This window comes from Sabethes cyaneus, chromosome 2, assembly GCF_943734655.1.
Source record: "Sabethes cyaneus chromosome 2, idSabCyanKW18_F2, whole genome shotgun sequence".
Classification (NCBI taxonomy): Eukaryota; Metazoa; Arthropoda; class Insecta; order Diptera; family Culicidae; genus Sabethes; species Sabethes cyaneus.
This window is the reverse complement of record NC_071354.1, coordinates 95,679,180-95,923,461: the sequence shown is the minus strand read 5'-3', so window position 1 is coordinate 95,923,461 and position 244,282 is coordinate 95,679,180. Positions and strand designations below refer to the sequence as shown.

At 39.2% G+C, this 244,282-nt stretch overlaps 8 protein-coding genes across 11 annotated transcripts; 3 read left to right on the top strand and 5 right to left on the bottom strand.

The window, feature by feature from the left end:
• Window positions 1–28,047: 28,047 nt before the first annotated feature.
• Window positions 28,048–54,789, top strand: LOC128735724 (peritrophin-48-like; the record flags this gene model as incomplete). The annotated part of the gene is made up of 5 exons (XM_053830210.1): window positions 28,048–28,116; window positions 28,178–28,790; window positions 28,846–29,012; window positions 53,767–54,389; window positions 54,459–54,789. Coding segments are annotated over 5 exons (1,803 nt in total), but the record flags the coding sequence as incomplete, so codon positions are not given.
• Window positions 54,790–58,904: 4,115 nt separating this feature from the next.
• LOC128735723 (location of vulva defective 1-like) lies at window positions 58,905–59,940 on the bottom strand. Its single transcript, XM_053830209.1, has 2 exons — window positions 59,934–59,940; window positions 58,905–59,818 (listed from the first exon to the last, which is right to left on the bottom strand). Exons 1-2 carry the CDS (start codon window positions 59,938–59,940, stop codon window positions 58,905–58,907), a joined length of 921 nt encoding a protein of 306 aa, XP_053686184.1.
• Window positions 59,941–71,242: 11,302 nt separating this feature from the next.
• LOC128735722 (uncharacterized) lies at window positions 71,243–118,084 on the top strand. The gene is made up of 5 exons (XM_053830208.1): window positions 71,243–71,686; window positions 71,751–71,907; window positions 117,067–117,393; window positions 117,427–117,767; window positions 117,836–118,084. Exons 1-5 carry the CDS (start codon window positions 71,243–71,245, stop codon window positions 118,082–118,084), a joined length of 1,518 nt encoding a protein of 505 aa, XP_053686183.1.
• Window positions 118,085–126,423: 8,339 nt separating this feature from the next.
• LOC128735721 (chondroitin proteoglycan 2-like) lies at window positions 126,424–127,383 on the bottom strand. Its single transcript, XM_053830207.1, has 2 exons — window positions 126,733–127,383; window positions 126,424–126,660 (listed from the first exon to the last, which is right to left on the bottom strand). The coding sequence occupies exons 1-2, from the start codon at window positions 127,381–127,383 to the stop codon at window positions 126,424–126,426; spliced, it is 888 nt and encodes a 295-aa protein (XP_053686182.1).
• Window positions 127,384–132,704: 5,321 nt separating this feature from the next.
• Window positions 132,705–134,310, bottom strand: LOC128735720 (chondroitin proteoglycan 2-like). Its single transcript, XM_053830206.1, has 3 exons — window positions 133,307–134,310; window positions 132,980–133,091; window positions 132,705–132,914 (listed from the first exon to the last, which is right to left on the bottom strand). Exons 1-3 carry the CDS (start codon window positions 134,308–134,310, stop codon window positions 132,705–132,707), a joined length of 1,326 nt encoding a protein of 441 aa, XP_053686181.1.
• Window positions 134,311–151,608: 17,298 nt separating this feature from the next.
• LOC128738070 (ell-associated factor Eaf) lies at window positions 151,609–156,692 on the bottom strand. Its single transcript, XM_053832913.1, has 4 exons — window positions 156,187–156,692; window positions 152,084–152,282; window positions 151,864–152,022; window positions 151,609–151,797 (listed from the first exon to the last, which is right to left on the bottom strand). The coding sequence occupies exons 1-4, from the start codon at window positions 156,690–156,692 to the stop codon at window positions 151,609–151,611; spliced, it is 1,053 nt and encodes a 350-aa protein (XP_053688888.1).
• A 31,374-nt stretch (window positions 156,693–188,066) lies between these two features.
• On the top strand, window positions 188,067–217,454 carry LOC128734457 (SPRY domain-containing SOCS box protein 3). Of its 2 annotated transcripts, none has more exons than XM_053828667.1 (3): window positions 188,067–188,252; window positions 215,529–215,913; window positions 216,026–217,454. In XM_053828667.1, the coding sequence occupies exons 2-3, from the start codon at window positions 215,545–215,547 to the stop codon at window positions 216,743–216,745; spliced, it is 1,089 nt and encodes a 362-aa protein (XP_053684642.1). In that variant the 5' UTR covers window positions 188,067–188,252; window positions 215,529–215,544; the 3' UTR covers window positions 216,746–217,454. The 2 variants fall into 2 exon arrangements, with proteins under 2 accessions (XP_053684642.1, XP_053684643.1); XM_053828668.1 differs by lacking the exon at window positions 188,067–188,252 and adding an exon at window positions 215,052–215,264.
• A 5,355-nt stretch (window positions 217,455–222,809) lies between these two features.
• Window positions 222,810–243,038, bottom strand: LOC128734406 (ataxin-2 homolog). 3 transcript variants are annotated; one of them, XM_053828602.1, is made up of 7 exons: window positions 242,709–243,038; window positions 235,690–236,108; window positions 234,100–235,619; window positions 233,838–234,046; window positions 233,650–233,780; window positions 224,433–224,557; window positions 222,810–223,411 (listed from the first exon to the last, which is right to left on the bottom strand). In XM_053828602.1, exons 2-7 carry the CDS (start codon window positions 236,070–236,072, stop codon window positions 223,050–223,052), a joined length of 2,730 nt encoding a protein of 909 aa, XP_053684577.1. In that variant the 5' UTR covers window positions 236,073–236,108; window positions 242,709–243,038; the 3' UTR covers window positions 222,810–223,049. The 3 variants fall into 3 exon arrangements, with proteins under 3 accessions (XP_053684577.1, XP_053684576.1, XP_053684578.1); XM_053828601.1 differs by having other exon boundaries at window positions 242,718–243,038; XM_053828603.1 differs by lacking the exon at window positions 224,433–224,557 and having other exon boundaries at window positions 223,346–223,411; window positions 242,718–243,038.
• Between the last annotated feature and the right edge of the window lie 1,244 nt (window positions 243,039–244,282).

The window sequence follows — 244,282 nt, the reverse complement described above, 5'->3', positions numbered from 1 at the left end:
GAAGGTTTTCGAGGGCAAGAAAATTTTCTACGGTGAATTAGGACCCCTCCCCACTCTAAGAGGGGGGGCTCCTGTACAAATGAAATACAAATTTCCTCCTAACTCGAGAACTAATCAAGCAAATAGAACAACATTTGGCATGTGGGTGTTTTTGGAGGCAACCATTTTTCCCATGATGAATTAGGACTTCTTACCTTTTTAGGAGGGGGGGGGGCTCCCATTCAAACGAAATACAAATTTGCTCATAACTTTAGAACTAATCAAGTAAATGGAACCAAATTTGGCATGTGAGAGTTTTAGATGGCAGAATTTTTTTTCTGTGGTGTATTACGACCCCTTTCCCTTTTAAGAGGGTGGGCTTCCATACAAATGAAATACAAATTTCCTTATAATTTGAGTACTAATCAAGCAAATGGAACCAAATTTAGCATGTAGGAGATTTTTGAGTCTTGAATTTATTTTATGATAGTTAGAGACCTCTCACCCCTGTGGTAGGGGGATATGGACTCTCATACAAATAAAACAGAAATTTTGGCGAAACTCAAAAACTAATCCAACTCGAGAAATTCGAGACTCTTCCATAAAACATTAATCAATAACAAGACCACAAAAACTATCTATAGTAACACTAGATCATTCAGGACGAGCCGGTCGCGAGTGTTGCCGGTGACCCGCCGTCGGAAGCGCCGCCCACTGGGGGACTTGGAAAACTCGAGAAGTGATAAAGATCATCCGAGATTCATGATTTATGTACAACACAGGTTAATTTGTGGCAATACGAAGTTTGTCGGGTCAGCTAGTATAATATAAAGCTGGCGTGATGGTGTTACAGAGACACACTTAACCGGCGCGGCGTAAAGATTTGTAACAATCAAGAGAGTTCGAGTCCCGTCTACATGTCAATATTTTTCACAATCTATAAGCCGCCCAGCTAGCTCTGAAGTACGGTTTTGGTCTAACATCCCAGCCAGCACCAACTCGTATATCAATGTAAGAAAATTATCGTAAATATCTCTTAACAAATTCGGATCCGTAAATAAAGCCTAATAATGCGCGCAAAAGTTGATATTCTATCGTTTATAATGCTAGTAGCTGAAAAACATACGATTTTCAAAGTTGTATAGCTGTATGAAGCTGGTCGCGCTTAATCGGATCTTATCGTAATGAAATACCTATATAAGTGCATCGTTCAAAATTATTCCTCAGTACGTATATCGCCTCCAAAATGGTACGGATAAGCGTCATTTGCGCGTCGAATACAATTTTGGGGGATACGTACGTAACTCTTATTTGCAATCTAATTATACATATGATAATGCTGACTGGGAAAGCAGTCGTCGTATGTTCAAACTTCGACTGAGCGGTGCTACTAGAGTCAAGTAGGATCGTCGCACTCGCCCCGTAATTGTTCTGAACTATAATAACCGGCTGCAAAGTTTGTCAATAAACAAGGGTAATCTTAAAGGTGGTTAATACCCAAGGCTTCGCTCAGTTTCTACTGATTGGTACACATGAAGGAACGAACAACACCCCGTTTTAGCACACAACGCTTAATCACGAAAACGTGAAATACAGCGTCATCATCTGTTCCGCAATGCGTTCAGAGTTAAATTATATCTTCTATACATATCCAAGACTATAATGAAGCTGTCACCAGTCCTTCAACTCCAAAATTAAGAAAAACAATTTTAAGAACCATTTCCATTACAGTTTATATCGTCACACTAATAATTTCTTATCAAATACACCCAAATTCACATGTTTTCAACATTTTCGTGGGTGCAAAGTGCCCTATCCGCGACTAATTTGCTGTCATCAAATGGAGCTCTTGGTCCAAAAACAATCAATCTGTTTCGAAATCGGGCTGGTTCTAAGCGACAAAGTACGCTCCAACCATCATCGAACGAGTACCACTAGTTCCACCGTATACCTGCCCTACAATCGTTATCGCAACAACTAGGACTGATAAACCTTCAAACAAAACAAAGCATTGATAGATCACTCTATTCCAAGAAGCCGACAGCAGTGACAGCAACTGACAGCTCACCGTGAATCGCGTACAACACTCGCTGCATCTCGTGATGATGATGCTGCTGAATCACAAACCGGCCTTGCGATCCCACGCTCGCGCACACTATACTGAGCGGTCCCCGAGGCTCGCGCTGCATACCGTAGGTGACTGGAATTGGCACACTTACACTTTTCTGGTGGTGCAGGTATAGAACAGCTGATGCCCAGTGACGGAATTTGTGTATTTTTTTGCAGTCCGTTATTGCTGTTGCAGTTGAAAACTGTAATAATCGACTCGCGACATTCGGTTTCATTCTTGTTCTGTGTGTCGCAACTACGTCGCACGTGGTGCGCTGTATAGCGCATCAATGTGCGATCACAGCGCACCACGTGCGACGTAGTTGCGACACACAGAACAAGAATAAAAGCGAATGTCGCGAGTCGATTATTACGGTTTTCAACTGCAACAGCAATATTATACTGTCAATACAGTCACCGCAAGTGCTTCGAGTGGCGATTCTCGAATGGTCGAGCCATGTAGAAAGGGCGGTGGCCGATATGTTGTCGCAATCGCCGTGTAAAAGTTAACATTTGTATACAAATTTGCGAATGTAGTGTGGAGAAATCGAATTCATATAAAAAACATTATTATTCAAAATATTTAATTTGTAATAGTATGTTGTAACAGCTTGTAACATTTATGTTCTTTTCAATACGACATTCAATGTTACATCGTATTCATTTTTACATATATTGATTCTAATGTAGTGTTTACTGCGGGCATAGACCTCGAGGTATGACAACAAGCCAGTCGTCGTAAGTTTGAATCTCGACTGGTAGAGGCTGTTAGGGTCAATAGTAGCGTTGGGGATATACCGACACCATTTTTGAGAACCAGTATGTCGGTACTGGGAGCATCAGTACCGGTACCTATATGTTTTTAAGTCATAAATAAATGGAGTGAATCGGAAAAAACAATAACAGTAACAATTTTTAAAGCTTATATTCTTAGATATTGCCGAAATTCGACTTATAGATGCATAAAATCCTTTACAGACTTGAGACTGTAACTTTGCCTACGGAAGTTATACGTGCACTTGCCATATTTGAACAAAAGGTGTTGGCGGAGTACGAACGGAAACCGGAGAGTGGCGCAGGCTCACCCATGTGCTGCAGGAACTACTTCCCATCGTACACTTGGCGAAAGTCGGAAAGCTAAGGTGGCCCAGCCACGTTGCAAGAATACCGGATGAGTGCGCAGCGAAATATGTTCTCTTCAAGAACCCCACCGGCACAAGGAGTAAAAGGGCCCAACGTGCTAGACTAGGTTGAATTTGCTGAATGAATTAGCAACGAGTTGCCCAGGACCGTCTACAATTGAGATGAGCTACCCCGGTTCTATGCTGGCAGAGGATGCATAGAACGGTACTCAAGGCATCGGATAGTGTAACGAAATATTTGCCCGTCTAGGTCAAATTGAAGAAAACCAATTTATTTGGCAGATTTCTTTGGCATCTAGGTGAAATAGAATTCCTTGAAGCTGGAGTTGCCTTAAACTACTGAATTTGTTTCCTTCATTACGTTTCATCAAAGTTTAGTTCTGGAATTATTGACGATGAATAGTAGGGGAGACCAGGTAGACTTGATCCCTTGGGACACTTGATCGATTCATTGTTTCTCAGTAAATACAATGTTTTTTATGCAGAAAAAAATAAAGTTGTACATTTCTTTATTCTTTATTCTTTATTCTTCGAGAAGGGAAAAGCCCGCGGAAGTGGATCGGCTTTAGCGACTCCTTCTTCAGCAGGCACAAAACCTTCATTTTTTTGCATCAACAGCTTACATTCCAAATGATACAACTTAATTAGTAACTGTACATTGGAAACTTAAAATTATTACACGTATTAAAAAGTATCTATATGCTAACGGCTAACACTACACAAGAACAATAACGTAATTTACTTTAAAGCACGCAAAAAAAACTTGTTTCAGAATAGAACGAGACAAATGGAAATCGAATACATTATAACAACGGTTGAACACACGACACATGCCAGAGAAAGGTTCGTTTCGACCATAATTGGTGCGTGACGCAGGAAGATCGAGAAAATGGTGAGATCAAAGATACCGACGACGGATGTTGATGTTCAGGAGCCGAAGTAAATCTGAACTGTCAATTTGAAAGGTTAAGATGTCTGAAATGAAGATTGGCTTAGCAACCTCTCGCCATACATCCAAAGAATCAAGCCCAATTAGATTACGGCGGTGTTCATAGGTTGGAAGATTCAAAGGGTCATTCCAAGGGAGGAGTCGTAAGGCGTAGCGGACAAATTTTCATGAGATAGACTCAATCCGTTGAATGCTGTTTTGATAGTACGGCGCCCAGACTACAGCTTCATATTCTAATATCGACCGCACTAATGAGCAATATAACGTTTTTAAGCACTGGATATTTTCGAAATACTTAGTAAACCGGAATAAAAAGCCAAGATTTTTCGATGCTTTGGCTGAAATAAAAGCTACATGTTCTTTGAATGTTAGCTTGGAGTCTAGTAGAATTCCTAAGTCCTTTACGCACGTTTCCCTTTGCAGCGTTGTTTGAGATACTTTATAATCATGGCACAAAATTGATCTTTTGCGTGTAAAAGAAATACAAGAGCACTTGGCAGCATTTAGGATCATTCTATTCGTTGTACACCAGTCGGCGAAATTATCTAGTTGCATTTGTAAGAACTCAGCATCTGTGTTGTTTCTGATAATTGCAAAGAGTTTGAAAACATCTGCGCATGATAGTTTCATACAATTCAGTGTAAAATTGATATCGTTCAGGTAAAGCAGAAAGATATACGGCCCCAGGTGACTACCTTGAGGTACGCCGGATGTGACAGAGAAGGGTGATGATATAACGCTACCTATTTTGACGGACATTGAGCGTCCTGTGAGGTAGGACTCGAACCAGTGCAACGTATTATCACTTATTCCAAGTTGCTGAAGTTTTGCTACTGCAATCTGGTGATTGATTTTATGATTTATTATGAATTGCTTTTCAAACAAAAAATTAGCTAAACATGTTTATTCATTGATGCTGTATACATTTTAAAATAAAACTTGTATATATTTTACAAAATTAATTTTAAGTAATGCTTACTACGACAGGTACACTTGATCCACATGATTTCATTGACACTTGATCCTTTTGTTAGGAAATGAAGAGCTTGGAGGCCGTTATGTCGTAAATAATAAAATGAACATATCGTAAACATTCGTTATGTAAAAATCACGAATAGTCCGGTGATCCGGTTAGAACGACCACAAAAATGTTCAATTTGAATGTAATGACACTTAATATGTGAGAAAACGAAAAAAATTGTTCTGAAAAGATCATTTACCAACCGGACTACGGAGAAGCAACCCGTGCATTTTCCAAGAAAGAAGAAAGAATGCTCGAACAAAGAATTCGTTTGAACAAAACAACTTATCTTCTTTGAAGGATTCTATTAATTAGGTACCAAAATCGATGATTCCGAATAATACAATTATAAAAACGCCTGTAGATATAAAACCATTTCCAAAAGCATCACCACGTAAAAATATGCAAAGAGTAAGAAAACTAGGAGATACACATCCTTACAGATGCACCAACGAAATTGAAGCTGGAGGCTGCTCTGACTATTAAACAGGAAAAATATGATGCTTCAAAAATTAAAACCCAACGAAAAAGTTCTCGTCGCAAATTATAAAAGATGTCCAAAGCTATACTTTTACAGATCGATGCACTTAACGATTACTAAATATTTTTTATACTTTTGAATTAAACTGTTGTACACTAAATAATTATACTACATGAACTAGGCCTATTTTAATAAAACTTCCAAATGAAAGTTGAGCTTTCAAAATATATATATTTATAAATGGATCGAGTGTCTAAACTAGGGATCAAGTCTCCCGCATATTTTGAATATGTACAATTTTCTGTACTATTCAAAATATCCCATTTTTTGCCTTTCTACTATATAAATATATAGTATAAAGGTATAGAAATCACTTGGAAAACCGGAAATGGAAAGAAGGTCCTGCGGGCCGAATGTTATATACCATTCGACTCAGTTTCGAAAACTGAGCATTTTCTGTGTGTGTGTATGTATGTGTGTGTGTGTGTGTGTGTGTGTGTGTATGTGTGTGTGTGTGTGTGTATGTGACGCTTTTAATCTCACTCACTTTTCTCGGAGATGGCTGGACCGATTTTGATGTTCTTAGTGTCAAATGAAAGGTCTAGGTGTCCCATTGGTCGCTATTGAATTTCATACTGATCGGACTTTTAGTTCAAAAGTTATGTATAAAAATACGAAAAATATGGGACTTCATTATCTCATAGATCTCTTAACCGATTTGAACAAAATTGATTGCATATGAAAGAGGAGCCTTGCAAACCCTTAACTTCCAAATTTCATGACGATTGGACTTGTAGTTTGAAAGTTACATAAAGAAATGTGAAAAAATAGTATTTAAAACATATTTTTGTAACATATAAGCATCAATTCAATGAAAAACATCACACATTCTATTATTATTTGAAAATTACTGCTGAGATCTATCAAACGAAACCGAGTTATTGAAAATCGGACGGTTCATTCAAAAGTTATTCAAACTTTAACACTTAAGCACCGTATTTTAAACCGTTAAAACGTGTGAAATCAAAGCATATCAATCAAATGTTGATTGTATTCAATATATGTGATGTATGTGTGCGTGTATGTATGTATGTATGTATGTATGTATGTATGTATGTGTGTATGTATGTATGTATGTATGTATGTATTTATTTATGTATGTATGTATGTATGTATGTATGTATGTATGTATGTATGTATGTATGTATGTATGTATGTATGTATGTATGTATGTATGTATGTATGTATGTATGTATGTATGTATGTATGTACGTATGTATGTATGTATGTATGTATGTATGTATGTATGTTAAAATTTGCAATGAAATTCAAGAAAAGTGAGAAACATGTCAATTGTCTGAAGTTTTTGAAGCCTCTTAGTGGAATACGAACTATGAAATTAAAGAAAAGAAAAAATTTTTACCGACTAAATTCCACTATTTAATATTTATTCGCGACAGATACGTATACGCTTTGAAATAAGACACTGATGAAGTCTGCACGTCGTAGGTGAACTACGTATCTGTTGCAAATAAATATTAAATTGCGGGATTCAATCGAAAAGTTTTTTCTTTTCTTTGATTTCAGATTTCAATTGTCATTTTCTTCACTTGCTGTTACTCACAATTGTACAAAAAAAGCAAAAAGCGAAGAAACGCAGTTTATTTAAGCATCTAGGTATAGTAGTGTATAGGATTAAAAATACTAGTGAGTCGATTTTTCCAAATAAATTTGTACAAATTCCAAACAAATTCTGCGCATCAATAGATGCTCTTTTCAATCAATAGATACTAGAGCTTAGAAATATTATATGAAAAATAGGAAGTAAACGTTGCACGGTAGTAATTTTGTAAGATTTGTTTTCGTTAGTGATATTTTAAAGGACAGATGTCTTATGTCATGTATCATGTTTTAATAAATAAATCAAAAAAAGACAAGCACTGGGAATCATATCGATCATATTTCCCATTCTCAAGCATGTTAATGGCGCAGATTTTGCACTATTTTTCGACCTCATTTTGTTTTCCTAACCCTCTAACATTGTAAAAACGATGCGATCAAGCTAATGACTATCTTTTCATGAAAGTACTTTCAAAAGAAGCTTAAGTTTTGATTTTCATGCAAAAATAATTATCTGAAGGAGTGCTAGCTAAGAAATAGTTCCATTTCTCGTTTTCATATCTAATGCTCTATTCAGTAATTTTTTTCTAATTCAGATATATTGCAAAATTGAAGCCAAGCAAACCAATAGTAAAATTTTGAGATCAATCATTTTGTTGTAGATATCCTTTTTCTTCAAAAGCGAAATATAATAATAATTTTTCTGAACTCTTGTTTTTCAAAGATGCTAACTTTTGAATGCATGGTATTAATTTCAAAATATCAAAAAATCTGCTATGAACCCCTGAAGCCCGAAAGTTAAGGCCGTCTGTAGACCCGTTAGAGGGTTAATTTCTAATTTTCTATACATATTCATTCAAGTCTGTAAAAATTATCTTTTGTGTTTACATTATTTTTCTATAAATATTATAAAACTAAATAAGGTGTTCATCAAGCAACATAAATGACGCTTACATGTATTTACGCACCCAAGGATAGAAAATATAATTATTCTACACAATACGTTGTGAATTTTACTGGCAAATAAGGATTTTGAAAAATACGGAACGGATATTTAAAAATATAGTCTAATATAACATCTATACATCTACAATTAAGTTCCTGAGAAATTAAATAATGATTATTGTGGCAGTAGAAAGGCTAGGTCACGCCGCTAGGTGGATTAATTCGGGTTTTTTTGTTAAGCGCTACGTATCACTAACTGATAAATTGTAGGTAGTAAGCTGTATTGTAAACTGCCGAAAAATTGAAAACCCAGGTTTTTTTTCTAGTGGACTTTTGAAAAATATACATGAAACAAAATGGGGATCAAGTCTCCCTTGTTTCCCCTAATGATGATGAACATTGTGGAATGGAACTCCAGTAGATTTCATAGAAATCAATCCCGGTGGACTAGTTAGCATTCATGCCGGAGACCTGGGTTCATATCCCAACACTTCAGAAGCCACGGATGACCTAATTAACAGCATACCAAGTATCAATTTGTGTTTTATTACACTCTTATGAGGGCATTTAAATCCAAAATTGGTCATGGAAACCTCCATAAGACTACAATAAAACTCACATTGTTGCTTGGGTAGTGACTATAATCGAAACAAAAATACTTTACTGAACATTACAAAGATATCAGGAATGAATATCAGTTTGATTACTGCTGGACAGAACATGAATATCGGCATCAGCGCCTGGAACCGAAAATACCGGTATTCTCTCATACCAGTACCGGTATTTCGGTACCGCAAAATCGACCGATAGGACCGGTATTACTGGTTCCGGCTTTCCTGGTATCCCAACCGTAGTCAATAGGCTCGTAGCACTAGATTATCCTGTACATTAACTAACAGTAGGCTGCGAAGTCTATCGAATAAAAACGGAAGGTCAAATTTCGAAAGCTGATACGAAATACGATTATTAGTTGAACGATATAATGATTCTGATATCTTCTTACTACGTAAGTCGAGTCGTAACTGAACTCAAAATACTAACAAAATACAAAAAATACAGAAATTAATAGGGCAACGGATCTAGTTTTTCGACCCTGTGCTAGTTTTCGCATCACTGCTGAAATATTCATCAAAACTATCACAGCCCATCCAACATTTTTGTTGTATAACAGCTTATCAAGCGCTTGTTACTAGGTAATTAGCTATATAATGGTTGAATAAGCTAGTAATCAACAAAAAATGTTTATTGGGTGGGTCGAAAAACTGCATTTCTTACCCTAGTAATGCTTAAAATACTTAACTGTAAAACAAAATTATATCGAGTTTTATATTCACTACGTGAACACTATATAAAATTATATTAATAATCAAAATTAAGAATTAAAAGAAAATATTTCACAATTAAATTTACTATTAGTGTACACAAATACATTTTCTACAATGAAATGAACATTGAAATTGAATGTAGATTACTAGATCAAATGATATAATTTGCATATAAAATATTCTACACTCCACTGGTCAATACTACTTAGGTGATTTTTGATCAATACTACTTAGGTGATTTTTGAGATTCTATTAGGACCCTCGAAAAATAGCTATAAATAAAAAAAATTACGTCATGTAAGACCATTCTTTCGGAACAGTTAATAGATAGGGCGGTCCTAAATGTTTAGTTTATGTTTAGTTCTAAAGTCTAATCTTGGATGTGACTATTTTTCTGATATAACTTTTCCAATTTTTGTTATTTATGATACAAGAAAAAAATATTAGGTGCACAATCGCATGTTGGGAAATTTTCCCACAACGATTCGAGTCCCTACGTACAATCACATTACTCCTGTAATTATAATCGAGCTAAAGTTTCCGATGACGGAAACAGCTTTCATGGCATATGAATCACGAAGTGCTTTCTGGGAGCTTTTCGTGCTTTCTCGATGAAAGCCACCAAGCTTTTATACATTTCTCGTCGCAATAATTAGGTAAAATTTAGGCCTGTCTCTAATTTGATACAAGAGTTCCTTTGTTGAGTATTTCAGTAGAATCTGAAAATAAAGAAGAAATTTTTCCCAAAAATTTTACCCTATTTATTGTGTTATCTCCATATAGGGCTTTTGCTACACACACATGCAAGACATCTGTTGGGCACACATTGCATATTTTCCCATTAGATGCAGCAAAAACGTGCTGGATAGAATTATCATTTTTTCGGAAATTATTCATCATTTTAAAGCAATTAATAGTTAAAGTAACCGACAAATGTTCCCTGAAATATATGCTGACTGTTGGTAACTTGGGTTTCGGTGAATTCGCGTTAAATCGGGGTCCCAAATATACTGTTTTTCGAAGCAGTATACGGCATAGGCCAAGTTGAAAGTAACGGAATATAAAATTGGTTTTAGCATAATAAATTGCTTTCTTAGCCGAAAGCAACTGCTTGCTTTTAATATTTGTTTAGTTTTATCCCGCTAACATAGGCCATAGCTACATTTTTGATCATTGCTGCCGCGTCTTAGCTTATTTGTTGAAAATAATTTTTTTATTTAGTAAACAGATTATTACCTTGCCATATGTATGAAGCAATTTGTAATTTCTGTTTTAAATGAAGAAAATAAATCATTTAAAAATTTTTGCTCTTCCCAGTCCGTGTGTTTTATATGGAGCTGTCACTTTTGCCTGCCCAACAGATCACCAATACTTATGCACTCTGCAAACACCCTATAGTGTAAAAATCATAAACGGTTAATTCAAGCTTTCAGGAAGAATCCAAACAGCTCCGTTAGAGATGTGTCAAAAATCTAGGTAAATCTTTCGAGCAAGATGAAAAACAACATGAAGGATACACTCAACCCCCGCTAATATGAAAAACAGCTCGTTCAGATTGGGCGAGTTCATTTTTAATCTGAATATTTGGTAACTCTATTCATTTTAACATATGCGCAAGACGCTCACCCTATGAACTTGTTGTTTTGATTTGACGAAAACAAACGTTTTGAAAACATTTCAAACATGCGCGAATTCTAAACATTCGGTTTGTAGAAGACGAAATGGGCTCGGCAGTTTAGACTAAAATGGTCTATTTTTAGTGCTGGAGAGAGGTAAGTTGCATATGAGCTATATTGCCAAAGCTTCTGAGCAAGAGGAAACGCATTAAATTTTTTTGCTTTTTTTTAATTTACCGGTCAACTTTAACGTCAATTGGGTATTTTAGCGGTATTTAAATTCTCGCATATTATGATAATATATGATGTCACTGTAAAGTCATATGAAAACTTTTTCAAATTTGACGAGTGAAAGTAATAAAAAAAAGCATTTTTTTCATTTAAAATTTTTTTTTGGGATAAGACGATAGCTTATAAGTAAACCATTTTTCTTCTCAGCTCGCCTTAGACAACACAGTGGGTAGATAAACTATGGTCATCAGCCGATACAGGTTTCATATGGGAGCTGTCAAAAGCTCGGTCAAAATGAAAAGCTCTATCAGAAAGATAGAAGAGAGGAAGAGAACTTCTGACATCATTTCAATCAATCGGCTTGGTTGATATCTGTCAAAAAGCAAATCATTCTATTTTTGATTTTTATTAATTTTTTCATCAAATATTCACTTAATTGAAATAAAAAAAGAACTGTTAGATTCAGAAAACGACGGGCTATCAAATGAGGTAAAAAAAGCAACTTTTTTGGGAAAATTAAAATACCCAATTGTGTGTGACGCTTGATCGGTTTTTAATGTGAACGCATTCATACCACCGGGGTACAGATTAAAAATGTTCAGATTAAAGAAGGTCATACCAACGGGGGTACACGGTATATGTAATGGGTGGCAGCTAAAATTTTGGAATTTATTTCTCAAGCTGTTAAAAAAAAAAGATATTTGAAGAAGATCCGATTTACTGAAATTAAAAATACACTCAAATCTTTTTTACACGGTTTATTTTTACGATTTTTTAATTAACGCGGTTTTTTATGACGATTTTTAAATAACCACGGTTTTTTTATGACCATTTTTGAATTAACGCGGTTTTTTTACATCATTTTTCGAATTAACGCGGTTTTTTTTTCAGTGATTTTAAAATTCGCGCGGTTTTTTTGGTAGTTTTGAATTAACGTGGTTTTTACGTCGATTTTTGAATTAACACGGTTTATTTTATGACGATTTTTGCATTAACGTGGTCTTTTTACATTTTTCGAATCAACGCCGTTTTTTTACACGGTTTTATTTTACACGGCACGTATCCCCTGTGTAAAAAAAGACTTGAGTGTACATTGTGCGTTGTTGAAATAAAATTAGTAAACATTTGGAAACGGTCCGTTGCCGACTGTTCGGCGAAGATTCCGTTTAATGTCGGAATAGGAGCGTAGTACGGTCGTCATATCAACTTTGCGAATGCATCTTTTGATTCAACCAATCAACTGTTCGGAATTCGATGCTTTCCGGTTATTTTCAATGTTTTGCAGATGTACTGTTGAGAACAGTTGAATTTTTTTGCGGCATCCCGTTGGCTCACGGAATCCTTGTTGTTGAAGGCACGAGAAAGAGAACGAAGTCCTGCTGCGTCCACAATTTTTGGCTGGTCTTCCACTACCTTGTTTGCGAGAAGTTGTTCGGGATCTTAGGATATGGTAAATAGTCGAAGCTGCAACATTTTCGTTTTTAAAATGTTGTACCGTATACTTTTTGCCGAGGTTTCTGTGCAGCTCGTAGAAGTGTGCAACGTGCTCGCGAAATGCTTCTTGTTTAGACGCCATTTTCAGTAAAACTTGGCAAGCATAAACAAAACAAAAAATACTGGCAGAAAGAGGAGAGAGAGCTAAGCCATACAGACTCTCACTTCTCTCTGAGCTTGTTTATTGTTGTGCATAGAGGCTTCGAAAAAATTCCAAAATTTTAGTTGCCACCCGTTACAGGCCCAAAAGACGCCAAATCGCGATGAAAATCACGTTCACAAAAACTTTACACCCAGATGTTGACGATACCTAGATTTGGGATGACAAGATCCACGTAAAACCAGACTTTTAGCAGCTTCTGGAGCTCCAATTTTTCACTGATCACTATAAGTTTGACGTCCCTAACGAGACTGGAAGCCATAAGATGTCAAAGTTTGCAACAAATATATGATTTGGCAAGCAATTTACTCCTGTGGAAATTGGAGTAGCCTATTCGGGAGATCCGAGATGGTAAATGGGCAGGCATATCAAAAGCACTCAATTAAAAGAATGATCAACTAGCTCAATTGCTTATAAGTACCAGCATCATTGGATCAACGACACTCTATGATGATGGACAGCAAAACAGTCATCAAAGAGTATTGCTGCTTTAATGATGACAGATATTCGCGATTTATTGAGTTACTTTAGCCATTCTTTTAACCCTCTCTGTCCCATGGTAGCACAGGTGATCCATGACTTCCGATACTAAAATCAGCCGATTAAAGGTTTAAGGCATCTAAATGCGAATATTTCGATTTTAGAACGTAATAAAAACATGGTTTTATAAGCCGTATACTTGTGCTTGACGAATCGCTCATTCAAAATTTTCTTAGACAGAGAGGGTTAATTGAGTTTCCTTAAGTATACCAAAAAGATTGCTCCAAAACGTTTACTTCTACTTGTGAGACAACGTTCCTAAAATCACTTAAAATTTCTAACAATGGTTAATATTCTAGGTTTAATGGTAACAGGTGATGGTGAATTACTTAATTACTTTGTCATTTCTTTTATATAGCTTCTTTAGCCATCATGAAGCAAGCACTTTCTATGGAAGTGAAGTCGGAAGAAGATATGAAGTGAAAATGGATTGGACACAAAACAAAGTGGGTCCAAACGTTATACACGATCTTATGAGTAGTGTTAAGAGGTAGGTACGAGCAATTTGACATGATATTGAATTCGAATATAACATGGTAATCAACATGCTTTCCACCGCCGTAAATCTACGGAAACCGCACTTCATTGCCTAGTGATGCTGATTGAAAAGTCGTTCCAATACCAAGAGACGGCACTTTGAGCTTTTCTTGATATTGAAGGCGCTTTCGACAACACGTCCTTCGCTTCAATTAATACGACTCTCTTTAATAAAGAAACTGATCAGCCGACAATGAGCTGGATTCAAGCAATACTGTCAAGCAGGGATCACAGCCTCATTAGGAGAGACGTCGATCACTATCTCAGCGATCAAAGGATGTCCTCAAGAAGGAGTTCTCAAGAAGGTTATTGGTTTTATTAACCATGTAGTACCTAATTGGGGCGCAGTCTTACAACCTAGGTCAACTCCTACAATGGGTATGATCAATTCGTAAACTGTGTACAGCAATCGAGGCCAACTAAAAAAGACAATCTTCATAACTGTCGCAGTGGCATTTTTTGAACCCAATGCCCTTCTGGCATACAAAAAAAAACACTTGAAAAACATTAAATAATATGTTTTATTTTATTTACTGAATATTAGACGAAACATGAATGGTTGAAGTTTATCGAATTATTTCATTCGGAATACCCTTTTAACACGCGAACACTTCGATTTGTCTGAAATTAAAATCGAAAACATACACTGATTAAGCCTGCAAGTCGTAGGCGAAATACGTATCTGTCGCGAAGAAATATAAATAGTAGAATTTGATTGGAAAAGTTTCGTTTTTTATTTAATTTCACGTTTCGTATTCTACTAAGACGCCCCAAAAAAAAATTCGGTGCCGCCCAATTTCTAAAGTGAATGTAGCATTCCCAGTAAATTTTTCATTTTTATTTCACGGACAACATCACTGCGACCAGTAACCAAATGTTTTTTGTGAGTTTTATTTTGATAAAGAAGCCGTAATTATATACCTATGCTATCTGCGTTTGTGTGTATGCCTTTCCGCTCCAGTAATTTTCTCTGGCAAGAGGCTCCAAACTTGATAATGAAGGATTCAATGCATAGGAAGGATGTGGAGGGGTTTAGAAAAAAAAATCATTTGATTTGAATTTGAAAAGTTCAAATTTAAAATCAGTGTTTTCTCGCGTGATATTTCCAACCCTGTCGCCGTTATGTAATTAGGTATTCACAACTGGTGGTTCTTTCTAAGTAATCAATATTTTAAGAAATGCAAAAACTATATTATACAGAATTATAGATACAAATTACCCAACTGTTGAATAATGACTTGCCCAACATATAAGCTAGGTTGTGATAAATCCAATTGTCGCATATTTGAGCTACTAAAAATTAATTGAAAATTTGAAATCAAAAATCAGTCACAGAAAGATTATCATCAGATATGTATTCACTAAAAATGGTAAATAAAATAACAGAGAGGCAGAAAGAACAACCGAACGGGAAGCTATAGTTGGTAGAAAGCAAATACTTTTATTTTAAAAATATTAGGGTGCAACAGTGGTCTCTTCGGTAGTGGTTGTAGCAGCTTCAGTAGTAGTCGTTGCAGCTTCAGTAGTGGTTGTAACAGCTTCTGCAGTCGTAGTTTGTCCTTCGACGGTAGTTGTAGTACCGGCAACGGTAGTTGTAGTAGCTCCTTCAGTGGTAGTCTGGTCCTGAAAATAGAAAAAACATCCCGCAAAACAAAAAATAATTATAAAGTGGACATTAACTTTCATTAATGTATGAGTCTCAACATTCAAAGATTCATTCAATTATTTCAAAGATCGTTCAATTTAAAAATCATATTTCAATTTGTTATTTACCCTCAATTTATGTAATATTTTTGGTAAAATTAAGGTGAATTGGTACATATAGAATTTCTGTCTACAAAAATGTTCTGTAACCAGACATCCCATTAGCTTGAAATAAAGTTTCAGCCACGAGAATTGGCAATGATTACCATGAAAATTAAAATTAAATATACTATAAACAAATAATGTAATAAAATCGTCATGTTGATACTAAATAAAGCGACGGGGATTAACAATACTGAACATTGCCTTACGCTTTTTTATCACGACACAAATCAACAATATCTTACCTCACATGATCCTATCACACAGTCTAACAAAGAAGCGTCGAAAATTGTTCCCTCCGGACACTCGAATTGCACTGGTTCAAAATGTTCGTCGCAAATGTAATACACGGTGCAATCGAACGGATCCACGAAGCCTTGCGGGTGACCCTGAGTTTTATCGCATTCGTTGTTGATGCAACCGGACTCAAGAGCTTCGACGCACATTCCCAAGCTGGTATTGAATCGCAATCCTTCTGCACAGTCTCGGAGATACGGTACGCCTCCAACACACAAGACGTACTGTTCACAAACGCCTTCCACGGGCAGACGGTGAACTCCCGTTGAGGGACAGTTATTTTCCAAACACACGTAAGTTGCGTCACATTTCGTTTCGGCTGGATTGAAATAGTATCCTTCCGGACAGCTAACCTCGTACGCAATTCCGTTGTAGCAACTTATGTACATTGAACAATTATCGGGATGAGGTAAAAATCCTTCTATCAGGCCGTTCTCTTCGCATACATTTGCTGTGGAAAGCCCTATCAGAGTGCTGCTCAAGAGCAAAATAATAATTTCTGCAAATATGATGTTCCTGATATAAATATGTGCGTTTATAAAATGATATACTTTCAAAACTCACTTTGCATCATCTCACAGATATTGCTTCTTTTTCGAAGAAATATAACAAACTGACTGTTTCAAAATGAAAAAATTTCTCTACTTTAATTTATATCACCGAAAATTGCACCGCGTTTCAAAACATAATCTTATCAAGACGTTTCATGCTTATATGATTGGTGAAAACTTCTGGTATTTGTTATCGGTGGGAAGAGTTTGAAGAATGATACGTTTCTTATGAAGGAAAATGTTGAATTCCGGTTGCATTCTAGCAACAACGATACAGATACAGGGTAAAATGTTACAATAATGATTTAATAAATGCTAATCCTGTTAAACTTTTTTTTTGTTTTATTTGATCGGCCACCAGCACACGGAAAGGCTATTGGGCCCTGTTAAACTTGGGAGAACGTAAATGCACTGAGGTCGGTTTTATGCGGTTATTTAGGCGAATTATACCTAAAATTAATGCGGTTACGTAAATTTTGGAAATTAGGCGATTTTTTACGCGAATTTCGGAATTTACGTGATTTACGTGGAGCGAAAACTAAACGGATTTCCGAATTTTTAGTTGTTTTAGGAAGGCAATTTAATGGACTTAATGATAAAATTATGAACGGCGACTTGGCGGGGGGGATCTTTTACAAAGATAGGTTATAGTAAAAATATATCGAAAAAATCGGATTTTTTCGGATTTGTGACGTTTGCATCACGAAACCACCCCTACCACCTAGAATAATGTTTCCTTCCACAAAAATATACGCGAACACGAGATCTTCAAAGTTACATGCGACATTTCGCAGAATTTGCCAGGTGGCGGTAATGCGAGAATAATTAACTTTTTTGTCTTAAATCTATGAATTTTAGAGTTGGCTAGAGTCCAAGTTGATATTTCAAACTTACCCTTGTCTAAAATTGAAAAAAGAGTGCGTTTTTGCATTGCCGGGAGAGAATACGTTTATCTGCACATTCGACGGTTGATCGGCCACCCGAAAACCCACTTTACAATCAATGTGTGTGTAGAGAATTCAGGGACTGATTATTTTATGTTTCCAACCCATAGGAGCTTTGGTCACATTGGTCTTCGCCTCTTGTTTCGATCCTAATTACGACCGCCTCTGTCAACTTACGAACAACAAACCTATGGGTTTGTCAACCACTGCACTACGGTTATCACCTATGGTAGCGATATTACCCATAAAACATATTAAAAGTATTTGAGATTTAGTACCAATTGTTGTATAGTCGACGAAAGTTTAATCAGGCTTCAGTTTCAGTTTTTTGTTCAGTAGATGCTCATTTGACTGCAGCGCCTCAACTAAACAGAATTCGAAAAAATAGTGTAGAAGGCCATTGTGGAGTTAATTATTATCTACATTAATGTTGAAGAAAGTATAGTTCTATCTTTTGTATCTACGGCGCATAGGGCTGCTACCCCGTTGGTAGCTAAAAGATGCTCACTTGGCTACCAACGGGGTAGCAATCGGCTTGCGCCATAAATACAAAAGATGAAACTATACTTTCTTCAACAATAATGTATATAATAATTAGCTCTACAATTGCCCTTTACACTACATTTTCTAATTCTGTTTCGTTGAGATGCTGCAGTCAAATGAGCATCTACTGAGCAGAAAACCGAGAATGAAGCATGAGTTTAACATTGAAACTTTTAGGTCTCACTTGCCCCGGTGTGCTTTATTTTACTTATGCATAGGTGAAAAGTCTCAAAGACACGTGGCTATACCGTCCAACTAACTACGAGGTACAAAGCCGGTGTAACAGGCCAATCGTCGTATGTTCGAATCTCGGCGGAGCTGCTAGATAGACTCTGTAGGATCGTTGCACAAGCCCCGTACTTGTCCTGTATACTAATAACTCACTGAGAAGTTTGTCGATAAAAAAGGGTCAAGTCTTAGAAAATCGTTTAACTCCAAGACTTTGCTGTGCTTTGGATAGGCTTTCTCGATTGTAAAATTTTATACTCCATAATCGCAGTGATTAAGAAAAAACGATTCCAACGTTTCGACTATATTTTTAATCTTCTTCAGGAATATGTTAAATTTATTACGAAAGGTTATTCAGTTAAACGTACAATAATGCCTATTCTTTGTCGAATATCTATGTTTGGTACAAATTGTATTCCTTTAATATTGGTCACATGTTATTTTGCCCGATATATTGGCTCATTACTCATAACTTGTATTCTATATATATTCTAAGAGCCTATAAAAACCAAAATAAAGCATTAAATACATGGTTTATAGTAATTCGGTATCAAAACGAATAGAAAGGTTAGAGCAGTCGATAGGTAAGCTAAACCGGTGGCGCAACCAGCTTGTTCATCTGTTTTACAATTTGAAAAGTCGTTGATATCGTCAAACATACTCTAGTAAGAATAGAATACGATAACATATGGCATTTCTTTCGGTTCTTCTGCTGTAGGTCATGCTTATTTTTAATGATGTGCTAACTGTCTATACATGTCTGAATGATAAAATAGATACAGCGGTAAAACAAAAAATGTGAAAATGCAGAACATCTTTTCACACAGTGCATTGCGATGCAAATATGTTTTAAAGTACTATAGCAAGCTACTGTGTTAGTTAAATTGATTGGTACAAAATTCTCAACTATTCAACTATCGACCTGTGCATATTGACAATTAGTTCAACTGTCTGTGCTGTGGCGGCGTTCGATTAAAAAAAAATAGAACACTTCTCTGTTGGATTAGTTGAATGAATCGAATGATTAACAGACCTTTCTATTCATGGTAAGATTTACGGAATAAAACACATTAATTTCCCATCATCATCATCATCATCATCATCATCATCATCATCATCATCATCATCATCATCATCATCATCATCATCATCATCATCATCATCATCATCATCATCATCATCATCATCATCATCATCATCATCATCATCATCATCATCATCATCATCATCATCATCATCATCATCATCATCATCATCATCATCATCATCATCATCATCATCATCATCATCATCATCATCATCATCAAGTACCTTCAGTAGGAATTGTGCTGAGTCTAACATCGACGTGACTTTCGGCAGTCCTGGTCTGATAGGAGACTGGAGGGTAGACAGTGGCACCATCAGGCGGTCCGCTATAGTGTCGGTCAGATAACGAGGCGGCAAGTGGTGAGTAGAGCAGACACTTCAACCACCCGTGGATGGAAAACATCATATTTCGATCCCGAAGTGTTTGTGAAAGCGATCCGAAGATACTGCGGTGGCCCCGACGCACAAAGAATCAACCGCCGGGACTCCTTCGGTGCTCGTGCAATATCAGTCATCCATTTACTTGTGAGCATCTCCACGATGCCGACAGATCCATCAGCCTTTACTCCACTTGCGTCACTGATGCTCCTTCATCTAGGCGCGCTAGAACTGTAAGCGTCCGTTCGCCGCAGTGAAGGTCCACAGAAATCAACTGAAACAACGTAACAATGTCGGTCCGGATATGAGCGCTGACTACGCCCTGCACTGGATGGAGGACAGAATTGTGGGTTTCTCTCTACTCGCCGACGTAGCACCGCAGCTTGAGCTTGCATTGGACTGTTACGCACACCCGGAACAGCTTCAAACGATCGATTATCATCATTCTGACAGCATTCTGCAGCTTCTAGAACTCTTCGCATTATCACAGTAGGTCTTCCGTGCGCTCAGGCGCTCTGCTTGGCTTTTGCTTCCTCCGCTCTTCGTTGCTAGCCCCACTCGAACCTTCGTAGACTGCACCTTTCTCATTCCCTTTTCTTTTTCCCAATCGAACTTCTGCAACGGATTTTCTCAACGGCTTGTAATCTAGGCACACGTTTGACTTACAGGGCGAAATGAAATTGGAGAAGCTGCTCCACTGTAGTCCCGAACAGAATGAAGCTGGGCAGTTTTTCCACCTTCGGCAGCTCAACTCCCGGACTTTCTCCAGATGGCAGTGATGGAATGTTCCTCCAAGTACTGTTTCGAAGGACAACTTTTGCAACAGACGGGTTCATCGTCTGACTACAACGAACTTTCAGCCAAATGATCAGTTGGGTTCCATTTTCACCTTACTCGAGGGATAACTGTCAAACATTTTTCGTTTTAGTTAGACTAAAGTTATCATTAGGACCACAATATGTCTGTTGATGTAAACAAATAAACTAAACTGAATGCAGTGCATAATGGCCAAAGTGTCCAGAAAAGGGTGACCTCACTGAATGCGGTAACTGGCGTGGCATCACGTTACTCTATATTACACTTAAAGCACCTTCTTTGTAAGGTAATCCTCAACCGGATCCAAGAGAAGACCGACGCTACTTACCAGGGGCAGCTAGCTGGATTCCATGCTGGCCGATCATATGTAGACTCCGCATTGCAGTACAGCAGTAGACCACTTACTTACTTACTTAATTGGCCTAACGTCTTACGACAAGGCCTGCGCAGTATAATTTCTCCATCTGTTTCGGTCCATGGCAACTGATCTCCAGTACCGCGGGCACCCAGTGCTCGCCAGATCCCGCTACACCTGGTCTTGCCACCTCGCTTGCTGTGCTCCTCTTCGTCTTGTTCCTACCGGATTTGATGCGAAGACCATTTTTGCAGGATAGTTGACCGGCATTCTAGCAACATGTCCTGCCCAACGTATCCGTCCAGCTTTAACCACTTTCTGAATACTTGGTTCGCCGTAGAGACGCGCGAGCTCGTGGTTCATTCTTCGCCTCCATACACCGTTCTCTTGCACTCCGCCAAAGATGGTTCTTAGCACCCGCCGTTCGAAAACTCCGAGTGCTCGTAGGTCCTCTTCTAGCAGTGTCCACGTTTCGTGCCCGTAGAGAACAACCGGTCTAATTAGCGTTTTGTACAGTGTTCACTTTGTACGGGGGCTCAAATTGTTCGACCGCAAGTGTTTGTGGAGTCCGTAGTAGGCCCGCCTTCGCTGATAATACGTCTTTTAATCTCACGGCTGATATTGTTGTCCTCTGTTGCCAGTGAGCCAAGGTATACAAACTCGTCGACTACCTCGAACTCATCCCCGCCGATCACCATGGTACTGCCCAAGCGGGTCCTGTCGCGCTCGGTCCCGCCCGCCAGCATATAACGAAGTTTTAGACGTATTTATCTTCAATCCAATCTTCTCTGCTTCGCGTTTTAGTCTGGTGTACTGATCTTCCACCGCCTCTAATGTTCTGCCGACAGCATCCACGTCGTCAGCAAAGCAGATAAATTGACTGGATTTATTGAAAATCGTGCCCCGCATTTCAATCGCCGCTCGTCTTATAGCAGTAGACCAATGTATTCTAAAACTCACTTCTGTTGGTGCTCGTTGACTTTGAAAAAGCGTTTGACCGACTCGGCCACAAAAGCATCTGTGGTGCACTTAGGGTAGGGAAGTTCCAGATAATCTAGTCCATCTCATCGAGGTTCAGTACAAGATGTTCTCGTGCAAGGTGTTGCACGGCGTCTTGTCCGACCCTACAAGGGTCATCTTTCTGATGGGAGACAGGACGTTAAACAGTCCATTGCAACAAAACTTCGCAGAAGAGGAAGACCCAGAGGCTCTTGGCGACGTAGCTTAGCCAACGACATCCGGATTACTGACGAGAATCTGTCCCGGCGACAGATAAAAGCCCTGGAATCCAGCGGCAATGGAGACTTCAGATTTCATTCCTTGCTTCCCAAGTAGCACACGTTGTCACAATTGAGTCGCAGCGGCTGATATGCGACAAATTTAAATGTAACACTTCGGTTACAGTAACCTAAAATATAACAGTTGTGTAACCGAAATAGCGCAACTTATGTAACTAAATCTGGTTGCATTAACAGTTACTCAATAACCAATATGTAACATGTATAGTTACAAAATGGTTACTATTGAAGTTACACATAAACTGTAAATTGACTTTCAATTGGTGGCAAATTAGTTATCTTGTAACTTTTATTGCATAGCGAAAATGTAGCAGGTTTATTATTTCAATCTATGGCTGTCAACGTCAAGCAGTAAATTTAACTGTTGAATATAGAAGAGTGTATAAATTATTATTTCAACACAAATTTTAATGCAGTTTCAAATTTATGGTGAAATGCATGATTCTAGCTTTGAAAAATTCACGCGCTCTTATTTAATATAGCTTTTCGTTACTTACTTCGTTGAAAAATTGATGTTTTGTAAATCAAATATAAAAATTTAAATTTTAATTTTTTGATTTTTTAAATTTATTCTTAGCAATAATGAATTAGTGGAGCATTCACCTAGAAATCATTAAAAATCAAGTTGTTTTCGCTATCACTTCTATCACAGTAAAATTGATAGCCATTTTGCCTTTGGTTCTAACTACTACACCATCGTCCTTGAAGTTTTGTATCGTTTTCGGCATATTGCATGAAATGATTTTAAGCAGCCATTGTTCATTGTTCACATTGTTGATATCGGGAAAAGGTATTTTTTAGTGATTGTTGTGAAAAGAAAGTGTTAATTTAATATCAAAGAATAGTTTCAGTTTGAATAAAACAGTTACCACCAGTGTTAATCATAGAAGGTTACATTTCAGTTACATTCTAGTTGTACGTAACCTTAGCCTTCGACCTGGTTACGGTATCGGTTATACGGTAACCAATATTAAATCTGTTGTAGTCACTTATTTCTTATGTCGTCATTTCTAAGTTACACTGTAACCTATTTTCATTGCCGGTTTCGTTTCGATGTAACTTGATCGTTTTGACGTTTGAGAATAATCATCATTTGTTTACTTAATACCAATGTCTGGGCGGAGAAGATTCCAAGTACCATCAATTAAGTAAATAAACGCATTTACAAGAGCATTTCACAACCCGTGTACCAATTGTTTATCTTTACCATTAGCAATATTCTTCAGGTCTAGTTTTTCCTTAATCCGTTGTGTTTACAAGGAGCAGTGAACAAATTGTTGCGATAATGTTACTAGCCGACTTTTTTTGACTTCGTAACTGCTCGTAACGGAAAATTAACTGTTTTGCGACCAGCAAGTTGATGACAGTTTGGAAAAAGGTTTCATTTGTGTCACTTGATAACTATTTGGTAACACGTAACTGAAAGGTGACTGTTTTGCGAGGGCCAAGTTGTTAACAGTTCGAAAAAAAGGTTTCAATTTGGTCATTTGGTAACTACCTGGTAGGGATGTGCGATATTTTATCGATACCTGAGGTATCGATATTTTGATTCGATATATCGAGTATCCGGCGTCGATATTCTGCCTAGCGATATTATCGGATATCGATACCTTTTCATCCGATATTATAGGTATCGAAAGCTGCAAAAATGCCAGCTCTTCATGCATAACTTTTTGCTAATCGCACTCGCACTCGCACATCGCACTCGCGTTTATCAGTTCTCAAGTATTCCAAACATGCATGCCTAAAAGCTGAACTGCATGCCGCATTTAAAAAATGCTACAAAGTTTATTCGAGTCGGTACGTTACTGCCGTTCCTGATGAAATGAACTTCACGCTCAAAAAAGCAACCGCAACCCGTTTCAGTGTTGTCTTTCAGACACCGGTTTTTAACATTTCGGTAACACTCAGAATTGCGTGTGCTAGCTTCGTAAAAGATCCTCGGATATATGCTGAATGCGTGCTTCTTTGCTAGCGTTAGGTTTTCGTATTCCCTTATCTATTTCATTTACTCACACGGCCAATTGAAATGAATATGATGCACCTCCAGGTGTGTTTTTGCAAATTTGAGAATACTCTTCTACGGTGGATGCCGATATCAACGGACTGTTGGGTTAATTGTTTCCTGAAGCCACCACCGAACATCGTATCGCTGCAAGCGCTGATTGATTTGCAAGAACCATTCATACTGTGAACAGTGAAGCGAACTACGTATGGTAGCTTACTTTAAACCGATCCTGCTCCTGATCAATTAATTATTCTTTGCCTAAAAATGCATGTCTCATAAATCCAGCCATGCCGTGTGTCACTCAAAATATTTCAAATAATCGAAAAACTTTTTTATTACTTAACATCAGTTTATTAGATGTTTCCGGAAATGTGTTAACCGGGTGCATTGAAAACTGGTGCTAGAAGTATTACAAATTCAACACCACCGATAAATTGCTAGCCACACTTCGTGTTTGTTTGCATGTATGAAAAAGAGATGAACTTGGTTGTGTCTTTTTAGGAAATAGTAACGACCGTATAAGCTACGTTCGGTATTTTGCCAATGCCTGATTCTAATTTTGAATTTTATTTCTTGAGATGTAGATTACCTTTAATATTTTCCCCCGTATAATAACATAATGTGAATAAATAATGTGAGAAGGTAAACTTATCCGAATCTAAATTACATCTAACACTTTTCTGATTATAGGGGTTAATGTAAGAATTTAAGCTTTTTAAGCGGCTCCTGTTGAAATATTACAAACTATGCAGCAAATCATCGGGTTTTTCAAAACAAATTCTTGCCAGGATATTTTGTTGCATTTTAGACCAATCTGTTGAAAAATTGTTTGAAACTGATCAGTTTTATTCCTAGTGCTTCTAGTTAAAAAACGCCCGCCTGACCGATAAATCTGCTGCGAACACTGTCGAGTGGAACGTATGCGGTCTCTTGGAGGTGCGGAGATGCCGCCGACATAAACGAGGCAAGTGGCCGCATCGCAAGCCCGTTACGGATCGTATCTGAAAACTTTCTGAATATTTCGGGTTTCGATATCGGTGAATATCGAAGTATCAATATTTTGGTTGCGATATACTCATTACTCAGTATCGGATCGGTCCGATATATTGCGATACCAGATATCGATACTTTGGCTTTCGATTCCCATCCCTACTACCTGGTAACTTTTTGAGATTTTTGTCACTAGAAAACTAAAAAGTAACTATTTTTAATTTTATGTAACCTAACTCGTTACAAGTATCCTAAATGTAACTGATGTGCAACCTTTTTGTATTTTTTTATTTTTATGATTAGTTACAAGTGCTACTTGGGTTCTGTCGGACCGGCGAACACGCACCTATAAGTAAATGAGTAGAAAATCTGCACGTCAAACAAAAAATCAATGACCCAATGTTAGTGCAGAGAAGCGCAAACAGCCACCTCCTTTTTCGAAAAGTGGAAAATCTCACATAAGATGTACTTAATGCGATAATTTGCGGTTTCAAACAGTACTTTCTGGATTATTGAACAATAGTTTTAAACCTCGTATAGACACATTTGGTAAGGTAGAAAACATAATTATTTTTCAACATGCTCAACTATAAAATTCATATAAAATTCAATCCAGCCTAAACTTTCAGGTTAATCTCCCAAACCCATTTAGAAAACGATGAAAATCTAGCAATGGCATAGCAAAAAAGCAAAGCCTAGATACCACATTCCGTTATCGAAACTTGACCTGCTGGTTTTTTATACGACAGACTTCGCAGCCAGCTGTTAGAGTGCAGGGCAATTGCAGGCCCAGTTGCCACGATCCTATTGACTCTAACGGCCTCTCCCAGTCGAGATTAGAACATACAACTGGTTTATTGGGCCAGCGTTATACCTCGAAGCCAACTGGGAGGTAGCAATAGCAATGGCAGAAACCTGACATTTGATTTTGGACATTTGACCGTTCTGATTCAAACTTAATACAGTCTCAAACTTCGAACACTTAGAATAAAATGCTTATCATATTAGCGATACTAACGAGCATTTTATTCTAAGTGTTCGAAGTTTGAGACTGTTCTAAGTTTGAATTAGAACGGTATATACGATAAAATCAGGTTAAGGGGAAACCGAAAGTGGCTCAAAGATGGCTGGGTAAATGGCTACCATTCGAAGCATGTATTGTTTTGTGCCTTAAAAATGCATCTGTATTGGCAGAGCACGCTTTCGCCACGTAATTAGTGCTTCCAGCGCTGTTATAATTTTCTAAAACTTGTAATTCAATTTATCGATCTGATATGTCTCAATAAACGCTCAGCAAAACATAATTGCTAATGGAAAATAAATTTAATTGATCATATAGATCATTAAGTGTTCATAAAACGTATAATCTGGAATTAGTTAATAGATATTTGGTTGCGCACATATTTCGTTGAACTAGCGATTTCCGGAAAAGCAGCAACACAGTATCAAACTTTCGTCACATCAATGAGCTTTTAAAGAGCTTTCAACTTTCGCCGCATCGATGAGCTTAGAGTGAAGTAAACAAACAAAACGCAAACGCAAGAATCAAAAACGCAATCCGATGCAAGCGGATTAATAAAACATCCTAGTGATCCTACGCATTATTCAGTTGCTGCTGTTAATTTTGATTGAATCGGAATGCCTTGATAAAGAAAACAAACACTTTTTCGCGATGTTTGTAGTCAGTGCGGTTGGCTGCGGATCAGCTGTTTATGTTTGCAAGCTCCGCTATTTGACATATATTACCAATACTGATACAATATTCAAATAAACGTTTAGGTTTTTGACGAACACATGAGATGTACAGTACAGTGTTTGTCGCACTAACACAATAACGTTAGCCACTTTCGGTTCCGCCTTAAGCGCGACTCACTCCATACTGCTATACAATTCTGTGCCTAAAATCGTTTGTGTGTCAGTTATTATCGTTAAATACGACTGAAAATCAACTTAGGCACACTTTCTTAAGCATTAGCTACGATTCCGAATTTGTTAAGAGATATTTACAATTATTTTCATACATTGATGTACGATTTGTTGCTAGCTGGGTTGTCCCCTGCGTTGTTTATTGATAATTAGCCAATTTATTACACGTTTATATTAAACTTCTCCAGATTAAAAAGGTTCTAGATGTGGTACTGTTTCGATTTCGTCACCATAGACGATATACGTTCGTAGTCAAGTTGGAAATCCCACTATACTACTATTTAGTTAATTAACTGAAAAGTTAAACTACGCATGACCCCTTTTCTTTTCCTTCGAAATATGCTAGTAATATAGTAATAGACCACCTACTATCGTTGTTAGTAGCATCTACTTGGAAATAACACGTTCACTGTCCACTGATTCCAATTAAGATATTAGTTTTGTCGCGCTTGACCGATACATGCACTACATGATTCTCTACTTTCATTCACCTTATTTTTTCAACAACCAAAGGTATAAATATTACCGACGTGCATGTTGATGTCATTTGTTAGCAATTACTCTATTACAAGTCAAAGCAAAGCTATTGAAATTTTTGTACCGAAATGAAAGGTATTCATTTCCACTATCCATTCCCAAATTGATTTTTACTTTATTAATTTTTGTTGAATTTTAGCATTTGTAATAGTCCATTTCGGACTATTGATACATATGGCCACTGCCAGATTTATATCGGATAACGTAAGTTTTTACAATAACAACCAGAATCGACGCTTTCAATCACGTTCCCTCAACTTTTCAGGTATGTCTGGCAATGCCAAACGGCCAAAAGCTGCCTGTAACAAATGATTGCGGTTCCTATATTGTTTGTGAATACAATACGCAAAGCATTCGTCATTGTGCGAGCGGGACATTATTCGATCCAACGACAAATGTCTGCAACTGGGCAAGTATGGTAAAATGTGGAGAAACGCCAACCCTACCGCCGATGTGGCAACCGACAACGATTGCACAACGTCCCATCGTAACGCCAGCACCTTTACCACTAACTCCTGCCCCTAGGCCGCCAGCACCTCTCACGCCAAAACCACCAGTAATTGTGCCAACGATTAAACCTACTACCGTGACCACCACTCTGGCGCCAACCACAACCCGTGCCCCAGAGATGAATCCTTATCCACAGTGTGCCAGCGAAGGATTTTACTTCATCCCTCATCCTTCGACCTGTGAAAGCTACTACATATGTGCTTCGGGAATGCTCGTACTGCATAGTTGTGGCAAGGGAGTCTACTGGAATTCGGATACTAACCAGTGCGACTTTCCTGCTAATACCAATTGTTCAAATTTACCGAACCCTGCGAAGCCCCAAACTTCAACACCCTCAAACGAAGTAACTACACCATCCAAACTACCAAGTAAGTACAATACACTTTTCATTTGACCGACGCTAGACTTACATTTCCTCGCTAGATTGCAGAAGTTCGGAGATTTTCCATCCGAGTATCGAAAATTGCGCCAAGTACTATATCTGCATCGGAGCATCGCCAATACTGATGAGTTGTCCAAAGGATTTCTACTGGAATCAGAAGATTGCCCAGTGTGATCGTCCGGAAAATACAAAGTGCGCTACCTCCTTCAACTGAAAGTCGGCCGGATAGCCCGCCTCCATCGTTATATTATAAGTGTTTCTAGATAATTTATTCCAAGATGTACAGAAGTGTCTACCAGTTGGTATTTGTTCAGTAAAGAATTTGAACGGTGTGTTGATATGTAGCATATTTGTTACATTACTGTTAGTCGGAAATTCCCATCGTAACAATCCCAATTTTTGCTCAAACTCAACGAAACTTTCGGTGGAACTGTTCTCTTATCTGTATTTTGATTGGATCGCAGAATGAACATTGTATGTTTTCACCTCGGAAGGCAAGTTGATGATATAGCTCTTATCGAATACCTCGTCAGTAATTGCCGTAAATCTTGAGCGGCGAGAGCCATATATTGTCGGAAGGACATTTAAGTTACGCTATCACGATTAATTGACCCTCAATAATGCTAATTCTAGTATATAAACGTTCACCCCACACCGTCATCCATAAAGAAGAGATAAGGTTCACAAAATCGACTAAAAACTGACGAACAAATGACGAATAAAACAACTTTTTGGTTAAGTTGGTAGATAATGATTATAATTCCATAATTCATTTTACCTATAACATTTTGTTATAGCAAAGCTTTGGGTTTAAACGTCTTTCTAAGACTTTACCCTTCTTTATCTACCGACTTCGCAGCCGGTTGTTAGAGTACAGGACAGTTACGGGGCTAGTGCAACAATCCTACAGACTCTGTCTAGCAGCAGTGCCTAGCCAAGGTTCTAGCATACGACGACTGGCTTGTTCGACCAGCATCGTACCTTGAAGCTAACTGGGCGGTTGGTTTTGATATATGTAGTTTTTATTTTAATTACTGTAAATACAGTAATTTCTTCTTCTTTTTCAATGAAGCTTTGCTATTTCGCGCTGAATCGAAAACACGTCTCCTCTCCAGTCGGTCTTAGCAAACAGGAGTGTCTATCCCCTTGCCGTAATCTTCTGCTCGATATGGAGGGACTTGGGGAAGCCCCTGAAATGCGTGCGTAACACGTCACTCGTTCTGAAGCTGCTTTGGTCAGTCTAGTCAGGTCATCCGAAAATCTGTGCTCGTTCATTATTAGTCATAGCTGTGTTCCCGTTCGATTGCACCGAATACTGTCCTGACATCACCGAAAACATTTCTGTAAATCCTGGCTCGTGTTGTCCTACAAATTCTTTTGATATTGTGGATAGATGATGCAATAACATCTCAAAGAGTACCGTTATTACAGCAATCGAGTCAACCGTCTTTTTGATAGATGGGTCAAACCGTTTCTTCCCTTTATTCTACCAGTAGTTTCTCCTGGTCTAAACTCCTGCAAATTATTTAATGTAGTACCATTATGAGTGACACCTCTATTAGTGTCCAGCGTACGATTTCTCACCGAATCTGCTCAAGGGACGCTACTATGCTTTGTGGGTTCTTCCAGATAAACTTCTATTCCATCTTCGCCACTAAGGTGCTCATAGAAGAGCTTTACGTTAAAATGTCGCTACAAATCTTGCTGCCTGCCAACGCACATACCTAAAGGAAGAAGCGAAGCTGACGGTCGAAATTGCTCGGGAATCCATCGCTAAGCGACTCAAATGCAATTACTCCTTATGAAATGAATTCAATAGCCCCAGCGCAGACATGTACAAAAGGTAGGCTGGTTGGGGAAGCCAATTTCATGCAAAATCCGATACCATTGCTAAGTATTTTAAAGTCAAGAAGTCGTTATCAGGGGTTCCATGATTTATCATTGAATAGTTATATTGAAATTCACACAAAGATCCCTGGATTTAATATTAGGAGACGAATTGTTCTATATTCGTAGTCCTATATCAAACCTGCGCTCATGCCACTAGGCGCGAACGCTTCTACTTTTTACTACTCCGTCGAATACTCTTATTCTCCGCCGTCGACAACGTTGAGTGCATATGTACAGCTACTTGCTAATGGTCCGAGTCAATGTCCACGTCCCTGAGAAATCGTGTGTCAGCTGGTTTTGAGAAAAACTGTCCATCGAACTGGTTCGTTTGTTGGTCAGCTGATCTTCAGTTGGTTTCGCATGTGTTTCTGATCACCAGGCTTCGGGAAACTGTAAACTTGATGCACTGCTAGCCGCTATCGTTCGTGTCGGCATGCAGGCTATGGGCCCTATCACCAGCCTATACATCACTTTCTTACCGACCTAAGCGTTCATATGCTTGATGACGATCTTAATGTTCCGAGGTGAACAGCTGCCATGCATTTTCTCCGATGCACGTGGAAGGCTTCCTGCTCACACGTTGGCGATGCTGCAATTGAAGAAACGGCATTTTAACCACTACCGACACGTCATGTCGTTGGTCGCCTTCCAATCCGTTACGCGATCCTTCATGTTGCCCAACAACACAAAGTCTGTTTCCGTAAGTGGCTCCACTCTTCTAGCCAAATTTAGCCCTGCAGCCAGGCGTCTTCCACACCTACTTATTTATGCGATAGATATCCTACAATACCACGCACAATGTAGAACTCTCTAGGTTATAGCTGTTCGATCAGCATCTTGTCAGCACTCACGTTACTCAGCAACCTGCAATTCTAGATGCAATGTTTCCTTTCACTGTCGTTATTTCGTTGTCCGGGTTTATTTCATGCCGAATGTTCCAAGTTGAATTTTTTTTGTTGGTCTTGTTTGTTCTGTTGTCTTGTCATAGGTTGTCTTACGAGTGAATTACTAGTATGTTTTATGTTCGTGGAAGGTTGTTTTATACCGTGCTAAGTTTGCGTACGAGAATTAAGGGGACATAAACGACCAAAAATTTTGAAAAAAACTTTGATTCTGATGAGATTTTGATTCTGCAATCTTTTCCGTTTATTTTGATACTAAATTTGTAATGATCCGACTACGGGAAGTGGCCGAAAAACGATCATACACATAAGCATTCCAGTGTGGCGTGGAACAACTTCGGCGGAATAAAACGCCGCTCCTTAAAAACCATGATTTTTAAACTTTATGTACCTTTTTATCAGAAACTACACAACGTATTGGAACAAACTTTTTGACGTAAGACTACGTCTTACGGAAAGTTTTGAGACAGGGTGTCATTCCAAAAAATCGAAAAATGCGAGCGTCACGAAAAATGAAAGGTTTTGAGCGCTAATAGCTCAGCAGTTTTCCGATCAATTTTCAATATTCTTACACCAATCGATAGGAAAATCTTCTAAGAATTGACCCAAATAAAGAAAAGTGTGGATTCTTGATGTTGAACTATTGAAAAATTGAAAATAATGAACCTATGTCTTACCAGAATTCTCGCTTCGTGATTGGTTGTTGGAAATGACGTCACCAAAGTAGAAACGCGTTTTCACGCTTCGGCTTATAATTCAGTCTATTTTCAATAGATTTCCAAGATATTTACACCAATTGATCGGAAAATCGATTGAAAATATTGAAAATATAGAAAACTATTGATTTTGGTTTTGAAATTGAATTTGAAAAATTTTTGTTTTTGAATTGATTTTGAAAATTTGAATTATTTTCATATTTTTGCCTTCCCTCGGCAGTGCTTCCCTAGCACGGATGACAGAAATATATACGATATAAGCTATGGGTTAAGCTTCCTTATGATTGTATTTAATTTACGCCCTATAGAATCCGATCGAAAATTGTTGAGCTTCAGCTGTTGCTGCTTCCCATGGAGAAGGCAACGAAGACATGCAAATTCACAAAGCGAGGTGTTGGAGCTGGAGCACTCGTTTCGCTGCCGTGAAGGAATATCTGGCTGCTGAAGTTCTGGAAGTGGCAGGAAATATGCTGCTCGCGACAACGAAACGATCAGAATTATCGTCACTTGCAGCTGACCCCGCAACAACGAAAAGTTGAACAAATTGCTGTCCCGTGTCACCACTGCTATGAGAAGTGTCTTTCCGAACATCCAAACTGTTTTGTTGCTGCCAAGGGGTTTCCAACAGCAATGATTACTACGCACCTTTGAAAAAAGTTACTTTTGATAACTTTGCTGATTACCTCTGATTACCAATAATCTATCTCTTGTGATTACTATAAATTAATCATGATTACCAATGATTACTTAAGATTATCATTGATTACTCTACTGATTACCATTGATTACCTAATTAATTCGTGAATGATTATAAAAGTAATCTCTGATTACTACGCAGTTATACGCCTTACTGGAAACCCCTTGGTTGCTGCCCAAGAAGACGGAAAAGAAGGCTTAAATTTCCAGCATATCACGTCGAAAACCGTTCTTTTAAGAACGAAACATATGTTCATGAAGATTTAAGGAATTTTCACTCACTGATTTTAATTCTATTTAATTAAGATTGATCTGATTGTTCGCTTCTTATCAAATAATTTTAACCGATCACCTCTCGCGCTTCTGTTCGCTTGTTGCTGCTGGGTGCTGGTTGAGTTGGCCGTCTCGGAAGGTAAGAAGCAGCCAACAAATATACCAGCTCCAAGCAAATGTGTTCGGTCAAGCGTCAAAATAAATGAAACCATGGATTTAATCAAATGAAAGAGTTTTAGTAACATCTTTTGCATCTTAGCCAACACAAATTTATCCATCACCAATGCTACAGTAATTATACGGCGTAATTTTTCTTTGGCAGCAAAAGGCGAACGGCTCACTGGTAACTTTACTCTTTTGTTCAGACTGAAATTGAAATGCTCTATTTTATTTAACGTAGATGATAGAATGAAGGACCATGAAAAATGGGCGTGGCCGATTCTTGTCGCTTGCTCTGGTACATAACACGTGGTAAGCCGGCGAACAGCATTATTCATAATAAGCATAATTGTTTTTTGATTGGACGTTTAGTTTGAAAGTTATGAGCAACCGTATACACCACACCAAAATTAACAATAATTTATAATGATTTTAACCATGTTAATTTGCCTAATTTTAATAATTTAAAGTCAAACGAGAGGGTTTGACACTACGAATATATATGCAAAATTTCATAATAATTGGTTTTTCCGGTTAAAAGGTATTAACCCTCGAACACTCGCGCTAACTTTTCTAACACAGTTACTCGCGCGCACAATAGCCCAAAACCAAAGAAAACGTGCGCACTAGAGTTTTGACTAGGAAAACTTGGTTTTCAATTTATCAAACCTTTGGAAGAGTTTTTTGAAATTGAATGTTCTATCGTCTGCTAGAATTTAAATTTTAATTAATTCCCCTAAAAGTAAAATAAAAAAAATATTTTTCTTTAGTTTCAATATAACACATTGATGTGTTCAGCAAAGTTTTAGAGCATATTATTACATGAAATTTTGCTGAAGACAGTAACCTTTTATCTCTTCAGCGAAGATAGATAAATCTTATTTATTGTAAATGCACTTGTAAAATCAGTTTTTCTATTTCAGCACTTTTTGTAATTGTTGTATGACTTTTTCATGTATTACAAAGTTGTATAAATAGTAAAAATACACAACTTTACAGAATTTAGTATACCTCTATGTCTGCTTGTTTAGGATCTGTAGAACTTTGTGTATAAAAAACACCCCAATTTTGATTCCGAATTATTCGACTACCAACAGACCGATACATTTCAAACATTTTACATTTGCTGATAGTTTTGCTGCATACAGACACCATTTTTCTATATGAAGAAACGAGAGAAAATGCAAGTTGGGGCCAATTGCGGTACACCACACGTGCTGCTTGCTTCGTTTCTGTGATTTTCTGTCGGTTTATGCTGATGTTGCTACAATTTAAAGTATTAATGCATCGAATAATTCTGACATATTTTCATAACAAGTTTATTGAAGAACATAAGTTAGTAAAACAATGATTTGTAACTATATAACAATATGGAATTCAAAAACCTACATATTTTGTACAAAATAAAACAGCGTGAGTAACCGAAGGTTAATAAAAATTGATGAAATTTATTCAAGAAAACTTTATTGAGTCAAATAGAATGCCATTACAGGAAATTATGCATAGTTCAAAAACCTATAAACTAGACCTTTACTACGCAATGTATATGTTAAAGAGTAATATTTCCTCTTACAACTTACTTTTACTTGCACTTACTCAAATTAGTAACACTCTTACTCAGTACTTACTCAGCAATTTCATGAGAAAAGGAAATATCAAAATTTATAAGTGCTTCTATTTTGTTCAAATTTTGTAAACTTGTTCAATTTCCAACAATTTTATGTAAACCAACGCACAATGCAACGTTAACCAATAGATGAATTATTTTCCGAAGACGTGTCGATTTCTATCTCAAATAGCAAGTAAGACCGTATAACAAAGTTTCCTTTCACCACTAGGTGGATTAAATCAGGTTTTTTATAGTGGTTTCAACCCAAAGGGTCATTCACCAGGAAGTAGTATTATGGCGAGTACCTTAACAGCGATGTAGCTGAACATGAAGGTGACGATATGGCAATAGATCTTGGTGCACGTGCAGAAGACGACAGAATAGCAGCCTCCGACCTCCAGGAGATCGGTCGGCAGAAGAGATCGGTCGGCTGAAGAACAATAAAGCGGCCGGGGCTGATCAGCTACCTGCTGCTGCTGAAATACGGTGGTGATGCACTGGTTAGAGCGCTGCACTGGGTCATTGTCAAGATTTGGCAAGAGGAGCTACTACCGGAGGAGTGGACGGAAGGCATCGTGTGTCCGATCTACAAAAAGGGCGACAAGTTGGATTGTTGTAATTATCGCGCAATCACACTGTTGAACGCCGCCTACAAGGTACTCTCTCAACTTTTGTGTCGTCGATTATCATCATTTGCAAAGGAGTTCGTGGGGCAATATCAAGCGGGATTCATAGGTGCCCGTGCCACCACGGATCAGATTTGCAGAAAAGTCGCTAATACAACATGCCCACGCATAATTTATTCATCGACTATGACACGATCGATCGAGATCAGCTATGGCAGATTATGCACCGCTACCGATTTCCGGATAAACTAACGCGATTGGTCAAGGCGACGATGGATCGAGTAATGTGTATTGTTCGAGTATCAGGGGCAGTCTCGAGTCCCTTTGAATCTCGAAGAGGGTTATGGCAAGGTGATGGGCTTTCATGTTTGCTGTTCAACATCGCTTTGGAGGGTGTGATAAGAAGAGCGGGGGTAGACACGAGTGGCACGATATTCACGAAGTCCGTCCAGCTTCTTGGTTTCGCTGACGACGTTGACATCATTGCATGTACTTTTGAGAGGATGACGGAAACGTACATCGGACTGAAAACTGAAGTCAAACGGATACATAAAAGGAAGAGGCTCTAGAGAAGTGAATGCTGACCTCCCTCCCCGGATTCATTTAGACGGTGATGAAAACGAGGTGGTAGAAGAGTTCGTGTATCTGGGCTCACTGGTTACCGCAGACAGCGACACCAGCAGAGAAATACAAAGACGCATTATGGCAGGAAATCGTGCCTACTCTGGACTCCGTAGGACGCTGCAATCGAACAAAATTCGCCATCGCACGAAGTTATCAATTTACAAGATGCTGATTAGACCGGTAGTCCTTTACGGCCATGAGGTATGGACCATACTCGTGAAGGACTAACGCGCCCTTAGTGTTTTGAATGGAAGCTGTTGCGCACCATCTACGGCGGAGTGCAGATGGAAGACGGAACGTGGAGGAGGCGAACGAACCGTGAATTGCATCAGCTGCTTAGGGAACCACTCATCGCTCACACCGCAAAAATCGGTCGCCTGCGATGGGCTGGGCACGTCGCGAGGATGTCGGACGACAGCCTGGTTAAAAAAGTTCTCAATAACGATCCGACTGGAACGAGACGGCGGGGCGCGCAGCGAGCAACATAGATCAATCAAGTGGAAGGCGACCTGCGGACCCTACGCAGAATACGTAGCTGGCAAATTGCGGCCATGGACCGAGCGGAATGGAGATGACTTCTTCGTACAGCAGAGGAAACCACGGCCTGGAGCTGAATAAGTAAGTAAGTAAGTACACTCGTAGCATGCGACAGCAAGGTGAATCATGAGATGGAGAGATGGATAGCGGGCACGAGAAGATTCTTTTACGGATCGACGGCGGTGGCGCTCCTCAGTCATGAAGTAATAAACGCGAAAAAAAGATCGACTGGTTACCTCAATAATGGGCGTTAAGCTGAAAGATGAACATCGAGGATGCTGGCCTATTGTCGAGCGAAGGTCAAATATATTGATTATTTTGTTGTTATAAACTTTATTTTCAATCATTTCAAATCACAGCTGAACTCATATTGATTGCCGCAACGTTGACTTTCGAAGTTGAATATGAAATACAGCGGACACGACAAGCGATATGCAATTCCATCTATGCATTGATAGTAGAGATCACATCTATTCGGTTCGCTAAGGTATCGAAAATTTTCAATTCCGACGCACATGGACGACGGCTCCGGTGGTGGAGGCGTTGGTAACTCGGGAGCCTCCGCAAGATCACAATCGGATTCATCTGGTGGCACGCAGCGTTGCAATTCCATTGAGAAGTACAATCCTTCCGAACAACTTAGTGGATATGGAATTCCGTTGATACAACTGTAGTACAAATAGCAAGCATTTGGACTACGGACGTAGGTCAAATCCGGAACTCCTAGACAAGTCTCACTTGAGCCATTGGCCACAGCGATCGTGGCGAAAAGAAATCCCAGTAAAGCGACCTGCATAGCTCAAATATCAGTTCAATACTAAGTCCGTCCCCTGCATTGTGGTCACTTATATTTTACGACAACATAAATTATCCACCAATAAATTAATTACAGAATAAGGTTTGACGTATATATTCTACAGTCAGCATTTTTTATGTCCAGTACACATAAACAATAAGAGATGCATCGTGATTTTTAAAATGGACAAATGACCGTATTTGAATCGTCACACATCTTGCGATCTGCATCAAAGTATTGATTTGGAGGACAGAACAATCGATATGCTACTTCATTAGCACAAACATAGTAACTGCTGCAGCTATATGGCGAGGCAACTAGGGCACCGTCTTCCATTCCGACGCATACTTCTGGAGCAGGTATTGTTGGACTCCCATGGGGGCAATAAGCATCGATTGGGTGAACGCAGTTCTGTTGGTCCTCATCAAACCATAGGCCATTGGTACATATAGTGGAGACTCCAACCTCATTTTGACAGGTGACGTACTGATTGCAGTATCTGCAATATTGGTTTGTTAGTACCTTGTTGTTCCCATTCATTCAAACAGACTTACCGATTGTGGAGAACACTTAGCCCATCTTCAACGTTTTCACATAGATTTGGCTCAGGTGGTGGACTCGGGGTAGGTTCAGTTGCATCACAGTTAGATTGTTCTGGATTTACGCAGGTTTGCTGACCGTTGTCAAAGTACAATCCGTCCCAGCAAACCATTGGGAATTCCACACCGCTCATACAAATAAAGAATCTTTCGCATGACATAGGATTTTCTATAAAACCAAAGTTCGGCTCATTAACACATCGACTGGGTGGTGGCGGTGGAGGCGTTGGAGTTGTAGATTGAAGCTCGCAATCAAATTCATAACGATTTCCACAGCGTTGTGCGGTTTCCTGTAATAAAAATAATATGAACAATTATTTTATCATCCTTACAACAAAACGTTGAAACTTACATTAAACCAATAATATGCTGGACAAGACAATTTATATGCTATACCCTCAATGCACTGGTAGTAGAACTGACAGTTTTCCGTTGATGGCACATAGTAAAAGTTCGATATATTGTCGCACATTGGTGATGGAATCGGCGGAGCAGGAGTAGGTAATTCCGGCGGTTGCTCGATATCACAATCCGATTCCTCTGGAGGCACACACGATTGTAGTTCCGTCGAAAACCATTTCCCTTCATCGCAACTGTAGCCGTAGGCTACACCATCGATGCACGCATAGTAATAACTGCACGAAATGGTACTTGCGACGTAGCTCAAATTTGGAGCTCCTAAGCAAATATCATTCACATCTCGATTTTCAGCTCCGCACAGCGATACTAAGACCAGTATGGTCACTGCTATCCCGGAACCTAAGCGTAAGGTGACAAATTAATAAACATTTTCTTCATTTCTGCCAACCTACAAAGTTACCTTTCATCCCAACGAAATAATACTAGCTTTGTAATGTTCCCCGATAGGCGCCAGTCCTCTGCTTTATATTGCAATAATTCTGCGGCACGTTTGAATGACAAGCTGAGAATGATATCTGATCACCTGTTGGTCAATAATAACTAGCAATTCAGTTCGATTTTCATTTTTATTTTATAGCCCACAGATACTGCTAGGAAGTTGTATATTTTTATGGCTTAGCAATTATGCAGCGGACGTCCGACACGGCAGATTGCCTATTTTCGGCTTATTATCAAACAATCAAGCAATTGATACTGTTATTAATATGGTCATTAAATCGGGATATTGTTTTTACTGCTGAACATTGCGTTCAGTATAGGAATGGTACTTTGGTACAGAATGCTTTTTTAATTAGTTGAAAAAATTGAATTTTGCCCAAAAAATTAAATTCTCAAATAAGTTAAATTCACATTGAAACTAATTACAGTGCAAAGTAATTAAAAATGATAACTACAAAAGCGAAAGATAGATTTGCGGATATAGGATACTCAGTTTGATGTATGATGGAAATTGCAATGGAAGGAAATATGATGGAAATTGCAATGGAAGGAAGATTCCTATAACATTTGTAATATTAATTCCTTGCAGTAAGTATAAAATAGTCTGTTATACTAGTTTGCTTTTGTTCTTTCATAGTCAACGTTTTAATAACGTTTGTGCGCATTTCTTGTTCCTGTTGTTCCTACTTTTGCGTTTAAAATCAATCTATGTTTGCGCTTTTTGTGTATGTAATCAAAAACGCTTGAATAACTTTAACTCATTTAAATAAAAGAGAGTCGGCAACATTCTAGCGTATGGATTACATCGCTAAAATAGAATGGACCAGTGGACTCAGATGATTGCTTTGTGAATCCCGGCGAAGCTGGAAAGATATTGAAAAACTCATATTTTTCCTTTGTTTGTTTCTTTTTTCTTTTTTCACTATTTCTATCTCCTCTGTTTCGTTTTTTCTGTTTTCTGTTTCTTTTCTGCTTTATATGTTTTGTTACTTTTTTTGTACCTAATGCTTAAATATCGGTCTGATGGAATTATCTTACAGACGTCGTTGAAAAATTTTAAAAAAAGAAATAGTCCCAGATTACTTCCTTGTTATACGCCCGATAAGTTCGTGAAGCATTTTGATTCATGATCGCCTATTTTAACAGATAAGTTGCGGCCAATTAGATATGAATTCAGCCATGCATGTTGGAAGAGGCTCCAAGACGCTCGATTTTCGCCAATAGGATGAGGTGGTCTACCCGATCAAATGGTGCTTTTATATCTGTATACACGGCATCTACTTGAGCTCCGCTTTCCATAACCCTAATGCAGTGTGAAGTAAACTGTGCTAAATTTGTCGTAGTTGATCTGCCTAGAAAAAATCCATGTTGATCTGTTGAGAAGTATGCTTTAGCGTCTCGGAATAGCACTCCACCAATTAGAATTTCAAGCTGCTTTGAGCCCACACAAAGAGACGTAATTCCTCGATAATTTGCTATGTTTTGTTTATCGCCTTTTTGCGCCAGTGACTGATTAAATACCGCCATCCGGGGCGATAATGTGCCAAAAAACATATATTTTTTGTTCTTTAGCTCAGTATACACACAATTTTGGAACTAAGTTGATTTCAAACCTGTCAATATATACAAAATTGTTCAATTAACAACTACCCTAGAGATGGTTTAATTACAATGAAACCTAATTTTACTGAAAGTGCATGAACTTTGGCACAGTCTCACCCCTTCTAGGGGGTGACATTGTGCCAAAAACATAAAGTTAGGCAAAAAACCTAAACAGTGAACATTAGCATGTTTATAAACAATACACATAAATATCAGTATAAAGTAGTTCACATGGGGCCGTCCATGAACTAAGTGGACTATTAGGGGCAGGTAGTGATGTCCGAAATTTTCAATTATTCGAGTACCGATTAATCGGTAAGCGTTGTCGGCCTCAATCGATTAATTCAACTATTCGTGCTAGTGGTGTTCGATTAAAAATATTCGAATATTTCTTTAATTAATTCGATTAATCGAACGATTATGAACGATTAACGAGCATTGTTCGGGGATTATTCGTGCTCATTGAACTATTCGATTAATTCAACTACTCGTGCTGGCAGTATTCGATTAAAAATTATTCGAATATTCCAAGTGTTATTCGATTAGTTGAATTAATCGAACGATTAATGGACATCACTAGGGGCAGGGGGTCGGCCAAAAACAACGCATCATACAAAAAGTATGAACGAAAATAACCCGGAGTGGTCTGAAATAATTAAAAATGAGTTCGTAGTCAATGCACAGCCTTTAAATAGCCAGTAGCGTTTCTCGGGTTAACAAGAGGGAGATATATGAAGGGGTGTATCCTAGGGGGGCATACCTATTTGATCATTTAACAAAAGTAACCATTACTTCATTCGAGAACCCGCGGCCGCAGAACATGTGACCTATCCCATCCCCCTCCCCCTTACTTAAAACTGGCAGTTTTTACATGGTATGATATATTCGTCTTATATTAGAGTGTTTATTCAAAGTATCTGAAATTTCCAGACAAAAAATAAAAATTAGTTTAAATTATTTACCAGACCTATGATGCTGTTTGCTCCAAAATGGATGATGCAATCTAATCTGTCAAAATATTGTGCTCAATAGTAAAGAATGTGAGCGTGCTGGTGTATACTGACGTATTTTTATTGTGTATGTGAAATCCACAAATTGGATCGATCATTATGGCTTGGCACAATCTCACCCCCGTGAAGATCGAAAAGTACAAAGTTTCGAAAAATATTATTTTCGTAATCAAAACTTATCCAACGCATAATAATATACCTTCAAGATAGCAAGTTGATGCGATTTCTTGTTTGGGTTGGTTTATGCGGGGCATTTTTTACACGCGTTATTTCCGCGTATTTTTGATCGCGAACTTTGAAACCCTGTTTAGGCTAAATAGTTTGCTAATATTATTTGTGTTTCATTCTAAGTTATGAATAAATATGTTATGTTCATCATGATTTTGAATTTAGGTCACCAGTTTCTATAAATATAATAAATTTTCACAAATAAATATTTTTGGTTTTTGGCACAATCTCACCCCGGATGGCGGTAGTATTTTTAACGCTTCGCTAGTTCGCGCTATCGCGTAGTTTCGCTTCTCGTATCGCGTGTTTAGAATAGAGAAATCGATTGTGCCTTCTGTTGTTATTGCTGGCAAAAGCGAACTCCCGCTATGCCAGAGGATCATGCCGATTGGTGTAATTGAGAAGTGCGGCAGCTCTTGCCGTAAACGATCGTTCAACCAGGGCGGCTTCGGTCGAGGACGAGGGGAGGAACAAATGTTCTGAATTGCTGAATTAGTGTGTGTGTGAGAAAATGTCTACTGCGGCGTTAACATCGGTTGTGTTATCTAATACATTATTCCAGTCAATGAGGGATAGTGTTTCTTGGAGCCCAGAGAAATTCGTTTTTGAAAAGTTAAACTCCTTTACCTCAAATAGATCTTTATACAGTACTTGGTAAGAATACGTAAGGAATACTGAAAGCGGTGGATGCTGCGTGTCGATATCGACAAGCGAGTCGTAGGCTTCGAAACAAGTGTATTGCGAAGAAGCTCCTGCATTTACAAATATAAGGTCGAGTGTTCGATACCGGCATTTTTTTAATGGAGACATTGTTACTTACGCGTCGAAAGGACCACGACAATCGACCCCAGTCCCTGGTTGAACCACTGGGGAATATCCGGGGCTAGGCTCCGAAGGCCTCTTTTTATGGTTAGCTCGAGCGTGAGGTCTGGAGGTTCAAGGTCGGCTCTGGGACAAGGTGATGGAGGCGGCATCTGGTGGGTTTACGATCTGCTTCTCGCAGCGTTACTGCGGCTGTCGTTTGTACTGACAGAGTCTAATAGCCAGTCTTGACCGATGCTGCCACTGCTCGTACAATGTCCGGGGCCAAAATCCTGGCCTTTCTCGGTCAAAGTTACACCCGCTGACACTCGGCTCGGTGGAAAAGGACCGCGGCTTGCCTGCCTCGCGGTTGACTTCCAGCTATTGTATAATTATGGGTCCTGGAGTTTGGGGAGGGAGGAACAACACGAACTTTCTATAATCTTCTGCCTTTAATTTTACTTCACTTAAGCCAGTAATACCTGATTCTCTTAACTTTTACTCGTCCTTAACTTTTATCTTCCGTTTTTCACTTTAACTTTCTTCACTCGTATTTCTTTTTTGCCTTCGATACACTATCTTTCCTTTTTCAATAACTACAATAACTTTTCCTCTCTGTAGTCTTTGGTGGTTTAGCAACAAATGGTATTACTTTTTAGGCTTCTATCGTTTCTAACCTATGTGTACCTTCCTCCCTTTTCCCACCCCCTTTCGCCTTCTGACATCCCTCCTACCTCCTTCCAGTGCTCATTCCAGCCAGGTATTTCCGCTTTCCCAGTTCCAGCAATGTTTTGTGTTTAGTGTGTTAACAATTTTGATTTTTATTCTAATCCCAGCCTTAGACCGTAGATTATTAATTTTAGTGCCGAGTTTAACCCTATCTCCTAACATTCAAATAACATTTATTCAAATACCGTCCAGCAGCGTAGCACTAGACCGTGTGAAGGTAGATTCGACGGGATCGGGTACCGAATGACCAAAGGGTGTTCTGTTCCAAACTACCCCAGGTTGATTATAGTACCCAAATAGTAAATGGACTGCGTTGGGATTTAAGGAAATAGCAACAGTGAGCAACGACTCGAAATGTCTCTGAATTACGGTGACATCAGAGGAGGAGTCTGGAGGTGGGTATACAGCACCCACACAGATATTGGTATTTCGATAACAAATGTTCACCCACAATTGCTCAAGCTCTGAACCGACAGTCGTTATTTGTTTTAACGAAAGCTTATTCGATACAACGACGAGGACTCCTCCACCACGAGTTTTTCCGCTACCAGAAGGATCCCGATCTCTGCGATAAACACTGAAGGTGGCTTCAAACAACTGAAGCGAGGTAATTTCGTCGTTTAGCCAGGTTTCGGTAAGAATAACAACATCGAACTCAGCTTCAGCTACAAACAGTTTATCGATTTTCATGCGCAAGCCCCTGACGTTCTGGTACTATATATTGAGCTGTTTTCTGGATACCGGTGTGCGTAACGATGAATGGGTATCAGCCACACTTACATTAGGAGAACGGTGAGCTACAGTATCGGAGACAAATGTGTTGCACACGTCGACTGGCTGCAACTGAAGGTCACAATGAGGGCGTGCGGTATCTTCTGTGGCTTCGGGTGGACATATGCCCTCCTTAGTTTTACCTGAGAAATTTAGCAGCGCTGTTATCGGAAGTGAATTGTTGAGCTACGCTGGTGGAGTGATAAATGCTGTTCGAATTGGTTGGCTGCAAGAAGCGGTCACTATCAGGGTGTGCAGTATCATCTATGGCTTCGGATGGACATATACTCTTGGCTTTACCTGAGAAAACATAAGCGGAACCGTCAGTTTATCAATTTCCTTTGTTTTCTTTGTAATGCATCTTATTCCTTTTGTGAAACATCTAGTCATTACATATGTTCATGTTATGTTCTACTATCGTATTATTATGTATTTTTACATTATTATTATATTATTATTTTTTTCTGTTTTTTTTCGTTTCGTCCTCTTCAACATACTCTATTTTTGATTTATTTGCTAATTTTGTTTCCCGTATTGAATTTATTACCTGTTTTTTGTTGTTCCTCTGCTGTCTGATTTATTCTTTCTATAAGTTTTCAATTTTCTATATTATTTTTTTTTCTGTGACAGAGTTACGTGTCAGAATAAAATAATGATAGAGCAACTGGAATAAGTTTCGACTTTTCTTTCTTTATTTTCCTTATTATACTAAGATGTTCCGGAGAGAAGTTTTATTCAAATTGTTTCATGAAAATAAAAGCAATTTTCTCAGAGAGAAAATAAAAGAAAAATTTGAAGAAATGAAATCCGGAAACATGGTTTCACAGCATTATTCATAGCGGTGGAAAACCTCAGAGAAAAGTTCAAAAACCTATGTTTATTTATTTATTTATTTAATTGCTTAGTCAACAGGTAAAAAAATCACCCCAATGACAGATTGTGCTATATAACTATAGATGCATAAAGGTACACACGCGTAGACAACATAAATTAACATAATACACGCTTAAAACTACACTTATTAGTTTGTCGAGATACATTAAAATTAAACACGTTATAACATTTGTTGAATACACGAGACATGCTACGCATTGGTTCGTTAAGTCCATAATTTGTTCTCGCAGGACCAATGCTGAGGAACGAATGGGACCGAAGATTGCGGCGACGTATGCTGATATCCAAGGTACTGAGCAGCGCAGAACAATCGATGTGTCCTTGCAAGAGATCACCAATAAAGGACGCTTTTGCTACATTTCGTCTCTCCTCTAGTAGTTCCAAATTAATAAGCATGCATCTGCTTTTATAGCTAGGCAGATTTAATGGAGCCGTCCACCTGAGATGACGTAGAGCGAAGCGGATGAATTTTCGCTGAATAGCCTCAATGCGTTGAGTTTCGTTCTGGTAATAAGGAGACCAGACGATGGACGCATATTCTAGGACAGGTCGCACAATCGAGCAATATAGAGTTTTCAGGCAGTAAACATCCTTAAACTTCTTCGCAAAGCGAAATAAAAAGCCCAGCTGCGAAGAGGCTTTTGACACGATGTAAGCGACGTGATCCTTAAAGGTTAGTTTAGTGTCGATTAGGATTCCCAAATCCTTGACTGTTGATTCGCGCTTTAACTGCACACCCTCTAAGGCATAGTTAAAGTGGAATAGTGATTGTCTTCGACCAAAAGAGATTATCGAGCATTTGGATACGTTAAGTGACATGCGGTTCATTTGGCACCATTCTGCGAAAACTTCCAGCTGTTTTTGTAGGAAAAGTGCATCTTGTGGTTGTTTTATAGTGTAGTATAGCTTTAAATCGTCGGCGTACGAGAGTTTCATGCAGTTCAAAATGAAATTGACATCGTTCATATATAACAAGAATAAAAAAGGCCCAAGATGACTCCCTTGTGGAACGCCGGACCAAACTGAGAACGGAGATGAAATATGATCACCTATTTTAACAGACATACTCCGACCGCTTAAGTAAGATTGGAGCCAAAGAAGCAAATGTTCATTCATGCCCAGTTTATCAAATTTAGCTATCGCTATTTGATGATTCATAGTATCAAATGCTGCAGATAAGTCTGTGTATATTGCGTCCACTTGATTGCCAGTCTCTATTTGGCGTATCACAAACGACGTGAAGCAGGTTAAGTTGGTTGACGTAGATCGTTTTGGCATAAATCCGTGCTGATCAGGCGAAATGTAATGTTTGTATCTTTGGACTAGCTCTTGAAGAATAATTAACTCGAACAGTTTAGAAGTGGCACTTAACGCAGCAATGCCTCGATAATTCGATACGATTCGCTTGCAACCTTTCTTAAAAACAGGAAAAACATACGATTGTTTCCAGCAGTTTGGGAATACGCCTGTAGCTAAGGATAAGTTAAATACTGTTGCAAGAGGTGTAGCAAGTGTCTCCATGCAGCGTTTCAGAATGACTGACGGGATACCGTCAGGGCCGTGTCCCTTAGATGATTTTAAGGCTTTTCCAGCTGATATAAGCATGTCAACGGAGATAACAAACGGCAATGCGGGCGCAGAAAGTCGGGGAACGTTTCCAGTAGCGACAATTACATCCTGCGGTTCGAGACGTTCATTTGTGAACACGTTACTAAAATGAGAACGAAACAAGTCTGCATTGTCAGCAGTGGAGTCGGCTTCGAATAAACCATTGGACATCATAGAAGGCAACCCTGATTCTTTCCGTTGCTCATTCACGTGGCGCCAGAAGCTTCTGGGGTTTGCCTTGAGGCGGCGTTGCAGATTGTTCTGGTACGCGTTATACAGGCGATCGTTAAGTAGTTTATAATTAGCATTCGCTTCTAAATATCTTGTCTTCGTGGCTTCAGTGCGATGCTTACTGTGTTGTCTAAGGGCAGCACGTTTCACCGTTTTAAGATGCTTCAGATCGCGGTTGGTCCAGGCTGGTTTAGATGATACACGCTTAGTTTTTACGGGTACAAACTGGTCGATAGCATAGAGGATAATGCTAGAGATAGTCGATGCTGCGAGATTGGCGTCATGATCGCGAAGGACCTCGTCCCAATCAACATGTGTAAAAAAATCGTTCATGCCGTGGAAATTTGCCTTAGTGAAATCGTACGACAGGCTTTCAGAAGTGTCCCGAAAGCGTAGTTGTGGGCTAATCTTTAAATGCGTAAGCAAAGGAGGATGATGCCTACAAAGCTTTACGAGCGGTGACGGAGCCTCCATAACCAAACAGTCTGCGCATAATTCATCGGCAGCGAAACATAGATCAAGCGTGCGATGATTTTCGTTTACAATTCCACTCATCTGTTTGAGTCCAGCGGTGCAATATGCATCGAGCAGTTTTCGCGGTGCTATTCCAATAGAGGACAGAGACGTGACCGGAAAGAAAGATCCGTAAGGGTTGCACTGCCAAGTAATCGCGCTTAAATTAAAATCACCAAAAATGATAATTTTATCTCGGGGCCCCAGTTGCGAAACAATCCAGTTGAGTGAATTAACATGTTTTTCAATTAGAGTTTCATCGTTTACTCGATCAGGAGGAATATATACCACGCATAGATTGAGTGTTCCGTCAGCAGTAGTAATTGCGACCCATAATTGTTCAACCGCTGAGCAATCTGGAGAATTAACCGTACGAGACTTGAAACATGAACGAACAGCTAACAATACACCACCTCCTGTGCGTTTGAAACTATTTAAAGACGACCGGTCCTGTCGATATACGGAGTACGAGTCATTGAACAGCTGGTTCGTCAAAGTATTCTCGTTCAACCACGTTTCAGTGAAAGCGTAGACATCATAGCAGGCGTCGCTGAGGGCTGACTGGTACTCGGCTAGGGTACTGTTTATTCCGCCAACGTTTTGATAATAAATCAGGACATTCGACGCGGCTGGTGGGGCGTTGCTTACTAGGGGTGCCATCCTAGGAATTGAAAATTCATCAGAGCGATGGTTTCCGATACTGTTAGGATACTTGTCATGGAGGGCAGCTTGGAAAACCCCTTCGCCAGCACTAGACTCAGGGCCGGGACGACTTGGATGGCAGGAACGAGACAATTGCGATTGCGATTCGGAGACTACGGCAGGCTCGACTGAGCTAGGCGGATCAGGGGTTTCCATAATGCGTTGTGATAGGCGTCCCGGACCAGATGACGATAAGCTTAACTGACTTGAAGTATGACGCAGAGGCGATGTGCGGGAGACAGGTAAAGATGCAGATGTAGGTGTAGAGCAGCCAGAAGATACAGCAAATGAATCAGCGCTGGAAGCGGGAGAGCGATGAGGAAGTGGAAGTTCGCGAAAACGTGAGTACTTGCCTGTGAGAGCAGATTGGAGGACCTCTACTGCAGATTCGACATCAGGACCGCGACGACTGAGATGAGCGCTGGCAGCAAACGGCCGGACTGTGTCGATCTGAGAAGAGGCCTCCATAAGACTTTCTGCTATGCGTCGCGGTAATCCTAGTCCGTCATGTCGACTTCTTCTACCAAAGGGGCGCCGGACGTCGGGTTTATTGCCGCTATGCCATCGCGACTTGGTGTTACTTGAGGCTTCCAAAAATTTACGCTAGTCCGAGTGTCCTGGAATTCCCGGTAAAAGATTCCTTTCGGCCAGGTCGATGGAGACAGTGCCTGGGCTTTTAGATTAGCGTTTATTCCAATTTTGAATGAGATAAAGGACAGGGTGCTGATATCACGGCTTTTCCCAACAAGTCTAACAACATCAACGTCGTCAGTACGTAAACGACGGGAAACCAAGGAGCGCATCTGCTCAACAGTAACATCACGGGAGATACGGGATAGATACAGCCAAAATTTTTCAGCTGGAGCCGTAGCGGCGAAGTTTCCGAATGACGGCGATAGTGAATCGGATGTGCCAAGCATGAGTGGTTGTGGTTGCGGCCTGTTATTACTAGGCTTTTTGAACAGTCGACGGCGCCTAGTTGAAACAGTACCGGAAGTCGAGTGTTTTGAAGTTCTGGGCGTCATCGAACTGGAATTGATGAGGACGGAGAAATTGGATTTGATTTCGTTTTTCAGCTCAACAAGAATCTCCTGTTTTAAACATTCGACAATTTCGTTGTGCGCGGAGAGCACTTTTTCTTGGCCTGATTCGTAAGCCGCACGTACTGCTTGCCTCATGCGGACGTCATTCATGAGACTGGAGCAGGTTTTACACATCCAGAAAAGCTGATCATTTTTTAACAACTCATCGAATGCAGATGCATGTTCTTTCTCATGAAAAGTTTTCGAAATATTATTCTTTTTTCTCAATTCACCTTTCTAATAAATAACATTTCGTGATACCGTTTTTTATTCTGAGTTATGATTAGAGGTTGGGGAATTCGCAAATCGAATGTACTTTTATACCGAGCATCCCTAGTAAGAAATTGGTCCCAGGACGTCGGACAGATATCAGGGTCGTTCATTTCGCCACATACGAATGAACCACATACATTCACACCTAATCGCTGAATCGATCTCATTATCATGTAGGGTACGGGAGGGTATTTTAGCCTTCTTCTATATTCGGCTTATTTTCCTATTCCCCGATCAGATGACGTTGCTCGACCTGATATCGCCTCCACTTCCAGCTTAACGACAGCAATTCTAGCAGCCACCACATCGCAAGTTCTGGTACATTACCAGAACATTGGTGGTATTAACAACCGAGTGCCAGCTAGCTTACAGTGACACATGCTACGAAGTCTACGCTTTCACCGAAACTTGGCGGAAAAACAACACACTATCTAAACAACTGTTTGACGACACGTATTCGGTTTATCGGCTCGATCGAACAGCCTTAAATAGTAATAAGAGCTCTGGCGGTGGAATTCTTTTGGCCGTGCGCTCCTGCATCAATTGAAGCCTCCCGAAATAACTACGGTCGAGCATCTATGGGTAGCGATATCAACTCAATCTGGACCGGGTTTTATCTGTGTCGCATCAGTGACAGTACCGTAATCGATGAACGTGCATTTTCCCTTGAATGGGTTGCCTCTCAAATGGAAGCTAGAGATAGCATTATTATTGCAGGTGATTGCATGCATGATCCACCTCTATTGTTGATGCTGGATTTGAATCCCGAGTATCGCTTCTTAGACCATACTGAAACCATTTATTACGACTTTTACAGAGCAGACTTTTAGGCTTTGAACAGTTTTTTTGCTAATTTGGACTGGAATTCGTTACTCGCTAGGACGACGTTAAATTTGCTGCTTCGACCATTTGTGGCATCATGCTTAATGCGATCGATCAGTTTACACCCAAAAAATTCAATCGCATACCTGCTAAGCCCGCATGGTCCAACTCGGAACTTATACACCTGAAACAACTGAAAAAAGCTGCCCTTAGGAAATAGTGCAAATATCGCACGAACCGTACAAAAGTTGACTACGCACATGCTAGCACCAACTACAAGCGCCCCTGCTGCATTTGAAACCCTCTACTGGATGCGGCCCAGATGGCGTTCCTTCCATAGTCCTGAAACGGTGTCTAAATACTCATGCGTTAGTCTTATAGCTACGGTTTTCGATATATCATTGACGATGGGAGTTTTCCCCGAATGCTGCAAGGAGTCCTTTGTTTTCCCAGTGCTCAAAAAGGGGTGCAAACGAGCTATTACTAATTACCGTGGTATTGCTGCCTTATGTCCTGTCTCTAAACTATTTGAGCTAACTGTTCTGGGCAAGTTGTTCCATGATTGTTCACACTGTATCTCTTCTGACCAGCGTGAATTTATACCAAAGCGGTCGATAACAACCAATTTAATTACCTTTACATCGTTCCTCATCCGTGCAATGCGAGAAAGTAATCAAGTTTACTCTATTTATATGAAATAGCCGTCACTAAATACCACAAATTGGGCATTCGCGACAATCTGCTGACTTGGCTTCGCTCCTATCTCACTGGCAGAACAATGTAAGTCAAAATCGGCAAATACACAGAAACCTCCGACGTTCTCCAAGATAGTCACTTGAAACCATTCTTGTTTCTGCTGTACTTGAATGACGTGAACATGATCCTTAAATGTTGTTTCAAATGCTGACAATTTCAAAATGTACTGTACAGTAAAAAAGCCCTAATGACGCCCACCTCTTAGAACAGCACCTGGAGACCTTTTACGAATGGGGTCGTATTAACAAGATATCACTAAATGTGTCCAAGTGCTCGGTCATCTCCTTCGGTTGCAAACGTAACATGTAGCACCTGAAACGAATAATAACTGTAAAGGACTTGAGAGTGTTGCTTTACTCGAAACTAACGTTCAAGAATCACATTGCCTTCGTTGAATCCAGAACTTCCTCGCAACTAGCATTTCTATTCCGCTTTGCTAAAACTTTCAAGGATGTATATTGTTTAAAATTTTCATATTGCTCGCTGGTTCGTCCTGTGCTGGAATACTGCGCCATTATTGTTTGGTCTCGTTTTTACCAAAATGCAATTCATCGGATTGAAGCAGTTCAGCGAAAATTCATTCGGTTTGCTCTGCAACACCTACGCTGGCGTGACCCACATAACCTACTGAGTTACGAAAGCCGTTACAAGAAATGTGACTAAGGCGTGTTTTGTCGGCGATCTCCTTTAAGGAAATATCGATTGTCCTGCATGGCTTAGTCGCCTTAGAGAATAAGCTTTTACCGAATATTAGATGCAAATATCGCAGCTGGCAACACTGTTAAGAAAACCTATGTCATATACTGTATAAATGCTTTTCCGATATGTATATAAGTATTTATAGGTATTTTAGTATTTTAGCGATAAGTATTTTTACATTACACAGAGAATTATTGCTTCAAGAAAAAGTTATTTTGCTTTTCCTTTTACCAAAAAAATGAGGGATTGCTTGCTTTGAAACGCTGTATCTCGGGATCTTCACAGAATACCTCGAGACAGTAAGTGATTATTATGTAAAACAAATCTGCAAAATAGGATAAAATTTGAATTTTTGAGATCAAATTTTATTCATTGAGAGAAAAATGTAACTTTAGTTTTCAAATTGAGTTTAAAAATATTTGGCAGCACTGGTGCTCAAACATAATATTTTTTTCGAATTCCTTGGGTAATTTTCTTTGAAAATGCTTAAATAGTGTCTTTCTAAACCTAATATTTCCAGAGAAATAAGCAAAAGAAATTAAGAGATTTTGACAAAAACGGGTATTTTTTTAAATGGAGGTAGTCTCATTAATAGAGGAGAGGTGCAACCGGCACCAAATTTTGGATTCTTACTTTCTGACCTAAAATGAACAATCTGGCAAAATTTGTTCAAATCCGTGAAGGTCGATTACACGGATCTCGGACACTTCGCGTGGAATGACCAATATGTACAGATTTTCTGGCTCTTGTTGCAATATTACAATTTCCACCATATGGGAAAGTAGAATTAACATCAATGTAGGGTATGTCGCTGCTTCGTCGTAATTGCCTATTCCCGTCCTATCCAACATAAATTACTAAAAATATCAGCGATTTTTATGACACACAATGCAAAATTAGTTATTTCCTAATATTTTAGTTTATTGATTATCATATGCGATCAATCAAAGTGTGCTGAGATCTATTTAAATGCTTTTTTTCATTAAAGAATTCCTAGCAGCCAAATTTCCTACATTTCTTCGTGCGACGAAGACTAATCGTTTCAATTTCCGTCATTCATAAAATGAAAACAACTTACGCAACGTATTGTCGTTATTCTCCAGCCGGGAAAACTTGCATGACCAGCAGGAATCTTGCAGAATAACATTTGTCATGCCGTCCTACACAAATACATGCGCGCTAGCTGCGTAAACATTATTGTGATTTTTAGTTCGGACGATGAAAAATTTTGATGGATGGATTTTAAAACGGTACGACCAATTTAAGTAATGAAGTCAGTTGCGTAATTTCAACAAATTCCTTTAATAATCGCTTTTTAGTGTATTCAAAGTGCACGGGTCGGAAGGTAAGTGTGTCTGAGTCAACTCAGAACAAGAACTTTTGGAGTATTCATTAAATCTGCCTAAGAAATGATGAAAATTAGAGTGGCTTTCCTTACTAAGACGGGAATTAGAAATAAACCCTACTTAGTTTTCTCTAGCTTTGTAATTAACGCTGTTGTTCGGCTAGCTTCGGCTTGCTAGAACACGATATCAAAATGTTGTCAACCTCATAACTGATCGGGCCACAATAAACCCCCGCCTAAAAATCACGCGTTTTGTTTATTGTTATTTTTATATTCAGCTAAATGTAGACAAAATGCAAAATGTCGTCACAGCTGCATTTAGCACTTTCCAAACAAACATGTTGCAATTTTTTGGCTGGGAAGTACAACATATGTTTTCAATTAATTTGGGAGTCTTGTATAAGTTCAAACGTGCCCAGAATAGCGAGTGAATTGGAGCAAAGATAAGTTACCTAGCGAGTTGTTCCATTAACTTACCATCGATAGCGCCAAGTTTTTATCACTTCATTTGAATCGTCTGCTGTGTCAAGGATAAAAACAATTGTGAGAGCTCTCTGTTCAACAGTAGAATTGGAAAACTGTGAACTGAAAGATTCAAAACTTGTCTCCAGCTGGAAGTAATTGTTGCAAAACGAAGAAGTAATATGAGGCTGGTGGTATTTGTTGCCATTTGCTTGATTGCTAGCGTTTACGCTGCAATTCGGGTTGATCCAGAATGCGTTGGAATACGCAACGGAAGCTCTTTCAGGCATCCAAAGGATTGCTCTAAATATTACTCTTGTCTAAATGGAAAATTCGAGATCCATTCATGTCCTAGCGGACTATACTGGGAGTACCAGCGACGAATTTGTCTACCCGTCGGTTTGGTTGACTGCACGAAAGGAATAATTATGTCAACAACCGTTGCGAAACCCGTTTGGACTACACCACCAACTATTTTAACAACACCGACAGTTCCAATAGAAATCAATCCAAATGAGCCGGTACAGGAGTACAAATGTCCAGGAACTGGTGTTTCGAGCATCCCTCATAGGTACAGCTGTACAAGATACGTAATGTGTTTTGACGGTATTCCAGTGGTTCAACATTGCGCTCCGGGACTCCACTATGACTCACAATCACAACAATGTACTTTCCCTAACGAAGCAAAATGTGTTCTTGATGTAGGAATTTGTCCAACTATCAACGATCCCAATCAGATTGTATTCATTGCGGATAAATTGGATTGTGCAAAGTGAGTTCTTTTGTAGATTTAACAATAAGGTGCATCTACGGTAACTATAATTGTATTTTTTTTTTGTAGATACTATTATTGCTACAATGGAGAACCACATGAGAATAGCTGTGCAGCAGGACTTCACTGGGATCCGGATAATAACTGGTGTACTCCAGTTGAACAGTCGCACTGCAAGAACTACACTCCCTACAAAGAAATAGATGAACCATTTTTGACTCCGAAGACGGTGGCCTGTGGTGATAAGTCCGCACACTGGGTTGAACATCCCAGAAGCTGCCGCCACTATTATCTGTGTTACAAGGGCAAAGCTACTCTGAAACGGTGCGACGATGGACTTTTCTGGGACTCTGACGTAGGTTCATGCAACTACAGTGCGTTTGGCACCTGCAGAAAGTAAACGTAGCTCGAAGTTCATGTGTCATCTTACTTCGCCAGAAATGAAATTGCATTGTGCAAATAAAACTACCACGGTCAATTATTTTTTAAAGTTTAATTGATCCCTTCAAGTCAATTTACCATACAAACGTTGCATTTGAGCTTAATTCTTTTTAAACAAGCATTGAATGTAGCACCTTACCCTTAAAAATTATGAGCACTCGCCATTTAAACTTCCGAGAGAAGCTACAAGTTACCCAGCTAGCATTTTCATATGTATAAAAAAGGTGAAAATTAGCATTACGTACAGATATACATGCTAATAAATCGTATTTGATGCGCAAAATTGGCATATCCGTATTATTTTGGAAGCGATATACGTGATTACGAATAATTTTGAGCGTTACGACTATATAAGTATTTATATACGATAATATCCGATTAAACGCGAGTCGCTCCGTACTACTACACGATTTTGTGCTGAAAATCGTATGTATGTCAGTTATTATCATTATATACGATAGAAAATCAACTTGGTCTCACTTTATCCAGCTTTAGTTACGATTTCGAGTTTGTTAAGAGATATTGACGATAATTTTCGTACATTGATATACGAGTTGGTGTTAGCTGAGTATGTATTCCGTAAAGAGATCTTATTCTTAGCTATATTTCATCATAGTTTGCGACTCATATCATTGTTACATGTTACGAGAGTCCAAATGTATAATCCTACACACTTTAAAAACTCGGCAAAATTTGCCGAGATTTGGACAGCCGAGCCTGGATGAAATTAAAACAACGATCAAAAGTATGAAAGCCAAGAGAGCGCCAGAGATTGACTGCATTTCAGCCGTGATACTCAAAGCTGACTCATCTTTGTCAACCCAGATGATGCATCAGCTACTCAGCAGAGGGATCGCAACTTTTCCGATGGAAGTAGGGCAGCAGGAGACTAAACTGAATGCCTGGGGTGGGTCACGTTGCTTTGTATTACTCATAAAGTACTTTGTAAGGTAAAGTTAACCGAATCCAAGAGAAAATTGATGCTACTCTCCGGCGGCTGCAAGCTGGATTCCGTGCTGGCCGATCCTATGTAGACCATATCTCTACACTTCACGTTATAGATGGATCTCTAATGATAGAGCAGCTAAATGACCTCGACCTACACACTCACTCACTTTACCAGCCGAGAGCCGGCGTGACTCTTGCCGTATCAAGAATTCCTCTCCATTTTACTCGGTCCTGGGCTACTCGTCACCAATTCCTTGCGCGTCTCGACACACGCAAGTCCGCTTCGACCTAGTCCAGCCATCTAGCACAATGGGTCCCTTTATTCCTTGTGCCGGTGGGGTTTTTGAAGAGAACGGATTTCACTGCACAGTCGTCCGGCATCCTTGCGACGTTGCCGGCCCACCTTTCGTTCAAATACAGTAAGTGCACGTATGTCTTCCGTAAGCAAAGTTACAGTCCAAGACCGTAGAAGACTACCAGTCTGGTTAGCACATCACTCGCTCCAGGGTTTGATCAGCCGCGTCAGTTTGTCCGGAAACCCGTACTAGTGCGGTCTGCCATTACGATTCGCGGTTGTAGATGGACCGGGCTACCACCTTTAATCCACTCCTCCGGTAGTTTTTCCTTTTCCCAAATCCTTGAAATCGTCCACTAAAGTGCAGTTCCAGCTCTTCATGATCTTTGTCCTCCTTCTGGCGCTTTTTTCTCCTCAGGATCATGGTCAACTCATTCCGCGCTCGTCGATACTTCTCTCCCGTGGTTATGCTTAGATAGTTTTTCCAAGCTCTTTGTTTTCCTCTCTATCGCTTGTTGGCATTCCCCGTCAGACCAATCATTTCGTGCACTCGAGGTTTCCACACCTAGCACCACGGTTGCGGCCCTGTTGACGGCCGAGAGTATCATACTCCATCCGTTTTCAAGAGTCGAAGCATCCAACTCCACAGGGGAAGGCAGAGCTTCATCCAGTATTCGCGCGTAGTTTACGGCAACTTGCGGGATGTCTAACTCTCGAATGTTTAACCGAAGATGGCGGCTTTGTCGCGAGGTATAAACCGTCGATAGTTTTAAGCGTACATGTACTGCTACTAGGTAAAGTCGACATCCTCAACCCGTAGGGAGCGTACGTTGGTGATGTTCGAGAAAAACCGGCCCTCGATGAGAATTTGGTTCGAGGTTCATTTGCCAGGTGATCTCCAGGTGCATATCTTTGTGGGGAAAGAAAGTGCTTCCGATCACCAGGCCTCGGGAAGCTGCAAAGTTGATGGATCGCTGACCGTTATCATACGTGTCGATGTGGTGGCTATGGGGCCCGATCACCGGATACATTTCTTCTCTTGATGTCCCATTGTGAGCAGCTGTCGTACATTGACTCCAGCTGTGCATATAACACTTCCTTCTCGTGATCGGGTCTACCTTCGTGTGGACAATGCATGTTTTTGATGGTGTAGTTGAAGAAACGGCCCTTTATCATCAACTCGCACATTCTTTCGTAAAACGTATTTATACCACTGCCTACGCCTGGTGGTCTGACATCTGAATATCCAACGAGAAACTCTATCGTCGATGTCATCTACGGCCGATACCAACAGGAATTCGGGAAAGTTAATGGAAGTGGATCGAACTCACCTTGAGAACAGAAGCGAGCGAGATCTGCAGAGAAGCACTCGAATGGAATGGACAACGAAAAAATGCAGACCCAAAGGCACATGGTGACGCAGCTTGACCAACGACATCCATGGCGACATATGAAAGCCCCGAGCAACAATTCTAAAGCCGTTTGGTTTTATTTAAATTTTATAAAGGTTTTATTGCGGTATGATTCATCACATTTGGTTTTATCAAAAGGATACAAGTCGAAAACGATTTATAGCTAGCTATAAAACTAATAATAATGCAAATGTATTGTGGTTACTTATATTACCACAATAAAACTGGTTGGCTGCAATCACTTATTAACTTACTATAAGTAGGGCACAGTAATACAATATGGGGCACCAATCCAAGTTGATCTTATTGCGGTTGCTTGTCAAACGATTGTAAAACAGTTAGTTTGATGGTGCTATTAATATGGTAACACCCTGACAAAACAGATTTATTGCTGCTATTGTGAAGAGTATATGAGTTCAACATCGAAATCATTGACTGAAGTTTTTGTAGCGTCTTAGTAGAATACGAAACCTGGAATTAATTATTTAATTCTAGATCGAAACCATATTTTGTGGTCGTCAAACAACAAATCATCAAAACAAACTGTGAGTTGCAGAACGGAAGTTATTATTAATCGGTTTTCATGTCAGAATGCAACGAGAATAATTTTGCTAGAAATTAATTTTATTTTGTTTAAACAACGGGTTTTAAAAAATTGCAAAGTTTTGATGGTGCTTGAATTTTAGCCACCTATTATTTCAATATGCACGATAAAATTTAACGTGAATATGCTGCACAACTACGGAAACGGCTTGAAATTTGTTGTATACTATTTTGGATATTTTATTATCGTTGCTGCAAATCAAATAGACCGGAGGATGATCTTACAAAAAAAAACTCTGATTTCATCCCTTTTTTGCCGGCCCGGTGGATATGGACCAATAAATAAATAAGTAATTATTGGGCGAGCCGCATGACAGCTGCAGCTTAATGTGTAGATCACTTTAATTAGAATAAATAGAAGAACCTGCAGAAGTATTGTAGAATATATCTCAGATAACCATCTAAAAAAGCATTTCCGTTGCATGTATGCATTATCATTTTAGTGCATTTAGTGTTACATGCATTTGAACGATGTGTTGGAAGCAAAATCACAGGCAAGGTATTGAAGAAGTATGTTTGTCAATTAGGCCGTTTTATATAGATTTCAGAGTTAATTTACAGAAGCAGTGAACCTTTGCAATAAGATTCACAAATTAGTTATTAGAATTTTAATCTCAATTTTAAATTCTCACATTTCGGTTTTGTTCATATTTATTGTAGAATGAGCCACAATTTTACGAGAGTGGTCCATCACAAGGTTTGAGCAGATTTAAAACCTTGCATTCCTTGTAAACGAAAAACCCACTGATTAACCCTCGAAAAAATGTACTCTTCCACTAATCGAATGTCTTTATTACGATAGGATTTCTTATCACATCACTCATTGCAGATAACATTTCCGAAATAATCACAAAATTCACGGTCCTGGTTCCAGTATTGGTTCTGTGGGCACGAAATCACAAACAAGTAACCATAGAAGCACTGGTAAAACTTGGAGCAATCAGGATGTGGTAGAAACGTATTTTGTTGCACAGAGCAGTGCAGAGCATCCGCAGTTGGGGTAGTTGTTGGAGGTACCGAGGTAGAGGACGTTCTGCTTGTAGTTGTAGTTGTTGTAATAGTTGTTGTAGGGCTAATAGTAGTGGAGGAGGATCCAACTGAAAGCGTGGTGTCCGTAATCGGTGATTCCGAAGGCACTGTGGATGTTGTACTCGCAGAGATTTCTTCGATGGTTGTTGTGGAAATATCAGCTAGTGTTGTAGTTGGTGCTGTACCTGAGCTGATCGATTCCGTGGATGTTGTGCTTTCTACTGCTTGTGTTGTTGGTAAAAAAGAAACAGTTATACAATCTCTGGAGCTCAAATCAAAAACTGTCCCGCCATTACAAGTAAAACGAACGGGTGACTCTCCAACGCATATGTAAAAGCTGGACGGATCCTCCAAATCTGATACCAATTTGATTCCTTCATTGTCCATACAAGGATTGTCTTTTTCCATTATCGAAGGCAAAACAGACAAGTTTTCTGTACAAGCGTCAACCAGCGTCGATTGACGACAACGATTAGCGTAGATGTCGAAGGTCAAACCGGAGTCACAAAACATCGGAAACGCTTGCTCGTTCATGCAAGCATAATATTGATTACAGTTCACGAGATTTGGCACAAAGATAACACCTGAATTATAAGCGCAAGGATTGTCAGACGACGAGGAAAGTGTTTTCCATTCACTATGAACAAGTTTAAAATTGCTAACAAAGATGAATCCAATAAACAGGCAAATTTTCGAGAAAACTGAAATAAAATTGAAAACAGGAACAGAAGTTTAAATACTCTATTTAAAATCCGATTGGTTATTAATACAATGTTGTATCACATTACTAACGTATCTTTAAAAAATGGTACTCACAATCCATTATAACCGTCAAAATAAACAGAAGAAATTCAAGTGAAGAGGTCTAAATGAATAAAAAATTTCTCAGCAGAACTTAATCTTTTAAAACATGATCAAAATCATGGGCAGCTGGTAACTGTCGTGGTTTTTCTTATTATCTGTGGGTACTTGTCAAATCATCTCCGTCTTTTTTCAAGATTAGATTTTCAAAAAAACTTGTTTAGCAAAAAATTACTTGTTAATGTATATTTAGATACCTCATATGTTGAATGTTAGACAACAGTGTGATTTCTCATTTATTTTGACGACGTTACAAAATCGCCCATAAGATAACTGTTTCCAGTTTGTTTCCATTTGAAACTGGAATGAACCAAAAAAAAAATACATAGCTAAAATTGCATCGAATACAGTGAAGCTTGTGTTTATCACAAAAAGTCCAGACGTGTCATTGCTATCTTTTGGATGCTAAGGCGGCGCCTTTGTCAGCATGCAACCAATAGGTATCAATCACCAGAATAGAAAACCAAAATTAATCAACATAGCAACGCTGGAAACTGAAAGCTGCGCATTCGCATTGCGGTCAACGGTCATTCGGTTGTGACAAATTCGGGTGATTGATCGTGGTTTTCACACCGGTTTTACAGGATCGGCAATAAAATCCATGTGCGGTGATCAATCAAAACGATTCAGGGACATCTTTAGCGTTGTACCCAATGCTCGAATTTAAACGTTTTTATCATTGGCTAAACTGTTACCTGGAAATCAATCTCAATTCTCAAGTTCAATATTCATTATACAAAATGTGACAGGCTGAACATCTGATGAAATTTCTAACAGTCAGATGTTCGTTCTGTAAATGTACAAATTGACGCAGCCAAATAGCCTTCAAAAAATATTGCTTTTAGATTATTAAATAAATTGGTAATTGATAAATCATGATCAAATGGTTGGTAGGTGTATTGCTTAACTTTAGTGTTCAATTCTGAAAACAAATTTTAATTGTAAAATTTCTTACAGCACATCGGACCAATAAATAGGCATTCGGCGGCTAATACTAAATACAAACCGTACCAGAACCTTAAGAACTAGGGCCTATGGATTCTAAAATCTAGATTGTGAAAATAGGTTTTAGAATTATTGTTAATAGTTTTATATTTCTTCACCGCGATTAACACGAAAGAATGCCTTTTTTAAACTTGGTTATAGTGATTTTAAGTCTTATAAAAGTATTATAAGTGGAAATGACAATTAAAATGCATTGATAGTACCGTAAGTTGATAACTAAAAAGACGAATGCTGTACGATAATAATTATACCAACAAACAATTTTTAATAAATAAATTTAAATCAAAAAGAACTAAAATCGAAGCAGGGCGCCCTATTTGTATAACGTCTCTGTCAACTAGATTAAAAATCATTTTGTGTGCTCAAACCTGGTTTTAAAAAATAATACCACAGAGAGCATACATCCAAGAAAAAGGTTTCTATTTGAATAAAACGTATGTCAAATTAGTTAAAAAACTACAGAGAAGTGTCACTAAAGGCGCACAAAATTCATCTTTATAATCCATATACACGCTAGACAGACCCAAGCTGTTGTCAGTAATGAAATCATTTAAATGGTTATCTGTTCTCTGTGTTAATAACGTAAAGTTTGACAAATCTAGCCATAAATTTCAATTTGTACCCAGTTAAACTCGTGCGAATCTTATTGAAAAAGCTATAATGAAATAAATTTCAATGGAATAATCACCATGCTTTCTCAATCGGGCCAAGTAGTCGAAACGATTGTATAGGGTAAAAACAGAGATTCTCATAATGAATACGAGAAAATTCCATCAGCAAATAAATGGAAACTACTTTTTTGATCAACATCAATTCCAAATTTTTGCAACCTCGTTTACAACAGAAGCAATAATTTGAGGCCATTTGTTACTATTTACCAACATTTCGTGCAATTCTAAGTGAACCAGGGTTATGGACGAATTTTTTACTATAAGATAAAAAATGACTACCTATTTTGCGATATACATATAGGTAGGGTTTATTTCTAATTCCCGTCGTAGTAAGTAAAGCCATTCTAATTTTCATCATTTGCTGGATGGATTTAATGAATACTCCAAAAGTTCTTGTGCTAATTTTACTAAAACACACTTACCTTCCGATCCGTGAACTTTGAAATCACTGAAAAACGATTATTAAAGCATTTTATTCAAATTACGCAACTGACTTTATTTCTTAAATTCGTCGTACCGTTTTGAAATCCGTCCATCAAAATTTTTCATCGTCCGAACTAAAAATCACAACAATGTGTACGAAGCCCACGCGTATGTACTTGTGTAGGACGTGATTGACAAATGTTTTTCTGCAAAATTTCTGCAGGTCAGGCAAGTTTTCCTGGCTGTGGAATAACGACCATACGTTGTGTGAGTTATTTTCATTTATGAATGACGGAAATTAAAACGATTAGTCGACATTTTCTTCTTCGTCGCACGAAAAAACGTAGGAAATTTGGCTGGTAGGACTTCTTTAATGATAAAAAGCATTTAAATAGATCTCGGTTCAGTTTGATTGATCGCGTATGATAGACAACAAATTCAAATATTAAGGAATAACTAGTTTTGCATTGTGTGTCATAAAAATGCTGATATTTTTAATATGTTGAATAATGTTGGATAGGACGGGAATAGGCAATTACGACGAAGCAGCAACATACCCTATATTCTTTTGGAGCGCAAGCGAGCCTCATAAACGCCTGCATTGCCACACCACATTAATTGAAATGAACTACAAATCTCAGTTATTCATCCCTGTGTTCATGATGGAAGACGGTGGTCGGTGGATGATATTAGCTGTACACAGTAAGGAGCATTGGCAGTTTTTTTCTGGATATGATAATATGATATGATAATTTCTGGATATACCGCACTTCCCACCAAACTGGACTCTGCAGTTTGAAAGTGCGACTGCACCAAACTGCGATCAACCTGCGACCAATTGAAATCACTGTAGTAAGAAAGAGAAAGAGCAATAACGACAATGTTGCTGTTTCGTTCCGTCATATACATTGGTATTGGGGAAAATAGTCCAGATTTAGCTGCCAGGCACAATACAGTGGGTAAAATGGCTCTTTTGTGTGAGTGGCTCTGAACCGTCCATTTTCTGCCGCGAACCGATTCATATGCTCAGTGTTAAGTCAGACAGAATGAAGTGACAAATTTCTGATTTCGAGAAAAACGCATTCAAAGTTTGCTGTGTTCGAAATCATCTAATAAGGCCATTGCAACTCATATTTAAAGTTTTTGTCACCCCCCCTTGGAAATTGGCTTAAAAAATCGGGGGGCAAAAAAATAATTTGTAGGATATGAGTCAAATTTCTTTTTATAAAATCAATTATCGGTGGGCTCTACAGTCTGAAAAACTCGAAAAATGAGTCTCCGAGTTGAATTAACGCTTCTAGCACGAAACAGAAATGGAAATTCGAACAATGGAATTTCCGAAAATCGTCCAAAAAAAATTTCCTTCGTTTTTGTCTTTTTTCGTATATTTTTGCATAGAAAATAATAACGAATATATTATAAGCAAGAATAGATTCGGTTTTCACGTTTGAACCTTAAATAAAAATTCTTAAAATTCATGTTTTGTTTTGCTCGATTAAAACATTCACTTTGTGTTTTTTTCGCCCCCCCCCCCCCTTCAGTGGCCGAACACCGGAAGGACAAAAACTTTATAAAATATTTGTAATGGCCTAACTCTGGCTGTTTGCAACATTTATGTAGTCTGATTAGTGTAAAATGTTGCTTGGAATATTCTTGATCGTTTCCGGTCATTAACACATTTTTTTAAATTTTGCGAATTGGTCCGGTGTGTTTTAAAATCATATGATATCCCGACAAGCAATCGAGGTGAACAGGCGAGTCGAGCAGTTGGGTCGAGCAGTCAAGCAGTTGAATCGAGCAGTCGAGTCGAACAGTTAATTCAAGTAGTCGAGTCAAGCAGTTGGGTCGAGTAGTCGAGTCGAACAGTCGAGTCGAACAGTCGAGTCGAACAGTCGAGTCGAGCAGCCAAATCGAGCTGTTTAGTCGAGCAGTTAAATCAAGCTGTTCAATCAAGCAGTCCAGTCGAGCAGTTGAATCGAACAGTCGAATCGAACAGTTAATTCAAGCAATTGAGTCGAGCAGTTGCGTCGAGTGTTTAAGTCGAATAGTTGAGTTGAGCAGTCTAGTCTAGCAATCTAGTCGAGCAGTACAGTCGAGCAGTTGAATAAAGCAGTACAGTCGAGCAGATGAATCGAGCAGTTGAGTCGAACAGTTCAATCGAGCAGTTGAGTCGAGTAGTCCAGTCAACCAGTTTAATCGAGTAGTCTAGTCGAGAAGTTGAATAGAGCTGACCAGTTGAGCAGTCGCATCGAACAGTCCAGTCAAGCAGTTCAATCGACCAGTTCAGTCGAGCAGTTGAATCAAGCTGACTGAAGTTTTTAGAGCGTCTTAGTAGAATACGAAACCTGGAAATTAAATAAATAGAAAACTTATCCTTATCCAATTTAATTCTACTATGAATATTTTATTCTTGACAGATACGTATTTCGTCTACGACTTGCAGGCTTCTTCAGTGTCTGTTTTCGAACTAACAGACACTAAGGAAGCCTGTAAGTCGTAGGCGAAATACATATCTGTCAAGAATAAAATATACATAGTAGAATTATAATTCTACTATTAAATTCGTAGAATTAAATTCGATAAGTTTTCTTTTAATTTAATTTCCATGAATCAAGCTGTCCAGTCAAGCAGTCGAATCGAACAGTCCAGTCGAGCAGTTCCATCGTGCAGATAGTCGAGCAGTCGGGTTGATTCCATTTGGCCGGCCGCCAGCACAGCTAGGGCTATATGGGAGCAATCGGGTTGAGTAGTAAGTCGTCCAGTCGGGTCGAGTAGTAAGTCGACCAGTCAGGTCGAGCAAATGTGTCAAGCAGTCGAATCGAGTAGTTAAGTCGAGTAGTCCACTCGAGCAATTAAATCGAGCTGTTCATACGAGCAGTCAAGACGATTTGTCCAATCAAGCAGTTGAGTCGAGCAGTCGAATCAAAAAGTTCAGTCGAGCAGTTCAGTTGAGCAGTCCAGTCGAGCAATCAATTCGAGCAGTCTGATCGACAAGTCCAGTCGAGCAGTCTAGTCAACCAGTTGAGCAATCGAGCAATCCGGCAGACGACCAGTGAGGTGACTGAGAATACAACCCATTGCTACGAAAGTATGACGTCCTGTCAGGGGCCTATTTTTAGTTACCGATAAGCCTCTCATGACGTCCTATCAGAGACCTGGTTTTGGCTACAGACAAGCCTCTTATATATATAGATTAAGATTATTTTTGTGCTTAACGTAAGAACACTAAACATCGAAAAACAAGACACAGTCACAGTTTTGACATAGTCAAAACATATTTTATTTTTTTCTTGCTTTCGCAATGACTTACTTAATTGGCCTAACGTCTTATGACAAGGCCTGCGTAGCATAATTTCTCCATCTGTTTAGGTCCATGGCAACTGATCTCCAGTTCCACGGGCACTCAGTGCTCGCCAGATCTCGCTCCACCTGGTCTTGCCACCTCGCTCGCTATGCCCCTCTTCGTCTTGTTCCTACCGGATTTGATGCGAAAACCATTTTAGTTGTTTATTTTAGTTTAGTTTAGAAAACCAGGATAGTTGTCCGGCATTCTAGCAACATGTCCTGCCCAACGTATCCGGCCAGCTTTAACCACTTTCTGAATACTTGGTTCGCCGTAGAGACGCGCAAGCTCGTGGTTCATTCTTCGCCTCCATACACCGTTCTCTTGCACTCCGCCAAAGATGGTTCTTAGCACCCGCCGTTCGAAAACTCCGAGTGCTCGTAGGTCCTCTTCTAGCAGTGTCCACGTTTCGTGCCCGTAGAGGACAACCGGTCTAATTAGCGGTTTGTACAGTGAGTGTGCACTTTGTACGGGGGCTCAAATTGTTCGACCGCAAGTGTTTGTGGAGTCCGTAGTAGGCCCGACTTCCGCTGATAATACGTCTTTCGCAATGAACACAAATCAAAATGATTTTTTACAAAATTTTAATCTAAATCATAATCTAATTGTTACTCATAAACCGCCTAATGAAATGTTTACCAAGACCTCTTTGAATATTCCTTCAATTAACATTAATCCCATTAGAAACAAAGTTAAGGGATTAGAATTATACATATCTACTTATCAAGTCTACTTCTATATCATTTGCATTACAGAGATGCGGTTGTCTTCTGCAGATTTTTTATATATGCCACCTGAACGACTATGTTGAGGTATGCTGTCCGAGAGCTTTGAGAGTCGGTGGTGGTGCATGTATGTTCATTCATCGCTCGGTTGTCTTTGAGACGCTAATTATGGAAGAGTTTCTTGAGTGAAGTTTAATAGTAGTTGCACTTCGATGCCAAAAAATTAAAATAGCAGTTGTTTATAGGCCCCCATATCCTGAATTATCAGTAAGTATTAACTTTTTCGATAACTTATTAAGGCCGCTCTACACCTTCTGTGAACGTGAACTAACAAAACGTTTAATATTTAAATAATTTGCTTAAGTCAGCTCGTATATACTTCGAAGCGCCCTTGAATCATAGAATAAAAATCATACACCAGAAAACCGTGTTAACGTTTAAAATATACGAAAATATTAGGAGTAATTCATTTTTCGAACGAACGATAAAACTTCACGATGAAATCATCGTGGTGTCGATCTCACCTCATTTCACTAGACGTGTTAACAGTGGAAGGCCGTTTTACAGTTAGTTTTCCGCGCCGCACTTCATTTTGAACGAGCGTAATGTGGAATTACTTATTTCGCGTACGTTGTTGGGTTTACACAAAGAGTGAACGTTTTCAGAATGCCGCGACATATTCGGAAGCGAATGTCCCACCCCATTGGCAGGCAACCATGTTTTCGCCACCAACATCTCGTGTGTGCGAAAATGAGATAGCATTTCACCACTGCGTTTCACTCAACTGCCAGCAGTCTGATTTGGGCCTGTTGTTAAATTTTGAGCCTGGGACATCCTCACACTGTCACTCATTGCAGCTCAATATAGAGATGTCATTAGGATGGAATGTCCACTGTGAACAACAGTGACATTTATATTCACCTTGTTTCATGTTTATGTTCGCTGGCGCGTTTACACTTCCAATAAAGTGTGGTAAATTTGGTTCCGTTATGGTTTCATCGTGAAATTTTATTGCTATTTCGGAAATTGAATAAATGCCAATATTTCAGAATATGTAGGTATGAAATGGGGAAGGCAAACAATAAAGCGCCCAACACAACTTTTGCTATCTCAAAGCCCTACCTAGCGCCTCCACGCGGCCATACCCGGTAATGCTCTATTGAGTAACTAAGCTAGGAGGTGCGATGCCGCGTGGTTCCCGGCTGCCTGATTTCAAAACTGCGATTTTGGGCAGACGGCTGAGCCACACGTCCAGGTAACCCAAGCAACAATGCGAGTTTTATTGTACTCTTATTATGGGTTCCAAGACCAATTTTGGTCTTAAATGCCATCATAAGAATGTAATAAAACTCAAATTGTTACTTTGGGAAGCCAAATATATTATTCTAATAATTTGTTTTGTTTTAGCTCATCAAGCACCTCCTACTGTATAGTGAAAACTTTGGCCGTGACAAGTTTAAATAATCCACATGGATATCAGAATGAAGAATTAAATTATTGGATATTAGATGTACTGATGGAAACTGATTGAAATGACGCAATTATAATTCATTCGACGGATTGCTGGTGAGATTGTTCTATTTTGCCCATATATGCTCCATTTCATTTTATTTTTACGCTTATATATTCATATTATATTCATATCGTATATTACTGGGTACATGACCAACTATGAAAATTGCGTGAGTTTTTACGCATCCTCGTAAAGTAGGTGTTCAACTAACGTACCCATTTCTACAAACGTAAGGACATGGCCAGGTGTATGGTGTACTTACGGGTACACCTAGGGTTGCCAAGTCTGAAAATTACAAAAACCGGCCGGTCAGTCCTGCCTTCAAAAAAATGCGGTGGGGGGGGGGGGTTGTGGCTGCATTTTAGAGGATTTGTCTGTAATGTGTAATGTGTTTTACAATCGCCGGTAGCATGTAACCGGCATACAGAGAAAGTGGGAGTCGGTTGACAGTTTCTCGTGTAAATTATTGAAGATAGCTAGTTTTTGAGTGACAACTACCCAGTAAACCATTTGGTTTGTATATCTCGATTGCAACTGAGGTATACGAAATCATATCTGAACGAAAAAGTTATATTTCACGCCATATATGTATATGTACGAACATATCATATCACGAACATATATGTACCAAAGTGGAGGCGATATACGTGCGAAAATTTTGACAACTATTTGTAATTCTATTTTGCGCAGTTTTTATAACACGCAACCAAATACTTCTGAATATATGATTAAGATATAATCAAATATTGCAATTGTCTATTCTGCTTTATAATTCAAAGTCATGAATTGTATATGAAGACACGCACGACTGCAAAGCAACTTATTGTTCACTTCGATTTGACATACTCTAATCATTATACAATTCTAATGTGAAATTGACATGAAAACGATTTAATGTGAACTTTCTATTACGATTTTGTGTTATCTTTTTAGCTACTTCTGGCGCTGGTGGACAAGTTAATGTATATTACCGCCTGAAGCAAGGTATTATCACTGCAAGACTAGCTATCGTCAATGACCCACTGTTCAGGATTGCTAATAAATTTATCAGAAAATTTAACAAACAAGGCAAAAAGTACAAATCCGGCTTCATACGTCGGAAAACCGGCCTTTTTGCCGGATTGACCGGCCACCGGCTTTGCAAGTGAAAAACCGGTCGGGCCGGCCAAAAACCGGCCACTTGGCAACCCTAGGTACACCATATCAGCCACCCGTGGTGTGTACGGTTGTCTATGCTATGCTATGCTATGCTATGCTATGCTATGCTATATTTCAGAATATGTGCAATGTGTACTTTTTTCCAGCATCATCCTAGTGAGATTCGGATTGCATATGTAAATTGACGAGCGAGTAACGCCTTAATGAAAATTCGTTCACGTTCATGTTCACTGAAGGTGTAAAACCACCTGTAAACACTACGGTGAACATGAACAACGAGAGGAGGTGAATATAAATGTCATCGCAGTTCACGGTGGCGCTGTTTTCTGAATAATTCGCGACATTCTGAAAACGTTTGCTCAATGCAGAAAAAAGTTTTGGTTGTGTTTACTGCGTCAAATTTCACGGTTTTTGTTTCTTGAAATCAAATCTTGTGTGTGATCGATTATTTGGATATAATCAAGGTTGATTATGATCTACCCGATCATGAATCCGAGACCGAATTGGAAATGCCGACAAGAAAACGTAAAATTTCTAATGAAACGAATAAAAGGATGTAGCGAATGTGGTAAAAAACGTATCTTTATGAAAAAACCAACAGGAATTATCGGAATGTCGTAAAATAAAGTTCCGCGCGGAAGGAAATTGCGAAATTTATGGCAGTATCGGGTAAGTTGTATTAATAAAATAACGATATAAAACTTAAACATATTCCATCTCTTTTGTTTAATTTTTAGTTCCTGAAGCAACGTTACTACTAACAGAAGGCTAAACGGGTAAAGTACAAGAGCGTAGATGTTGCGCCGGATGAGGATGATTTTCCTGACGATATATCACTGTTGGACGAATTATCATTTTTGGACCAGAATGCAGTAGAAAGGCTTAGAGAGACGGTAGCTGTGGATGGAGGTAGTCACTAGCCAGTTTGTACCACCAGAAGAAAACCTGGAATCGAGCACATACAACTATACGACTAAGAAGAAGACGACTAAGACGGATCCGGCCTTAGAAGCTACGCAGATGGTTTGCCATTCTATAAATTCTTATATACAGAAGCGGTCTGAGAATCACCGTCAGCTCAAGCATCTGCATATATGGACAAATCTGGAGAATTTGTTCGAAAAGTTGGACAAAGACACCTCGTATTATCGACATGAATTATAAATTCATTTCGACTGCTTATGAGGCAGTTGTGCGAAATCGAGATAATTAATCACCATCATCATCATTGTTATTGTCATCATAATCCTTATCAACATGATAATCATCATCATCGAAGAGCAGGATGGCAAAACATTTGATTTGAAGACATCACTGATTACAACCAGACGTATTAGCAAGGTGTCCAGGTTAATCTGCAGCGCTGTTCGTAGCTTGGCAGCCGAAGCGAGTCGTTCCTTGATAACCTTCTGAGAGCTATGTAGGCGAATGAAGCTCCTCTCCACCGCCTCGTTTTGGCTGGGCCAGTTTTGGCAATACGGGCTTCATACGGGTGCGCAGTATTCAAGATTGAATCGTACCAAGGCACAGAAGAGCGATTTCAAGTAATATAAATATTGTTGAAGTATTTGGCGATGCGCATAACGAGTCTCAAGTTTCTGCAAATCTTGTCGACAATGAACGAAACATACTGTTTGAATGTCAATTCTGAATTGCGTCAAGATCTTTGAGGGAATCTACACTTGATCTGTACACTTGATTGCCAGTATTCGAAGATTATCGGATTCAGCATGTAGTATCAGCATTCGTTTAGTATCAAACAAGGACAAGGAAACGTGAAAACGATTAAAATCAATTTTCAATCAAACCCGCATCTCAGTGGTAATGTTTTTTGTCAACAGAAAAACTCACTAGATGGACAAATTCTGCCTGCCGGCTACAGTTTTTCAGTGATATTGTTTATGATCTCGTAGATAAACACATAAAATGAACAAATTTTGCCTAATATTTAACATTAGGCCAGATTTGATTTAAGTCAACTAGCTTTTCTGTCGAATCGTGGCGACAGCAAGTCCGCCTACATACTTAAAGCCTACATACTTGATAACACTTTTTAGAAAACACAATACTCGTTGCCCAATAAGCACAATTTCGTTAAACATTCCCGGTGCCCTTCGTAGATAACCTACAAACCATGCGTGAATCACTTCTTAAGGAAATGGGAAATACCTCGAAACCAACCGAACCGCTATCCGCTGAAGGTAGTAAGGTCATGTGATACAAACAACCAAAACATCGGGAACATTTCCGATAACCGAACAGCGAAAAGTACATTTATATCGATTTCACCAGCGCGTCTTGGCAGTTCATATCGCTCTTCATTTCAGAAAAGTGAGTAGAAAATGGTGCTCATCAACATGTACGTTGATATACTTTTAATCGTATCAGCCATAATTTCGTGCGTAGTCGGCGATTTTGACCCAACCATGTGTATGAACTTGGAAGATGGAACTCCTGTGCCCAATCCTTTCGATTGTAACAAATTTTTTGTTTGTAAGGATGGGATGATCAGTGACAGCGAAGAAGGCGTTTGTCCAGCAAATTATTATTTTAACCCAAAAACCGGTGAATGTGATTTTCCGGAAAATGTAGATTGCGGTGATGCTGCGGCTCCTACGGAAACTACGGAAACTGAATCTCCGACAACTTCGTCCACTTCCTCTGCAACGAGCAGTACTCCAGTTCCATCCGAAGAATGTCCAGATGTGGATTCAGATGAACCTGTTTTTCTTCCGGTGGTCAATGAATGTAATGCCTACATTTTGTGCTACCAGAAGAAGAAACATATTTACAAATGTTTGGAAAATCTTTACTGGAACAATGATAAAAAGCAATGTGATTTAGCGTCCAATGTAAACTGTCAAGCGATGGTAAGTGGCGAAAATATTCAATTAGAAAATTAGATCATTAAATTCCGGTTTACATTTATTCCAGTCAGAAGATCCCTACGGATGTCCTCGCGAAGGAGTCGAATTTCTGCCTCATACGGATGACTGCAAAAAATATGTTTACTGTCGAGATGGGATTTCTCGCGTGCAGAGCTGTGCCTTTTTTCACGTGTATGACAAAGAACAAAAAATGTGCGTCATTGGTAACACTTGCACGTAGACAAATGTGATGACATTAGCAAAATCTGTTACTTGTTGTGAAGTAGAAGCAGGTGACCCTCGTACTGGTTTGGCAGATACTAAAAGCTTTGCTGTGTTACTAGAAAACACTTAAACAAACGGCACGCTCAATTAAATGTTTCCAAAATTCTATCTGCAATGATATTGATTCCCTAAATGTAGATAGTACCATAGTTTTAGTCAACTATCGATTGAAATTGTCTAGGTCTAAATATGGATGTCGAGCAGACACCAACTGTTAAATTGTTATTATTCCAAAATACTAAATTTTACTAATTTTACTAAATTACTAACAATAAATTTTAATAGCAAATACATGTATTTGTCGGGTAAAAATCAAGTTTCAATGACAGATTTATACATGTATTAACGGGAAATTAGCAGTCATTAACTTTTCGTCGGAGAACCCAATTTCGGAAGCAGTTTTTGGGCCCAACAGCGGCGTTCTATTTGTAGGGTAAGTGATCTTGAATGGCCCTATTTGGCGCTTTTTAACACCACCACTCACACTCCTGCTTAATAAACTCTATCCTTCAGAGAGCTTTTGAGTGATGGGCAGTATAAATTATACCGAAAAACCTTAAAAGCAGCCGTGGAATTTCGGTATGAGTTTATGTTCATCGATTGAGTTCAGCACGAATATATTGCCATGGGTTTCTGGTAGCACCCCGTAGCCCCTCAGGAGTTCGTGCGACTGCTATTTGCTGTTTAGGCAGGACATTTTTTGCATCTTTTAGGCAGGACGGTACTCAAGCAGCTCTTCAGCGGTGTACTGCATATTCTGTAAAGCCTTAATGGAAAGTTCATACTATATAGAAGAATAAATGAGTCCTGTTTACTGTTCCTGTTCCATGTGTTAAAAAAAAGTTTTCATTCAAAAAATCGAGCTATTTGTTTTAAAATTCATCAGTACGTAAGAGGGGGTTAACATTTTTAAGGTATTTGAAGATTTTACTGGTTTTACTGAACTTTTAAATACAGGGATACCTCGATATAAGACAATTTATGATTTCAAAAAGTTGTCTTATATCGAAATTGTCTTATATCGAAGCACGATTTTTTCAAAAAACAAATGTCATTGGCGGTCGCCAATTTGGCTCTGTGTTGTGTGTTTACATTTTTTGAAGTATTTATTATTGTTTGAACTATTAGTTTTTTACAATTTTTAGGGTTATTTTGAAATAATGAACATCTTCATGGCGCCGATATTGGCATGGAAAATTAGCCCTGGTATCGTTACTAGCTGTGTCAAAGGAATAGATTTGATATAAGACAAAATTGTCTTATATCGAATTGTCTTATATCGAGGTTGTTTTATAACGAGGCTGTCTTATATCGAGGTATCCCTGTACCTAAACTGAAATTACACATATTTTAGCATCATTTTATTTCAAACCAGAAGGGTTCCGGGTAGTAATACTCTATGGTGACTGCCAAAACACTGAAAAACAGCTACTTTTAAATACGCGGCTATAAAGCGGTTTTGGCTATAATTTTAATTTAATTTTAGAACATTTACGTTCAGAAATGATTAAAGATAAACATAAAAGTAAAATACAGTACAAAGACTTGATAAGTATGTCCTAAAATTCTTATTTAAAAATAGGTCCATTCAAGATCAGAATTCGGATTGGTCCATTCAAAATCATGTATGTAAAAGTATCCAGTATTCAGTCATTTAACAGTTGGAATAGACCAACTTTTAGAAACGATGAATTCATCACCAATTAAAATATTGATGAATATAAAAGGGAACCATTTTATTTCCTCGTTCAATGGGAGGATCGGAAAGGGGGTTTTTCCAAGCCAATTCTTTCCCAAATACATGATGAAATATGTTAATCTTTCTTAATACTGATAATTCGTCGACGCGTGACACCTTTTCGCGACTGTCTGTCTTTCCCGCCCATGCGCAGATACTCTGATTTATACATAATGTTTATAATATTAAAAAAAGTATAAATTTTGGAAGAAATTTTCTAGGACACGTTGTAACTATATTAGACAGAGACTTAAAGGTTCAGTTTGTATGAAAATTGCGATCAATACAGTTATATTTGAGTAGATATTGAGTCATAACCTTAAGGTATCTGTCTTTACCGTCCTTCCCCTACATCATAAAGGTTGAAATAGTAATGAATGACCAGTCCACAGATTATATTGCAATAAATATGATTATGCGTAGCTTAATGCTGGATGCTTAAAGCTTGACATGTTTCAATAATCTTACTTTAACTCGCTTGTGGCTTTTAAAAGGTGGTTCTACAATTGATGAAGGGACGGTAGGGGAAAGAAATGAAAATTTTTTGGTGAAGGAGAGAAGATCGGAAAGGAGGGGGAGGGGGATATTGGTAGCTATGCTTGACAAGTAGTCATTTTGACTCCTACCTTTTGTCCAATGCTGGAAGGTGCATGAGTCGAACCAAGCTATAATCTGAGATTATAACCGGATTTGAATCCACAACACCCGCCAGGGCATGTGGTTCGCTGGTACTTGTACCTTTGAACCATAGAGGCGCTGGACAAAAGGAGACCGCAAAATCCACTTCTCAAGAATAGCGACGAGTTTGGTTGGGTTATCGACACATATTGTGCCCTTCCTACATCTATTGCAGAATTACCACCGAGCGAGAAATTTAAATCTAACTCGTTTTTACTTTCAGGACGACGACACTATGCCGGCCCTTACGTCTTGCAAGGTACTACACGTGAGACGTGACGTTGTTCGTCTGTCAGCATGTGTTAGCCGCGATTTTCGGCGCGGGTTTTCGAGGGAAGGCCTCGTTCCTATGAAATAGACTAATCTCAAGTTTTTAGTCATGCGGTCATACATATAGCAGATTATAGCTTGGTTCGACTCATGCACCTTCCAGCATTGGACAAAATGTAGGAGTCAAAATGACTACTTGTCAAGCATAGCTACCAATATCCCCCTCCCCCTCCTTTTCACTCTTCTCTCCTTCACCAAAAAATTTTCATTTCTTTCCCCTACCGTCCCTTTATCAATTGTAGAACCATCGTTTCAAAAAATATTAATATATATGTATGACCGCATTTCAAGGTCAAGACTAAAAACTTGAGATTAAGCTTTTAAAAGGGCCATTGGTTACAAATAACATTAAAGCCAAAGTATGTTCATCGCAAATATGACGTGCCATTCTAATGTCCTCTTTTGACATGAATGGCAACAGGCACGTAAGTTAGCGGCGTCGATTCACTGTGTCTTGCTCCGAGAAGGTTCTACTAGTTTACTTTCACAGCTTACCGCTTGTTACATAGAAGAAAATATGGCACATACGCAAAAATTTCTGTTTTATTTGTATGAGAGTCCTTATCCACAGGGGTGAGGGGTCTCAAACCATCATAAAATAAATTCATACCTCCAAAAACCACATGTCTCACATGCTCTCTACTCACATGCCAAATTTGGTTCCATTCGTTTGATTAGTTCTAGAGTTATGAGGAAAGCTATGAGGAAACTATGCTCGTATGCAAAATACAGACATTTTGGGACCCTTCAACCCATTTTGTACGATAATTTTCCCAAATACAAAGTTAAAACTCTTACCATGTCACGCATTTCCACTTGCCAATCTTTACAGTGGACTTCGGAATAACCACATTTATCCACTTAAACTTCTCACATATTTTGGCCGAAGTTTTTGGGCGTGGTAGTCGGGATTCAGCTGCACACGCTGCCGAAGTACCAGGCAGAAGACTGGACTGCACTGGTCTCGATGAACTTGAAGCAGCGTCATCACATGGCTCCCAGTCAGAGTCCTCTACATCATAATTTTGGTCATCACCTCTTTTCGGTTCACTATCATCTGGCTCTTCTTCTTGGATGATACTCAATCTACGCCGCTGTGTAGATTTGTCTACTTTAACTGTGCTAATACGCTTCATATCGATTGAAATTTTCTTGAACACGCGACCGGCTTGTTTTGTTGACAACGGTTTATACACTTTTGCAAAAAATTTCACAACGCGCAACTTTCCCGCCACGGCACTCGAAAGATATCCTCATTTTTGTATATACAATTATGATTACTGCAGTCACAAATGCACATATACAGCGCATCATATGTATAATCGAATAAACCCGAATAAAAATGTACCGTGACCGCACATAATTGCGATCAGCTCCTAATTCCGATCACTCAACCTAAATGGTCAATTTTTAGAAAATTGAGCCAAAATCTGTAGTAAATGAGCACGCTTAGTTATTGTGCTATGTGTTTATGTGTCAGTTGTTGAAAAATGACTGCCTTTGGCGCATCATGCACTTCAAAATAAATTAAATTCGACAGGCAGAAGCAAAAAACGCCATCAAAATGTATTTTCTTAGCCGAAGTGCTAAGCGCACGATCAAATTTGCTAAGATCATAACAGCGTGAAAACATATTACCTTCTTCGGTATTCTATGATAACTAATAGATACAAGCATATATAACCGATCTGTATCAAATTTGGCTGAAAAAATGCTGTATTTGCGGAATTTATTCCATTAAAGTAATTGATCGGAATTATGAACATAATTTTTTTTCTGCTTCTAATTCCGATCACTATATCAAAGTTATAAACTGGCAAAATGCAAGCTAACGAAGTCACTATTTGTATTTTAGGATTGATTGCAACATGATAACATGGTAGGATTATCGAAATTTTTTGACGTAGGACTACGTCTTACGGCAGGGTGTCAACCAAAATTTGGCGTTAAGCCACCGAAAGAATGAAAGATTGTTGAAGAATGAAAGATTGTTGAAGAATGAAAGATTGTTGAAGAATGAAAGAAGTTGACCAGGACCGATGAAAATTGCAAAATGATGGCTGGAAAAAGCATGCTTAGGACAGCGCACTGTTCCTTGTTGTGCAACCTTATCAGGTCCCTGCGTGCTGATCAATACAGACACCGGCCACGTCCGAATGCGGGTCCTGGTGGGATAGGAAGGCATGTTAGTCCAATACTTGGTGCTAATAAAGACCAGGGAATCCTCTGCATTTTCACAAGCATCAAGCTTGTGGCTGCTGCTGATTCAAGACAAAGAAGCAAAATAAAGTTGCGTGTTTTTTGTTTACTACAGAGCACAGTATTGCCTAGGTGCTACATTCCGATTTGATGGAATTTTGACCTTCTGTTTTTATACGACAGACTTCGTAGCCTGTAAGAATACGGGACAATTGTGCCACAAATCCTTTAACTCTTTCAGTCGAGATTCGAACATGTGACGTCTAGCTTCCTGATCAGATGATTCTAGCAAAAATCTTACAAAATTGTTGCTCAAGTTCTCAAGTTAGCAGCTCAAGTTATTTCTATCAAACTTTGTTATAGATGTTTCTACCAAGATTCTATCTCGTTCTGTTACTTATAAATCGCTTTGTCACAATTTGAATATACAGCAAGACAGAATACTGATTTTTGTTACTCATGTGGATATAAACTAGATAAAATTATATCATAATTTGATATATTTGTGATATGCCATGAGCAAATTTTGTTACAATTTCAACTGCTAACGAGACCAAGTTTATAACAAAACGCAAAGGATACTTTGTTATAAAATACTTATTATCTAGAACTCATCCTGTTATAAATTTGATATATTCATTTGATCGGGTTATTAAACCAGTGCTGTACCTCCAAGCCAACTGAAAGGCTCAGACGTTTTGCTTTTCTAACGCTGCAAACAAGCGACAGCGACAGCGCAGTTATGAACTATCTTATTAATGCGTGTTCTTTTAATATAACAATAACATATTATTTTGAGGACTTAAGTTTTCTCCTAGAACTTTGTTAAAAGCTGGATGCGTATAGCAAATTTCTATACTGAAGTACTCCGACATTGGCACTGGTAAAAATATTCGTTTTTGATATCACAAAATAGCTCACCTACCATAAATACGGTACAGCAAGATAATATTTTACGCTACACATATACCAATATGGTGAAAAAAGTTTTCTTTAATATTCGAGGTTTCTTTGTGAAAACCAGCGTCACGTAGTTCTACGCCAACTACGCGGTCATGTCTGGAACACAACCTTTCTGATATGATTTTTACTATTATTTATGATCAAAGCTTTATGAAAATGTCGAAGTGACCCAATTTTATAGTAATTGTAACAGTTGAACAAAGATCAAAGAAGAGGAAAGTTTTATAATCCGCTTGTCGATCTTTTGAGTACACAAATTTTATGAATATTAAGCTAATGATAATAATGATCATTAACGCAAGCAGAAGATAGGGGGGATTATCGTCAAACTACATAAAAGCAACACATTTGAGATCCATATGGTACGAGTTGACAAAAGTTTTTTTGCTTTAACAGCTCATCATGACGTGATCGGAATTAGATACACCTGTGATCGGAATTAGAATCACCCCTGATAATTGATGATCGGAATTAGGTGCACTGATGCATCATACTATGATGCATTTTTTTAACTTTCGGTAAATAATTTAGGCATTTTAGTATTTTTCCATGAAACATAATTGAAAATACTTGCTAAAGACACATACTGTGTTAATAAATATCAACGCTATATTTTTCAGTAGGGACTCAAAGATGAATCATGCCTTAGGTGATCGGAATTAGGTGCTTTCACGGTACAACGAAAAAACATTGTAATTCACTCTTACAAAACTTCAAAAAACCACAATGAAAAAGCGAAAAGCTGTGTAAAAGTAATACTAAAGTTACCATAAATATTGCTGTTTTCACAGTAAATTTCAACATAAACCGCAAATTTTACAACGATAAACGAATTTTTCGACTTTTTGCCATGCAAATAAAAACCAAAAACAGCGAAGATTGCAGTCTTTCCACAGTAAATTTTACATTGTTTTTTCAGTAAAGCTACAATGTAATTTAAGGTAAATTTTGTAAATAAAACAGCAGGTTTTCGGATGTTTCTTACAAAATAAAACGATTATTTCAATCACGACAAGCTACATTCTCAACAACATATTTATAAAAATATATATGAAAATATATTTTCCTGTCGATGATAAAGTTAGATGGGGAAATTTAACAACAAATGGGAAATCCAGCAAATGAGGAAAAATGACTAAGTAATTATTTACCGAAGTTTTCCGCCAGTTACATCCCCTACGTTGACGGCTGCCTGTGCAACAATATCAATACGATTAACCCTCAATTGATCAAACGGTTACACCTGTACTCTAAATTTAAAAACTTAGATCATTTTGGGTATCATTATGTGACCGGTCCAGCAGAACAAAGGGATGGAATCAGAGATCTCCACTGTTATCCGCCATGGCTTTTACTTGTCTCCAGGACAGGTTGGCAAAGCTGTGTTATCATGAACCTCTGGGCTAGGGCCCGAATGTTTGCTGTTATCAGTCGTTGATGACATTGACGATGGAGTTCCTCGTTGGCGATATCCAACAATAACATGAATCATGAAAATATGCATATCATCACGTCATGCAAATACTAAAATTCAATGATTTTGAAATTATACAAAAATTTGCTTTTAAATCCAATATTTTCCATTGAAAATTCATTTAGGTTACAATTTTTATTAAAAAATCAGAAAGGTTGTATTCGAGACACAACCGCGTAGTTGACGTAGAACTACGTTAGGCGCGTTTTTGCGAAGCAACACATTTTGGTATGTATTTTGTGTAATTTGTGACGCAAAAAAACAAATATTTTTACCAGTGCCAGAATCGGAGTACAGCCTGAATCCGTTAATTGGGTCACGACGGCACTTCAGCTGATTCTCTAATTGGGCCGACTGACAGTTGTTTGAAATTTTTAAACTTAAAAGTTCAATAGAATTTTGACATTCAAGTTGGAGCATGGCCCAGCTAACGAAAACCCAATTAACGAACCGTATCTCCCTCACGCACCCAGCTATTAACAAAATTCTCTCGTCAATATAAAACACTATTCACATAGGGTTTTTTTCTAATTCCCGTCGTAATAAGTAAAACCATTCAAATTTTCATCATTTGTTAGATGGATTTAATGAATACTCCAAAAGTTCTAGTGCTGATTTGACTAAAACACACTTACCTTCCGCTCCGTGAACTTTGAAATCACTGAAAAGCGACTATTAAAGCATATTATTGAAATTACGCAACTGACATTATTTCTTAAATCCGTCGTACCGTTTTGAAATCCGTCCATCAAAATTTTTCATCGTCCGAACTAAAAATCACAACAATGTTTACGAAACTAACGCGCATGTATTTGTGTAGGACGGCATGACAAATGTTTTTCTACAAAATTTCTGCAGGTCAGGCAAGTTTTCCTGGCTGTAGAATAAGGACAATGCCTTGCGTGAGTTATTTTCATTTATGAATGACGGAAATTAAAACGATTAGTCGACATTGTCTTCTTCGTCGCATGAAAAAACGTAGGAAATTTGGCAGGTAGGACTTCTTTAATGATAAAAAGCATTTAAATAGATCTCAGCTCACTTTGATTGATCGCGTATGATAGTCAACAAACTAAAATATTAGGGAATAACTAGTTTTGATATTGATATTTTTGACAATTTGTGTTGGATACGACGGGAATAGGCAATTACGACGATGTAGCCTACATATGTATTTTGATGATATCAAAAACTTGTTATGTTACATTACAATGGCTTGACTGTGCTACAGGTTGAGAAATCCAAATTTTTGCAGGTCGATAATATTTTAGATCGTTTTATTCATTTTAATGATTGAAGGCTACTAAGTACGTTAAAGTTGTTTGTAAAATGTTTTGTATCTTATACTGAGTCGACGGTCAAACAAAGATTAGCACCACTACGGATCCCTTCTGCCTTGTTTTCTCCATCATTTTGGAAAGAAATTAATGTTTGACTATTGAATAGTAAATAATTGCAGACAACTAACTGATGCAAAGCAGCAATTGAAACATTCAAAACTATTCTCGGATAAAAGAGTCGCTGATTTTCTTCACTTTGCTGCGTTACTTCACATGCAAAAATTCCAGTTCCGAAAAAATTCTTGCAGTACCAATTCGCGACTGCGAAAGCTAGAGATTTTTAATCCTGTTTGCACTTACACGAAAACCCCGTTGTCAAAGCTTGCGTGAAAACAAAAGCAAAAATACTTCCTTCACTGTTTTCTCACGCAAAAACCAAAAAAGTATTAGCAACTCGGGTCTTCGTAGTCGCGAATGTGAATACAATCTGGCATAAGGAAAGGGTTGCTGCTCACTTTTCTGTGACGTTTCACCTTCAGGACATCAATTTGAACTAGATTCAAGGTTTAAAAATAAACTAGGTTGAAAGGAAAGGGCAGTTTTATGCTTTAACAAAATTGTTTACTTTCAGGACATCAAACTGGACTAGGTTTGTCGCATTCATAAAAAGCTTTGTTAGGACGAGAGGACTTTATCATTCTTTTTGGCATACTTACCAAGCATAGATAGCAAATTAGTATAGCACTAAACGTCGTAGGAATCTTCGACCTATTGGGACGAGGGGGTTTTGTTGCTTTTTTTTTCTAAACATAAAGTAAACGAAATCACAGTAAACAGATGGTGTATTTAACAGTCGTCCCTGCCTGTGGAGCAATACGATCATAATGAAAATGTATGGGATAATTTGACCCTGAAACTATTCGGTAATTTTTGCTAATTAGTGTTTGAAAAAGAATGTTTTAATAGAAATCGCATAATTGCTGCATCTTTTATGAGTCGATCGGTATCTAAACCATGAATATCCATTCATAATTGGCAGAGCTGTTAGCATTCAAAATCTTTCATTCTCTCGTGACACTGGGTTGAATCCAAATTTTGGATTGACACCCTGCGGTAAGACGTAGTTCTACGTCGACGTCATTTATTTCGACATCAGTTTAAGATTCGCTTAAATTTCAGGTTTTGATAGCTCTGCCGACTTCGGGATGTCTGCCAACTTCGGCAGCTCCGCCGGCTTTGGAGTAGCCAGAGGTATAGCCAATGACCGTGGCGGGGTGACCAGTTTATACACTGGTGGCCCAGCCGACGAACGTGCCAGGCTCACTACTGGATAAACTTGTAAGACCACCGTTGCCCACCGTCGGGCCATTGGCCGGCCTTCTTCTCCATGGGTGGGAAGAAAAACCGGTGGTAGCTCAGGGTATATAAGCTGCCCACCATGGATGAAGACCGGCAGCTGCGCCTCCCGTGCCGGCGGATCTGTTACCTCCCGTGCCGGCGGTTGCACCTGCCATACCGGCTTCGGCTTCGCTGGTGTTGCCGTTTTTGTTGCTGTGGATGTAGGTTTAAACCATAGCGTCGACAAAACTGAAAAAAGAAATTTTAAAACCAAAATCAAAGGGGTTGTGTACAAGACACGACCGCATATATAGGTGACGCAGGACTCACGTAAGTCTCTTTGTATGCTTGTATTCGATTCTTCATGTATACATGCTATATGCAACATATATACCGTTTTGATTCAAACTTCGAACACTTAAGCTATGCTGAAACTTTCTTCAAAGAAAAATGTTCGAAAACATCTTTATTCTACTCCCATAAATGGTTTAATAGCATGACAATTTAATTATTTTCGTGTTAAAATGTTAAAAATGAGGATAAAATGTTAATTTATATTGAAAAACACTAAAAAACTGCTGTTCGGTTTTGATTCAAACTTCGAACACTTTCATGGTCGACATTCAAAGCTGGAATATTTCAGTCTCAGGCATCGAACACTTGTATTACTTTGAAAAGTATTAATGTTTTTAGGGTCTTCTTCTTCTTCAGCAGCATAGAGCCGGGGTGGCTCGTGCTGTTTCAAGCACTCGTCTCCATTCAACTCGGTCTTGGGCCACTCGTCGCCAATTTCCTAGTCGTCTCAGAAGTCGCAAATCGCTTTCGACCTGGTCGAGCCATCGTGCACGTTGGGCCCCCCTGTTCCTGGTGCCGGTGGGGTTGTTGAAGAGGACCGTTTTCGTCGCACTGTCGTCCGGCATCCTTACGACGTGTCCGGCCCACCGTAGCCTGCTAACTTTCGCTAGATGTACGATGGGAGTCTCCCCAAGCAGTGCCTGTAGCTCGTGATTCATACGCCTCCGCCACTCTCCGCTTACAGTTTGTACTCCGCCAAATATCGTCCGCAGCACTTTCCGCTCAAACACGGCAAGGGCGCGTATGTCCTCCGTAAGCAGCGTCACGGCTTCAAGTCCATAAAGAACTACCGGTCTAATAATGGTTTTGTACATTGTTAGCTTCGTGCGGCGGCGTATGCTTCCTGATCGTAGCGTTTTACGAAGGGCAAAGTAGGCCCGATTTCCCGCTTGGATGCGCCGCTGGTTCTCCTTACTAGTGTTGTTGTCCGCGGTCACCAGCGATCCCAAATACACGAACTCTTCTACCACTTCTAGTTCGTCGCCGTTTTTAGGGCCCATTCAACTTAAATAAGTGAAATTTCATCCTTTTTCTAAACACTGTCTTTTTAAATCCACCTAACAGTATGATTTAAATTTTTCACACAATAATTAGTTTCAATCCGTAGTTCTGTAGTCAATTGCTAATATTTTCAAACTTTATGTACCACATCTAAAGCAAGTTAACTTTGTACAGCTTTACAATGCAGATAATTCATTTTCCCGAAGGAAAATCCGGAAAAACCGGATATTATTCGTGGGTGTTCGAAATTTGAATCACACCTCAAAACGTGATTCAAACTTCGAACACTTTTTATTTATCTAATATCTTTGAAATAGGGTAGATGCTCCAGTAATGGAGGGATTATGTCGGGGGATAGTGTGTAAAGACAATTTGAACGCTCAATTTATCAGTTTCCAATTGAACCACCTGATAATATGGTGCACCATAGTGTTGGCTTTAAATACATACCAAAATTATACCATTCTGCTGGTTAATATATCTAAAATATTGCTTTTCCTGACATTAGTATGTGCTCCTAAAGTAGTGGTAATGTTCCTATAATAGTGGAAAATTTGCCTATAATAGTGGAATGTTGTTTACCGCCTTAGCAACGCTTGCAATGAGCATGGCAGCAGGTGGATAACAACGTAGGCATATTAAAATGCTATGGATTGTTATGAATTTCTTAAGCAATTGCACTCTATTGGACTGCTGAAAAGGAATTTGTAATTTTTGCACCAACATCTTGAATTTTAACTGTGTATCTTAGATAAAACTGTTAACAAATATATATTTAACAATAGAAAACGGAAATTATCTCAAAATCAGCCAAAATTATGATATATTTCGAGTTTCCACCACTACTGGTACTACCACAACTACTGGAGCATCTACCCTAATGCAAGAAATATTGTATTTTAACTATGCTTTAGTACATATATATCTTGCACTTACCTAATAATCGTGAAGTAGGGAGGTAAATGTTTTAAAATTGGTAAAATAATGCAAACGAAAAAACAGCTACTTTTGCACGAAACGCTAAGAGTATGCGAACGAAGTTAAAATCTGAGTTCTCACTCTTTTTCAGCGCCTGCTGATTTCTTACAAGGAGTCCTACAGTTCAATGTCATACCTCACCGGATCAAGGTGAGTTAAAATAGGTGATCTAGTTTTCATAGTTTGTAGAACAGAAGTGCGCGGAACGATTGGTTAGCAACCAACGACGTTGTTTATACATTCAACAGTTTCCGCTTTGAAAATTTCGGTGATCGTCAAGGGTTACCCAGCGGGGGTGAAAAACAAATTTGAACATCAGAAAACCTCTCTTGACTAACCTTGCACCGGATAGAGGACAGTCTAACGAACACGGTGGTGTGCAATAAGCATAATATTTTATCAAATTAGCGATACTAACGAGCATTTTATTCTGAAGTGTTCGAAGTTTGAGACTGTTCTAAGTTTGAATCAGAACGGTACATGCTACATGCGTTGTATGTAATATTTATCAAAGTAGTAACATTGCATACGTTCAATTCTCAAAAGATTGTCCATTTGAAAACAATTTAACAAAATTAAGAACAGAAACTATCACTTTCCTGCTACCTTACTGAAATTAAAGATTGTTTTTATTAACCATGGTTTCCCACGTTGAAGGGATTTTACCAATTCAATGCTATTTTATCAACAGCACTTCTTTTTACTACACTTCTAATGAAACGGCAAGCATGCGTATTCATGCAGAGCCGTGTTATAACCGAACACTACAGCTGTAGCACATTTTTCCAACACAGACATCAAATTCGCCGAGGTTTAATCGTCTCGCAGTAAAGAATTTGCGATCTGTAGGGACAACGTACTTGTGTCATTTTTTCTGGCACACTTTCCTAACACAGACATCAGATTGGACTAGGTTTAATCGCGTTCGTAAGAAATCTGTTGGCACGAGGGGGCTTTGTCACTCTCTCTGACGTACTTCCCAAGCAAGGACATCAAAATGGTCTAGGTTGAACCGCAGTGTTAAGAAATCTTGTTGAAATGAGGGAATTTTGTCACTTGTTTTGGCTTACTTCCCAAGCACAGATATCAAATTGGTATAGGTTTAGACCAATCACGAAGCGAGAACTCTGGTAAAACATTTTCAATTTTTCAATAGTTCAACATCAAGAATCCATACTTTTCTTCATTTGGGTCAATTCTTAGAAAATTTTCGATCGATTGGTGTAAGAATATTGAAAATCGATTGGAAAACCGTTGAGCTATTAGCGCTTAAAACCTCCCAAGTAGCACACGTTGTCACAATTGAGTCGCAGCGGCTGATATGCGACAAATTTAAATGTAAAAGTTCGGTTACAGTAACCTAAAATATAACAGGTAACCGAAATAGCGCAACTTATGTAACTAAATCTGGTTGCATTAACAGTTACTCAATAACCAATATGTAACATGTATAGTTACAAAATGGTTACTATTGAAGTTACACATAAACTGTAAATTGACTTTCAATTGGTGGCAAATTAGTTATCTTGTAACTTTTATTGCATAGCGAAAATGTAGCAGGTTTATTATTTCAATCTATGGCTGTCAACGTCAAGCAGTAAATTTAACTGTTGAATATAGAAGAGTGTATAAATTATTATTTCAACACAAATTTTAATGCAGTTTCAAATTTATGGTGAAATGCATGATTCTAGCTTTGAAAAATTCACGCGCTCTTATTTAATATAGCTTTTCGTTACTTACTTCTTTGGAAAGTTGATGTTTTGTAAATCAAATATAAAAATTTAAATTTAAATTTTTTGATTTTTTAAATTTATTCTTAGCAATAATGAATTAGTGGAGCATTCACCTAGAAACCATTAAAAATCAAGTTGTTTTCGCTATCACTTCTATCACAGTAAAATTCATAGCCATTTTGCCTTTGGTTCTAACTACTACACCATCGTCCTTGAAGTTTTGTATCGTTTTCGGCATATTGCATGCAATGATTTTAAGCAGCCATTGTTCATTGTTCACATTGTTGATATCGGAAAAAGGTATTTTTTAGTGATTGTTGTGAAAAGAAAGTGTTAATTTAATATCAAAGAATAGTTTCAGTTTGAATAAAACAGTTACCACCAGTGTTAATCATAGAAGGTTACATTTCAGTTACATTCTAGTTGTACGTAACCTTAGCCTTCGACCTGGTTACGGTATTGGTTATACGGTAACCAATATTAAATCTGTTGTAGTCACTTATTTCTTATGTCGTCATTTCTAAGTTACACTGTAACCTATTTTCATTGCCGGTTTCGTTTCGATGTAACTTGATCGTTTTGACGTTTGAGAATAATCATCATTTGTTTACTTAATACCAATGTCTGGGCGGAGAAGATTCCAAGTACCTTCAATTAAGTAAATAAACGCATTTACAAGAGCATTTCACAACCCGTGTACCAATTGTTTATCTTTACCATTAGCAATATTCTTCAGGTCTAGTTTTTCCTTAATCCGTTGTGTTTACAAGGAACAGTGAACAAATTGTTGCGAAAATGTTACTAGCCGACTTTTTTGACTTCGTAACTGCTCGTAACGGAAAATTAACTGTTTTGCGACCAGCAAGTTGATGACAGTTTGGAAAAAGGTTTCATTTGTGTCACTTGATAACTATTTGGTAACTCGTAACTGAAATGTGACTGTTTTGCGACGACCAAGTTGTTGACAGTTCGAAAAAAGGTTTAAATTTGGTCATTTGGTAACTACCTGGTAACTTTTTGAGATTTTTGTCACTAGAAAACTAAAAAGTAACTATTTTTAATTTTATGTAACCTAACTCGTTACAAGTATCCTAAATGTAACTGCTGTGCAACCTTTTTGTATTTTTTTATTTTTATGATTAGTTACAAGTGCTACTTGGGCTTTCATTTTTCGTGACGCTCGCATTTTTCGATTTTTTGGAATGACACCCTATCTCAAAACTTGCCGTAAGACGTAGTCCTACGTCAACGTTCTGTTTTTATACGACAGACTTCGCAGCCAGCTGTTAGAGTACAGGACAATTGCAGGCTCAGCTGCTACGATCCTATTGACTCGAACAGCCTCTCCCAGTCGAGATTCGAACATACGACGACTGGCTTATTAGGCCAGCGTCATACCTCGAAGCCAACTGGGAGGCACGGAGACCTTTCCCACCAAAATGATTAAAATCAATCGAGTGATTCGAAAGTAATGAATTTAAACCCTATTAAGAGGGAGAATCTTAAGTTGCCAAATAAAAATACAGTAAAATAAACAAAATAGACAAAAAATAGCACGTGTGATTTTATATGTCAGAATCATTCATGAACACAGAGATTTGCTTGTTTTTATCTAAGGCCGATCAAAACATTTGACAATTTGCAAACAATATTTGAAGTACGAATGTAGGACGTCTTATCCATTTGAATTATTTTAGATTTTTGAATCTCTGATTTGTCCAGTAAAATATATTTCGCTGACACATCGAGTCCGTCAATATTTACATAACTCTACACTTCATCGAGGGTCTCCCATGCTTTCAGAATTTTTTGACGTAGGACTACGTCTTACTTTAATAGGGTGGCACGTTGGAGAAGCAAAAATGACCGCGACACGACAAAATGATAGATTTTGAACGCTTATAGCTCAGCCAATGCTGAATATATTTTTATAATTTGCATACCATTCGAATCACAAAATATCAGCCTTTTGTATAGTTTTTATTAGAATATTGTATTTTGTATGTAACTCCTGAAATTTCCACGTAAATTTGAACAATTTTTCCAAATTCCCTACAGTATTTGTTCAATCGTCGCCATAGTTACCATATGAAATTGTTATTAATAACATACAATCAATTTAAGTGAGAAGTGAGTGATTTTGTGCATCTGATTCTACACTGTCTCAATTGCTTCAAGCAAAATATATGCGTAAATACCGCAAGCGAGTCCGTGACCAGGCATTATTAACTGGACCAGCAAGAGGCCAGCGTTGACGGTGACAGAGCACTGTAAATTCTACCATTTGAGAAGAAAAGGAAATCGTAATGATTCAATGTATTCTGAAGTGGGCAATACATCGTTAGATGGTGCATCGCACGAAATAGCTAGTCCCTCCAACGTTGAAGTGTTGCGTGAGGTGACCGCTCCGGCGCACGTAGAGGCCAGCTTATCGCCTAACGTAACAGGTGAGTCCTATAGAAGCCGAAAAGATGCAAAATGTAGGGTACGGGATCAGTCATCAAACATTCTCGGCTTGTTTATGGATATACCATTCCATGCTTTCAACTTGCCGGATAGAATATTATAAAAAATAATGTAGGTTCAAAATATTAATATGTGAAATACTCGCAACCTGTGCTTTATTATCATTGCTCAAATTTGAAAACGACCCCATTGGAAAGGTCTTGCGGGTCAAATCGAGGCCCGCTGTGTACTCTAAGCATGACGTTCTCAGCCTGATTGGACACCTATTGAAAAGCGATCTGCAAATATTAAGCTAAGTAGTAGCATTAAGTGCAAACGTATACAATGCTTTTACTGTACACAAGAGTCAAGGCGGCACATTTTCTGAAATCGCGTACGAATATGGCAAAGGACAGGAACAGCAGTTGGTGTACGTGAGAATGTCAAGAGTTGCGTCGATTGAAGGATTGTACTTGACGAATAACAGAGGCATATTTAAGTTTTACCATGCCAAGGGAACTGCATCACCGAGAATCCCTGAATTACGGACGGAACTTAGGCGCCTGGAAAACCACAAATTGGTTACTTTAGGTGCTGAACTTCTAGAATTTATATCTAACGTAAGCCATTTTGCTGTACTGCTGAGCCTGAATGTACAGAGTCTAAACGCACGCACATTCAGCAGATATTTCAACCGATGCGGTTCTCAGATAGGCAGATATCCTTGCGCTCAGCGAAACATGGATGGACAGTAATGAAGTTATTTCCATATCGACATTAGTGCCAGGAGCTTTTCCTTACCAACCGGTAAGGAGATGACACCATGTACCTGATTTTAACGGCTAGTAAGTTTGTGATTAGCCAAATCAATTTTTTAAATAATTGTTACTCTGTAGGTGTTAATTCACCACTATCTTAACCAAAGACAATGTGATTTCTTCCCTTGAACCGTTTAAACAATCCAGTTGAAATATTCGGACAAGCGACATCAACTCGATAATGTTGCCACTGGAAATCAGATGTAAGAAAAAGAATGTCATTTATGATTATACCATACATTACTTTAATTCACAGTGTCAAACAAAAAACTTAAATTATCAGCATTATCATGATGTCTGATTTCGACCCCGCGCTGCTCTAAATAACGGTTTAGCATGTGCCAGATTACTTATAATTTACACGATGCGAAGTTCTGCAATATGTAATGTAATGTAATGCTTTTGTAATGCTAACACTATGCTTTTTCTCTACAGCACAAAGTAGTCAATCCAATCGTTTCAGTCAATTTTAAACTTTCAAAATGGTTCTTTTCAGAACCATCATACCTGGGGGGGCTCCGTAGCCGCAAGGTTACCGAGTCTGCTTTGACATGCGAGTGGTCGTGAGTTCGAATCTTAGTAGAATCAAGCCATTCGATGTTAAGTGACTTTAGCATGGGTTTATTCTCAGGCCCCTCCATTTACCCTTCCTTCGTGCTGAATTCTATATTTACCCTCTGAGGCCTCTTGACAGTGCAAATGTCCCTCCTATAGTTAAGTGTACTGGTCACAGGTACGAATGAGCCCTCGCCAGGGACGGCTATAATATGGGATAGTGCTGACAGCGAGGAATAAGTGGGTAAAGTAGATCAAGCTTTGAAGGAAGGGTAAACCCCAATACACGCAAGCACACATACAATTTAAAATAAGCATATCGCTCACTCAATAGCGATTATAGCAAAAAGAAATGCAGTGCAGGTCATACAGCAAACACCCGGGCGATATTACAATAGATCAACTATACTGGTCGCAGTAATGAGTCCACACATGGAAAAAAAAAAACCATCATACCTGTCAATGAAGAGTATTATGATTTCCATTAGCAATCAATTTTCTCGTAAGTGTTTTTAGTGAGGTGTGTCTAGATTGGCAACTAGTGGCATGCAATTGTTCCTAACAGTTGCTGATGTTTCCAAGTAACTATGGCGACGTACCACAAATGTGCAGGTGGCGACAGAAGCTACATTGGACAAAAACTAGCAACATATCGCATTCCCAACGTAGCCAAAATTATCCATTCTAAACGCACCTTTACATTAACTTTGCGTAGTCCTACGTTGAATATGCGGTCGTGTCTTGTACACAACCCCTCTGATTTTTTTTCCGAATGATGCCGAAAGTATCATGTGGAAGAATCAAGCCTGATAGCTCACGGCTAAATGGTGCCATGCGCCTCTCCACGGAATTGAATGCAGATCTTCCAGGTGCGCTGGCTGCTATAAAATATGCATCCAAGTCGTTCGATCAGAAACGATGTATAGCAACATGAATTGATTTAATGAACCGAGGGTTTTCATCCGAGCCACCATCAACCGTCGTTATAATGACAGGTTTAATCCGTCCATCCGCAGTCTTCAAAGTCGATTCAAAAGTGTGCGTATTGTGAAGATTTTCAAGATCTAGTGCGTGAGCATAAGCAGTCGATTTGGAATGCTTAGCTGATCGTGTTGCAATTTATACATTGGAATTGAAGTAGTAACGAAGCTAGGATCACCAAAACCATATTGTTGTGTTTCCAGTGTTGCGAAATAGAACAAATAAATATTACCAATTCTTTATTGCAGCTGTTGAGAAAGCATGGTTGGAATAGGGTGATGCATCTGTTTTGGACATTGCGTTAAGCGTACACGCTTAAATTTTTTTACCCATTTTCACAAAAAGTGGAACAGCTCAAAACATGCGTATTTTTTACACACTGTATGGAGTAACTCTTACTCCTTTTATGAGTTCAACGCAGAAGCTCATCAATGAGCAATATTTACTCAAAAATGAGTGCCATTTTACTCAAAACGGAGTAGTATTTACACAAATTATGATTAAATATAACTCAGTTATGAGATCGGCCTAAACTACTCAGAATTGAGAAATTGCCAACTTACTCAAATTTTTGGGCTGTTCCACTTTTTGTAAAAGTGAGTCGGATTTTACTCTTTTTTGAGTTGAAATATACTTGTTTCTGAGTTAATCTTAATCATTCGTAAGTTAAATTTTTTAAGCGTGTACTCTATGTTGAACACTTACGGCAAAATTAAATGGAAATGTCCAAAATAAAGTACGCATAACACGCTATTCCAAATAGATGAATCATTCTGTTATAATATTTACAAGTACTCTAATTCCGTACGGCGCTTACTTACTCCTGGTCCAAAGGTGGCAGTTTTCTAGTGAAACATGCAGAATATTTTCGAAAAAATGTGTTCAAGCATTCAAAAATTGTTGGAGGAAATATGTATGTTTTGTTGAGAGATTGTCGAGTTTAATATTAGCCGCACGGAATTAGGGTAACTCACGGTACTCGAACTACAGTCATTAATTTATTCCTAACGTAATCTCCAATGCATCCAACTTACCAGCATATACAGATAGAATCAATTCATGCTTTTTAGCAACAACGCAGTCATGATCGGGAAGTTGTACTCTATACTCCATGTGCATCAATATTGGGGATTGTTTTGTGGCCGCTGTTGTTACGAACGGAACACAAGCTTTATCGTCCTGGTTATTTTTTTTATAATGTTCATGTTCATTCATTCTTCAGCTCCACTCCCCGCTACGCCAAAGTATAGTGAATTGAACAACAATGTAGACCTATACCAAAACTACTTATGTACTTTGACTATTAGCGAAGACGAACAATAACAGTTTCATACAACATACTTCAGAGATTTTATATCTAAATAATGACGGCCGATATATACTGACAAGTTCAAAGTGACTGACGTATTTCTTGCTAATAATCCGGAAAAGTGATTCCCAAGTACATAGTACTATTTTTATTATCTATCCACTGGACTATCTATGCCTGCCATTTCAATCAAACGTCCAGTCAGCGATTCAAGGAATGTGTCTGATAAAATTTAAACAGGATAGGCACATGTAAAGGAAACAGTTTATAAAATGATTGAGCAATACTATCTGAATATCATTTGTATAGAGACACTGACAAAGTTTACTCGATTAGTGTAGAATTGTTTTATAATTATGGCCCGATATAGATACGGTAAGAACCTTTTGCAGATAAAAGAATGCCATTTTAAAAGTGTGTCTTTTTGCATTACAGCTATTTTTCTATTGTTTTCATTGAGTTATTGTTTCGGTGTTGTGATAACTGCAAATTCAAAGCAGATTTCCCCATATGTCGTGTGTCCTGATGGTGAATTTGTGTTTATTCCGGCTGAAAATTGCAATCAGTTTTATCTCTGCACCGATGGTGCCGCAACTACCCTGGACTGTGCTCCGGGAGAAAATTTCAATCCAGACACTGGATTTTGCGATCCCAATTATGAGTGTCAATCTGAAACTACCACAGAAGGTCAAGCACCCGATACCACTACAATCACTAGCACTTCTTCGACCAGCACAGCCACAGCCACCACTGCTAATCCAATTGGCCCAACAAATGGTTTTTTGCAAGTTCTAATGCCAGACGTCCCATGCCCACCGCAAGGATTCGCTTATAAAATCCATCCGACGTATTGTAACTATTTCTACTACTGCAGAGAAGGAGAGGAAATTTTACAGCAGTGTGCCTTCCTGTATCGGTTCGACACAGTTCAAGGACGATGTCTTTATCGTGATCAGGCAACCTGCCTCGCTGGCGCCGAAAAGGTCCTTGAAGTTATATCCTATGTAGGTGCAAAATAAAATACAAATTTGGATGATGGATTTGTCCGAAAGTAACTAACAACATTGTTGTGAAGATGAATTACAATATGTGGTTGCATTTTCGCTCAGAAATTACATTAAAAAAGTGCAAGTAGGTGCCACTTTAACCATCTCTTATTCCCTGCAAACTCTTGCACTTTAAATTTTGACTTTAGGTGTACAAGTTTAGGTGAATTATCAAATCGACACTTGAACAGTTACGCAAGTTGCAAGATAAATGAATATCACCAAATTTAGAATTTAGAATGCTTTTATGTTAATGTTTTAAAACTAACCCACCCCAATAATTATGTTAATAATCTGATTATACGGTAAACATCAGGGATGGTTCGATCACTTTAACTGAATTTTGATTCACTAGAGAGTACCGCCTCAGCCGAGCCAAATTTGCCAAAGTGATGTATGAGACATTTGTAAAACTGGTTATTATCTATAATTTTGCTGAATGAAGTTTTGCTGTATCTTTTGTAGTTACAGCGCAACAATGCTAGTAACTCTTTACTGACTAAATGAACGTTCATTTAGTTACTAAAGAGGTACTAGCACTGTAGAACCGTAACTACAAAAGATACAGCAAAACTTTGCTCAGCAAAATTGCAAATGTCCAATACTTCATTTCAACAAATTTTGCTCGGCTGAGACGGTACTGTCAAATGAATCAAAATTGAGTCAAAGTGATCGAACCATCCTTGGTAAACATTACGACATAATTACATGAAGTATTTACATATTTTATAAATTTTACTAAATTCAATAGTTGCTTTTATTGCACAGGTACCAGCAATAATCGCTGAATAATTCGTGAATCAGTACCGTAAACTCATATAATTCCGACCAACTCCTAATTGCGATCACTCAATAGTCAATTTTTAATAAATTAAATTAAAAATCATTGCCCATGAGCATGTTTTAATTATGAGCTTTCGCGCTGACTAAGATTTTTGATTCAATTTGGTTGAGTGATCGGAATTAGGAGCAGATCGAAATTATTTGCGTTTACAGTTAACCATATAACAAAGGAATAAGCAAATGGGTTTTAAAAATAAATGCTTAAAACTAATGTAAAACCCTTCTTGAGCATTTCAATAAAAGTAACCAAATGCAAATATTTTAACAGAATTGAATAACCAAAATTTGTAATATCTATCTGTGTTCCATTATGCCATTGCTATATGCTACTAGTGATTTATCTATTTTTAATAGACGTTACGCGCAGTCTATCTTAGTCATTTTTATTTGATTTGGCTGTAAATTACCAAAATAGAATACGTGTAACGCCTGTCCTGTCCATAAATCACCCTACATTCTAATACATACTATCACAGACAAACAGACATAACTGTTTGAATAAAATCTCCCAAAAATATCTTCACGCACATTTTGCCTGAACCCTAGCATTATCTGTGATTGACATTCCCAAATATTAACTTATACCAGAAGTATTCCTCGAATAAGCAAGTATTTTTTATTTTAATATTTTTTTCGGATTCCTCCGACGATTTCCCATGAAAATGTAGAATGAAACTTTTTTCTAAATTGAATATTTACGAAGATATAAGCAAAAGAAAATAAGCGAATTTGACGAAAATGATGTTTTTTCTACTTAAAGAGGAGGTTCCCAAAAATCGAGGGAAAGTCCAATCGGCACCAAACTTGGGGTTTTTGCTTCTTGACCCAAAACGAACAATCTGGCCGAGTTTGATGAAAATCCGAGAAGGTCGATTACAGGTGACTCGGACACTTGACGTGGAATGACCCTACTACTGACATACGATTGTAAAATACTTGTTTTCCATTATCATATCATCAATGACCTAAGCGCATTTGGTATCACTCGATTCTTGGAATATTCCCTCCAATTCCTGTTGTTTAATTTTGTTGACAACAAAAGTGACATGAGACCGTTATTTTCTTGAATGCTTTTAAGATTTGACAGTGCTATTCTCTAATTTAATTAGATTAGATAGGGAAATTATCTATTAAGAACGAACCAAAAATAATAAAACACATATTAGTTAAAATTGGAATGACGATTATCAATTATCAACATATTGCTGATTGCAACAAAAATTTTACATTCAAGAGTGCGCAATCGTTCATAAAAGTGCCAATCTAAATAGAATCGTGTCAGTGTCTTCGGCGCACTTATTACTTGTAATATAACGAAAAGGCCTAAGATTTATTTATTTATTTATTTATTTACTATTTGACGGGGCTTTCAACCGTTGGTTGGTTCGCCCCAAAAGGCCTAAAATACCAAAGCGATTCAATCTGAAATAACACTTTTATAAGAAACTAGCTGACCCGACAAACTTCATATTGCCATAAATAAACTGTGTTGTACATAAATCGTGAATCTCGGATGACCTTTGTCACAATCTCGAGTTTTGCAAGTTTCTGGGGAGTTCATGGGTGTTTTAACAAATTTGTATGTTTCCTTACAGTAAAGTAGAAAACAACTCCCCCCATTACTTAGCCAGATAAAATAAAGCGGATAGCATTTAAATATTCGCCATCATTACAAACCATTTCGCCGAATATCATTTTGCGGAACACCAATTCTTGGTTGACCACAACGCGGAATATAGAGTTTCGCAGAATACCATTTCGCGAAAAACCTTACGCGGCATGTACCATTTCACGAAAAATCTTTTCGTAAAAAGTATCATTTCGCAGGGGTGACCCAACTGAAGGAAAGTAATAGAGGTCAGTAGATCTAAGAAAATAAATAAACCTAGATAGAGGTGATCTCTACGGAGGGCTGCGCCCCGCAGTGGCCGGCGCTTCCGACGGCAGGTCGCCGGCAACACTCGCGGTCTATGGCCGTCTCGCGCTGAATTATCTAATGTTACTATTGATAGTTTGTGGTGGTCTTGTTATTGATTAATATTGATTGTTTTATGAAAGAGTCTAAAATTTCTCGAGTTCGATTAGTTTTTGAGTTACGCAAAAATTTCTGTTTTATGTGTATGAGAGTCCTTATCCCCCTACCACAGGGGTGAGGGGTCTCGAACCATCGTTAAAAAAAATTCCTGCCTCCAAAACCCCCCACATGCCAAATTTGGTTCCATTTGCCCGATTACTTCTCGAGTTATGAGGAAATTTGTATTTCATTTGTATGGGAGCCCCCCTCCTAAAAAGGGAGAGGGGTCCTAATTCATCATAGAAAAAATTCATTCCTCCAAAAACACCCACATGCCAAATATGGTTCCATTCAATTAATTAGTTCTCGAGTTTTGAGGAAATCTGTATTTCAATTGTATGGGAGCCCCCCCCCCCCCTTCTAAAATGGGGGGAGGTTTCAATTCACCATGGAAAAAATTCTTGTCTCCAAAAACACCCACATGTAAAATTTTGTTCCATTTGCTTGATTAGTTCTCTAGTTATGAGGAAATTTGTATTTCATTTGTATGGAAGACCCCCTTCTTGAAAGGGAGAGGGGTCATTATTCCCCACCTAAAGGGGGGAGGGGTCTCAATTCACCATAGAAAAAAATTGCCTACAAAAACACCCACATGCTAAATTTGGTTCCATTTGCTTGATTAGTTCTCGAGTTATGAAGAAATTTGTATTTCATTTGTATGGGAGCCCCCTCATAAATAGGTAAGGGGTCTCAATTCATCATAGAAAAAATTCATGCCTCTCATGCCAAATATGGTTCCATTTGATTGATTAGTTTTCGAGTAATGAGGAAATTTGTATTTCTTTTGTATAGGAGCCCCCCTTCCTAAAGTGGGAAGGGGTCTCAGTTCACCATAGAAAAAATTCTTGTCTCCAAAAACACCCACATGTGAAATTTTGTTCCATTTGCTTGATTAGTTCTCTAGTTATGAGGAAATTTGTATTTCATTTGTATGGGAGCCCCCCTCTTAGTGGGGAAAGGGGTCTTTTGTCAACGAGAGAACCTACTCTAGCCCCAGAAACCCTTACAGGCCGATCGGTTCAGTAGTTTTCGATTCTATAAGGAACATAGGAACTGACAGACAGACAGACAGACAGAAATCCATTTTTATAGGTATAGATTGCGCACCTTTGAATGTAAATTTTTTCATGCAATCAGCAATACCAAACGCAAACGTAGAAAAAAGAAAGGAAATAGGCATTGTAAATATTAGGATGACATTTCGCTACTGTGTATATACGCACTCTAATCAAACCTTGTTTGGTAGTTCGAGTCATATTCACTGATTGTGCATCAAACTGCAATTAACGGAATCAGGTGAAGCAACTTAGGACCGTTGTTAATAATGATATTTTTCAGAGTACGAATTTATGATTATTCCAAAAGTTCTTTGATTACGCTCACAAGAAAAAATACAATTCAATGGAGAGATTTCACAGAAATTAAAAATTGGAAACTCCTTTCAAGGACCAGAAAAGGCCAAAAAATGTACTGATCCCAAATTAAACTTAGAATCGTTGTAAACCTCTTTCTAAGGCCAAAAAAACAAGATCCCAATCCAAACTCACTGCAAACCGCTTTAAACCCCTTTTAAAGTAGCCTTTAAATAAACAAAATGATACCAGAATCGCTTTAAACCCCTTTTAATGGCTAGAAAAAGCGAAAAACAAAATGATCCCAAATTAAGCTCAGAGTCGTTTAGAAAGCTTCGATTCGTTCACCAGCTACCAAGTTTCAAAAGTCGTGGACGTTGCAAGTTAGGCGAGAGCTTTCCCGCGCCATACTGATTGCCGATATGCTGACTAATGACATCCGTTACCCTTTGCTTCGCGGAGAATCTATAAGCATGGTATACAGTAGAGATGGTCGGGTCTCGGGTTTTCAGACCCGAAACCCGAAAAAAAACCGAACCCGTCGGGTTCGGGTCGGGTTCGGGCTTGACGCTTTTACCAGGTGTCGGGTTCGGGTCGGGTTCGGGTTTGACCAAAAAAAAAATATTCGGGTTCGGGTCGGGTTCGGGCTCAGCGAAAAAAATAAGTCCGGGTTTCGGGTTTGGGTAATGAGAAATCGAACCATCTCCACATTCAGTTCTTGTAAAAGTATTATTTTAACAAAATAAAATAAGCAGTACTTTAATGATATTTAGTATGGCTTAGATATCAGCTACACTGGACTGGCTGCTTTTTAGACGCTTTAGTGTTTTCAGATTTAGATCGAGTTTAGACTAAAAGTTATATATTCCAGAATTCGTTAGTTGGATCATGTCATAACTGCGCCCAAACTAGTGATTGGGTGGACTGACAGAAGACTAGAATTGTCTGCTATCATAAATTATTGGTTTCTATTCCGATTTCTAAAAAGTTTCGTACCTCGGAATAGTTGTAAGTTTAGCTGTCTTTAACACTAAATATACCGTTGAAGCAGAGCTGCCACAAATACAGATATTTGTGCATGCATAAATTTGGGACCCATAAATTATTTCAGTAGCTGTGATTTCTGGCTCTACTAATGTTCCTGAATTTTAAAGTACTTCATAAACTATTTATGTTATTTAAAAGATTAGATCGAGAAAATAAAATAATCCGGAGAAAATGGTAGGGTCCCAAATTTATGCATGCACAAATATCTGTATTTATGGCAGCTCTGCCGAGAAGGGGTCATTTCACCCATTGCTTTTTTAGTTCATTTTCACGACATTATAACACAATTCTCCTTTTATTAGAAAATATATTTAAAACATAATACAAAGTTTGGTCCTCTACTATTTCTGTTTTTATCGAGAAAAATATTAACGCTAATCTATTGATAATCGCGGGATTTCCGATCTTGTCGCGAAAAATATTCGTAGAGTGAAGTCGGTATGTTTAGTGTTAAAATCAATCTCTTTTGTGTTTGCTACCTTTAAACTAAGGTGCTGGTCCTTTAGACTAAGAACTAGCTTTCGGTTATTAGATACCGGTATAACATAATGAAACAAGATCCAAGCATTTCAAAATAATTTCTCGTGTAAATTTTTCTTTTCGCTTTTTACATGTTTCATAGAAAACTTAAGAGATATTCCTGCGAAAAGTAAAAGAAACGATTCTAGTGTATACTTTAATTTTTTTGAATTTTCAATTCAGTTCCAAAAGAAATAGAAGGGTGAAAAAAACCTAAAATTTCAAATAAATTTTAAAGCTCGAACGTTATAGAGAATACGAAAAGAAAACTGCCGAGATTTAAATCGAGGTGTGAGTTTTATGAAAATTAATATAAAATTCAAGATCAGGGCGGGATCAAATTTAACATAAAATAAAAATTCGGGCTCGGATCGGGTTTTCGTTTGGCTGAAAAAAAAATCGGGTTCGGGTCGGGTTCGGGCTTAACGAAAAAAATAAATCCGGGTTCGGGTCGGGTTCGGGTTTGATTGAAAATAAAATTTCGGGTTCGGGTCGGGCTCGGGTTTGACAGAAAATAAAAAGTCGGGTACGGGTCGGGTCCGGGTTTGACAGCAAAAAAATTTTCGGGCCCGGGTCGGGTTCGGGCTTGGAAAATATGAAACCCGACCATCTCTAGTATACAGTTCCAAGCGAATTAACAACGGTTAAGTATGAGGTCCAATTCTAAAAACATTCAGCATTGCACGTAGCAGGACGTTCTTTGTGTCATCAAGTTTTTGTTGGATTTTTTTCCACACCCTCATAAACTCATTGGCTTGAAACGTCAACTTTTCGCTAGCTATTGTCCGTTTCTTTGGTAACAAAACGCGCTGCTCACTTTTTTTAGCTTGAAATCGTCGCAGAAAGAATCTGCTTGGCTGTATGTAAGTTATAAGTATATATTATGCTTGTCTAGCACGTAAGCTATTGATTTACTTGACAAAATAAACGATATTTTCCCCGCGACGATTCTGGCGACGGTTTCGCCCGCGAAGGTTATAAATCATCGCGTACGAAAGGGTAGGAAATTGATAATACAATCTTTAATTTCGGTGGATCACGTTTGCTTACAGTTCCTAGTGAATTGAAATGCAGCTTTAGCGCTAGTGAAAAAGTTGAACATTATGTATGGGATTTTCACTTTTCGCTCGGAACTCTATACTAGGCTATAACTATAAAACTGAATTCCTGTCTGTCTGTCCGTATGTTCCTTATAGACTCGGAAACTACTGAACTGATCGGCGTGAAAATTTGCATGCAGGGATTTATGGGGCCGGGGAAGGTTCTTACGACAATAAGAGACCCCTCCGTCATTGTAACGTTAGTTCAAGATTCCGCTATCAAGGGACTCAGTTCAAGGCTCGTCTCAGGGGCAGTCCCACAGAATTAGAGAAAAAGCACGCCTCTGGCATTCTATCAAATCTCGACGGACAGGGTCAGTACGCCCTCTACGGATGGCGGTGGTAATTTTTAACTTCTATATGTGCCATCACTCTACCATCACAACCATACTGACACCACCATATGACATTGTACATCAACATCACACATATACATTCTTTCAGATGGTTGCGATCACTAACACTCATAAGCGGTAGTAACTCCCTTGGGATAAGAGATGGCATTAGTAGTATCATTTTTGTTGTGTATATGCGAACCTCTTTCTATGCTCAGTCTTGACTTCTGGAGTCTTCGGAAAAAGCAAACAAAAACCCAAACTAACAGCCGTAACACTGGAGCATAGTTCCATCGACAACAAAAACGATCATTTCCAATTCCCACTCTAGCCAAGACTCAAACAACTGTTGCCGCGGGAGAATGTCGTTCGCCTGCGCTGGCGCTGCTGTCAGATACAATACGAGTAAATTTATATGTAGCATAGCTATATTTCATCAGCATCTTTAGCACGAACAGAAAATTCCTCACAAATAGCTATATTTATAGCGAGCCGCATTGCGTAGCGTGCAGACTGCGCCAGGTGCTGCTAATGTGTTTTGCGAGTTTTAGACAAATAATTTGAACGACATTTTGCTAGAAAATTTGTGTTACGTTTGTTAGTCTGTGCAGAAGCTTTTCCAGTCAAACCTTCCGAAAGCAAATCAATAATTTATTTCATTTTTACCGATTTTCGGATTAGGCAATTGTTAATGAGGGCGTAACTATGTCATGCCGTCTTGCACGCTAAGAGTCTGTTTCTGATGCCGGTGGGATTGTTGAACCCTTACGACGTGTACGGCCCACCGTAGCCTACCGACTTTCACCAGATGTACGATACAAATCCCTCCAAGCAGTGGCTGTAGCTCGTGGTTCGTACACCCCCGCCACTCTCTGCTTTCCGTTTGTACTCCGTCAAATATCGACCGCAGTACCTTCCGCTCGAACACGGCGAGGGCACGGATGTCCTCCGTGAGCAGCGTCACGGCTTCAAGTCTAATAAAGATTTTGTACATTATCAGCTTCGTACGGTGGCGTATGTTTCTTTATCATAGCGTTTTGCGAAGGGCAAAGTGGACCCGTTTTCCCGCTTGAATGCGCCGCTGGATCTTCTCACTAGTGCGTTGTTTCCTTTTAGCCTCTTTCTTTCATGTATTTGCTCTTCGACGCATTTATTTTTACCCCAATCTTCCTAACCTCCGCTTTCAGTCAGGCGTAGATTGTCTCTGCCGTCGCAAAGTTCCTAGCTTTGATGTTAAAGTCATCTGCAAAAGCTAGGAGTTGGATACCCTTGGTGAAAATAGCATCTCACTTTTCGCCGCATCTCGAAGGGACTCGACATTGACCCCGAGATGCGCACAAAACACATCGCTCAATCCAATAATAAGTCGGACAGTTTATCCGAAAAACTGTGTTCGTGCGTTATGTACCGAAGCTGATCTCGATCGACTGCATCGTATGCTGCCTTGAAAACAATAAAGATGTGATGCGTGGGTACGATGTACTCCCGACATTTCTGCAAGATCTGCCGGATGGTAAAAATCTGGTCCGTAGCAGCGCGAGCCTCCATAAACCCCGTCTGGTAACGCCCTACGCCCTAGGCCCGTGCTATCGGTGTCCGACGGTGTCCGTCCCTGTGCTATCCGGTGGCCGACGTAACATGATCTGTGAGAGTACCTTATAGGCAGCGTTTACCATCGTTCCACAATAGTTGCAGAAGTCGACCCGATCACCCTTTTTGTAAATGGGATAAATCGCACCTTCCATCCATCGCTCCGGTAGCTCCTCCTTTCTAATCTTGGAAACAACGCAGTGTAGAGCCGTTGCTGGCGTTTCTCGGCCTCGCTTATAAAGCTCTGCCGATAGGCGGTCCTTTCCAGTGGCTTTGTTAGTCTTCAGCAACCCAATTTCTCGTTTCACATCTTAGAGATCAAGTACTAGGACATCACTATCTCTCATGAGCATTTCTAGGTAAACTTCTGTTCCGCTTCCTTCTTCCTTCGCCATTGAGGAGTTCATCGCAGAAATACTGCCACCTATCGACCACCTCGCGCTTGTTTGTGACTAGATTCCCTTCCTCGTCCCTACACATGTGTGGTTTCGGTGTGTAGGCGTTTCGTGTATGTTTCACCATCTCGTATAAGTTGACATTAACCCGGAATAGCTGTTCTAATTCTTCTCGATCTCTTTCCTCCTTTTGGCGGTTTTTACTCTTCACTGAGGAGTCCTCAGGATCGTGGTCAACTAGTTCCTGGCTCGTCGGTTTTAGACTAAGATCTCTTTGCTGGCCGAGCGTATTCTGCCCTAACCATTTTCGAAGTTTTAGGCACTTAATTCTCCAGAAAAATGCTGTGTGTTATTCAGTATACGCGTGTAGTTCCCTGCATTACTTACATTATATTTTTTATTTACTTGTATATGTACTATACGCGATCATGTACGTAAACTTAATCAGCTCCAGGCCGTAGTTTCCTCTGCTGTACGAAGAAGTCGTCTCCATTCCACTCGGTTTCATGTAGGTAAACTCTATTTTTAGGAAGGGAGGAATGTCTGATGCGAAGAATGATTAATTGAGTGAACTGGAAAATTTCGCTGTAGACCAAAAAGATATCGGGTAGTGCAATTCTAGGTGGGATTCACACCTGTATGTGGGAATGTGTGATGCGTATGCAGGATGATAGAGTCAAGAGTATAGTAACAAAATTAGATATTAGACTAACTGTCACAACAGGTGCTGGTAGTTCAGTTAGGAAAATAGTCGAGCGCCAATCGACAGATCGTGGTAACGGCATCGTATACTAGTAAAACACGCATGCTTCTCTGTTCTCTGCACTCGGCTATGTTTTCAAGCCAGAATCAAAATCAGAGCTTAGAAAAAGCTTAGTTTTGAAGTTGTTTAATCAATTCCAAACCGTGTGCACTTGCTACTTTTTGGAGAATTTGAGTACAATAGATATATTTTATATGGCGCTTGGGGTGGTCCCAAATAGCACCTTTTTGCCTTGCGAACTGTTTTTAAAAATATGTATATAACTTTGAAACACTAAACCGGTTTAGACGGTTTGATGCAAATGGAAGATATTTCGGTATATTTAAGAAGGTTATTATGTTATTTTTTTCCTAATATCAAATGCATTGAAAATATTCGTTTTTTTGTGTTTTCGTGGTGTGAGGATCAAAGAGACCTCAGTTTTTTTGTAGCGTTGTAAAATGTTGCCACATATTGCCGTGCCTTGCAAACATAATGAGCAACATCATGTTGTTCGTGCGATAGTTTGAAAGCCTAAGGCCGAAAACATGTAAAACTCAAACATTATTTTAAAAGTTTGGGAGCTCGACTTTCGAATATATATTTAAAATCTGTATTTAAATATATTTACAGCTTGAAGTAAATTTGGCTACCAATTTAATACGAAAAGATGGTTTGGATAACAGCTTTTGATTTTATGTAACGACGTAGGACAGGAACTTACATATAAAACAGAATAAAAATATAAGCTTAAAATATAAACATGGCAGCCGCTTATCTAGTCATAACAGGTAGATATCAGTGTTTGTGGCTACACGTTCCTCCCAATCGTGTGGAATATTTGTATCTACTCATAATATTTTTAATATTCAAAAGTGCAGTATTTCAACCGTAGTAACAACAAAAAATTTATTCCTAATCATGTGGTGATGTGAATAACAGACTTGCTAGTTTATGACATAACAATTAGTTAACTAAAAGTATAGGAAAATATATTCAAACCGGGACTAGAGTCTACTGTGGCATGTGGGTATTCTGGCAGTTTCTAGTTCTTACACATCAGAACTTTCGCGAAGGACAGTTTACATTCCAAAAGTGATCACAGTATTCACGGTTTTGATTCCAGAATTGGTTATTGGGACAGGTCAGGACAAAGATTGTACCATAGACGCATCGATAGAATTTACTGCAATCCGGGTGAGGATAATAGAATAACTCTCCTGGGGTACAAACCGGTGCTGATGGGTCATTGGGTGAAGGACTGGGTGTTGGCGCTGGGGTTGGGGCTGCTGTAGGAGCGGATGGTACTGTTGGTGCAGGAGTAGGAGCTGTTGGAATGCCGGTGCCGCCGGTGGGTGCAGGTGTTGTTGTCTCAGCTACTGGAGTTGAAGTAATTACCGGCGTTGATGGAACTGGTAAGTCAGAAACACAAACGGAATCCTCAGGGCGATTGCAAGCGTTGCTTATCATATCGAATATCAAGTTTTCAGCACATTGTCTGTGATTTGATATTTCTCCAGCGCACAAATAAAACGCAGAGCAGTTCCTTGGATCCGGTACCTGTTTGATGCCTACGTTTCCAGCGCAAGGATTCACTTTTTCTGGTTCCGGCACGGACGCAGACTGTGATTCGCAGGTTGCTTGGGATTCTTTTTGACATTTTCGTGTTACAATATCGAAACGTTCATCTGCTTGGCAGGACAAATCGTACCTATTAGCATTCATGCACATGTAGTATTTGTTACAATCGCTTGGATGTGGCACGTTCTTGACCCCGCTATTGCCTTCACATGGGTTGGCCGTAGTGGTTGCGTCTCGTATGCAGACTGATTTTTCCGGCGCTGCACATTTGGCAGTGTTCATGTCAAATATCATCCCGTTACCACAAGGTACAGAAAACTGCTGTTCATTCATACACATGAAATATTGTGAACAATCTGTAGGATCGGGAAGATTCTTGATGCCCTTATTGCCGGCGCACCCATCGTTGGATCTGGAAGCTTTACTATGGACTAGGGAAAGGAGAGTTGACGTGGAACGCTTGTAAACGAAAGCAAAGGATAGGTGTTAACGCAGCTAATTACCGATATTGATAGCAACTAACCATACATGATGATGCGATATTTTACAGCAATGAAATGTCGTTTATATTGCTTTAATATTTATTAAAAAATGTTACCATTGCCGCAGGACACACCACATTCGCTGGTTTATCGCAGTTATTAATGGTCGGGTTGAAAACGGTTCCAGCCGGACAAGTTTGCCTAATGGGTTCACCGCTTACACAAATGAAATATACGGAACAATCTGTCGGATGAGGCAGAAACGTGGGATTTGCTGGATCATCTACTGCTGGACAGGACACTTCGACGCACTCGGGAGCGTTAGCAATTAGATTGCATTGTTCTATAGTGCGATCGAATATGAGTCCGGTGGGACATACACCTTCACTTTGAACGCCGTTAATGCAAAGAATGAATCGGGTGCAAGAATATTGAACTGGGAACCTTGCAATGCCCTCGGCCGGACAATTAACACAGTACGCCGGATCCCCGAAATCACATATTCCGTTATTGAAAACCGGAAACTCGGTGGGGCACCGCAACAAATGTGCAACTCCGTTCACACACGAATAGTATTGCGTACAATCACTCTCATGTGGTTTGAATCCTGATACTACTCCTTCACATGGGTTGGTAGCTCCATCCGCGGATCCTAACATCACCCATCCAACGAGCACAGTGAACAAAAATTGTTCTATGGAAAACAGAAGCAGAAAACTTTATTATCTTTTCATTTATTTATTTATTAGCTATCACTCACTGATCATATTCTAATTTATTTTTTATTTGATGAAGTACAGCAGAACAATAATTTTAATATCCTTTTAGTTTCGCACTGCTCGAACTGCACTTCCAGAATAACTGAGTCGGGCTCCAAAAGCAACAAATTTATACAAGATACGGTTTGCGAGTGACTTTAAGTTCGCGAGTCTTACGAATTTGTGTAAAAACATGCAGATAAAGTGTATTCTTTCCAAATTATCAGTCGTAACCACATTTTCCAGCTGCGACTTTTATCGATATCAAGTTTTATCAGCGTATGCACTCGTCTTCCGCCGTCATATGATCCTGTATTTCCCGTCCCCTGATAAGATAGTTCTTTTGTGTTTCTAGATTTTTGATGAGCACGTATCTAACCTACCCTGAAGCATCATCAAGGATAGCGTATAGAACTCGTAGCGTTGATTCTTCTGACATGTTCGACAAGGAATAATGAGCCTTTCAGTCGTCTTATCAATATCTCTACTTCCGCTACACAGACCTTTGAATTTTGGACTTTGTTACCGTATTGGCCATTGAATCGGTCACGTGGGGCCAAATTTCCCACAACTGTCTAATTCATCCATCATATTAAAACTGATCAAGATGTTTGTAGGACAAACACCCTTATTCTGCGAGGCGAGTGACGTGACTATTTTGGATTCGCCGCGAATCAGGTGACAATTGTCACCTAGGTCACTCGCTTTGTCACCTAGGTGATAGGGTTTTGTTACCTAGGTGACTCGACTCGCCGTGGCGAGTCACGGCGAGTAACAATTGTCGTATTGAGTCACGTGACTCGCAGAATAAGGGTGAAAATGATTTTATTTCGATAATGTTTTCTAGCATTATTTCATTATTATTTGACGAAGAATGACCAAACATTTTAGAAAATTTGGTAAAAAGTATATAGCTTTCTGATTTTGACGTAGGACTACGTCTTACGGTAAGTTTTTTGTGACGAGATTTGAAATTACTAAAGCTAATAATATCTTCAGTTATAGCTGTCCATGACGAGGGCTTGGGAACCCCCTTTGCTCAATGTTTTCTCTCTATAAGAGTGACTTTTTGTACTGTCAAGAGGCTCCAGGGGGTAAAGTTGATTTTAGGATGCCTGAGCATTGACCCATGCTTAAGTAACTTGACTTCGAATCAAGCTTCATTTTCGATTTTTTGACGTAGGACTACGTCTTACGGCAAGTTTTGAGATAGGGTGTCATTCCAAAAAATCGAAAAATGCGAGCGTCACGAAAAATGAAAGGTTTTGAGCGGTAATAGCTCAGCGGTTTTCCGATCGATTTTCAATTTTCTTACACCAATCGATTGGCAAATCTTCTAAGAATTGACCCAAATGAAGAAAAATATGAATTCTTGATGTTAAACTATTGAAAATTTTAAAATAATGAACCTTTGTTTTACCAGAATTCTCGCTTCGTGATTGGTTGGAAGATTCTTTACGATGATCTAAACCTATACCAATTTGACATCTGTGCTTGGGAAGTAAGCCAAAACAAGTGACAAAGTTTCCTCATTTTAACAAGATTTCTTAACACCGCGGTTCAACCTAGACCATTTTGATGTCCTTGCTTGGGAAGTACGCCAGAGACAGTGACAAAGCCCCTCGTGCCAACAGATTTCTTACGAACGCGATTAACCCTAGTCCAATCTGATGTCTGTGTTAGGGAAGTGTGCCAGAAAAAATGACACAAGTTCGTCGGCCCAACAGATCGCAAATTCTTTACTGCGTGACGATTAAACCTCGGCGAATTTGATATCTGTGTTGGAAAAATGTGCTACAGCTGTAGTGTTCGGTTATAATACGGCTCTATATGAATACGCATGCTTGCCGTTTCATTAGAAGTGTAGTGAAAAGATGTGCTGTTGATAAAATAGGATTGAATTGGTAAAAACCCTTCAACGTGGGAAACCATGGAGAATAAAAACAATTTCTAATTTCAGTAAGGTAGCAGGAAAGTAATAGTTTGTGCTCTTGATTTTGTTAAATTGTTTTCAAATGCACAATCTTTTAAGAATTGAACGTATGCAATGTTACTATTTTGATAAATGTTACATACAACGCATGTAGCATGTATATTGTATATATGTTGCATATAGCATGTATACATGAAGAATCGAATGATTACAAACATGAATACATGCTACTATCACTACAAAGAGACTTACGTAGTCCTGCGTCACCTATATATGCGGTCGTGTCTTGTACACAACCCCTCTGATTTTTTCAAACTAATCAATTTTGTAATGTGAAAATGTCCAGACCGACTCAAAATACATCCAAATGTCCAGTAAAGAGCTCGTGTTGAATAATCCTGTCATTTGATACCCCATTTACAATATTTTCGAAGAGAATTCCTTTTAAGACTAGTTGCATAAAAATCGATTGAAAATCAGTGGAGATAGAGTCAAAAGTGTAACTGAAAGTACCTTCATTTTTGATGTCGGGGACGTAAAGGTTAATGACAACAGCTAAACGAAAGACCCGAAAATTCGCAATCTGACAAAAGGAATCTTAGCTGTATTATATATTAGGTACTTAAATTTAAAAGAATTGATTTTTCTGTTAGAAACTTCAAACGATTTCAAAGTTCTTGTTCGACCAAATTTTGATCGTATTATCCATTCAAACAATACGCTAGAATATGCGCCGCATTTTCCAGATTCCAAAACTGCATTGTATAAATAGTTTGAATAAATATCTATCTTATCATGCAAATCCATTGAATGCCACTGCTAAGCTTGCAGTGGCTTAGATTACACTGAATGTGATTATATTACTGATACCAAAAAAAGTTAATTAATCATGGAACCGGTCAGATAGCTGTCTGTGTATTATATTCGCAGCTTTGCATGAATGGATAATCAATTTGGTGTAAAAACAGTAGGATAACTAAAATATGGGCAAGTCGAAGTTCATTTTAAAAACAAACATTATCAATAGCGTGCTCGTGCACTAACGTTTTGTGAGAGAACATTGGTAATACAGCTAAAGGGTATCAAAAGTTAATTGTCTAGCTTTATACTGAATCATGCTTAAATAGCAAATATTTTGCCTTCTACAAATAAAACCATTAAGACGAAGAAACTGCACCAGCGCTGCTGATAGGGCGAATGAGCCATTACGATAAGCTGCAGTAAATGTTTTGATTATTCCTGTTGATGAGACAATTTTGCAAATTTACTAGAGAACTTTTTGATAAATTTAATGATATTACTCTACAGAATATCTAAATGACTGTACTAAATAGTCGCGTAATTGGGGATCAAAATTAGGGTATTTATTATAACAAAAGTTTTACAGCTCCTAAATAAGCAAAGATAGAGGTATACTACATTCGGCAAAGTTGTTTATTTTTACTATTTGTACAACTTTATAGAACATGAAAAAATCATACAACAACTACAAAAAGAGCTAAAATAGAAAAACTGATTTTGAAGATTCACATATAATAAATAGGACTTTTCTATCTTCGCTGAAGAGATAGAAGGTTACGGTCTTCAGCAAAATTTCTTGTAATAATATGCTCTAAAACTTTGCAGAACTCATCAATGTGTTATATTGAAGCTGCAGAAAAATAAATTTTTTATTTCACTTTTAGGGGGATTATTCAAAATTTGAATTCCACCATACGATAGAACTTTTAATTTCAAGAAACTCTCCCAAAGGTTCCATAAACCTAAAATCAAGTTTTCCCACTCAAAACTCTAATGCGCACATATTTTTGGTTTTGGACAACTGTGAAGCCCCACGGGAATATGTTCCGGAATGGCCATGCCGTGGCAAAATCATCAGATAGAATCAAAATAATCAAAAATGACCTTCTGGAGTAATTTCATGAATTTAGACACCCATATTGCCAGTGTTGCAAACCAAACAGTTTTATGGCCACAGGAGGTCCCACGGGAACTTGTCACAGAATGGCCGTTCCAAGGATATATCATTGTATTGTCTTAAAACAATGAAGAATGACCTTTCGGAGTAATTGGAAGAACTTTGGACACCCATATTACTATAATTACATCCAAAAATATAAAAAGTGCTTTAATTCCGGAACACATCCTTGGACTGCCGGATTTCCGGGAACCAGATGAGCCATTTCCGGCTCTGTTATAACCACACTGGAAGTGGATAAGTTCCTGAATCTTTTGGTGGTAAAAGTGTCCGAATCGGTCAAAAATTGCCAAAGTTACAAGCGTTTCAATTTGTGGGTACCCGGGTACCCTTGTCGAGCACTTAAGGGGTAAAAAAATTCGAAGCCCCCCCATTCCACCCCCTTAAGTACTACATGAAAACTTATTTTATGAAAAGTTGCAATTCAACTAGTTCTTAGATGTCACAGAGTTTCAGTATCCTTGATCAAAGAAAACTTTAGAATTTCGTACTTTGAAAGCTGAAAAGGTACCCGGGTACCCTGTCGAACACATAACGGTTAAGGGTGTTAAAGTGGCTTTACAAACTACTACCAAGTTTTCACACGGCTCACAGCACACATACTGTCAAATCATAGAATTTCACAATTCGGCTGGCAGCAAAAAAAAATATATGTTAGTTATCTACATTATCGACTGCTTCAGGTATAAAGATATTCCCACTGTCTGTTCTGCAGATTCAGATGGGGCGGATTATACGGTGAGTGCTTATGGACCAGAAGATAGCGTATTCAATTCCCGGAAAAAGACATGCGCTTTCAATTAGCTTTACTTATACGCATTAAAGTTACTCGAAATTAAAAATATCGCATTCGACCACACAGTGGTTTACAGCAAAATAAAAATGACACGTTTCATTTTTTTAACTTTAAAAATAGATTTTTTTTGGCTGCATAAAGGTTGAAAGGTTGAAGCGACTGGAAGAGTATATTGCAAAACTATTTCTCGTTCTAAAAATAGAATTGCCAGCATTGAACAAATTGGCTATTTAAAGGCGCGCAAAAGCCTCTATTACGTTCCATCACAGCTTCGAAAGCAGCTATTATGAAACCTGAAGCTTGATAAAATCACCAGATTTAGATGTTTAGGAGCTGAAGAAAAGTTTTTATTTCTAAACCATAGTTCAGCCACATGTTGAATAAAATCAGCTTTTAAAGCGTTTGATCAGAATGAAATTGTTACTTGGGTATCCAGTCTAAACATGTACATAATATGAAGATTATATGAAGTATTCTTGGTTTGAAGTCTGCTGCTCTATTCTAATTCACTGAAATTGAGAAAATTGAAGGGTCCCAAATTTAAGTATGCACAAAAATCCGTAGATCTGACATCACTGGCGGTTATTGCGGTTACTATGGAAGCCACTACGGTTGTTTGCCGGTTGAGTGAAAAAATGTAAACATTGTTTAGTTTTCGCAGACCACCTGAAATGGAATTTAGTTATACGGAAGCGCAGTTTTGTGGCTATTATTTGCTGAAATATTGTCACATTGACCCAATTCAGATTATTTCACAAAATGATAGCTAAGAAAGCACAAAAATTCTCTTCCCTTCAACTAAATTCCTTCAACTGGTCTACGAAAACTAAACTTTGTTTACATTTATCCACTCAACCACCAAACAGCCGTCGTGGCATCCATAGTAACCGCAGAAACCGCTCCTGTATTGAATGTCAAAACCGGACTGTTCCCTTCAGAAAGTTTTACCCATCAACCGTCATTATCGCTCGTGGAAAGCTGGAATAAACCACATTTTCATCATTGGAGGTTTCAGTTAATCTCAAACCTATAATTCTTATTTCCAGAATAGACTACACGATAGTTCATTTCACAGCCGCTGCTTCTACTGCTAAACAGGTTCCACCAATTCAGACTTTAGTGTCAGTTTTGTTATAAAATAATAGGAGTTTCGGGTAGTAACAAAACTCTAAATCAGTGGTGGCCACGATATAAGCATAATGCGGGCTAAATCAGATATTTTCAATAGATCCGCGGCCCGAAATGACTTCTGACATTAATAAATTCAACCTATAGTTCCCGTCCACCATCCATTAAACCAGTGCGCGGGCCGCAAGGACCAAATTTTAGAGCAGCATGCGGCCCGCGGGCCGCAGTTTGGCCATCACTGCTCTAAATTATAGAAAAAAGCGTAATGAATAATATGGTATGTGAAAATTGAGTGCTTTGATTTTTATAATTGCTGAAAAATGTGATGGATTATATAGTAGCGAAGCGGCGACTGCCTTCAGCAGCTGCAAAATGTACGTTTTTTGACAACAATTAATAGTTCATCATATTTCTTGTCGAAAATACAGTAAATTGTGTTTGCATGAATTACATGTATGGTTAAGTGATTCAAGATAGTGTTGTTATCAAGAGATTGTGTAAGAATGTGTATTTTTAGCTCATTTATTTCAACTGATTGAAATAGGTGACCCTGCTTAATCCGTCCCTTACCTTACATAGTTTTTTTTTTGCTGAAAACGCTTAAATTTGTTGCTGCTGAAATTAGATCGCATGAAGACACAGCGAATGAAAAATTTGTTTTGATTTTAGTTTTGACATTGGATACGACCGAGTGCCACAGGTTGTCTCGAAAGTGTTTAGATAGGATAATAAACAAAACATACTGGCGCATTTGTAAAAAATTTAAGGATTTCTTGTCGAAATCGATGTGGTCCCTTACCCCGCCGGGCCTTCTTACACCCTGTTCCCCTACCTAGTAGAAAGTTATTCTTAAATCGTCACTTTCGACGTATATGCACATTTTCGTTTGTAATAAATATAAGAAAAAGGTAGCCGTCAGTATTGATTTCACATCTAGGGTGATTTAATTATTTTTGACCGGCGTGACGCGTATTTTATTTTGCACACTTCCATTTGATTTTGCCGTCAATAGCCAAAATACAGCGCCCAACATGTGTCCAAAATAGATAAATCACCCCATTAGCAGCAAAATCAAATATAAGTGATCTAATATCGCTTATATAACGCTCTGTCTAGAATACATTCTTCACATAAAGCAAAGCAAAGCCTAGGTGCTACATTCCGTTATCGAAACTTGGCGTTCTGTTTTTATACGACAGACTTCGCAGCCAGCTGTTAGAGTACAGGACAATTGCAGGGCCAGTTGTTACGATCCTATTGAGTCCACCAGCCTCTCCCAGCCGAGATTTAAACATACGACGACTGGCTTATTAAGCCAGCGTCATACCTCGAAGCCAACTGGGAGGCAAGATTCTTCACATATTTGATATTAATATAAAAGTAGAATTGACGACTCTATGCAGCTTCTCGGCGGGATTGGATTTTTCTTCAAAGCTCGGTAATTCAGTTTACGCTATCTGGTGGCAAATAGCCATGATAAAGTATCGTTAGCTTCTTATCTCTGAATTTTTCAGCAGATCGCTACTGATTTGATTAAATAATTTGGTACATGCTTAATCTGTTGCTTCCGACTGGGATACCTACTCGATTGATAAATTGTAGATTTAAAAGCCTTCAGCAATTTTTAAGGTGAACACACTACAAGTGAAATCATTTAATAAATAAATTTTGGTTCAGAAGTTATTTGTCTTTTTCCTTTTCGCTATATATTAGAGATTATAAAAACGTAATGCAGTGAGCAATTTAAAACAATAAACCGGAAACGGCTTATCTGATACTAAGTGATATTGGTCATACCTTTTATCAGGCTTCTCGTACGAGGCTGTCGCAGTGTACAGTCACTATCGTTATTGCAAAGAATATTTCGCATAAGTCATAAATTTTACAATCTAGATTTCTTTCTCATGCAAACGTAACAGGGAATTGCGCTTCCACCGAGACAGACAGAGTGGCCTGCGTGATGTGTGTGATGTCGTGGGGGTATTGAAAATCCCCGATTGCAATCTGATATTTTCTGCACAGTCACCATTAAAAATCATAAATTGTATAACTTTTTTCTGTCATGGAAAGGTCAAAGGAAACAGAACCGTCAAAAAATCTAATGATACGTTGCCTCTTTTTGATATTATTTTTTAAAACATCCTTCGAAGAGAAGCCGAACAAAGGAAACCATGCATCTGCTAAATATACTACCATAAAAACCATAAAAACTTGATACGAAGAGACATCGCTCCTGTAAAAAACAGACGAAATAATAAAATATTGTCTTTTTCAAACATCCGGAAAATAAAATAAACGCCCTTTCTAAAAAATGTACACGTAATGTTTAGAAATTTAACACTTAATTTTTAAAGAGTTATTGTAATGATTTTAAGAGTTTGATGTTTAAGGAAAAAAGTTAAAATAAAATAAAATTCATCGCATGAGAAAATTTTACAGTTTTAATTGCAGCGTAGTTATTCCATAACGTATTGTGATATATCTTTTAATGTTTTAAGTAAAACATAATGTATACATGATTGATTTTTTCTAAGTCTTATGCATACCTTTTCATCTTGCACGCACATTCATTGGCCACACTAAGAGACTATTTGTCTTTGTCTTCAAACGATTGGTTTAATGTTCAATACACAACTAGAATCAATGCGTAAATTATGCTTTGTCTAATGCCTTTAATGTTTACAATAGTGCCACTTACGGTAAAACGTATGTAATGAAATACACATAAATAACAAATGAGGATGGTTTCCTGTTGAATACGAAAAATATCCTATTACTATATTAATTACAAATTATATGAATTGGGTGAATTGAATGAAACATAAATTCAGCATTTATAAGTTGCCGATTTTTAAACTTAAATATATTGCTTTGAACAAAAAAAAATATTGATGAGAAGTACTAGATGATTTTCACAATGTGAATCAACAATATTGAATGCATCGCGGTTCAACTGGTCTTTATGCTGACTACAAACGGGAATAAACCGGATGACTATAATTCTGATTACCCCTATCAGCTTCACTTAAACGGTTGCAATCGGGTAAAACGCAATGGAAAATAAATTTATGGTTGCTACTTTGTGGCAGCTTAAGTAGGATGGAATTCCGTAGTTAACCTCACTCCGTTTAACCCCAAAACTTCTGAGTCGGACAGGACGGAAATTAATGTTTTCCTGTGTTCATTAGCTTCAGATAAGTCAAATGCACCGAGTATTAGGATTCCTATCTTTGTTGTACAACATACATAATAAAAGTATTAAAATTTTCCAAAAATTGCGGAATCACTTCGACAACAAGAAGGTCGATTACTAATATCTACTATTTGGCTCAGTTTGATAAAGATGACCGGATTATTTTGTCTGGCCCAAAATTCAACTGATTGTCAAAATTTGGGATACGGAACGACTACCGGAGGAGTGGAAAAACGGTGTTATCTGCCCTATCTACAAGAAAGGCGAAAAGCTGGATTGTGAGAACTATCCTGAATGTCGCCTACAAAGTGCTGTCCCAAGTCATCTTCCACCGACTATCGCCAATAGCCAATAGATTTGTGGGAAGTTATCAGGACGACTTCATGGAGAGTCGGTCTACAGCGGACCAAATCTTCACCCTGCGGCAGATCCTCCAGAAGTACCGTGAATTCCGAGTCCTCACGCATCACCTGTTCATCGATTTCAAAGGCGCATATGATAGTGTAAACCGACAAGAGCTATGGAAAATTTTGGACGAAAACGGCTTTCCGGGTAAGCTTACTAGACTTATCATGGCTACGCTGGATGGGATCCAGTACCGTGTGAGAATCTCGGGTGGAATGTCGGACCCATTCGAATCTCGCAGGGGACTTCAATAAAGAGATGGTCTTTCCTGTCTTCTATTCAACATTGCGCTTGCAGCCTGATTACTATCTAATTGATTTTTCATTTTTAACGAATATTTTAGTTTGTTTTATTGTTTCTAGACAGCTCAATCGATTTCGCCGACCTTTAATATTTGATCTAACAACGTCACAACTTAAATAACAAAAACATTCACAAGATACTATGAATCTATAAATAGTTGGTGCGTAGGTACTTGAATTTCCTTTCCGGTGGCTCTATTATTCTTCAGCTGACCGATTCTGGATCTGTTCAAAACTCCCAGCAGAGCTATATAAAACTGGAAAAGGACTATTAACAACGTCACTTCACTGGATAATTTCATGGTTTTGGGAGTAGGAGAATAAGCTACCGGAGGAGTGGATGGAAGCAGTGATTAGTCCTACTTATGAAGAGGGCGATCAGCTCGATTGCTGTTATTACAGCGGCATTACGCTGATCAACGCCGTCTTCAAGGTGCTCTCCCAGATTTTGTTAGCCAATAGCGAAAGAATTCTTAGGCCCGTGCTACTACGGATCAAATTTTCACTCTCCTCCAAATCCTCCAGAAACTTGCCCACGCATTGTATTTTCGTAGATTTCAGGTCAGCATATGATAGAGTCGAGCACGGACAGCTGTGGTAGATAATGCGCGAGAACGATTTTCCGGACAAACTGACGCGGCTGATCAAAGCTACCCTGGAGCTGGTAATGTACTACGTGCATTTTTCGGGCGCATTCTCGAGTCCATTCGAATCACGCAAAGGATGGCAACAAGGGTATGGTCTATTCTGTATGTTATTCAACATCGCTATTAAAGTTATTAAAAGTCCTGTAAGCGGGCATCGAAACGAAAACAGCGATCTTCTGGGCAATTCTTCTCGTTGCATGACATTCTTCTCGTCTAACATCATAAGGCATAACAAATCGTTTGATTCAATGAGGGTAGAAACGTAAAATAATCTGCAGAAACAAACAGTTTCAGCAAAAAATGTACGTTTGACAAAACAAATGTTATGACAAATATCCACTTATAGACAGTTCTAGTGCGTTCACGTCCTGACTTTGTCAAAAGTTAAGACACCAATTGATTTTTTTGCTTTTACCTTTTACCTTTTACTTTTTTTGAATTACCATAATCTTGTTTAAAAATACTTAATATGTAGAATAAAATATTCTACTTATAGTCAAAAAGGATTTGAAACACTTACAGTTACTACTATTCTGCAATACACCATTGATAGATACATGCTTATCACTGCCAACTATACTATCTTCCCTAATATGATTTACAACATGCATTGTAGCGAATTATATTGTATATAAACCAAGTTTGGTGCGTTTCCGTTAATCATTTTCGCGCAGTTCCAGTGTGCAAGTGTTTAACCAGCAAAATGTCCGAAATTTCAATTTTACGAATACTTTTACTAATCGGTGTGCTGTTTGTGTCTCGTTCCGAGCAACAGCGCAATCGGTGTCTTGGAGTTCCGGATGGAAGATTCATTAACGATTTCACCGAATGCGAATCCTACTTCGTTTGTACCCGTAACAGTATGGTCCGAGGTCGTTGTCCGTCGGGATACTATTTCAGTGAAGAAGGACAAAAGTGTGATTTTCCGTGGAATGTAACTTGTCTTTTGTGCAGATGGTTGGACGGAAACGGTGATGATGGGAATGGTGATGGTGGGAACGGTGAAGAAGAAAATGGCGAGGCTTTCAATGCAGAGTTGCCAGAAAATTTCCCCATCGCGCGCGAGTGCCGGAAATATACTGCCTGTGCCGATGATGAGGGTTTCCTGATGGAGTGCTCACCCGATCTCATGTTTAACCCAGATCCAGCAGTCCGAGCATGCGATACACCAAGTGACGATATTTGCATTGAGAGTGTATGCCCAAACAATGTCAATCCTTCAGTGCCAACATTTGTACCAGATTTATTAGACTGCTCCAGGTACCATATTTGCTACAACTGGACTGAAGTAGCCATAAGTCAGAGCTGTGCAGGGGATTTATTATTTAACCCGATCACCAGACAGTGTGATTTGCCGGAGAACGTAGATTGCGATGTATGTTTGTTTATTAATCGAAATTACTTTATTTTATCATATTTAAAAAAATAATTCTCATTTTCCAGCACATCCTGCCGCTGCCTCCAACCTCGTGTAGACCTACTGGAATTCATTACATTCCCGCGGATGACTGTTTTACTTACTATATATGTGTAAATGGCGAACAGCAGGAACCAGCTCAAACTTGTCTTGGAGGTACAATTTTCGATATTATTACTATGACCTGCCGAAATCCAGTTGAAGGTGTTACAGAATGTATTGATGACAATAGTGGTTTATTTAAGGCAATTTTCAATATTCCATATCACAATTGATTTACTTTTTATTGTGAGCATTTGGATGACCCAAAACATTAAATTATAAAATATAGTAACAAAAAATGTCCCACTGTCAATATTATTTATTAATTTATTTATATTTTACGGGTACAAGATAAGATAGAGGACAAAAAATTAATGAAAAATTAAAAATCATAAGCAGATAAGATGATTGTGAACTATTGGATGCATGAAAAAGATACAATAAAAAAGAAAAAGTATTTGAATACCTTCGTTGATAATCAACAACGATTTTGACGGAACTTTCTGACCGTGGATTTTTTTTTTGCCATGTAAGATTGTGATCCAAAAGCAGGAGAGTGAATAATTTCAAACTCAACAAACCAGCAAGGTGCTTGTCTTTCTAATATAGATTGCAGCTCGTTTTGATACCATCATTCAAGTCAGCGAGTGATTACTGTGCTTTCGCATTCGAATTCTCAGGTCATTTTACAAAGCTTGTACTGCGGCTGTCGTTGATGAACCTTGTGAGCACTTTACCAATTTATTTTCTATCCAAAACTGAATGCAAAACCTCAATAAGGGTTTCCTTCGTATGTTTATAAATATTTCATCGCTTAACATTGAAAAACACTGATCTGGAGATTTTGTTATACAATCTTCACTTATTTATCCTTTGAAACAGGGTTGTTGCAATCAGTTCCAATAACTTCCACTAACACTAAAAAGCAAGCGTGAAATTTTCATTAACAAAATTCTAGGCATTGACAAATAAGAAACAGAAAGTTTCATATTGAAGGTAATGCCCGACATGTGAGATCCCATACGTTTCTTGACACCTTCTAGCGCGATGCTCAAAAGATGGCAAGAAATATCGTCGCTTTGTCGAGGTCCCTTGCAGTCTTTGACATATATGCATAAACGGTGCGTATGGAATTGGTATCCGCGACACTTTTGGAGGATCTGCCGCAGCATAAATATTCGGTTTGTTTTCAAACACCTATTCACAAAACCAACCTGATATCTTTAGCTCGGTAGCTCTCGCATTTTAAAGGGTGTCCCACATGAAATTGCATCACGGAAAAAACGCTGTTGAGTATTTTCTCTTGAAAATTTGGGTAGAAGTAATCTGGAGTCTATTGTTTCTGCTATATTTTTTGGGCTGTCAGTTTTTCGAAAATTGGAAAAATAGCGTCACCCGAAAAGCAACGTCGTGAATTGGTTTTGCGCAAGCATCTGAAAAATCCACAACTCTCTCATCGGGACTTCCGAAAACAACTCGGAATCGTGCAGTCAACGGTGAGTCATGTGATTAAACGTTACTACGAAACTCTGAGCATCGAATGGAAGGAGCAATGCGGTCAGAATGGATGTTCTCTTAGTGATCAGGATCACAAGTGTGTCGTGAAAGAGTTTAAGCGAAATCCCAATGCTTCGGTCAGGGATGCAGCCAAAAAGTTGAGCCTGTCCAAGTATTTCGTCCAGAGAGCCAAGAACCCAGCGGGACGTACAATGTGCAGAAGATTCCAAATTGTGACGAACGGCAAAATACGATGGGATAAGCCAAATGCTGACGAAGCCTCATTGTCTCATCATGGATAATGAGACTTACGTCAAGGCGGACTTCCGGCAGCTTCCGGTGCTACTGTTCTTCACCGCCCAGCATAAGTTTGATGTTCCGGAGGAAGTAAGGAAGCAAAAACTTTAAAAGTATTTAACCACCGGGACTGTAAACGGGTAGTTCTACCGCAAGGAGTATCTACAGAAGCATCTGCTTCCTTTGTTGAAGCAGCACAAGAACCTTACGATCCTCTGGCCGCATCTAGCTTCGTGCCACTATTCAAAAGATGTCCTAGAGTGAATCGAAGCCAACGGCGTCACTTTCGTCACCCAAGAACGTGAACCCTTCCAACGCACCGGAACTAAGGTCCGTCGAAAAATACTGGGGTATTATGAAACAGGCCCTACCGAAGCATCCCAAGGAGGTCAAAGCTGAGTAAGACATGAAGAAAAGTGGGGTTCCGTACAGAAGAAGCTGCAGCCAGATGTTGTACACAAGCTTATGAGTGGAGTTGGCTGGTAAACGGCTGAATAATGCGTACCGTCGGTGCGTTGTGCACGTGTAGGCATAAAATAGACCCTACAGTGGTTCATAACCTCTTATTCAGCAACTCCTATTCCTACCTCCTCGTGGTACCAGCCGGGATACGAGCAACCTTGGTGGAGATCGGTAACCAACCCCGGTGGAAGCCAAGGTCGTATGCTGACAGGAAAGGAGGGCCCTCCGACGAAACAGGGGGTTGGTGTAGCAGGCTTTGCAAGCCGTCACAACGTAAAATACTAAAGCACAGAACGAAGAACAAATAAATTCTCACTGGAACAATCGGAATAGACCCACGCGACGAAAAAGAACTATGGATTGGAAACTCGGGACGTGGAACTGCCGATCTCTCAACTTCCAAGGGAGCACTCGAGTGCTCTCCGACGTATTGAAGAGCCGCAAGTTCGACGTCGTAGCGCTGCAGGAGATATGCAGGAAGAGCTCAACGGTACGTACGTTCAGAGATGGACTCAGGTCGGCCAGGAGGAGGAATACAAACCGGTGATTGGAAGGTTCAGTGCACACCCACGGACCAATGAAATGGGCCTAAGACTTGTAACGAATTCCTTTCGTACCGTCAGCAGTTTAAGCGCCACTCCCACAGGGTGAGAGGCTGCTGATGTAATTTTGAGTTCTCGGCTAGAGACTCTCCTTCGGGCGGGTTTAATGTTCAGATATTCGAATCCAATTTGGCTTCTCCAACGATAGTTATGGAATCAGGACATTTGCCGGAACTGATAAATGGATTATAAGAAACGAACGAGTTCCAATAACACTGCGATAAACCAACTAAATTACTGAGAAAAATATTCGGAATGAATGAGCCAACTTCGGCTAACAAGAGAACACAACTTTAGAGGCAAACGAGCATTTTCAATGTTGCATTATAGTCACGTGTTCTCCTGCCTAGCAGTGACGTCACTCTGTAGCTTAACTGTTACACATTTTCACTTACATTCTAAACATTTCGAATCTTAATACTAAATCTACCTGTGAGCACCGGAATGAAGCAGCCGCTCCACAAACCTTTTCGAACGGCTTGGCTAGTCAATCCCACTAGCAAAATCGATGAATTTACAGAGCGTGGTTCGAAGTTGTAACGCCGTATCGTGGTAACGTAACGATCGGCACACTCGCCGATGAAAGCTCGCGTCAACCCGCTTGAGTGACTAGTAGCGGGTGGTGATGTTGAAGATTTCCCGAAAATTGCTAGCGAGGCGCTGAACTCCGCATGCATGGGCGGAAACAAAAGGGTGAACCGTTCTTACACGCCCTTTCTGCTTACGTGTGGTCCTGGTTTTGCACCCACGTTGAACGGTGGGATTTTTTCCTGTTCAACGGTTTAAACAAATTTTACCCATTTGCCGTACTATCTTCTAGTTATTAGGTTTAGTTAATTTTAAGTATTTAGCTCACCTGACGTTTGGTTTTTATGGTATTCACTTCCTATGTTTATTGTAAGCCTGTTTTAGCGTATAACTAGCTATTAAAAAAATCGATAGTTTTAGTAACTAATTAATCAATTTTGTACGACATTTAGTGGCCTAACTCTCATTTTTAGCTTAATTGCTAACACGCGGTAGGCACATTGGCCTACTAACTTCGGTTCAAAATGAATACTCTAGCACTCTACTGGCCTTGACTAGGTGCGCGGGAAATCTGATTGGCCTGGTGTACTTGAGGCCTGGTTGACGATAATCACCCGAATAATGCCTGAAACAACGACAGATCACATTTTTATCTCATTTGTTCGATCGCTTCAAACAATACCGGCTAAGTATTGGATGCTATGGAAACTCGATCCCCTCTCATTTCATCCAATATCAAATGCGTTTATCTCTCGCTCCTCCCAGTGAAGTTAAGGGTCTATTGTCTGTGCGGAATGAAGATCAATTTTGCATTCTGGCATTTTTTACCTCCCTTTAATCCCACTACTTGTGCATCGGAGAAGTTAAATGAGATCCGCATGGAAATCGTAAAATTGATCAAAGCTTCGCGTACATAGCAACTCCCCTACCGCCCGCAAGGTGGCGTCTAACCCAGTGACGATAATGAAAGCTCCAATCAATATGTACCCGAATAAACAGTGTTCTCAAGGAAACTGTTATACACCTTACAGACTTATCGACTTTGTCGCCTCCAAGAATATGGCCGTACGTAGTACCTTTTTCCAGCACAGAATCCACAATAAGTACACCTGGAGGTCACCAAATCAGACAGAATCACAGATCGACCACGTTTTGATCGACAGTCGGCACTTCTCAGACATTATCGACGTCAGATCCTATCGAAGCGCTAACGTTGACTCGGAGTGATGGTTAAGATGCGCCCAAGACTCTCCGTTGTGAACAACATTCGGTACCGACGCCAGCCTCGGTTAGATCTCGCGCGGCTGAAGCAGCCAGACGTCGCCGCAAACTACGCGCATTCACTCGAAGCTGCACTGCCGGAAGAGGACGAGCCGGACGAAGCCCCTCTCGAGGACTGTTGGAACACTATCAAAACAGCCATCAGCAGTGTAGCGGAGGCACCATCGGGCATGTGGCCCGGAATCAGCGGAACGATTGGTTTGACGATGAATATAGGAGGGTGATGGATGAGGAGAACGCTGCGCGGGCGGCCAAGATGCGCAGTGCCACACGACAGAACGTGGAAAGACACAAATAGAAGAAGATGCAGCGAAACCACATCTTTCGGGAGAAAAAGCGCTACCTGGAAGAGCAGGAATATGCAGAGTTGGAGCAGCTGCATCGTTCTCAGGAAACGCGAAAGTTATATCAGAAACTGAACGGATCCCGCAAAGGCTTTGTGCCGCGAGCCGAAATGTGTCGGGATAAGACTGGCAGTATTCTGAAAGACGATCGTGAGGTGACCGGTAGGTGGAAGCAGCACTTCGACGAACACCTGAATGGCGCCCAGGCGGAGAGCCATAGCGGCGGGGAAAGCGATTTCGACGGTGCAACAAACGGGTAAGAGGTGCCAGCCCCAACGATAGGCGAAGTTAAGGAGGCCATCATGCAGTTAAAGAACAACAAGTCAGCTGGAAAAGATGGCATCGGAGTGGAGCTTATTAAAATGGGACCAGAAAAGCTGGCCGTTTGTTTATACCGACTAATTGTTAGAATTTGGGATACGGAACAGCTACCGGAGAAGTGGAAAGATGGGGTTATCTGCCCGATCTATAAAAAGGGCGACAAGTTGGACTATCGAGCGATCACCGTTCTCAATGCCGCCTATAAAGTGCTGTCCCAAATCATTTTCCGCCGTCTATCACCAATTGCGAATAGATTTGTGGGATCTTATCAAGCCGGCTTCGTCGAAGATCGGTCTACTACGGATCAAATATTTACACTGCGGCAAATCCTCCAAAAGGGCCGGGAATACAGAGTTCCCACGCATTATTTATTCGTTGGCTTCAAAGCCGCGTATGATACCATCGAGCGGAAAGAGCTATGGAAAATCATGGACGAGAATAGCTTCCCCAGGAAGTTCATCAAACTAATTAAATCTACGATGGATGGTACACAGTGCTGTGTTCGGATTTCGGGTGGAATGTCAAGTTCATTCGAATCACACAGAGGGCTTCGTCAACGTGATGGTCTTTCATGCCTGCTGTTCAACATAGCGCCACAAGGTGTTATGAACCGAGCGGATATTAACACGCGGAGCACGATATTCAACAAATCTAGTCAATTCGTCTGCTTTGCCGATGACATGAATATTATCGGCAGAACATCTGTGGCGGTGGCTGAACAGTACACCAGACTAAAGCGCGAAGCAGAAAAGATTGGGTTAAAGGTAAATACGTCTAAAACAAAGTACATGCTGGCCAGCGGAACCGAGGCCGAACGACATCGCTTGGGCAGTAGTATATTGATCGACGGCGATGAGTTTGAGCTAGTCGATGAATTTGTCTACCTTGGCTCACTGGTAACGGCGGACAATGATACCAGCCGTGAGATTCGGAGGCGTATTATCAGCGGAAGTCATGCTTACTATGGGCTCCACAAGCAATTACGGTCGAGCAGGCTAAGTCCCCGTACAAAGTGCACCCTGTACAAGACGCTTATTAGACCGGTTGTTCTCTACGGGCATGAAACATGGACAATGCTCGAGGAGGACCTGCGAGTGCTCGGAGTTTTCGAACGACGAGTACTAAGAACGATCTTCGACGGCGTACAGGAAAACGGAGTATGGAGGCGGAGGATGAACCATGAACTCGCACAGCTCTATGGCGAACCCAGTATCCAGAAGGTGGTTAAAGCTGGACGGATACGATGGGCAGGGCATGTTGCAAGAATGGCGGACAACTAGCCTGCAAAGATGGTGTTCGCCTCAAATCCGATAGGAACAAGACGACCAGGAGCGCAGCGAGCAAGATGGTTAGACCAGGTGGAGCGAGATCTGGCGGAGAGTATTCGGTGTCCGAGGAATTGGAGAGCGGTAGCCTTCAACCGAGTTGCATGGAGAAACTTTGTTCAACAGGCTTTGTCTTAGGACGGCAAGCCACCTAAGTAAAGTAAGTAATTATGAGTGGAGTTAAGCGTAAGGTGCGAGCACACGATTATAGTATTGAAGATGAATGAAATAAATATGCCAAAAGCTTACTAATGGGTCATATTTTATTGTGTGAATGTTTCAAATGGATCGGTCAACTAGTTAATTCTCCAGATTTTTTCCGTGATGCTATTCGATATTAATAAGCCCATTAATAAGTCGCCCTTTTTCTATGTTGATCACATTATTGACACCCTCCTTTCACTTCTCTGGTAGCTGTTTAGTTTCCCAGGTTCTGACTATCAACCAGTGCAGAAAGATGGCCAGCCTTTCCGGGTCCTTCCTGTTAAATTTCGCTGCGATGCCATCTTTGCCAGCTTCCTTGTTGTTCTTGAGCTGATTTATGGTTTTATCGAACGCTGTACGCTATCGTGGGAGTCGGTACATCTCCATCATCCGTTATAATGATGTAGTCATTTGCCCTGCTGTCGTGGTATTTTGCCTCTGCGTCATACAGGTATTCATTGTAGTACAATCAAGTTCTTTTAACACGGTATAGTTTTTGGATTTGTGAATTAACTTGGATTTTGTACGACAAATTTTTAAATAAAATGGTTTTTTTAATGACGATTTTTGTGCTGTTTTTGGCGGTTTTCTACAGCATTCTTCAAATTATTACGACTTTTAACAGCGACTCTAAGGCTAGAGTGGTTTTTTCGACGAATTTTAAAATAGAAGATAGGAAGAGGCTCCTGAGAAAGTAGCTTTTCCCCCTCGCAGACAGTGACTATTGATGGCGATAAACTGGAAATGGTTTTTGAGTTCGTATATTTGGAATCTAGCCGACAATAAGAGTAACGAGATTCAACGACGCATTCAAGCTGGAAATCGAGTCTACTTTTCCCTCCTCAAGACTCTTCGATCGTGCAAAAACTTTTCGCTTCTTTATTTAGTGTGAAAAACAACAGAAGCGCTGCTTCATTTCTATGGGTAGTGAGACGAAGCGATAACTAGGCGAAACTAAATAGACTTCATTAAGGTGAAATTAGTCGTCATCGACTAATGACTTCATCTGCCAATTTCAAAAGCAGTTTTTTTGTTTAAAAGACAAATTCTGTTCATGAAAATACTTTTGCAGTGTTCAAATTCTCAAGAAGAATGCAGTATTCACAATTTTGCAAACAAACTTCCGCTTATGGGCCCAAAAACTGCTTCCAAAATTGGGCTTTCCGACGAAAAGTTGATGACTGCTAATTTCCCGTTAAACTTAGCGAGACATGATCTCCGGGGGCCTGCGCTCCACGTGATCTGTTAGAACAGTTTTCGATTTTATTATCTTTGCGAAAACCCGATGATTCTGAATCAAAAACAAGTTTTATGCAAGAATGCAATCTGCAATTCGAGTTCAACATCCTTGGATTATATAAAATCGGTCCCTTAGGCTACGACGGAAAATAAATAGTATATGATCATTGTGCTTATCTGCATACAACACGTTTATTCGTTATCAGAGAATTTACGAAGGGAGTATAGGTTCCAATTAATCTAATCTGTGATGCTCCAACACAAAATAATATACTTCTACAAAGTGAAGTTTTTATTGCAAGGTCATGATAGATATCTCGAGAACATTTTCCAAAGGACGTAGGTAAGGTACATAAAATCATTCACATTTGTAGTTGAGTCCTTTGTAAATGTGCCCAAAGCTGAATTATGAATAAAATGTTTATAATTTTAGTGTAAGTAACGATTTTACATAGAATAAACAATAATTTATTCAAGAGATAAAATCGAGTGCGTCGAACAATTTTCTACTGGCCGTGATACATTCAGTTTCATCTGATTCTTCTCGGCAAGTCATTGTGATAATATCGAATATTGTTCCTCCAAGACATGTTTGAGCCGGTTCAACACGTTCGCCATTTACGCAAACGTAGAATTGGTCACATGCGTCCGCAGGAATGTAGTGAATTCCGGTTGGTCTGCACGTAGTTGGAGGAGTCGGCAAGATGTGCTGCAGAGAGAGAAAGAGTAAAAATTTAATATTGTTTTTTTTTTTTTTGGTTTCTCCAATAAACTTTCATACATCGCAATCCACATTTTCCGGCACATCACACGCCCTAGTGATTGGATTGAACAGCAGGTCGCCTGCGCAGCTCTGATTTACAGCAACTGCATTCCATTCGAAACAAATATGGTACCTGGAGCAGTCTAATAAATCTGGTACAAAAGTTGGCACTGATGGATTGACATTGTTTGGGCATACACTCTCAATGCAAATGTCGTCACTTGGTGTATCGCATGCTCGGACTGCTGGATCTGGATTGAACATGAGATCCGGTGAGCACTCCATCAGGAAACCTTCACCATCGGCACATGCAGTGTATTTTCGGCATTCACGTGCAATTGGGAAATTTTCCGGAAAATCGCTTCCATTTTCTTCCCCACTTCCTTCGTAATCATTATCATCATCATTATCAGGCATTCTACACAAAAGACAAGTTACGTTCCACGGATGTTCACACTTTTGTGTCTCTTCGCTAAAATAAAATCCCGTTGGGCAGCGGCCTCGGACCATGTTATTTCGGGTGCAAACAAAATAGGCATCGCAATCACTGAAATCGTTGACGAACGTTCCATCCGGAACTCCTAAACAGCGGTTGCGCTGTTGTTCCGAGCCCGTCACAAAGAACACACCAATTAGTAGTAAGGATTGTAAAATGGATATTTTGGACATTTTGTTGGTTACGCGCTCGTTTTCAAACTGTACAAAAAATACCGCCGGAGTAGCATAAGATTAGGTTTATATATAATCTCCCCGAATGTATGTTGTAAATCAAATTATTGAAGGTAATTTAGTAGGTCGTGATAAGAAAATACACACCCGTATCCAGCTATTGGGCAGAATCTGATTAGCTGGTAGCAGGACGCAAGTGTATTTAAACGGTAGCTATTACTAATACAATACTGCAAAGCAGTTTCACGAGATTTCTATTTTGTCAGTAAGATTACGGAAAGCTATTGAACGAATACTTTGCCCATCTATCGTTTATGACTGTAAAAGTATAAACTGAGAAATTTATTAATTTATTGTGCATATCTTCAATAACGTTACAGTAATTATTGAATTTTTCTAAGTAACTTCGAAGAATCTAATCCAAGCTAATCCAATAATTATTTCGATTACACATAAATTCTCAGCTGCATGAGCCACATTTAAATGTTATAATGACTTTTATTAGACAGTCACATAATGATTTTAGATTACCTACAAACTTACAAAGTCTTTAATTCAGTAAATCTATATATTTTAGTTGTATTATGCAGTATGTATTATGCATGTGCATAGCATTATGTACATAGCATATCACTCTCTCCACGGTAGCTTCGATCAGCTACCGACGCGGTTTATCCGGAAAATCGCGGTCAACTGTATCGTAAGCTGCCCTGAAATCCACGAAAATATTTCAAATTTTTGAAGAATTTGTCGGAATGGAAAACCACCTCCGGTAGTTTTTGCTCCTTCCAAACCTTGGAATACATCCAATGAAGTACCATTGCTAGTGATTCCTTACCATTTTTGTAGAGTTTTGCAGGGGGCAGTCCGTTTCGACGGCTCTATTAGTAGGGTAAGGAACGAGTTAAGCAGTGTCACCTATTTTAATCAGTTGAACATAAATGAGCCGAAAATGCACTTTTTTATTCATATTTTCAAAATCTTTTGATAGGATCGTCTTCACAAATCACTTAACCATACATTTGATACACAGAAATACAATTTATTGGGTTTCCGACAAGAAATATGATGAATTAAAAATTGTTGTCCAAAAATCAGAGGGGTTGTGTACAAGGCACGACCGCATATATAGGTGACGCAGGACTACGTAAGTCTCTTTGTAGTGATAGTGGCATGTATTCATGCTTGTAATCATTCGGTTTTTCATGTATACATGCTACATGCGTTGTATGTAACATTTATCAAAGTAGTAACATTGCATACGTTCAATTCTCAACAGATTGTGCATTTGAAAACAATTTAACAAAATCAAGAACACAAACTATTGCTTTCCTGCTACCTTGCTGAAATTAAAGATTGTTTTTATTATCCATGGTTTCCCACATTGAAGGGATTTTACCAATTCAATTCTATTTTATCAACAGCAGGGGAAGACGGGGTAAGACGGCCCCCCTAAGCGAATAAATTGCTAGCATAAAATGTGTACGAAAATTCATATTGTCTTGTTCCACACATGGAAAAGCATTCATTTATCTACCATTAAAAATTATATAAAGAATTAATTAATTTATTTTTCCGTGATTTTTCATCAATTTTCGAAACGTCTAAAAATTACTCGTTCACAACCAGGCGGGGTAAGAAGGACCACCAAAGGGGTAAGACGAACCATGGCGGAGTAAGGCGGATTGTGGCAGATTTGAAGGTTTCTTTGAGTTGTTAACACAATTTCAATATTATTAACTAAGTAAGAACAAGTTCTTAAGGGGTTTTTAGGTACATGCTAAAAGAAGGTATAGTTTAGTTTAGACACCCGCTAAAAGAAGGAACTTTACTACTAGTTCAATTTTGAAAATAAGAGTAGACGTTATTTTACTCCACTGGTTTTTATTTACTCTTTTCTTGGCGTTATTTTTGTTGATTTGTCAGCAGGACGTTTACTCTTCGAATACCATTAACTTTAGGTGAAGGTAAAGAAGGCAACGTTAAGTGAATTGGAATCATCGAATTTTGATTCCATTAGATCCAAATTTACATTGATTATGTTATGTTGATTATGTTGGCACTTGTTGGCTTCTTTTGACGTGGGAGGCTCTGTGTTAGACAGGATGATCTCAGATTCAGGGATAATTTTTATTACAGGTGTACTTTATTTCGAAAAAGACACTGATGAAGCCTGCAAGTCATAAACGAAATGCGTATCTGTCAGAATAATAAAATAGTTAGTCAAATTTAACAGGAAAAAGGTTTGTTTTTTTATTCAATATTTCTAAAATCTATTAAGACACTAAACAGAAGAACTTTAGGCAATTATGAGCACTATGACGTATGGCCCTTTTACCCCGTGAAAAATGGCCCGTCTTACCCCTAGCTTACAATTTACATTATTTTGCTTTTATCTCTCAATCCGTACTATTTTATATACATTTTCCGCCACACGCAGAACAAGAATTGCCCAATTAAAGTCAATGGTAAGAGAATCGTCAAAATACTTAGCTTTTTTTACTGAAAAACCTTAAATTTGTTGCTGCTGAAATTATATCGCATGAAGACACTGCGAACGAAAAGTTTGTTTTGATTCTAGTTTTGACGTTGGATACGGCCGAGTGCCACAGGTTGTCTCGAAAGTGTTTAGATAGGCTAATAAACACAACATACTGGGGCATTTGTAGAAAATTAAAGGATTTCTTGACGAAATCGATGTGGTCCCTCTTACCCCGCCGGGCCTTCTTACCCCTTGTTCCCCCACATCTTTCCACTACACTTCTAATGAAACGGCAAGCATGCGTATTCATACAGAGTCGTATTATAACCGAACACTACAGCTGTAGCACATTTTTCCAACACAGATATCAAATTCGCCGAGGTTTAATCGTCTCGCAGTAAAGAATTTGCGATCTGTTGGGACAACGAACTTGTGTCATTTTTTCTGGCACACTTCCCTAACACAGACATCAAATTGGACTAGGTCTAATCGCGTTCGTAAGAAATCTGTTGGCACGAGGGGGCTTTGTTACTCTTTCTGGCGTACTTCCCAAGCAAGGACATCAAAATGGTCTAGGTTGAACCGCGGTGTTAAGAAATGTTGTTGAAATGAGGAAACTTTGTCACTTGTTTTGGCTTACTTCCCAAGCACAGATATCAAATTGGTATAGGTTTAGATCATCGTAAAGAATCTTCCAACCAATCACGAAGCGAGAATTCTGGTAAAACATAGGTTCATTATTTTCAGTTTTTCAATAGTTCAACATCAAGAATCCATACTTTTCTTCATTTGGGTCAATTTTTAGAAGATTTTCCAATCGATTGGTGTAAGAATAACGTTCATTTAGTTACTAAAGAGGTACTTGCATTGTAGCGCCGCAACTAAAAAAGTTACAGCAGCACTTCGTTCAGCAAAATTGTAGATAATAACAAGTTCTATAAATGTTTCATACAAAACTTTGTCAAATTTTGTTCGGTTAAGACGATAATGTCAAATGAATCAAAATTGAGTCAAAGTGATCGAACCATCCCTGGTTACTTTTGATAAATAATCAAATAGGTATGCCCTCTTAGGATACACGCCCTCCATATATCACCCCCTTGTTAACTCTAGAAACGCTACTAGCTATATAAAGGCTGTTCATTGACTACGAACTCATTTTTAGTTATTTCAGACCTCCCCGAGTTATTTTCGTTCACAATTTTTGTATGATGCGTTTTTTTTTGGCCTACCCCCTGCGCGTAATAGTCCACTTAGTTCATGGACGGCCCCACATGAACTATTTTATACTGACATTTATGTGTATTGTTTATAAACATGCTAATGTTCACTGTTTAGGTATTTACCTTAACTTTATGTTTTTGGCACAATGTCACCCCCTAAAAGGGCCAAAGTTCATGCACTTCCAGTAAAATTAGGTTTCATTGTAACTAAACCATCTTTACATCTTTACGGTTTGAAATCAACTTAGTTTCTAAATTGTGTGTATACTGAGCTGAAGAACAAAAACATATACTTTTTTGGCACAATCTCGCCCCGAATGACGGTTGTCAGAGTTTTTAAGCAAGTTCTATGATCGAAGGATGCCAAAAGGTATCTCGCACAGTGAATATTTTTGATGAATTGCCAAATAAACACGTTGGTCTCAGGACAGCTTTCGTGCGTGGCAACAAATGTGTATCGGTATTTAATAACTAACCGCGCGCGATTTTGAACAAATCGAAACAGTGATCGCACCACATGCCTCGGTGGTTCCAGATCAATTCCCTTCTACTAACAACAACTCCTTCCTGTGACACTTGTGGATGATGCAGAGGATTCCTCGGTTTCTAGTAGCAGTAATTGTCGGACTAACATTCCTTTCCCTCCCAAATTGACCTGCATGGGCATGGCCAGCTTTGCTATTGATCATCACAAAGAATTAGATCACCAAAAAAATGCACACTGAGAATGATCTGCTACTCCCAAGCATCATTCTGATGGATCTTTATGCAATCTCAGCTGATCTAGATCAACCGCGGGCAACTCACGGGCGGTCAAACTATGCTATGCTATCCCGGAAAAAAATAACCATCACACGAAGATAAAAATTATTGTAGTGGTAGGGTACAAAATACAGTAAAAACAATAAAATTTATCGTCAGAAAAGATAACCAAACCATTTAACTTATTGTTGTCCACCATAACTTTCATAATTTTCAGAGATTCTACCATAAAAATGACGGGTTGTTAAGTATCCAATAAAAAATCTAGATTTTCGCGAACAAAAATTTTCATTTACTGTAAAAGTTGTCGTCTTTTTATGGTAATTTTTTTAGGCGAAAAAAACAAAATATAATTAAAAAGACAGCAAATTTATGATGAAATATGCCAATTCTATAGTATAAAATAAGTAACAAAAATATGAACAAAATCTGACATTGAGGCACTTTTACAATAAATTTACCATAAGTTTCAATGTTTACAATAAAAACTGTAAACTGTATGTAATTTTTGTTCGGGCTCTTGCAAGCTAACGGCGGATTAGCCAACGTCCATTATACTTATCGTCCATTATGCCCAACGTCTATTGTGCTTAATGTGTTTATGCCTAACGTCCGTATGCCTATCATCCGAATACCTAATGGGGTACACTCATGTCATAATACTATGAATATTTACTATCAATCTATATGGTATTTTGGATAAAAAAAAATCAAAATCAAATTCAAACAATATAAACAAACTCATTGATAGTTCGAGTACTTTGAATGCAATGTGATTGGATATGTTTTGATCATCAGTCATTATTTTGTACATTAGCAGAAATATGTAAAACACGGTTTATTACTGTTGTTCTTCAAACCGGACAGTTCACCAATTGTGCCCAATTGCAAAACTGTGTTTGCTGGTCAAATAGTAACCCTTCCTGGCACCTACGAGGAAACAATGTACCCGCTACACAACGGAAATAGACATCACAAAAGTTCGGATGTGGAAGATTTTGTGAAATAACTACTTGGTGGCATTCCGCTTCTAATTCTGCAGGAGGCGGTGGAATTTCCTGAGGCTGTGAATGAAAGGTAAAATTTTCTAATATATATGTTTTTAATAATTGTTATACTACTCTCTTACCAGGCATACATTGTCTTCATCTTCAACAACACAATGACGCTCTACCGGATCAAAGACCTGTCCGGATGCACAAGAAGTCAGCAATCCATTTTGAATAATGCATGCATAGAAGCTGTAATGTAAGTGAAGTAATGTAATTGAAATCGTTTGAATTAGACAAATGAAAGCAAGAATTATTACGATATATTCGAAATAGCATCCAACTGAGGATCATTTTCTACTATTGTTCTACTAATTAAGAGTAATCAACAGCCTAAAAACGTCGAGGGTCCGAAAAGTAGGTATCGATAATAATTACAAAGATTGCTGTTACATCGATATACTCACTGTCTACAGCTGTTGACACTGGCAAATAGACCATCTTCTCGACCAACGCATACATTCAGCAAACATTCTGCCCGATCCGGTATGTCACAGACTTTTTTCAGATGATTGAAATGTAACCCCTGTGGGCAGAACATTGTTGCGCCGTAACATTGATCATCGCAAGCAATAAAACGTCCACAATCTTGCGGGTCTGCTACCTCGTCGCCTGCACCGAGTGAGGTTAGACATAGAGGTTCACAATCATCATCAGCTGTCGTTTCCTGCTGGGTCGTAGTTTCCTCATTAGTACCTTCGCCATTATCACCCGTTTCTGTTGTTTCTTGGACCGTAGTATCATCATTTGTCGTTTCTGCCGTTGTAACATCAGTAGTACCTTCGCCATCATCACCAGTTTCTGTTGTTTCTTCGACCGTAGTATCATCATTTGTCGTTTCAGTTATTGTAACATCAGTAGTTACTTCACCATCATCACCAGTTTCAGTCGTTTCTTCGACCGTAGTATCATCATTTGTTGTTTCAGTTATTGTAATATCAGCGGTGGTTTCACCATCGTCACTAGTTTCAGTCGTTTCTGTTTCCTCAGTTGTTCCTTCCACGGTAGTATCATCGTCAGTTGTTTGTGTAACAGTACTTTCAGTTGAATCATCGTCACTGGTTGTAGTAGTAAGTTCGCCATCATCACTAGTTTCGGTTGTCACTTCTTCTGTAGTAACTGTAGTAGGTTCGATGCAATCCACGTTTTCAGCAAAGTCGCAAGATTTCGTTACAGGATTAAAGTAAAGCTCATCAGGACACTCTCGTATTACTCCAATGTTATTCATGCAGAAAATGTACCAACGACAATTATTGGGATATGGCTGAAGTTCCCATACATTACTCACGGAGGAACTGATACAATCAATTGTAGTCACATCCCGATCACGAATTTCAAAGTAATTAAAATTCCCGACGGCTGTACATATACTGCTCCCAATTATAATTCCTAACACCCAAAGCGCGACCATTTTCTCAACCACTGAAGCACACACTAGTCCATTCTTTTTCAACAGAAATAACTTTAGGTACTTGGTTTTGATTACCAATCTAATCTGTGCGGTAAAGATTATGGTAAAAAAACAAAGCCTGTCGCATAAACTTGTGCAAATTTGTGCGATTAATACCTTTAATACCCTTGATAACATCAGTTCCGCATCCCAACTACGCATGTCGTAATGGATTACTCACAAGGAACGTGACGTAGACCCAATCTCGAGCGGCGTAATTTAGACTGTCACATAATCAGCATGTCTATATTAATTTCTTTTTATGTTGTATACCGATAGATATTTTTCTTAATTAATTCACATACGATATTCATAATTTCACTTATGAGCGTAAAGGACCTTCGACTTTATTTTTGCAAAATTACTTCGACTTTATTTTTGTTAATCTAAATGACGAGTCAGCTGACAATAAGGGAGATTATCATCACTTCAATAAATTCTTCTGAATCAAACATTAAATCATAAGTTCTTTCAGTTTGAAATAGCATTTCGGATATTGGAATAAATATGTTATATGAATGCTGAAACTTGAAATTGTTCTTTTTGAAATTCGATGACATTTGTAGTACAGCAAAATTATTTTCTTAGGTTTCTGATTTTCTATGAGAGCTTCCGCACAATTGCCCTATACATTTCGATCGGGCTTAGCTGCGGCGAGTTTTATCTTTGAGTACGACGTGTACTTTGTTGGTAGTAGGGGAGGAGCGTTCAATACGCACCAGTGACTGCAATACTCTTAGGGTTCCGGTGGTAAACAAACTAATTCATAATTTGGAGCAGCCAAACGTTCCAAACATAGTAGCATTCAATAAAATTTCAAGGGTTGTCTGCGTTCCTTTTCAACATGTAAAGAATTATGGTTTTCTCATAAGCTTACACCACTAGCCAGAATGCTGATTTAAACATAAATATAGTGTATCTAATTGGTCTATTAATGTACTTCGTGATAGATCCAAAAACACTAACGTATGCATTAAAAAATGGACTTTTTTCGGATGCTGATTACAAAAACTAAGTCAGCTAATTGGGTTTGATAAATTTCTTATGGAAGGTTATTATTTAACTTCAATTACGTAGTCGTGCTAACGTAAGAACTAGAATGACTCGGCCCCGTAGATGGGTAACTACTTACCCGAAACCGGTAATTTTTATACTTTGTAAGAACAAAAATGTAAAGTGTCCAAAGACATTTAAGAGAAGGTTATTATATTAGCATAATTGCAATAAAAATTCTACAGCTCTATCAGTCGAACTCTAACTGTGATGGCGAAAACAGTGATGCTACTCCGTTCAGAAGCGTGCGCGTTCAAAGAACAGTACCCCACCGCGTCGAAAACGGACATCGTGCGGCACTTGACGGATAGATGTGCCGGATACGCCCGTTCCGGCATCTACAACATCTTGGCACTATTGGCAACTATTGGATAAGACCATCGAAAGAAAGCCCGGTTCCGGACGGCCGACGACTCTGAGCGACAAGAAGCTCCAAAGGATGCTGAAGAGGAAGACCGAGGCCGAGGGAAAGGTGGCTACGTCGGTGCGTGCGCTTGGCCGGGAGGTCGGTGCAACCGGCCAAACAGTGAAAAAGTGCCTGGCGAACATGGACATACATGTCAGGAGGCGGCAGTCTCGTCCACTGGTCTTGGAGCTGCAGGCAATGACGCAGCGACAGCGGCTGAATAAGATGGTCAAGACGATTTTCTCGGCGAATCGCGACGTGGCGGTGGTGATGAACGACGAGACCTATCTCAGCCTGGATGGCAACGACTGGCAGGGCACTTCGTATTTTACTTCCCTCACGAAGGAAAGGAGCTCCAAGGTGAAGTTCATTTCACACACCAAGTTCTCCAAGAAGGTGCTGCTCTGGCTGACAATCAGCGAGAAGGGAATGTCAAAGCCGCTCTTCTTTCGCTCCGGACTGGCCGTGAATGGGGAAATATATAGTACGAAGTATCTGCCGGAAGTCGCGTCGTTTATCTAGAAATACCATAAGAACAAAAACGCGGTGTTCTGGCCGGATCTGGCGTCGGCCCACTACTCGAAGCGATCGTTGTAGAAGATGGAGCGGCTGGTACCCAATTCGGCGAGCCCGCCCTACGTCCACCAGCTGCGTCCCATCGAGAATTTCAGGGCAAACCTGAAGCGTAAGATCTGCTCCAACAATTTTGTCGCGAAAACTGAGGAGGAATTGATAAATAAATCGAAGAAAGAACTCAAAAACATGCCTACACGCATGTTTTCGTCCGCCATGGCGAATGTTTCAATTAACTGCCGGAAGGCCGCTCGTAAGGGCGTAGAATTTTCTTCCAAGTAAGCTGGGCTGGCAAAGGGTGAACATGTGTATTCCATAACCTCTGTTCATTAACTCCTATTCCTACCTCCACGAGGTGCCGGCTGGGGAACGCAACTTCGGTTGTCGTATGCTAACAGGAAAGGTGGCACAGTGGCTCCCGCCCACATTAAGATGGCAGCCCCATCAGCGGGATAAGGACCTTAGGTTAACAGCCTACTGTACCGGAACACAGTTACCGTTACGGACAAAAGTTACCGAAAATGAAAGAAGAAATCTCTCTGGATTATTGGCAACGACCTTTAGCATGAAAGCACGGACACGAATCGGAACATGGAAAATACTGACCCTTGCCCAGCAGGGCAAGCTGGCTTAACTTGCAAAGGAGGCTAGCCGTCTGAAGCTTGGAATCGTGGGACTGAGCGAGGTCCGCTGGCCGGGTACTGGCGAACACAGGACATCATCCGGGCAAGTCTTGCTCTACTCTGGCATACGAGGTGAAAATGCTACTCGAGAAAGAGGAGTTGGATCTCTACTGAGCTCAGGGGCACATGCGGCCCTGATGAAGTGGGAACCAATAAATGAGCGAATAATCGTTGCCAGATTCAGAACACGGGTTAGGAACCTTACGGCAATCCAGTGCTATGCGCCAACAGATGCTGCCGACCTGCAGGAGAAAGAGAGTTTTTACAGCCAGCTGAACAGCGTGGTTGAGAAAATCCCGAAGGGGGACATCCAAATTCACATGGGCGACTTCAACGCGAAGATTGGCTCAAACAACGCGGACCTTGAACGCGTCATGGGACGCCATGGCCTAGGAGAGATGAGCGAAAACGAGGAGCTGTTTACAGAATTCTGTGGTAATAACGACATGGTCATTGGTGGATCGCTCTTCCCCCATAGACCAGTACATAAATTCACGTGGGTTTCCCGCGACGGCCGAACAGAAAACCAAATCGACCACATCTGCATCAGCCGGAAATGGAATAGGAGCCTTCTTGATGTACGCAACAAACATACGCTGACATTGCATCCGACCATCATCTTGTTATCGCTGAGATACGCCTGCGCGTCGCACATGTCCAACGATTGGAGGAGAAAGTTGGGTGCCGCTACGACGTCCCCCGATTGGAGAATCCTGAGGTTAAACGGGCCTTTGTTGAACAACTTTAATCTCGAGCCTCGGAGTTGCCACCTGGTGGAACCGTCGAAGAGCAATGGACCGGCATCAAGAACGCCTTCATCACGACCAGTGATGAAACTCGGAGGCGGGCGGAGGGAGTGGATTTCGGATGAAACTTGAAGGAAGATCGACGAGCGGAGAGAGGCGAAAGCCAGCATTGAGCGAGCGCGGACCAGATCGGCTAAGACAGCTGCCCGTCAACGATACGCCGAACTGGAGAGGGCTGTTAAACGTGCTTGTAGACGGGACAAGAGAGCCTGGACTAACTCTCTAGCCGAACAAGGAGTAACCGCCATCGCCAATGGTGATATCCGTTTGTTGTACGATATTTCTTGCCGCCTTAGTGGTGCCAGGATGAATACAAAGATGCCGCTAAAGGACAGAGCGGGTCAGCTATTGACTGACCGTACAGAACAGCTTAAGCGACGGACTGAACATTTTGAACAACTCTTCCGAGTTTCAAATGTCAGAGACCAACAAAACCAGCAGCGTACGACACCTACAGTTCGTCGAATCACTCGCGTGAACTCGGAGGCGCCATCGCTGGATGAAATTGTAGCAGCCATCAAGAGTATGCAATCCAATAGAGCGCAAGGGATAGATCGTATTTCAGCCGAAATGCTCAAAGCTAACCTATCTTTGTCAGCCCAGATGATGCATCAGCTTTTCAGCAATATTTGGGAAACCGCAACTTTTCCGGTGGACTGGATGCAGGGCATATTGATCAAAGTCCCTAAGAAAGGAAACCTAACTGAATGCGGTAACTGGCGTGGCATCACGTTGCTCTGTATTACTCTCAAAGTACTCTGTAAGGTAATCCTCAACCGGATCCAGGAGAAGATCGACGCTACTCTCCGGCGGCAGCAAGCAGGATTCCGTGCTGGCCGATTATGTGTAGACCATATCACAACGCTCCGCATTATATTGGAGCAGATCAACGAATTCCAGGACTTTCTTCTGCTGGTGTTCGTTGACTTCGAAAAGGCGTTCGACCGACTCAATCACGAAAACATCTGGGGCGCACTTAGGCGTAGAGGAGTTCCAGATAAGCTAGTCCATCTCATCGAGGCTCAGTACGAGGCGTTCTAGTGCAAGGTTTTGCACGACGGCGTCTTGTCCGACCCCATAAGGGTTACTGCTGGCGTGAGACAGGGCTGCATTTTATCACCGCTTCTGTTTCTCATCGTTATGGATGAGATATTAGTTGGAGCAATTGACAGTAGACCAAATCGTGGATTGCCTTGGAATCCTCTAACGATGGAGCAGCTAAATAACCTCGACCTAGCCGACGACATTGTCTTGCTCGCACAACGCCGAAACGACATGCAGAGCAAGTTAGATGACCTCTCCGAGAGCTCCCAAATAGCAGGTCTCACAGTCAATGTAGCGAAAACTAAGTCTATGGTAGTGAACACTGACAATTCCACCAACTTCACAGTAGCGGGACAACATGTTGAGCAGGTAGACGCCTTTCAATATCTTGGTAACCAAACAACGCCCGATGGTGGTACCAAGACTGATATAGCCACACGGATCAGGAAGGCCAGGGGTGCCTTTGCAGGTCTTTAATTCAAACGTTAAATTCGTACTGCTGCATACCTCCGAAATGTGGTGAGTGGAGTGTGGAGCAACGCAAAAACTGCAGGTATTCATTAACCGATGCCTGCGATACTTCATTCGTGCCTAGTGGCCTGATAACTGGATATCCAATGAGGAACTCCATTGTCGGTGTCATCAGCGGCCGATAGCCACAGAAATTCGTGAACGTAGGTGGAGGTGGATCGGACACACCTTGAGGAAAGTAGCGAATGAGGTTTGCAGAGAAGCACTCGACTGGAATCCACAAGGACAGTGTAGAAGAGGCAGACCCAGAGGCTCATGGCGACGGAGCTTAGCCAACGACGCCGGGCTGTAGACGAGAACCTGTCCTGGCGACAGGTAAAAGCCATGGCGGGTAACCGTCAGCAGTGGAGATCTCTGATTTCATCCCTTTGTTCTGCCGGACCGGCGGACATGGACACATAAGTAAGTAAGTAAGTAAGCTAATCTAATTACCTTTCATGGAAAATCTACTGAACTCAATTAGCTGCCTTAGTATTTTTTTTATCACCATCCGAATAAAGTCAATTTTTAATGCATACGTTATTAACTACGCACATTTATATATGCTATTCTAGAATGTACTTCGATCTGCTTGAAGAGAAAATATAGGTATGCAAATATTTGTATTTTCTCAGACAGTCAAGCAGCTCTGAGAGCTCTAAAATCTGTTGCTTGCACTTCCATTAGTCTGGGACTGTGTAAAACTGCTTCAACAGCTATCTACACACAACAGGGTAAACCTCTTTTGGGTTCCCGGGCACTGTGGTATAGAAGGTAATGAAAGAGCAGACGAGTTAGCCAGATCTGGATCTGCAATGGAATTTATAGGTCCCGAGCCTTTCTGTGGGGTATCCAATAGTACGTGCAAGATGGAACTGAAAAAATGGGAAGAGAATCAGGTCATTTTGAACTGGAATAATACTCTATCAGCCCGTCATGCAAAACGGTTTATTAAGCCAAATGCCTCAATCACGCAAAAGCTATTGAATCTTTCAAAAAAAGATTTGAGTACTTTTAGCGGAGTGGCTATTGGTCATTGTCCAAGCAAATATCATCTGAAGGTAATAGGAAAGCTTAATGAAGATAGATGTCGTTTCTGCAATCTAGAGTGTGAAAGTGCTCATCATATACTGTGCGAATGCACGGCATTATTCAATAAAAGGCGCAAAATTCCTGATTAAGGACTGTTGGAGCCTTCGGAAATATGGGCTAGTTCTCCTCAGAAAGTAATACAATTTATTCTCAACATATTACCATGTTGGGATGATGCCTTCAATTAAAATAACAATTACTAAACAACATAGTAGCTGTTCATAAGTAAAGGCATACAGCAAAAGAGGACACACCACAATAGATCAAAGAACTGGTCGCAGTGGTCCAAGGAACCCCAACAAGGAAAAAAAACTACGCACATTATTCTAATATTTTGCTAAAAACTTTAAAATTAAAAAGGGGGGTAGAATGTGCCAATAATAGCACGACGGGATTGATTAGTTCAATTAAAAATGGGTTCATCACAGATGTATCTGCATATTTTTCGTTTAGAGTGTATTCAAATGTCAACACAGCTTGCAAGTTTGTTTTAAATGTTCATTTGTTTAGGAGACGTGCTAATCAAGGACGCAAAAAGGGAACTTGTAATAAGTCCGTTTTTGAAAATTTGTCGACCGTGTGATATTTTAAAGAAGATAACACAACAACAAATCTTTCGTACCGGTGGGGTTCTTGAAGAGAACGAATTTCACTGCGTAGTCGTCCGGCATCCTTGCGACGTGGCCGGTCCACCGTAGTCTCGCAACTTTCACCAGGTGTACGATGGGAATCTTTCCAAGCAGTGCCTGTAACTCGTGATTCATACGCCTCAGCCACTCACATTTTACCGAATGGCTTCGCCCTTACCTTAGCCATAGAACACTACGCGTGAAATTGGGAAGATGTATTTCGACACCGTTTGGTAACTTGAGTGGAGTACCTCAGGGGAGCAACCTGGGGCCTTTGCTGTTCACGATCTTTTTCAACGATGTTGCATCTTTGCTTGATGGTGACTGTAAACTGGTTTATACTGACGATTTAAAACTATACTCTGTAGTGAGATGTATCGACGATTGTTACCGTTTACAAGGATTGCTAAATACTTTTGTTGATTGGTGTCAACGCAACAAACTTATTTTCAGCGTCCCTAAATGCTCCGTCATGACATTTCATCGCATTGCGCAACCAATTATTTTCGACTACCACATAAAAGACATTAAGCTCAACAGAGCCGAAGAAATTAGTGACCTTGGAGTTCTGATGGATAAGAAACTTACCTTTGCCAATCATCTAGGAGCTATCATCGCTAAAGCTAACCGACAGTTAGGCTTTATAACGAAAATAGCGAAAGATTTTAACGATCCTTACAGCCTTAAAGCCTTATATTGCTCATTGGTTCGTCCCATTCTGGAGAATGCAGCGCTTATATGGCTACCTCACAGAGGTTGGAAAACTCGCAAAATGAATAGATACGCCGAGCATCGGCAAACGGTTTTTATCATGATAAAACAGCTACGCGAGTGGTTCAATTCACCTATAACAATGAGCATCATACACTCACGCTTCGTAGCATCGCTGAATATACGAATATCGTGAGCAACGCAAAAGTGCCAATTGACGCTTTCTGCTGCTTGTAAAGCCACTAACACTACTTTAAACTATTCCCTTTTCGTGGTAATATTACTTTGAATACTTTCCGACGTCCCCGGGCATTCTATATCCGAAAAATCGAACACACTCAATGTTCAATATTCAATTTTTGAACGAATTCTGATGTTCATATTGAGGTTCTATTCGTGATAAAATATAAAGCTGATGCGTGCATTATCGGCGAGGCAGGCGAATAGTGTATGTTCATGAGGGATGTTCATCGATTCAAATGATCACTTTTTCGCGAATTCTCCAACCACTGCTACCTCATCGAATAACACGGGACATACGAATAGAGAGAGTACAAAAACGGTTTCTTCGCGTTGCTCTGCGTAATTTGCCATGGCGTGACCCTCTAAACCTTCCTCCTTATCGCGATCGCTACAAACTAATCAACCTTGACACTTTGACCAGACGCCGGAAAATTCAACAGGTAACTTTTGTTGCCAAGCTTCTAAACAACGAGGTCGACTGTCCACGATTGCTATCGCTACTTGCTCTCAGAATTCCATCGCGGTCCCTTAGGAATGCTACGTTACTTCAACCAAGATTTCATTGCATAGCGTTTGGATACAATGAGCCTATATCATCGACGATACCCGCTTTCGCCTCTGTTGAAGAGTTGTTCGAGTTTGGTGAAAGTTCCAGCACTTTCTCGCGTAGAATAACTAAATCTGACGTTTTTGCTGTATGAAAATTGTGATATTTTTATTCATTAAGACAGTATGTTAGATGAATACAATAAACAAATAATAATAATAATAATAATAATCAGCTTTGTGCGGCGGCATATGCTCCTTGATCGAAGTGCCTTGCGGAGGGAAAGGTAGGCTCTAAAGAATCTGACTAAAGAAATGACATCGGAGCTCAGTCACTCGCGGCTTCCTGTCATCATTAAACCTGATTTGCTCAACGATGATTGTTGTGCATGACTCTGTTCAAAGTTGCTAGCAAAAGTTCGAACAATATTTTTTCGAGTTCAACATTTAGGCGATTTTATGAACTGTACGATACAAATTTGATTGCCTGGTGTTTTCGTTAGGCAGCACGGATCGATTTCGTGATGATACGATGATATTTGTTGCCGTTTGCTTGCAGTCATTATTTTCTGCCGCGTTCATCGGCTGATACTCCGCAAGTTTTCGAACAAAAGATTCAGAAGGTTTCATCGAGATTCATGCGCACTTGGTTTCGACGAACTGAAAATGAGTTACCTGTCACTTCTTTAGTCAGTTTCTTTAGTAGGCTCGATTTCCAGCTTGAATGCGAAGTTGGATCACATTACTCGTATTACTGTCGGCGGAGACCAGAGATCCCAAATATACAAACTCATCAACCACTTCCAGTTCATCGCCGTCGATAGTCACTGGGAGTCAATAGTGAGAGGCAAACGTTACTTTCTCTGGAGCCTCTTTCTAGCATGTAGTTTTCGACGCATTGATTTGTAACCCTGTCTACCTAGCCCCTGGTTTTAGTCTGGCATATGTAGAGCAATTAATCTAGTCAGCATTAACAAATCGTGACAGACTTTCAATCGCCGTCACTTGAGCTAGTTTCAAGTGAAGCTTGTGTGAAAGATTCTATTCAACAAATTAAACAAGTCACTTCATGTATGAAGCGAAGGTTAAAGAAAATCAGCTTCATTTATTTGTTTTGACGACGCTTGGTACGGAAAAATCGGACAAATCACTTGGATTTTTACCATTTTTCCTATTTTTGCCAAGACATGAATACGGAAATAAAATAGGTGAAGTGAAGCAATTCAGTTGATGATGTCCTGGGGTCAAATCGACCATTTGTTTTCCAACTATTATTGCATACTTTTTTGCGATTCCCAAATTTGGTAAAGGAACTTCTAAGGTTGACTGCTTACGTATAATCAAAAACAATTTCATTGAAGTTATATTTGAGCTATATCAATTAGAAATTATTTTTTTAATTGACCATAATTGTAACCAGACGCTTAATGCAAATTTAAATACTTAATTAATCCAGAGATACGAAACAAATATGATAAACTTTCAATTGCTATAGACTAGCTTATGATAGAACCTCATTCAATAAATTGCTAGAATGTCCGATTTGCTATTCTTTATCCATTATCCTATCAAATTTGTCAGCATTTTTTTATAATGCATTACATCAACCGGATGTCTGAACGCTTTATATGGGAAAACACAAGCTACTCAACATGTTAAACAGTAAATTTCAGTACAATGTAGTACAACGTATACAATGGACATACTATCATCGTTTTGGTACTTGGCTGACTTTATCAGTTTCTGATAATAAGTGACAGCTTCAGTTTCTGATAATAAGTGACAACGTACTGTTAAACTGGTCAGTCTGGAGCCCGTTATCTAGTTTTATCATATTGGCAGGAAGTCAACGCTGCTCAAAACTCTCTTAAATTTATAAGTAAACATACCATTCGTCCACTCGAGGTTTTGCTGTGTAGTGAATTGAACTCTTTACATCGAACAAAATGAAATGTAAGTTTAATATTTTCTCTGTTTTTGAAGGATTCACTGATTCATATTTCAATATTGACATTTTGTGGCAGTGTTGGTGTTTCTCTTTAGTTCAACCCTAGTATTAGGAATTGCTTCGAGTCTGAACTGCAATGGTCGACCGGATGGTAGCTTGGCACCTGACACCGAACATTGTAATTATTATTACTATTGCCTTGGTGGCTTACCGGTCCGTATGAACTGTGCCGTTGGGTTGCATTACAATGCAGTTAGACAGATATGCGAAAATCCCAGCAAGGCCGGATGCGTCAAATGTCCCACCACAGGATTTCGAAATCTACCAGTTGAGGGTTCATGTCATAATTTCATTCAGTGCTTCAAAGGCATTGCAAGCGATCGAACCTGCCCGGATGGATTGAATTTCGATGCAAATTATGGACAGTGCAGTCTTGAGAAGAATGTAAAATGCTACTAACGGCTAAAAACAATGCAAGCGATATCATAATGCACTGAAGCAGGATTACAAAAAAATTGTGCTCAAAATTGGATTATACTGGGTAATCCACATTGAAAATAATCGGGATTAAAGTTCTTTTATAAAGCAGCTTAGTTACCGTATCTTAGAAAAGTGACGGAAGTACGAGAGTACAAAGTATTCAGTGCATGCACATGACGCTCTAAAACAAATTATGTAGGTACGTAACACGTGTATATAGCCAGCGAAATCCAGTTTTGAATATTTTCTCCAAAATTCAAACTTCAGCTAAATTAAGAAAGTAAAAAGTTGTTTAACTAATTTGTGAGTGAATACAAGTGATAATAAATTTAAAGGAGCTTACATCACATCAAAAAGGAAATGACGCTTTAGTCAATAAAGTTTCAAGATGATAGCGTTTATGTTTTTCTTTCAAATTAAGAAATGTATTTGAGTTTAAAAACGAATCAACAGCTTGCGTCACTTTACAAGATTATGGTTTCATTGACTCAGTTTACTTCTAAATGATGACACGTATACTTATTAGCTCCTGTTGCCTTGTGTAAGAATGAAAAATGAACTCAAAAATAAAATAGAATAGATTATTTTTTACAATAAACTGTATCGAAAAACTGCTAAATTTACGTAAATAAGCTCCCTGAACTGTCGCTTGAACATTCCCTTGAAGTGGAATCTCAATAATTTCTTGAAGTGGAAGCCATGCAGAAAAAACATCACGGGGCAAGTCTGTCCAATATCGGTATTTTCGTTTCTTTGAAACGAGCTCATTTCATTCCTTACCAGTTTGCCATCTGGTTTTAAAAAAGTTGAAAATACCCGATCTAGCTCGGGAGAACTAAACGATGTCCAACAATCCATTTCAAAATTGAAAATGATTTTAGCAATTTTTCTTACAATTACCCTACCACCTGGTGGTGAATCCTACTATGCAGTGCTGCTGTGAACAGAGTTGCCATAAATACAGATATTTGTGCATGCATAAATTTGGGATCCTACCGTTTTCTCCGGAGTATTTAATTTTCTCGATCTAATGTTTTAAATAACATAAATAGTTTATGGACTACTTTAAAATTCAGGAACATTAGTAGAGCCAGAAATCACAGCAACTGAAATAATTGATGGGTCCCAAATTTATGTATGCACAAATATCTGTACTTGTGGCAGCTCTGGTTGTGAATAGAAAAAAAAAATTCACAGCGTTATCAGTTGATTTCCAGCAGACAATGCAAAAACAGTCAACAAGTTGCGCTCAATACTTTCTTCGTACTGCCAGCTCCACCCCGGAGCAAAAGTGCACCAGAAGCGAGAAGAGAAAATCCAAGAGCCTCATTGTTCCACGCCTTGGGTCGAAAAGTCAGAGCAACCGACCAAACGGTGAAGAAGTACCTAGGCAAAAGGAACATTTTTATGCGGAAGCGTCAGTCGAGGCCAGACATATCTGAGCAGCAGGCAACCACCCAGAAAGAGCGACGAAAGGTGCTGGTGAAAAATATCTTTGCAGCAAAGCGCGATGTCGTGGTCATAAAGGATGACTGCGACTAACGATGATTTGACGCTAGACGGCAACGACTGGCAGTGTAACTGGTACTATACGTCTCCCACCAAACAGGTAAGCGCGCCATGGTAAACTGTGCAAAACATACCGTAAGAAGTTTTTCCGTACTGCTTCGATTCTAGAGATCCTTTGTTGATAAGAATACCAGATCACAAGTCCGAATTCCAAAACCGACCTTACAAGTGAATTATACAATGATCGAAATCAGTTGGGGTCGTAGAACACCTTAGAGATTTCAAAAATAAATCTAAGTTGCATATTAGCTCTGGAGATACGAAATAGTGTATGTAGAAGGTTAGTGCGCTATTCAGGACGACACCAAGATAACGAATATGATAGACGCGTTGTAAAAAAATTTCCGCAAAGTTGTAGCTAAAAACGATAGGCTTATTTTTACGGTGAAAGGAGATGGCGAAGCACTTTGAAATGCTGACGGTAAGCATGTTACTCCAGCTCCATTCTCCAAATTGATCCACTTGGCGTTGCAGTCCAATGGAATCCGTTTCAACCACCTTAAAGATTTTTACAACATTAGCATAAAAAGACCGACAGCGAGGTGGCTGAACTGCTAACAAAGAGTTCATTTACAAAGAGAGGAGTGGTCCAAAGTTGATCATCTGTGTACACAAGAAATTTTGCATAATGAAAAACTCAGACCTTATCTTCATACGAATGTACCAACTTGCAGAACGGCGCAGAAACACCCTGTATCTCAAGCCTTGCAAGGTGAATACCGTGATCGACGTGATCAAACGCGGCTTTCAGGTCCGTCTAGATTGCATCAACTTGCACTCTTTCATTTATGTTCCGCAGGCAGAACAAGGCGAAATTAATGAAGTATACAATACGAACTGCCTGCTGTAAACGCCTTCATTAAAAAATATCACCTCAAGGAAGATGTGATCGTTTGGCCGGACCTGACCTCGGCTCATTATGTCAAGAGATCACTGGTTGAGATGGACCAGCTGAAGATAAACGTTATACCGAGGATTGTCATTCCTTCCACTGCCCCTAATGGGCCGTAGAAAATTTTCAGACAATCCTCAAACGGAGGATTTAACGGAGAAGCGGCTGATCATCAAGGCAACGAAAGAGCTGAAAAACATGCCATTTTTTCATCGGCCATGGCTAAGATTCCGGCTTACTATCGTAAGGCAACCCAGTAGAGCATCGAAGTATTTTTGTATAAAGCTTAATAGACGTTGAACTTACGAAAATTTGTTCCAATGAATTATTTTTTATAGTTTTTTTCATCACCATCTGTGAATTAGTCCATTTTTTTATTGCATAGGTATGTATGTATGAGTATGTTACACAAAAGTTAGTGGGCGGTGAGTGATACACTAGCGTATCCAGACATAGACAAAAGATGGGGTTTTGGCCTGGTAAACGAAGTAATTGTAGCACAGTGAATCTATTATTGCTTATCATAGAAATATCGGCCGATTAGGCTGAAAACTCCGGACTTTCGGAAGCAATAAAAAGCAAAGCCATGAGTACAAACGTCCTTAAGAACTTGACCCTCCTTTATCGACAGACGTCGCAGCCAGTTATTAGAGTACAGGACAAGCCCAGCTTCGAACATAAGACGACTGGTTTGTTAGGCCAGCATCGTACCCCGGAGTCAGGTGCCATTAAATTTAAAATCAATGTTGAAATTGGAGTTGAGATTAGACTTGTAAGTTGACTAGAAATTAGATTTGATATTGGATTTTCCTGTCGGGTTTTTTCCTTTTTTCCGCCCGCTGCTTCGGTTTCTTGTCTCTTCTTCTCCTGTCCGGGTTTGCGTTCTATTTCTGATCCCTGATTTTCATCTCTTCCGTTTTTCACTTTTCCTGTCTCATTTGTCAATTGTCGTGACGCGTGTTGACTTTCTCGGTCCCAGCTGTCGTATTTTTTTTTGCTTCTTATTTTATATCCCGTTTTTCGTCTTCTTCTGTTCCGTTCTTCCTATTATTACCTGCTTTTCTTCCTTTTCTGTCTCGTTTTCTTTTCCGTTTTGTCTCTTTTGTTTTCCGTTTTCATTTTTATCTTGCCAATTTTATTTTATTTTTCTCCTCGTTTTTCTTCTTTTTTGTTCCCCCTGCCACAGTCGAACTATTCCAGCCAGCGAACATCAGTCTTCTCGACGCTGTGTGCAGTTGTATGGAACGAATCGTAAACCCTGGCAAGTATCAGTGTGATTATTTGCTCACCACCGCTGATACACACTTTTTTCCAGTGACCCAAGCATCGCACAGTGGGCAAAATCGACCGAAAAAACGGAAACTTTTGTAGCCGATGTTTTTAAGGGGTAAAAAGGAACTTTTCCTTCTATAAAAAATCACGAGAAATCGATTAGTGATAGTCTCAACGCGCGGAAATGACGAGAAGTAGCCGATTTGGTCCCATTCACCCCAATTTTCTAATAGTTTTAAAAAAATCATGTACAAACTCTCTCTAACAACGAACAAAACACAGTAACATAACCTTGCCTTGGTGCAGTGAAACAGTAGTTGCTAGTGGTTGCTGTATAAAGAATTTCTTCAATAAATAGTGTTCAATAATGGTTGGTATCGGTCATAAAATTTATTAAAATGTTAATTACTCGACTCTAAACTAACAGAATTGTCTTGTTACTGCCTACCACGTACGGAGCGGCACGAAAACTATAAGCATGGTCTTTTATCATGCAATAACATCTGACCCCAATAAACTGCAACACCATCGATGGGGACTGCCACCTGTCTGTCACCTATAGGTATTTAACCCAATATCGCAAATGATTTAAATCTTAGCAATATTTCGTACCGCACTTTTGTACCGCGAGATTATCGATAGATTGATTGATACTTTTTCTTTAATTATTTATCTACCTCGCAGTTAAGCTTATTTACTTTCATTGTAGAAATAGTAAATACGCAATGTAAAGCGTGAAAGTTGAATGAACTGAAAAATAGGATTTAAAGATCGCGGAAAAAATATAAGTTAGTACTTTGGCTATCTGTATATAATACTTTTCAATTTGCTCAATTTTCAATCTTCACATTGTACTTTTGCTATAAAGTAAAATAGATTGATAATGTGTACGGAATTATTAAAACGAAAATGTAATGTAAACCATTTTCCTTTCATAATAATTGATTACAATATTTCATGTTGTGAGCTCATTCCTCTTTTGCAGCAATGGTAATCAATGGTAATGGTTTGAATGTCTTAGCAAATGCTATTTATGGCTCTTAGTATAACTTCGAACCAAAGTATATTGTTTTCTCTATGAGAGTTCAATGTTTTTGCTATGTATGAATTGATTAGAAATCGGTCGTTATACTTTCCGTCTACCCGTCTTACATGGCAAAATGTACATCCGATGCACTCTACTGTTTCTACTTATTCTAAGACTGTAATGGTTCACTAGCTGATATAATACAAAGAAACGAAAATAAGCACACAATGGAACAACTGAATTACAAACGTAAATAGTTTCAATTTTCAATTTTCTGCTTTAACTTTGTTCAATATGTTATTTTGGAATCCATACCCAATTTTACAAAAATGTTACAAGTGATAAACGTCGAGTGTGATATTTGAGATTAACAATAAATTACAGAAAATTAGCCAAAAAAGGGTTTCAACAAAAGTAAAAACTCACGAAAAATGAAATATAAACATGCAACTGGTTTACGTTAAATTATCAAAATAAGGAGAAAAAAATACTCTGCTACATATTTAGTTTTAGTGGAACGAAATGCAACTCTATACGTTAATGTATAAAAGTTCTAAACTAAATACACATAACAAGCGATACTTATAATGTATTTTCTTATTTTCCATTTAATGTGCCAATTTTTGTGAATTTTTAGCTCATGAGAAAATCAAAGAAAATATCTAATATCGAAAAATATATTTTTGCCGTATATTATATTATTATACGAATTAAAACAAATTATATTATAGAGGGGCGAACCAGTTTCAACCTGCTGTAGCCTCTGTAATAAAGAATCAAATGAAATCAAAAAATTATTAACTATTCATTACAAAAGAATATTAGCGTTTGTGGAGATATTTGAGCTTATTTTGGAAGTTCCGACCATTATGTTTAATAATATTTTAATTCTACGATGACTACACCCTTTTCTGGTGTTCCATCGAGTGCCATCCAATATATGATAAAAAAGCAAAGACAGCAACTCCCAAATCTCCCAACTAAAATAAAGAATGTACCACTCGAGCCACAGCCGGACAGAAAAAATGGAGTTTGTGCAAGCCAATATAATGACAGGTCTTAGTATTTTTGGTTGGCAGTGCTGCGACTAAGATTTCATTTCTTTGCCATAAAACAAAATTTAGTGTTCCCTTCCTAGTGACAAGGCTTAGCACGCTCTTTTCGTTTCAGTTTTGCTCTTTTGATAACTGCACCTCTGCCGAGCAGAAATTGTAAAAAAAAGTGTATAGAGCATTTGTAGAATTAGTTATTATCTGCAACATTGTTCAAGTAACCATTGCTATATCTTTCGTATTTATGGCGCTATAATGCTGCTACCTCGCTGGTAGCTAAAAGAGCGCTCTTTTGGCTACTAAAGATATTGCAGCCCTATACTGCCGTAAATACAAAAGATAAAACTGCTTTTTTTAGCAATATTGTAGGTAATTAATAGCTCTACAAATGCTCCATCCATCACCTTTTCAAATTCTGTTTAGCGGAGGTGCAGAAGAGCAAAAGAGCAAAATCAAGAGCATATCAAGTTTTCTATAGTGACCTAGCTATAAAAACAAACAAAAGAAAATAATAACAAATATAAATTTGTGCTTTAAGAATAAATCAATTTAGGCCATGTTCGTTCCATTGTGTGCTGCTCAAAGCATTTATATATCCCTTTCTGCCTACATTTGACGTGACTTTAGTCGAGCGATCAGGCTGGCCGCGAATTTCGCACGTCAGCTGCTGTTAAGTGTGTAGTTGTAACTTGTGCGATACTTGGGTAAAGTTGACGATAATTATTATATCACTATTTTATCGTACGACGGTGGCGGCGATTCATCCGTTTCCTTCGTGCTTTCCGGCAGCAAAATGGCAATGTGATATGGCGGTGGAGGTGCCATCAGGGCCAGCGAATTCTGCGGATTTGTTCCACCAACGCTGCCGTTCAGCAGAGGTGAAGGATGGCTATTCACTAGGTCCGGATTGTTCTGAAAAGAGAAATTGCACTCCGTGTTAATAACTCAAATTATACACAACGATTTTATATTTCGAACCTGAAGGGAGTTCTGCTCCCCGTTGGAGATGGTCTCCGATATCACATTGTTGGCAGATATCTGCAGGTCCCTAGGACGTCGGCAGAGAGACACTGTGCATGCTGCTAGGAAAAAGGTTGCAGAAAACGCACAGAATATGAGCACTTCCAGACCAGTTCCCTGAGGAAGTGAAAAATTGTGAGTTTAAGTATTTTAATTTTCATTTCAATGGTTATCTCACTTGATGGTCGAAGTAAAACTTCGCTCCGGCTACGAACACCGTAGCCAAAGCAAGTGAAGCCCACATGCCACATTTGAGATGTGCCGGCAATAGTTGAGCATCCTGTCCGATGTGTGGTATCTGCTGGCTAAGCGTCCCAATTCCGAGCGTCCCAGCAGTATGATCGATTTCGATTGCATTCGCTTGCGGGGAGGAATTACTGTAAAAGAATAAATGATTAAGCTTGCGCACAAGATTTGCTGAAAAAATCCAAATTACTCGTCCAAAGAATATAATCGTTGGCCAAGTCAGCCATCACCAACGTGATAAAAGCGTTCGAGGATCGAAATAATTACAAATTGTTTTCGAGCTTCTTAGAGGAACTCACGAATAAACGAGAAAAAATAAAAAAATCCTTTAACTTCTACTATGATATGGTAGAAGTGAGCTCATGGGGAAGTCCTTACTGAACTGCAAATCACTAATATCATTCGAAGTACCGTCAGACGGAGCTACTGTGGATATGTCTTCGGTATAATTGAATCCCAGCTATTAATATTGTGTGTATTATACGTTATTCACTACGGATAGATATTTTTAATAATAGTTGCTCCGAGGATGAAGACATAGATCTTAGAAACGTCAGCCGATAATGTTAAATAAAGTTTTCGTAGGAAATCCAAGACCGAAATTGGTCATAAAAATCGTAATAAGAGCACGAAGAAATTCACATTGAAACTTGGGAGTGCGGTGGCTTGCACTAAGTCCGTGAGTGTCCGTTCGCTTCGCACACCTGCTCTAGATGCAAGCAACAAATACACAAGGAAGACTATTGTTCCGTTGCAAGCCCAGTCCAACGAAGCAGTCGAAGCCCAAACAGAACACAACGAGAAACATTTTCGCAAGGTCATGGTTGGGAAGCAAGCAAAAGTTCGTTCCGGTTAAGCTCAACGGTGTAGCAGTCAATCTTCAACATGACTCGGCATCCAACATCACTATCATTTCGAACGAAACATGGATCAGTATTGGACAACCAGGGTCAGCTGTCTGTAGTCATCGCTACGGGAGGTAACCTAAATCTTCTTTCTGAATTCCAGACCGCGATCACCATCGGCGACCTTACCAAAACTGGTCGTATCTTCATCTCGAACAATGCTGAACTTCACGTTCCAGGAATCGAGACTATAGATCTTTTCAATCTTTGCTCAGTGCCGATTTGTAGCTTGGTCAACGTCAACGCCATCCAACAAACGCAAGATCAACCGTTTCAAGCATCAGATCCTGGACGTTTTCTAAAGCACGCTAAGTAAGTGTTGGTAAAGTTACAGTCTCAAGTCCTTAGAGGACTAACAGATTGATTAGCGTTTTGTACATCGTCAGCATTGTGCGGTGGCGTGTGCGTTTTGCGGAGGGAAAAGTAGGCTCGACTTCCAACTTGAATGCGTTATTGAATCTCTTTACTCGTGTTTTTGTCGATGGTGACCGGAGATCCCAATCCCAAATCTATCATCTCACCAACCACTACCAGTTTATAGCCGTCAATAGTCACTTTTCGTGGGAGGCGGCCGGTGGATCACAAAGCGTACCACTCGACGCTTTGCTGAAGTTTTGTTTAAAGCTGGAGACTGGATAATGCTCACTATTATCCACGAAATCGGTGTCTACGATGTTGAGAGAACCTGTTGTGGTCTGCGGCCAAGGAGTCCCCAAACCGCTGTTTCCGGTTCGGCTTGAAAAACCAAAAGCTCGGTTTAACATGGCCGAGCCAATCACTTTATAACTTTATAACGGTAAGCGAAAAAGGTTCGTTTGCTTTGATATCTCGATCAGCATTCCCGACCTCCTTCTCGGTTTGCTAAGTTAAAATCGGCTCTTGGGGAAAACTCTCCACACAGCCGACTTCTTGACTCAATTAGATAGTCCAGTGGAGTGACTCACAGTTACGCCCTTTGCATGTCGAAATGCCGAACATCGACCTTATTAACCACCCCATGCGTTCCGATTTTAAGCTATCCTAATTAGGCCCTACATTTCCGTCGAACGGTAACAGTTTGTCCATAAAACCGTTCTAGTGCATTATCTGCCATAGCTGTTCGCGCTCGACTATATCGTATACAGCTCTGAAATCCACGAAAATATGATGCGTGGGTACGTTTACTCCTAACAATTCTGGAGGATTTGTCGAACAGTGAAATTTTAGCCGGCAGAGTGAACAATGGGGTTTGGTTTTGGAGTTTGACGCCACGCCTGATCGTGATTGGTTGCTTTTCGATTCCAACCACATCCTGGTGTAATTTCATCATTGCATTAACACCTCTTTATTTTTGCACGTCTGTGATTAGGAAATTTCCCAATTTATTTACTTTGAAGATTTTTGCTTCAATTAACCCATTATGTCCTAGCGTATCATACCCCGTCTTCAAAACCTGTTTACTGCTGAATAGTTAGCATTGTAATTATATATCACTATAAGAGAGAGAGAGAAGACATCAATCTGATGTGTGTGTGAGGTAATCTGTCAGTTTTTGTCATTTCATCTGTATTTTCAACAGTGCAAAGTTGTGATAGATAAATGGCGGAAAAAAAGTTGAAAAAATAGTGAAAAAATTTTGTCTCCAAAACGCAAGAAAAAGTCTACATTTTGTGACGAAACATTACCTGAAATGTAAAATGGTATTTATATGTAAAATCTATCACAAAATTCGATTAGAAATATGTAAATAAGTTTGTAATTTGTTCGTTTGAAACTGAGCGTATGAAATATAATACCGGCGATATTGTGGCCTTGAAACCATTCCAAATGACGATTTTGAGTTTCCCGACACATTAGAGCCATAATATAATGGATTACACAGTTTCACTTCATTTGGTCCAAATTTAGGTATATCTGGGTCATAATGTTAAAATTTCTATGAACCTAGTACAATACAGTAAACTGTAAATTTCTGTTGCAAACATTTGAGCTGTTTAACACTGTTTGACACTGTTTGACAGCTGATTAATTTATGAAAAGGTATTAATAACTACAGCCATGATGGTTGATTTAACCTAAATTAGAAAGTCTAAAAATATTAATTGTTTCTACAACATAACTGTAGTTTATGTATGTACAAAGTAACCCCGGACGTTATTTGTTTATCATCACATTTTTTCTCTTATCTTCTTCATGCACTGCAAAAACAGTGCAGTTTTGTGCATCACCCATTTGGTATCGTTAGAATTCTACAGCAGAGACCCAAGTCAGCTAAACATGCCATCCTACGTTTCGAAACGTTGTGCATCCATGTGGTACGTATATTCGTATCCCTTGATTCCCTAGTATAGGTGTAGTTTCATTTAAAAAAAAACTATGCCGAAATTGGAACGTTCCAATTAATCGCACTACACAAATCTGTACTGTATATCGTTCACCAGTCAATCCGACTAAATAATCAAACCAATTTTGCTTTTACTGCGTCATCGGTCGCGAATTTACGCTAAGCAAATTCACAACAATAATAAACAAGCTGAAATCGGTCTAATTGACACGTAAAAATGCTCAAATCAATATATGTAGGTACGTACGTACAGTACATATGACTACATAAAAGCGCGCGAAATACCTGCGTATCACGTTGCTTCGGTTGATGGCCGAATAAATCATTGTCGCGGTATATTGACGTAAGGGGAATTGCAAATGACCTTGCTAAAGCGAAGGAATGGAAATTTCTGCTCAACTTCGATATGTTAGTCATTCGGTTCACAGTGATATGGATATGGAGAGTTTGGGGTTTACTTTGCCGGGGTGTGGTATTGAAACATACTTAATCTCTTATAGATGTCAATGATTATTTTGCGCATTTCAGCAAATGGGCAAACATGTTTAGTGCAGATATATAAGATTTTGCCGATGTTAGCATACGATATTCCCAATAGCTTTGCTCTCCCCTACTAAAATGTTTCTGATTTATTTCTGGAAAATAAACAGAGTACCACTTCACACCATTCATCGTCGCATATCGAAATCTTCTTGAACTGAAGCTTAATTTTTGGTCCGATGATATTTGAACAGCGTCGAGTGGAACCTGTTCTAAACTCCATAGTAAGACATAATGAAATTGAAAATAATTAGTAATGAAACATACCTGTAAATATGATTTACTCCAACCGGAACATGATAATTGGCTGCATGTTGCGGTTGCTGATGGTGTGATGCCTGCTGCAGCAGATGATGATTCTGAGCCGACTGTTGCGATTGAAGCGTCGACGCTGGGATTAAACTATTATGCTGATTATAGTGGCCACTGCTATGCAACTGTGCCTGGTGATGTTGAATGTGTGATTGATTATTGCTATTCTGTTGCTGCTGCGGTTGCTGGTGATGATGATAGTGCTGATGATGACTATTACTAGTTTGCGATTGTGCTTGGTGCTGCTGCTGTTGTTGCGGCTGTTGCTGTTGTTGGTGACGATAGGGATGTGGCCTTGTACAGTCCACCGTTTGAAACCGATGTATTGGGGTAACCATTGATTTTCTGGGAATTCTTCTGGGATGTCCAAAGCCTAACCCGCCACCACCAGAAAGGGAAGCTGCCACCCGCGCTCTTCCGAAACCACAAGCTTGTGAGCGCTTATCAATCCAAAAATGCATCTCCTCGGTAAACGAACTGGTGAACTATCTTTCGATTCTGGCCAACAATTTAATATGCAAATGTGTTCAATGTTTCGTGGCTTAACTACTAGAACTACTCGCTGTCGGATCCGGTGCGACGCTGATGATAATCGAACGTGCGATGGGGTTGGCACTACCGCAGCTTCCCTGTAGTTCAGCTGGCTGCAAACGTTGTCATTCTAGTTTGCCGTGTTTTGAAGCGTTAGTTTGCATAAGCCATTCGTTATATTATATTATCCTATGCTTTCCCACATTGTCGCTGTCCGGTGTGCTTGACAGAAACAGAAAACCATTGTTTGACCTTCAATGCTTGTCGACATCGAAAACATACCACCGCCACTGTGGGTTGAATTTTGAACAACATCTGAAAGAGAATTATTCATAATTTACTATCATTAACATAACGAGGTAATGTGTTGTTATGAGATTAATTACAATTATTTTTATTTTTAATTCACGTTGTACCACAAAATAATTACCATACCAAATAAATGCAAGACCGATTAATAATTTTAATAATCAAATCTCTGAATAAATTTCACAAATTTTTAAGATGATAAAATTAATTTTTGTTTCTTAGAAATATGTTTCAGAGCATTACATGTTACTTAATACTGACTTCTTAGTCTTTCGTATTGATTTTTTAATCATTTCTTTTACAACTTTTACCTTTATTTTTAATTTTTCATCTTTCATCTTTCATTTTTCATCTTTCCTCTTTTATTTTTGATTTTTGATTTTTCATTTTTCATTTTTCATTTTTCATTTTTCATTTTTCATTTTTCATTTTTCATTTTTCATTTTTCATTTTTCATTTTTCATTTTTCATTTTTCATTTTTCATTTTTCATTTTTCATTTTTCATTTTTCATTTTTCATTTTTCATTTTTCATTTTTCATTTTTCATTTTTCATTTTTCATTTTTCATTTTTCATTTTTCATTTTTCATTTTTCATTTTTCATTTTTCATTTTTCATTTTTCATTTTTCATTTTTCATTTTTCATTTTTCATTTTTCATTTTTCATTTTTCATTTTTCATTTTTCATTTTTCATTTTTCATTTTTCATTTTTCATTTTTCATTTTTCATTTTTCATTTTTCATTTTTCATTTTTCATTTTTCATTTTTCATTTTTCATTTTTCATTTTTCATTTTTCATTTTTCATTTTTCATTTTTCATTTTTCATTTTTCATTTTTCATTTTTCATTTTTCATTTTTCATTTTTCATTTTTCATTTTTCATTTTTCATTTTTCATTTTTCATTTTTCATTTTTCATTTTTCATTTTTCATTTTTCATTTTTCATTTTTCATTTTTCATTTTTCATTTTTCATTTTTCATTTTTCATTTTTCATTTTTCATTTTTCATTTTTCATTTTTCATTTTTCATTTTTCATTTTTCATTTTTCATTTTTCATTTTTCATCTTTCATCTTTCATCTTTCATCTTTTATCTTTCATCTTTCATCTTTCATCTTTCATCTTTCATCTTTCATCTTTCATCTTTCATCTTTCATCTTTCATCTTTCATCTTTCATCTTTCATCTTTCATCTTTCAACTTTCATCTTTCATCTTTCATCTTTCATCTTTCATCTTTCATCTTTCATCTTTCATCTTTCATCTTTCATCTTTTATCTTTGTTGTCTTCCTTATCTTTCTCGTATTTCTCATCTATCTCAGCTTTCTAATCTTTCTCATCTTTCTCATTCTTCTCCTTTTTCTCACCCTCATCTTTCTTGTCCTTATCTTTCTTATCCTTCTCATTTTTCTCATCTTTTTCATTCTTCTCATTTTTCTCAACCTCATCTTTTTCATCCTTCTTATCTTTCTCATCCTTCTCATCTACATCTTTATTGTCCCCATCGCTGAATGGGGAAATCGATTCGTCGAGTATTCTTTTGTTGTTGGACTTTCGTGCTCCTCAACGTTCGTTTCGTTCTGCTGGATTGCTACAATCTCGACTGCACCGTAGAACATTCGGTTTCAACGGACCTATCGCTGCGTGTATTCGTACGTTCACTTCAGTTGAGCACCTGTTCGAATTCGGTGAACCGTCGCGTAAATTTTACCAAAAAATTTATAACTCAAGAATTTTATATGCTAACCATGAATTTTAGTTGTATTATATGTATTTTAGTTTATAACAATTATTTATATGACGAAAATTAGTTAAGTGTGGTGATATTTGTACTATTGTAACTTATTTATGTATGTTCTGTGTAAAAGATGATGGGGTTTTTATGCACACATGAGGATGGCCTCAATTGTGCTTTTCCCCATCCAGTTCAATCCATTGAGACCATTCAGGTCGGATGGATATAAATAAATAAATAACTAAATCTTTTTCGTCCTTCTCATCTTTCTAATCTTTCTCATCCTTCTCATCTTTCTCATCCTTTTCATCTTTTTCATCCTTCTCATCTTTCTCACCTTTCTCATATTTCCCAAAAACAAAATCTTTCGCATTTTTCCTATCTTTCGCATCTGGCAAAAAGTAATCAGGGGCAAATTTACCACCTCCGTCTGGTAACTCCTATCCCTACCTCTACGTGATGCCAGCCGGGGTACGCAAACACGGAAAGAGGAACAGCGGCCCCCGAAAATTTACCAAGTTACAGAAAATGGAAAAAGAAATAAGTCTAGATTATTGGCAACGACCTTTAGCAGGAAAACACGGGTACGAATCGGAACTTGTACGTCCGTTGGTCGGTACTGACGAGAGCGTGTGTTACAACCATGCCTAGGAAGGTGCAGCCAGTGATCAGTCGTCGCTAGGTATACTGGTCGAACGAGACCATGCTCTCCTCCGCTCCAGATGCCATAGAGTGCGAAGGCTTACGCAGAGGGTCCGAACCGATACGGATATCGAAGCGCGTGGGTTTGAGCTTATGCCGCGGTGCGGACTTAAACTCTTCGAGTAATGCCTACCAGGTGATGATGAAAACGATGAAAGGTGGATCGACCCCGCAGGAAACCTGTCCACGAAAGCTAAGAGTTATCGTGGAAGGTTTATTCCCGCAGAACAATCCGGTGGTGTGGTCTCCGACCCCGTATGCGCAAACTAATGACACCCTCCTTCGGTCACGAATGAGGGGCTCGTTGCGGTTGCCAGGGGCTTAAAAACGAAGAAGGCTTCCGGTCCTGGCGGGATACCGAACGAGGCACAGAAGCCGACAATTCGAGCATATCCTGATATGTTTCGAAAGACGCTTCAGAATTGCCTCCGCAGTATGGCTTTCGCAAAGGGAAGCCCACCGATGATGCAACCAAGTCAGTCTTAGAGAGGCAGAAAATAGATAAGACGTGATGACAGATATTATGCCATAGGCATGCTTGACGCTCTTAACAGCGCTAGCTGGGGAGCGATCATCCTATGTAGGTTACTTAAAAGTTACTTCGAGAAGCGGACGCTAGTGTACGACTCGGCTGATGGCGCGAAGAGGTACAAAGTGACTGGACTGGAATGCCCTGTAGGATGAGGTGCTGAGGTTAAAGATGCCCAATGGTGTCGAGATGACCGGCTTCGTCGACGATATCGTCATAACAGTGGTAGAGGAGTTCCTTGAAGAAGTGAACATGCTGGCATCAGACGCCATAAGCATAATCGAGAGATGAAAGCGTTTACGGCGCTGTCCAAAATTATGCCGAATGGCTATGGACCTAGTAGCAGCAAGAGACGTTCAGACTGATGGCGCTATGGTTTGCGTGCGGGTATCGCACCATATCGCTAGATGCAATTGGTGTTTTGCGAGTATGATTCCTATATCCATACTCATAGGTGAGGATGTCGAGTGCCATAACCCAAGTAGCACTTGTAACTAATCATAAAAATAAAAAAATACAAAAAGGTTGCACAGCAGTTACATTTAGGATACTTGTAACGAGTTAGGTTACATAAAATTAAAAATAGTTACTTTTTAGTTTTCTAGTGACAAAAATCTCAAAAAGTTACCAGGTAGTTACCAAATGACCAAATTGAAACCTTTTTTTCGAACTGTCAACAACTTGGTCGTCGCAAAACAGTCACCTTTCAGTTACGAGTTACCAAATAGTTATCAAGTGACACAAATGAAACCTTTTTCCAAACTGTCATCAACTTGCTGGTCGCAAAACAGTTAATTTTCCGTTACGAGCAGTTACGAAGTCAAAAAAAGTCGGCTAGTAACATTTTCGCAACAATTTGTTCACTGTTCCTTGTAAACACAGCGGATTAAGGAAAAACTAGACCTGAAGAATATTGCTAATGATAAAGATAAACAATTGGTACACGGGTTGTGAAATGCTCTTGTAAATGCGTTTATTTACTTAATTGATGATACTTGGAATCTTCTCCGCCCAGACATTGGTATTAAGTAAACAAATGATGATTATTCTCAAACGTCAAAACGATCAAGTTACATCTAAACGAAACCGGCAATGAAAATAGGTTACAGTGTAACTTAGAAATGACGACATAAGAAATAAGTGACTATAACAGATTTAATATTGGTTACCGTATAACCGATACCGTAACCGTAACCAGGTCGAAGGCTAAGGTTACGTACAACTAGAATGTAACTGAAATGTAACCTTCTATGATTAACACTGGTGGTTAATCTGTTTTATTCAAACTGAAACTATTCTTTGATATTAAATTAACACTTTCTTTTCACAACAATCACTAAAAACTACCTTTTCCCGATATCAACAATGTGAACAATGAACAATGGCTGCTTAAAAGCATTTCATGCAATATGCCGAAAACGATACAAAACTTCAAGGACGATGGTGTAGTAGCTAGAACCAAAGGCAAAATGGCTATGAATTTTACTGTGATAGAAGTGATAGCGAAAACAACTTGATTTTTAATGGTTTCTAGGTGAATGCTCCACTAATTCATTATTGCTAGGAATAAATTTAAAAAATCAAAAAATTTAAATTTAAATTTTTATATTTGATTTACAAAACATCAATTTTTCAAAGAAGTAAGTAACGAAAAGCTATATTAAATAAGAGCGCGTGAATTTTTCAAAGCTAGAATCATGCATTTCACCATAAATTTGAAACTGCATTAAAATTTGTGTTGAAATAATAATTTATACACTCTTCTATATTCAACAGTTAAATTTACTGCTTGACGTTGACAGCCATAGATTGAAATAATAAACCTGCTACATTTTCGCTATGCAATAAAAGTTACAAGATAACTAATTTGCCACCAATTGAAAGTCAATTTACAGTTCATGTGTAACTTCAATAGTAACCATTTTGTAACTATACATGTTACATATTGGTTATTGAGTAACTGTTAATGCAACCAGATTTAGTTACATAAGTTGCGCTATTTCGGTTACACAACTGTTATATTTTAGGTTACTGTAACCGAAGTTTTACATTTAAATTTGTCGCATATCAGCCGCTGCGACTCAATTGTGACAACGTGTGCTACTTGGGAAGCAGAGGAATGTCAGAGTCATTCGGGATAGAGTTTGGCCGGGCTCTATAAGTAGGTGGCAGAGGGAATGGGACAATGCCGAACACGGCAGATGGACCCATAGATTAATCCAAAACATCCCGTCTTGGATCGACAGGAGGCTCGGGAAGGTCACAAATTTTTTGTCTGTTCACGGGTGCTTTAGGAAGTACATACATAGGCGCGGGAGAGTAAGGTCACCCTGCTGTCCCGTTTGTACTCTAGGCTCTAGCCGAGGAAACTGGAGGAAATGGTCCGACCATGTGATGTTTCACTACCCGCGTTTCGAAGCCAGTCGGTGCGAGATGCTTGCCGTCGTTAGAGTACCTAGACACCAACGTCGACAACATAGTGCAGAGAATGTGTACAGAGCAGCGCGCGTGGAGAGTCGTCGATGAGCCGGTGGCTAGAGGCGGATGCAACGACGTGGTTGACATAGCCTACCTAGGGTCAGCTATTGGGTCGTAAAGGCAGCTAGGCAGCTTAGGACTTCGGTGGCGGGCGCAGTAGTTAGGGCATGTAACAGCCAGTGTAGGTGAAGTGCTTAGACACGTCCTTCCTCCCGAAGTAAAACCTAACGATAGTTTCGAGGAAAATGTAGGAAAAGGGAGGCAGCAAGAGAGTTTTTAGTAGGTAGGCGCAAGTTTGCGCTTTGGGAATCATACACAACGCCGTATAAGGTGTTGTCTTTCTAAGATTTTCTCAAATCTGCATGAGAATGTAAAAAAAACTCAATTGGCAGGATACTGGCGAACACCAAAGCTACCAGCTCTATCCGCTGTCCACTTGAAACGTTCAGGTATTATATCATGCACTGTCCTTTCTATTCACAAGTGAGCTGGTTTTCAATGGCCGGTAAACAAACAATTTGATTTCCACTTTTACGTCAATGTGGTAACTCCTGGAGAGCATTTTGTTGGTTTCTAGTATTGAACAAATATTACCACTCACGCCGAGGACTTGGGTTCAAACCCCAACCCCGCAAAAGTCACGAATGACCAACCTGTTAAAGTGGCTATAATCAAATAAGAAAAAAACATTTTAAATTTAACTTGCTATGTATTACCGATTGAGCGCTACAATAACCCAAGTTATGCGAGGATTGTTTGAAAAACAACTCAATATTTACTAAATTCACAGCAGTCAGAAAAACTGTTGATAAAATTAGGAACAATTTTGAAATTAATTTATCTTTTTCTTATTTATGAATGAACTACATTTTAGCGGTGAAAATGGTCCTGATCTGATCTAAGAAAAGCGTGTTTATGGTAGCAAATTTAGTTTCCTCGTGCTTGATTGTCAAAAGTTTCTCATGTCGGGACAAATATTGTTATACAGAATTATTAAATCGAACCGACCACTGTTCGTCTATATTCAACCTTTTTCGAAACCCCGGGAAAATGATCCGACCTTTCCAGTTCGTCTTCAGCAGAAAGAGACGGATAGCGGGAAACGGAATGGAAACGATATCATATTTGACGAAGGTTAAAGGTTAGCATGGTTCTGTATCAGCACAGCATCATGCACGAAGGCAAATGATGCGAGGTGGAAAAATAAAACGCTTATACCATATAGCCTACCCGAGCAGGAGCGAAGCGCAAAATAATATAAAAACAATATCAAACTTTCATTCCTCACCGAAAAAAATCAACCAAACCCAAACATATAATTGAACGGTGATCCAAACATTCGAAATAAAAAAAAATATCAAACTGTGTTATAATGGTATATTTTGTTATTGAATAGATACGGAGATACATTGATAACACATTTTGTTATTGAGTAGATATATAAAACAGTGGTTATAAGATGAGTTTAATAAGATTTTGTTATCATATCTTATTTTGGCCTTAAAATTACATTCGGTATATTTCCTACAATTTTTCATTGATTAACGGAAAATTAGCAGTCATTAACTTTTCGTCAGAGAGGCCAATTTTGGAAGCAGTTTTTGGGCTCAAAAGCGTGGTTCTGTTTATAGAAATGTATTCACTGCATTCTTCTTGCCAATCTGAACACAGCGAACATATTTTCATGAACAGAATTTTTGTTTCAAACAAAAAAACTGCTTTTGAAATTTGCAAAATCGATGGTGACTAATTTTACCTTAAAGAGATTTTAGGTTATAAATATTTTATAAAATGATTTTTTCATCACTCATATACTACTGCATTTGTTGTTCAATACCTTAATAATTCTAAAATATGTTATTCTAAACTTTGAATACAGTCATGTTATTGCTTTGTTATTCTTTTGGCCTTAAAGGAGTAAAATTTTGATATTATTTTTTGTTATTTTACCAACTATGTCAGCCAAAATAAGACCAAATTTTGATATGAGTTATTCAATTTCCAATAACACATTTTGATATTATTTTGCTGTTCGCTCCTCCTCGGGAAGTATCTAGGACGTCAGAATTATCAGCGGAGCGGAATGAAGATGAAGCTATTGTTTAGGTTGTTTTGAAAGTTGAAGTAAATCAAATTGTGGGACCTTTTTCTATAGCGGAAGCAATGTACCGTTTTTCGATTGACTTTAAAGTTAAGTTTCAGTTTACATTAAAATTTTGTAGGGTTAATAACCTGTAACGATAGTGCAAAGCACAAATTAGCGAACGGTTACCGGAAAGTGCAATTGATGATCCATTACATAATTATAGTAGTTTTAGTGATCGAAGTTTACCACAACAACCGCAATAAGAGCGCCATAAAACTCCTTTGGTTTTTCAGGTTCCAAAGCAATGCCTGAATGTTATTTTATCGCTGATAATTTGGCAGCCATCGGCGGTGAACCTATTTTTAAGTTGCTATCAATCATGCAAACTCGTAAATCCCGTAACCTGCGTGACTGCTGACCTACTGTTTCTGATAGGTTGACATTATTGATCGATTTGATTGTCAGGCTTTATGGTGCAGCATTAATTGTGACGAACAACACCCATGGGAAGCACTGACCTATTATTACACTACTTAAAGATTGTGATAGCTCTATGGATGCTGCTTCATGAGCACAGCAGCGTGGCGAGACCGCATGACCAAGAAGTCACTCATGTATCTAACTCATAGGCCGCCCCCTAACCTAAGCTGATGCCACTTCCAGGCTGTGTCGCTCGGGGCCGCTGCATGAGTGTCTATTCTAAATATGCACATAAAATATGAGGAAATAAATGATGCAATTGTTGCTATCAAAACCACTGCAGACAGCCAATTGTTTTTTTATAAACTGTGATATTTCTAGATAGGAGTTTGAGAAAAAAAATGACTTTGTGTTATTTTTACATTGTAAGTGAAGCATTTCTATTTCTGCGAATCTGGCAGTGGCAGGTTCACTCTCACATTTGAAATCATAATATTATTGTCTCAAACGATGTTATGTGTGTTTCAATCGTGTAGTATTTTTTTACGTATGCCATTCTTGCTAACAATACAAGTAACAATAAATAGAAATCACATTATCCAGAGCATGCCCATTATACAAGATGCCGTTGAAATCTAATCGAATGCCCGTTGGACATTTTCCAGAGACTGAGTTTCCTCGTCAGATGCAGGTAAACCGCTCCACCATCCGCCCCGTCACCATTCTCATGTGTCACTTGTGCACACGAGTTTTGAATGTTGGTTGGAATGATCAACAGCTTGAATGCAGTAAATGCAGTTTGATGGTCGCTTAATGCAATTATTGCTTCTCACTTCGAGCGAAGCAAGCAACATATGGATGTGTGGCTGTTGACCTCTTCATTTAGAGCTTAAATTTAGGTCACACTGCGCCTATATGACTCGGATGGAATACATAATGAAGTTTGCGGCAAGCGTTTACCAGCACTAATATTTTGCAGCCGGTGTGTTATTTTTAACTGCTAAACGCTGCGTCTTTGTTGGGCACATAAATTATGATTGATCATCATTCTATTCTGAAATCTACCGGTGGAGCAAAATTGTAAAATTTGAACGGAGGATTGAAAATATAAACTAAAAGATAAACTGTATGAATCTGCAAGATGAACTGTATGAAGAATGCAATACATGAAAAAATAACTAAAAGATGAACTACAGGAAATCCAAACTACATGAAACATAACGTACAGATGGATTGGGGTTGCTGAAGACAAGCACTCCAAATCATTTATTGTTACCAACAGGCAATGCTTGCCCTAATGGCCCTTATCCACTAATGCAAAAAAAAAACGTCGAAACATAGACACAAATTTTGAACGTAACACTTAACGTTGAGATAAATTAAAATCGAACACTGATGAAACTCGGTTTAACGACCGCTGCAAACCAGAATTGTCACTGTAGTAGCTGCGACGAAAAGATAGATTTAGAAGGAGAAGCCTCCGCAGTACTCTCGTTGGTGCATTCAGGTTGATTTGACGAAGGATGGTAGGGCAGTCGATGTTGGATATCAAGGTGTCCGAGACAACCACGGCGGGTGCTGATTCACGGCGAAGTTCGAGAGTGTCGTTATGAATAAGCTGACAACAATCCTCGTATCGCGTTTTTCTCATTGGTTGACGCCATGGAAGCCTTCGAAGCGCGCAGCACACGAACCGACGCTGGATACTTTCGTTGTGGTAGATTGCATTGTTGTAGTGAGGAGCCCATACTACACAGCAGTATTCTAGAGAGGCTGACCAGTAGGAACGAAGTAACTTTATACTGGGTGCCCGGTCATTGTGGCATTGAGGGAAATGAAAAATCCGACATTCTAGCAAGAGATAAGGTTCTGCATCAAACTTCATTGGTCCGAAACCGTTTTGCGGAGTCCCGGAGTGTGCTCTGAGGACCGATATAAAACAATGGGCAATGTCCATGGTAGAATCAAATTGGAACGCCACGAATACGTCCAGACAAGCAAAAAGATTCATAAGACCAAGTGCAGCAAAAGCCCGGATCTTATTAAATCTTAGTAAAAAAGATCTTCGGGTAATTACTGGTCTGTTGACTGGTCACTGCCCAAGCAGATATCTCTTAAACAAAATAGGTAAAAATGATACTACTGAATGTCATTTTTGTCTATTAGAAATAAAAACTGCTGAACATATACTCTGCAACTGTGGAGCATTATTCAATCAAAGGATGTCAATATTTGGAAAGGGGTTGTTAGAGCCTTTCGAAATTTGGCAAAGCGATCCTGGTAGGGTATTAGGCTTTATAAAACGAGTCGAGCCTAACTGGGACCGTGTGCTATGTAAACCATTGTCCATCACACCGTAATTGTGATAGGACTGATAGGATATCTAACTAGCACCATATCAAATATGGATCATACAACAATATTCCTTATCAATGGACGCAGTTGTAATATGGCTCTACAGGAGAGGAATGAAAATTCTAGAGAGGCTCGAACTGCTGACTCGTAGAGCGCTAGCAAACATTCTATGCTGTTGAAGGCACGTGTCATTCGCATAATCAGGCCTAGTTATCTAGAGGCCTTGGTAACGATGAAAGAAATGTGTTGTTTGAAAGTTGACTCTACATCAAGTAACACGTCGAGATCCTTTACTTGTTCGACGCGCTGAATTGAAATCCAATTTACTGTATATTTGAAGTGTAGCGGGTGATTTTTCCTCGAAAATGTGATGAGCGAACCCAGAGCAGCGGACCCAGATGACTGTCTTGTGCAATCCCGGAAGTAGCAAGCAACGAATCGGCAATCTCATCACCGATTTTCACACTCAAGGTTCGTCCCGTTAAGCACGATTCTAGCCAGTTCAATAGATCGCCGCTAAAACCATAACGGTCCAATTTAGCGCCAGCGATACGATGATTTAACCTTATCAAAAGCAGCAGAGAGATCTGTGAAAATCGCGTCGGTTTGAGATCGTTCAATAAAACTGTTCGTTACATAGCTCGTGAAGCAAAGTAAATTAGGAGGAGCGTTTTGGCAGAAATCCGTGTTGCTTGTCTGCAATCGCTTGTTGACAATGCGAAAAAAATTGTTCGATGACGACTAACTCGAATAATTTCGACGTAGCACACAGCGTTGAAATTCCTCGATAGTTATCGACCTTCGACCGATCGCCTTTTTTATGAACCGGAAACAAAAACGCCTGTTTCCATGTTACAAGAAATCTACCAGTAGAAAGCGATAAATGAAACAGGCAAGTGAGAGGTTGTAGCAAACCAGAAACGCACTTCTTAAGGGGAAACCCAAAATGGCTCAAAGATAGCTGGATAAATGGCTACCGTTCGATGCATGTATTGTTTTGTGCCTTAAAAATGCATATGTATTGGCAGAACACGTAATCAGTGCTCCCAGTGCTGTTAGAATTTCCTAAATCTTGTCATTCCATTTATCGACCCGATATCTATCAACAAACGCTCAGCAAAACATAATTGCCAATGGAAAATAAATTCAACGGATCATATAGATCATTACGTGTTCATAAAACGTATAATCTGGAATTGGTTAATAGATATTTGGTTGCGCACATATTTCGTTGCAGAAGCGCTTTCCGAAAAAACAGCACCACGATCTCAAAGTTTCGCCACATCAATGAGTCTCTAAAGAGCTTTCTGCTTTTGCCGCATCGATAAGCTTAGAGAATGTAAACAAACAACAGCTGACCAGCAATCAAAAACTCGCCTTCGATGCAAACGGATTAATTAGCCATGCTATTGAATGCATAGGATCAATAGGATTGCTGCTGCAAATCTTAGATGGATCGGAATGTCTTGATAAAGAAAATAAACCATATTTCGGGATGTTCGTAGTCGGTGCGGTTGGCTGCGGATCAGCTGTGTTTATGTTTGCAAGCTCTGCCATTTGACATATATTACCAATACTAATGCAACATTCAAATAAACGTTTAGGTTTTTAACGAACACATGAGATGTACAGTACAGTGTGTGTCGCTCGAACACAATAACGTTAGCCACTTTCGTTGTCTCGTTAAGCAGCGTAGCCGGGATCCTCTCCGGGCCTAGAGAGTCGAAACGTTTTAGCTTAGCGGAAGCGACCAGAATTATGTTATCATTGATGTTGGACGAGGCAACTGAGTGGTCAAAGCGATAAACGTTGCTTGCGGCTTCCAATACTTGCTCTGTAGTGAGCACTTCGTTGCCGAATATACTGGTAAATTTCGTTGCAAATAACATGCATATATCAGCAGCATTATTGGCCGTTTCGCCAGTTAACTCCATAGTAGAAAGCAAACCTGACTGCTTTTGCTGTTCGTTGACAAAATTCCAAAACCTGTTTAGGGTCTGACTTCAGCCTTCTCTCCATTTATAGTCTATAAGTCAAGTAGCAGCATCCTCAGAGCCTTTTATAATCGTAGAAGTTAATTCGTCGATAATGCTCACGCAGCAGCACTGTACCACTTGCAGAAAGCCTCCTGAAAGCAGCATTTTTCGGGCCGATGTCACTTGCATTTGAGCATCTGCCCAGTCAATGTTGTGTAATGCACTTAATAAACCCTCATAATCGGCTCGCCGAAAATTATAACGAGTGCGATTTGTTGGCTCCGAATACACAATACTTTTACGGTTTGCAATGGAAAAAATGAGGTCGGATAGTAAGGAATCTGCTTGACGAGTGGCACTGGAGCGTATGGCAGTTGGGGAACTGTAACGCAGCAGATTTGTAGTGTTGTATCCGTTGAGAAAATCCAGTGAGCAGTCATGTAAGATAGAGTGATCCGGATCAGGGTACAAAAAACCGTCACGGGAGGGACGCCAGAGTAGGTTTGGTAGATTAAAAGCGCCAATGATAATAATCTCGTCGCACGGTTTTGCCCTAGCAATGATCGTCAATAGAGATTGGGCATGTGCATCGATCAGCTGTTTGTCACGTGTTCGGTCCGGGAGCAGATAAATAACGCAGTCAGCTGCACAAATAACCAGAATCCATGCAGCATCGTTGATAGCGTGAGCTTTCAAATTACGGCGAACGGCAATAAGCGTACCTCTGCCGGTCTTTTTTCGACTGCGTGAGGGCTGCGATCACAACGGAACCCGTCGTACTCTGCTAATATGGATGTAATTATATCCTAATGTGTATTTTCATGCGTAGGCCTTTCAGAAGTATATCTTGTCACACATATTTCCTGAAGCGTATCGTCCCAATCAATAAACAAAAGTTCTTCTTCTTCTAGTAGCCTAGAGCCGGAGTGGTTCTTACTGCATCAAAATTCCTCTCCATTGATTTCGGTCCTGGGATACTCGTCATCATTCGTGCCTGGTGACCTGACAATAGGATATCCAATGAGTAACTCCATCGTCGGAGTTATCAACGGCAGATAGTCACATAAATACGTGAAAATAGGTGGAAGTGCATAGGACACACCTTGAGGAAAGTAGCGAACGTGGTCTGCAGAGAAGCACTCGACTGGAATCCACAACGACAGCGAATAAGAGTAGACCCAGAAGCTCATGGCGACGCAGCTTATCCAACGACATCCGGGCACAGGAAGCAACTAAATTGATTTGGCTAGAACTGAATTGATTAACTGAATATATTTATTTTGTTAAAACGACCAGTTTTCGAAAATTGCATAATTTTGATGGTGTGTTGATTTTATCCACCTTTCGTGTCAATATGCACGATAAAATTTTATGCGCATGTGCTGCAAGCCAATGAAAACTGCTAAAATGTATTGCTGTAATGTATGTAATGTATGCTATGGAATATTTTATTATGGTCGCTGCAAGCCAAATCGATCAAGATGATCTGACAGTAAAACTTTAACTTTTCTAGTCACGTAAATACATATATTCAAAGTTGGCGGACGGATATAGCTTTTCATCAGAGCAAGCTGTAGGCTTCATTGCTTTTTAGCGAAAAGCTTTATTAAATTATGGCGGTAGCTGTCAAGCAGCGAAAAGCATAATCGGTTTTATTGTTGCTTTCAGCAGAGCGTGATAAGACTACTACTTCAGCTTATGACCTGATTCCAATAGAGGTTATGAGAACGTTCTGTAGAGTGGGCCACTTGATCGGAAGGCAGTTATTTAGCGGTCATCAGAAAGTTCTGATGGAGCTCATAGTTTCATTAGAGGTTTTATGGAATTGGTCATGAAAACCACTAGTATAACGTAATGAAACTTAAAATTTTTACTTGGGATCCGACGTCCACAAAGGGCTGCACGATGTCCATTTTCGACGCGGCGGGGTATCGTTCTTTGAACTCGCACGTTTCTGAACGGAGTGGCTTCACTGTTTTCACAATTACGGTGATAGTTCGACTGCTAGAGCTTTTGAAGTTTTTCGCAAGTAAGCTAATATAATTACCTTCCATGGGAAATTTTCAAGCGCCAATTAGCTGTCTTAGTTTTTTTCTATCACCATCCGAAAAAAGTCCATTTTTTTAATGCACACGTTAGGATCGTAGCATTAGCCGCTCAATTTTCCTGTACTCGAACAGCTGTCTGCGAAGTCTGTCGACTCGAATAAGAATATAATAGAAGATCAATGTAGCACCTAGGGTTTACTTTCCTAGTCACTGATATTTAGGTAAATTGCCTTTCAAGGGCTACGCTACCGAATCTCGTGATGGGACTGCCATCTTGGCTTTAGCGTTCGAGACAATAGTTTTCTTCATTCAACTACCCGTTCTGGGACAGACAGACGCAGTGTCGTGGGCCACACCTAACGGGTGACAACTAAGATATTGGAATTTATCGAGACCTCCTATGCTCAACAACAAACAAGCTCAGAGAGAAATGAGAGTGTCTCCTCTTTCAGACAGTACTTTTTTGTTTTGTTTATGCTTGCCAAGTGTTGCTCAAAATGACGTCAAACAAGAAGCATTTCGCGAGTGCGTTGTACACTTCTACGAATTGCACAAACATCTCGGTAAAAAGTATACGGTACAACATTTCAAAAGCGAAAATGTTGTGACTTTGACTATTTGCCATATCGTAGGATCCCCAACTACTCGCAAGCAAGGTAGTGGAAGACCAGCCAAAATTATGGACGCAGATAGACTTCGTTCTCCTTCCCGTGCCTTCAACAACTAGGATTCCGTGAACCACCATCGGAATGTCACAAAAAAGTTCAATTATTTCCACCAGTACATCTGCAAAATATTGAAAACAGTCGGAATAAGGTGCCGTAAGAAAACAAGAGCCCCGGAATACGCCGACGAACAGATTTTGACGCTGAAATCCCAATGCCGCAGGTTGATAAAAAATTATTCAGGATAATGTTTTATTTTGGACGACGAAAGTTACTTGCCTCTTTCGAAGACGCACATTTCCGGAAATGATCCATACTATTCCATGAATAGTTCTACTGCATCTCCTAACATAAAATTCAAGTTTAACCATAAGTTTGAACAGAAAGTGATGCTGTACATTGTCATTTCCGAGAGAGGTATTTCTAAGCCATGGTTCAAGCCCTCTGATTTGGCTTTCAATCAAGATGTATACTAGAACGAATATTTTAAGAAAATTTTGATCCCGTTTGTACCAAAACATCACGCAGCTGGACAATACGTGTTTTGGCCGGATAAGGCATAATCGCATTACGCCAAAAACTACAGCCCGATAAATCTGCCTCAGTGTCGATCAATCGAAGATTTCCTTGGGGTTTGTAAGCTCCTCGGTTTACAAAAATAACTAGAGAGCCACGAATTGCAAACAGTTTATTGGTAGAATCAGGAGATGCCGTACAACGCACCTGTTCCGACATCAAATGAAAACTTCGCCAAACAACCGATTACGGACCGTTTGCAAATGTTCATTTTTTTTCAACTATGGGCAATCTATATTTAATTTCAGTAAATCAGAACTTCTACTCTGTCGAGTTGATTCCGTGACTTTGTTGCATGTTTTCTAGAAAAAACCGTAATGTCTACTGACGTGACTTTTGAGGGTATTTTTATTACGGAGAAATATCTATGATATTAAACCCAGAACAGAACAGCTGTCCTTTATACATCCTCGATATATGCTTGATTTGTCATAAAACAAACGAAGAATCGAAAAATAAATAGTTTAATACATCAAGAACATCAACAACATCAACAACTTAAAAGTAGTTGAAGTCTCTTATGACTGTTCTAACTCCTTTATAAATCGTCTTGATACGATATGATTTCACATACCTTTAGTGGAAAGAATAGGTTCAATTGCTGTACTTTCCATAGTCCACAAAAATACTAAAAAGGTGTAAATATGTGATGAGGTTAAGATAATCGCAATACGTGTCCATACACACAAAAGGATTGGCGAAACTTTTTATTGTAGAAAAGTTTAATTAAATGTCTCTCCCTCTCTATCCTAACACACATATGCTGGATAAGCACGTAGCTGAAAGTTATCCTGGATATGTGACTTTTTTGTGGAAATTCTTCCTTTGTCGTAAATAACAAACAAGGAATTTCCACTATCCGTTTCAACTGCGGTAAACTCATAGCCCAGGGCATCGCTCCGCGCTGAGTATTGAAGCTCAGTAATATCCATATGTGAGCAAATTATGGTGTTTGCACGGTCATGTAATTGGTTATTATCTGATTTAAAAATAGTCTTCGTTTCGTTAATACGTGTTCGATTCCAACATACTTTAATTATAATTAAAATTTAGTACTCATTATTTACCAGACAACAGTTGCCTTTTAACTCAAGCGTAAATGATACAGGATGCTGCCTCACAAATTAAGGCTAATGTGTTCTATTTCAGTTCCACTTAGCACGTATTCTATGAAATGCCCGAATAGAAATGCTGAAAATTTTCTATATGGGCGATTAATTATCCGCCAGTGATGCACACAGTTTTTCTCTTCTTTCAATAAGTTTTACGAAGCACAAATCTCGGTACACACGCAGTAGCAACGAATGAAAAACTTCATCGCCCCAATTTTCTTTACCTCGAATTTTTGACTCGTCACTTTCGCAATCCACATCCTCTCACTTCGCTATTCGGCTAGAGTTTGGAGAATATCCACCAATCCTTATCGCTTCAATGAAGCCGTCGACACATAACACAATACGGGAGGAATTTTCATGGCAGGAAAAAAAATCTTCCGCATTCCCTGCTAATCGAACAATTCCACTCAATACGACAAGGGAGGCATATTTTCCTTTAGATCAATCCTTACTGCAGAATTCTAGAGCTCCACTCTTCACCCTGCTTTGCCACTTGAATTGATAGCACTCTGGAACACTGACCTGGGCACCATTCACACTTTGTCCCAGGCTCAAGTGCACTTACTAGAGTTTGCCCAAATACACCTTTAAGTTTCTTTTCTCCGCAAAACCACGCTTTAACTTCAGTTATGGACACTATAATATCATTCGCCAACACCAAAGGAACAACAATTTTCCATTGCTGCGTTTGCTAACACTCACGAATCCACACAAAGTTGAAAACAATAAAAAATAAGAAAACCAAATCTACAGATACAACAAGACGGCGGAGCAAAAATTGATTTACTTGCACGGCGGTCGAATAAAATATTCGATATGAGACGTGCGCGAGGGCTGTGAAAAACAAGCAACGTTACTTTTCCGACCGACTCGCTCTCGCATGCTGCGAGCGTTACTCTCCCGGAAAAACTGTCTGCTCCGGAGAATATTTTTGTTATCAAAACATGCTCTGCTGACAGTAAAAGGTGGATATGTTTGCACGCTCATCAGGGATATTTTGGTCCATGAGTGGTTGCCTCCACGATAGCAGAGCACTCACCACTTGGCCAGCGTAGCAGCCTGTTGCTAGACGGGGAACCGCTTGGCGCTGCATAGCGGATCCCGTGATATTTCTCGGACAAATCTCTGATATAATTGAATGAGTGATTGAGTTCCGGCTGCATGGGATAATTGTAAGGAGCAGTCGCATGCATTTGAGACGTAGTTGAAGCTAGCTGTCGCTGCTAATTACCTATTAAGCATGTAAAATTTCAGTAAACATTTGCTCGTTTGAGTGTTTATAGATGAAGAGTCATATGTTTTGAAGTCATCGTTTCCCAGGACTCAAATTTTCGCAAAAACAGTAATTTTTAATAGTCACGACACTAAACCAATCTATTCCAGCAACATTCTAACCTTGCGACACTCTAGTTGCGAATTATAGATTGTTCTACACACTTAAAAAAAACCGCCGAGTTCGGCAAAATTTTGCAGCAATCTCAACAGCCGAGCGTTCGGCAAATTTTTTCATTTTACCAAACGTTACTAAAGATCCGTAAACGTCGATTTGCACCATCGATACTTTTGACGATCGTTCGGCTATTGAAATTTCGGCAAAATTTTGCCGAATTCGGTACTTTTTTTCAAGTGTGTTGAATCGGATCATTACATGCTGATGGTTAAGCTGCGCCGAAAACTTTAAATTTGAACAACGCATTCATTACCGACGCCAACCTGGTTATAAGAATATGGGATACAGAATAGCTACCATATGTGGAAGGAGTGGAGTGGAAGGATTAGGTTGGATTATGCGAATTATCATGCGGTCACCTTCCTAAACGCTACTAACAAAATTTTCTCCCAAATCATCAACCGCCGACTTTCGTCAATTGCACATAGGTTTGTGGGAAGTTATTAGGCTTCGTTAAAGAGCGGTCAATGACGAACCAAATCTTTAGGATGCGGCAAAACCTCGAAAAAGGCCGTGAAGCTAATAGCATATTTATTTCATTCAACTTCAATACCATAACTGTATGCTCGCACCTTACGCTTAACTCCACTCACTCATAAGGGTCTGTACAAGATCTGGCTGCAGCTTCTTCTGTACGAAAACCCATTTTTCTTCATGTCTTCCACAGACTTGACCTCCTTAGGATGCTTCCGTTGTGCCTGCTTCATAATAGTCCTGTATTTTTCGATGGGCCTTAGACCCGGTGCTTTGAGGGGGTTCATTTCCTTTTGGGTTTGAAAGTGACCCCGTTGACTTCGTACCACTTCTGGACATCCTTTGAATAGTGCCACGGAGCTAGATCCGACCAGAAGATCGTAGGGCCCTCGTGTTGCTTTAACAGAGGTAGTAGACGCCTCTGTAGGCACTCCTTGAGGTAGATCTACTCGTTGACGGTCCCGGTAGTCACGAATGGCGCGCTTTGTTTGCCATAAGAGCAGATCGCTTTCCAAATCAAGTATTTCATGATAAACTTTGAAAGTTTCTGCATCCTTACTTCCTCCGGAATATCAAACTTGTGCTAGACGGCGAAGAACATTAGATCCGGAAGCTACCGGAAGCCCGCCTTGACGCAAATCTCATTATCCATGATAAGACAATGAGGCTTCATCAGCATCTGGATGTACGGTTTCCGGGCCCGTGACTTTCCCGCCGTATTTTGCCGTTAGTCACTATTTGGAACCTTCTGCGCTTTGTACGTATGCAGTCCCTTACGGTCCTTGGCTCTCTGAACAAAAGATTTGGACAAATTCAACTTTTTGGTCACATCCCTGACCGAAGCATTGGGATTCCGCTTTCACGACACGCTTGTGATTCTGATCACTAATAGAACATCCATTCCGACCGCGTTTCTCCTTCCGTTCGATGCTCAGAATTTCGTAGTTACATTTAATCACACAACTCACCGTTGACTGCACGATTCCGAGTTATCTTCCAGATGCTTATGCATAATTAATTCGCGACGTTTCTTTTCGGGCGACGCCATTTTTTTCCAATTTTCGACAAACCGACAGCGAAAAAATACAGTACAAAGTGAATTCTGTACAAGACGTTTATTACACCGACCGCCCAGTTAGCTTCAAGGTACGATACTAATCTAACAAGCCAGTCGTCATCGTATGTTTAAATATCGACTGGGTGGTGCTGTTAGTGTCAATAGGATGGTTAGGTCAGCCACGTAATTGTCCTGTACTCTAATTAACCCGCTGCGTAGTCTATCAATTAAGAAGGGTCAAGTCTCAAGTGTGAAAGACGTGAATACCCAAGGCTTTACTTTTGGACCGATTGTTTCCTACAGGCGTAAAACGTGACCAATGCTTGAAGAAAACCTGCGAGTACTCTGCGAAGAAAACCTGCTCGAAGAAAACCTGCGAGAGATGACTGCTAAGAATGATGTTCAAAGGCTGACAAGAGAACGGAATATGGAGGCGGAGGACAACTATTCGGCAAACCCAATATTCTAAAGCTGGAGTTGGACGAATATGAGGGGCAGGCCATGTTGCAAAAATGCCGGACAATTACCCTGCAAAGATTATCCAGATTAGCATAGGCGATACCGTGGACCCCCGTTCGTTTGACCGTTTTTAATCTGAACACTTTTTAATTTGAACCCCGCTAGTTTGCACGACATACAAATTAAAAATGATTTAAATGCCATTCTCAACATGACATTTGGCATCATTTGCTTATGCACATAAACACGATTTGTTTGTATACCGACCTAGAGCCACAGACTAACAGATGTAACACTTCGAACAAATTTTCTAACAAAACATCGTTTCAATGACACCCCTAAAACTTGGAAAACACTATCATCACCTGGTGTAGTCTTCGCGCTACGCCAGAGTTGGTTGCTATAAATTTATATATATATATATATAAATTATATATATAACAACAGCGCACAGTGGCGCCAGAACAAAACTGAGACAAAACTAATAAAATTGGTAAAGTAGCATGGAACTTACATATTTTGTATATAACTGTGAACCAAATTGACTACTAATACTTAAAGTTTTCAAATATTTAAATAAAATCAATAATTAGGGTGTCTCTAAAATAATTTTCTAAGAAAAGTTTTATAACTACTTGAACTATTATTTTTATTTTGTATTTTTTTTGCATTGGGATAATTAGGAGAAGTAGTAATGACCTTGTAATACCCAGCAATCCATAACATTGAGCCACACTTAAAATAAATTTTGAATTTTTAAAATAGCACTTTCTTCAGCCAATAACCACCTTTAATCGCTAAAACTTGAATATCAAGGCATCACTTCTGCTCTACTGACCTGGCACTAACCTTTAGCTGCTAAATGCTCAAAGATTTACTTTAAAAATATCTATAATAGTATTGCTAGAAGTAATTACAATGCGGAATTGGCTAAAAATACATGGTTCTAGAAAATTCAATATTTTTAGTCTTTGCGCAAATCTGCGCAAAATGCGAATATGATTTTTGGAAAGTAGACTAAATTCTACATAAAATATGAAAAAATGACGGTTACCTTCCGTTCCCAAAAAAAGATGATCAACTTTTAAAATGCGAAGTCACATGTGTGTTACTATTTTGAGATTTGAAGTAAATATAGTTTAGAGTGTACTTGATTTTCGTCAATCTGCAAAATTGTAACAAGTACATGGTTGATGATTTGTAAATACTTTTGCTGATAGTTATTTAGTTTCGTCAGTTTATTTATTTATAATTAATTTGTTTATTTCAATAATTGTTTCCTGCTGTAAATAGTATTTGCGATAATCACTTATTTTGTTAATCTAATTAGTTTGTTAATATTAATTAATTTGTTAAACGTTTGAATATATTTAATCTGGTTGAGCAACTATTATTAAGCAAAAATCCTTACGATGGTACACCGCAAGCAAGGCAGCGGTCGAACCATATCTAAAATTATATAAATGAGTTCCCTTACATTCGCCTGCGATAATTTGCTTTGACCGCCGATGCGACCGATGCGATAAGAGGATTGACCTTGCCGAAAAAGTCTAATGACCTTTGCGCTGTCGGGAGAGAGTTTGCTTCTTTACTCTATCCTTTGGGAAAGGTCAGTTAGCCTGGCGATAACCGCTCGCAAGAAGAAAATGATCTTCGCTGAGATTTGTCCTTCGTGCTTTTTGATGCGATCAGAGATTTTCGCCAAACAGCCTCCGGTAGCGTCGTGTTACCTGACGGTTAATCTGAGGATCCCGATGCACTGATATTTCATTTCAGTTTGACTAGTGGAAGAGGTAGGAGTGATCTAAACTTTAAACCGGTCGTGATTTTCAAAGATGATAAAGAACATGAAATCCTTTTACAAGTTAGCTAAGTCATTGTTGCGTTCCCACAGAAAGTCAGGTTGTGTGCCATAATTTGTGTGCGCGAATATAAGCTCTTGTGTGCATCTGTGCTTATTAAGGTAAGCCGCGAATTTTGGTTCTATGGGCGAGCGGTGTGTAAAAATGCCACGTGCGGGCAAATGTATTTCAATTATCAGATTCGCGGAGATACAACCCAGCTGCACTATCGTCATCCATCTGCGACCGCTCCTGTTTCCACCGTCAACTGTAACCCTTGCCCGGCAGCACGGAAAACCGGAAGAGGATCGCTACCGTTACATCGCGTCCTAGCGGATATCCAACCCGCTTAGACGGTCATCACATCAAAACCCGTCTATTGTTCTTCAGCTTCGGCCAGCTCGGCGTGTGCAGCACGCTCAGCAAAATATTCAGTTAGAAGGGATCCGCGTGGGGCGGATCAGATCGATGGTTTGATCGCCTATCCCGACAGCAGCAGCAGCAGTGAAGTAGAGTGATGACGCCATTTTGACCTCCGAGGGCAGCCATCGCAAAATCGTCCAACACGAGCAAGTAAACCTCATGTAAAACGCGTTTTGAGTGAGTACAAACTTTGATAATTTTTCTGTCCATGCGCATGCGACCAAAATAGGGCCACGACCCTAAAGCACACAGCAAACCGATAGCTACCAATCGTACCCCACCGCCCAACACCAAGGGGGAACGAAAACCGATCGCACACAGCACACGTTAGATAGCTAGAGAATGGGAACGAAATAGGGGAGAGTGAGGATAGACTAGGCCTAGTGAATGAATATCAATCGAAACGAAGAAATGTAAATCGAATTCGGAAGCGCAAAGCGAAGTTATATGGAGAATAAATGTTTGTCAGGAACCACCAAAGTGACTGTTTTAAGATAGTAGCGCTCTCCCGCCTTGGCATGCTTTAAAGGGGTTTCATGTTGTTCGGTCCGCCCTAGTTTCCTTTTATTTTTTTTTGTGAGATCTTCTTTTACTGGGGATGCTGACCCTGAAATCAGCAAGGATAACTCCCAATTCACCATTGGGCAGATTGTAGTGGAGATTGGGGCCGGACCAGTGATGAAAGATAACCCTCATTGAATCTGTTGGCAAAATTGAAATCGTATCTTTAGGCGCGCTGGACATCGCGTAGGCTAGATCTTTTGACGCTCATCTCTGCGGAGTATTTCGAGTCGCTGTTTGAGTCAGCTAACTTGCTTCCTTTCCCGAGTTAGGGATAAAAAGGAACCTTCTCCCGAAAGGTCTCAGGCTGGGCAATCTTAAAACACGGCGGGTGGTCTCTCATTAGAGAGTGGCGCTTAAGCCACCCGCTTAGCATCGGGGAGCAAATCGGCTGGCCAGTTACAAAATAAGGTGCTAATCTATAACCATTTCAATACCAAATCACGTTTTCTTTGTCTGCAAATACCTAACATGATACGATTGAAAGCAGTTTTTCGAAACTTGTGCTAAATGAAAAATATGAGAAGTTGTCACACGAACGTCAGATTCAAAAAATTCTCTAAAAAGCAGTATCATTCCCAGTGCTCTGAAATTTTGGAATATAGTTATTTAGTCTGTCTACTTTCATAGAAAAATAATACTTCATGAAAAACTTCTACTCCATTTTGGGTGTTTTGTTCCAGTATTTTCCACTATGCAGCGCCAGCGCAAGCGAGCGGTGTTCTCGCACAGCGACTGTTGTTTGAGTCTTGGCTTAAGTGAAAATTTGAAATGATCGTTTTTATTGGCGATGGAATGACAGCGGTATATCGAATTCGCCTCTCTTGAGGACTACTAGAGTACCGCTAAAACAGCCATTAACTTCGTAGCGGAGAATGTCCTAGGCCGAATGATAACGAATCGACTTAACGAAAAACCATTACGAGGATATTGGATGAGAAGAACGCAGCGCGGGGATTGTACAACATTTCGCTGAATACCATTTTACGGAAAACCATTTCGCAGTTGACTGTAACGCGAAATATACTGTTTCGCGGTATGTATACTATCGTAACGTGACGAAGTGGTGTCATAAATGTGTAAAGATACACGATTTACTACGTTACGAACTATAAAATACTTTATTAATATGGCACATTAAAACGTGTTGCTTACTCTAGAGTGACTATATACAGAGTGGCGACATGTCATCCCAAAAGTATGCAATGCTCTAGCAAAGCTTATTTTCTTTCTCTTTCTTGTATACGCTTTGGTTTGGGCGTCTGCTCGATTGGAATGACACTGACAAATAATTATCATTCAAATTTTTACATTGTCGCCACTCTATATAGTCACTCTAGCTTACTCCATTGTCGGGAATTAATAGAGCAACGGTCTGTCTGACACGACCACCTCATGAGTACTGAACCATATGACGTCGACCCGGATGACAGTTACCTGTCAACGGTGAGCCCTGTGGTAACTTCTGGGTTAGGGTTGCCAGTGTTCCCAACAAATACCATTTCGCGGGAGATACCACAGCCCCAATGCATCAGGAAGATTAAAGCCGTTGTTTTGTCGAATACATCTAGGATAACTATAACAGTGACTTATGGCTGCCAAGAAGGCATCATCGGGATAATAGAGTAAGGAGGGGTAAAAATGCGATGGGGGTAAAAGTGCGATTCAATGATTTATCAGTGCAGACTACATCATCAGACTACATTGGCATGAATGGGTGACTCCTTTGATAGCTTGAATCTATCGTAAACAGACTAACCTCATGTTTTAGTCTAGACCTTGAAATGAGGTCAGACAAATAAATTATTATTTTTTTAAACGGTAGTTCTTTTACAATTGACGAAGGCACGGTAGAAGAAAGTAATGAAATTTTAGAGTGAAGGAGAAATAACGTTAAGGTGAGAGGGGGGGGGGTTATTAGTAGCTACGCTTAACAAGTGGTCGTTGTGACTCTTACCTTTTGTCCAATTCTGGAAGGTGCATGGGTCGAACCAAGCCATAATCTGAGATTATAACCGGATTCGAACCCACAATACCCGCCAGGGCATGCTCGCTGATACTAATGTACCTTTGAACCATAGAGGCGTTGTTAAGCGTAGCTACTAATTACCCTATCTTCAAAAAAGGCGATAACGTGGATTATGAGAACTACTGAGCAATCGTTGTCCTGAATGCCGCCTACAAAGTGATTGCCAAGATAATCTTCCATCAACTGTCGCCAATAACTAATAGATTCGTGAAGTTGTTCATTGATTTCAAAGCCACATATGATAATGTAAACCGACAAAACCTATGGAAAATTTTGAATAAAAACAAAGTGTGGATACGCCAGGACAAGCTGAATTGAAAAAGCTTTTTTAATCACTCATTTAATAAACATACATAAAATATATGACTCATTTATTTACAAACATGTGAAACGATTCAATCAAACTAAAACTTTATCTGAAACAATGGAAAAAGTATGGAAAAAAAATTCAACTGTCATAAAAAATCAAAACATAAATTTAAAATTCGGCCTAGGTAAGTGGCATAATTTACTAAAGCTGCTTATCAGCGAACACGTCCTGTGTTTGAAGTAAGTAAATACCTACGAATCTTTCGCTAGCAACAGAGTGGCCTGAAATTGATTTTTGCCTGGCCTGACCCCACATAAATTAACTAGGTCATACTTTGTGCTCCACTGCTAACGCGGGGTAAGAGCCGATAATAAAAACAACACCTGCGATTTGCTCTCATCACTTTCAAATACAAATACGATTTGTCGCAATCATTTTTTTTGTGACTTTCACGTCGCACACGGCTGTTGCCAAGCGCATCTATTGAACGCGTGCCAAAATCGTATTCATAAGCATTTCTCTGACACATCAGACAACGGAAGGTGCATGCACATGGCACATCTGTCGGCACCAGATAGATTCCTGCACAAACCGAAGTTCGCTTAGTGTCCTACGGTAGCGGTATAGTCTGCTGTGTTGGAATTTGCATCACAGAACAATAAAAAAAATACGTGGGTAGGTATTATTCATGTTTTCGACTGCTTTAATACTTTAATACAGAACACACGGACACTTTTGCTTTCAGTAAAAGTCAGTTCAAATGGGTGGTAAACATGTTTTTAATAGGACGCATTTTATTCAAATTAAAACCAGCGGTATACCGTGCCTCAAAGTATAATTTGCTATTCATTTTTGAATCCCCAATAAATCGTAATTTTAGAGCTTTCGAATGAATATTCTCGGCAAACAGAAAAATACTTACAAAATGAAAAGCCAATATTTTTACGGAACCAAACAAAGTCAAATCATCGAAACTATCTGTATCTTACTAAGCAAACGAGTGTGCTTGCAAAAAGTTTGATATCGCTAAAAATTGTTAACCATCGATGTCGCGGTTTTGTTGTCCTTATAAAAAGCTCAATAACGATAACTTCGTGGGGCAATGCTTTCAAAACAAGATTCTTATCAATAGGTACTCGTATGTTCAATGATCATTGCTCGACATTCACGTAACCCGTCAGTCACGGTAACAAGTGTGTATTCAATAAGTAAGCACCATATCAGTAGAATAGTAAATATTTGATAGTAACATGTTAGTGCAAAGAAACCGGATAGTTTAGCTGAATGACTGTTTTGATTTATGTAGCAACTAGCTGAGTGCCCGATCTTACTCGGGGAGCCTTTGTCTCACAGCCACTTGTACATCGGTGATTGTAACCGAAATGCTTATAATGCAAAAATACAACTCTTTGATACAACGCTTGTTTGTCTTTCGGACGTTCCTCCCCATTTGTTAGCTCCCCTTCTTTTGTCTACCCGGCCACCTGCACAGCTGTTTTCTTTACGGAAATCCGTATAAAACCCTATAAAGAAAGAAAAACAAAGCCATTTTTCTTATTTGCACCTTTTGCTTTTAACAATGGCCACCCCAGCCATAGGAAATGAATAGTTTTATTATTGTACTTTTCTAAACACAGCTTTTTATATATTTATTAGTTTAGTATTACATGCTATCCTAATAAAAAAAAGTAGAAGGTGCAACAGTGTTTCTTCCATGGATACAACAAACCTGTCATTTCTTTTCATTTCATTTCAAGACAAAACTTGTTTGTAAACAATATTTTTAGTGTCACCACCAGGAGCAAGTATGCACAAATTATAGGCTGAGCCCACTCTGCAGCATGCCACATAAAGTTTACCAAGGGAAAAACATGGTGTTCTCAGATGAACTCCACGCTGTTTGAATGATTGCCCCTGGGACTCAAACAGAGGTGGCCAACAACAATTAGCACTAATGATCGAACACTTTTTATACAGGTCACTTTGATTCGGTGCATAATTACACTTAACAAATCTACAGCTGCGAGCATTGCAGTTTAGTGTTTCGTATTTTGATTTTTTCTGTTGTACGGGTTACTCCCCCCTTCTCCTCAGCAACCTCCGGTCAGCAGCTTCTCCTTTTGTCCTGTCCTTATGGGAGAACCGTCTAAACATTTCGGTCCCCCTGTTGTCAACCGCTGCAGTGCTGATTCTTTTATGTCAAGAGACATGTGTACCAAGTTTGATGAAGAACGGTCCAGCCGTTTCGGAGTTATGGCATCCCCCCTATTAGGGACACTCCCCCACCTATTAAGGAACCTCTCACCCCCCATTTTTGTTGAACCCTCAGATTCCCTTACGTCAAGGAACATGTGTACCAAGTTTGATGAAGAACGGTCAAGGCGTTTCAAAGTTATGGCTTCCCCCCATTAGGGACCCTCCCCCACCTATTACGGAACCTCTCCCCCCCCCTTTTTGTTGACTCCCTAATGCTGATTCTCTTATATCAAGGAACATGTATGGCAAGTTTGATGAAGAACGGTCAAGCCGTTTCGGAGTTATGGCCTCCCCCTATTAGGGACCCTCCCCCACTTATTAGGGAACCTCCCCCCCCCCTTTTTGTTGACCCCCCAGTGCTGTCAAGGTCAAGGCGTTTCGGAGTTAAGGGCTCCCCCCTGTTACGAACCCCCCCCCCTCTTTTGTCAACTCCTTAGTGCTGATTCTCTTATATCAAGAAACATGTCTTGTCTGCCAAGTTTGGTGGATATCGGTTAAGGCGTTCTGGAGTTATGGTGGAACATACAAACAAACATACAAACATACTCACTCTCACTTTTATATATATAGATAGCGAACGATAGGGTTTGAACGGTCATGAAGTAATTTGCGGTTTCGTCACTAACGAGAATGACATTAGCTGCGGATCGTTTACGTAGGAGTGAGAGGGCAGCGGAGAGTGGAGGAGAGAATCCGGGAGTTTGATATAGGGCTTTTGCTACACACACATGCAAGACGTCTGTTAGGCACACATTGCATTTTTTCCTATTCGATGCAGCAAAAACGCGTTGGATAAAATGATCATTTTTTCTAAAACTATTTATCCATTCAAAATAAGTAATGTTTGAATCAACCAAGAAATGTACCCCGATATATATGTTTACATTTAGCAACTAATATTTCAGTGAATTAGCATTAAATCGGTAACCCAAAAATACGGCTTTCGGATGCAGCATGCCGCATAGGCCAAGTTCGAAATAACTGAATGTAGCATTCATTTTAGTATAATTTATTGTTTTCTTGACCAAAAGCAATCGCTGGTTGTCGATATTTGTTCAGTTTTATCTCGCTAACATAGTTAATAGTTACATTTTTGATCATTTCTACCGCGTTTTAGCTTGTTTGTTGAAAATAGATTTGTTATTTAGTAAACAGATATATTACCTTGCTATACATATAACGCAAATAGTAATTTCTGTTTTAAATGAAGAAATTAAATGATTTAAAAAATCTCGCCCTTCCCAGCCCATATAGTTTATATGGAGCTGTCACTTTTGCCTGCTCAACAGCTCTCCAATACATATGCACTCTGCAAACACCCTATTTGATGTGTTTGATATTATTCCTCCTGCAAACAGCCTCAGCGAGGGCCCCAGCTAATGTCAAAAAATCTTTATATGTGTGCGTGGTGGAATACTTCATTACTTAAAGTTATTTCCATCGTTTTCCATCATCTTTCTGAAAAAGAAGGGATCCCTAATCGAAAGTCTATATTTTGATGTATGAGTGAAGCCAATTTATGGTATTTTTATAGTTATTGAAGTGCTTCACCGACACCCTTGTGCCATGGTCCGGACTAAATATAAATTAGATGAAATTTTGTCTGGTAAATATGGCGGGTTGGACGGATCTTTTCATTTTAGCAAATCCAAATAAGTATTTAAGATTTTCGTAACATGGTGTCTAGCATTATCGTAAAATAAAATAATCTTATCGTGTGGATCCTACAATTGCGGGTGTTTTTTAGTATTAGATTTTTTCCGCCATAAACTAAGATACAAATAAAAGACTATCGTGAAATTTTTATCACTAAAATACTGGCAATTGACAGGTAATAAAACATTTTTTTGAAACTGTTTTTTGAGACTTTTTCTCGAAATTTTTCAACCAGGTGAAAAAAATTTAGTGAAAAGCTTCTATCTGGATGGTAGAGAAATTTTAAATAAATTTTCTAATCTAATCTAATCTAATCTAATCTAATCTAATCTAATTTCACACTAACGCAGCCAATACTTGAAGGCATCCTGGAAAATAACGATTGGTTGAATCAATCATTTTTCTTGTCAACGGCCAGGCCAACTGCGCAGCATGTACCGCAGGGAGAATTCCAAAGAATCAAATGGAATTAGAAACGATACTTAATTCCATTCAACTCTTTAAAATCGAGGGGAAGGAAGAAAGCGTGGACCTCCCGTACCAAATGCTTCCCATAAAGATATTGATTTAGTTATATTTCCAGTTTACTCCGGACCCTCGGGGGTGAGCTTGTGGTTTTTAGACCAAAAGCCAGGCTGCAATAGGCCAAGGTTATAGCGCCTTAGTTCGCTCTCTGAAAAGAGACAAAACAAATCAAAACAAAGCAAGCAAAGTAACTGCCGAAATATGGTATAAAGTAATAAAATAATATTATAGTCGCAAACAATTTCGACAAGAAGAAGATATGAGAAGAAATGTATATTTATAAGTGTATTTGTATATTAGTAAACGGATTCAAATTTCTGTTTTCTTTTCTACTTTACCTTGGAAGAATAACTCCTATTCACGTGCTTTTTCTGCACAGTCGTCTCATTTCGTACATCTAGCAGAGGATATAGTTGAGAGATAGACTTTTTTTACAGAAATTTTAAATAAATTTTCATTCAACAATTTCTGTTTCATTAGTTCACGAGTTGCAAGTTTTTTGAATAAACAACGTTCGAAAAAATCGAGAAAGGTCAATTAAAGAAACTTCTAGCTTTTTACTATATTTTTTTGTTTATAGCACCATAAATTGGGCCGTGGATATAATTTCAAAAATTCTGGGACCATTCGGCCTAAACCTATACAATAATTGCTAAATATTATTTGTGGTTTAATATTACCAACTGAAAGAAAATGTAAAAATTTAAGATTATCCAAATTTGTAGTCTATTTTTCTTGTCTGAAATATGAGAGTAAATAGTTTGATATATTTTTAGACTTGGTTTTTTCAGCTCATCAGTCATAATCATATTGTAAACATATTGATACACCTAAATGGAAGTTTAATGTGGACCAGAGCTTAGCTACCCTGTGTACATACTCATCGCATAGGTATAAAGACATAAGATCTCTCAACGGTCACCATCATTGTCAGAAAAGGTTCTTATCAGTAGCCTTTCCATTGATTGCTTCTTTTAAAATTTCTTCACCCCCACATTAGGATTCCTGTTCCTATCAGCGGCTGATGGTATCAACTATGGAGTTCCAAATTGGATGCCCGCGCCGCAGACTACAATGTCGCCCCAATATTGTAAGACACAGTCCTACGGCGAAATATCTTCCTTCTCGTAATAAGTTAGTGAACCGTAAAGTATTCACCTTAGCCGACGCATCCACTCGGAATACTTTAATCGCTTGCCGAGCGGAGAGCGCTTCCTTCATCATCGCAGACAACGACATTTGTTCAGTCACTTCCAGTCCAGCAGCTGGCGAACATCGTTATCAGTGTAAACGCATGAAAACATTCCGGTTCAGGTTGGAAGAAGACATTGTTTTTACCCTGTGACTTCAAAATTTGTTTGCTGATTGAAGCTGATATTGAACAACCGCATAATAGCGTCTTAGTCTTCTAATAGGATAATTGAATCCGTAAATAGCGACATTTTTGTAAATAAACGTGAGTACAAACTTGAAATGTATAACTTGTAATGTAAATAACAAATCTCTACCCGGTTGCATACCGAATGGAACGCTTCGCGTTTTATTGTTTATTTAATATTCTAGGGATGGCTAAGTTATGGATTAGTACCATATGCTGTTACTACGGGGTTTTCATTTGAGCATATCAAAACAAGGACGTTAAATTGCTTTTATAAGAAATTTTTATGTTCACTCCATTTGTGGGTAAATATTGACGAAAATAGAGCTACCTTTGGTAATTAATCAATTGAAGGACTAACAACATAATTTAGAAAAACTTTACGCGATATCAAATTCGTTTGTGAATCAATCAATCAGTCATTCAGTTGAGAGCTTTGTTCTATTATGGCTCGAGCATAATTAATCTGAATTCTACTTACACATCTAGAAAGTTAAATAATATTCCACACGCAATAACAATTTGATCATCTCTGCTTTAAATCAAACATCATCGATGGACATGTGAACAGTAAGTGATACATACGTCGCCGACAACGTTCTCTGCAGCATTGAATAGATATTATGATGCTAGAATGGACAGGAACCTAAAATTTATAGATATCAAAATCATTTATACGACTATTTTTTCGTGAATTTTAGGATTTACGCGGGTTTAATTTGCGTGAAAAGCGACTCAGGTACTTATGCTAAAGATAAAGCAAAGCGTGCATTCCACTAGATTAGAAGATTGATCCTCTGTTTTTGTTAAACAAACTTCACAGCAAGCTGCTAGTAGTACAGGACAATAGTGTTACGATCCTATTGGCTGTAACAGCCACTTCCAAATGAGATTTGACTTGTTAGAGCAGCGTCGTACCTCGCAACCAACTGGAAGGCATCTACTACAGGTATCGAACTATAAAGTTGCACTACTAACGTTGTTTATATATTTTTTCAACCTCAAAAATAAGTTAGCAATAATTTTGAAGGTTTATTTTACTCTTAAATTAAGAGATTTGATAAGATGAGATAAAGTCAGACTACAATCAACAGGATTTGTAAATGCTATCTAAATATGCAATGAGTTCTCGGAAAATATTTTTCGAATGCTAAGGTGAAAGCAATTCGCAGTGTTCTTTAAGTGTGCATAGATGGCCATGCAACGTGCTTTATAGGATGGTAAGGAAATGCTGTCCAGTTTAGTTTTCGGAGTTTACCGCGAAATTGGAACTTTCATTTGCAGTTTTCTCAAATGTTCCATCGTGACATATATGTAAAATGAAACATAATATATGCAGTACGTAAAGTAGGGGAGATTGGCTGCGCCCTTTTAAAATAAAGCCCCTTCAAAATTGTTTGAAAATTAAACAAAAACTGGAATAGCACGAAAACCCCAAAAGGGTAGAGCTACACACTACACTTCCTTCAGCAAAAAAGTGTATTTTCATAGTATGTTAAACTTTATGGAATATCAAAACTGTGTAGAAATGAAAATAACTAAAAAGATAAATTAGAAAAACTGGTTTTAAGGATATACACTAATCTGTAGCACTATAACTTCTTTCCTCAAATAACTCTACTCAAATAATGTTTTGTACAACTTTTTTTGAGGCATTGTTTATTTTTGGTTTTAAATGAAAAATCAGAGGGGTTGTGTACAAGACACGACCGCATATATAGGCGACGCAGGACTACGTAAGTCTCTTTGTAGTGATAGTAGCATGTATTCATGCTTGTAATCATTCGATTCTTCATGTATGTGTATATGCTATATGCAACATATATACAAGCTACATGCGTTGTATGTGACATTTGACATTTGTCAAAGTAGTAACATTGCATACGTTCAATTCTCAAAAGATTGTGTATTTGAAAACAATTTAACAAAATCAAGAACACAAACTATTACTTTCCTGCTACCTTACTAAAATTAAAGATTGTTTTTATTATCCATGGTTTCCCACGTTGAAGGTATTTTACCAATTCAATCCTATTTTATCAACAGCACATCTTTTCACTACAATTCTAATGAAACGGCAAGTAGTGATGTCCGAAATTTTCAATTATTCGATTACCGATTAATCGGTGAGCGTTATCTGCACTAATCGATTAATTCAACTATTCGTGTCAGTGGTTTTCGATTAAAAATATTCGAATATTTCTTTGATTAATTCGATTAATCGAACGATTATGAACGATTAACGAGTATTATTCGGGCATTACTCGTACTCATTGAACTATTCGATTAATTTAACTACTCGTGCTGGCAGTATTCGATTAAAAATTAGTCGAATATTCCAAGTATTATTCGATTAGTTGAATTAATCGAACGATTAACGGACATCACTAACGGCAAGCATGCGTATTCATACAGAGCCGTATTATAACCGAACACTACAGCTGTAGCACATTTTTCCAACACAGATATCAAATTCGCCGAGGTTTAATCGTCACACAGTAAAGAATTTGCGATCTGTTGGGACAACGAACTTGTGTCATTTTTTCTGGCACACTTCCCTAACACAGACATCAGATTGGACTAGGTTTAATCGCGTTCGTAAGAAATCTGTTGGCACGAGGGGGCTTTGTCACTCTCTTTTGCGTATTTCCCAAGCAAGGACGTCAAAATGGTCTAGGTTGAACCGCGATGTCAAAAAATCTTGTTGAAATGAGGACACTTTGTCACTTGTTTTGGCTTACTTCCCAAGCACAGATATCAAATTGGTATAGGTTTAGATCATCGTAAAGAATCTTCCAACCAATCACGAAGCGAGAATTCTGGTAAAACATAGGTTCATTATTTTCAATTTTTCAATAGTTCAACATCAAGAATCCATGCTTTTCTTCATTTGGGTCAATTCTTAGAAGATTTTCCGATAGATTGGTGTAAGAATATTGAAAATCGATCGGAAAACCGCTGAGCTATTAGCGCTCAAAACCTTTCATTTTTCGTGACGCTCGCATTTTTCGATTTTTTGGAATGACACCCTATCTCAAAACTTGCCGTAAGACGTAGTCCTACGTCAAAAGTTAAATTGATTAATTATTGATTTAAGGGGGTCAGTCAATGAAGTCAATGAATGAATATTTTTTTAGTATAACAAAAAAGTACTTCGAAAGCATTTCCGCAAAGTAGTTGTAATATTTTTTTGAAACGATGGTTCTACAATTGATGAAGGGACGGTAGGGAAAGAAATGAAAATTTTTTGGTGAAGGTGGGGAAGAGCGGAAAGGAAGGGGGGGGGGGTATTGGTAGCTATGCTTGACAAGTAGTCATTTTGACTCCTACCTTTTGTCCAATACTGGAAGGTGCATGAGTCGAACCAAGCTGTAATCTGAGATTACAACCGGATTCGAACCCACAACACCCGCCAGGGCATGTGGTTCGCTGGTACTTGTACCTTTGAACCATAGAGGCGCTGGACAAAAGGAGACCGCAAAATCCACTTCTCAAGGATAGCGACGCGTTAGGTTGGGTTATCGACACATATTGTGCCGCTTCCTACATCAATTGCAGATTACCACCGAGCGAGAAGTTTTAATCTAACTACTGTTTACTTTCAGGACAGTGTAAATTTGATAGTTTAATGTAAAATTGGTGAAATTTTAACTAGATGGTATCCATACTATCGTAATGGAAGTGGTATCCGATTCCAATCAGTGACAGGATTAGTTTTATTATGCACGGTCAACGAATGATTTGTCATGATTTCGTCACCAATGGACCACATCGTTGATTGTAAATGCACCGACGATGCCACCGACCTGATATGCATCAACGGTCCTTGCACGTTGCTTCAGTTATTTTGTAGCTGAGTTGGTTATAACTTTATTCGATGCATTATCTGCCGTCAATAAATTCAGTTAGCGTGCCACTCGGCTAATCGACAATGACAATCGGACGGTTCGCTGATTTTCTACACCAGCACGCCCAGAAAGACATCCTTATTTACGTAAGTCCAGCAAGACGTAATTACTTCCATCGAAACTTCGTTTTGGTTTCCATTATATCAATTTTCGTTGAAAACGTGATCGCCGTCATTGAACCTCATGGTTATCAACACCAATAGTAGCTGTGTTCCAATATCGACCGGAAAATCATCGAATAGCTATTCTATCGTTAAGGCAGTTTGGTCCCTTTAAGATCCTCTAATGTTGCTTCACGACCAGTTGTGCCCTGGTCGACTTGGTTCCATGATAATAGCATGTGAAGCAGTGTGAAACGTTTAGCCTATACTGGATCAGCATTTTGCCATTGTATTCCATCGAAACTTCGTTTTGGTTTCCATTATCCCAATTTTCGTCGAAAACGTGATCGCCGTCATTGAACCTCATGGTTATCGATACCAATAGCAGCTGTGTTCCAATATCGACAGGAACATCATCGAGTAGCTTTCGATCGCTTTGGTCCCTTTAAGATCCTCTTATGTTGCTTCACGACCAGTTGTCCTCTGACCGACTTAGTTCCATGTTTATTTTCTGCACTACATATCGTCGGTATATTAACAGATCTTTGCTTTCGAGGAATCGGCAGCGTCCATCGTTCATTTCACGCTCATTGTGAATCTGACTTCTGAGTTGAGAATACTGAACACGCGACACGTCAGTGTTGTTCTGTGATGTCACGGCCAATATGTTCAGAGACATGTTTGTAGATGAAGGTCAGCGAGTTATAGCATTACAACATTAAAAAGACCTACTGTCTCACTGTACTTGTAACTATCATAATTATTGTTAATTTTTCTCCTATTTCGGGCAAAGCACAACATATAGTCGGTATGTATCGGGTAAAACAGTAGTGGATGTACATTTTGACATGTGGATTTTTATACTAACAATGCATTTGAAGCATTATTTATCCAGTTTTAATCTATGTTGGTATATGTTCCACGATTCATAAATTATGGTACTCGGAATACAATACGCTTCAACAGAATTACGAACATTTTTAACGAAAAGCATCTATTCTAAAGAGGTTGTATGTAACTTTCGATTCAATAATTAGTTATTATTGATCACTTAACATTAATTTCGAGTATTATTCTGAAAGCTCAGCAAATCGGTTTGCGAGACTAGTCACAGTTATTTTATTGGAAGTACTTTTAATCTTCCAAAGTGAGATAGATACAAGATCTAGCATCTTGCTGATTTCAGCAGGGACCTTAATTTTGAAAATGGTGAATATTTTGAAAAATACGTCAAACGCAGTTGAAAAATCATCCGTACATTGCATGATAATCGAGTCAAAAATAAGAAAAAATTGACCGCCTTTGAATGTTTCACCTACGCAGACAATATGCGGGTTTTCATTGGGGTTTTTCTCGATATATGAATTAACCGTGTCCATCGTTTCCGTAGAATCAACTGGAATCCATATGATTAATGGTGACACTAATGATCTACGTTTAATTCCACGGTTGGACAAATGTTTCATAATGCGGAGTGCTCCCCGGATATATTTATCTTCCACGCATAACCAACTCTTTGTATCCAACAGCAGTCCAATATTTAGAAATTCACGTACGCTATAGGTTGCTTCAGGTGCAGGATACAATCGTTCAAAAATTTGTTGAACCACCATACCGCTGTAGGATATGATATGAGGAAAAGTTCGCATAACGTCTCCAAGATTGCCATGACTCTCGTTTACGACTGATTGTAATAAAGTATGACAACTTTTCATGCCTTCACATATTATTTTTAAATTTTGAGAAGTTGCGCTCAGAGCAGCAATGTTTGTCGCAGTATCAAATTGGTCATCCGAAATATCAAACTGCGGCTTAACAGTCTTCCGCTGAAACTTCCTTTTTTCGGGATCAACTTTTTTCCTCATATTTGATACACGAGTTTCGATGATTCCTGAGATTTCTTTACTTGCTTTGTTGTTCCAAAAAAATAGGACTCTTTAGGCGCGTCGGGACCTAGTTTGGTTTTTTCCAAATGTGGAAACTCCGTCAAATTTTTTTTTGCCAATTCTTGCTTTTCATATCTTGTTGGATAGTTTTGGTCACATATAATTCTGTAAAAATAATTAGTTTCGTAAAAATAATTAGTCAGAATTCGAATCATTTTTAAAAGACCGCGTCTATCAGGAATATTTTCATAATTCAATTGATCAAGTATCTTACAGAAACTTGCTTCTTTGGCCAAAATCGATCTAATGCTCTCATTATTTGTTCCAGCATTGGTAGAAGTACTGGCAGTAGAATCATCCCTTAGACTTTCTCGAATTTTTTGAGCCATGCTTAGTATCATTTTTCTTGGTCCCTTTTCCGCAATTCCCATTTCTATGATGTCACTATCATTTAGCTCAAGCAAAGAATCCGTCGTTATAAGGTTTGCTGTGAGCTTCGCCATGCTGCTCTCGTCGAGCTTGTCTCTTAAAAGATCCATGTTGAGAGGAAAATAAAACCCTTTTTTAAGCACTTTGTTAAACAGAGAAATGAATGCTATGAGAGCGTAAAAGTAGACTCGTTTGAGATTTTTGAGGAAAGATTGTTTTAACCTTTTCAGCGGAATATCGCAAGAAGCTCGGAAAATACATTCAAGTTAAATTTTCTTAAACAATATTTAATTTAGAACCGTGTCGTATAGAGTTAAACTTCCCGCAGCAATTTGCTAGAAAATATCCTAAAATACACTTCCGTTCACTGTTCAACCTAGTTCTTCCTAAATTCGATTCTTTTATTAACTGCTGCTTGAATACAGTACAACAATGAACCGACGACACTATGCCGGCCCTTACGACTTGCAAGGTACTGCACGTGACGTTGTTCGTCTGTCAGCTTGTGTTAGCCGCGTTTCTCGGCGCGGGTTTTCGAGGGAAGGCCCCGTTCCTATGTAATAGACTAATCTCAAGTTTTTAGTCTTGACCTTGAAATGCGGTCATACATATATATTAATATTTTTTTGAAACGATGGTTCTACAATTGACGAAGGGACGGTAGGGAAAGAAATGAAAAATTTTTGGTGAAGGTGGGGAAGAGCGGAAAGGAAGGGGGGGGGGGGGGTATTGGTAGCTATGCTTGACAAGTAGTCATTTAGGAACGGGGCCTTCCCTCGAAAACCCGCGCCGAGAAACGCGGCTAACACAAGCTGACAGACGAACAACGTCACGTGCAGTACCTTGCAAGTCGTAAGGGCCGGCATAGTGTCGTCGTCCTGAAAGTAAACAGTAGTTAGATTAAAACTTCTCGCTCGGTGGTAATCTGCAATTGATGTAGGAAGCGGCACAATATGTGTCGATAACCCAACCTAATGCGTCGCTATCCTTGAGAAGTGGATTTTGCGGTCTCCTTTTGTCCAGCGCCTCTATGGTTCAAAGGTACAAGTACCAGCGAACCACATGCCCTGGCGGGTGTTGTGGGTTCGAATCCGGTTGTAATCTCAGATTACAGCTTGGTTCGACTCATGCACCTTCCAGTATTGGACAAAAGGTAGGAGTCAAAATGACTACTTGTCAAGCATAGCTACCAATACCCCCCCCCCTTCCTTTCCGCTCTTCCCCACCTTCGCCAAAAAATTTTCATTTCTTTCCCTACCGTCCCTTCATCAATTGTAGAACCATCGTTTCAAAAAAATATTAATATATATGTACTAGCTGACCCGACAAACTTCGTATTGCCACAAATTAACCTGTGTTGTACATAAATCATGAATCTCGGATGATCTTTGTCACAATCTCGAGTTTTGCAAGCCCCCCAGTAAGCGGCGCTTCCGACGGCGGGTCACCGGCAACACTCGCGACCGTCTCGTCCTGAATGATCTAGTGTTACTATAGATAGTTTTTGTGGTCTTGTATTGACTAATGTTTTATAGAAGAGTCTCGAATTTCTCGAGTTCGATTAGTTTTTGAGTTTCGCAAAAATTTCTGTTTTATTTGTATGAGAGTCTCCATATCCCCCTACCACAGGGGTGAGAGGTCTCTAACTATCGTAAAATAAATTCAAGACTCCAAAATCTCCCACCTGCCAAATTTGGTTCCATTTGCTTGATTGGTTCTCAAGTTATAAGGAAATTTGAATTTCATTTGTATGGGAGCTCCCCTCTTAAAAGGGGAAGGGGTCGTAATTCATCATAGAAAAAATTTCTGCCATCTAAAACTCCCACATGCCAAATTTGGTTCCATTTGATTAATTAGTTCTCGAGATAAGAGGAAATTTGCATTTCATTTGTATGGAAGCCCACCCTCTTAAAGGGGAGATGGGCCATAATTCGCTTTCTAAAGAAGAGAGGGGTCTCAATTCACCATAGAAAAAAATCTTGCGTCCAAAACCACTTACATGTCAAATTTGGTTCCATTTGCTTGATTAGTTCTCGAGTTATGAGGAAATTTGTTTTTCATTTGTATAGGAGTCCCCCCCCCCCCTCTTAAAGTGGGGACATCCATAGAAAATATACCATAGAAAATATTCTTGCCTACAAAAATACCCACATGATAAATTTGGTACCATTTGCTTGATTAGTTCTAGAGTTATGAGGATATTTGTATTTCGTTTGTATGAGAGCCCCCCCTCTTAAAAAGGTAAGGGGTCCTAATTCATCATAGAAAAAATGGTTGCCTCCGAAACACCCACATGCCAAATATGGTTCCATTTGCTTGATTAGTTCTCGAATTATGAGGAAATTTGTATTTCATTTGTGTAGAAGCACCCCCTCTTAAAGTTGGGAGGGGTCCTAATTCACCATAGAAAATATTTTTGCCTCCAGAAACCTCCACATGCCAAATTTGGTTCTATTTGCTTGAATAGTTCTCGAGTTATGAGGAAATTTGAATTTTATTTGTATAGGAGCCCCCCCTCCTAAAGTGGGTAGGGGTCCCAATTCATCATAGAAAAAAATTTTGTCTCTAAAAACACCCACGTGTCAAATTTGGTTCCATTTGCTTGATTAGTTCTCGAGTTATGAGGAAATTCGTATTTCGTTTGTATAGGAGCCCCCCCTATTAAAGTGAGGAGGGGTTCTAATTCACCATGGAAAATATTCATGCCCTAGAAAACTTTCACATGCCAAATTGGATTCCATTTGCTTGATTAGTTCTCGAGTTATGAGGAAATTTGTATTTCATTTGTATAGGAGCCCCCCCTCTTAAAGTGGGGAGGGGTCCTATTTACCATAGAAAATATTCTTGCCCTCGAAAACTTCCACATGCCAAATTTTGTTCCATTTGCTTGATTAGTTCTTCAGTTATGAGGAAATTTGTATTTCATGTGTATAGGATCCCCCCCCCTCCTAAAACGGGGAGGGGTCCCAATTCAGCATAGAAAAAAATTTTGTCTCCTAAAACACCCACATGCCAAATTTGGTTCCATTTGCTTAATTACTTCTCGAGTTATGAGGAAAATTGTGTTTCTTTGGTACAGGAGCCCCCCCTCTTAAAGTGGCGAGGGGTCTTAATTTACTATAGAAAATATTCTTGCCCTCGAAAACTTTCACATGCCAAATTTTGTTCCATTTGCTTGATTAGTTCTCGAGTTATGAGGAAATTTGTATGGAAGCCCCCCCTTTTAAAGAGGAGAGGAGTTATAATTCCCCTTATAAAGAGGGGAGGGGTCTCAATTTACCATAGAATAAATTCTTGTCACCGAAAACACCCACATGCCAAATTTTGTTCTATTTGCTTGATTAGTTGTCGAGTTATGCAGAAATTTGTGTCTCATTTGTATGGGAGCCTCCCCCCCCTCTTAGTGGGGGGAGGGGTTTCTAACCATCACTAAAACCTTTTCTGGCCCCAAAAAACCTCTACATGCATATTTTCATGCCGATTGGTTCAGTAGTTTTCGATTCTATAAGGAACATACGGACAGACAGACAGACAGACAGACAGACAGACAGACAGACAGACAGACAGACAGACAGACAGACAGACAGACAGACAGAAATCCTTCTTTATAGGTATAGATGACCGCATTTCTCAAGGTCAAGACTAAAAACTTGAGATTAGGCCAAAGTAGTTTTCCCGCAAAAGCTGATGTCCTTCTCTTTTTAGATCCGTCCCACCGTGTGGCGAGACGAATAAACCTAGGCGATTTGACGACGGAAATTCCGACTATAAAGATTAATACGGCCCGATTTGGCTCTGTTCAGGTTCCAAAACCGAAACAGAGTCAAATCAGACCGGAATAAAGTCGGAATAACAAAGTTCGTGCCGATTTTTAACCGGACCGAACCGGAACCCGGACTTCAATTTTTTGTTCCGATGTCGAACACTACTCAAAACCTTCCATTTTTTCATGACGCTCGCATTTTTTGATTTTTTGGAATGATACCCTATAGACCAAACTCGTGTTGTTAGTCTATAACCTTGAAATGCGGTCAGGCATTAATATTAATATTTTTTTTTTGAAACGGTTCTACAATTGATGGAGGGACGGTAAGGGAAAGTAATGAAATTTGTTTTTTGGAGCAGAGGGGAAAGAGCGGGAAGGTGAGGGGGAGGGGGTTATTGGTAGCTACGCTTAACAAGTTGTCATTGTGACTCCTACATTTTATCCAATGCTGGAAGGTGCATGGGTTGAACCAACCTATAATCTCCGATCATAACCGGACTCGAACCCACAACACCCGCCAGGGCATGTGGCTCGCTGATACTTGTACCTTTGAACCATATAGGCGTTGGACCCAAAAAAAATTCATTACTTTCCCCTACCGTCCCTCCATCCAATGTTGCAAATTTTCATCACGATGAAGGCACATCACCTGCTCGTCAGCGATTTAAATTGTATCAACTTGCAACTCTATTGTATGTATCCTGAACGCATGCGAAGAATCGCCGATGCAAAAACTGGTGAGCAAAATATGAATTGATTACGCTAGCAAATACTCGCTCGGTATCTCTGTCTCACACTCATCGCTAATCATCGTTAATCGCTGTCATCCAACCGAGAATGTATTTCGCGATGAAACGTAAACAAGCATATTTTTTGGCAAATTACAAAAAAAATATTGCGCGTTGAAATATAAAACGTTATTCGTATTACATATAATAATTCTGAAATTGTCAAACGTCTACATATACTTGTGACGCCATACGCACGCCAGTTACTTCAAGCGGCGCACGGACAAACAAAATGGTTTCAATCAAATGCAAACCTGGTTTTTGCAATTTTTGCACAGATATTTTTCCTCGCTGTACAGATGGCCAGATTTTTCCAACAAAAACCACAGAATTATATGTGGCATCCCTGCTTGTTACCCGGTAATTAGCTTCACAACGGTTGAACCACTATTCAAAAAAAATGTTTGTTGGGTATGTCGCAAAAATGTATATTCCAAGTATCTCAGGTGCTAATAGTCGACCTGAAAAAGCAACATAAGTATTAGGTACAAGTTTTTTTGATGGTATAATTCAATATCCGATAGCGCTTTTGCCTGTCTTTCAAAATTGATAAATCATCACTACTCATCGCGATGAGTCAAAATGCGAGCTGTTCGTGTTTGATTGGCATCACTAGCGATCAATTCATGCATGAAAAAGAGTGAGTGGTAATTCGCTTTTCTCTCACTCTCATAAAATAATTCTCAGCTAGAAAAGCATTGCCAGAGAATTTGACGTTATGGAATCACCTTTGAGAGTGTTTCGAACCGAATCAGTACTTTTATCGATGAATAGCAACATTGCCTCCATCAATTGTAGAACCACCGTTTAAAAAAATGATACCCTATGCCAGTTACCTTCCTGAACGACGTAGTCCTACGTCAAAAATCACAATTTTTTTACTTCAGATTTCAGTTCTTCAGTCTTAAAAACACTATTTTCAAACTTTATGTGCCTTTTTCTCGGAAATTGTGCAACGTATTGCAACATTTTTTTTTTGTTGGAAGCTTGGAGAGGACTTTTATAACTCTTTGTTAACGCTTTGTACTCAAAACACAGCCAGATAAAAAAAGGAACAGAAAACAAAAATTTATTCTTGGAATCATCTTGTGTTTCTTTTTCTTTTTTTTTTTCATGCTGTGTTTCGGTTACAAAGCGTTGATTTGTTAGCCAAAAATAAACACAAACGTAATATAAAGTAGAAGAATAGCCAAAGCATAAGAAAAAGAAGACCGTTTCCGAGGCTCTCAGATTTTTATGTATCTTTATTTCGAAAAAAAACTTAAGTAAAACGCCCTTCATTTGCCAAAACTGTTGACATAAGACAACGTGACGTGGACCCCATACCATTGAAATCTTTCTAAAAATATCAAAATTCCAAGGAAATTTGAGGATGGCATCTAGATTGCAGCACCATTTCACGCACATGGTGAATGGTTGAAAACAACGCTTGAGTAATCGTATTGTTATACCCAATTTTGCATAAAAATCTAAGGACTGTCATGCACTTTGTGCTCCGATTTGACTCACTTTTACTCATTTGGCCGTACCACTCCAGCCAAGCTAAATTTAAAAAACTTTTAGTGGAGCACTTATAGAGCTTATTATTATCTATTAAAGCTTTTGTACTCCTGGTTTAGTGCTACGCAAAGGGCACTCTTTGTGCACCAATGGGTGTACCAATACTAATACTCCCAGGTAACCAATAAGCATAACCAATGCCATTCAAATGCAAGCCAATAAGCGTTTAAGTCACCTTAAATGTTACTTACAGGGTATTTTGGCAAAATACACGGCTACTTTTCTGCTAATCTTTTTATAGTACTGACAATACTTATTTACAGCTGATTTAAATTCCAATTACAGTTAGGCAATTAAAAAGCTAATAAACAGCTACGTGCAGTATAAAGTGCCAGATATGCTAACAAACGGTTAATTTACTGCTTATGTTAATGCTTATTGGTTGCCTGGGTAATATTTAGGCCGTTCCCAACGCTGTTGTATTTTGTATGGGCTGGTCTATTAGGCCGTTCCCAACGCTGTTGTATTTTGTATGGGCTGGTCTATTATACAACTAGAACTAAAACTGGTCATTCGCAATGCTAAGTTGCAGTTCTACTTTTCGAGCTCTTTTTTGGAACGAATTTACAACTGCTCGACAGTTTTACTTTTGACCGGTCTGTTTTACTTTTGACCGAATCTGAAACACGGATATAACTCTGTTTTAAATATTTTTGTCAGTAGGGTCGTTTGGGGTGGTTTGGACACCTGGGGTAAAATGGATAGGTGCTTTATCTCGGAAAGTACCAGTTTCTCTGCTTTCACATTATTCTCAACTTCTTCCTCATATTCTTACACCATTATTAACGTAAAAAAATTGGGCTTAACTTTGACAGGTGTTGCCAAATGTAAACGTAAACAAAACAACTGCCTAAAACGGCACCAGATGTAATTTTTATGCTTTAGGTTTTAAGGTTTTTCCAGTAATTTAACAAACTTTTCAGATCATTGTGCAGTGCAGTTCTGTTTGGTTACATAAGAGAAACTGTTTGATAGAAAATTGTAGCTAAATTGTATAAAAATAAATCCAATTTTTGGATCTCATATTGTTGTATGCTGTGTGGGGTGAAATGGACAGTTCTTTTGGGGTGAAATTGTCAAGTTGATTTTGAACCATTTCTTCGGTCTAATTGATTCTAGATACCGTAAAAGTATAAAAAAGATGTGCATGTGATGTTAAAACAAGAATCCACCGAAAAGACCATCATAGGCAATCAAGAATGGCTTTTTGGGCATATAACTTTGAGAGTATTTGCTATCCCGCTAATAACGTATGACCGCCAAGGGAACATTCGCAACAAAAGTCAGGGCTTTTATTAATCGGGTTTCGATGTGTTTGAGAACAAACAAAATGTAATATTTTACTCTGGTCATTTCTCCTCATACTCAGATTAATATTAAAATATGTGATTTTGGAGGCACTCGAGGCTAATCCCTGAATGTCTATGGTTGTACAAAATTCAATGTCACATTCATTTTGGTATCGTAAGTATTTTATCCCAAGCGATATGTCCACCTTCTCTGAGCCCCCAGAAACTAATGCAGGAGCATCTGCATGTAACAAATGTGGAATAAGACCTTGAATAAGATCAAGATTCATCGAAGAATGGTTTTGTTTACTTGCGAAAAAACTAAAGTGATATTAGTATAATTTATGAACTGGCTCTTCCACTCAGATAGACGGAATTGAGCTCGAAACACTACTACTAGTTAATATGTGCTCCTAAGTTATCTGCTATGAGCCACAATATGGTATTTCGTTAAAAACAACAGTTTTTACACATTGTCCATTTCACCCCAGTGGGTGTCCATATCACCCCAAACAAAATTTTGATGCCAAAAAAGCAAAAATGATGCTTTTTAACATATTTTAACATATTTTAGCAAAACAAAGCTAGATACAATTATTAAACTCTGCTGGTAAACAGAAAACAAGTGAATCTCAGTATACGATTCAACTTTTTTGAGTTCTGATGCATAGATTTTGGGATAATAGGTGAGGTGCTTAGGGTGCCCAAATTCCGCCAAATTACCCTACATGTGCGACATGTCATCCCAAATGACAGGTTCAGTATTGTTAAAAAGTGAAAATAACAAAAATGTTTTGAAACTTTAATTTAGTATTCAGAACTTTCTGTTATTTTTTGTATGGCAGCCTTTGTTAACCCACGGAAAGATGTGATGGCAGACTAGATATATCACAGGGAAATCCAGCGTTCGGATACGGGTGGAAGGAATAACTCGCGCGTAACTTTAACGATTTATATTTACATTAAACAAGTAAAAAGTATTCTGATTGCGCAAAGCGCTCGATTGGTAATGATAAAGATTGTACCAGTAAGTGGCATATAAAATATTGTTGATAGCATAAATGCGGGGGGTGCGCAGATGCGCTTCGATAGCTGTAATTGTCGACTCTTCTACACTCCTCCTCGACGAGCAGCAGCTATTTCGTCAGGCCGAGCATTTCACAAAACTGTCCAAGTTTCGATGGCCCCAACGGTTTCGTAAGTATGTCCGCCACCATCTCGTGTGTAGGACAAAACTCCAGCGAAATCTGCTTCTTCATACAAAGCTCCTGAACGAATCGCTCTCTTGTGTCTATGTGCTTAGAGCGCCTAGTAGATCTTTCCGTTTTGACGAAAGCTAAACATCCCTGGTTGTCCTCCTTTATCACAGTGGGCTGCATTTGTTTTTCGCCGAAATCACTCAGAAGTTTCCGCAGCCAGATAGCTTCTTGGCAAGCTTCACTGACCGCAAAATACTCAGCTTCCATTGATGATAGCGTTACACTGGATTGTCGTCGGCTAGCCCATGAGATTACTCCTCCTCCAAAACTAAACACAAAGCCGGAAGTAGACCGTCTGGTTTCGATATCTCCTGCCCAATCCGCGTCGGAATAACCAAGAAGTGCTTGACTTGGATCACCGCCTAGTCGCAAGTAGTAGTCCCTTGTGGCTTTTAAGTACCGGAGCACTCGCTTTGCTGCAGTCCAGTCTGATTCGTTGGGCGCGCTGAACTTGCGCCCAAGGATAGCCGTACTAACTGCAATGTCAGGCCTAGCAACACAAGCTATGTAGAGGAGTCCACCAACTAGGCTCCGATACATCGTCGGATCATCATAAAGCTTACTTGCAACTTCCGTTTTTAGGTACCCAGGTTCCATCGGGGACCTTGCAATTTTAGCCTGCTCCATGCCAAATTTAGAGAGCAACTTGTCGATGTGATACGCCAAACGTACCTTAAAACAACGCTCTTCTCGCTTTACTTCCAACCCGAGAAAGTATTTCACTTCGCCTAGGTTAGTCAGTTCAAACTCTTCCTGGAGACAACGAAAAATTTTCTTACACTCTGCATCATCTGCTGACGCGATAAGCAGGTCGTCTACATAAACGATCAGAAACACCTTGATCTGACCTCGCTCTTTTCGGTACAAGCAGGAATCCGCTTCTGTCGCTTTGAAGCCCAGCTTCGTTACTACCTCGTTCAACCTTTTGTTCCAGCAGCGTGCTGATTGGCGTAACCCATAAATACTACGCCTAAGTCTGCAAACCAAGTTCTTGTCAGGTACCTCGTAGCCCGGAGGCTGCCGCATAAATATTTCCTCATCAAGGGATCCATACAGGTAAGCCGTCTTAACATCCCAGTGTTGGACGACCATCTTCAATTTATCAGCCACAACGAGAAATGTTCTAAGCGTAGCTTGTCGCGTAACGGGTGCAAACACTTCGCAGAAGTCCACACCGTAGTGCTGTGTGTAACCTTGTGCGACCAACCTCGCCTTATACTTCACGATTTGGTCATGTTCGTTGCGTTTCACTTTATATACCCATTTGGAACCAACCACCTTTCGTCCGGCTGGCAGTGGTACTAGTTCCCACGTTGTATTACGGTGATGGGACGCTAGCTCCTCCTCCATCGCGTCTCTCCATTCTGGTTTCTGCATGGCTTCACGGTAACTATCCGGCTCCTCAACAGCACACGCTGCCATACCAACAGCATACTCCAACATATACTCATCCAAATACTGCGGCGGTACGCCACGGTTAACACGAGTTGATCGGCGCACATTCTGTATCGGCAGCTCATTTTCATCACTAGCAGCTTCATAAAAATTATCATAATCACTCAGTTCTTCTTCCTCATCTCGATGATTTGCATTTTCTTCTACTGGGACTAACGTATCATCTCCTTCTTTCATCGAATCACCGTCGACTGGCATGTTGTCTGGCTCAGCATTTGACAACTCAATTTGCGAGATTGGATTGCCGAGTTCAATAAATTTTGCATCTCGGCTAATCGTAATCGCATCCGTTTCTGGATTTACAAAACGATAACTCTTGTGTTCCATGGAATAGCCGACAAAAACCAATCTCGTTGCCTTGCTGTCCATTTTAGCGCGCTTCGTATCCGGAACGTGAACGTAAGCAGTACTACCAAAAACCCGAAGATGTTTCAAGTCTGGCATTCTACCCCACCAGAGTTCATACGGAGTTTTTGAAATTGATCTTGATGGAAGCCGATTCTGGAGGTAGGTGGCGGTAAGTACAGCTTCTCCCCAGTAGCGTCGATCTAAACCTGCATCGAGCAGCATACAGGTCGCCATTTCAGTTAGTGAACGGTTTTTACGTTCCGCCACCCCGTTCTGCTGAGGCGAGTATGGAGCTGTAAACTGAGCTTTAATGCCCTCATCACGATAAAACTCACGTAGCTCGTTATTATCGAACTCTCCGCCTCCGTCAGTCCTTATGACACGCAGCTTACGTCCAAAAATATTCTCGGTCCACCTCACAAATTCTTTTATACGCTGTGCAGCTTCCCACTTATGCTTAAGAAGATAGGTCAACGTAAAACGACTATAATCGTCAACTATGTTCATTATGTAGCGGTTTCCACTTGGCGTTATATTTTTCATTGGACCGCATAAGTCGCTGTGTACGATATCTAACGGTTGACGAGATTTACGTTCACTTACTGGTGGAAAAGGAGCTCTCGCTGACTTCCCTTCCAAACAGCATTCACACACAGATCGTACGCCACACTCGTTGATCTTTATTCCAGTTGCTAGTTGGTCCTTAACGATACGTTTCACTGCATCCCAGTCTCGGTGGCCCAAACGCCGATGCCATTGATGCTGGCAGTGATCATTGTGGTATCCAACAAACGCGTTTGTTGATGCATCAGCAAGTCGCAAATAATAGAGCCCATTATGCCGCATACCGGTAGCAATACATTTGTCAGCATTTAAGATTTTACAGCCGTGCTTGCCAAACACCACATCGTAATTGTTCTGCACCAACTTGCTCACTGAAATCAAATTTGTCGACAGTCCCGGTACGAATTTTACTTCTTTAACTTCGATTTTGATAACTTCTCCTTCGCCGTCAACGCCGTTTAAAAGAACACTTCCCTGGCCACATATTTGGGTTTTCTCTCCGTCAGCCAACGTAATCCATCCGCCGGAAAATTTGTCAAGTGATGTGAATGAAGTTTCGTCGTTAGTCATGTGCGCGCTTGCACCACTGTCTATCACCCAACCGTTCTTCTCGCCACCGACATGAAATGCAACATCCTCGCTTCGCGCCGCTTTTGCCTTCGCGTTCTCGTCTCTCTTCACCGAGACGGAATGATCACTTTTAGAGTCACTTTTCTTCGTCGCTAGCAGCTTGCGACAGTTTCGCTGGAGATGTCCTGCCTTTTGACAGAAATGGCAAATACGAGTTTCTTTATATCGCTTATACACCGCTGACTTCATTGCTATTTCTGTTTTAACTTTTGAGACACCTTCACGCTCTTGCCGCCGTTGAGATTCATCCACTAACTTTGATTTTACAACGTCCATTGTTAAGTCTTCATCGGGGCGACTATCAAGAGCGGACACCAACGTGTCGAAAGAAGGTGGCAGGCTTCGCATGAGCATACAAATTTTTATATCACAAGGCAGATCCATACCAGCGCCCGCAAGACGCTCAAAGAGTTCATCTACTTCAAACAAATGTTGTTCGATATCGCCACGTTCGCTTAAATTGATAGCGCATAACTTTTTCAGGAGCGAAACTCGAACCGATCGCGAAGTCTTCTGATGGTAGCGTTTTAATGCTTCCCACACATCATGAGCATGACTCGCACTTTTAACCAATGACAATTGGCTATCATCCAACAATAGCACAATAGTTGCTTTAGCTTTTCGATCGAGCGTCTTCCACTGCTCGGTACGTAAATCATCTGCAGGAATCGCATCTGAGACAATTGTCCACATGTCTTCACGAGCAAGCAACATTTCTAACCTGATTTTCCAGGTTTGCCAATTTGATCCATTTAGCTTTGCAATCTGGAACCGCGTGGTCTCCATTGTATCACGGTCTATTGTTCGCGCCAACAATCGATCTTTTCACAACGATTGTCTTCACTCTCGTGTGAGTGGAAATATCACGGAACACGTCTCGGAATATATCTTCTTCTCAACCCGACCTAGCTGGGCCCATAACCCTGATGGCAGACTAGATATATCACAGGGAAATCCAGCGTTCGGATACGGGTGGAAGGAATAACTCGCGCGTAACTTTAACGATTTATATTTACATTAAACAAGTAAAAAGTATTCTGATTGCGCAAAGCGCTCGATTGGTAATGATAAAGATTGTACCAGTAAGTGGCATATAAAATATTGTTGATAGCATAAATGCGGGGGGTGCGCAGATGCGCTTCGATAGCTGTAATTGTCGACTCTTCTACAAGATGAAGTTCTTTCGCACATTATTTACATAACTTTGGAGCATCACATTGCATTGAGGTGAAATGAGTCGTTATTGTAAATTTCAAAAGCAGTTTCTTTGTTTGAAATACAAATTCAGTTCATAAAAATATATTCACTGTGTTCAGATTGACAAGAAGAATGCAATGAATACATTTTAGAAAACAGAGCCCCTGTTTTAGACCGAAAAACTGCTTCTAGGGTTGCCAAGTGGCCGGTTTTTGGCCGGCCCGACCGGTTTTTCACTTGCAAAGCCGGTGGCCGGTCAATCCGGCAAAAAGGCCGGTTTTTCGACGTATGAAGCCGGATTTGTACTTTTTGCCTGATTTGTTAAATTTTCTGATAAATTTATTAGCAATCCTGAGCAGTGGATTATTGAAGATAACCAGTTTTGCAGTGACAATACTTTGTGGTGGACGCTCATGATTGAAATGGTTCAGCGCGACGCGGATCGGTTATGCTGTATAAGCGTAAACGGACTGTACCGCGTCGAACGGTGACAATTATACGCTGACACAGCGCATAGCGTAAAACGTACGACACATAGCATAGGAAGAAATATTTCAGTACAATATAGTCGAGAACGACACGTTACGAGGACCACATCTAGTATTCTTACTCCAAACCGAACCGCCATATCCCAAGAATATTGCATGGCGATCCTCGCCAGTATGCAGTGAAAGCGAGTTTCGATACGGTTAAATTTTCTGATTCACGCGTTGGAGATGCCCAAGTTAAAAAAAAGTGGTCGAGTTTTGTTCCGGAAGTTATAGTTTCAGAAATTGTGCAATGAAAAACGTCCTTGTTGGTTGCAAAGCGAAAAAGCACGCTTCGAACAGTGTTCTGGAAGAGACCACGTAATACGTGAATCGTAGAGTGAAAAAAAAAAAAATTACAATGGGATGGTTTAGTGCGGATGAAATCATCGCACCGGCCGCATCAAATAGCGTCATTGAACAGAACCATACCGCACAAACAATTGCACTGTGCGTGATAGCAGCGTTGGCTGTAGGATACATTGTAGTGCGGATAGTAGCAAAACTGCACCGCCAACAGACAGAAAGTGTCGCCCAAAGAGCTATTAGTATGGCAAATTTGCCAAACGTGTAAGAAACTACCAAATGTTGTGATTCAAAATAAAAACAATTAAAACAATAAACAATTGCTTTAAAAAACAAACGTATAAAAAAAAAAAAAAAAAAAAAAAAAGTGTAGTGCTGTCCCAAGTAGCTTCCACGTTGCATTCGTACATCGACATACATTCTACGGATAAAAGTGCTGATTCAGTTGTACAACTGGAAATGATTTCAATCAACCAGACGATGACTGCGAGAGAAAATTTCGTTCGATGATTCCAGCTTCGGATGGATGGAAAATTTCACACTAGCGAGATATGGGAAAATTCGGCTGCTGCGGGGAAAAAATGTCAAATGTGATGACCATAGAACATCTCAAATATAACCAGAGAAATAATTGGGAAGTATCCATTAGTAAAAAAAGAAGAATATAAATTACTTTACAAAAAAAAAAAAAAAAAAAAAATTTTGTTTTAGGCACTATCACTGGAATGGAAGAATTTTTCAAAGCAGGAGATGCGTTAGGGAAATTACATGCTAATTTAAAAAAACATGCCAATTATAAACCAGGCACTAAGGTAAGGAAAATAAAGGAAATCCAAACCATATTAGAAGAGCTAAAAAGGGCCGTAAACAAATGTAAAGCAATAGAGACTAAAGCCCAATTTAAAAGAAGATATCTACAACTGAAGTCTGTTGCTAGGCAGTGCTATAAGCTGCTTGGCTCAGTACCTGCTAACCTAGACGACACCTTAGCCCCTGAAGGCACTAAAGGGGGTGAGGGTGAAAATTCGAAAATACAAGATAACGAAGAAGACTCAGAGGAATCAAACGACGACGAGGAAGTTCTTCAAGAAGAATTTTCAGACTTCGAAGAAGAAGAACGCTACGAAATGGCGACCAAACTAGACCTTAGCTTGGCCATGAAGGTAGTCGACAGATATAATGGCGAACCATCGAAACTGTCCATATTTATTGAAACCGTCGAATTGCTGGAGGAATACTCCAACGGAGTTCCACCAGCAGACGTCCTGAAATTTTTAAAAACAAGACTAGTAGGCGCAGCCCACGGGGCAATCGATAATGCCCGAACAACCGCCGAGGCGTTTGATGCACTGAAAAGAAAATTTTCGGTGAAGATTACACCGAGAGCGGTGGAAAAGGAGATGGCATTGAAAAAACAACATTCTAAACAAATCGCAGAGTTCGGCGCGGACATAGAAAACCTGTCCGCTAAATTGGCAGCCGCACACGTTTCAATGGGAACTTTCCCAAGTGAGGCGGCAGCCCTAAATATTGTCGAACCTGTAGCGGTTCAGGCATTTGTCGAGGGATTGAAAGATCCCTCAACACAATTTTTCGTAAAAGCACGGAATCCGACATCGCTAAATAAAGCGATATCGGATGCGTTGGAGTGCCAAAGTACTCCAAAAACTGAAAATAGTTTAGAAAATATGATGGCACTATGGTGCACATCAGGAAGAACGCCCTATAGGGGCAACGATCGAAATAATTGGAGAAGCCGAGTAAGCTCTAGAGGTCGTGGTGGTTACCGAGGAAACACTAGGTACCGTGGTAGGGGTACACAACACAATAACAACTATGGTTATAACAATAACCACCAAACCAACCAAACCTACCGAGGAAATAACAGTCGCGGGAGGAACAACGGACATGTGGCACATATGGCCGAACCTCAGCAACGACAACAACAGCAACAACAAACACAACAACAGCAACAACAACAACCTGTAGAAGAGGCACATTTAATCGATCTTTTTCGTTAATTTTAGTGCGAAGAAGGCTCTCAGAGCAAAATTTAAATTATTTGGCAGAGTAATAGAACTCATAATTGACAGTGGAGCATCTTGTTGTATTCTGGACAAAAGATGTCTTCCCGAATTTATCAATATCAATAATTCACACACATTAGAAATCAGTGGTGTAAACGGAGTAACCCGTACTCTGGGATCCGTTGACACTTTTGTGGGGTACAAGTCTGTGGAATATCCCATTAAATTTAATATTATAGAGAGCTTGCCGGATGCAGTTAACGGCTTGATTGGCACAGATTTTTTGAGAGAATTTGGAGCCATTGTTGATTTTGTGAGTATGGAGATGAGATTGCAACAACCAAAAACTGAAACATGCTACATTATACCGGCTCGTACTGAGGTGGTAAGGTACGTTGATACCGGTGTGACGGGTACTTGTGTGGTACTACAACAAGAAATAATGCCACATGTTTTCATAGCAAATTCAATATCAGTTCCAAAAGAAGGGAAATTACCCGTAAGAATTATTAATATAGCAAATAAGGAAATTTGCATTGAAACAAAGAATATTGAAACAAAGGATCTAAGGGATTACAATGTGGTAGGAAAAATTAAACTGCCAAAATACGATACTAATAGAGCAAGTAAACTTTTAAATGAGTTGAACTTGAAACATTTGACAAAACAAGATCAGGCAGAGATGCAGAGGCTATGCTTAAAATACGCTGATGTGTTTTGCTTGAAAGACGATAAATTAACAGTAACGGATAAGTACACATCCAGTATTAAAATAAAGGATGGCACAACTCCAATATTTTCTAAACAATATCGCCTTCCCCTGGCGCAAAAAAGGGAAATAAATGACCAGATTGATAGGATGATGTCAGATGGAGTCATTGAAAAGACTAGTTCCGAATGGAATAGCCCAATTTTACTAGTGCCAAAAAAGTCGGCGAATGACAAAAAGAAATGGAGGTTGGTTGTTGATTATCGGAAACTTAACAATGTTCTTGAGAACGATACATTTCCACTCCCAAATATAGAGGAGGTCATAGACTCATTGGCAGGAGCGAAGTACTTTTCGCATTTAGACTTGTCCCAAGGGTACTACCAATGCAATTTGAAGCAAGAGGATAGGCCACTAACAGCTTTCTCGACGTCGTCTGGACAATATCAGATGACAAGGCTTCCAATGGGACTAAAAATAAGCCCAGCATCATTTTCAAGACTAATGACCATAGCGATGGCAGGTCTTAATGGAGAGAAGTGTTTAGTATATTTGGATGATCTCATCATATTTGGTAGAAATCTAGAAGAGCATAACAAAAATCTCTCGAACGTTTTCCGAAGATTGCGAGAGGTAAATTTAAAACTAAACCCCGAAAAATGCAATTTTTTGCAAGAAAATTTAGTATACCTGGGACATTACATATCTGCTGAAGGCATCAGGCCTGATCCTGCTAAAATCGAAGCAGTGAAAAAATGGCCGATCCCTTCCACTGCGGATGAAGTCAAGCGATTCGTTGCTTTCGCAAATTACTATCGGAAGCACATAAAAGACTTTGCTAGGCTTTGTACACCGTTAAACAAGTTGACCAGAAAGGGTGTAAAGTTTGAATGGAGTAGCGAATGCCACAACTCATTCGAGAATTTAAAACAATGTTTTATAAATCCACCAGTACTGGATTACCCGGATCTAACGGAGACCAACAAATTCAACTTACATACGGATGCGTCTGGATATGCGATTGGTGCTGTGCTATCTAATAGCAACGGCAAACCGGTTGCATATGCCAGCAAGACTCTGAATAAAGCCGAATCAAATTACAGTACGATAGAAAAGGAGTTATTAGCTATGGTGTGGGCTATCAAGCATTTTCGACCATACCTGTATGGAAGAAGATTTGAAGTCTACAGTGACCATAGACCATTAGTTTACCTTTTTACTTTAGCTGACCCCTCCAGCAGATTAACAAAATTCAGGTTAGCTTTAGAAGAATATGATTTTGAAGTAACTTTCAGGAAAGGAAGCGAGAATGTGATAGCGGACGCGTTGTCACGCATTTCGATTCAAGACCTGAAAACACTTCATGGAAAAACTGTTCTAGTCGTTACCAGAGCTTCGAAACTTAAAGGCGAAAAAGCGAATGACGATAGGACTGATCAACCTTCGTCTAAACAAGACAAATACGTTAAAATGGTAATGAAAGATAACATAAAAAGCATGCAAATCTCCACAGATGTAATTGAAATTCCCCTCAAAAGGACACAAATTGACCTACGGGCAATGTTGTCGAAGGTGGCGGAATATTCAAAAATTAATAATATAAAATATATAATCATCAAAAATAATAAGGAGACATATGACGTCATTAAAAAATATGAAGAACTACAGATATATGGTCGACCATCATCAGTAAAAACATTACCAATTTTAATAAAAATCGGAGAGCAAATAGAAGAAGTAACAGACGAAAGGTCAAAGCTTTTAATACTAAACGACTACCATATATTACCGACAGCGGGACATGCGGGTATTAGACGCACACTTGCAACTATAAGCAAAAGATATTTTTGGAAAAACATGAAATGCGATGTAGAGAATTTCATTAAAAAATGCAAGCAATGCCAGATATCAAAAGTTGGAAGATGCGGAAAAACTCCAATGATCATTACGACAACAGCAAGCACAGCATTTGAAAAAATCTACGTAGATTTGGTTGGTCCTTTGATACCTACCAATGGATACGAATATATACTAACAACGCAATGCGAGTTAACAAAATTTATAACCGCAACACCGATACCTAACAAGTCAACAGAGACAGTAGCTAAAGCATTCGTGGAGCATGTTATTTTAAAATATGGTGTTCCACAACGAATTGCGTCGGATAGAGGAACAGAGTTTATGTCGAGTTTGTTTACATCCATTGCCAAATTATTGAATATTCAAAAACTAAATTCTACAGCTTACCATCATGAAACTATAGGTTCTTTGGAGAACACACACAAATGTTTAGGAAACTTTTTACGCATCTATTGTAACGAAAAATTATTTTCTTGGGTACATTGGATACCATTTTACACATTCGCATATAACAATACCGTTCACACTAACACTGGATACACACCTTTTTATTTAGTATTCGGAAAAAATAGTAACATGCCTTCAAATTTAACAAATGATAATCCAGTGCCTATTTATGACATAGACAACTATAGCAAGCAATTGACGTTAAAGTTACAAGTATGCCATCAAGAAATAAGAGAAAACCTTCTTTCTAGCAAGATGAAAAGAACAATGAAAAATAACTTAAACATTGTACCAAAATGTTATAACAAAGATGACTTAGTCCTAATTAAAAATGAAATAGGTAAAAAATTGGACAATAAATTTATAGGTCCATACAGAGTAGTAGAGGACATAGACTCAAATATAAGGGTAGAGATCAATGGTAAAGAGGACATAATACATAAAAATAGAATAAAAAGTTATAAGGAATGAAAATAATAATACATATAATTTGAAACAATAGGACGTGTGGTGGACGATTGTTTCATAATGAGTTCTTTCAAATTACATGGGAATAATACGCATTATATAAATCCTAGTTCATATTTCCTTGTTTAGTTTAAAAATTCTTAACTATAGATAACAATTTTTAAAAAAATGTAAATAGGGCGTGTGGTGGACGCTCATGATTGAAATGGTTCAGCGCGACGCGGATCGGTTATGCTGTATAAGCGTAAACGGACTGTACCGCGTCGAACGGTGACAATTATACGCTGACACAGCGCATAGCGTAAAACGTACGACACATAGCATAGGAAGAAATATTTCAGTACAATATAGTCGAGAACGACACGTTACGAGGACCACATCTAGTATTCTTACTCCAAACCGAACCGCCATATCCCAAGAATATTGCAACTTTACTTCAGGCGGTAATATACATTAAATTGTCCACTAGCACCAGAAGCAAGTAGTTGTCACTCTGAAACTATCTATCTTCAATAATCCATTCGTTGTGGTTTCGACTGTGATGTCCTACCGTCCGCTATCTCCACAGCTGACTGTTCATCCCATTTACACGGGAAACTGTCAACTGACTTCCGGCGACTACCCAAATAATGTCATTCACGCACATTACACGTTCCAGGCAAATCCTCTCTAAAAATAGGCAATTATTTTTGACAGTTGCAAATCATAAAACTGTCGAGCAGTTTAGAACATAATTGAAACTTTGCGTTGGGAACGGCCTTATTATTGTTATTGGTTAGGCCGTTCCCATAACGCAAAGTTTCAATTATGTTTATAAACTGCTCGACAGTTTTATGATGTGCAACTGTCAAAAATAAAACTGCAAATTCGTTCCAAAAAAGAGCTCGAAAAGTAGAACTGCAACTTAGCATTGCGAATGACCAGTTTTAGTTCTAGTTGTATAATAGACAAGCCCATACAAAATACAACAGCGTTGGGAACGGCCTAATACTAATAATGACTTTAGTGCTGTTACCCAATATGGGTAATCTGCTTTCACCTCAATTAGATTTCCAGCACAAAATTGTCGAGTTGAGTGTAAAAATCCTAAATTTAATTTAATTTTTGTAGTGTAATTTTGCGTTCTTTTGTTAAAACACCGACAGCGGTATTTAATCCTAAAATTGGGTAGAACCCTCAGCGCGTGTAAATATTGTTATGAATGGTAGAACAAAACAGATACGTAGTAAATAATATTTACTCACCTATGCGTGCATGTGCATAAGCCCAGCACCCAACCAGCATCTGACCGGAGCAAGCAGCTACACTGCGGATATAACGGTGGTGGTCGTAGTAGTTGTGTCACAGCCAGCAGGTTTTTCGGGAGTATTTTTCCATTGCTGCTTGCCTCATTGCACTACTGGTTTGCTTAAGAAGCAACAGAGGAAGTGCGTTTTCTTAAAATATATCGTGTAATTTTAAGGAAATCGTGAAGTGTCAGCTTTTTTCAACATCCTTTTGGTGAAGTTAATAGGAGTGAAATAAATGTACCTGTATTACAGTCTTTACTTCCTGTGTAACACAAAGGTAACCATCGTATTGTTTTGCATAAAAACTTTGTAGTTTCTGTCTTGATTTTGGTGTCAATTGATTTGTGAGACTTGCACGACTACACAATGCAAAACAATTCGAGAATTTTCTAGAAAAATACGTGCATATTAATTGCATTATTACTTCCTTTTTCTACCAACTCTAGCAAACATGTTCCGATGTAAACTAATGCTTAAACACCCACACAATCACTTAGCTATACTTTCCAACTTACACTAAGTTGTATCTTATACGTTACAGAAACATTCAGTGCAACATGTCGCTCAACAGTCTCAAGAACGACTTCAACTCACGTGTAGCATACTTGAAAAAGCTTTTGGGACGCAACGATAATACTTCGCTTCCTTTTTGCAACTGCGAGTATCCACCAGTGACAAGATCGCGTCACACCGCCAGGAAAATAGAACGTTGCAAGTGCGGTGAAGATACATCCACTCAGCTCGACTGGACCTGGGAAGATGAGGGCGAGCGACCAGAGCGAAAAATAATCAACGGAACGGAAATTCTGTTCCATCCTGTGTACAGCCAAGGAACGGCAGTAGTTCGAGGAACGTTACCACTGCAGTCCGGCATGCATCACTACTGGGAGATCAAAGTACTCAGTGGTCTATCCGGAACTGATATAGTGAGTATTTTATACACAGTGCTATTTTAAATTTGTTATCTTTCGTAGAAACTTGTATAGTTTAGTAACCTTCATACGGAAAGTAATAACGTTTCGTCCCTACATTTTGTAGATGCTTGGAATAGGAACTGACAAAGTGGACCTGCAAGCAAATCTGTTCAAATTCGTCAGTGTGCTTGGCATGGACGACCAATCCTGGGGATATTCCTACCGTGGCCTTACTCAGCACAATGGTCAGTTGAAGCACTATGGAAAGAAATTTAGTCAGGGTCGAATCATTGGTATCTACGTTGACATGTATCGAGGAATACTAGAGTTCTACCTGAACCGTCGATCACAGGGTCGAGCCTACATAAACATTCCACATGATGATAACGCATGCATTTATCCCATGGTCTGTTCAACTTCTGCCAAATCATCACTTAAATTAATAAATGCCGCCGCGTTTGCTAATAGTCTCGTATTTAGTTGTATGAAAGTGATATGCAAATATCCAAAACTGTTGAAACAGGCGAATGCCATACCTGGACTTAAAAAAATAGCCGATGAACTGTGGTTTCTTCAATTTGAAGAACAGAAGAAGACTGATGAATTTCAACGCAACAATTTACTGCTAGAAGATGAAGCTGTCTTATGTGGTTTGAAAAAGAAGAAGTTAAACGAAGCGCTTTCGCATGTTGATTATGAAAATATATCTGAGGAAAAAATCTACGACAATATGATCACAGAGGAAAACCCAAAAACGCGCAATCTAAGCACAGGCAGTAGCAGCAGTAGTGAGGACGAGGAACTAGCAGGCATGATTTCAAGAGAGTTCTTCTGCAATCACTAATATAAAGTGCAAACCATTTATGTGCATTTTTGAATACTTTTACAATTGTACATATGTCAACCAATGGCGTCCCTTATGTCGTCATCGTAAATCTAGAATTAATACAGTCTGTGCCATATTTACCTATTTTGAAAACCACTGTACATGTTATGATTTTCGGATCGAATTTGTCGATCCAGTGTTCAAGGTTATAATCTAAATTCGATCGAAAAAATAGCAGCTCGTTTTAAAATTAGTAACAAAAAAAGGGAATCTGAAAAAGCTTAAATTTGTAGTACTGTATGCAATCTCATTGATTAAGGTCAGTTGATTGAGGCTGGACTATATCGTGCGAAGTGAATCAAAAGAAATTTCCAAAATACATATCAAAGGATTTTTTTACAAAACGAACACGAACATCCAAAATAGGTACTTATTACGAAACTTTCGGATTTGCAATTCCTTCACTTACAGTCTTTACAGCGTACATTTATTTTTTACTCGTTTCCTTACATTCGCGTTAATTACATTAAAAAATGGCAATGCCAAACTTACGTCCTGTGAAAAGTAATGCAAACACTATAATTTTATCGTCAATAAGGCGTCAGCAAACTGTACAGAATGTTTTAAATTCGAAGTTTTCCTGTCGAACATTTATGTATATAAAAATTTTCAACAAACTCGAAGTCTTGATATTTGTTTTCAGCTAGAAATACGTACGAACATAGAATAAAAGTAATCAAAAAAGGATTTGCCGTATGTAATCCGAATTTCCTTTGCACCATGGATATGGACGTACACGGACGTTTAGCATTTGTGTATTTTCAGTAGTATGTATTTATTCTTTATTTGGTCGGTGTTAAGTCAGACCGAACCAAGTGACAACACTCTGATTTCGAGAAAAACGCGTTCAAATTTTGCAAGTCTGTATGGTTCATAGCTATCAATCGTTCGAAATCACCTCATAGTTCTAGCTTTTTGCACTATTTATGTTGTCTGATTAAAGTAAAATGTAGCTTAGAAAATTCTTGATCGTTTGCTGTCATTTTGCGACTTGGTCCGGTCTGATTTAACACTGACTATTTAACAAAAATGCTCCAGCATTAGACGAAAATTCCGAAAATAAATTGTTATCGAAGAATGATGACAAAATAATGTTGTATAAGGAATTAACCAAAACCAAGAGATCCGGGACGGTTCTCTTGTGGAACCCCAAAAGCATCATAACGATAGAAACCCATTTAAATGACGGTTCAATAGGTACGACTTAAACCACTAGACGGGGTACCCTCCGACTCCGAATTTCTCCACCTTTATGGTGTGTTGAAGAACGGCTGTATTGTGCAAAACATCAGGTTATACTAAAGGTATGGACTGAGGAGGAACTGCCTACGGACTGGTTGGAAGGTCTCATATGCCCTACTTACAAAAAGGTTCATCGACTCGAATGCAGCAATTATCGAGGCATAACTGTCCTCAATTCTGCATACAAAATTCTCTCCCGCATCGAGAGGGACGCTCCACGACGGACCAAATGTTCAACTTGCGACAGATCCTCGATAAATTCCGGGAATTCAACTTGCAGACCCACCGTTTGTTCATAGACTTCAAGGCCGCGTACGATTCAGTTAATCGAAATGAGCTGGTGCAGATTATGCTTGAACACGGTTTTCCGACAAAACTGATTAGGCTAATACGTGCTACCCTTGATGGTTTAAAATCAAGCGTCAGGATATAAGTGGGTGAGACATCGGACTCGTTTGTGACATTAGATGGTTTGAAGCAAGGTGACGGACTGTCGAATTTGCTGTTCAACATTGCATTGGAAGGTGCTATTCGAAGGGCAGGCGTGCAGAGAAGCGGCACCATCACGAAATCTCATATGCTCCTAGGGTTCGCGGACGACATCGCTATCATCGGTGTTAACCGTAGAGCTGCGGCAAGTGCTCGAAAAAATTGACAGCCCTGCATACAGTTTTACCCCTGGTAGTATCTTTTATCTCATCATGAAGATGAACTGAGCTGCTGACAGTGCATGTTCTCTAGCCTGTCAGTCAATTTTCTTGCACCTGACTGATATATTGGATCTAAAAGTTTAGTTTTTAAACTACCTGCTTTATGAAATCACCCAAAACCTGACTGAAGGAAATTATTTAAAACATCTGAGCAATGTTTACGTTTATTGTAATTTCGTTTGCCATTGTCGGCAGTTAAAAATGAATGAATGATTCACATTTGATTTCATTCACTATTATCAAGAATAAATTAATGCAGAGATTAACACGAATATGGACAAAAGTGATTCGCTCGAATTGTTGTTTTCAGGTTGGCAATGCTGAGTTTTTCACATCTGTATAAGCAATATGTTGAGGATGAGCAGTATACTGCATCAATTTAGGCGTATCGCATAAATTGAATATGACATTTCTCAGGACTGGGCGGCATATTAGACGAAGGAGTGTGGCGCAGTCTCATGAAATATACCAAGTATACAAAGATACGGATATTGTGAAGCAACTAAAACACGGCAGGCTACAATGGACTGGCCACGTAGCAAGGATGCCGGATGAGAAACCAGCGAAAAACAATATTTAGCATAAAACTCCACAGAGACCGACGACTTCGAGGCAGCCCCGTACCCACAGCGGGTGTTAGGGGCGACTGGAGAGCGATAGCCCAAGACCGATAAATGTGGAGACGGCTCCTGAATTCGGTATCCATTCGATAAGTGGACTGTCGCCGAAAAAGTAAGTATGTGTGTTCAAGAACATCAAAATAGTCTATCACGTACGTGTTAGTAAATTGGGGGACGTGGAGCGCTTGATCATGAAGCTATATTGCTCATTGGCGATTGTCGATCTGGTCGGCTTCTTTCCCCAAGATTACCTGATAAAGTTCTACCTTCTTCTTCGTCTTCTTCTTCTTCAGCATAGAGACGAGGTGGCTCGTGCTGTTTCAAGCACTCGTCTCCATTCAATTCGAACTTGGGTCACTCGTGGCCGATTTCCTAGTCGTCTCAGGAGCCGCAAATCGCTTTCGGACTGGTCAAGCCATCGTGCACGTTGGGCCCCCCTTTCACTAGATGTACGATGGGAGCCTCCCTGAGCCGTGCCTGTAGCTCGTGATTCACATGCCTCCGCCACTCTCCGCTTTCAGTTTGTACTCCGCCAAATATCGTACTCAGCACTTTCCGCTCGAACACGGCAAGGGCGCGTGTGTCCTCCGTGAGCAGCGTTTGTTTCCTTTGAACCTCATCGTTTCATGTATTTGATCTTCAACGCATTTATTTTTAGCCCAATTCTCCTAGACTCCGCTTTCAGTCTGGCGTAGATTGCCTCCGCCGTCGCAAAGTTCCTGGCTATGATATCGAAGTCTTCTGCAAAGCCTAGAAGCTGGCTACCCTTGGTAAAAATCGTGCCTCTCGTTTCGCTGCCCACTCGTCGGATCACTCCCTCAAGAGCGATGTTGAACAGCATGCAGGTTAAACCGTGATCTTGTCTCAACCCTAGCCGCGTCTCGAAGGGACTTGAGAGTATCCCAGAGATGCGTACGAAACACATCACTCGATCCAATGTAGCTCTGATCAGTCGCGTTAGTTAGTCCGGGAAACCGTGTTCGTGCATTATCTGCCACAGCCTGTCTCGATCGACTGTATCGTATGCTGCTTTGAAATCAATAAACATGTGATGTGTGGGCACGTTGTACTCCCGCCTTTTCTGCAAGATCTGTGGGATAGTAATAATTGGGTCCGTAGTTGCGCGAGCCCCCATGAAACTCGCCTGATAATTCCCTACGAAACCTTGTGCTGTCGGTGACAACCGGAGTAACAGGATCTGGGAGATCACCTTATAGGCGGCGTTTACCAGCGTAATACCACGATAGTTGCAGCAGTCTAGCCGATCATCCTTTTTGTAGATGAAACTAACTACCATTCCTCCGGTAGCTATTCCTCCTCCCAAATCCTCAAAATAACCCAGTGTAGAGCCTTTGCTAGCGTTTCTCCGCCATGTTTACAATGCTCTGCCGGTAGGCGGTCCTTCCCAGCGGTTTTGTTGGTCTTCTGCAGCCCTATTTCTACCCATGTGCCCAAATTTTTGTTACTATCGTCCACTGATGACATTGTCAATGGAATTATACAGTTGTATAACTGTATAGAGGCCACACAGTTCCACTTGATTTGATTCAAATTCAGGTATACCCGGGTCATAATGAGTTAACGTTACCCTTAAAAATCGGTATTTTGGAATATAAAGTGATCTGGTTTAAGCGCCAGATGATTCTCAGACATGTAAAGACCACAACTGACCTTCCTTATCCGTGTGGCTAAATGATATGGAGCGTTGTAACGCGGTCCAATATGATCGACCAGCACGTTCTTCAGCTTGCTGACTCCGGAGAGTAGCGTCGTGCTGCCACGTCAGTTTCCGCATTCAGCTGAGTCTCAGTTCTTAGAAACTTTGACCAATATGAACTGCATTCAGTCCTCAGGGAATGTTCCCTTGTATTGCTGGCTAATTAATGCATCATGCTTTAACTTCATCCTGTCAGAGTTCACAGTTTACAGTTCAAAATCTTCAGTCTATCGTTTAACCTGTTCAGTGAATCAGTAACTAGGCAGTTCCATTCTTTAGCGGCATCTTAGTACTTATCCTGGCACCACAAAGACAGCGAGAAATGTCACATAACAGGCGACAGCGTTTTCTCCTTCATCGGTTAAGGAATTAGCCGAAGTTCAGGTTCTCTTGTCCCGCCTACAAGATTCTTTAATACTCATCTCGTTCCGCGTTCCATTGACCGAGAAACGCTCTGGTGTGCTTTGCTGATGGTATCGTCGTAATAAAGGCGTTCTTAGTTCAGATTGTTTTTTTTTTAAATCTACCAGGCGGCAGCTCCGAAACTCAAGATTCAAAGTATTGCACAAAGGCACTTTTCTCCTCTGCATTCTCCGCTTCCAATCGGCAGACGTCGTAACGGCATTGAGCTTTCTCCTCCCTGCGTCCAATTCGTCGCAATCCGTGGAATTTTTCGCGAATGATTTTCTCTTGAATATATCTTATAACTTTATTCAATAATTCCTGTGCTTCTTCCAGAAGCTGTCCAATCGTTATCTAATTTTTGTATGATTTCCGCTCCATGTATCAGCACTTTGTGCACAGAAACAAGTAGAAAGTTCCACGGACAGAGAGTAATTAGTCTATGCGTCGTTTCCAAACAATATTCTCCATTTTTATGAGCATTTATACTTTTTTTATTAGCTATAACTTGTAAAATAGCAGCACATCGTTGCGTAAGGTTCAAATCGTTTCCTATACCATAATGATTTTATTAACCCATTATGCCCTAGCGTTTGAAATTCAGTTCCTGAGTTTAGTGCGACATTTGCCCTTATTTACCCAAGTAGCACACTTTTGTCACTTCTGCTTGCTGCAACCTATTTATGACTAAAATCAGTCGTTAATCGGTTGCCACAACTAGTTTATAACAACTGTGCTAGTAGGGTAGACTACCCCGATTTACACGATTATCAAAGTCGAATCTCGCACACGATTTTGCTTAAGGAAAATGAAGTGAAGAAGAAGGGCAAGAAGGAAAAAGAAGTCAAACACATAAGTTGATTAAACTAAAAGCCACTTTAGTGTCAGATTAACAGTGCGAAATGCGGTATGTTGCATTAAATGATTATCACAGTAGTCTAAATAGTCTTAAAAGGGGCAATAATGGTGCGGTAGCTTATGTTTTCAGCTTCAAAACGGTGCGTCATAGAATCGTCATTGTAAAGATTAATTAAAGAATAACTAAAGGAAGAATTTAAAATAATATAGGACAGAACTACTACAGGAATTTCTATGAGCTCAAAGTGAAACTTCATAGTTCGAATCGAAGATTTGTTGGAAGAACGTGTTAGACCTTCAAGTCAGGTTTCTCTCCTGACGATTATTTCGTATTGACTACCAACACACCCTTGCAGCCTTGAGATCGCATCTCGCCTACGTTTTGGTAGTAAACATATATATTTTCGTAGATCGATCCAACAGAACAGAAGTGAACTTTTTCTCCAATAAATAAAACCAAACATTATCAGCAAAATAATATCTATTTTTAAATAACACATTCTAACTTGCCAAAACTGTTTGTTTGTTGCAAACATTTTTTTTATAGTACAGGATTGAGATGCAATTCAAATGTGTTTGCTAAATGATCGGCACAAGAACTAGCCGTTAAACTCGCTAATGTAATTTACAGATATAAAAATCATCAACAACACAAGAAAAGATCTCTCATCCAAACCTCATGTACAATTCCATAAAATGGAAGTTAATAATATCTACCACCGACACTTTGGCGGTGGTGCGGGTTGCGGCGATGGATCGAAATTTCGCTGATAACTGTTCAGCTGATAGCTGCCGTTGTTATTGTTACGTCCATTACCACTAACGTTCACGTAGAACGGTTGGTTACAGCGGTACGACCCGCGTGACCTATTGTTTCCACCAGTCGACTGTTGCTGCAGCTGCTTCGATCCGCTATGATGATTGCTGTGGTTGCTGCCGTTGGCGTTGTTGTTGTTGTTGTTGTTGTTGCTGCTGCCGACGCCGATTGCGCCAAAAGCTTCGACGCATTGCTCGCCGTCGGACTGCAGCTCGTTTCCCGACTTAGGTCCAACATTTTCCGGATTTTGCATTTCATCTATGATAGCACACCGAAAAAATGGTGTAACAAGAGGAAGAGAACACACAAAGAAAATTAGCGTTTCATACAATAACATGGCATTAATCAATGGATTGGTTAAAGAGTAATATGAATAAATCGATGCAATAAATTCTGGAATCCATTACTGCTCGGGTAATCATCTTAGCGGTGCCTGTGGTGGGGAATAAGCTGAATGAAGAAGAAAATGTTGATAGCTTCAACCAAAGTTTTTGGTTGAGATAAAATAAGTTGTTTTGGGTCTCTTTGTGCGAAAACAAGGACTTAACAACAATGAAGCGGTGTTAATGGCACATGGTGAGTGAACATTTCCGAAGAAACAAAAGCTATTTAAGTCTGAATAATTTTGCAACCATACAACCATACATCATCCACAAATGAGGTTTTTAAAATCTAGTTCTAGTAACTATTAATGTCAAGGAATCATATGCAAATATTTCAGCTGATTGAACTAAAAATGACAGTACAGTTGGTTAAAATTTTTCTTTAAAAATTTAGATTAGTACAGGTAAAAGAAAAACAAATTCATTTTACAACAAATTTCATTCATACACAAAAACTAACCTTAAGTGCAACTGAGAAAAATAGTAAAAAATGATAACAACCATTGTCACGGGTAATAACGATATAAGGAAACAAATAACGCTTCCGTTTTCCCGAAACCTCATTCATGGACAACACTAGTGAACGAGTATGGTAATTTTAAAAGAATGTATGCAATAAGACTCGGCTTGTGAGGCAACAATATTGCTCATTACTCATTCCGCTGGCAACCTGGAAATAGGAAAACTCTTACAAACTAGCATTTAAGGTGACGTAAACAGCATCTAGAATGTGGCAACCATTCGTCCTTATTGCACGTCGATCCGTTCCATCATCAAACGCCACGCCGAGAGTTAAATTTTGTACACAGACCCGTCGACTGATCATCATCATTATATATAGTGGTGTGTATTTTATGTAACAATCAATTTGGCATGTTTGACACTAAATACGGTACCTGTAGGGCTTGAAGTAATTTGCGATGTTATTAGACCGCCAGACGTCGACGACGTCGTAACCGTTGCCGTTGACGATGCAGACATCGTGCTTTTTGCTGTCACCGAGCCGCTGTTCAGATTCATCCTATTTAAATTTTCGTGAATGTTTAGTCTTAAAATTAAGTGTTATTTGTATATGTATAGAATATATTTTATGTAGTGAAGAAATATATTGCAGTCAGATTGAAAACGGCAACATTGCTCCGTCCGATACGATGAATTACTTACGTTCTTTCAACGTTTAGTTAACCTGCCACTAATGGTACTTGATTTAAATAAATAAATTAAAACAAATTCGATCTACGATATCTTGTTAGCGTATATGAATTATTATATAAGTGTGATATCCGACATGTAACTCTCCGTTCACGACTGACCAGCAGTCACTAACATGTTTTGACCTAGTTTAAATTTATTTCAATGTGTAAATTAAGAAATATACTAGCATTAACCCAAACAAAATTATTCAGTCTTGCAGAAATTGCAGTCCGATATAGATAGGAAGTAAATCTTTTTATTAGAAAACATGGCTGTAATTTTATGTTTTATATTATCGTTTATTCACGTTAAGTGAATACAGAAATAATTTTTTTGCTGTACCTACGTACTACTACAATGCATCACAATTACATACATTAAAGTATAATTACATTTAGCAAACCATGTCTTAAGCAAGGCTGCTATCGACACTCACCTGTTGCTATTCTAAATCAATTCGTAAAGTTGATAATACTTGGCAACTGTCGATAAAACCGCAATAAATATAAAAGTTTGGTAAAGTTCAGTAAAAAATTAGGCTTCAAAAATACGACCATTACTACTGATACCAATTTTTTGATTATAGTCACTTTAACAGCTTGGGTCATTCGTGACTTACATATAAACTTGTTTCACTATCACTTTCAACGAATTGCTCCACGCTTACTATTGAAAGAATATTAGGCCATTACAAATATTTAAAAAAGTTTTTGTCCTTCCGGTGTTGGCCAACTGAAGGGAGGGGAAAACAAAAAACAAAGAGATTTTTTTGATCGAGCAAAAAAAACTGCGTTTTTAGCATTTTTACTTAAAGTTTAAACCTGAAAACTGAATCTATTCTTGTTTTTTATATATTCGTGCAAAAAATACGAAAAGAAAGACAAAATGGAATGAAATTTTTTTTTGCCGATTTTCAGAAATTCCGTTGTTTGAAATTTCCATTTCTGAGCCGTGAAGCGGTAATATACTCAATTTTCGAGTTTTTTTTAGGCTGTAGTGTAGAGCCCGAAGACAATTGACTTTATAAAAAAATTGACTTCTATCCCATATATTATTTTTTTGCCCCCCGATTTTTCATGCCAATTTCAATGCTTTAGTGAGGTTTGATGATAAGCTCGCGGTCAAATGTAACTCCCAAATCTCTAATCTGCAATGGTTGGAGAATTTGCGACAAAATTATCGATTGATTCGATGAATATTCTTCATTGATTTCATCGCGAACATAGCTCGCTAGCATAGAACTGAATCCGTCATCCAACGAAGGGCCAAAATGTAAGCGATGCCATAAAATTGGCCATATTGCAAGGGAATGTACTTCAAATCCTACTCAAGAAGGGTAATGCGTGGTGTACGAGGCTGTCGGCATTTAGAATAGGTATTATTTGACGTTAACGGATGGTAATTGTCTCCGAATCTTCGTGATTTTCTGCGGGAAAAATCAGCGGAAAACGTTTACGATGCGCTCGAAGATTTTTGTTCCACGGCCGAGCGACAAGGCAAGAAGATTAAAGTACTCCGAACTGACAATACAAAAGAATTTACGAATCGAATGGTTGGAAGACCATTTAAGGCATTTGGGAATCCGTGATCAGAATCCGCGATCTTAACGAGAGCGCGAGATGACACCAGAAGAAATGTCCGGCAGGAACCCCAACCTAGCACATGTTCGAGTCTTCGGGTTGAAAGCGATGGCACATGTTCCCAAACAAAAGCGCAAGAAGTGGGATCCAAAAGCGTACGTATGCATACTAATTATTTATTTGTTTGTATAGCTATTAACGACAGCCATTCGTCTTTTTAATTGACAACTTAGAGTACTATCAAAGCATACTCACAGGATTCGATAAAGGAACCAAGGCGTACCGTTTGCGAGACACGAAATCTAAGAAAATTGTCAAGAACCGTGATAGTAGAGCAATTATCATCAACTTTCAACACTCAGCCAACGGTACCTGATCGCAAGACATCTGGGTGATCCTTTTGCATTCGAGGAGGTCTTCGAAGCTAGAAAATTGCCACATGACGAAGATAAAGCAAACGATATCGAAGCTTATGATGAATAGATTGCGGACGACGAATCAAGCATTGATTAAGATTATGGTGACCTAACAAGTGACGTTACCATCCTTACGCTCCCTCGCAAAAATCTTCAAATGCACCAGAATCAGGCGAAGCGGAAATGACGTGACAGACAAGTTAAAAAGAAATCCGAACAGAGTTGCCGTCCCATCATTTTTTAAATCACCAATCCGAGCCTGGTACCAACTGTGATGTCCTGCCATTCTCTATCTCATTCAACAGACCGCTCTTACCACTTACGCGGAAAGCTGTCAACCGACTCCGACACTTTATCTCTGTGTCGGTTATACGCTACCGACAGCTACCCAAATAATGTGTCATTAACACACATTACACATTCCAGGCAAATCCTCTTATATGCTATAAATACCAGAATGCCACATCCTCCCCCTGCATAAAATGGACAATTCAGTATATGACATTATTACAGATATTATAGGTAATAACATTGCTGGCGTAGTCTTCAAGTAAGGAAGTAAGCTATATATGAGGGTTAATGAATATAACAAATAATAATGTTATATTGAAATTCATTAGCTGTCATACATAGCTTACTTAGTTTGTTAGTGCACGCATAATAATCACAGTAACTAACATGTTTTTTAATGTGGTTTAAACCCAGAGGGTCATTCACCATCTACCATTAAGTATTGTTAGATTTTGTCACCGTGAATTTTATATCTCACTTTAGATGATTTTTTCGGTGAAAATAAAGACTATGCTCTTTCAGCGCACGTTTCGACTTACTATCCTTCAGTCATTGACTACGCATTAAACATCTATTCTCACTGCGTCGTCAGTTATAGAGGCCTCATTCCATCGTCAATAAAAACGATCATTTCAAATTTTTCCTTAAGCCAAGACTCAAACAACTGTAGCTGCGCGAGAACGCCGCTCGCCTGCGCTGGCGTTGTTGTCAAATAATATACACGTAAATTTATAGCAACCTGTTCTGCGTAACGCGAAGACTGCACCAGGTGATGCTAGTGTTTTTTCCAAGTTTTAGGGGTGTCACTGAAACGATGTTTTGTTAGGAAATTTTTTCGAAGTGTTACGTCTGTTAGTCTGTGCTGTTAACTTACCAGTGGTGAATATTGTACGCCCGAATATAAGCAAGCAAATTTTGATTCTTATTCCTGTTGTGCAAGTCACAAAGAAAGTCTTGGGCCGTATGAATAAAAGACTTAGCTTTGGTTTACACCACACGGGAAGAGCAAAGCAAACTGTTTTATTTATATGGCTAATTGTCTTTATTTAGGCGACTTGTAACAAAGACAATTTCATATTTTACACTTGCCAGTCCAAAACAAGCGTGTCTGAGAGCGAGTGTGAAGTAAAATATATTTTCATCGAAAATTATCTCTCATACCAGTGAGGCAGCATTTGTTTTGCGCTCTCTTCATGCACTGGCGAACTGACATGACACATAAAAAAATCCTTTAAAAACCATCGTCCTACACATTTTGTTTGCACACTAGCACCCTCTGTTATGCATGTCGCGGAGTAGCTTGCATTTGCAGGGTTTTATGCTGTAGGGTTTTTACATTTGAAAGGTTTTGTACTGAAAAATCGAAGCAAAACTCGCGAGCCGCGGTGTAGCCATGTTGCGAAACATGCTTTTTTGAAAAATGAGTGGTTTTTGATTGGACGATGGAATTAACGCGAGTGTCTCGTCTGTTTGTCTGTGCTTCATGTTTATCAGTTACTAGCTGACTCGACAAACTTCGTATTGCCACAAATTAAACTGTGCTGTGCATAAATCGTAAATCTCGGATGACCTTTGCCACAATATCGAGTTTTGCAAATTTCTGAGGAGTTCAACCGTAGATTTTGGCAGTTACGTAACTATGAAAGCATGGGTAGTTTAATATACAAATTTTCAATTTTTCCTCACAGTAAAGTCGAAAGCTACTCCCCTATTGCTTAGACAGATAAAATAAAGCGGATAGTATTAAATAGTCGTCGTGATTGTATAATATTTCGTCGAATCAACCTAGACAGAGGCGATTTCTGCGGGTCGACGCTGCAGTAGCCGGCGCTGCCGACGGCGGGTCGACGGCGATACTCGCAGCCTGCGGCCGTCTTACCCTAAATCACTTAGTGTCACTATAGATAGTTTTTGGTGGTCTTGTTATATGACTAATGTTTTATAGAACTCTAAAATTTCTGGAATTCGATTAGTTTATGAATTACGCAAAAATTTGTTGAACACTCAACCCCCGCTAATATGAAAAAAAAACTCGTTCAGATCAGGCGAATTCATTTTTAATCTGAATATTTGGTAACTCTATTCACTTTCACATACGCGCAAGGCGCGCACCCTATGACCTTGTTGTTTTGATTTGACGAAAACAAACGTTTTGAAAACATGTTGAATATACTCGAATTCTGAACATCCAGATTGTAGAAGTAGAAATTGGCTGGACAGTATCAACTAAAATAGTCTATTTTGAGTGCTGGAGAGAAATAAGTTGCATATGAGCTATATTGCCAAAGCTGCTGAGCAAGAGGAAACGTATTAAGTTTTTTTGCTTTTTTTTCAATTTGCCCGATCAACTTGACCGTCAATTGTGAATGACGCTTGATCAGTTTTTAAGGGGGCATAGTACTTTTTCAACTTAAAAAAATCGATTTTTTTTTTATTGATTATTTCGAAAGATTAACATTTTGACCATATGTGTTTCAAGTCATTTCAATGAATTCCAAAAATTGACAAAGTTACAGCTATTTGTACCGCGCATGTCTGCAGCGATTACACGGCGAATAAAAAGTTCATCGTCGTTTTTCTCGAAACCAGGTTTTGAAAGTCGGTACCATAAATATCTCAACAACGGCTCAAGCAATTCTTATGATTCTTTTTTTGTTTTAAAGCCAACAAAATTATCTAGTGTTTGACCCATCCTTTTTTTGATATTACTATTTTTGTATTTTTTAGAAATATTTAAAGTCAATTTTTTCGACTAAAAACCTTATTTTTATGTTTGAATGTCCGCCATTTTGTTATACGTTCGAATTTTAAAAAAAGGATGGGTCAAACACGAGATAATTTAATATACTTTCATGTCGTTTTGGAATTTTTCAATTCGGATAAGACCCCCGGCGCCAATCCATGGTACCGCAAATCATGTTTTTTTCGAACGATCATGTTCAAGGAGCCGTAGGGGAGAGGGGACGAGGTCCACATATGCAAACAAAATTGTAAATATTAGTATAAAGTGCAATGTTTGGAATGCAAAAAACCCGAATCAATTCGCTTTTCGCGTTATCGAGAATAAAATATTTGAAATGAGGTAAAAAATATGGTGTAAAAAGTACTATGCCCCCTTAATGTGAACGCATTCACACCAACGGGGTTCAGATTAAAAATGTTCAGATTAAGAAAGGTCATTCCAGCGGGGGTACACGGTATTATGATCTCATATATGAGAGTCCTCCCCACCTACCACAGGAGTGAGGGGTCTCAAGGCATCATAAAATAAATTCATGTCTCCAAAATCTCACACACACCAAATTTGGCTCTATTTACTTGATTAGTTCTCGAGTTATGAGGAAATTTTTGTTTCAGTTGTATGGGAGCTCCCCCTTCCAGAGAGGAGGGGGCCCCAATTTACCATAGAAAGAAATTCTGCCTTCAGTAACACCCAAATGCCAAATTTGCTTCCATTTGCTAGATTAGTTCATAAGAATCTTTCCCTGCCCAAAAAACCTTTGCATACAAATTTTCACATAGATCTGTTCAGTAGTTTCCGAGTCAAGTAACGTACAGACAGACATTCATTTTTATAGGTATAGATTTTTGCGTATGAAAAATCCCTTCCTAGGGTAGGTGGTTCATCGAGTCCTTCAACAACCGCTTATATGTTAGTTCTATGGTGTAGAATACTATGTGGGTAAACTCATATTTAGTTGTATAATGTAGTTTTGTGCGATCGAACTCCCTGTGTAGTTGTGTCAATCAAAGCGGAGTAGAGCAGGTCTGACCTGGTCAATTTGAAGGCACCGGGAGGGTCCATAAATTTTGTGGGGATTGTTCGTGGCGCGCCCGCCTCAGGTATCTTGTAGGTACGTTCAGTGGATGAATAGTAAAATCGAAGCTAAAGCCTACCCACTTCATTTCCCAACAAGATTCCGGTTACTATATTGGGTCTCAATTCCAGTTACTGTATGCACGAATCCAGAGTGGGTTTTCGATTTCCGAGGCTTTATTCGATAGTTGGCTGCGACGACTTCCCAGTTTTTATGAACTGTCACATTAATCTATGAGCATTTGACGACTCGTGGAGGGATGAAGTTTATATATCATATAACTTGAGGGAACAACATTGGCAAGGCAAGTCTGTCGTCCTGTAAACCTAATGGAGATTCACTTTTAAAAGTCAGGGAAATTGGTAAGTTTTTTGGTATATTGACAGATGTGGTATAGTAAACTGAAATACCGGTAACATTTACTATACTTACAAATCGGAAGAAAGGAGGCGCGAAGAGAATCTCTCATTGTCACATAGGTCTATTTGAAAAATTACCCGAGATTTCTCGAGCAACATGTCAAAAGGTCGAATGTGCAAATGAGAGATGCTCGTCGTGTCACCTCTCTTACACTTATCCCGCTGATGCAAATGTACTAGAATGCATCTGTTTTGTAAGAAATTGTTGCCGTCGGTATTGCTAAGCGTAAAAGAGGAAACGCAAAAAAATCACTTATTTACACATTCGACCTTTTGACATGTTGCTCGTGATTTAGCGAATAAAGGTAGCTGTTGAATTCTCTCTCTCAGTCACTTTCTTTAAGTCATCCCGTCTCACTTTCATTCATTTCACTCTCTTTATCTATACATCTCACTTTCCCTATCTTTCTATCTCACTATCTCACTTTCTCTATTTCTCCATCTGATTTTATCTATCTCCCCATCCGATTTTCTCTTTTTTTTTATCTCACTTTCTCTACCACCCTGTAACACTTTCTCTATCTTTCCATTTCACTGTCTCTATCTCTCCATCTCACTTTATCTATTTCTCTTTCTCACTGTCTCTATCTGTATCAATCTCTCTCACTCTCAATCTCTATTTCTCTCATTCCCTTTCTTCACATATCTCCATCTCATTATCGGTCCATCTTATTTTCTCTATCTCTTTATCTTACTCTCTTTATCTCTACTACCTCACTCTATCTCTCTTCAAGCGGTTTTCTCTTACTTTCCTCTGGATATTCGTCTATCACTACCACATACTTTTTGATATTATACCCACAATTTGACAATTTGAGTAAGAGATGTTCGCCATAAAGAATTCAGCGATTTCCCGTGTTACGCATTCCTACAGTTTAAAAAAACAAAACCATTTTTATAGACATTTGGGTTCGGACAACAATCAATCTGGGCAACGGCATACTTTTTCAATAAGCTCACTTAGTATTAGTTATGACAAGTTCGAATTTTATCCTTTGTGAGGTTTTCTTTCCCACATCCAAGATTGCAACGAATCTGATTCGAAATTGTTTCAGATTTTTTTAGATACACTACTTATTCCAATGAGGAATGAGTATGACAACTCGCTACGATAGGATATACGAACGTCGATTATTTTAAATATATGGGGAATTATCACAGTACATCTTAAAGCATCTTGATTCGGCGTAATCGGCGTTCATGTTAACTTAACCCTCTCTGTCGCAGGGGTGTTTTGGTGGTTTACAGTTTTTGATCATGTAGAAAATCTATTAATCAGCAATTCGTCAAACGCAACTATACAGCTTGTAAAACAATGTTTTTACTACGTTATAAAATCAAAATATCCATATTTGAATGCATCAAAAATTTAATCGGCCAATTTTAGTATCGGAAGTCATGGAGCACCTGTGCTACCATGGGACAGAGAGGGTTAATATGACCAACAATGTAAGAGAGTGAGTAACTTTGTCTATCCTTGGCTAATAGATAAGACATTTTCGTCGCTCAAGAATTTAATAGCAATAGAAAATGCATTCATCAATTTTTAAAGTAAGTTTCATATCGTGCTCTTGATAACATATTGAATATCTATGGAAAAAGTGTTTATGATACTGACTATATTTCTGTGAGCGAGAATCGTCAAACAGATACCAACAACAACCAACTATAATCATTCTTATCAGTAATGGTGAAAGTAACTCAAAAAAGTTGTTCAATAAAATGATTTTCTGCTTAGAGTAAATACCTTTACCACACTCCCTCTTATCTGAAAATCAAATAAACAATGATAAATTACGCCTAATAAGGTAGGCACCACCAATAGTGGAGGATAAAACATTTATGCACATTGCTATATTGGGTTTTTCCGTTTTCCCACATGCTGATAGCATACGCTTCTCTAGTCACCTGGAAGTACAATAGTTTTAGTATTTATATGTCATATAGAAACATCAACAATAAATTATTATCAATATAATAAATGGACGGAGCAATGTTGCCGTCTCTATCTTAGAAACATGTACGGTTGTAAACAACTATCTAACAAATTCTTTGCCGACTAATCATAACTATTTGCTAATAAATTATGTCAAACAGTTTTATGTAAACTGAACAACGATTTTATACACAGATGGTATAATGTTTAAGTTTTTAAGCTACTACTTGCGTTAATAATTTGGTCTGTGTGTTTTCCGAATGAGACTTTTTACAACAAAAAAAACGAACGCGACCCAAAATCGCGTTTTAATTCGAGAAAACAAAAATCGTTGCAGTCCAAAACAGGACCAACCTGCTCATCGCTATATTGCAGACTGCAACGTTAGTAGTATACATGCATCATATATCGACTGCCACTGAGAAATTTTAGGTGATTACAGATCGAACTCTCACTTACCCCATGCCCATCTTGGGTGGAATGTTTTTGTGCGAATCATCTTCCGGATGTTTACGCTTCTGTCCCGGTCGCATTGCTAATTGCTGCTGATGCTGCTGCTGCTGATGCTGTTGTTGCATGTCCATAGATTGCTAAAATTGATTGGAAAGTAATAGCAATAGTTGCCACAATTCTATACAGCATACTACCTTCGGTTCATGGTGTGCTGTCGTGTATTGCACCGTCGTATATGGGGGTGGTGGTGGGGGAACCGGTGTCGTAATGATTTGATGTGTTGGCCCCGGATGTGGTGGTGGCACTGGATGTGGTGGTGCTTCAATGATTTGTGGTTGAGCACTTGGTATGCTCGTTATTATCTGCTGATGTGGTGGAGGAACCGTGTGAATCACTTGCACTCCTGAAAAGGATTTAGTTACAAATAAGGCATCATTTTGGAACGCTTTGGTTTACCTTGCGGTGGCTGCATTTGCGGATTAAACGAGCTAGTTGTGATAATATGCTGCTGCGGGGGTCGATACTCGGCCGCGCTGATGATCGCTGGTGTGCTTATAATTTGAATCTCGTTCGGATTGCGCATCGGCTGTGGAGCGAATTGAATATTTTGAACAGAGCTAACCGGAACTTGCTGGATTTGCGGTGGAGGCGCGGTTCCATTCGGTGCCCACTGTTGGGGAGTATTGACCACAAAATGTGTTCCACCATTCATATGAATTTGTTGGGGAGGCGGTTGAAAAGATTGAATCGAGACCGGTATTTGACTGTAGATTTGTTGCGGAATAGCATGACTGATGGAATGATTCGGTTGCGATGTAATAATCGTATTTCCAACGATATGCTGTACTGTCGGGGGCGGAACTGACATGATTGGAGGTGGCGGTTGGCTCAAAGTAATGCTTTGCATTGAAGAAACAGGGATCACAGTTTGTTTGGCAATTTGCTGGATTATAGTGCCGGGTGGCGGACCTTCTTCGAGTTTTATTTGTTCGGGCTTCAAATGCATTTCGCCTGGTTTTTTGTCGTCGGCCCCGTTGACCACCATTGGAACCTGCGTCATCGGGGGCGGTCCCATTGGGGGCTGCATTCCAGGTTGAATCAACTCCTGATGCATGGGATTGGGAGGCGGTTGGGTGATCATTGGTTGCGATTGAACGATTATTTGGTTTGGAGGTTGTGGAGCAACCGTTTGATGTACGATATTTGGAGGAGGAACCATGAATGCTCCACTTCCTTGCACGGTAATAATCTGTTGGCCTTGCGGTGGACGCTGAAATTGATCGAACTGCGGTGGAGGCAGTGTGGTTTGCATTATTCCCTGAATTGGCTGTGGTTGTGGTTGAATGACGTGTTGAATCGTTACCTGACCGGCAGGATGTGGCCCACTGCTAGTTTGAATTGGAGGATTTTGCTGAATGTACTGTACCTGATAAGGCGGGGCTTGATTCACTAGAATTTGCTGCGGAGCTTCTGCAGGTTGAGAAATTTGCATGCTAGGTGGAGGTTGCGAAAGATGAGGAGGCAGAGTGTTTTTGATCTGCATTATGGATGGTCGGATTTGCGTCCCCGGAGGCGGATTATTCACATTGGTCAACTGCGGGGCAGTTTGAATCTGCGAAATAACGACATTGCTCGGTTGTTGATGAATTTGTACCGGCACATGGGACTGTATTATCGTTGGCGGTTGTTGTATGATCTGTGGTGGTGGTGGCTGACTTTGCGGATGTTGCACGAATCCTTGCTGTTGCATCACGGGAGGTGGAGGTTGGTGCATTATGCCATTTGGTTGTGTAATGTGCTGAGCACGGATCATTGGTGCCATTTGAGGCACCTGAGTAGTTTGGACTAGCGTTGGCTGAGGAAGCAGCTGAAAATTTTGTTTTGGTGCAATATTTTCCTGAAACAAACTAAGTTCTTCCTGCAGTGTTTCGATTAAATTTTTAGCAAGCTGCTTTGCTTGTTGGAACCCTTCCAAACTGAAAAAATACGAAAAATAACGCGTTTAGTCAAATATAAAGTGTCGAGCAACTATATGAGATCACTCACGTTGGATGTTCAATGCACAACTGCAACGGTTCCAGTGCTTCCTGGCCAGTTTGCGGATCGATCGCGAGTGAACCACGGCCACGAAGAGTTACTATCGCTCCAGTTTCAGAGCGTATATAATTCAAGTTAGTACCCCCTTCGCCAATAATCCTTTGTCGCACATTAAAAGACAAAGGGGCGTGGTCTAGCCCTACAAGAAGCTTTGCCACACACATTGTTGTTCCAACAATTTGCGGCGGGGGACTGCTTACGATTTTGGATATCTGTTGCTGCTGTTGAGTTGCTTGTTGCTGTACATGATGTTGAAGTTGTTGCTGGTGCTGCTGTTGTTGTTGCTGCTGTTGATAGTCCAGAGGCGGTTGCTCGAAATGTTGGCGAATCATTTTCGCTCGGATGAAAACTCACTCTCTCTCTCGCAACTAGAGAAAAAGAACGAAATACATACATACAATATAAAATATGTTGGATGACAAAAAGGTTGGAAAACAATTGATATGCATGGTTCTCGAATCCGAAACATTTTCCTTTCGAAGAGCCTGATCTCCTAGAAAACTCTTAGAATGCAACGCATTCTTGACATTGATATTTAAGCTTCACCAGCTGACCCGACAAACTTCGTATTCCCAAAGCTTATACTGTGTTGTACAGAAATCATGTATCTCGGATGACCTTTATCACAATCTCGAGTTTTGCAAGTTTCTGAGGAGTTCATCCTTAGATGATTCATTTTGACAGTTACGTACCGTGCAAGTACCATATTCAAAACAGTGCCTAATTCTGAACAGTTGCAAATTTTTCCTAAATATTGAGAAAACTTTAGCTATTTAAACCATTTTAATAATATGAAATCATGAGATGTAGTGATTAAATTGTTTAAATAGCTAGAATTTCGTCAATATTTATGAAAAATTTGAAACTGTTTGGAATTAGGCACTCTTTTGAATATGGTGCTTGCACGCTAACTATGAAAGCATGGGTAGTTTAATATACAAAATTGCATTTTTGCCGCACAGCAAAGTAGAAAACAACGCCCCTATTGCTTAGCCAGATAAAACAAAGCGGATAGCAATATTCGCCATGATAGTATAACATTTCGCCGAATACCATTTCGTGAAAAACCTCACGCGGAATGTACCATTTCACGGAAAACCGTTTTGCGCAAAGTACCATTTCGCAGGGGTGATCCTCTTCTTACTAGCTATCGCTCGTTCGGACCCAAATGAAGGAAAATAATAGAGGTCAGTATAATAGCTAAGAAAACAAATTTTGAATCGTTTGTTTGAGAAACCCCACAAACGCCATTTTTACGAAAATTGACTTTTTAACAGTTTTCGAATCTTTGAGGGTATCTACACCTTCCCTCAAAGTTCCAGACAAAGTTAGTTCCACGAACCTCTTTTAATTTGGGTTGCAAATATCCGTTTGTTTGAGAAACCCCAAATATCCATGTTTCCGATAATCACCTAGAGCGGCGCTGCGATAGGTACAAAATTATCAATCAATATTTACGTGCAGTGTTGCAAGCAGTATTTGCAACACAATTCAATAGCATAAAAATGTCTTCGGAATCGAAAAATTACGACTTGGATACAGTCAAAAAGAAGAAACATAGTGTTCGGCGGACTACAGAATACAAGGAGAGAGTTATTAAAAGTAAAAGAACGGCGTATAAAATCGAAAAGAAAAGGATGTTCTAGCTGAAAAAGTGAGAGCTGATTGCAAATGTAGATAAGCTTGGATTAGTTAGTCAACAAGATAAACGTAAATAAACTATTCTTGTAATCTAGATACAGTAAAAAGTGTTCCGGAAATCGACAGACTAAACTATCCATGCGTTTCTCACAAAAGCAGTAACCCACCATTTACTATACAATGTTAATAATAGCACAATATATAAATAAAAGGTTTTATCTTCTATTTATCTTTTTTGTTAACTTGTTGCTTTTCCTAATGTGAGTAGTCGAGCACTCCCGAGTAACTGTAAAATCAATAGTTTATCCGTTTGAAATATTTAAGGTGTTGTTCACGTATCTCCATTTCTTTTTGGTATAACGTAATTCGAGAACCGACCCATATTCTCAGATTCTGCTCCATAATCATAGTGCGGTTGTTATTCAAGATTTAAAATTTTTATTTTCTGATTATATCCTTAATTACTATTAGCAAAGTATTAAGGTATTCTATTCGATGTGAATCCGTGTTACTCTGGTCCATTTATGCAATTCAAAATCGCCGTTATTCCATTTACCTTTTATTTTTAATAGGTAAATGCAAACAATAAAAATTTTGATTAAAAAAGTACAAAACTTTTTCTAAAACTTGTATTATTCTACTTCAAAAATTTTAATAAATAATAATAAGTGCCCCTCTCCTTCTTCTTCTTCTTCTTAGCGGTACGTACTAAATTAACATCCCCAGTGATATATGGTAGCAAATTACATACTATGAACATGGATAGATCACAAGTTTGAACAAAAACGGCCTAAAACTACTTAAGTGCACCGTCAATTTCTCGTTTGTTTGAGAAACCCCAAATATCCATCAACTTTAAAGCCTTGTAATTTTAGCCAGAGTCATTATTTTGATAAAAAGATAAGTCTACATAATGTATTTTAGATACTATCATAGAACCTCATACCAAAAAATATAAGGATTGGTTCAAAATTTTGAGAAAATCAGTTTTTTGTTGTTTTCCAACAATAGTGTCGAGTGGACTTGTGGGGTTTCTCAAACAAACGATTCAAATAAACCTAGACAGTGGTGATTTCCGAGGGACGGCTCTCTCCCCGCAGCGGCCGGCGCTTCCGACGGCGGGTCGCCGGCAACACTCGCGGCCTGCGCCCGTCTCGCCCTGAATCATCTAGTGCTACTATAGATAGGTTTTGGTGGTCTTATTATTGACTAATGTTTTATGGAAGTTTAAAATTTCTGGAGTACGATTAGTTTTTGAGTTACGCAAAAATTTTTATTCTAAGTTTTATTCGGAAAGTCCTTATCCCCCTACCCCCTCCTAAAGGGGGGGAGGAATCTCAAACTAACATAAAATAAATTCATGCCTCTAAAAACCCCCATACCAAATTTGGTTCCATTGGCTTGATTAGTCGAGATATGAGGAAATTTGTATTTCATTTATATTGGAGACCCCCACCCCTCCTAAAGGGGGGAGGGACCTAATTCACCATAGAAAAATATCCTGCCTTTTAGAACCCATCATGCCAAATTTGGTTCCATTTGCTTGTTTACTTCTCGAGATATGAGGAAATTTGGATTTCATTTGTATAGGAGCCCCCCCCCCCCTCTTAGTGGGGGAGGGGTTTCTACCCATCATAAGAACCTTCCCCGGCCCCAAAAACCCCTACATGCAAATTTTCACGCCGAACGGTTCAGTAGTTTTCGGTTCTATAAGAAACATATAGACAGAAATTCATTTTTATAGGTATAGATTGTCAAGTGCGACTTAGGGAGCTAGGTCAAAAGTGAGGTCAAAAGTGAGATCAAAAGTAAACTATTTCATTGACTGGATTTAATCTGCGACGCCAATGGAGTGCAAAAATTGTGAAAGAATGGGCAACTATGCGCCCTAAGTGCCCAGTGAGAGACGAAGAATCAAGAAATTCATTACCGAATTGCCAAGGCCAAGGTGTCTAGTGAAGTGAAATCCGTGCTGACGCTAATTAAAACCAGTTTTGAAGCGAAACAATGCAGCTTCAGTTCAAACCAAAGTTTTATTGCTTCATTGTTGAATGACGATTCTCAATTGAAGGCGACGTTCACGCAGTATCATATGGTTTAATGAATAAATTGCTTGAAGCTATCTCATACGCAATCGCTCTAACTCATGCTTAAGACGACTCATGCTTTCCCATTAAGACCATGAATGACTGCCTGAAGCTGCAGCTCGCTTTAAAACCTTTTGAAAGCTTCTGTGAAAACTGCGAATTAAAATTCAATAGGAATAAGTGTTCAGTGATGACATTTACTAGGAAAGTTAGCCTCATATTCTTCAACTGCTTTAACCGGAATTGTAATATACCGCGCGCAGGAAATTGTACATGACCTAGGGTTAACATTCATTAGATCACTTCCCTTTGTAAGACATATTGACAACGTGATTAACGAGAGCCTAAAACATTTTTAGCTGGTCAGAAAATTTCACAAAACGGATGCGTATTCAATACTGGCGATCTAGGGTATGGGTGGGTATTTCCAGCCCATTAAGCGGTAGCCTGAACAATATTCAAGAACTACGTTGAAACTATATTTATTCGAGACAAGATTTTTATACCAGTTGATAGAATAATATTTACTGAATATCGGCGTGTATTTTGGTCTTAATAAAACGCTACTGAATTTGAGTTATAGTCGCGAGAAATGATGAAGTCGCTGCGGCCAAATTGAGCCCGTTTTCTATAGTGGTGTCTGTGTTTTTTAAATCCGACAGGCCGAAATAGCTAGCACAGGGATTAGATGCTTTGCAAAAACAGACCAAAAGAGACCGATGGATAACGTGCCGGTATTGCCTACATTCCGGGTTCATTGAAGATAATTAGTTTTGCAGTGACAACAGCTTGCTGCTGGCGCTAGTGTGTCATTGAATCGTTCATGTACATTAGCACCAGTTGTCACTCAAATACCAGATATGTCAGCACATATATTGGTAGTAGTGTAAATAACGCACCATATGCTGGAATTAAAAACAAAATGCTGCTATTGGCTGGTGAATGAATTGATTTATATTTTCATATCAGAGGGGAATTTTTGTGTTCTTCTGTGATAAAAAGAAGTAGAACTGTTCTGTGATAGCATATTCACAGCTGTTTAGTTTCTAGAATAAGTAAACGTGATCATAATTGTGTGTTTTCCAAACCGTCATCAAGAGCGGATACGCGTAAGCGATTGCTGCTGGATTTTTCAGCCTGGTTACGTGCTAGTGGAAAAAACAGTGGTTTTGATGTTTATTGAATAAAATTACTTACATTTTTATGAAAATAGTTATAACAGATTAAAGCCTATGAGTGCTACATTTGTTTCTGTATTGTTATATAGCGGCAAAGTTTTTATTTGGGAAAGTGTAGCCAAAAAAGGTAATGTATGCCGAAATTAGTAGCGTGATGGGAATACTCTCCCGTACCCTACAAAGGTCTCGTCAGAAGCAAACTGGATGTCACTAGCGTTATTTGGCGTCCGCAGTATAGTATAACATGGTTCAATCGAGCCATAAGATAGCTGATATTGTGTTTCCGGAAAAACGTACTCTCAGGACGAACAGTTAGCCAAAGCATGACCATGCGATTAACTTTCAACAACAGCCTGGTTACATTTTGACGACGTAATACCTTCGATCCATCGTTTCCTTCTAGGAACTATTCATATCACGAACCAACTTCCCGTTTTATGAACGCATTTAATGCGCTTGAGCATATTATAGCCACTGGCATGGGCTCGATTACTATTAGACATAAGCTTAGGTTATATGTTACTTCTTTGTTTATTTATTTACTATTTGATGGGGCTTTCAACCGTTGGTTGGTTCGCCCCAAAGTTACTTCTTTGTATATGAAGGATTTATCCAATAATTGTTTGTAAATAATCAGGCGAGTGTGGCGCAGGCGCATGAAGCATGCAATATACCAAGCGGATATTGTGAAGCGACTAAAACACGGCAGGCTAAATAGGTCGATCACGTAGCAAGGATGCCGGATGAAAGACCAGCGAAAACAATATTTAGCACAGAACCCGACAGAGGCCGACGGCTTCGAGGCAGACCCGTACCCATTGGATGAGCGCTGTTGACGTGAATGCTAAAGCAGCGGATGTTAGGGACTGGAGAACGGCAGCCCAAGACCAAGACCGAGAAACGTCTCCTGAATTCGGCATGGATTCGATAAGCAACTTGTCGCCGAAATTTTACTTTTTCGGAAAGTGGAAAGTTATATGTCCGAAACGTAGCACATCCTAAAAAGATGATCTATTTGAAGCACCATCGTGTTAAGCCAGTAAGAAAGATGAGAAAGCTTCAAGCAGAATTAGGCACTATTGTCCCCAAACTAAGTAGTATAGCAAAGCAAATTCTTAGTGCTGCATTCCGACGGAATTTGGCCTGCTTTATTCCGACAGATTTCGCAACCAACCTGTTATTTTGTTCAGAACAATTGCGAGGCTTTGATCTATTAACTCTAACAGGTTCTCCCAGTCGAGATTCGATCATACGCCGACTGTCTTATAGTTAGACTAATCGTCGTCGTTCGTTCATCTGACTTATTTTGTTTCTGTAGGGACATATGCCGGATCATCTCGAAACTACGTTCTTAGCCCAGGCCCCAGGAAACCCTTCTATAATTCATAGTATGTTGATAGAACAGATTTTCGAATTAGTTCGTGATCATCAATATTATTGCTGGGATGAAAACACTTGTTTATTGTACAATCAAACAAGATAATCGTACACTAACCTTTGACTATTATACACAGTCAAAAAGCTAATTAGCACGTCATCGCAGTTCGAGACGACTTTTTCAAGTTTTTTTTCAAATGCGTAGGATTGATTCGAAGGATATTTATTATACTTATATCAAATCAATATAATAGCGTATATTAAATTTAATTTTTCGAGATCCTTGGATATTTCGGTGTGCTTTATTTATCGAGTTTTTTTAGCACTTTAAGAAAAAATATTGTAGCATTGATTCGATCTAGATTAATTTAAACCGAACTTGTAAGCTTAGTTTAAACTTTCGGACTATATAGTGAAACTCCAAGTACACAAATATTGCAATGAATATACATCAAGGCGAAGTCACATATTTGTGCTACAAGAAAAATCCGTTTCAAATTGCTTTTCCCTGTTCTACTAACTTCGGGATTTCATGTAATAAATACAAAAATCTTACAGCCCGTAATTAATATCGATAGACTTATTTTTATAATCATGCTCGAGCATTCATTTTTTAGAATATTTAATGAGAACATACAGAAAACACAAAATTAACTACCAAGTGAAATAAAAAAAAATCAATTACCTAACTTACCTTGGACTCCTAATTTCCAGCAGGCGAGAAAATTTCCATTCCTTCCCCGCTACCACAGCATCTTCGATGGTGTACTCCAGAAGTTATTGAATAACCTTTGCTCATTCACATAGATAGGTACTATTCGGCTAGCACAGCACTCAGGAAGAAAAAATTCACTTTCAAATCGTCTTCACTTATACTCACTATTCATTATTATTATGTGCCCACTAGTATCATCTAGCAAACTATTCTTAGATGCTTTCGACTTTTCGGCAATACTTTACTAATTTAACAATAATTTGATAATTTCTAGGCTGAAATTCGATCTTCAGCAAAGATCTGTTTGCGTCTCAGCAACGTCTGCGCTCTGCTGCCATTTTGTCTATGAAAGTTGCCTGTTGGACTGTCAAAAAGTGGGTACTGCGATGACAGCAGAAATGCCAGAAATATTAAAACCCTGCAAATTTGTCAAAACTGAACAAAATGAAAGAAAAAATGATGGCCACTCACAAGGGGTTTCCAACAGCATTGATTACTACACACCTATGAAAAAAGTTACTGTTGATTACTTTACTGATTACCTCTGCTTACCAGTAATCAATCTCTTGTGATAACTGAAAGTTAATCATGATTACCAACGATTACCTAAGATTATCATTGATTACTATACTGATTACCAATGATTACCTAATTAATTCGTAAATGGCTACAAAAGTAATCTCTGATTACTACGCACTTCAATTTTTCATCCTGTTCCAAATAAAGCATTGCACGCAGATTTCACTGCGTTTTTTTTTCGACCTAGATTTGACAGTGTTGTGGGGTTTGTCTTGATTACTTATTCGCAAGATCCAGAAGCAAAAAACTGCAAAAATGACAAAAATGTATGTTGTGGAGAACTTAAATCATTTTTCTGGTTCGAAAAAGTCGGGCTTTTCCGGTTTCCGCAAACAAGTGGTACGAATTACAAGTAATAAACCCACTAGCAATAAAATTAGGTTACAAAAGGAATCAAAACAAAACACACAAAAACGTCAAACCAGAGTTGAGGTTAGGCACCGTGCAAAGGTTTATTCAAGCTCATATTTTGAAAATTTGCTGGTATTTAAGCCAGCGGAAGACGAAATTCATTCTGTACCTTGGTGACAAAGAAATGCATCTCTTTTGTTTACTGATGTTGTTTGCCTCATTTTCAAGCACCAATACACATAACTGGAAAGCTCTATATGAAGTATTCCACCACGCACACTTATAAAGATTTTTTGACATTAGCTGAGGCCCTCGCTGAGGCTGTTTGCAGTTGGAGTAATATCAACAACATCAAATTCCAAACTCCCGGATCCTCTCCTCCACTCTTTGCTCCCCTCTCACTCCTACATAAACGATCCTCAGCAAATGTCATTCTCGTTGGTGACCTTGGTGACGAAACCGCAAATTACTTCATATACCTAATGCTCACTCACTATCAAGAGACTTCCAACAGCTGTGATTACAAAGCACCGCAGCAAAATGTTGAGGCCCATATAAATACAATGCATACGAATTTTAATACGTTGCAGATACAAAACAGTTTTCCATGGACT

Excerpts from the sequence above, each read along its gene's own strand:
- LOC128734457 (XM_053828667.1), top strand. The coding sequence starts at position 215,545 with ATGTCGCTCAACAGTCTCAAGAACGACTTCAACTCACGTGTAGCATAC. Across the intron at positions 215,914-216,025 it reads GTCTATCCGGAACTGATATA|ATGCTTGGAATAGGAACTGA; the intron begins GTGAGTATTTTA and ends TACATTTTGTAG.
- LOC128735722 (XM_053830208.1), top strand. The coding sequence starts at position 71,243 with ATGTGTATGAACTTGGAAGATGGAACTCCTGTGCCCAATCCTTTCGAT. Across the intron at positions 117,394-117,426 it reads GAATGGTGATGGTGGGAACG|AGTTGCCAGAAAATTTCCCC; the intron begins GTGAAGAAGAAA and ends CTTTCAATGCAG. Across the intron at positions 117,768-117,835 it reads CGGAGAACGTAGATTGCGAT|CACATCCTGCCGCTGCCTCC; the intron begins GTATGTTTGTTT and ends CTCATTTTCCAG.
- LOC128735721 (XM_053830207.1), bottom strand. The coding sequence starts at position 127,383 with ATGTCCAAAATATCCATTTTACAATCCTTACTACTAATTGGTGTGTTC. Across the intron at positions 126,661-126,732 it reads CGGAAAATGTGGATTGCGAT|CACATCTTGCCGACTCCTCC; the intron begins GTATGAAAGTTT and ends CTCTCTCTGCAG.
- LOC128738070 (XM_053832913.1), bottom strand. The coding sequence starts at position 156,692 with ATGCATTTTTGGATTGATAAGCGCTCACAAGCTTGTGGTTTCGGAAGA. Across the intron at positions 152,023-152,083 it reads AGTTTTACTTCGACCATCAA|GGAACTGGTCTGGAAGTGCT; the intron begins GTGAGATAACCA and ends TCACTTCCTCAG. Across the intron at positions 151,798-151,863 it reads GGGAGCAGAACTCCCTTCAG|AACAATCCGGACCTAGTGAA; the intron begins GTTCGAAATATA and ends TTCTCTTTTCAG.
- LOC128735720 (XM_053830206.1), bottom strand. The coding sequence starts at position 134,310 with ATGGTCGCGCTTTGGGTGTTAGGAATTATAATTGGGAGCAGTATATGT. Across the intron at positions 133,092-133,306 it reads AGTGTCAACAGCTGTAGACA|CTTCTATGCATGCATTATTC; the intron begins GTGAGTATATCG and ends CTTACATTACAG. Across the intron at positions 132,915-132,979 it reads ATGAAGACAATGTATGCCTG|CCTCAGGAAATTCCACCGCC; the intron begins GTAAGAGAGTAG and ends TTTCATTCACAG.
- LOC128734406 (XM_053828602.1), bottom strand. The coding sequence starts at position 236,072 with ATGATTCGCCAACATTTCGAGCAACCGCCTCTGGACTATCAACAGCAG. Across the intron at positions 235,620-235,689 it reads TTGTGCATTGAACATCCAAC|TTTGGAAGGGTTCCAACAAG; the intron begins GTGAGTGATCTC and ends GTATTTTTTCAG. Across the intron at positions 234,047-234,099 it reads GCAAATGCAGCCACCGCAAG|GAGTGCAAGTGATTCACACG; the intron begins GTAAACCAAAGC and ends AATCCTTTTCAG.